At 30.3% G+C, this 216,918-nt stretch overlaps 2 protein-coding genes across 4 annotated transcripts in view; one reads left to right on the forward strand and one right to left on the reverse strand.

The window, feature by feature from the left end:
* LOC142323695 (uncharacterized) overlaps positions 1-26,046 on the reverse strand; it is a 337,049-nt gene extending 311,003 nt beyond the window's left edge. The window contains exon 1 of the mRNA XM_075363798.1: positions 25,215-26,046. Coding sequence (XP_075219913.1) covers positions 25,215-25,471 — 257 coding nt within the window. The 5' untranslated portion in view covers positions 25,472-26,046. The remainder of the gene's footprint in view (positions 1-25,214) is intronic.
* A 61,177-nt stretch (positions 26,047-87,223) lies between these two features.
* On the forward strand, positions 87,224-216,582 carry Ttd14 (TRPL translocation defect 14). Of its 3 annotated transcripts, XM_075363799.1 has the most exons (13): positions 87,224-87,441; positions 87,717-87,737; positions 106,490-106,557; positions 112,424-112,461; positions 135,835-135,872; positions 168,288-168,389; positions 186,438-186,566; positions 188,779-188,915; positions 193,824-193,964; positions 195,216-195,411; positions 205,291-205,498; positions 208,741-208,922; positions 212,721-216,582. In XM_075363799.1, exons 1-13 carry the CDS (start codon positions 87,387-87,389, stop codon positions 212,843-212,845), a joined length of 1,440 nt encoding a protein of 479 aa, XP_075219914.1. In that variant the 5' UTR covers positions 87,224-87,386; the 3' UTR covers positions 212,846-216,582. The 3 variants fall into 3 exon arrangements, with proteins under 3 accessions (XP_075219914.1, XP_075219916.1, XP_075219915.1); XM_075363801.1 differs by lacking the exon at positions 168,288-168,389 and having other exon boundaries at positions 87,225-87,441; XM_075363800.1 differs by lacking the exon at positions 87,717-87,737 and having other exon boundaries at positions 87,225-87,441.
* Positions 216,583-216,918: the final 336 nt, after the last annotated feature.

Here is a 216,918-nt window from a genome sequence, read left to right on the forward strand (position 1 = left end):
GACAATTGTTAGGCCAATATTGCTCTACGACTGTGGAACGTGGTCACTCGGAAAAGGAAATGAGTGAAAACAACTGAGAACGGGGTATTGGGAAATATTTACGGAACGATAAAATATACTGCAACAGGCGAATGAACACAAACTAAAAACAGACCTCTGGATAAAAAAAAGATATTAGTAATTTCAAACAAAATATTACAGACTCACTATGAAAATCTTATCCGCTAATCAATTTGAACAAAGACCCAAAGGCAGAACGAAATCAAGATTGGTAGAAAGGAGTAGTTCCAAACAAGTCCTGCAATTGGCAAATAAAATAAAGATCCTAGACAGAAACAACTGAAGGGAAAAGAAATGTACAATTCGTGTGGTCTATTAGGCTTATCCGCGTGAAGAGGATGAACTTTTATAACACAAAATCTATAGGAAATAATTTAATGCGATTTAATTCAATGAAGGAGGAAGATTTATTAAAAAAAAAAAAAAAAAACTTAAATATTTTTTGATTATTATATACTTTCCAGCTAAACCGGAAATTTTATTTCTATTTATAAAATGTAGCTACGTAAAAACATTATTTAATAAGGAAAAAGTAAAAATAAAACAAATTAATTATATCTTTTTATTTTTTTGAAGTAATTAAGTGATAAATTACTTTTATTTATTCATTTGATGCAAACCATCAGACGCCCTCAGCTTTATAAGATAAAAATAACTTTTTTTTAATCAGTTCTAATATTTAATCTACAAAATTACTAGAAATCACAGGGTATGATAAAATTTTAAGAAACCATTTTTAAAATCATATTGTGGTGTTAGATTACGATTTCTCTAGCCAACCGGAACTCAAAACCAAACGACTACTAGATATCGAGATAAATGTTTTGCTCCTTTATTTGATCTTCTGAAAAAAAAATAGCTAATTTATTTGTTTAAGTATCCTATTTTTAAGGAATATTCGTTTAGAAATAACGGAATTTCAGTCTGAATAAATTTATCGTATAACGTCTTTAAATACTTTTATTTTTATGATGAGGCTAATACTAAATAACTATATCATACTGTATCAGCTTGCTATCAAATAAAAACACCGAATTGTTTTAATTACATAACGGATGTATCTAATTACCAACACATGCACAAAGGATACAAATAAGACACCTATAAATTCTGATAATTCGTTTGCAGTGAATTAATTTACGAGAATTCGTTAGCTCAAGTTTTTGTAACTTCTTGAAAGATCCAAATATTTAATTAATTAAAATTTTATTTGTCTCTAATTCTGAAAACAATGAAAACAGGTACCACTTATGATATACCGCTGAAAATCTCTGAATGAGGGCTTATTACTGTAGTTAAGAAAAAAGTCCAAACTTTTTTTTGGATTTTTTGCTTTTTTGGACACTTTTGGTTTAGTCGAGTGCAATCAAAAGGGGAGGTACACAACTAGATGTTACAACAGTCCTAAACGCAAAACTTCAACATCCTACAGCTAATCGTTTTTGAGTTATGCGAGATACATACGTACACACAGACTTCACGCCGAAACTAGTCAAACTGGATTAAAGGATGGTCAAAATGGATATTTCCGTTGAAATCTGCAAACCGAAATTTTTCGCGATCACAATACTTCCTTTACTTCGTACAAGGAGAAGTAAAAATCATTTAACAACCATAGCTTACAAGTTATGTAAATACAGTTATAAATAGTTGTAAATACAAGTTATATGAAAATATAATATTTTTTTTTTTTTAGTGATATCATTTTTCACAAAACACGCTACCGCTGTAAGATTAATTTTTTTTTGTTTACAAAAAATAGCACAGTATCCGAAGTTCTCAGATTTTATGTGAACGGTAACAATTTGGTTACGGCTAAAACCACAGAATTACACAGAAAAAAGCTTTGGGAAAAAATGAAGAACATTTTTCAACAACTCAAGGTTGATATAAAAATTTTAGTGACAGAACTGCTTGCAACAAATTACCAAAATTTCATCGATATAACAAGAAAATAAATATTATTAAGTTTTATCAGTAGATAACACTTAACGAACTCTTGTATGATTTTAAATACCCATACCACAACAATTGTTTTTTTTTATGAAAGAAAAATCTTGTATTATTCGTAAAACTGGATGAAACGAAAAAAGCCGGCATATCTTCACTCACTTCGCCATTGACAGATTTTAATTTCAAATATGGCATAATAAATGTTAATTACTTTATTAATATTTAAAATCGCATAAGATTCAAAACATGAATATAGGGGCAAAGTTTTCCTGTTGATGAGACCAGGTGGAAAAGGACCCTGCATTTTTTTTCTGTAAAATAATTTTTAACGACCGAATTTTTTTTTTCGACTAGAAAAGCTCATGAAATGTCGAGATCTGAAAATGAAAAAAAAAACGTAATGCTTTGTATGACTGCGAATAGAAAGAAACTAAACCCTTCCTTGATTATAAAGCGCATAAACCTTTCTTTGATCTGAAATAAAACGTTTATTAGAGCGTAAAAAATAGATTCAATGGATTTCACCTTACACTGAGAATTAAATGCCTAAGGTAAGTGAATGTAAACGAAATAAGAAAAGTTTATTTTTATTAGCTTTATTTATTTTTTATTACTTTTCGTACGAAGTAAAGTAGTATTGTGATATCGAAAAATCTCGGTTTTCAGATTTCAAAGGAAATATCCATTTTGACCATCCCTGAATCCATTTTGACTAGTTTCGGCGTGACGTCTGTACATACGTACAGATGTATCTCGCATAGCTAAAAAACGATTAGGCGTAGGATGTTGAAATTCTGGACTTAGGGCTGTTGTAACATCTTGTTGTGCACCTCTCCTTTTGATTTCAATCGACTATACAAAAAGTGTCCAAAATCCATAATAAATTGGATTTTGGACATTATCTTAACTGCAGTAATAAGCCCTCGTTGAAAGGTTTTCAACGATATATCATACGTGATACTTATTTTAATTGGTTCCAGAGTTATAGCCAAATAAAATTTTAATTAATGAAAAATTTTGATTTACAAGGGGAAGGCACGTCGGTTCGAATCCGACTTCATCTTCTTTCTTTTTCAACTTCTTTTTTTTATTGATTTATTAATAATTATTAACCTCTGATTGTAAAATATTTTTTACAATAAATAATAATTCAATAATAAGTTATTAATGAATTAACGAGTATAGACCAAGCGGTTGTGTAAGTTAATATACGCTTTTTAAAATTAAAAGAGAGGTTGACAAATAATTGTGTATGTGTTGTTTTGCCAATTAACGAAGTAAAATTGCATTTTAACTTTCACAGCTATACAGTAGTTATCCTGTACACAGTATATTAAAAAAGGCTAATCGAATATAATTTAGCAAGTTGGGGTTTTTAGAAATCTTTTTCATTTCATAAACACCTCAAACCGAAAAACACAATTTCAGCATTGAAATATTCCGGAATGATGCTTGTACTTATTTATGTACATGATTAGATGGACCTATTTGGATGAAGTTTTTACACAATGATTTCTCTAAATGGGGCTCTTATGCTATTTTATTTTGATCACTCCAGGAGACAGGGAGATAGAGACATATGGGTTCCATATCTCGAAGTAATCAATGGATAAGTAATCTTTTTCATATAATTTATTGTTTCTTAGGTAGTCAAGATACTTTCTGATGACGTTTGATATTATTCAAACCCTCATAAAGGAGTTGGGACAAAGAAAAATCTTTTTTTTATTGTTTGTGGACAGAGTCATATTCTTATATCAATAAATAATATGATTTCATTATATTAGTATGTACTTTGGTTATTTTTTTTTAAGCTTCCGGGACCACCGTTAGGTATTGCTTCAGAGCATGAGATGAAATGACATTTTTTTAGCATGTAAAAATGCCATGTCTGACCGAGATTTGAACTCGGGACCTCCAGATGAAAGGCTGAGACGCTATCACTTGTGTCATGGAGGCTGACTGCTTTGGTAATATGTATTTAGGCGATTTCATAGAGGTGTCGGGGATAATAAGTAAATTCGTCAGTTATTATTTCGCTTAATATTTTCATAACGGATAATTATGATATATTTATTATGATATATTTTCATAACGGATGATTTATGAAATTTTGTACGATAACTTCTAAATACACTCGATGTTATAGGTCAAGGACAATGCAATAAATTTAGTTACAAAAGCAATACTTTCATCATGGTTCTCGTATCTCAAAATTTTACTGAAAGAGTAGCTTTACTCACATAATTACATACTTTAACGTTCCATTTAATTTTTCTCCTGAGTAAATCAGACTTTTACTTAATTTTATTATTTGTTTACCTAAGTCTAGGTAAGGCAATCATTATTTTGGCAATAAAATTTTGGGCAGTCGTGTAATAAGTAAGAAGCAACGCTAACAGCAAAAAAAAAACATGCTTACATGGTCGAACATACTTCCCGTCAAAAAATCATATGATTTTTAATCATACATATGTTTATAACCTATGACACTCCCTGTAACGTAAGAATTCAAACCTGGGGTCATACATCAAAAATCAGTTCAGCCGTTGAGGTGCTACGGTGGAACAAACATACGTACATACTTTATACTACCTTTTGAGCAGTCGTGTAATAAGGCAATAATTATTTTCTATAGCCAGTAATAAAAATGTTACTATTTAGTTAAATTATTACAACGGGTGGCTGAAAAGTAACTTAAATTAAATTTCTTATAATTGAGATAACTGTATGCGGTTTGTGGCATACTTCTATGTACCGAGAGGCTACTTTAATGAACTTATTTCAAAAGAACTGTTTGAAAATTTTAATAATGATTTTTTTTTTCAATTTTGAATTAATGTTATTAATGCATTTGTTGATTTAAATAGTCAGAATTTAGTTTTTTTGATACTGTTTTGCTTTTCTCGCAAAGACCTTTAAAACAGTTATCACATGGCATATGTCCTATTTAAAATTCTTGAACCGCCCCTGTCCCCACACTCATGGCAGCCGAATACTATAAATAAGGGCTTACTGAGTTAGCCTCTCTTATCAAAGAAGATTTCCAGAGAGAGAATCGAGATTCTCAGATAAAAAAAAAAATTAAAGCAGAGCATACAACCGTATGCTCCCCTTTAATAAGGGAGCAACCGTACTTGTTACTATCTGAAAAAAACACATTTTTGGCCTTCATTTTGGACTGGGCGATCAAAATTTAGTTTTAATCTAATATTTCTAGTCTCGTCGAGCTCTTTAAAATAATAATAGTCAAATGATCGTTGGTTCAAACCGCATCAATCTATCTCAATTACAAAAAAAAAATAAGACAGGCTGTAAGTTATTTTTCAGCCACCTGGTATAAATATTGTTGAATTAATACCAAATACAACCCTTTTATAAACGCAATACAAAGGAAACCGTTGTAAATAATTGGTCCTACATTCATCTTCGTGTAACATATAGAAAGCGTGCGGGTGTGTGTGTGTGTTTAAGTGTACGTATTAGGACGTAAACGCTGCAACTTTAAGAGATTGGAAAGGAAAGGGGAAAAAAAGAAAATAAAGTAAAATTATTAGGTCCCATACGGCAGTGAGATATTAATAGAAACAATAACCGCTGTGGATACAATATGGAACAGTGTGATACGTACGACCCAGTAATATCGGTCCGAGCCGTAGACTACTACTTCCAGGTACCGACCCGATGTCCGTTGGTACAAGATGTAATCCTACTGTATGTGGTTTTTCGTACCCACTTGGAATACATATGTAGAGAAATATATAAAATTTAGGGCTACACAGACTAATTTATTATATGCCATTACGATAAACAAGTAGACCAACATTATCTACCCTCCCTCCAGATTTTCCACTACCATAGTTTTTCTTATATGTACGTTTTCATGTTTTAATAGAAAAGTAAATATTACGTCATTAAAAAATTTTACAGACTCAAAATACATAAATTTGCCTAATTTTAAAGAATTATCTAAATTTTGAAAGAAAAAAATACTAAAAAAATTAATTAATTAATTAATTAAAGAAAAAAATATTAAAATAATTATTAATAAAATATTAAAAACAGATTGGCCCAAAAAAATTATTATTTTGCGGAAAAAATTCAGTTATTAATTTATAGAGCGAAATAAATTCTTGTTAAGCATTTCCTCAGTTGATATATGTCACAGTTAATGTTCAGTTTCGGATTTCTATGAAATCTTCCAATTAATTTCCTTTCTACATGTGTGAAAGTAATTTTTCATAAAAATTTCCTTTTCTTTTGTTCAAGAAAAGCGCAAATAAAACAAAAATGTTGTTTATCTTATTCATTTTTTGTTTCATTTTATATTAAGTAAAGAATGAGTAATTTAGTGAAGGATCGATTTTTTGCTAATTTTTACAGATTTCACAAATTGTTTTTATTGGAAAAAATTGGAAAAAAATAAAAAATAGTAATGATTTTTTAAATTTAAATTTGGTTAAGGTGGTGGAAACTTTATCTATAATAAACTCGGGAAAGTTAAAAAATATTGTTATTAAACAAATAAAGAACCGGGTGTACAAAAAATAATAAAGGGGGTTTTAATTTCTATATCTCTTTGATGGAGTGTACAATGTTGATTAAAGGCTAGAATCAAAGAGCAAAAAGAATATTTTTAGTTGCGTGCGTGGCCGTTGACGATTCTTTATCTTTCCGCTTGACAGCAAATCTAGCAAAAATGGCAACTACTGAATATCGCCTTCTATATTTCTTTAGTTACTATTCAATAGTGTTCCGTAGAAAATTTAATATTGATCCTTCGAGTGATAATAACATTCGTCCGATGGTATTTTCGTTTTGAAACTATCGGGCGATTTGTAAAGGAAAGAGTAAAGGACGATCGAGAGTATCTGAAGAAAATATCGAACGTGTCAGGAAATCTTTTCTTCCCTGCGGAAATGATAGTATGGAATGTTTTAAGGAACCTTGAATATGCATCCATACTGTTTGCAGCTGTTACAGGCTTTGAAGCTAACAGGCTATGATGTACGTGCCGAGCTTCGTACGTGTACTGCTCGGATTGAACACTTTTAGAGAAAACCTGTAAGAGTTACTCTTTCAATTTATTTGTGATTCATTACTGAAGTCAAAGTTTAAGGGATATTAAATAGCTTTAAAACTCTTGATATTCTTTTTTGTACACTCGGTATATTAACAGACAAGCTGACAGTATATCATTAATCGATAGAGAGGGAATACACATTGATCAAGATGAAGTACGAGTATATATCATAAATTTCGTTCAAAACGATTAACTGATTAACGAGCTACTGCACGTGCGCACACATACATACAAAAAGCTTTCAAGAGATTTTAAAAATGTTTGAACTGGAAAAAGTAATGATAAGATATGGTTATAAATTTTTCAAAAGTTAAGACATGGAAAATTTTCATGATATAAAATATACTTCCATTACAAGAAAAAGTTATATAAGTAATTGAATAAACAAGGACAAAACGTATATACCAATATTTTACGAGTGAGTAGTAAATAATTTTTTGCCATTTAAAATTCTTCAGAAATAAATTAACTATTAGGTCAAAAGTTATCTATTATTTTTTTAATAAGAACCCACTGCCACTATTATATCAACAAGAGATATTAATAGTAATAATAATAATAATGTAACGAGTATGATTAAATGAAATGTAACGTATTCTGGGATTGGTCAATCAGTGTTGATCGGGAAATCTCAATAAATCGGCTGGTATCATGTATGCTGACAATTATATCACAAAGTGATTACTGCTATATTTGTTCCCGTAGGCGGAAATTTTGCTAAAAAACAAGCAGAAAAACATGGCTGAAGAAGACATTTTGTGTGTGTGTGTGTGTGTGTGTGTGTGTGTGTGTGTGTGTGTGTGTGTGTGTGTGTGTGTGTGTGTGTGTGTGTGTGTGTGTGTGTGTGTGTGTGTGTGTGTGTGTGTGTGTGTGTGTGTGTGTGTGTGTGCGCGCGCGCGATGAATAATAAGTGAATGTTGGGTGTCAAACTTTATGTGTTTTTCTATGAAATGAGACATCAACCGAATCTGTAAGTTCTCAATAAATGTTTATATGCTTTTAAAGTTGTGAAGTAATTTATGAATCACTTTGTATAATAAAACTAACATTTAATATTAAAAAAATACACAAATTATAAACTGTTCTCTTAATTAATTACTCCTCTCTCCAAAAAAAGTGTTTTTCATTCAAAAGAGCTGCTGAAAGTTGAGAAAAAATTAGAAATACTACCTCTGTCATTATAAACACAATATAAGTTTTTTTTCAAAATAATTCAATTGCGAGTGCAGTTTGTGTACATAAATATATTAAAACTACTTTGAAGTTGTTTAAAGAAAAACAAGCTTTGAATTTACGAAACATTTTTTGTTTCATAAAACAAAAAATTAAAATATATTCAAAAAATACGAGTATAATGTAAAATATTTGCTATTATAATCTTTTTCTAATTCTGATGTCAATTTCATTTTTATTACAATCTTTTCATGCTTTTGTATTACTTTCAATTATTTTAAGGTAAGTGAATAATTTTAAAGAATTTTCTTCTTTTTTTTTTAAAGTAATGTGTAAAAAAACATAGACATATATATACTGATCATCCAAGATAACTGGTCTAGCTTTATTTAATCGTGACACTACATCCTTTGTTCAGGAAATAATGATGTACAATCAAGTCCCGTTGTATTCTACAATCGACAATCCGTGATGTAATATTGATTCGGATCAAGAATAGAAAAGATATCAGAAACACAAAACCCAATTCCTTAAAATTTAACTGATACGGTTAAGCCTCGATGGTTAAGGCACGAAAAATCCAGCGTTTTATCATCTACGCTAAAACGTCACAATTTTTTTTAACAGGTTTTTTTATATTAATTTTACTTGTATATTTGTCGAAAATACACTTGTGGAAATGGAGAAGTTGTATATAACTGTTACATTAATTTAATTATAAAATAAAATTACAGAATTACTCATGAACAGATTTATATTCTGCGATACAATCGCATCAATCAGAGTTCTTTTCTTGGAAAGTAATGAATGTTCAGTGTGTAGGCCAGTTCTCTTTAAGAATTAAGTAATCATACAAGGCCATCTATATTAAAAATAATTTTGTAAACTGACCTAAACATAATTGGCGATCCTTTTGTGCAGATTACGGAAATTCAGATACCAACTGTCAAATTGTAATGGTATAATTTATTAAGGTAAACATCCAGCGAGACAATAAAAATTCAATTAGAAACCTGAGAGTCTAATTTTCAGAAAAAAATAAAATAATCGCGTGGATAAAATTTCCATTATTATTAACGATAATATTTTTGCCACCCATAAGCGAAATTTTTATTGTTTTATTGGATGACAAATTCAAGTTTCAGTTACAATTAATAAATTACCGAATCATTTAAAAAGGTTTTCTTACCAATTTATTTATTTAAAATGATTCAGAAGTATGATCCCGCATTGGAATTCTTAAGTTACGGAGAGTGTCAAAAGCTATATACATACAGCATACAATTACTGAATAGTAATTATTCTTATTAATGACTGCATTTAGATATTTTCGTTGAAGGACAAAATTTTCTTACAGATGTAAAACCTGGTAAGAACTTAATCAATAACACAACCATAAAAATACCTGCTTTCTTCAACATGACAAATATATTTAAACAAATTTAAACTGTCTGAAAGTTGATCGGTCAACCATTATTTTATTTAATTAAATACGACACAACGATGTTTGTTCTTTATTTCCGTACCTTGGTTTCTTTTTTTAGTTCTATTTATTTTTTTTTAAGTTTTTGCCAGTCGTGTTTTTTAGTTTTTATAATTGTTTTTATTATTTTACTGAAAGAAAATTAGGCTTTCTACAAATTTATAAATAATACTAATTAAAAATGTTAAAACAACCTGAATTTTCCGCATCCCGTTCAACCTGCACACAAATATCGGCTGAAATAATTTTCATTAACGCCTTCTGAATTGTAAATTATTTGGTTATTTATTTATTTTTTTTAATTTTCTATCTTTATAATTAATTATACATTTTTTTATGCTTCTTTGATCAACATTTACCTCCATTGTTTCCTTTTATCCATGCAGAATGTCGAGGCAGTTCTTTTATTTGACTCAAGGTTACCGTATGTAAACGTTCCTTCCGTGACCCATGTATTATTTTATTATGTACCGATCGCAATAAAAGATTTATTTAAACGCGTCTCTTATTTATCCAAATATGTCTTGCATTTCGATGGGCCTAATATTCTGATAAATCACTCAGCGAAAAAGCATTAAGTAAGAAGCTTTATTCGGAAAAGGCAATTTATGATTTAGAAATTCGGGCGCTGATATAAGTGAAAAAGGTAAAACTATAAGTCTTGTAGATGGGGTATATGTACAGAGGCCTAAGAATATTCTGCTACAGTAGATAATAAAACGAAGCCCTAACGAGAGTAGGAGAGTAGAAGAATAGAAGGGACGGAGCACTGGGTCCGTCATTTATTAATTATTCATCTTGAGATACCTCTTTAAAGAAAGGAAGAGATCAGCCGAAGAAAGGAATAAAACACAGTTTTGAACAATATCAACCAGCGATGTCATTATTATTAAACTAAACAGCTGGAGGAAACTTTTAAACGAAACGTCGTTCTACCCGGCAACCTTAGAAGTGAGGAGAGAACGAACGTTTGATATGTAACAGTATAGTCATTCTCGTATGGAAACGAGAAACCACTTTATTCCTCAATATTTCTTGCAAACTGGGCATGGTGTTGTATTATTCTTGAAAAATAACTACACCGTTTCCGGAAATGTCATATGTAACCACTTTAAGTCACCTAAAATACTTAGATATGCTTTAACAATCGAATTATTTTACGATATTTTAGCAGTTCAAACTAAATTAAAAGAACCAAAAAATTAACTGTTAGAACATTATGTATGAGGATTAGACGGGTTATGGGAACAAAGTCTGTAAAATACGATTCAATTTGAATGCCGTTACTTTTGATCGGATGAAAGTTCATGTTTAAATTATATTTACATTTTTGTTTGTATAAAAATTATAATTCGTGGCTGGAATTTCTTAAGTAATAAAAGAAAGTACTAATATATATATATCTCAAATTAAATAACATTCCATGAATAAAATAAAAGTTATTTATTTATAATTATAATAGAAAAATAAATGAATTAACAAACACAATTTTATATTACATAAAAAAAAATACTCGTATACGTGAATTAGTTTGATTCTAATAATGACACAATCTTTTCAAAATACTATTTCATGATTAGCATAATAAAAAATATTTTCATTACAAAAAAAAAAAAAAGAATATATATATATTATTATGACTGCAACGTCTCTATTCCCTATTCACAATTCTCATTCTCTACAGACCTCCACACCAAATACAACAGCAGTAATTGTATATTACAAAAAAAAATCCTGTCCCATTAATAAAATCAAAATTATCTTTGTTTAGTATTATTTTTAATTAACCTGTTCTTATTAACAGTTTGCTTATTAACAGTTTTTCTGTTTATTAACAGTTTGTATCACTTTTTGCCGATGAGCTGAAACTTAATTAGCAGTTTAAAAATAAATCTAAAAATTCACGCATGGTCTTACTTTATTATCCAATCAATTTTTTTCGAGTAGTAAAGGAGGAAATAAAAAATCGAGTGAAAAAAGCTTTCATAATATACTTTTTCAATTATTTAAAAAAATATGTAGTCGAAACTAAATTTAAAAAAATTAGATACCTTTAATTTAACGAAAATTTCAAACAGTATCTATATCTATCGAAAATCTGAAAAAGTATTATTTTTAAAGTTTTATACAATTTTTTCCGATCTGTTTTATTATTATTTTTTTTTAACTTGTACACAAAACGCTAAAATTGGACAAGAACAGTTAGAAAAATCACATATTTAATGAGTTAAGCATATTTTTACAACATCTCAGAAAGGTTAAAGTCGTGTTAAATTAAAAATTCTTTCTTTAGTTTGATATTAATTAAAATTTTAGTAACGATTTGAAATTGCAAGATAAGTAATAAATTTATCTGAGGAGGGGAGGTTGTATAAAAAAAGAATACCCTCGATTTTTCCGTTTTAAAATGTGGATTGTTAAAGTTCAAATGTATTTGCTAATATATAAAGCGACTAATAGAGAATCTGTTGTTTTATAACAGTTAATTTTATTAAGTTTTATCAATACGTAAATATTATGTTTGAAAAAATCTACATTTTCTCACGATAATATAAACAACAAATGAATTCTAAGCAATTCCTTTAAATAGAGATTAAACTAATTTATATAGATAAAAATATTTTGTCGTGCAGTCAATTTATGAAAAAATAAAATTATAAATATATAATAAATAATTAATAAAATATAATAAATTTATGAATATTATGTAAATTTTACTCTCCCGTCTAGCACTGTAGCTCTCTACAAAGGAAAGTATTGTAATCGGTCCAATTTGGGCATAAGCGGTTTTCACCGGAATTTGACGTTTGAAGAGACCCAAAAAACCGGATGAAAATTTGCCAAATGTTAATGTTCGTATGTACGTGTGTTCAGTGTCGGCCTCTGAATCACCTTATACCTCCAGAACTATTGGACCAATTAACCTTAGATTAGATTAACTAAGGAGATTTAAATTTCTTCTATTACAAGAAAATAAAATTAACTAATTTTACAAAAAAAAAAATAAAACAAAAAATATTTATTAAAAATAAACATCTTTAAAACCAAAATTATAATGTAGAAGATTTCTAAGAACAAAAGACCGGAAGAAGACAATGAAGAACATGCGGAGAGAATGAAGAGGTAATGAGAAGAGAGAAAATAGCAAAGAAGAAAGATGTGAAGGAGGTTTGTATTGTGATCCTAAAAAAGTCAAAATCGAAAACAAAAAACATAAAATTATTTTCCCCCCAAAATAAAGTATAAAACCCTAAAAAAGGAAAATTTTAAAATCTATATCCTCTTTGTTTATTTTAAAATATTAGTTTTCACGGATTCCTTTTACGTTGTTTCACATCATATCTTTCCTTATTTTTATCGAAATGCAGGCTTCTCTACGTAACATTTATTGTGACCGTTTTTTTTTTTTACATGGACAGTGTTTTTATTTTGTTTTCTTTTTATGTAATATCTAAAACTTATTAAAAAAAATAAATAGTAATTTCATTTAAAATTTAGTTGGTTGTTGTCGGTAGTGTTTTATATTTAATACAAAAAGATGAAATATAAGGTACAATTGAAATAAACATGATCTTTTAATTTTTATTATTTTCCTGAAGTCGGTTTCACTTCATTTAAAAGCTTTATTTTATTAACAGAATCAAAGAAAGAGACTTTTCAATTCAACCTGCATTTTTTTTCTCTAAGCTTTACAACCAAACGCGCCGATTTCGAATAATCTTTAACCAAATAAAATATTAAAAAATGACAAAAACCCGTTTTTCTCTAATAGGGAATATCATTATACCAAAATATTAAATTGATAAAAATCACGTCTTTGTGGTAAAATTTTAAAAGAGATTTCAAAGAAAGACTTTTCAAATTTATTATAATGTCAGACTGACTGTTCATTCGAATGTTTTTGACTGAGTTAAATAAAGAATTTGATTTTAAATATAACTATTTTACAAAGTAAAATTAACTTTAAAAGTAACATTTTAAAAGTAAAAAAACTGAAATATAATTACGAGAATTTTATGTAAATAGCAATGGCAATTAATCTAGGTTTCTTTAGTTATCACACCTTATCAATTGCGCGCAAGAGAAAGTAACTCTCGATCTAGACTCGGGTAAATGTTATTCTCGATAATATAAAAGTCTCAAATTAAAAATTAAAAAACGTTTTTAGCCGGTTCAAGTGTTCAACCACGATCAGTTTTTCTAGAGGGAATACGATTACAAATTTTAATATTTAATTTTCAACAGCTGAAATACTAGGTGAAAATATGCTGAGTGGATAAAATTGTGAGAAATAAAGATTACTTCATCAATAAGTCAATAATAAATTTAAATTTTATCATTGTAAGAAGGGTTAATTATTTGATTGTATGAGATTGCACAATTTACAGAAAATTACATTCCAAAATCACCATATCGTAATTTGTTATTAAAACCTAAGAACAAAAATGTGTCAAGAAAATATAAAAATAAAAAATATATAATTTTCAGATTTATCTGTAATGAAGGGTTAAGTTTTAAGCTGTGGATAAAAGTCGAGAAAATTCAGCAACAGCGTAGACGTTTAACATTTAAAAAAATAAATAAATTAACATTCTTTTCTTTCAATTATTATAGGAAGAATTAACTTCATTTCGGAGCTGCCATAGAAAGTATTAAAGATAATTGATTAATATTCCCTGAAAAATTACTACATGTAATGAAAATGTTTTTAAAATTCTTAACTATAACTTAAAATAATAAATTATTACTAAAATGTCTTTATTCTTAACATAATTATTATTTTAAAAAAAATTGTATCTCGTATTTCAAGAGCACACTCATTTCAGAGAAGATTTATAAATTAACACTACGGTTTACTTGTACGTATTATGAGTGAAACGATATTAAATAAATTCTATTAGAATTAAAATTTTATATTATCAGGTGGTCATAAAACGGCGGCAGGTATAAATTAGTTAGTCCATAACAAGATGTTAGGCTTATAACGTGAAAAGTCCTACATCTTAGTCGTCACTCGCTTTCCAAGTTTCCTCTTTACCAACAACTTGCTTAAGTTACACCGATTACAATTTGAGATATAAGTTACACTATTCTACTGCTGTTTCTGCTATTCTGTTGATATCGTGTTCATATCACTGTAATAATGTTGTGTTCTATTATCTACTCGCTTTTCGCTGACTTCAATAAAGTAATACTGACAATTTAACTCGGTTGAGTTCTCCAACCGTGTAAGGAAAAACTGCAAAAAAAAATTGTACCTATTACAAAGTCCAGCTTAATCGATTAAAAACTAATAGTATAACCGGCCGATATCTTTTTTAATTTCCGGTCTAGAAAGCTCTATAAGTCCAGAAAATAAAGTATTGTAATCGGTTCAATTTGGGTATATGCGGTTTTAACCGGAACTTGACGTTTTGACACCTAAGAAACCCAAAAAGCAGGATGGAAATTTTCCGGATGTTAATGTTCATATGTACATGTGAGTGTTCAGTGTTGGCCTCTAAATCACCTCATATCTTCAGAACTACTGGACCGATTTTGACCAATCCTTGTCAGATTACTTCTATATACTAGGGATTGATGCCATTAAATTTTCAACTTAAAAGTTCGGGGTGAGGCTGTAGAGCAAGGTTACCCTCGCGAAATCTCGAGATTTCGCCTAATTAATGTCATACTTTTCTTTGGAACATTTGGTAACGGTTAAAAAATAACAAATCTGCAAAGAAAATTTTGCGAAAATTGCACCACCACCCCAAAAAATGCTGTTGTAGTGGACAGCTAAGTTGTGACGCCACAGGTGAGTAGAATTAAATAATATTTAAGGTGTAAATATATGTAATGTTAAATATAAATAAGTTATGTATGTGTGTGTAAGATGTGTATCAGAAACAAACCATCCAAATTTCCCGTCACGCGGCTAAAACCGCCTTCCGAGAAAGTTCTACAACTGTGTTTTCAGTTTTTATAAATAGCAGTTATATACAGTTGTTTATTTAATCTTATTTACAACTTAAACACCAAATCGATTACTTTACCATCCGAATATTTTATGATTCACAAAAGCCATAGAATTCTGGAAACTGATAAGGATGAAGTGAAGGAAAATAAATTTTTTGCAACTTACATGTGAACTGAACAAAACTACTACTCTACCAGTCAAGATAAAGATATGAAAATGTAGTTTAGGATTGGATATCTGCTGATTCTTTGTAACACCAGTTTAAGTGGGTTTGTCTTGTTTAGCGGTTTCTACACGGATATCCAGTACATTTTATTATTCTCGGTTACTTTTTCCCAGAATATCCTACGCGTTTTAGCAACAAGCTGTTTTACGGATCACTTATAAAAAAAATTCGTAACTTTATCCGCAGTATCTAATAGTATTTTTAACTATTCTGCCAGTGTCAGATTTTCTAATTTGAAGCAAAGGATTCTATTTAAATATAATATTCTACAAATCTTGTTTCAAGACCACTGTAGAGAATTTTTTATTTTTGCGTAATACAAAACAACTGACTGAACTTAGACCAATAAATCGTAGTATTTTTAATTTCCTTCAAGCATTTTGAATTTATATTTGTGTAACAAATTCAACTCCGTTATTCTATTCTGTTTTTTTTTTTTTAATTTGGCTCTAACATTTTATAATCAAATCCATGTTGTTAAAAGGATTCAAATACAAAGAGGAAAAACCAGTCATACAACGAAATGAATTCCTTTAAAAAAAGTATTTTAAAAAACACTGTCAAAAAAGAAAAAAAAATAGAAGTTAAAAAACAATAAATCAAACTAAAAGAAAGAAAACAAAGTATGGAAATAAAGAACTAAATATCGTTATGCAGTATTTAATTTCATAAAATAATGAGTGACCAATTAACTTTCAGACAGTTTTAATTTGTAATTAGAATATATTTATAATATAGAATAATTACTATTCAGAGATCTTTAATATAGAATAATTAATATTTAGAGCCCCCGATTGCATTTCAATATTTTCGTTGAAAGACAAAGTTTTCTTATAGATGTAAGACTAGGTGAGAACTTAATCATTAGAAAGCCTTAAATGCCTGCTATTTCTACAACACGAAAAATATATTTGAACAAATTAAAACTGACTGAAAGTTGATTGGTCACCAATTATTTTATTTAACTAAATACTGCGTAACAATATTTAATCCTTTATTTCCATATATTGTTTTATTTTTTTTAGTTCGATTGATTGTTGTATTTTTAGTTCAATTTATTAATTTCTTTTTGGCAGTCGTGTTTTTTAATTTTTATAATTATTTTTATTTTTTAATACTTTTTACTGATCATCGATAAAAATTCTCGATTAGAAAACTTATGGATACAACGTATTTAACGCACTGAGCCAAATGAGAAAACTAAACATTTCAATTTATTTATTTAATTGCCGTATATCAATCTAAACTTACAGATTTCAAAAACGATTGAGTTCATCGAGAGACTTTTTTATCGTGCGGATCATACAGCAATTTTCTGGGATTCAAACAAAAAACAGGACACGATTCGAAGCACAATTGTAGCTTGCTCGCGCATCAGATAATAATATTCAAGGGATATACTATTCAAGGATGTTCAATCTTTGAATAGAGGAATGTATTCAATTTTTGCTTTCCCACCTGTATAATAATATTATACAGCTGAATACGGTATACAGTGATGACCTGTTTTCTTACTGACATCTCTAAACTAGATGGATCGATTTGGATGATATTTGTCGCGACTATTTCTGTATATGAACCATTGATACAATTTAAATTTTGATCAAAAATCTGTCAAGAAGGCGAGGAAACCAGAATCTTATGGGTTCCATATTTCGAAATTTTACTCAAACGATAGATAATAATATTTTATGTAACTTAATCCCCCCTTGGTTTTATTCAAACCCCCATAAAGGTGTGGAAAAAAAAACCCTTTTTTATAATAGTTTCTGGACTTATTCCCATTCTTCTGCTAATTAGATGATTACATTATATTAATGTTTTCACTTTGGTTACGTACTTGGGCAATTTCATTCGTAGGGGGAGCCTAATTTTTTTCGTTAGTTATCTTTTTATTATTTTCGTACAAGATTAACCAATTTTTATGGAATTTTATACGATGACTTTCGAATAAAGATCTCTTGATGCCAATTCATTTTGGTTACAATTAGTCACAGAGATGGAGAAATGCACGGCCACCACAGGTTGGTTCTGTAACAAACGTTTACTCAGAGCAGACTAATTAATTTGCAAAATTTAAACTGTCAGGCGATAAATATTTCATACTTTTCATATGTATTGTAAATATTTCTCGTCGTAGCCGGAAAAGTCATAAAACTCTTTACAAGGTTTTTTATATTCAATTTTTCAACTAAAAACATTTCTTTTTTTAACATCCAGTAATAAAACTATATTATTATTACGTTAAGATTGGTTAATGCAAATTAATCCGGAAATTACAAACAAATAAAAAACAAACTCATTGTAATTAATACAATAAAAATAATTTTCATGCACTAAGTAATTTTTTTAAAATACACCATTTATCATTAGAAGAAATTAAAAACTTTCAAAGATATCTACTGATTTACAATTTTTTTTAATATAGGCCTAGAATATCAGATAAAAAATCATTTTTCACTGAAACAAAATTAAAAAAAAAATCAAATTTGTGAAAGTAAAAATGAACGCCAATAAAAAAAATCAGTCGAATTAGTTGTATCGTATAAAATACAGGTAGCTTACAAAATCAAGACATTATTATAAGATTTATAATTTATACGTTTAAACACAACGTAAATAAAATTAGTATAATATATGTCATAATAAATGAAGGTATGTATATATTATTAACAAAATCTACTGAAGACGCGCTACACGATGAATAATTATGTTACATTAAACAAATATATTACGGAATCTTAATTTATTAATTAATTCAAACCGCTTTCCTTTTTTTTAATATATTCATACAACTGAATAGACAACTATATGCTATTAGAACGTATAATATAATTTAAACGTTACTTCAAGCAGAGGCTATTATCTAATTTTTTTTTAAATATATTTTTCACTAAAGTCGGTTGTTAAAAAAAATTTAAATAATTATTTTAAACAACTTATAATAATAAAAAAGAAAAACAAGCTCACATTATTTAAAAAAAAGTAAATAAAATATATTAAATTAAGAAACAAAATAATTATAAACAAGGGATCGAACAAAGCACAGAATACTACTAAAAAGGGTGAACAAATTAATTTCTTTATCATTGAAATAAATATCTACGAAACAAATCTCGATTAATATTTAGATAACTGTTTAAGAAAAGAAATTTTAAAAAATAGTCTAGATTTTGATATCCTTAAAAAAAATGTATATATATATAGACGAATAATTAAAATAAAGCTACTTCACTGACTTCCGTAGGGTGTTCATATTTCACCCGTAAGGTTCTGGGTTCAAATCCCGGTGACCTTGGCATATTTCATACGCTACAGACGTTTTATATCATGTTTCCACGCACAAGCCTTGAACTTACAGAGAAGTCCAAGTTTCACTTGACAAATCTACGTTGATCTATTCGTAGTACATATTTTAAAACATCTGTACTTATTTAAATTATTTATCTAGCGGATCTGTTCGGGCAGCACCGTGCTTAACCCACAGCGATATGCGTTTCCACGTTGTCCTTGACATTTGCGAAAGATCTCTGGAGATATGATTCGAAAGACTTTAATTTACGGATGTCGACTTTGAGATACACAGGCCTTGATTATTCTCTACAATGGAGTAGTCGAGTGCGATAAGTTCAGATTGATCCATTGCATTGGGTCCGGTGATCTTTGCGAATCACAAACGATTCAGCGGTATCCTATATCGATATTATTCTGTAGGTTTTGGCTAAATATTCACTCAATCCGATCAAAAAGTAAAACAGAAATTTTAGAAGACATAAATGTAAATGGTATTTTTTTTTTTAAATTCCAATATGCACTTTGCAATCTGTTTAACTAGTGAATAATAAGCAATTCTCCTAATGGCCCGACGAGAAGAGGGGTGATATGTATGACATATAAATGAAGTCTAGTCGAACAGACTCAGGCCGACCATTCCTGAGATGTGTGTTTAACTGAACCCCAACCATCAAAGTACAACGATATCCACTACGTAGTATTTCAATCCGTATAAAAATAACTTTTACTAGAATTTGAGCCTCAGAATCTTCGGCTTTGAAAATCAGCTGTTAAATAAGCGATTTGCGACGGGGAGTTTACCATTTCCAACTCGGTGGGGCAAAACTGTTGTGCAAATGGTACTTGAGTACAAAAAAATTGTTTTCCTGTTGAACATGAAAACTTTGTAAAAAAAATGTAGCGGAATTTTGTTTGGAAAGAACAGCAAATTAAATTTCATCGTGCCATGTCCTTAAAGAAACTTTAAATAACAGTAATTCGCAATATTTTACAAAGCTGAAGTGTGTATATTCATTTCATTTTAATATCGTGGTATCTGATTTTTATAAACTGTAAGTTACTTTTTATATTTTTAGTTAGCAGAGATTTATTTACTTTGTAATAAAAAAATCGTAAACATTTAATAAAATTTTAATTTTTAACAACTATATTATAAATACAGCTATCGCTCCCTCCCGCTCCATAGTGTTTAGTGTTTCTTTCTATCGAGTGTTCATCTTGATTCTTTAGGGCCCAATTTGAAAATCATACAACATAAGCCATAAAATTATTAATCTAAGTTATAATTCTAACGGCTTGAAAATCGAGATCATAACCCGCAACGGAAAAGTAGTGAAAAAAATCATCAAACAATTTTATATTTTAATCTTTAAATTATAACACAAATAATTTTTTTTTTCTTGTTACATATAAATTTTAAAAAAAAATCATTTGTTAAAAATCTAATTAATAAAAGATACTGCCCTGGCCTGGCAGACGTAAGATATTGACACGGCTATTTTTACCCCGTCTGTTCTAAACAAGAATTACAGTTATACAGACAGGTATCGGCTAAATAAATTACATATCGAAGATTACTGGTTCATTCACAGTAAAATGAAAGCTCATTATTATGAAACAGAAATAAGAAAATAAAAATACATCATTCAGAGTAAGAAAAAATCCAAAAATTTTAAAAACTTGTTTAAGCATTTTAATTTATTTTATTGATTAAAATGAATCATTAAAAAAAAATACCGAATCCAATTTGATGCTCTGGATATCAACCGGCACAAATTAACCTAAGTTTGGGCAGCAATAAAAATACCTAGGGATGTTATAACAGCTCTTTTGAACTCGATTTAAAATTCTAGTTATTTTTATTTTTTTATACATTTTTATTTTTTAATATTATGATTTTTCAAAAAGATTATTGAATACACATTCTTGTTCTGTAATATTATAGAATACAATTAAAGTTACATATTTTATAAGCAACAATCCAATCCAGAAGTATATTAAAAAAAACTACTTCTTTGAACATTAAAATTGATAAAATTTAAGATAAAAAATCTTTTTTATGTCTGCTGAGGAAGATTTATCTTTGAAACACGACATTTTAAATAATAATAATAAATTTTACCAATATGTTAATATTATAAAAGTTGTATTTACACTCGTGACTTAGAAATTAAATAAATAAGAATAAACTAATAGAAATTTAACATAAAAGGAATAACGATCAGAGTAAAAAAAAGAGACTGTAATTGACAAATTCCAAATTAGAAAAAACAAATTAATTAAATACAAATACAAAATAATAATAACAGTTTTCAAAAAACAAGTAAATTCGTTTTAAATTTTGAGTTCTAGAAATTTATCCCAAATTAAAAGTTATTATCCGAAGGTTCCGGGTTCGAATCTCGTTCAGGCAGGCATTTTTCATATGCTACAAAATTTCCATTTCATACTTCCATGCACAAACTTCAAGTGCATAAAAAATTTAATTTCACATATTTGTTAAATTTTGAATAGACGTAAAAAAAAGCTGCCCGTTTGAAAAATTGCTGCTCAAAGGTGAAAATCCTGCATCTACAGAAAAAAAATAAGTAAAGAAATATAGTGAAACGTCATAAACTGTTACCAAGGGCAAGTAATGGCTTTCTGAAATGTGGACTTAATACCTCTTTATCAAAAATATACGAAACTTTTTGTGTAGCCCATCGGGCTTGGTCTAGTGCTTAACTCGTCGTCGCAAATCATTCCTTTAACAGCTGATTTTCGAAGTCTAAGGTTCTGAGGTTCAAATCCTAGTAAAATTAGTTACTTTTATACGGATTTCAGCACCAGACAGTGGACACCGGTGTACTTTGGTAGTTGAGGTTGAATTAACTATACGTCTCAGATATGGTCGGCCTGTTTCGGTATAAGACTACACTTCATTTACATGTCATACATATTATCCTCATCTCATTAGGACTTTTGGTAGCGGGGGGGGAGGGTTTATTCACTAGTTTAACATTGTATCATTGTATTAGAATATAATCCTATAAGCAATGATGACTCCAAAAGAAATATCTTTAAATCGATTATGAAAATTGTGAAACTTTTTTTGAAAAAGTTTTATACTAAAATTATGAAAAAAAGGTACAATGGGAATATTAAAAGAATTTCCACACAAAAAATAAAGAGAAGAATAATAAAAAGAAGAAAATCGGTGAAAAGCAAGCCAAAAACATACGATGAGAACCTCTACTTTTTTTGAATATGATTAAAAATTAACTGATACATAACTAAAAGCCCAAACCGGGACTGAACCCACCAGGATTCTTATCGGACAAATTCGGCTTCAAAATTCTCTTAATTAAGCTACTAAGAAAAATTAACAATTCATAATTTTTTCCATTCATGATTTAGCAGAGAACTGTAATCCAATTCTTTATAATAAGAAATAACTTTAAAATCTACCGTAAAAAAATCACAAATTTTATCTTCTACACCTTTACAAATAACCAAATACCGTGTGCTTCCTTACTTTTTTAATTTAATACATCCCAATAATATAAAATTTTGATTGTTCTGCAGAACAAAATTTCTAACGCATAAAGATTACACCTTCAATGCCGAGAAATGGTGCGAAACATTCGTGTTTTCTAGATACGAATATAATACACCTTTTCAATATGCCAATAGATATCTATGTAAAAAATAAGAAATAAGCACTGATAACGAGTTTTATCATTTGGGAATGAAAAATGCCAAATGATTAAAAATGTTTTAAACATTAATTCCGATATTTTAGGTGGCTTAAAATTTATTTATTCAGTTTTCTTATCCGTACATACATGAACTAAACTGAAAATATCAGAAAGTCAATTCAAAGGACATTGAAAAATAAAATTATTTTTTTTTATACCTAGATCAATATTTATAATATTATATATTTACATTATAAATAGAGCAAAACACTGATTTATAATTTTGGGATTGCCAAAACATGAAATCTTTGAAAACGATTAGTTTTCCGGAAAAAAGTTTTAACATTTTCGATGATTTCCTTGGATACTCACAAGATCCATGTACATGCACTAAACGTGTAGTAAAATTCTTTTATACCGAGCATTTATAATGTTCTGGAAACAGCATTTTTTTCGAGTAAAAGCTAGCAAAAATTCCGCCTTAATTTCTACTCGCAGGTAAAATAATACTGTACAAAAAAATTTTGGGACGCAAATTATGGGGTAAAAATAAATGGTTTTATAATATATTTAATCAGAAGTTTCCAAGAAAATTCTTGTTGATATAAAACTGATAGTTGAAAAACATACTTTTTTATATTCTGTATAAATTCACTTCGTCATATCAATAAATAAATAAAGCATTTCAACAAAAGGTTTAAGAAAATTTATTTCCGAGTAAATTAATCAAAATTAAGTCAATCGAAAATAAAATAAAATTTAAATTTTACTTAAAACAAAATATGGCAGAAAATGTTACGATTCAAAAACCAAATAAATAAAAAATTCTAACAGTTAACAAACTAAAATTATAACTGTTTTACTTTCTTAAACGATACTGAGTCAAATTACCTCCTTGAATGTTTATAAAAAGCAACGTACAATATAAACATGGTATATGTACATGGTATATAAACATGGCTTAGTAGCACGTTTGTTTTTAAAAAGTTCCTACAAGTGTCAAATTAATTCTTATCGGACAAATCCGGCTTTCAAAATTCTCTTAATTAAGCTACTAAGAAAAATTAACAATTCATAATTTTTTCCATTCATGATTAGCAGAGAACTGTAATCCAATTCTTTGTAATAAGAAATAACTTTAAAATCTGATCACATATTTTGAAATCGCATTATTTCTGCAAGTGATACAAGTGATAAAATCTACAAATTTATAATATTAAAAAAAAAAATAAAGAAAATACTGAATTAAATATTTAAAAAATTAAAATAGATAAAGGGATCACATTAATGGAAGAGTAAAAATTGATAACGAGTTAAAAAAAATAAATACTAATCTAGTAATTATCGATATATCGTTATTAATTATATAGTAATTATATATCGTTACTAATTTATCGGGTAAAGGGGTAAACACACAAATTAAATAATCAATCCTAATATTATAAGCCAATTAAACTAACTATACGTAAAAAAAATTGTTCTGGTGAATACAGAAACAATTTAGTTTACACTAAACTAAGGTCTTAACAAAAGACATAAAATTAAAAGGTTCCTATCTGTAAATTATAAAAAGAGTAATACTTTTAATTTAACATGAGGTGAATTTAAATTTTCCAAAAACCTTAACAGTATTATCTACATAATTAAGAGAAACTTTATTTTTGTTCCCCTTTCACTATAAAAAAAAAAACAATCCATTACACAATGTATCTAGCTCATCAAGAATTGAAGCAAAGAAATCATGCGATATAAAAATCCGCCGATCTCCGTGGCGGAATGGGTACCGTCACGGCCTTTTATCCGGGGGTCCTGAGTTCGAATTCAGGTCAGGCATAGCATTTTTTATAAGCTACAAAATTCCATTTCCATTTCCCCATTTCCATCCGTACAAGCTTCTGTGATAAATTAATTCAAGCCAAAAAAAAACAAAGGATCCAACAAACTGGGCAATGTTTACCTATTTTCATTGCAAAACTTTCGTCAACATAATGGGTTATAATATAAAGGTTTCTTTTATGTTGAAGAGCTTAGAAATTTGAAATTTTTTAAGTAAAATTAAACTTTTAAAAATTATCTGAAACGAGCCCAACTTAGTTAATAAAAACGGTTAAAAACTTGAAATATAAATTACTTGAAAACAATATGTACAAATGCTAATTAATTAATTAATTAACAAACGAATAAATAATCAGGTTAAATTGACCTAAAAAACACATTCGCATTATGAAATAATTTATGTAATATATTACGAACACATGCGATTTTATTATAATTAAAATAAATAGTAAAATAATACGAACACTTACGATAAAATATCTCCTTGAGGTCTGACAGATGTTTCTTTAGCAGTTAATCCATTAAAACTGATAAGTTTCTCCGTTTCTCCATCGGTTAAAATTTCATAAGATATAAAATTTGAACTATTATTTGGTTTTATGTTATGCTGATGTCCGGCAGTCGTTAAAAATAACAAACCGACAATTATACAACAATATAAAACACTTTTTTGTAATATTAAAAATATATTATTAAAATACATACCGGCCGCCTCTAACGGCAACATAATGTTAATTGTATTATTATTAGAATTATTTAAAAAATCTAAAAATGGTCCAATATAAAAAATTTTATTATAAAAAATAAACAAGAATTAAGTTCCGATCATTTAAAAAAAAAAAACAATTGTTTTCCCATCAATTCATAAAAATAAATTTTAGAAATATTAAAATTATTAGCGGTACCGGGTCACAATTAATTAATTAATATTATCGACGGTTAAAGATTTTTCAGTGTTTGTATATGTAGAAAAAAAATTATAATCGACGTACCGACTGATAATAGATTATAGTGGGCCGGCTAAAATATCAGCGATATCCACAGCTGCACGCCGGTCGCTTCGACGGCTGTTAAAATCAAACTACAAGAGTAGCGAAGAGCGGTAATAGAAACCGAACACGAGACTGGACCGACAACATACGTTTCGTACAGCGCCACGCGAATAAATAGCAAGAGATACGGTTTAAGAACGCGCCGGAGATATACAGGTTCGTCGAAGCCGAAGAAGAGGCTAGCGAGGCCCGAGTAAAACCGACCGACTGCTGACAAACGTTCGGACTGCCCCTCACGGGCTACCCCTCCTCACTCTCCTGATCACTATACTCCTTAATACATGCACACACATGCACACACTCACTACACGACGAATGTTCAGTTCGCCGCCGCTGTTAAAAGGAATCGAGTCGCTCACTCGCTATTGGAAGTGTAGTATCAGAGGGTATGGAGAGGGGGGTGGGTTACACCGTTCTGTTAAACGAGGTGGTGGAAGAGAGCTCTCTAGCGGTGATACGCGAAAAGACAATCGGACGATACGTGGTGTGATGGCGTGATTCATCATGTCCAACACAAGTCACATTATACCGGTATAGTTTACGTATAAACAAAACATAAATAGCTTATCGTATAAAATACCTTTTATAATAACAAATAATTGACTGTCGCTCATCATAAACATTCATGATTTACTCGCTTAACGGTATTTTGTTTCATTAAACACGATATTATTACAACTACTGTCATTAAATCGAGTACCGGCAAAATAATGTCGTTGAATAAGAAGTTTCATATTTACCGCGTATTTGGAATTTAAAAAGGAAGTTTTAAAAGATAAAACTACTGTTGTGGAGAACACATCTACCACATCCTGTCCACATGATACAAGGACATGCACTACAGCTCTTTTTTACTTCTTTTTTTATAATTAATTAAAAAATTTACATAATCCGTATTACCTGAAATAAAACTAGTACTATGAGAAACAAACGAAACAGTTACTTACTGACATATTTTCTAACCCTCAAAAAATCAAATCTTCTTTTTACAGAATATTCCTTAACGAAAAGGCTGAGATTTTTTTTTTAACCCAGCATCTATCACCTTCTACTCTGTGTACTTTTAAGATTTTTTTTTTAATTCCATCCCTTTTGAACATTGTAATTTATATTTTAAACATAAACTTTTCCTAATAATAATCATTTTTCACTTTTTTTCTATTAATACAATCCAGGTGGAAATTGTTAGCTATTTTTTTTTTTATTTCAGCTTTGATACCCACGTTTACAGTGTTTAATTATCGTTTTATTTTATAAACGTAGATTGTTAATTTTTTTAACTATTATTCTTTTAACGTATTTTTACAGTTTATTTTTATCTATGTTACAAGCAGCTTTATTCCTCATACTAAATATGGCCGATACATAAGACAATGTAATTTCATCATTCAATCAGTTTTTTTAGTTGACCATTATTATAAAATCAATCTTTTTTATTGATATAACCTCCACAGTCAAATTCTGGGGAGAAATCAGCAACCCATTCCAGATCAAGAAGGGATTAAAACAGGGAGATGATCGACCACTCATATTTTTCAGTACTGTATTAGATAAAATTATGAAAACATTTTGGGAGAACCTTTACAAAAAAGGTGAGATAACAATTAAACTTTTAGCAATTGCTGATTTAGCTATACTGACGGGAACAAAAGATGCAATTACCCAAATTGAAGACCTTCAGAATTATAGCTGAACAGGGTGATTTACAAATTTATTTTACCAAAACTGAAATCATACCAAACATTTCAGTAAGAAAATAATCTATACCAAATTTGGAAATGTAGAAGCAACTAAAACTTAAAGATTTAGGATATATAATCAAGAATAATGAAACAGACAAAAATTCCTTATGAATTAATTAAATTGGCGAAATTAGAATATATTTACTAAAATTATCACAAAAAAAATTTTGTGACACGGAAACGCTCGGAAACTAATCGGAACGTTTTGTTTTCGAGTTAGGGCTAGCGAAATATTTCGCCCGGATTTCAGCACTTCTAATAAAAAGAAGCCCTACTGTAATTTTTGGGACCCAAATTAAGGAGTAAAGTTGGTGCTTTCTTCTGTAATTTGAGCTGGGAAATAGGTTAAAACAGGTCCCATAACTGTAACGCCAGTAGTTTTTAAGATATCCGATGTAAAACTAAACATTACATAAGACACAAATAAAAACTTACATAAAAAACAACAACCGTTACACCAATCTAATTCTTTTAGCAAAGGTTTTCATTATACTATAAGAGGAAATCATCTAGATAACTTCATTATTGGGTGAAAAAAAACTCAACCGGAAAACAGGTAAACAGAGTGTTAACGTACTCGTACTTTGAGTTGCTGAATTCATTTTTATTTTTAATCTCTTATTTTTCTTACAAAAGTATTAAAAAAAATGCTTTGTTCTAACGGCTTTCTTTATTGAGATTTAAGTAGACATAACCGTTTAACCCTATTAAATTAAAATAAACCTAAATTAAATTTCATCACTCACCGCATCGATAAACTTGAAATATTAATCCGTACTCATATCACTCTCAAAAAATAAATAACACTATTTTGGTATTTACTTGCTGAGGATGAGCTTTACTAATAATAATTTATTTATTATCTCATAATTAATTACAGGCTAACCGTCCGATTACAACCACTAATGTTAATGAATTTGTAGCATGTGAAAAATGCTAAGTTTCATTAAAATCCGAACCCTGGATCTGCAAGGTTGAAAGGCAGAGACGCTACGCTACCAATCGGAGTTTTTGATTTTATGCGTATTGTTTTATATGTGGATAAATGTGCGTATTGTCTATATCTATGGATAAATGTATATCCGGTTTGTCCACGGTTTTTATCACCTCAACTGAGTTACGGTGTTTATCGGTATTACAGATTTAGTTTTTCTATCTGTTCAGTTAATATGTATTTTTCAAGATGATAAATTTTGCTCTATTATGAAAGCACTCTCAGTGCTTCAAATAAATATAATGATTAAACAAATAGTTCCTTTTTATAACGTTATCAGTTAATATTTTTTTTATTATTATGTTCTATTATAGAGATCTGTGCTTCATCAGAACGCGCGCGCGCGTGTGTGTATATGCGCACGTGTACGTATATATATAAAAAACGTATTTAAAAATAAAAACTATAAAGATATATGTTTAGTAGACATTAAAGAAGCATTGAATACTCTGTTGGTATTAGAATCTGGTAATAGATAATAAATTAATACTTTGGTACTATAACTGAATATATATTTAAAAATTAATTTTTCAATAATATAAATTAAACGTGTTAGTCTGATCTTACTTAAATCTCACTTCTCCAACTGATAATATAAATAAAAGTCTTAGTGATTTTATGAATCCGTTACTCTTTTACGCAAAATATACACAACCCGTTGAGCTAAAATCTAATATGAACATAGTTTTTATAGCCGGAGAGAACATAGGACTATTGCCGTTACGAAATTTTACACAGTTTCAAGATGGTGGGCATTTTAATGGTTTGTGGTAACAACCGGATTATGTTCCTTGAGATATTCACTTTACTATAGCCAAACTGTTGGTCACATCAAAATCAGAATTCATTTACGGTATTTGATAAAATATTTTCTACAAAATATGTCTGTCTTTTTCGATATATATTCGATTAAAAGTAGATTCAAAGATTCGACGGTGTACGACGAATATTCTTTCAGACTTATTCTTCACTTTCAAGAGCCTATAGTTTCCGCTTAAAGTTGCCTTTTCGATGACAATAAATAAGCCACAAGGACAGTAGCTTCGAGTGGCTGGTCTCCACTTGGACAGACAATGCTTCTCACAAGGGCAAATGTATGTGGCTTGCTCAGAAAGTCTCCTGTGGGAAAAATCTGTATATATACATACACTCCAGATAGAAAAGCTGTAAATACTCTACACAACTCCATTCTTTAGACTATGTTGTTTACAAATTGGTCCACAAAAAAGTTAAAAACAAGAAAAGAAGAGAAGTGAAAACTACGGTCAACTCCTCCATCTGTTTGTCGGGTAATGCTAAGAACCGTGCAAAATACGATTTTATCTGTACGAAGGACGGGTAGCTGCTGGTAACCAGCTATAACTATGATTTTTAAGAAAAACTATTCTTAACTACTATTTTTAAGATAAGGGGGGCTGACTATTCTGAAACCCCGCATATTTCAAAAAGTTTTGAGTTCTGTAGTGGCCATACTGTTGTTGTGAAGAAATTACAATACAGTGACAGTTTTATAAATGGAACAAGTTTTAATTGTTAGTATTATTATCACAAGCATGACGATAATAAACACAGTGGGGGGTCCAGGCTAAACGGGAACTAGACTGGGCTGCTAGTTAATTATCCTTTTATTATGGTTTTAAAGTGCAAGGAATTTAAATTTATTGCTATTAATTTCTTATATTTTCATGAGTTTTGCACATGAATATGTCTTAATTAGATTTTTGTTTATTGTATTTTTTATTTTTTTAATATTCTATTTTATGGAATTTGGAACGCAAAGACCATGCTAAACTTCCTTTTACATTCGTGTATATATATATATATATATATATATATATATATATATATATATATATATATATATATATATAATTCCAAATTGCGGGAAAATCTCTCGGGAGATGGTTCTATAGCCAAAAATAAGGAAAAACGTTCATATAAACATAGGTCAGAAAACGGTTCGTTAGCGAGTTTCGGCTCGCGAAAAATTTAGCGCCTGCTTCTGCTCCTTCTGTGAAAATAAACCGTGTTAGGGTACAAATAAATTTATTGCTTTCCTATGGTTTTAGATCTAAGAAGTTGAATAAAAGTAGTCCCAGACTTCTATCTAACTTAGGTTTTAAGAAAAACGGGGTAAAACATGAAAAGGGTTTGTCGGAAAATACATTTTTTTTGATAAAATAATTGTATTAATTTACCAATAAACGAATAAAAATATCTAGTTAACTTTTTAGAGAATTTAATTCTTAGAAAATTATTGTAAATAACGTCTATTAAAATTAAACACAACTTAAAGAAGTTCAACATTAATTAGAAACATAACACAAAAACTAGATCAAAAAATGATACGATTTTAAACAGAACAATTTACACAAAAATACTAAAAAATATAAAAATAAATATGAAAGAGACATCCTTCTAAAACATACTAATTTTTTATTTTTTCATAGCTTGGCAATAATAGCTGATCAACAATTTAAGTTTAGTGTCTAGCATATGAATATTCATTTGAGCAGTGTGTGTTGTTATTGTTCGGTCAGTCATTCACAATGGGTGATACAACAAATGTCCTTTTTCATTTGGAAAGTTGGCTGTTGTGCGTGAATACCGAGAAAATTATCCAGATCGAAGAATATCTGATCGTAAAACATTTGTGGCTTTAGAGAGGCGAGTTCGAGAAACAGGTATGCTTCTTAAATCACAATGATTCGATGTTGTCGTGAACGTTTTGTGAGAAATGCCAACGCTGAAGAAGCAATGCTGAATGCAGTACAACTATCTACCACCTCAAGCACCAGAAGGTTGTCACATCGCTTCCGTGTTTCGCAATCAAGTGTGTAGTGAACGTACGGTAGCAACAATTATACCTATTCCATACAAGTGTACAAGAGTTATTACCACCTGATTTTGATAAACGGATGAAATTCTGTCGATGGTTAATTAGAAAATGTAAACATCAACCCGATTTCCTGTGATATTCTAATTACTAATGAATCCAGTTTTACAAGAAATAACATTGTAAATTATCAAAACACTCACGCTTGAGCAGAAGAAAATCTCCATAAGACTGCTACAAGTCATTTCAAACGCACTTCTTCGTTTAATGTGTTGCGTCTCTTCTTGGTGATAATCTTACAGGCCCATTTTTACCGCTAAGGCTCAATGGAGAACGGTACTTGCATTTTTACAAACTAATCTGATGGAACTCTTGGAAGATATTCCACTTGCAGTTAAGAGTGCAGATGTAGTTTTCAATGATGGCGCACCAGCTCACTACTGCCGTGGTGTGATGAATCATTAAACAACACATTTAGTAAGCAATGGATTGGTCGAAACGGATCAGTAAAATGGCCATCTCAATCTCTCGATCCCACTCTAGCGGTCTTTTTCCTTTGGGTTTGGATAAAGTCTTTAGTTTATTCCGCTCGTACTGTCACAAAAGTAGAACTTAGAAATCGTATAAGAGAAGGTGCCAGGCTAGTATTGGATTCGCCGAGCTGAACTATACATTGAATAGAATAGCGGCCACTGAGCAACTGCTTTGAAGAAATATTTGCAGCTTTATCAAGTAACCATTTTGATATTAAATAACTTTTAGAAAAAAAAACAAAATATATGTGAATTTATTTCTTTAAATCTTTTTTTACTCATTTTTTTCTGTTTTTGATAAGTTTTCTATTTATTTTCATTTACATTATGTTGTAAAAACATTGATGAAAATTGTTCTGTTAAAATCATATCACTTTTCCGATACAGTTTTTGTTTTGTTTCTAATTAAAATTGAACTTCTCAAAATTGTGTTTAATTTTAATAGACGTTGTTTACATCAGTTTTCTCAGAATTAAATTCTCTGCATATTTCATTAGAAATTTTTATTTGTTTATTAGCAAATTAACAAAATTATTTTACTCCTAATATAAAAAAGTGTATTTTCTGACAAAACTTTTCCGTGTTTTGCCCCGTTTTTCTTAAAACATAAGTAAGATAGAGGTCAGGGATCACTTTTATTCAATTTATCAGATAAAAATAATAAGGAAAAACCAAATTTACCCCTCGATTTATACCCCAAGAATTTTAGTACGGTCTATTTTCACAGAGGGAGCAGAAAACAAGGCTAAATATTTCGCGAACCGAAACTCCATAACGAACCGTTTTCTGACCTATGTTTACATGAACCTTTTTTTCTTATTTTTGATTATAGAATCATCTCCCTAGAGATTGCCGTAGAATTTGGAATCATCTGCATATTAAAAAAATTACTGAAAATTTCCAGTGATTTTGGCTGGGAGTATGATTAACACCGTCACGTTGTAATACACAGTCGTAGTTGAGAACTAGTAACTTTTACTACCCGTGCGGTGTTAAATAGGTCACTAATCAATATTCAAATTCAAGTTTAGGTTTAGGTCTTAACTTGTGATATTTAAGTAACGGCTTGTCCAGATGGAATTGAATTTAATTGTACCATCTACCATCCTTTTTATTAAAGAATTCTTGAAAATTCATCAAAAATGTTGAGAATATATGTGAAATTGTTCGCCGTAAAATACTCGACGCTCTTGATTGTTTTCGACGAAAGGGAACGACATTATATTGGCACAAGCGCGAGCCTGCAGCATTCGTTTTAGCGATGCAACCTCCATCCGCAGAGAATCGGAGCTCGGAAGTTTGATTTTTTCTTATATTACTGGTTTCAGCACGCATACAGCTATTGGTATATTCAAGTGAATTAAATAAGAATAAAATTTCATATTTATTTTTTCAGTCTAAGTTTAAAAAATCGATAACAAAAAAAATAAAAAAATTAATACAGAGCAACAAAAATGTTTGCTTAAAAAAAATGTTTGCCTTTTATCTAATTAGGAAAGACGCGTTCACCACTAGACCAACCCGGCGGGTTTTGCTTTTATCTAAAAACGATTAAAAAAATTAAAAAAACAGCAAAGAAATTTGAAAAAAAGTCCTTCGTATTACAGTATTGCTAGAATTAAAAATCATTTTTTATAAATATTTTATTTTTATAAATATAAAAATCATATAATTTATATTTTTAAATATTTTTTTTAATTTTTTTAGATGGGAAGAAAGTTGCTTTTGTACTATTGTTTAAAGAAATTTTTTTTGGACCTACCAAAGGAGGAGTTTCGACTCCAGCATAAGGAAGTAATGATACATAATGTTACAAAACACTTGCTTCACCCAAAATTAAACCTAAACCTGCTTACTCCAAACTTTTTAACCTTTTCAGCCTCCGGAAATCACCGTCAGGTATTACTTCAGAGGATGAATGAGGATTATATGTATGAATATACGTGAAGTGTAGTCTTGTACAGTCTCAGGTCGACCATTTCTGAGATCACAACGAAGAACACCGGTATCCACAATCTAGTATTCAAATCCGTATAAAATTAACTGTCTTTACTAGAATTTGAACGTTGGAACTCTCCATCTCGAAATCAGCTGATCTGCAAAGACGCGTTCACTACTGGACCTACCCGGTGGGTCTCTTACTCCACACTTAACCTGTAATAACTGCACAACCGAAAATAAAATAACCTAGTAGTAGTTAAGGTAACCAATCCTACAGAATACTGGGACGGTGAAAAGATTTCTGTTTGAAACTGATGGAAATATTATACTCCTGTTTTTATGCACGTATTGGAACTCCCGTAAATAACCGTTCCACACTCTTAGCTTTGATTTAGTCAACAGCTCATCATTTAAAAATGACAGAAATAAAAGCTGGACAGGAATTCCGATTAAGAACCGAAAACAAGGACAAACATTTTTGAAAATTGCAGCATCATCACCTCCACAAAAATAAAAAATCAGAATCAATTTGAACAAATTCTAAAATATATGATCAAGATTATGATGAAAATCAGTGAATCTACGAAGCAAAAAAGCGGTTTGAGTTTCTAAGGCTTTTAAGGTTCTGCGACACAAACGTTGTACGTAAAAGGAATCTCTGCTGAACGAGGTAACTATTTAGATAACGAAAGGAGCTACATGCCAACGAGGACATCTCGCGATGATCTTACACCGATTTATGTCGACAGTAATAATACAGAAAATGATGTAGAAAAGCTAAATTTTGTCTATACAAATCGATGAAACGACAATTGATGAAAAATATGTGTTTAATATTAAGTAGTCTCACAGTAATAAATGAATTCAATTTTTGTAATCTTTTATGATTTCTCAGAGTTTTAAAGCGTATAAAAAATTAGTTTGCGTTGGTTTTAGTAAAAGTAACGAATGCGTTGGTTTTAAAGATACGAATAACTATCGTTAAATTATTGTATGTTCAACCTGCAGACGGCGTTGAGAGTTTCACAATAGTTGATCATAACTGAAATAATCTTCATTTCAATATCAATGCATCTAAATACCAGTTATATAAAATGTGTTCACGTAAATACTTGGGAGTGTACCCCTAATAATAAGCCTAAATCAGTTTTTTCGTTTTATAATACCTTAACAATGTTATGGAACGTTGAAATTTGATTAACGGGGAATAAAAACGAGGTACTTCTATTATTAATAATAATATGTAATTACTGTAGACTTATTTCAAAATAACTCCACCTCATAAGAATGACTCTGTAAAACAAGTTGACCTATAGAACTAAATTTAGCCAAATGTTCCTTTAATTAAATAGTTCCTAAAATATCTTTTATTTTTAATATTCTTTTATGACGTGAATGCTCATTTTTATTTTTGAATTAGTAAGGAAAAGTATTTAAAAAAAATTACTTGCTGTAATTTTCATCAAAAAAAATATTTGGGTACGATCAAAAAATATTAAACTTAATATTATAAAATATTAATATAAAATATATAAATATATATAGAAATATTAAAAATAATACTAGGAAAAAATAATTTTATATCATTATTTCCTTAAACCACTGAAGAAAACCGGTTTTACATCGTTATATATATGAGCACTCATAACCAAGCCTTCGCAATCGTAATTGTATTACTTAAAAACGATAAAATTCTGGGTTTTTTTCAATTAAGACATGTAATTTATTACTGCAGGTTAAAAATTGTAATACAATTCAACATTTTTAATTGTTACGTTTTTAATTTTATAATCTGACTTCTGTTTAAAACACAAATTAGTTATTTTATTATATGCAGTAATTTTTTCTTTCAGAACTTGCCTATTTGCTGACATACATAAACATTTTATACAATTTGTACGTAATCTATAACTGACAAATTAGATTACTATTAATTTTTTATTTCTTTGAAATGCAACATCAATAAGCTTCAAGGTTAAACGATTTTTTTTATTGCGATTTGAATGTCTAGTTGTCTGATATAAAGAAGTGAAGCGGTCTGTTAAATTTTAAAAGTAAACTGGTTCATTGTTTTGTTTTTTACAATCTTGAAAAATAAGTATCGAAAATTAGGGGCAAAAATCAAATATGACATTATTAAAATATCGAGCGTTCCAAATGTAACTGTGCATCTTAAAAAAAAATATGGTATGGTCACCACCATATGACTTCCTTTTACGCCTATTAAATTACATATACACATTTTTTTAAATGAAAAGTACATACAATTTTATTTCATTAAAAACTTCTGATATTTTTCATATATATTTTTTTCTTTATTTTTATTATCAAATTATTATTTATCGTAAAAATGTTTTTTTTTTTTACAATCAGAGGTTAATAATTATTAATAAATCAATATATCTAAATTAAAAAAAAAAATACAAAAAAAAAGGGGCATGAAGTCTGATTCGAACCGATGTTCGCACGTTTTAAGGTCCAAATATTTCATTATTAAAATTTCATTGGACTTGAACTCTGGAACCAATGAAAATAAGTACCACTTATGATATATCGATGAAAAGCTCTCAAAGAGGGTTTATTACTGCAGTTAAGAAGAAGTCAAAAGTTTAATTTTTTTTTTTTTTTTTGATTTTGGGCATTTTTGGGTACTTTTGGTTCGTTCGATTTCAATCAAAAGAGGAGGAGCACAACTAGGTGTTACAACAGTCCTAAATCCAAAATTTCAACATCCTGCGGCTAATCATTTTTGAGATGCGTACGTACAGACGTCACGCCAAAACTAGCCAAAATGGATATTTCCGTTGAAATCTGAAAACCGAAATTTTTCGCCACCACCATTTCACCGAAATGTTTGCTTTACGTACAAAGAAGTAAAAAAAGCAGGATCACAACTAATAACATACGATTTAACTCGTTTGTTTCACTGAAACTAACACCTAATATTGTTAATTGACTTCCATGTTTTGTTGTTGACAATATTTATTTCCACACTCATTGAAACTTTTGTTTTCAGTGTGACAATCGCATTAAGACTTGAAATGGCTTTAACAAGGAACTTTTTTACTATTTGTATGGCATTTACTAAATGTAAAGCACTGCACTAGTCGTTGATCATTATTATTATTATTATTATTGATTTTTAATTATTATTAATGGTAAAGATAAATGTATACTTCGCGTATGGAAACTGCATATATTTTAGCATTGTTGCTAATCTGCAATGGTCTTAGAATCAGTAGTAACAGAAGAGGTAGATTTACTAATTATCTGCCTACTACTACGTGCCGTACTAGGCACGTTAATTGAACTAGACGAGATAGAAGTCTAGGGAAGGTAATCCCTAGATATGGAGAAGCAACCTGCACATACTTTCTTTTTGAATTGAACTAGCCAATCGAAACAAGTTAATTCCGACCTAGTCGAGTAAACTTTACTAACGGGTCTAGGCGAGGTAATCCTGAACAAGTGGAGAAAACTGTAGCTAACCGTGTACTTATAATAAAAAATTTGGAAAATAAATAATTTAAATAAAAATAAAAAATCTTATTTCCACTTAATTTTAAATTATTTTTATGGAATGGTGTTTACGTTTGTTACAAATTTTTTATTTATAAATTAAGATATACAACATTACAGATAATATCTGTAACAAAATAAAACGACATTATACTTTACTCCTAAAGCTTCCACTCTCTTTTCTTGTAGCACCACTTTTAAAACTGATTCATATGTACGAGGGTTATTTTTTTTCAAGGTCCCATCGGTCACGAAATTAAAACCACAGTAAAAAATAAAATTTTTTTTATTTGTAACAAGTACTTACATAGTTACGCTATTTCTCTACATAGTCACTACTCTGATTTAGACATTTGTCGTAGCGTGGTACCAACTTTCCAATACCCTCTCCATAGAACGGAGTCGCCTGTGTTTTCAGCCATATTTCTACGCTGGTCTGCAGCTCGATGTCTGTGCCAAAATGTTGTCCTCCTAGCCAGCGTTTCATGTGAGCAAAGAGGTGAAAATCGGATGGAGGCAAGTCCGGGCTGTATGGTGGTGATCAAACACTTCCAAACGAAAACGCTGCAGGAGCTTCTTTGTTACAGCTGCAGTGTGCGGCCGAGCATTGTCATGGAGAAAGACAATGCCTGATGACAACATTCCTCTACGCTTATTCTGAATTGCCCTTCGTAGACGTTGAAGAATCACGCAGTATGAAGCTGCAGTGATGGTCGTGCCACGTTCCATGAATTCCAGCAAGAGAACTCCATTTCGGTCCCAGAACACGGTAGCCATACACTTTCTGTTGGAGAAGGTTCGCTTGAACTTCTTTGGTTTACTGGGAGAATGAGAATCCATCCACTGTTTGGATTGTTCTTTTGTTTCTTCAGTTTCGAAATGGATCCATGTCTCGTCCCCTGTGACAATTTTGTTCAAAAAATCTTCTCTTTCATTGTGGTAGCGCTGGAGAAACGTTAGGGAGGTTCTCATTGTTTTGTGATGGTCGGACAGCATCTTGGGAACCCATCTCGCACACAGTTTGCGGTACTGAAGTCTCTCACTCACAATGGTGTAAAGAGCTGACTCTGAAATTTCAGGAAACGAATCACTCAATACAGAAATTGTGAACCGACGATTTTCTCGAATCGCCTCATCCACTCGCTCAACGAGATCATCGGTTGACACTCGCTTCCTTCCCTGACCGCCTGCATCATGAACATCTGCACGTCCTCCTTTAAAGTTCCTGCACCACTGTCGCACTTTCCTGTCACTCAGTGAAGTTTCACCGTACACATTACTTATTCGTCGATGAATTTCAGCTGCATTACACCACTCAGCCTGAAGAAATTGAATTACCGATCGCACTTTACACTTGGCGGAAGATGCTATTGTTGTAGACATGTTTACGTGCTAGCTGCGTGTTCAGAACTGAAAGAAGTGACGCGGCGTGATTGAAGGCCATACTAGAGACGCTGCGCAACACATATGCGCAAAGGTTCATCCGATTTTTGCGCGGGTTTTTATTTCACGACCGAGCAGACCTTGAAAAAATATAACCCTCGTGTACACACACACGCGCGCGCGCGAAGAAACTGAGAAACTTTCAGGATATGTTTTATTGGTGAAAATAATGAAAAAAGGTAAAAAATCATTTTTACCTTGCCATCGTGCTGGCAAATGATTTTCCAGCACGATGTTGCAAGGCCACATTTTTCTTTAGTAGCTAGAAATCACTTGATAAACTGGATTGGACGTGGTGCACTAATCGATTGACTACCACGATCACCTGACTTCACGCAATTAGATTACTTAATTTGGGGACATATGAAAACGATAGTATACCAAGAAAAAGTTACTTATTAAATTACGGAATTCTATTGAATCTATACGAAATGACCGTAAAATGATACGGAAAGCCACCGGAACTATTTTACATCGAGCCGAGTGCTATTGTGAAAGAGGAAAATTCGAACAATTACTATAACTGAGGTTTATTATTCTGTTACCATTTATCATTTTATTTTTTTGTTTTACTATATTAAGAATAATGTTTATTAGGTACAGAAAAATAATACGATTTTCTATTTTTTCGTCTGTTTTGCTTAAAAAAAAACAAATTTTTATAAGGTTTTATTTACATTTTATTGGTTGTGTTTACAGTAATCTTTTCAGAATTAAATTCTCTACAAGTTGTGTTATTAAATTTTCCACAATTATTAGTCATTTAACAAGGCTATTGTACCACAACCTAAAAAAAATAACTTGTTTTTCGACACTGAATTTTATGTTTTAATTCCGATATCTTAAAAACTACTGAAGTTACAGTTCTGGGACATGTTTTATCCTATTTCCCAGCATAAATTACATAAGAAAACACCAACTTCACCCCTTCATTTGGATCCCAAATTGCAGTAGGGCTTCTTTTTACTAGAAGAGCTGCAATCCGGGCGAAATTTTTGCTAGCCATTACTGGAAAACAAAGCGTTTCCAGACCTATGTTTACATGAACGATTTTCATTATTTTCACCAGTAGAAAATGTCCTGATAGTCTTCGTTTCTTCTTGGGATATTTGTGTGTGTTGTGTGTATACACACAGCAGTGTTATATATATATATATATATATATATATATATAAAACCCGTTTATCTTCCGGGAATTTCTGTATCGTTTTTGTAATTTTTGGTCTGAGGGGTCCTAAAATGTCGACATAAAACCCCGACACCCAAAATTTGATCCATTCTTTGCACTGTTCCTTTATATAGCTAGCTACGTTAGCTAGCAGGAATAGAGAGTTATAGTTGGAAAAGTTAAAATATAGCGTTGTAAACGAATTCCACGGGTATAAGAGTAGCATCAGTTATCAAAATAACAGGACAGGTTAAAATAAAAACAAGAAATAATTTACACATTACACATTTCAAATTTCGTAGATAATGTTTATAATCTTTATGTGCTCTCTAGAAACGATGGCTGATGAAGACTTGGAAAAATTGTGTGATAATTTTCGATAGAAGGTTATATTATATCGTATCTGGTAGCATGGAAATCGTCAGTACGGGATGGCCGCCAAGGGAAAACGTTATGTTTGTCACAGTAGGTATACTAGAGCATCACCGGGTGAGATAAATGAAATCATCTCATCTGATAATGCCCTAGTACTGAATTGGATAATTGCCACAAAGTAGCGCTTCTTTTATTTTCATATTATTTATTAAAAAGGATAATTAAATAAAAAATAATAATAAATGTTAAAAAACCTTAAATAAAATAAAAAAAACTACCAAAGGGTTGCATAATTTTCCCGGCTTCTTCGACATTTACAACGAAAAGCTTCAATAATTTAAAAAAAATTGCAACAGCAATGATAAATAACAAAAGGAATCTAACACAAAGATAGATTCAATTCATTAAAGTTTCAAAATAGACATGTGAACACATACAGCAAACAAGCTAACGCACCATGCTTTTTCATCTGGTTGTAATCTATTATAAAATACAAAATTGAAAACAGATCTGAAAGTCGATTTTAGACAACAAATTTAATAAATGATTTCTATAGAGTGTTTATAGCGATCTTTCACTAAGTGATATAGGACACCAAATGTAGAAATTTACCTCATCTACGTATGAGTCCCTTATAAGGAAGCATCTTAATTAATAAATTTAGCAACTAATTAATAGTGTTTGAAATAAATAAAAGAACCTCTAAAACAATAATCCTTATTATATTCCCACAAAGTCGGATCGACTTAAAATTTCAGTACTGCAAACATCTCAGATTTAGCACTACCATTGTACCAGTAAAGAATTTCAACTTCTTAACATGCGCCAACAGAAAACTGGAATTTTAAGCTAACAGTAAATACTGCACCCTCTTAAATTTAATGCAACCAGTGCCCCCATACGGAACCAATGCTCTCAAATAATTGAGTTAAATTCCAATTTTAATGTGTAAATAATCTGGAAATATTTATCAAAATACAGGGCGACGTACCATGCTTATATACATACAACCTTCTGGATTTTTTAAAACGTAGAAGAGGTCATGAAACATCAAGATTTGACAAAAAACAACTCTCGCTCAAAGTTTTTCCCAATTACCAAACCATATTTCCTTTATAGCTGTAGTTTTTAAACAAGGGATCGCACAAGTTGCTGAATACTAATAAAATGGCTGAAAAAACTGATTAATTTCTCTATCATTGAAATAAATAACTGCTAATAAATACCTACAAATCTCGATTAATATGTAACAAAAAAAATTAAGATTTCGACATCCTTAAAAAAAAGTACAAACAAATAATTTAAATAAATCTACTTCGTCGACCTCCGTAGCTTGTTCGTATTTCACCCGTAAGGTTCTGGGTTCAAATCCCGATAACCTTGGCATATTTCATTTCCTACAAATATTTTACACCATATTTCCACGCACAAGCCTTTAACTTACAGTGCACTAACCCCGTAAAAAAAAAATTAAAATAAATTATTCGACTGATTACAATTATATATATGAGAAATTAGTTTTTTTGGCTAATTTTGGGTCGGTGTTGTTAAGTTTTATAACTGTAAATAACAACCGATTTAATATCGTTAATAAACAGAAATTACAACACGTATGAGAAGTCCAATTTTCACTTGACAAATCTATGTTGATCTATTCGTAATACATATTTTAAAACATTTGTACTTATTTGAATTACTTATCTAGTGGATCTGTTCGGGCAGCACCGTGCTTAACCCACAGCGATATGCGTTTCCACGTTGTCCTTGACATGTTACGAAAGATCTGTGGAGATATGATTCGAAAGACTTTAATTTACGGATGTCGACTTTGAGATACACAGGCCTTGATTATTCTCTACAATTGAGTAGTCGAGTGTGATAAGTTCAGATTGATCCATTGCATTGGGACCGGTGATCTTTGCAAATCACAGAAGATTCAGCGGCCTGGAAATAGTTCGTTTACGAAAACGCGCCCTCAAAAAGCCAAATAAGCTGGAGCCTCTTCGTCCTGTATCCAGATACACGTTCTATGATACCCTTTGAGGGTATTAAGTCGAGTTATTAATTTGTTTTTCAATTAATTAAAAATAAACTCTTTCCAACATTTACAAATAACAATCACCATTCACGTACTCTTAAAAAAAAGTATGATCCGAATAGGTATCGTGATGACATCCCGTTGCATATTATAACGTACTCCATATTCGTAAGAAAGTTGTTGTGTGGGACACCGCGCTTAGTGTATAGCTTCAGCAGCAGCAGTTACACGGCTATTGCCAGGGAAGATAAATTAAAATATAACATTTTTTTAAATTGTAACTTGCACTGGCAATCGCGATGTTGAATTTTAAATAAAATGTGCTCACACCTTCACTAAAGGTGTGAGCGCACAAACACCTCTTTTAAGTAGATTTCATAAGAAAGCTACCTATTGCAATGGGTACCATGATTCGACTTTCGGAAAATTTCGACATATCTTCGCGTTTCACATTCCCCACACTCCAAAACCACCGTCAGTTCATATATATATTTCACCTTCTTGTGGACACGATAACTACCGTAATTTTGCGGCAATCACTTTCAAATTTTTCCTTAAAAATAACTCTGTCCCAAGATCTCGGTCGAATTCGTTAACGGCCAAAATCAGACCATGAAGGTAAAAATGGGGGGGGGGGGGCTTTTCGAAAAAAAACAACAAAATATCGCTATAACTTTCTTAATAAGTAAAATATCGACTTCTTTTACAGTTCCGACTATTCTTTGGATAAGTGCCTAAAACTTATGTATGTAAAGTTTTTTGATATCACCAACCAATGGTCCAGGGGGTGGAAAAAAGTAGGTTTTTAAGACAAAAATTCATACCTCCCTTAATAGGCGCAGTATCGAATCGGTTTAAAGTGGTCCTTAGTCCTCTAAACATTACCTAAAACCTTTGTCTGAAACAATTTCTGATATGACCAAAATGTTCCTGGAATTGTAAGAACATGGGACTTGTCGTACGCTAAACATGTGTTTTTTTTCACATGAAACAGTTGTTGTATCAAGTAAATTTAAAGTTTTTCTTTACTTTAAGGTGGAAATATTTTTTATCCCCTTCTTAGCACCAGTGAACTCTACCACCGCCTTCCGGCGTGCCGTAAGGGATTTTTTATTTAGTGAAGGAAAATTATGCCTATTAATGGAAATGATCAATTTCATAAACCCTGGCTGGTTGAGAACTGTATTTATAAAAATTTTATTTTTCTTATTTGCGTATGGAAATGTCGTTTGGTATTTTCACAAATACATAATTTCATGAATGTAGTAGAACCATCTACTTGAACAATGGACCATTCAACCAGAATCCAAAGGGATGAAATTGAAAAAATAAAAAACTTATTAAATTTTTTCGATCGATTAGCATGACATTTCGGAAATTTGAAAGTATCTAATGCATCTTTTTTGATTCGACGTTCGTAGGCGACTGCAACTCTTCTTCGTATAATAAATTTACCTGTTACGTACTGTATTTATGAATCGCTTAGCTAGAATCTGTCGCTAGTGAAGACTCAACAATAGAATACAGCGGGGTACACTATCAAGTATTCGTTACGGTTAAAATAACTAACCGATTCGCCCAGGCCTTAAAACCTGGTAGAAAAATAACCTCGTAGAAGAATTGACCCTTTCGAGAATTGTCCCTTTGAACCAAACCTTTCATTCTTATTCACCTTATTTTCTAGCATGTCACAATAGTTCTCGCTATTGGTTGTATATTGTTCTTCAAAATAATTGCAATAAATTGGGCCTTTAGAGTCCTACAACACTATTAACAACTTTACCGGCTGACTCATAGGTTTTGAATTTTTTCCTGGTGGACGAATTCTGATTTTTCCATTCCATATTCTGACGTTTGGATTCTGGCTCGAAATGATGAATCCCAAATTTTATTACGAGCTATGTGATCTAATAAAGGATTACCTTCAACTAAAAACCGACGTTTAAATTCCATAAAAATGTGCGTGCAAGTGTCTTGGGTAATTGCTTCAGAATCCACCATCAACAACGACTTGCGGTAATTCAGCTTACCATGGACAATGAAATTGATAATGTACTCCAAATTTCAGCAATTTTCTTCAAAGTTTTTATGTGTTTATACTTGCGAATAAGATAATTAATGCGATTTTGCAAAGCGTCAGTCATTTTATCCACTTATAAAAAATTTCACGGTTTTTACCATCCGCGAATGAATTTCGGCCGGTTTTAAATTAAATACAACAATCTATCATAGAATGCTGTTCTTCTACACGTTTAAGCGGAGCCAATATTTTTAACTAAACAAAAGGACTTTATTTCGAATAGGTGGTATTTTCTATATCAGAGGAGCCAACTTGAACGTCAGTCTCAGTTTATTCTATTAAATAATTTTTTCCGTTTTTGCAGTTTTTTACAGGACTACTCAAAAAGGAATGTAATGTATTTAGGGTGTATGTGAGTAAGTTTATTCCACCGTATCAGCTCAACGGCAGAACCGATTTAGATGAATAACCCCGTGTTGGAATCCTTACGTTTCAGGAAGTGTCACAGCCTGTATAAATATGTATATATATATTATACACGAGGTCTGTAAATAAAGTAATGAGACTAGTTTTTTTTTTTGGCAGCCAAAGTGACAACACTGAAAAGTTACTAGTAAACACATGGTTATATGAACAGCTGATTTATATTAGATATTAATATTTTTAGTTTTTTGCCACGTGAGACGTAATCAAACTTTTCGTGAAACGAGTTTTTGTTGTACGTTACAAAAATGTGTGATATTAATTATGAGCAACGTTGTTCGATCAAGTTTTGGTTAAACTCTGTGAGAACGTTACTGAAACGTTTTCAAAATTTAAACGGGCGTATGGAAGTGATGCTGTCACAATCCCAGGTTTTAAGGTGGTTTAAAGCACTTTCAGATGGCCGGGAATAAGTTTCGGACGATCCACGCTCTGGAAGACCGTTAACATCAAAAAGTGACGACAATGTTGAGCGAATCAGAGATTTGATACGGTACGACCGACGATTAACTGTCAGAATAATTGCAACAATTGAATTTGAACCCTACCACAGTCCATCAGATTTTGACAAACGAATTAAACATGAAAAAATTTCGTGCAAAATTGGTCTCAACAACCCTCATTGTTGAACAGAAAAACAACAGGGTGGAACTGTGCTGCGATCTTCTAGGATGAATTGAAACTTCTGATTTTTTAAAAAAATTTTATCACTGGTGATGAATCTTGGATATTTGAGTATGATCCAGAAACAAAACGCCAAGATAAGGAGTGGTACACTTCAAACTCACCACGTCCCAAAAAAGCAAAAAAGAACAAATCAAAAATCAAAACCATGCTTCTTCGATAGTAATGGCATTGTTCGTAACGAGTTTTTGCTTACAGGGTAGACTGTAAATAAATAATTTTACCGAGAAATTCTTGAAAGACTGTGGGAAAGAGTTGCTCACGTGGGACAGACACCAAAAACAGCTGGATGCTGCATCATGACAGTGCACCTTGCCACACTGAACTCTCAATTAATGAGTTTTTAGCAAAGAAAAACATTCCTGTAGTTCCTCAACGATCCTATTAACCTGACTTGAGTCCCTGCATCTTTTTATTTTTCCCGACTTTAAAAAAACACCTCAAAGGACACCATTTTGAAACAGTAAAAAACATTAAAAAATGTAACCGACTATTGAAGGATATTCCGGTTTCTGAGTTTCAACATTGCAATGAAGAGTGGGAAAACCGTTTAAAGTCCATGTATAATTAGATTTTAAATAAAACGTTTCTCTGAACCAGTCTCATACTTTATTTATAGATCTCCTATATGTATGTGCATTAATAAGAGATAACTAACTATTAAAAATTAAAAACATGACTGCCGAAAAAAATATTGCTGACAAAGATTTTGTTCCGGTTAGATTCCATCGTGATTTTTTATTTTACTAGCAAATACTCTGTTTTCAAGTTTGAAAATCGGAAGACCGGTTGCGAAAATATAAAGACGTTTCCGAATAACTATGATCTGTTAGATCGAGAGTGTACCTGATGCGTGCGAAAGTTATGAAGTTTAGCCTTCAACCTACTAACAAATACCCCGTTAGAATTTTGAAATCTGGAAGTTCGTTTGCAGAAATAAGAGCACCCTGTGGCACCTTCCAAAATAGCGCCCCAGAGGAATCCTCTTTGTTACCGGTTGATGGTGATGATCGGTTTTACCCTCGCAGGAGGTGCTCGCATGAACTCTCCGCTCTGACCTCACACGCAGTCCCAATGGGAAACCCATAATTATTAATAGAAATTATTTAAATTTATTTTACATTATTTTATTTAACGTAAATTTAATTCTATTATTTTTGTAATAGTATTCATTCGATTGATTCGAATCGTTTACTTCAAACCCAGCTCACATAACGATAGACACTCACTGTTTACAATTCATTACTTTGCGCTACAAAGCCAAAGCTCCACTACTACATCTATTTTTATAAATATACATACATATACATAATATTTACATATTTATAAAGCCTATGACACTCCCGGAAAAGTAAGAATCCAACGCGGGGTCATTGATCTAAATCGGTTAGGTCGTTGAGCTGCTACAGTGGAACATACATACACACACCCTAAAAACATTGCACTCCTTTTTGGGCAGCCGTGTAAATAATAAATCAATTATAAAAATTAAATAAAAGAAAGTGATTATTAGTTAATATTTAGCTATAAAATTGTGACGCAAAGCGGACCAATAGTGGTGCACCGGGAGGCTAGACACGCTCCCTCCACGACTCTCTCCCGCTAGAAACAGCCGTTGTGAATTACTTTACAGATTATTTATTTATATTTATATTTATTAATAAAAGAAAGGGATTATTAGTTAATATTTAGCAGTAATAAGATGAAGCAACATCAACAAATAAGAGCAAGAATAAAGAGCATGCTTACATAATTGAACATACTGCCCGATAAAAAATCGTATGATTTTTTTAAAAATGTTTATAAACAATAAATAACAACAATAATAATAATATATTATATGGTGAGGTACAAATTGCAACGAGCGATCAATGCTCTAAATGAAGTTGCAAGGAATAACGGATTCCAATTCTCACCAGAAAAAACGTGCTGTGTACACTTTTGTAGGAAGAGAATTCCTCATCAAAGTCCTGCGTTGACAATTGATGATAATCCAATACAATATAATGACAATGTAAGATATTTAGGACTAGTACTGGATAAATCCCTTACATGGGGATTACATATACAGGACTTGAGTGATAGATGCAAAAGACCCCTAACATTATAAAATGTCTATCGAACCTAAATTGGGGCTCAGACAAAGAGACATTATTGAGATTGTATAAAGCATTGGTTCAATCTACTAAACTAGACTACGGATGTATCGTATATTCATCCGCTAGAAAGTCGCATTTAATAAAGTTAGACGTAGTTCATAATAGCGGAATAAGATATGTAACTGGTGCTTTCCGCACAAGTCCGGCCGCTAGTCTGATGTCTGAAGCTGAAATAATGCCACTACATTATAGAAGAGAGATCCTTTTACTAAGATACGCAGCAAATATATGGGCTTATCCTGCCCATATAAATAATAAACTTTTCAATAACCATCCTATGGCTGCATTATACGAACGTCGTGCTACCTATTCCAGACCAGCCGGAATTAGGTACCACGAATTAAGAAGTAAATACGAAATTGCCTTTCCAGATACATTGGCAATTTCTACTAGAGAAATACCGCCATGGCTCTTGCCAGCGGTAAATACAAGTTTGGATCTCTCTCAAGGAGAAATAAAAAAGAAACCAGCAGTGATCATCCAACAGGAATTTTTGGCAACCGTCAGTACTTACGAAGAACATATTAGAATTTATACTGACGGTTCTAAAACCGAACATGGTGTTGGATGCTCAATATATGTAAATGGAGAAGCCCACTTTTGGAAACTGCCAGATGTGGCCAGTGTCTACACGGCAGAACTCACTGCAATTCAGCAAGCTCTTCGCTACACTGAACACTATTGCGAAGAGAGAGTGTTAATATGTTCCGATTCTTTAAGTGCACTTGTCGCAATTCGGAACAAGAACATTAAGGATGTCCTAATTGCAAACATCCTGTCCATTTTATACGTTCTAAAACAACGAGGACAGCGATGCGTATTTGTATGGACTCCGGGGCATGCTGGTATTACAGGTAATGAAATCGCAGACGAAGCTGCCAGAAAGGCAACAGTCTGCGATGATTTGGATGCATTTCCTGTAAGAGTGGCAGATGTTAAAAACCGTCTAACAAACATAGTAAAAAACAAGTGGAATGCTGAATGGAGGAGTTTAAATACAAAATTAAACTCAGTAAAAACTTCTCCTTATAAATGGAAAAGCGACTTTAAGTTGACTCGCCGTGAACAATTAGCGGTGACCAGACTTAGAATCGGTCACACGCGATTAACAAATTTATAAACCGCGATTTAAAATTTATTTAACCGGCGAAGTGAGACCAATGTGCGGTGTTTGTAATAAAACACTGACAATCAAGCATCTGATAGAAGAGTGTACCACATATGAGGACCTCAGAAAGAGGTTCCGTCTTAGAAATAATATTAGTGCTGATCTGGATAATGGAAATGAAGAAAATATAGTTGCATTTTTACACGCCAGTGGACTTCTTAAAAGTCTATAAAATGAAAGTTTAAAGCTGTAATAAAAGAATCTCTAAGCGGTAGTTTTATATATATATATATAAAAAAAGAAATGGTATTGATAAGTTGAAATTTTATGGTCTTTTGAGAACCTTATCTCAAATTTTAATATTGGGGCCCTTTACACCATGTAAGTGTTTGTGATTGTCCTTGTCTTTTATGTCTTAATGTTTATTGTGAAGTTTGTGTTTTTAAAAAAAGGGCCCTTTGCACCCTTACATATGACGATCTTGATGGAGATAATAATTTCTTTTAAAGAATGTGACGAGGGCTAATGACCTTAGCAGTCGATGCCCATAAAAATTCAGAAAAAAAAATAAATAAAAAAAATAATAAATCGATCCTGAAAATACTATCGATCATTTAGAATCGTATGTATGATTTTTTGTGGTCTTGTAGTTACAATTTAACAAACATATATACGTATTTATATAGCCTAAGACACATAGCCGAAACATAAGGATTCGAACGCGAGGTCATACATCTAAATCGGTTCAGCCGTTGAGCTGCTGCGGTAGAATAAACATACATACACCCTGCAAACATTACACTCGTTTTTCGGCAGTCATGTAAAACTATATGAACTAGTGGAGATTTGCCGGTTGAAGAACAAACTTTAATGAACTGAATTAATGAACTGTAAACTGTGAGCCACTGTCACGTGTTAGCTGAGTGAGTTGAAAGATTCAAATCAATCGAATGAATAAAATTACAAAAATAATAGAATTAAATTTACATTAAAAAAAAAAAATTAAAAAAATTTTTTTTTAATAATAACGGGCATCCCGTGGGGACTGCGTGTGAGGCTAGAGTGGTGAGCTGATGCGAGCACCTCGTGCGAGACTAGACCAATCATCACTATCAACTAGTAGTAACAAACGGGGTGCCACTTTTGGGAAGTGCAATGGGGTGCTCTCTGTAAACAATCGTCCGATTTTCAAAATTCAAACGGACTATTTGTTAGTAGGTTAAAGGCTAATTTTCCATCCCTTTTTGATGCATCAGGTACACTCTCGATCTAACAGATCACGGTAATTCGGAAATGCTGTTATATCTTCGCAACCAATCTTCCGATTTTCAAAATCTAAACGTGGTATTTGCTCGTTAATACAAAATCACGATGGAAATAAACTAGAACAAAAGAACAATGTTTGTCAGCAATGTTTTTTTTTACGGTAGTCGTGTTTTTTAATTTTTAATATTTATCTCTTGTGTCTTAATTTTTGAAAGACCCTCGTTATTTCTATTAACGTTATTTTTAAGTATTTATTTAATTCATCTAGCATCTTTTATACTTTAATCATTTCGTTTACCATACTTAATTATATTTTTTCCTTATTTTTTATTTTATAATTGTATATTTTGTGAAGCTGCTCTTATGAAGGATTACCACGGGGTTTCCCTAGATCCGTCCAGGCACATTTTTTTTATACGTAGAGTTGTTTCACCTACCGGTTGCTACTGTGATGTATAAAATATATTATTACGTATCAATCAAAATTTATTTGTTCATAAATCGAATTGAGAACCTCCGTCTGTTTAAAAGATCAGCTTAAAATAGAATAGTTGGTAAATTTTTAAATTTAGAATTTTTCTGGTGAATTTTAATAATAGAGAAATCTCTGGTAAAATTAAGAACAAGTCTGGTAGAACTATTCAGGGTACTGCGCATTTTAAAACAAACAATTTATTTTTTATTCTTGGAATGTTTTATAATATGTTGATGTATTATGACCATTAAATTATATTCGGTGCTTTATCTTGAAATAAATTCTTGAAATCGGACTCATTCTAAGAAAATAATTATTTATAGCGAATTAACGTAACGAAATATCATATCTTAAACCGATAATGGCTGTACGCAAACAAATAATCAAGTGATAGAGTATAAATATGTTAATAGGAAAATTTATACTATTTATAGTAGCGAATGGGACGGCGATAAATATAACTACTGTAATAATAACAAAAATTACTATGATACTAAAGATTCTACGTAAAACATAGTAAACACAAACACAACTATTAAATTAAGAATACTATAAAATTACACAAACCTGTTTTCGTCTACTAGACCGATGTAATTATAATTAAATACACACACACACACACACACGCGCGCGCGTGCGCGCGCGCGCGCACACACACACACACACACTTATATATATAAAATTGTATACTACCGGCAAACAAGTCTGAGTTTATATACATAATTATAGTTATTCCTCACAAATAATTCAAATTATCGAAGTAATAATAACAATTTAAAAAAGGAAAATTGATGGAAGTTAATTTATCGTTTTGCATTAATATTTCTTATCTTTACAATGTTTTTTTTTATTTTCATAATTAAAATAAACAATGATTGTATTCTATTACACCGAAATTTTGCGGGTAACCTTTCCCAGCCTTGCCAGAACCTCATGGGCTCAGTAAGTATTGTTATACAAACTAACAAAACAACACCATATTGGACTGAATGCATTCTAGCAAATCATTTTTTAATAAAAAAAAAAACTACATTAATTAAATGCATTAAACTATACTCAACTAAATGGAATAAACAAAAAAGCAAACATCGTCGGGATCAATAAGATTCTAAAATCCTATGGCCTAACGAAGAATGTGTACAGTAAGAAACGGATCTCAAGGATGGGCAAGATCAGGCGCTATACAACGACAATCCGAGCAGGAGTTTTATACGCGAAAGAATGCGTAGCTCTGAACCAAGAGGAAGTAGATAAACTGCAACTCGCTGAAAGACGGACGCTAAGAAAACGCCTAGGGCCCTGAAAATCTAAGGATTGTTGGAAATTAAGGAAGAACGGGTAAATTTACCGGGAGTTAGGTAAAATCACGGAAGCAATACGTAAGCGAAGTCAGGCATTCTACATCTAAAACCTTTTTTTTTGTTAATCACCGTAAGGTATTACTTTAAAAATGAGGATGATATGTATGAATGTAAATGAAGTGTACTCTTGTACAATCTCAGGCCGAACGTTCCTGAGATGTGTGGTTAATTGAAACCCAACCACCAAAGAACACCGGTATCCACAATCTAGCATTCAAATCCGTATAAAAGTAACTGCTTTACTAGAATTTGAACCTTAGAACTCTCGACTTCGAAATCAACTCATTTGGGATGACGAGTTCACCGCTAGACCAAGCCGGTGGATTATTCTACATTTGACATGAATGAATTCAAACAAGCTTACGAATAGAATTTTGGACAAGTGTAATGATGACAAGACGTAATGACGTTAAATGACAAGACATGACGATGTTAAATGGTTCAAGCACGTTAGAGGTCTTAAGGGTAGTAAACGTAAACGTGACGGATTTGAAAGACAGAAGGGTGCTTAAGAAGAAATTTTAGAATTCAAACGGATCCAGAATGCGCTGACGTAAAGTGGTAGGAAGAAAGAAGGAAGCGGCACAGTGAACGAATGAAGGAAGTATTGGAGAGCTAAAAAACTAGCCAGAAGTTAACTATTCTATGTGATCCTACAGTGACCGGTGTTGAAAAAAAAACATCTTTAGGAACTTTCGTGCAAAATATTTTTATTTATTAACAGGGACTCACCCCAGGTAGTTTCAAAACTACCTGCTAAGGGCCACGCCAGTATCATTTATTTTTTGCTTCTTTTCCATACTTCCTTCATTTTCTCAGAGTGCATCTGTTTTTCTTCTTCAGTCAATTTTTTCTGGCGATCTTTTTCTTCCTTCCTTCATCCACAAGAATCTGATTGTAAATTATTTCTCTTAACTTCATTCTGTCCAAATAGTCATTTCTTTTATACTACGGTTTCGAAGTTCCTCATTCACCTGCTTTATTTGTCCTGTTTTGGGTTTTAGTTTCCAAAATATTTGGTAAACATTTTTTATTTACTATTTTTTTAATGATGTGAATAAATCGATTAAGTTATACTGACTCACCCCATTTACTGATAAGACTTTCCATTTTATATTTTTATACACAAATTCATTTTAGCGAAATATTCAAATAAAAGTTTAATGAACCTTTGATAGAAAAACATTGTCGTTTCTAACTTAAAATCCTTTTTTAAATCTATATTTTTTTTTATTCACTTTCTGAGGATGCCCTTAAGCGAACTTTTTCAAGTGTAAATTAAAGAAGGCTGTTCAAATTTTTATTAAAATTATTAGCTTGTAGGTAGGAGCACGTGAAGTGGGACCAGAACTTGTAGGAGACCTTTTGTTTTTATGATTAACTCGATAGCAAGCTATTTTAGCAAAAGGTTCCAGAGGCAAGAATTACAAGAAAACAAATTTTAACTTTCTTAGAAAATATTATCAAAATTTTTATCGATTTTCCCTTCCAATAAATGAAATATAATCTACATTACTGTAAACAGGTGATGGTATTCAGTTAAATTTTGTGTAATTCAATTATATTAAGACTTAATATAAATTTTTTTAGCATCCTTTATGTCTTCATCTTCTCCTTCCCCTCACCCATTTTCATTCCATTCTACTTCATCATTCCCCTCCCCTTATTTTTTCACCTCTTCTATTTCTTTTAACTTGGAATTCTTCCCTTCCTCTTTTTCACACTAACTTTTTATTATCACTTGTATTTTCAATTACATATTTATTCTATTTGTTCATCTTATGATGACTTATCATAAAGAAGCATGGCCAACCTGATCAACTTGGTTTATCCGTTTCTCTCCATTACTTCAACATCTTGAAGAGAATTTTTTCAGTTTCATAACGCAGCATAACCCCATTCACTTAATCTGTATCTGTCCACTCCCTTACTCAATAATTCAACCAGTTCCTTGGTTACATGTAAGTAAGTATTCAATCAAGTCCACTAACTCTGACAGCACCATGGAGAACAGGTATAAAGGCAGAGCAGAAGATAGTGTATGCATAAATTCACTGTATAACGAAACGGGAAGATATGAGTAATTCAAAGAGAAATTCCTCTCTGCTCTTATGTAACAAGATGATTCTTAATCGCAGTTATTTCTCTTTATGTACAGGTGGTAGATTCAAAGATATAGAAGACTCCAAAACATATTTCAGGTTCTACAAAATTGGTGAAAATATTAGATGTCATCTTTGTGATAACAGTTACAAACGATTATCGTTTCATATAACTGTGAAATTCCAGATTCAATCAAGAGATTTGATAACAAAACAAAAATAACTATAAAAAACAATCGAATTAAAGTTGGGAAAATCCCGTATATTAAGTGTAAGAATGAGAATCGAATGAGCTATAAAATGTAAAACTTTTAAAAACCTAACTTGATTAATCTATTCAGTGTAACCTTCACCAGCAGATAATTTTATTTTATGAATCATTAATAAAAACAACTGGACAGATTTTTACCTCCACATAAAAAGAAATTGTGCAAAACAGATTAAGTAAATCAGTTAATTCATTTATGAAGTGAATTAACAAGCACATCCATACTTGATTACTTTTACTTTAGATGTTGTTATGATAATCTGTGTTTAAACAGAAAACAGTACTGACACACCACCTTGGCTTGTCTAGAAACAAAAACATCCTTAATTATTATATTTCTGCTCCCTTGCCATTTCAAGGGGATGCACATAGCCTATATAGTAAATAGAAGGAGCAAGAAACTAATTACAGTATAATGATTATTTTTTTATTTCTATTTTTGCTACAAGAAGAGCTATACAATAAATGATGCTTCGAAAAAAAAATAAGTTGAAACTTGCTTTACTTCATTTTTTGAAAAATACAGGCTAATAAAGGCAGTAATAAATTAAAACTTATAAATTTTAAAGTTTTCTATATATATATATATATATATATATATATATATATATATATATATATTTTGTTCAAATGTGATTTTTTGTTTAAATATCAGAATGATGTAAGCTTATGAAATTGACGTAATTTTATTACAGCTAATTCTTACAGTGAAAGAATTTTTCAAATGGTTTAGTAATTTTTAGATTTCCCATTTAGTAACTGTTTGATCTGCAATTATCAATAAAGAGAAAAATAATACTTAAACAAAAAAAAGTTATTATGATACAATAGCAATGATATCACTGTACTTTCGGATGAAAATTATTTTTACATATACGACATTTTTACTTAAAGAGGAAAAAGAGTGCAAAAGACTGGTTTGTTATATCAGGAAAAGTAATGTTTTTAATAATTTAAGGTTAAATACTTTCAATTGCTCTTTTAGTCATTTTCAGTAACTGGTGTAATGCCGATAGCTGATGTAGTTGCTAAAAAAAAATACAATGTAAGAAAAATACAGAAGTTAAAAACAGACTCATCCCAATTATGAGACTAATATAAACTACTTGAACCACTTAAAAATTGTTAAACATAGTTTATTCCAAAATTGAGCCAATTGGGATTTAAAGTAAGGAACCCCTCCTACTACTCTGTAAAAGGCATCAATAAGATCTGTTGTACGCTGACCACCTGCACTTGTAAATATTTTAGTATTAGAGTTCTTCAATACGAACTTCAGATGATAATGGGATTTGAGCAATTCACAGATTACACTTATAAAACCAAATAGATTATGTGAGGTTGATTAGTTTATAAGGTGTGAAAGTGCATGTCCAAACTTATGGTTTTGTAATATAAAAATTTGCAAAAAGTGTAAATTATTGGTTAATTCGATGTCATAACAAAATTAGAATGTCAAATAATATTGAAGGAGGACATAATAACTACAGTGTAATCCTGCTATAATGCGATTATCAGGGGACGTATGTGAGAACTGCATTATTTAAAGAAGTAAATTTTAAATCACAAAGGGGATGAATTAAAAAAATATCAAGCAAAAATGGTTTAATAGAAAAAGACAATACAGTTTAATGTGTACTTACATAGAAACAAGTTAATGGCACTCCTTCACTCAGTTTTTGCAAAAACCAGATACATACATTACTCATCTACAACATTAACATCACAGAGTCTAACCTTTTTGCGATCAAGTCCGACTGTTTCATCTACCGAATCAATAAAATAACGCAATTTATCTTCTTCTTTCACCTAACCACATACAGTACCTTCAGGCACACTGAATTCCCAGGATAAACTGGCTTTTGAATGACCTGCCTTGACATTTTCAATAATTTCTCATTTTTCCTTTACAGAATACGTTTTTAGTTTAAGTTTACGTATTTGTATTTGCCTAACAAATACAAATGAAACAAACATTAGGCAAATACAAATGAAAACAAACATTACAAAATCTAATAAATTAACCAACGTAATAAAACTTAACAACACTGATAAACACAGTAAAAGCAGCTCCGAATAAATCACAATATGTAATAACATTCAGGTACCGTATTCTGTGCCTTGTGCAGCACATTGATGGTCTTATCACTGTTACAGGAAATGAGTCATGTGCAATACATCATAAGAATTTTTCCTACTACTGTATTAGAATCATAAGCATACTGTTGACAATTTCAAAGAATTTATGGTGGGTTTTACACAGATATCAAATACAGTGGTAGGATGACCAGCATTTCTTCTTCCTATTTTATTTTTTGAGATATTTTTTGGGGGATAGGTTATATAATCCAACTAAAAATAATTTTAATCCAAGTAATTTTGTTTTTCACTATAAAGAAGTAATCTTTTTTATTACCAGAATATTTTTGTTTTGATTAATTTGCACAAGCGCATAACAATTTGTTCATATTGTCTTTTGTTTGTGTGGTATAGTAAAATGGTATCATTGACAAATTTATGCCGGTAAATATTTTGAGCATGTCTAATGTTGGTGAATATGTGCATTACTTCCATATTCTGCAAAAAGATTTTCACTAACCTAGTAGAAACAGGCCTTCTAATCAGAAGGCTATCAGGTTGTGTGATAATATTTGTTTTGAAATACAAGTCAATTTTTTTTTTTATAATGTTTAGTATAATCATTATTTCTGAGACTGTTCTTTTTGTACTTTTTTTATGTTTATGTTTATTAAGATTGTCTTCCATATTGGTGGATTGTGATTTATGTCAATGAGGTGGTTGATTCTAAGTTTTTATTGTACCTTTGTTTGAAAATGAATCCTGATCAACGTACAATTGTATGTTGTTTAATTTCAGTTAAGTTACAATTTCAGTTTATATATTTAGGAACACTGCATTTGTTTGGTGGCTGTGTTCTGTATGTAACAGTTCATCTAGCTTTTTATTGTGAAAGCATTCCTAAATTCTGATTTTTTGTTCTATTTGTTTGTAATGTGTTTTGTAGTGTAGAGTTCTATGCGATCTTTAATTAAAAATTATTTTGTATTTTTTTTAAAAGACTTAATAAAATCTAAATAAAAACCAGCCCAAAAATTTGAAAACTCTCCCTTAATATTTGGAACAACCATTTTAGTTGATAAACAATATTAAAATGGTGTAATTGAATTTAAACCTCCTAATAATAGATTATTTATTCTAACAATCAAATGTAAAAATAAATATTATTAACTAATCAACTACCATACCCTAATTAATTAAAGTAATATCAACAACAAAAACCTTTGGGGAATCATTTGAAAACAAAAAAAAAAATAAAATAAACCAGAAACACATCATTATGGGTGATTTTAATCTTCAAATTGGTAAAGAAAAAAAAGATTTAGAAATTAAAAGAAAATATTCAGCTCACAAGAAAATAAATCTAAATGGGAATACCTATAAACTTTTGTAAAACACATGATAGGAGAATTTCAAATTGATCACATCACAATCTCCACCAAAAATGTAAAAGAAATTTTTAATACTAAAGTAAAAATAACAGATTTAGGTTCGGATCACATTTAACCCAAATTAAAAAGAATAATTCTAACATGAAGAAATTCCAAATTCAAAAGAGAAGTATTAAAAATGAATAAATAGAAAAATTCAAACAAGAAACCGAACTAGATAAAGATAATAACTGGAACAACTAAACTGCAGAGAACAGCTTTCCTCCCTTTAAAAATAAAAATGAAAAATGCAAAGAAGCTTTAGAATTAAAACATAAATTTTGACTTAAATATAATTCCATCAACAATCCTCAAGAACAGGATTAATTAGAATGATCAAAATGTAAAAATGAAACATGCAAAATAATAAGAACAGAAAAACAAAAATTCAAAAAACAAACTACAGAAAGAATGGATAAGGATTTTTAACAGAAATAATACAAGTGACTTTTTTTATCAAGCTATCAGACACCAAATCAAAGGCTATCAGCCCACCTACATGAATTTTAAAAACAAAAAAGGAGAAATAATCATGAAATAGCCTAAAAGCTTTAGCAAAGTATTTTGAAAATCTATGAAATTGTACTGAACCCAAAGAAACTTTTAATTTTGAGAATATATATATTATAACAATGATATTACAAATTCTGAACCATCAAATAAAGAGCAAATTATAAGCAAAATAAAAAGACTTAAAAACAATAAAACTAGTGGAAAAGACAACATACCCACAGAAATGTTGAAATATACTAACAAGGAATTTGCAGAGTAATTAAAGTGTTATTCAAAAAAATTTGGCAGACTGAAAAAATTCCCAAGGATTGGAAAAATGCTTTTAAATTCACCCATTAATAAGAAAGAAGATTAAAAGGAAATTGAAATAATTATAGAGGCATAACCCTCCTATAATGTTCTGTATTATGTTCTATTATGTTCTGTATAAAATATTATCAGCTCTATCACAGCTCTACTAGATAGAATATAGAAACAGTAGAGAAAAAGCTCGGGGAATTTAAAAGTGGTTTTAGAATACGAAAAGTTGCGAAGAACAAATTTTTAATCTAAAATGTTATTAAACTATTTTAAAAGCAAGTATCCTGAAATGATCACAATTTTTGTAGACTTAAAAGCATATGATTCAATTCATAAAGAATCATATTAAAAGATATTAAAAGAATTTAAAATTGATCCCAAAACTAAAAATATCATAAACTATAAACACATTAATTGAAATATATTCTAAGATTAAATTTATGGGAGTATTATCTGAGGCCTTTGAAATCAAGGTGGGAATCAAGGCAAGGAGATGAAATATCCCATTGTTTATTTAATTGCGCCTCAGAAAAAGTTATAAGAGAATGGAGAACAAAACTAACGTAATTATAAATAGATCAAAATATTAAAATAATAATGAAATAACTTTAACATAAATATTCTTGCATTTGCAGATGATTTGGAAATATTAGCAAAATGCAAAGAAGCCAGAAACAAAATTTTAGAATTATAAAAATGCTCATATAAGATTGGTCTACAAATCTTGTTTGAAAAAATGGAATGGTTCTCTAAATCTTGATCTAAAAATTTAACAAATAAAATTAAAATTTCAGAAAACAAAGTTTTTAAGAGCCCATAAATTTAAGAAATTAGAAGAAATCATAACCACAAATGAAATACATAAAGAAGCAATTAAATATAAACAAAGAAAAATGGAAGAAGGCCTATACAACATTTGTAACATTTATAATAAAAAATGTTTATCTAAAAATTTAAAAATTAGACATTATGAAATGGTAATTCTATGCCAAGCCTTATATGGATATCATTGTTTACAAATATTCTCTAGTAAAGAAATATTTAATTAGAAAAAAAACCTAAGGAAAATACACAGCCCAACAATTACAAAGATCAGAAATACAGACTTAGAAGTACTTTGGACATTTATGAAAATTTTGAAAAAAATAGAACAATGAAGGTTTCCAGAAAAGGAAAAACAAACATCTAAACCTGAAAAAAGATTAACGGAGAAAAAGTAAAGAACAACAAAGAATCATAATGGGAATATTTTGGGGGAAAAAAAATCCTAAATTATGAAAACATGATCTTTAGATGGTTTGAATGTAAAAAAAAAAATGAATAAATAAACACTGAAAAATATTTATGAACAATGATTCCATAAGAAGTAAGTAAATCAGTAGGCTCAAATAATATGTATGATTAAAAAAATAAAAGAAAGATAAGCACCAAAATACTAAGTTATTTCTATTCCTTTTCCTTTTTCTATGAAGAATTAGCAAAAAAAGAAGCAGAAGAAAATATATGGAAACTGCATAATAATTTACATGATATATAATAACAAAAGAAATGATAAAAAAGTTGAGAGACTACAAAATTTCATTTCACATTCCCGTAAGAAGATTTAACGTTTACACGGTATATTAACATTCAACAGAGAAGAAAAATTGGCTAATACAATTTCAATTGAACCTTTTTAATGTGTTACCATCATTCTTACTTTGCTTAATGCATTCACATGTGGATTTTTCCAGAAAATGGGGATAAATTATTTTTGTTCATCAGTTATGTGTACCTACAGTTTAAATAATTTTTAAAAATTGATTAAACAATTTTTACTAACTAAACTTACTATTGCAGATCTAGTATTTTTAAAATGTGCTATTCTTGAACTTTTTTTGAACTTTTTTAATCTATTTACTCAAATAAACAATAACTACCTATAGTTTTAATTTTATTTTTAGTTATTAAATTGTTGTGAATTATTTTCACTAAAAAAATAGTCCAAAGAGCATAAATAATTTATGGAATATAATCACTACCATTAGAAGGAAGAACATCTGAAGATACACTTTATTTCCTCCACAACATTTAATATGAGATCTACAAGAGCATTTTAAATAAACTATATCAATAAATCTAAATGGATGTATCTGTCTGTATGCTTGCTCAAAATGTTTAGGATGAAGCCTTTAGAATAAAAGGAACTATTTTCCTCAAAATTTATGGAGGATTCCATATTACCATGGTGAAGAAATTTTCCTACATTTCTCAATTAGCATAGATTTTAAAAAGAAAACTTGAGAAAAAGAGAAAAATCTATAAAATTTTCAATAATCTTTGCCAAAAATCAATTTTAAGCTGCTGAAAACAAAAAGTAATGCTCTAAAAGGTCTGAAAAAAATTTCTCTAAAACATTTTTGTAAGCTCAAAATAATGTCTAATAAAAATTAAAAAGCAAATTTCTAACTTCTATGAGCTAATTTATCAGTGTACTATTGATTTTTTTTGGAAATGTGTCAGTATTAACCACGTACAAAATTGTTATAATTTATAAAATAAAAAAATAAAAAAAAAAGATTTCACTTTCATTAACAACTTTTTTTCTAAATACTGAAGCGAAGAAACATGTAAACATAAACATGCTGTCAACAAGATGGAAAAACAACTTTAATAGGAATTATACGTAATTGCTTTTAATATGCAGAAATGACTACAGAGAAAAACAATTTATTAAATGCGTAGCAATAACAGACTTAAAAATAGAAATTGGTAACATTATTAAATATAAGTGGAAACAAAAATAGTGTTAAAATGTTTTTAACTGAACATTACTAACACTATTTTTAAGTACTTGGAAATTTTGAAAAAACATAACATTAAACATGTATACAAAAACAAAACCATAACAACTATTAAAAAGTGTTAACAAATGTGCACTTGTGTGATGAAAAAATGACAGATTTTTTAATAAGTAAAAGATCAAATTAGAAAGAAAAATAAAATAAAATCAATGCAAAACAAAAAATGTATTCCTAGTGTATGAAAAACACTGCTTTGTATAAACAAATTATTTATAACATAATGTGAAGAATCTGTTTACATACACAGGGATGCCTCCTCCATACTTTATAAATCATTCAGCAAGTGCGCTGTCATTTAAACAACAACAAAAATTGCTTTCAACAAAGTTAATAATTTTGGCATTAACCAAACAACAATCAGATTTCTTAACTAACATAGATTATAACCAATTAAACTGTGAAATACCGATTTCAAAATGTTAAAAACTTCACTAAACTTACACACTTGAAACAATCAGATAATTATTCCATTTATTAAAAAAATTGGCAAAAGGTTGCTTAACTCTCTTAGCTTTTCTCTCAATAGATCATCATTTCACATATACCATTAGGTTTTTAAATTTTAGTGATTTTATTATTTTTTATCATTATTACTTTTAAATGTCAAATTAAATAAATTATAAAATGCAAATAGTTAACAATTTTCAAACTCAATTTTAGGAATTGATTTCTACAGTGTGCACCTAGATATTTTGGCAATATTTCACTAGCTAGTACCGAATTAAGCATCTAAAAATGAATAACCTGTTGAATATTTCCTTTATAATAAGAAAATCTCACATGTTAAAAATCTGTTTAATGATATTAAAACAAAATTAATAAATGTGAATTCACCTTGCCTACTACTAGTCTGTACCGGTGCTGATACAAATTATGCACCATATTTTCAAACATAATTTGTGTGTTCCACTTACAAATTTGTCACATTGTATAAGTTTATCAATTAATTTAAACAAACGAGGTGTCATTTTGTTCACAATAAAAGGCTTAATAATTTATTAGAGGAAAAGTAAAGCAAGATAGGGCTTTTATCTAAATGAAGATTTTTATTTTGATGCTCTGAATCAGTCTCTTAAGTTTGGCAAACATCTCTCAGGACCCCATATAGTGGTGGGGGGAATGGTGGACAAAGGAAAATTGAAGGGAGGAAGGGGATTCGTCGACATGAATCTTTTTTTTTACTTTGGTGCCCTGAATCAATTCCTTAAGTTTGCCTAAGATCTCTCATGACATCCTGTTGGGGAAAAAATAAAAACATAAGCAACTTGATGCCCTTTTTCTAATGGGGTTGAAAATTATGTCAAAACTGGGAGGGAGATATATGCAGTCAAATTTCAATCAACAGGTTTAGAAATAACTTTAGAAACAGTTTGGAAATAACATTGAGTATCCTCCCACTCAAAGTCCAACTGAATTAATATTTTGGAATTTCAAATAATTTAGGTACTTTCATTTTCTATGACTACTATACCAAAATACTAAATAGCAAAAACTACCTCTTTCACCTTTTTTAATTTCTCTCAAAATATATATATATATATATATATATATATATATATAGAACCATTTTCGAAAATTTAATGATGAGCCAGTCTGAATATATTAATCAAAATACAGGTAATTAATTATGTTTGTACATATGTACTGGCCTGTACATGTGTATGTACATCTACCAGAAATTTCTGTTTTTGGTGTATTGAGTTTTTGTTTCTGGATTCAGCGATTGTGAAAAGTCAACATTCACAAAGAACCCGATATCAAAATTTTTGACAAATTTACATATTTCTGCTTTATAACTAGCTATAATTTTTATACAGGAGCAATAGCCAGTTATGTAAAAATACTTTATACATGATTGTAGTACTTTAGAAATCAAATGGCAGTTGTGAAGGTCACAAGTCCTTTTTCAATTTGTCTACCCTATCAATCTTTATTCCCTCACCAAGCTGATTTTCATTTATTATAAAGAGTTGTGCATTATAATTTGCTATTGCTTTAATTCTATGTCATAAAATATGGTCACTTCATACAGATAAATAATATTTCATTTCAACCAGTAATGTTTTACGAAGAGAGTGGTTGATCCCTGTACTTTTTAGTTCTTACTTCTCAATTCTAACATATGAGATATATAGATGTCTCTAAATGAAATTGTGCATCAATGTTTACAAACATTAATTTATTATATTCAGATAATGTAATCACAACAGAAAAAAAATTACTACAATGAATTTTCTGTCATGCGTGAGTTAAGGCATCAACTCAAATATTATTTCTGTTTATATCATTGTTATTTGAATGTAATATAAATTAAATGTTTATAAATATTGATACATAGTTGCACGCACACCATACTTATGCATAGTTGTGAACACACACACACACACACACACACACACACACACACACACACACAATAATCAGTTTTAAAATTTTTAAGTAAGAAAAGTAAAACTTATATTAATAGAATAATAATATTAAAATATATTTTAAAGTATCATAGATTTCTTTTATACACAATATATTTTACTTGTGTTTCATAAAAAACAACTTCAGTAATTTAATGAAAAAAAAAAACAGCAAACAGCTGTATTAAAAGTGGATAAAGAGTGTAGAAGAAGTATCAGAATATGGCTTTCACCCATTGATTGTTTTCAAATAAATTATATAGACATAGGTTGTACCTTTCAATCTTGAAACCACTCTACCACAGAGATACTTTTTAAAAAAATAAAATCAATCAAATTATAAACATCTATTTGTCAAAAATCGTATAAAACGTTAACAGATTTTTATTAAAAGAAAAAACAAATTGCTTTATAGATTCAAATTAAATAGTTTTTTCCATAGTTTCTCACAATTTTGACATAGAGGCATTTTTTGATCCTAGAGATTTACTTAAAAAATACAGAATCAATGAATTCTCCATAGCCAAAACATTTAACTGTTTGACAATCTGGATGAACCAACTGCATATAATTAACCTTCAGATTTCTACTTAATTTCTCATGGTAAAGTATTTATTTATTTTTTTAATTAAATTTTTGTTATGGCTCAGAAACTTGTACTGTTATTTTCACACTGGTGTCAGCTGATATTAGTGATAGTAGTTTTTTTAATTACGCAGACATACTGTAAGAATGTGGTCAAAAAGAGTATGTAATTTCAACTGCATCTATTTATCTAGTATATCACTGTTGAATGTTTATGTACATTTATTTCACAATGCCTGAGTGTGTTAGGATGTGATGTTTTGTGTAAGAATACCCAAGGCTATTGAACATTTTTGTCCAGTACATAGTACAAAAGTATTTATTTTTTGTATTTATATTTACTTTAACTCCTTTAAATTAGGTTAATGCTTGATATTACACTTCATTGTAGTTTTTTCTTTAGTTATTCTTTTCCTGAAAGTGATTCTAAAGTGTTCTTTTAATTATTTTATTAGTTTAAATATATGCTACAAGAAAGATTGCTTTTTATCAAGAGATTAAGAGTAAACCCAAAAGTAGGCTCACATTTCCTTAATGGTATCTTTGTTGAATGCAAAGTATCTGGATGTAATAAAATGTTTGCTGAATGTAATAAGTATATATGGTGGTATTCAAAAGAATGAACTTTCAGCCATAAAGAAACTTTTATTTTATAGTTTGTTCTAGTAGATTCATTTTTTGCAGAATTAAGAAAATAATATTCAAAGAGTAATATTTATCCAAAAAAATTACAATGAATTGTAAACCGTACAATGAGAGTATCACAGATGTCATTTCTTCACTTAAAAAAAAAAATTCATTTATATGAAATGCATATCACATTTACAGAAATAATAAAATTTTTATGATTATTTACTGTTTAATAAATGAAATTGAGTCGGTAACAGACTTGGGTACTTACATATCAACGCCACCACAGCAGAAGTTGTGCTAATTTAGTTGTTGTTCAACTCTTGATGATTAGGTGGTTAATAATAAACCCACCAGGTTGGTCTAGTGGTTAATACGTCTTCCCAAATCAGCTGATTTGGAAGTCGAGAGTTACAGCGTTCAAGTCCTAGTAAAGCCAGTTATTTTTACACGGATTTTGAATACTAGATCGTGGATACCGGTGTTCTTTGGTGGTTGGGTTTCAATTAACCACACATCTCAGGAATGGTCGAACTGAGAATGTACAAGACTACACTTCATTCACACTCATACATATCATCCTCTGAAGAATTATCTAAACGGTAGTTACCAGAGGCTAAACAGGAAAAAGAAAAGGTGGTTAATAATAATAATAATAATAATATAATCTAACCAAACTTAACCTACGCTCGCTTTCCTTGACTAATCAACAGTAATGTTGATTAGTCAAGGGAACTTAAATAATAAATTAATTATTTATTATTTAAGTAATAAATAATTAATTAGGTTAGGTTCAGCTCTTGATGATTGCGGTTGTGTTTTTCTTGTTCTGAGTATTCGTGGTTATTATTGCAGTTTCATTAATAGTTCTGTTTCTTTTTTATTCTGTTGTTTGTTTTTAGTTGTTAGTGATGTTTTTTGGTAGTTTTAAATGTTAGGTGTTTTAAATATTACCCTGAAATTAAAACCGTGCAGATGGTAGCACAATTTATTCTGACAGTTGGAAAGGTTACCAAACAAATAGAATAGAAATAGAAGGATTCCTACATGCTAAAGTTAATCATAAATACAATTTTATTGATCCTGATACAGGAGTTTCGGCCCATTTTCCACCGAAATCTGATTGACTACTTTGTTTTTAAATAAAGCTGTAGCTGCGGTGGCGTTAATACGTAAGTACAGAGTTTTGTAACAATTTTTTTTTTTGGGCTATTATATGGAACACTTAAACATTGTTTATTAATCTATTATAGTATATCTATTGTCTATTACTTATATTTAACATGTATTTTTTTTTTTTTGAAGACAATTCTTAATTAATAACAGATTTTGATAATAGAAATGTAGTGTCTTATCTTTTTTTATATCAGTATTGTTTTGTTAAAAACCGTTTTATCTGTATTACAGAATTTTGTTTTTTGATTGGAAGAAATGAGGTCTGCGAGACTCTTAGCGTATGGTTTACAATTTCATTGTAATTTTTTTTTGGATATCACTGTGTTTTGTTAAATTATTCATTTTACTTTTTTTATGAATTACTGATTTTTATCTTATGGATTTATAATTAAAATTTATTGCTTTAGAACAAACAAATTGAATTTCAATAAAAAAAATTGAAATTTTTTTTATTGATAGTCATATCATTCACTTCATACCACATTTTTCCTTTTTTAATAAAACTAGTATTATCTCTTGTAAACAAATACTTTTATTTTTTTTAAATAAGTGATAGGAATTAAAAAAATTGTTTCATTTACATAACAGCATTTACTATTAAAACAAGCTGTAGTATATTTTCTGTAAATTTTATTATTTCAAATTCACTATCAAGTTTTTGTAAGCTATCTAGTACTATCAAGTACTGCTATCTAGTGGCGCGATTTGTAAAGTTACATTAAAAAAATGAATAAAATGGCATATTTGAGTCCTGCAGTTCATCAAAGCGAAAAAAAAACATTGTCTAACAAAATTCGAGATATTTTTTGAAAGTATTCTTTTACTAATTTAATTTAATTTAACTGAAATATAATGTTTTAACGCTTATTTTTTTTAATTTCTGAAACATGTTGTTGCTAATTTGTTAAATAAATAAACAATTAATATAATCCACCTTATTAGCACGTTGATGTGTTCTCTAGATCTTTTGGCTTACTTGGAAGCCATCATCAGGAGTTTAAAATAACGCATTTAAAGTCATACATTTAAAAAATCATAGTTAAAATTTTTAAATAGTCATGACTGTCTGGTCCAACTAATATACTATATTTTAACTATGATTTTTTAAACGTATGACTTTAAATGCATTAATTTTAACTCCCGATGATAGTTTCCAAGTAAGCTGAAAGATCTACAGAACACATCAATGTGCTGGTAAGATGTATTATATTAATTTTTTATATACTTATTTTTTCCCATTTTCATTTCACTGTTAGGTTAGGTCATGTTTAGAACTGTAAACGTAGTTCATTGACTTTGTTGCCTCTTAATGACAAAGTTCTAATGAACTCAGTGATTAGCAAGGTGACATGTTAGTTCACATTTTTCAACTACTAGGCTTCTTTGAAATATTTTGAATTTGATCGATAAAATAACTTATTTATATTATATTAACAGTACATAGCAGTAGCAATACTAAACATTCAAGCTTATTTATTTAGATTGTATACCTGCAAAAAAACTATCAATTTACATATGTGTTATGTTCACACAGAAGCACTAATTTCAAATTTAGGGCAATCTATGACTTTATATGATGTTACCTTCTTATACCACTACCATAGTGGTATAAAATAATAGATTAATATAAGCAGTTATCTTCTTTATATATATTTTGAACTGTTTATAAGAAACTATAAGGTTAAGTCTATATAAATTAAAATTGAACTTGAAAGATCTCACATTGCAAATAACCCAAACATGTAGCAGGAACAGTTAGATTTTGCCTTAATAAAAAAACACTTCCAATGAAGGCATCTATTGGATGGTTTATAATTCAATTTAATAATTCTGCATTATCCTACAATTATGGAGGTGGGTGGTATTATACATTTATACCCACCCAACCTGGATACCCTGTATTTGTTCTTGTCTAATACTTATTTTTAAAAAGATTTTTGCTTTCTGACATTTTGAGTATGTGAACACCTATTTACAGACTTGAAACTATTATTCCACGAATTCCATACCTAACAACATTTTGCCATACCTAGGCAAAATTTTAATTTTAACATTAATTTTTATATCTTAAACTTTAGATTTTAAAAACTAAAAAAATAATCATTCATCATCAAAGATTTTAACAAAGAACTTATCAATTTTGTTTTCATGTTTATATTTTTATAAAAAATACTTTATTCAGATCAGTACACAAGTGAATATTATTTATTTTAAGTCAGAAATGGCAAGGTGTACAACTCTACAAACTTGAGAATCTTTTCAAGAATAAAGAAAGAAATTACAATTTTTAAGGCATTAATCAAAACTACAACATGCAATCAAATTTGGGTTGGACCAAACAAACATACACTAATAATTAATAGACAGCTCAAAATCATCTCTTAAGAATAGTTCTTTACAAAAAACTAGATTCAAATCTTCATATCCATTGCATTTAAAAACAAGAATTTTTTAAATGCAATGCAACCATTGCAAAACTTTTTTCTATTTAAAATTTTATTTTAAAATTTTAAATAGAAAAAAGTTTTTAAATAGAAAAAAGTTTTAAATTTTAAAAGTTTTTAGATAATTTCAATTTCCAATATGTTACAAAAGAAGTGGAGATCAGTGATCAGATCAACACCAGGAATACAATACAAACAAATGACAAGGCATGTTTTCAAGTCCAAAATTAAAAAGTTTTCTTTCAGGAAATTTTTCAAATTCTTGGGACCAAAGTAGTTCAATCAGGTTTCTAATACTGTTGCATGTTTGTGGTTTGACAAAGATATTGAGAGATTAATAAACGTAAAAATTTCTTACAAATACAATCAATTACCCTAAAGAAATACAAACAAAGTAAATAATAATAGTAATAAAAAATAATAATGACAGTATGTACATATAACATACAAAATAATAATTCAAATAAAAAAGACAAGATTTCTTTAAAAACAGTTAAATTATAAAAACCAGAATACAGTCCAATTTACTAAAAATGTTATAATGACTGCTAGAATCTGATATTACATTAACAAGATAACACTAGAAATGTCTAAAATACATACATTCAATTCTCTGTAAATATTATTTCCTTTACTGTTTACAATAGAACTACCTTATACTTTTTGAATGAGAATGCTGTCATTTTCACTACTGTTTAACAATAACACACCAAACAATTCCTACATTCATCTACTATCCATGCTGGAAACCTCTTCACTTGACAAAGACATACTCTTCACTTTTTGTTATTACATGCTTACTGATTTTGCCATCACTGAAACCATATCAAACTCAGACTTGCAAAATTATCATTGTTATCGCTTGTTATCATGACTACATCAAATTCAGCCTTGCAGAACTACTCGCTGTTCTCCTATGGTACCTGGCAGTATTTATATTGCTTGACCTGCAGAACCAGTACCCACTTCATCCGTTTAATTGGTGAAACATAATAATTTTCATCGTCAATGCCCTTATGTTTTTCTACAAATTCTTATTCTGGTTTGATAACCTTCTGTTCGAACACCAGCTTTTGGAGATGCCATTGTCTGTATTATAAAGAACAGATTGTTAAATGAATCCATTAGTCTGAGAAATTAGTCTCATTCTTCTTGAAAACGTCAACATTTGCGACCAGATCTGTCTAAGACCCTTAAAATACACCTATAGACCACATTTCAAACGTCTGAAGCTTTTTAAACATTACAGTCTAAGGTTCATGACTCCATAGAGAAGAACAGTGAAGATGTAGCAACTCACCAAATAAATTTTCAATTTCAAGCAGCTATTATATAGTTTATAAATTGTTATACCAAGCAAAACACTATGTTCCTGGAACATATAACTAAACTGTTCCAATTACACTATGTTCTACAAGGTAAATGTGGTGCAGTTTTAGACTAAGATAGAACATAGGTTTAACATACAAAAACCCTTTACAGCAGAGTTATTATTTGCTAACCACCTCATAGTGGTAGCCACAAGACCTTTAAAATTGTCAACAATCTTTATATTCTACACATACAAAAAGAAATATATAAACATTTATAAAAATTTCAAATTAATGCATAGTTGATCATCATGGGCAAGAGCATGTGAAAGGAAAAGTTTATATTTTTATTTAAAATTTGCATTTTTGGTGTTATTAAAAAAATGAATATCATTCATTAAGTACATAGTACTTTCAAATTATTAAAAATTATAAATAACTTCTCAACTAATAAAATTATTTTTCTAAAAAACTTTTAAAGCAAATTATTAGCATTTTCCTCAGTGAATTTCCAGTACTACTTATTAATGGTATCTATTTTTAAAAGGCTAGGAAACCTATTATATATGAAATCCAATAATACTTTTGGACTTCAAATAAAAATTATAACAAGATTATACAGCAAAAAAAAAAAATAATAATAAAATACAAACAAGCATATCAGAAAATAAAAATAAAATTGAGTTCCTCTACTAAATGCTACAAACTACAGGCTGGACACACATTTACTCACACATACATACAATATTTAGCAGCTGAATGTCATGTAAAAAGGACTGGGATCTAGGAATCTTTAAAAAATCACAAATATTTACTTTGGACAGTAGTGCCACATCATATTTCTTAGTTTATATACTCCTAGTTTGCATCCAAGAGAATTACAACTAATCTTGAGACTTGTCTTACACTGGTTTTGAAGTTTAAGGTAGGAAATAGGTTGAATTTAATCTTGACTTTGAGAAGGCTTTTAGCAAGGTTTGTTATGACCTTCATATTTAAATAGTCATTCAAATAATGTTTTTCCTCTTTGTAATAACAATTTCTTTATAATAATTTTTTTTGTGGAGAGAGGTGGAAATGCATTTATGCACTGAGGAGTGTCAGGCTCCCGCTGATGGTATTATCCAATTACTATCAGCAGACTGCAGACTAAACCCCCCCCCCCTTTCTACCAGGACTCGACCCGGAACCGTTTAACACATTACTTCCAGTCGAGTCCCCCTATACTAGCCTGATTAGGTGCTACCTAATTTTCAGGGCTATCCAGGTCAACCTTTTTGGCCCTGAGAATTTTGGCGACGTATCAGACTACAGTTTCCCAGCTGCTCAGGTCACGGAGCATCATCGCAACCAAGTTGTGGGGACTCGGTGTTCCGAGATCCGCCTCTAGTGTCCCTCGATCTGCCGCCCACCGAGCACATTTGAAAAAGGTCGTCCCGTACACCGGGGTAATATAGGCAGTCGGGAGACGGCTCTTCCTGTTACATGGAAGTTAATTGCGGAAGTACCCGTGACCCATTAAAAATTGGGTCATGTAGTACTCCACCTCTCCAAGTCGTCGCTCCGTCAACGGTCTGACCAGAGGGATAGGCCTTGCGGTCCATCGTCCTATGGTCTCATGGTCCCAGGTCTCTTCCCATGGGAGGAAGTGCGAGTGCGTTCCTCGTTGGTAATGGTCACCCGGTCTTCACCTGCCCGTCGCCTCCTAGGTCACCTGGCACTCCCATGCTAAAGTAGCAATGGGTATGAAGCCGGCGACCACAAGTACTGCAGGCTTGGAGACCGTCCGATACGCGGAAGCGACTCGTAAGGCTGCGGTGCGTTGCACCTGCGCCAGCCGCTTCTGGTTTTTCGCAACGCTTAATGCCTGGGCCCACACTACCGACCCGTATAACAGGATGGAATGCACCGTGGACATAAGCAATCGCCGTTTGCTAGCCTTCGGCGCCGACATTCACCATAAGCCGGATGAGAGCAGTTACGGCTCTTGCAGCTTTGTCGGCGGCTCTACGAAACTGCTCAGCAAAGCTGAGTTTCCGATCAATCATCATACCTAGGTACTTTGCGGCCGGCTTGGTCTCGACAACCTCTACCCCGACCCGCAGGGAGAGAAGGGCGTCGATACGCTTCTTCGTGAGAACTACGATCTCCGTTTCTCTGAGGGCTAGAGACAATCCATGGTCATCCAGCCAGGCACCGACTCTGTGCATGGCTCGACTGAGCCTCAGTTGGGCGCGCTCCACGTCACGGTCTGCGAGAAGTAGCGCAACGTCGTCAGCGTACTCAACCAAGACAGATTCTTCAGGCATCTCCAGCCTCAGCAAGCCATCGTAGACGGCGTTCCAAAGGTCGCGGCCGAGAATCGACCCCTGCGCCGCCCCTGACGTGATCGTAGTTCTACGCCAGCCTGCCGCGGTCTCGTAAATGAGACCGAATAATAATAATAACCAAGGGGGGATCCAGTCCCCCTACTGGGCGCGTCCTCAAGGTGGCGGATAGAAGAAGGCCCTGTAGATATTCAGGGTTGATGGTGTTCTTTAAAGGCCCACTCGCGGACCATAATAGATACTTAAAATCCAACGCGTTTGTTCCAGATTGGGCGGCGTTTGGTCGGCGTCTGTTGCCCGCAGGAGCTTATCCTGTTACCCATTTGTTTTGAAAATTAATGGAGTACAATGATGTGAATAAATATCGGGGCGGTAGGGTGTTGCGGGCTGACACCCTTCGGAGCCGTTGTGATGTTCAGTCTGGGTTGGGGAGTGCTGGAGCGAGTGGCGGCGCCTCACCTAATGGTACCACAAGGCCTGGAACGTCTTCTGCGTCATCTGTTGTGGCTGAAGTTCAGTCACCCAGTGCTGTAGAATCCCGAGGTAGGAAGCGGTTTAAATGGACGGATAAACATAATGCCTTCCTTTACCGTACCTACCTAACTATAATAAAAATGGAATCGGACATGAAACCGTATAGTGTTCCGTTGCACCAAACGATGGTTGGGAAGTTCCCTGAGCTACGATGTAAGTCTGCCCAAAACATCCTGGACCAACGCAGATCCTTTTTTACGTATAATAGGGTTACTGCGGATGTGGTGGCGTTAATCCTAGCTGATGTTTCTAGGGAGTTGGGGTTGTTGTCCAGCCATCTTCAGATGAAAGTGCTGTAGAAGAAGCGATAAGAGCCGACAATCCCCTCTCCGATCAACTTGCGGAGAACGAGATGCTGTATGATGGTATGGATCCGTCGGCCAGACAGCGTATACCAAGGCTGAGGGTTAGTCGCGGCACGAAGAACATAGTGGGCCTTATTAAAGAGATTTTTGAAGAAAAAGTAAGATTAGTACCCTCTATAATTGAGCTCCATGAGTTAGTGTAAATCAATGAGATCACGGCAGTCAAAGCGAATGGCCAGCGAATCGTCGCTCCTGCAATGCGTAAGAGTCCCCAGCGTCCACCTTGGGAGGGCAGACTGTGTAGGAAAGTCGATAAGCTGAGGAAAGAGATTGGTCGTCTGTCCAGTTTCTTGACATCTGCAAACCCCAGTAGAAGGCGGCGGAGTCGATAATCCGAATGTAAGTGAACCTGGAAAACACCACCGACCATGAAGTCATGGATTTCTTAAAGCAACGATTGATGGTACTGTCATGTCAGCTATGGCGGTATCGGCAGAGTAACATGCGCCGGGAACAAGCTCACTTGTTCCGTGCCAATCAAAAGGAGCTGTATAAGCGGTTGCAGGTTTCACCTCAGCAACAACCTCAGGCGAACGCGTTCCCTACTAGTGAGGAGGTCTTGGGTTATTGAGGCCCGCTTTGGTCGTGTTTCTCACAGCATAACAGTGGGACAACGTGGATTCGTGAGGAACGAAAGCGAGTTGATAAAGAGTCCAGACAATGGTAGATCATTTAAGCACTCTAAAAGATGTACAGGAGGCGGTTAAGAAAACCCATAATTGGAAGGCATAATTGGATTGATGGAGTGCATAACTTTTGGTACAAGCGCTTTTCTTCTGTTCACAAGCGGCTTGCAGAATTTTACTCTGCCATCTTGCAAGATGCAAGTCTAATGCAGACCTTTTTCACCCAGGAGATGACCCTATCTGATCCCGAAATCTTCTCCTGCGATGGCGGACCTGTCCAAGTACAGACCTATTACTTGTCTCCCAATAATATATAAGCTTTTTAATTATGTCCTCTTTGCCAAAATCAATAAGCATCTTGAGAGGCATCAGATCTTAGCTGAGGAACAGAAAGGGTGTCATCAGGGTGGTAGGGGCTGTAAAGAGCAACTAGTGATTGATAGCGTTATCTCTGTAACAGCAAATAAGAGTCAGGGCAGCCTATATACTGGTTATATAGACTACAGGAAGGCCTTTGACTTGGTTCCGCACTCCTGGATGATAGAGGTCTTACGTCTGTACAAAGTCGATCCCGTTGTCGTTGAGTGTCTAAGTATCGTTATGGGTAAGTGGTGCACAAATCTTTTGTTGACTATTCCAGATAAGAACCCTGTTAAAGTCGGAGTAACACAGATCAACCGAGGCATTTTTCAGGGCGATTCCTTGAGCTCTCTATGGTTTTGCTTAGCATTGAACCCGCTGTCTTCCATCTTACGGAAGTCCAAGAAGGGTTTTCCTCTTGGGCGGTACAGTTTTAGCCACCTCATGTATATGGATGATATTAAGCTTACTTCTGGCACTGATAAAGGGGTCCGGCAACTTGTCAAATTAGTTGAGAAGTTCTGTGCCGACATATGCATGACTTTTGGTCTTGACAAGTGTAGGGTCAATGCCATGAAGAGAGAAAAATGGTCGCAGATTGAGGCATGTGATGTGCCGCAGATGGATGTTCCTGCACTCATGAATGCAATGCAGCGTGGTGAGACATATAAGTACCTTGGTTTTCTGCAGGATATTGGAATTAGCCATAGTCGAGAGAAAGAGGCCCTTACATCTGGCTTCAAGAATAGAGTAAGAGCCGTCATGAGTTCCCAGGTGAGTGGTTCTAATAAGGTAAAGGCCATCAACATATTTGCCATTCCGTTGGTTTCCTATAGCTTTGGCGTGATAAATTGGACGCGGACAGACCTTGAGGGCTTAATAGAATGATGCGTGTATCGTTCACGCGACACCGCTCCCATCACCCGCGTAGCTCCGTCGAGCGGTTTCACCTGTCTAGGAGTAAAGGAGGAAGAGGTGTTGTGGATTTGCGGGAGGTTCATGCAAAACAGCTGCTGTACCTTCGGAAATACTTCCTAGAGAAGAGCCAGTTCAGCTTGCTCTACGGGGTTATAGTAAAAAGTAACAATAGTCTAACCCCACTATGCCTCAGCGATGAGAAATTCCAGCCCCTTGAGGATACCTTCTCCGAGATCTGTGTGATGGATAGGTGGCGTTCGAGGGAGTTGCATGGGAGGTACTATGCGGCACTTATGGATGAAGCAGTTGATCGAGATGCGTCTGTAGCCTGGCTGGAGTATGCAGAGTTGTTTGCTGAGACGGAGAGCCTTGTATTTGTTATACAGGATAAGGTCATCAGCACACTCAGCTACAGAAAGCATGTTGTTAAGGATCCTGCTGTAACCATTGTGCCGTCTTTGTGGATCGACCAACGAGTCCATCAAACATATTGTTAGCGGGCATATTTTAGCTCCACGGGAATATATCCAAGGGAATATCCGACCAATGCAGAAGGCTGTGTTGCTGGATACATGCCACTTGGTCTGTCGGTACATCACAAGCTCGAGTGATAAGATAACGCCTGTTATTGAGGGCGACGATCAGGTAGAGCTGCAGGCGGGAGACAATGGTCATTAACATCTGGCAGTTCCTAAATTTTTCATGTCTGGTATTTTGTCTTTCATTCATATATCTCACCCATAGTATTCAATAGTTCATGTTCCCATATATAACGCATGTCAGAACAATAGTTATAGCTCCTGCGCCTTGCCTTTGGGCCGGCCAGGATGCTTTTTACTGGGCTTGCCCCAGAGAATAATAATAATACACCTTGCAAAATAATAGCATTATTATGGTAGTGAGAAAACTTATTTAAATTAAATATTTAAATAAAAATGTAAAATGTAAAATAATAGTTATTATATTTTGTAACATTTTGGATTCTCAAATATTTATATACTGAATAAAACTTGATTGCCAGGTTTGTTTTCCAAGAACAAAAAGTTATTTTGTTATTAAAATATTTATATTAAACTGCTGAAGAAAAATGTATTTAAAATCTTTAATTAAATTAATTAAAACCATATTGTTTAGGGTTAGACTGTAACTTTTCTCCAAAATAACAACTTTAACAAAAGTCAGATTGAGTTTCCACAAGGTGTACCTGGATATACCTGGAATAAATAGGAGAGATTTGTTCAGTGAACTGAATCTAACAAACTTCACAGCTTCATCAATCGTCAAATCACACCTCACTAGATCACATCTAGAGTTGTAACTTGGGATCTAGTCCCACCACAGGTGACCCCCTTGACAGTCAACTATGAAAGTTCTTTTAAGGAATACTCCACCAGCTGAACCAAGCAACACCAGAGTCCAGAGAAGACATCATTGAGATATGGTGTGCTGCCACTTAGAAGGTAACATGCAATTGGAAGCATTGGAATGCTCCAACACTACACACATGAACAAGAAAAATACAAAGTCCAAAATCAAATCAAAGCAAATCTCCTAAATTTCCACACATAATGTAAACTCACTCATGCAGACTGGTAAACTAAAAATAATAACTAGCCAAATTGACCAATACAAAATTCTCATCATGAGTCTGCAGAAAATAAGAAACACTGACCAGGACACCATCAAATCTCAAGGCTCTACAAAGGTATACCTGAGAGTGATGAAAAATGTCCCACTATTTGGAACAGGCTTTTAGTCAGCCTCAAAATAATGAACATCATACAAGAATTCAAATCACAATCCCCTATCAAAACTCACCCTAAAGACATCTAATAAAATCTAAACTATAAAAAACAGCCATGCTCCCACTAATAATAAAAATAACTCTCCAAAAGACTGTAAAGAAACAGAAAAGTTCTGGGATCTACTCGACCTGACTATAAATAACATCACTATGTTAAACAATTAATTGGAAACTTCAATGCTCAACTAGGCAGAGAAAGAAGATACTTTGACATCATTGGAAAATGGCCCACCCAAAAGAAAATAAAAACGGATAAAGACGCATTGATCTAAGCAATATTTTATTTAACTTTCAATATATGTACCATAAATTTACATAAGCGTGGCTTATTTAAAAGCATGTAACTTAAAATTTATTATTCTTAATTTTTTTTTTGGTTAACTTTCTACGCTTGCAAGTGAGTATTAATGCCATTAGTATTGCCAAAGCCATTGAAGATTTTGTGACAAACTTAAATATAGACCCTGATAAGTATGTGGGGTTTGGCTTCTTCAACAGATGTTCCAGCTGTTGCATCGGAGGAATAAGGTTAAATACCTTGGCACAATAATAGATAGAGCATGCAGATTTGGTGAACATGTCACAAAAGTCTGTAATAAGACAGAAAAGTCAGCGAACACCTTAAATAGAATTATGTCTTTGCGGTTTGCTCCTGGTTCAGCCAAACAAAGAGTAATCATGTCAGCCATACCGTCAGTTCTTCTGTATGTAGTGCTGGCCTGAGACAGGACAATTAACATCCAGAGAAATCTCGACAAGGTTTGGAGGGTCCACTGGAGAGCATTACTAGAAGTTGTTGAGGGTTATAGGACATTTTCATACGATGACACGTGTGTTCTTTCTGGGGTTTCCCGTTGGACTTGCTCATCTTGGAGAGAACGGAGTAGTTTGCAGGAGTGAGTAAGGCAAATGTCAGATTGTCTGTTATTCAACGATAGAATGAAAGCTGAAGGACTATTGTTAAAGCAAGCTGGACCAAAAGACTTATTCCTGACCTGGGGAAATGGCTTGCTAGGGAAAATGGTGAATTAAATTACCATCACAGGTCATGTCTGGACATGGCAATTTCAAAGGGTACCTGTATAAAATAGGCAAAAGGGAATTGCCAATACATACAATATATACATACTGTCATGAGCAAGATTCAGCGGAGCACCCTATTCTATTGCCATTGACAGTTTGGCAAGGACGATTTTGAGGGAAAAAGATGATGAAGGGGATTTTAGTTTAGGGCAGGGCAGACAGCCCCGACTGGGGGGGCCAGCATGCTGAGGTGTGTCAGCTCCAACGATCAGCTGTGGACTCCTAGGTCTGTAGGCTGGGGAATCAAAAAAGTCCTGACTGCTGGGTGGGGCCTGGGAACAACATACTCAGGCTCAGTTCCCCCTCACTAGTAGTTAGAGGCAGGCAAGAAAATGTACAGACCAAGTCCCAGTCCTTGGGGGGGGGGCCCAGAGATGATGTAGTCGGGCCTGGATAACCCCTCCCTGACGATTTGAGGCAGGCATTGATGACAAAAGATCCAATCAGCAAGTTGAACTGGAGTGAGTTTGAAGGACTCCCCTGGGCTGAGCTTCAATTCATTGTATGACCGGCCCAGGGGAATAGCGGAAAAAAAAATTATGTTCCACCATGTCTAGGAAAGAAGAAGATGTGGAGGCAATCTTGACACCAAAAAGCCTTCATTGATCTTCTCACAAGCTTAACCTTATCATAAATGACTTCGTTATCCCAGAAATTCAAAACTGAATTGGAACTATCAAGGAGATAATCACTTTTTTTCACAACTCTGTTTTATGACACAAGCTTATTGTTAGCATTCCTAAATTGTGTGAGACTAAGGTGGTCAGAGAAATAATCATCCGTGTTTTTAAGGATCGCTTCATTGATATTTTTAATGCATTAGAGACCTAAGCTGAAGAGGGAAATGCAGAAACAAGAAAAAATGCTTACCAAATGCATGCGTGCAGAGCTTCATTTATTGTGTCACTAGCATTAACTGCTAACTATTCTGCTGTACTGGAACCTGTAGCAAATGCCCTTCAATTGAAGACACTTGAGATAGTCAAAGCCAACCAGAACATTCAAACTCTTCTTGACATGCTATGAGTTAATCAGGAATATGTGGAGAATATCATAACTGCCATTTTAAAAGAAACAGGAGACATGGCAATGCATCTAAATATTGCTATGACCACCACTCACATTGCTGGTCGACAGAAGCATAGAAACAATAATTCAGCCAAAGATCAATCAGTATTTTGGAGATGGAAATTATTTCTTACTTGGATTCCAACATATCTTTAAAGTCAAATTTTCTGCAGACAAATCACCTGCATTTTCATTTGGTAAATTTCCATCCAAGTAAAATGAGAGGTGTTTCACTGGAGGAATGCAGTGATAGAAAGTACTTCATCTTATGCAACTTTCTATAATTTAGAAGGCATTGAAGGAGGAATTGTGATTCAAAATGTGGAAAGAGGTACAGGAAGCATCAATCATAATTGAAGTTTTAAAGAGTGAATGTTTTTCCCGACTATTAGAAAGGCTCTGCTAACATTGCTTTCATAACCCAAATACTATCAAGAGTTTATTTACCTTCCTTCATCAAATTAAAACATGGTTAAGAAGCACCATTGGTGAAAACAGGTTAAATGGGTTAGGTATGTTAAGCGTTCATAGACAACAAGCGAGTGGTAGTGTTATTCTGCGCTCTGGTATACGGAATACTTGGTATCTGGAATACGCTCAGCTGCCTGTAGCTCACTGCAGGTAGTAGTCACGCCAGTGGGCTTGCCTAACTTTTTAGTTGGTAGTGTGCAGGAACATATACACATTTAATAACATCTTGCGGAATCTGTTAGCAAGCCTGACTCTGCCCAGGCACCCGTAAATGGGGTTCCTCCACCTCTTAGTCAAATAAAATTTTAATTAATGAAATATTTGGATCTTACAAGGGGAAGGCACATCGGTTCGAATCAGACTTCATCTCCTTTTTTTTTTAATTTTTTTAATTTAAATATATTGATTTATTAATAATTATTAATCTCTGATTGTAACAAAAATTTATGATAATTCAATAATATCAATAAAAAAAATATACATGAAAAAGTATCAAAAGTTATTAATGAAATAAAATTTTATGTACTTTTCATTAAAAAAAAAAAAAAAGTGTAAATGTAATTTAATAGGTGTAAAAGGAAGTCATATGAGTCCACATCAATATTTTTAAAGGTACTTTATAATTTATAAAAATCATTACAGCTGAAGGATTTTTCACTGAAAACATTTCTTTTGGACATATTTATGAAAAACCAAATCACAGCGAGCAAACATTATTTGATTTTGTATCGCAAATAAAAAAATTAAATACAGAATTAGATACAACATATACATGCTCACAAAACAAATCCTCTACTTTAAAATAACATTTCTTTTATTTCTTTTAGCCAATTTTTAAAGAAATTATGCTGAATCAAACTGTAAAAGTGCCCATAAAAATCTAAATTTCCTCGTTTCCCACTTCACCAATTATTTAGGAAGGAATTTCATCTGCTAGAAATACTTATATTATCTTTTATCTGTTTAGTAAATCAAGTACAATATATTTTTTACATATGTGTTAAAGAAAAATAACTGAAAAGAATTATAAATAATAATATATTTTAAAAGCACTTCAATTTTTGAAATTATAAACATCAGTTACTTAAGAAAAATTTTGTAATGCAACTGGTAAAAATTAAGGTAAGCAATGTAGTCAATAAATAAAGCACTTTAAAAAGATGTTTATTTTAAACATATGAATTTACTTTAAATAAAATGTGTAATAAAGATAATTATTTAAATATTGTTTTAAAATATCCTTCTACTTATCTGTTATTTAGACAATGTTTACTTTTACAAATACATTTTGAGTAGTAAAAACTCATTATAAACTAGCAAAGAAATACAAATATTATTGTATATTTCAGTAGCGTTGTATAAATACACATTTGCTCACAAACACGCGAAAAAATATAAAAAAATAATTTCAAAGTGAACCTGGTAACACTAATGACTGTTATTCATAATAATATGTTATACATAATTAAGTTTCATATTAAACATTTTTTATTTTTATTTTTTAATATCTAAATAAAAATTATTTATATTAATGTGATAATTTAGGTTAATAAGGGTTAAATGAACTGGCTATTAGCCCATATTATAAGGAGGGAATCTGAAAATTTGGTTTTATCCAACATGCATTTTAGCCAATAGGCTAGCTGCACAGCTACTGAACAGGAAAAATCCTCAAGTTGGTCCATACGCAACACCCCTCCCCATGTACAAGTAGTTGCTAACGAAGCTTCACAGGTTATGTAGGTCCTCTCAAATATGAAAAATTTAGCAAATGCACCAACAAATACAAAAATGGAGGAAAAGGGATCAAGAATAAGGAAAATAGACTGAGATTATTAATAAAACTTGCCCAAGACGTAATAGCTCGTGTGTTTATACATTGTATGGGTACGGGCATAGTGCAGATAGGAAGTTATATTACGACCGCCAGTACTAATTGGAGCAAGAAATTTCCAATGTTTTTAAATGACACTACTCAACAGTGGTAGCAGACATCAGCACTGACATGCTGGTCATCAGTCAGACAATATATCAGAATGATGTTCATTCTGGTTTCAGATATGAGTTTACTTAATCTTAATGATATTTAAAAAGTTTATTTAAAAATTCAAGATAATTTTTTGAGTTTGATTTTTCTATTTCAGTGAGAGACTACTATTTTTACTTTGTACTGTTTTTTTTTTTTATTTCTTAATAATGGATATAGAAATAATAGTATCAAAAGCATTTTTGAAAACTACACCAATTCTTGTGTAAACGATTTTAAATTTTCTCTAAAATATAATAAAATATTTTTATCTCAAATTTAACATAATAAAAAAAACTTCTCTTTAACAGAGGAAAAATATTATTGTATTCATCATAAGCTCTCTAAACTTATCAATAGAATGAACACTGCTTCCTCCTTTTTTTTAACTTTAATGCTGTATTTTCTGTAGCAATCAGTAAAAAAATAGCTTCTTCACCACTCAATTCCGACTATTACTGTACCTACGATCTACCTCCACTCTGATTCTCACCCATGTTGACTACCTGCTCTTGTCAGTATCTGCTGTTGAAATCTAACTTCTTGACTGCACTATGTACATACCCTATTGTTCAGTGTTTGATGATATACCAAGGATTTTGTCAGGATGAGCTCCAATTTACTCAAACACTGTCCTATGTTAAGTGAATTTATGACAAAAAACGTTAGTAGCTAGTACAATATAGCAGTTTCTAAGGCTACAAAACAGGGAACATGGCTGGAAAATGAGGCATTGCTCTTGTTGGTAGGTTTATGCATTATCTCATTCTATTCGATTCTCAAAGATTATCTAAAAGATGCTTTATCCATGATCTATTTCTTGCACAGGTTTTGATAAGCCATGAAAAATTCAATCATTGGCTAGGGAAAATAAGTAGTGTTTATGATATGAGGGATGCCTGAAATTTAATGCACACTGGAACAAAGTGTCAAAAAAGTGACAGGTACTTATAGTTTCATTCTTCTACTACTAACATTCCAAAACTCAATGTACACACCTATTAGCATTACAAAGCTCATTATACACACCCTCTCATTTTTCTGCCAGTCATCATTGAGTCATGTAAACATTATACCTAAACGTAAGTTTTGAAACACCTAAATGTAAGTTTTGAAGCAAAAAAATTTACTTTTATCTTATATTATACTTTTGTACTATATTTGTTTCATTTGACTATCTCTTTTCATCTGAAAGTTATTAATGACTATTCATGACTTTTCAGCCACCTCTTGTACTTCAGATAATTCATGTCATCTTTTTCTTTGTTCACACTTGCACAAAATTTTTAAATAAGATTGTGTTTATACATAACTATGAGAGACATGTTTAATTAGGAAATGTTCAATAGTAGGGAAATATTCAAATTCTGATATGATTTAATAAATTAAATATTGAAGCACAAGCACTTTTTGAAGGTACATAATTGAAACTAATGTTTGTTACAGAATCCTTCAGGTTTATAGTTATTTGAAGTATTTAATAAAATTAGAAACTGAAATCTGAAACTATAAGAATATGCTTCCTGTTGAGTGTGTGACAATCTTTAATGACTGGTGCTGCTGTTCTCCACGTTAATTTTGAATTACGTAACTACTAGAATATTTTTTGGGTTAAAAAGATTTCACCATTAACAAAGATTTCATTTCAGTAAGTATAATTGATTAATGTACTAAATTAAATTGCCAGTAGCGTTGGGTGTTTTAAGCTATTTGAAATTTCATAATGTTTAAATATATTAAAACATGGTTCTTTCATATTTATGTATGGAATATCTAGGTTGTCATTAATATTGATGGATTTGTGAACTGTTTTTATGAGGTGGTTAGCAAATATTGGTTGTTATGAAATTTCTGCTTTAATAGCAATAAACAATTCTTAACATTCGTGAACAAAATAATTATAAATTAAACTTTATAGCTGAATATAAAAATAATAAACAAATTTAATAACCAAATCACAGTTTTAAAATATATATAAAATCAAGCACGGCAATACGCATATTTGTAATTTCTGGAACAACCCTTACAGATCTTAAAAACATGACACCACAGACTGTAATCATTTCACCTAAATATCATGTATAAGAAATGTAAAATGCTTAGCAAAAACAAAGTTATGTTGACTTCACAAACTTACTGGATATACTCATTTTGCTTGGTGATATCACCACATAAGCTTGTACGTGGGATATGGGAATGGATATGCGTATGAAAAATGTCTTGCCTGACTAAAACTTGATTTAAAATATAAAAAGTATATTCCAAAAAAAAAAAGAATAATCAAAATATTTTTGACTAACCAATATTAAAAATATTTAAGAGAGCTTAGTGCCTAGTCATCCAGATACTTATGCATGTTTTAAATTTTTTTTTTGGGAGTCCAACTCCTTGACCTGTTTTACATTAAAATGATATGAATAATGTTTTATTTAATTTTGATAATAAATATTAAGCAAAAAATTTAAATACATTATTTTGTAGTGGTTGCATTATTAAATAATATTTTAGTTTCTAAAAAACAAAGTTTTATGAAATGTTGCAAGGCCATGAAAGAAAACTGTCTACTCCTAACGGAACAAAGGTACAAAACATTCATTTGGATGATACTTAAACATACATTTATTTATTATTACTGCTAAAAATACTAGTTAATATGTTCTAATATATATATATATATATAAATTATCTATGAAAACACAAAAATAGTAAGCTTAATATAAATTTACCAGTTTTTTAAAAAACCTAAAATTCATGGATTCATTAATTATATAATATTAAGTCAGGTAATTTTTTTACAAACATTGCTTGTAAAAATTATAGCTGTCATGATTAACACTCAGTTGAATTGGTAGTATGACAAAGCCAATGAAAAAGCAAACTATCTTTTTTCCAGGATCCAAGACTGAATGATTTGTAACTGGATACATTAACTTTGCCCATATCTTGGACTTTGAAATCAAATTAAATTTTTTTCTTATAGTTTATAATTTGCGTAAAAGGAGTTGACCTCTTTTTGTAGAGAGTGAACATGGCTTTGTCTTGGTGGTTCAAAACATTTGGTAATCAGATAATTATTTACTGGAAAATCACCAAAAAAGAATATTTAAATTTAATTTTTTCAGAAAGTAATTATTTTTAACCTTAATTTGGCTGTATTTTTGTTAAATTGGTTTGAAATGACCTACTGTTTTAGAACATTTTTTTAAACTTTTAGGAATACTACAATCGCTCATTATTTTACAATGAACAAATGTAATTAAACTTGGACAAAAATATAATGTCAACATTTGCCAGCCGTTTCAAAGATACAAATTACTACAAATCCAAGTAATTCTGAGCTGTATTTTTCATACTTTAATATACCATAATAGATGTGCTTAGAATCATGAAAACACACTAAATGTTGGAAAGCAGATTTGGACAGTAGGTGACTCGTTCTAAGTCAAGGTCTGTGCTGATTTATATTTTTTTAGTCAATTAGCAATCATTTTTGTGAGATGGCAGTCTGTTCAGATACTGATCCATTCTGTGGAGAGAGGTTAGGGGTAAAATACCAATGTATAGCAATACTAAACATCATCATCTGATAGGACCCTTGGCCAAATTTATATTTAAACAGAAATAGTTACTACAGAGAGAGACTACACCAAATGTTCTGTGCTGTTAGTCATATGTACGATGGAGTACCACCATATGAAGAATGTGATCAGTCATCTTCAATGGCTGACTCAAGAGCCTGACTCTTCATGACTATGAAGATTAGTTTGTGGTTTAGTTTGCATTTCCACTACTTAACTTATGTTGATCTTCACTTTTTCTGTCATTTTAATCAATGTCGGTATGAAAAAATTTGATGCTTATCAAGTAATTCCTCAGTATTACCCATATCCATCAACATTAGCAACCTTATGTTTTATAAATACAAAAAAGAACAAGATGTAACTTTCACCTATTATGAAACTTACAAACAGACAGTGATATACTGAATAAATAAGTAATTCATTTTCAACACTCTTTTTTGAACATTTCTAAATACATGACTGTTTAACTCACTAACAGCAGTGAGAATGCTAGCTCCAATTAATGAAGGTGGCTGGCCACCAGAGTGACTGAGACACGATATTTTATAAATTTAGGTACATTTTTTATTTGTTGTAGTTTTGAATAAATAGTTACTTACGCTGATTGAAAGTCAGTAGCCGTATTTATCCGTGGTAGTTTGGATAAATAAATTAAACCTAACGTAAAGATCACAAATGAAATGAATTGCTCAACAGTAACTGACAACTGATAAATATGCTTTTAAATAATTAACTCACTGAAATAACAATATATTAAACATATTTTCTTCTATTTGCTGTCAGATTGCTGCAACAAATTTGATTGCCTCAAAAACAGTTTTGAGGCAACTGTTTACGCAGTTTTGTATCATAGCTTGGCAGTAATTACTAATGAAACTGAATCAATTTAATCTTAGACAGCTTTCAATTGGATTCCTTATTAATTTCATAAATGTTTTGATTTTTAGAACTTGTTTGTTCTGTTGAATGGCTATTAATGTCACAAATAAATTTATAAATTCTATTTGAATGTGGATTAGGAATTGATTTCAAAAGAAATATGTGATGGACAGCAATGATACTCTGAATATTTACATAACTCTAATAACACTTGCTAAATTAATAATTATCACTTAGAACTGATTAAAAAAATAAGTAATTCCATTATTTTAATGGAACAGCTTAACAAATTTAAATTACAAATTCTTATTTTTTCTGTTAAGTTTGTCAATATTTTCAAGAAAGTTGAGAAAATTTTTGTAAATCTGAATCTAATTTCAAATCCGTATAGTCTCACAATGTTTTTATTTGTATTTGAATACCTATTGCAGTATTAGTATTTGATCAGATTCAATTAACATTGCTTGGTAAAAGACAAGACAAACTGTTATTCAGCTATAATACTGTTGAGAGGCAGTATAATGCCAAATAAATAATATATTACTTATGTAAATAATTTATCCTACAGGTTTCCTACTGTGAAACTAATAAAAACGACTTCTTACTTACTTCTTTCACGTTGATGTAGCTACCTCCTAAACCTGGCAAATTTCTTTATTAGAAATGAGAAAAGTTATGGGTTATCTAATATGAATTTAAGCATTTAAATAGACAATGAAAAAAGTAGTACTCTCACATGCTGTATTCGTATTTCTTGCCATGTTCAGTGAGCCCGTTCAGAAAATGGCGCAAACATCTAATCAACGCTGTCATCTGTTGTAACTTAACTTAAAATCTATAACTTACATGCAGGGATAACAGTTTAACTTAAGTAATACAAGTAGAAATATTATCAATCTCTTGGAAAAACATAAGGTGATTTAAAGTATGACCGCGTATGATTACAATTCTTTCAAATATATTTATAAAGTTTAATATTTACATAAGTTTCTGAAATTATTTTTAATTTGCGTGAATTTAATAATAATTTGTTTACCTTTCATTACAAATCGTAAATATCTCCTTTTGCATTGATTTTTTCCCAATTTATGGAAGAGTGAATCATTATAGTCGAGTTAAACGCAATATAAATAGCCGTGGTAGTTCAATTTTTCTTCTGCTCACTGCTATGTTAACATGGCCGGTATACGTATGGTAGTTTGTCGAGTCTGCTCAATGATGATCAGTTTTAAATGGCTATTACTAATTTGATCGGTACAGTGACATCAAGCATCTTAGTTTACTACTTTTATTTTTATAATACTTACAGCTAAAGATGACCGAAATGGAACCAAAACAAAGAAGACTCTATAAAATCGTCCTCACTGGAGGTAAGTTTTTTTTGGAGGCATGTGACTTTTTTTGAAATGTCGATCTTTATTTATGTTCAAAACTATGATTTTTTCAGTTGCGTTTTATATCGTAAAGGTTATAGCTTTTTTATTATTATGTTCAACGCCATGTCAATTGTTTATTTACATCATTGTATTACGTAACGTAATGGATTTTTTTTTAACGTATAAATGACTGAATTGCGTATTTTATAGAATTGTTTGCTAATTAATTCTTAAGCAGTTGGAATATTAAATTTTTTGTTTGTTTTTAGGATGGTGGATATCCGAGAAACGTAATATTTTTTATGGAGTTTCAAAATAGCACGTTTTCGTAAAGTACATTATACACTATTAATTTTATTCTCTTATCGGTTTATCGTATTATTAGTCTAGACCTTGTTAATTGACCATTACCAATTTGTGATTTCGTTCATTAATGTAGGATAAATTCTTCTTAAATTATTTTGTTTGTTTTAGTAGTTCAATTTTATATTCTCACAGCTGTTAGTTTTTCGTTTTTTAAAATTCACATTTAATAATTTTTTTTTAAGGATATTTATTAATTGTCCCCCTTATGTATTAGTTTGGTTTACAGATCTCTTAATTCCATGTGATATAATGTGTATGCTGTCAGTTTTGTATTTTTTTTTGTGTAATTTTTATTTGAATAATTTATTTTACAGTTCCAAATGATTTCTGTGATCTGTTTTTCCTTCTATGGTGTCATTGCCTTGTAATTGTGTAATTTGGTTTAATCTAGTTTAGATTTGGAGTTCAGTTAAACAGAGGACAAATCTTAATAATTTAATGTTTAGAATAATTTTTAAAAAAAAGTTATTTGATAAAAAGAATTTTTGTTGGAATTTTTGAAAATTTATTTAGAGCGCTTATAATTTATGAATTTCAATTTCTATACCTTAAGCTTCTGCAGTTTAACTCATAGCACTTTTTTTAAACAAATGTCAACATATTAAAAACTCTAATAATAGCCTAATTCATTTAAACACTGTTTTCTTAATTTTTTTTATGAATAGCCATTGTGTAAATTTTTAAAGGAAGAATTGCTCTCACAAAGTCTATTTATATTCTTATAGTAATTGGGTACATTTAAATTGGAAAGAATTGTGTAGTATAATTTTTTTCATTATACATTTTAGATTCCTAGATTCTTTAGAGAATTTGAATTCCAACATTCATTCATCAAAATGATTAATCTTGCTCTAAATTTGCTGCTTCAATTTCCCATTGGTAGAGAAGTGGCCCAAAATCTCAAATTAATTAACAGTACACCGCAGTTAAAAAAACGTTTAGTTCATTCAATTTTTAGATACAGATTAGTTTTTATTTGATAAGCTTTCCTAGAGACTGTTGAAACACCCCATTTTCTATGTGTTTATATAGTGTATGGTCTGGGTTTTACTCGGATACTTGTTATACTCAATTTTGATATCTGGTATTTTCATCAGTTGAGAGACTAATATCAATTAATTAAATTTTTCCCAGGAGTAGGTTGCCTGAAACTAATCTAAATTGGGTTCACCAGCTGGCCTAAATCAGTTATGTGAAAGGCAGCCAAATCTTAAAATAATTGAGTGTCTTAGAGATTTATGTACTAAGAAATTTCATGGACTTATACATAGTTGAATTAAACACATTAAACTTCTTATAAAAATGTATGCCCTGTTGACATTATATTAGGAAATCTTTAATAGTATTAAATGAAGTTTGTTAAACAATTGGAATGTTTTGCCTTTTATTATGTAGCCCAATTTTTTTGTTGAATGTCTTAATTTAATGTTTCAGTCAATTTAATCACTATTTTACCTTTTTTGGTCTATTTTTTATTAACATATGTAGTTAAGAGTTAGCTTAACCATTTACTTTTTTCTATATGCATCTTCTTTTGAAATGCCCTTGCTTTTCCTTGCCTTTTTGTGTGTGTGTATTATGAGTTCATAAAAATATTAACTAAAATCCTCGTGCTATTTTTTTTTTGTTCAGCAATTGCTTTCTCACGATTATTATTTTGTAGTTTATTTAGTTGTATATACACAAAAATAATAGTTTATTTATATTAAACAGAATGAAATGCTGATGTTTTAAATGAAAAAAAAGGTGCGTTTCATTGAAATATCATAACTTTAATACTTTCATCTGATATTTTGCAAGCTTCTACATATGGTGTGCATCTTTTTGTGTTAGGGATCTGTAGGCAGCGCATCCTTTCTTATTAAAGTAAGTGTACTGGTAGCTAATTACATTCTTGATTCAAGAGCCAGTGTAGGATATTTGATAGAAAAATCAACGTTGTTGATTTTTGGAGTCATAATATTAAAAAAAAATAATTAGTTTTGTTAACTTTGAATTTTCAACCTTATTTACAAGGCAAGTGCTTACTTGTTGTTTTACCCTGAGAAATGATTTTTTTCTGTTGCGTTCAGAGCCACAGTTTACCATCTCCATTCAGTTCTATTTCTATACATCCTTCCTGTATCATACCAACTCTTTTCTCTTCATATGCCATCTTCTCCATGTATTCTTAATATATCAGCCTAGTTTCTCATTAGACCTTCTGGCTTCTTCCAGAACTCTCAGATTTTGTTACTCTCATTTGTCCTTGGCATATTAAAGTTTCCTTCATAAAAAAAGTGCTTCACAAGTCCTATTTCTAAAATATGTCTTACAGACTCCTTTCTTACATGATCCATTTTTCTGTAAACTTTTCTAAGAAATTTCAGATGAACCAGTTTGATTCTACTTAAATCTACATGTAAGTTGTTTTAATTGTGAAACATACATTAATAGGTTGTTGTTGAGCTTTCCTGCCATTTTTTTATTTCCAGTGATCGTATTGTTTGTCAAATATATTCTGCATTTGGCTGTCTCATATGATTTGGCAATTCATGTTTCAATCCCATTGATCACACTAAAATATGTATTCTCTGACTTAACCATTTTCTTTTGATCACAGGTAATATTCTTATGCAGTTTTCTCCAGTATACATTTGCACATTTTGATATTATTTAGTGCCCTCCCCCAGCATATGTGACAATATTAAAACCTCATGATAAAATATGAGAAAGCAATTTTTATGGTATTTATATTGCTGACTGTTTTTTAACATAAAATATTTATTTTTTATAATTGAAATTATTTTTCAATAAACAATAAAATGTATTATTCTTTTTTTTTACTGAATATTTATCTCTTGATTTAAAAATGGATATTCACTTTTAAACAAGTATAAAATTCAGATAAAAGTCCCAAGTTTTGTTATGAGATTTTTTTAATGGTGTATTTTATGTTCTTTCTACTTCCTTGTACAAAGTAAAGAAAGTATTGTGATCGCAAAAAATTTAGGTTTTCAGATTTCAACAGAAATATCCATTTTGACTAGTTTCGGCGTGACGTCTGTATATATGTATGTACCTATGTACATATCTAGCATAACTCAAAAATGATTAGCTTTAGGATGTTGAAATTTTGGATTTAGGACTGTTGTAACATCTGGTTGTGCACCTCTCCTTTTGATTGAAATCGACAACCAAAAAGCCCAAAATCAAAAAAATTGGATTTTGGACTTTTTCTTAACTGCAGTAATAAGCCCTCATTGAGAGCTTTTCAATGATGTATCATAAGTGGTATTTATTTTCATTGGTTCCTGAATTATAGCTGAATGAAATTTTAATTAATGAAATATTTGGATCTTACAAGGGAAGGCATACTGGTTTGAATCTGACTTCATCTCTTTTTTTTTTTAATTTAAATACGTTGATTTATTAATAATTATTAAGCTGTGATTGTAAAAAAAAATTACAATAACTAATAATTCAATAATAACAATAATAAAAAAATTATGAAAAAAAATCAAAAGTTATTAGTGAAGTAAAATTTTATGTACTTTTAAAAATGTGTTTGTGTAATTTATTGGCATTATTACACATGTGTATATGTAATAGATTTGGTGAAACATCTATTAATTGAAAATTATCATTTAGAATCGTACTATTTTTGGATTTTCTAGTTTAATTTCTGTTTAATTTTATTTAATTATTCTGAAATTCTGTTTAATTTTATCGACCCTCACAAGAACATCATATACACTGAGGCATTCATGCCCAATCTTTAATAAATTGCAAAAATTTATTTTCTTTTAGTTCATTACTCTGATATTGTCGGACAATATTCTCCCTAGGTCGGAGTTGATCATCACTTCGTTAGTTTGTTTTTTTGTTGCCAATCATTTAATTGCTCTTTGGTTTGATATAATTCTTCTGGTCTTAATTTGTGTACACGTTCTCTAGTTTCAGCAATTGTGTAACTTTCCACTTTATTGAAGAATTGCATCCCGCTTTCAAATGATGTGCAGCAAAAAATTTGTGTATGTAATTTAATAGGCATACAAGGAAGTCATGTGATATCCACGACAGATATTTTAAAACTGAATTTGAGTTAGTATTGTAAACTATATACAACGTATTAAAAAAATATCTTCTCTTTTTATATATTTTTTCCTTTTCCACTATGTTTTCGTTTCTCATCATATAGAAAAAAAAACCTGGGTGATTGTGGTGTTTGGGCATAAGTTATTGGGCTTGCTGTAACTAAAATAATTGTGTTTGGAGATGCTGTAGCATTAGGGTTTAGTGTATAACATATATGTGTTAAAACTGAAATTTTTATAATGTTGGAAAATAAATAAATAAATGTATGTAAATAAATATATATTAATGTTAATGTGGGGGAAAAAATATATATATATATATTTTTTTTTTTTTTAATAAAAAATGTGCAATGACAATTACTCAAGCACTCTAGAAAATAAAGCAAAGGAACTGATAAAATTAAACTTTTAAGATATCAGTTAAGCATTGCATCTAAGGTACTTAATAAAAACAACAGAGTAACACAGGGTAATAACAGTTACATTATACACAGTAATACATTCTGTACATTTGCTGTCTGTGTACTCATGTGTGTTGTCACAAAGTAATGGAAATACTTAAATATTCTATTGATGAAATTAAAGAAAAGAATACCTAAATATAGGTCTTTATATGTTTTTAAGTTACAGCTAATGTAAGATTTATTCAGAACTTGAGTGTAAAAAGTGTTACTAGTGATTTATATTTGAAATGTGTGTCTTCTTTAAGGGATTATAAATTGTTTTAGGTGCAACCTCTGGTAAAATTCTGATAAGATTATTCAAAGCTTACAATTTAAAAAAAAGATTAACAAGTTTTTAAAATAAAAAAAGATTTAAAAAAATTATTTTAATATTGAGTAACTGGAAAGTTTTACTCTAAAAATTACTTGTAATATTATTGAAAAAAAATTTCTTTACCAATTTTATATAAATAAAATGAATGAAACGCATTGTGTAAAATGCAGAAATATTTTATTTTTTTTTAGCCCTTTTTTTAATTATCTTTATTTAGTTTAATGATCTAAGAACGCTATTTTATGCACATAAATATATCTTAAAACATAATTAATATGTCAAAACAGAATTACGCGTTTACAAATTATGGCTATTAGTAGTCATAACACATTTATATAGGCATGTTATTTTTACCCAGAAAGATTTATACTCTATTGTCTCCTATGTTTTCTTAGGTTTGCTTGTTAAATATACTTTCCTGTATGAGCACATAGACGCATATGTTTATACGTACATTATAATATAATACTTTGCTGTGCGTGTGTGAGCACATGTGTGTATGTGTGTATATATATATATTAATCTATGTAAATTAAACTTTTTGTAGTCCATATCTACTTCATATGTAAATTTTAGCTAATCATCTAATATTTTTTCATCCACGCTACAAAGTACAGAATTAAAGAACATTCTTACCTTTACTTTTTTTTGTTCATTATAGCACTTTCAGGCATAAGCCCATATTCAGTAATTTTTCAGAAAAATTATAATATATAAGTACAAAATTAAAGAACATTCTTACCTTTATAATTCTACTAAAATTATCTAAGATTCATGTTATTCCTTTGTACTGTTAAAATATATTTTAAATTCTGTTAAAGTAAACCACCTAGTAGAGAATTTTTGAGGTAAGATATAAATATATATTGCCTTAATTTTACCATGAAAGTACTTCCACTGGATCCCAGTCATTGAATCAGTGGATCTCGGTCATGATTGAAAGTGTTGCTATTTATATTGCAGTTTCTATAAGACAGTCTCCCTCAGACACTTCTTTTTTCACATTGGAATTTTTTTTATGTTTATATATGTAATATTTTTCTAATGTAATTCATTTTGCAGCATATTTACTTATACATATATATTAAAATATGCATTACAATTTAAATTATTAATTTAATCACCAGCACCAATTTATTGCATTAATTTATTGTGATTCACTTCAATTGGAAGAGCATTCTACTGTTTTTAAAAATTATGTGGTTGGTGTATTTCTCATTATCCACATCACGTGTATAGAAGAAAATTAAGAGAGAGAGAGAGAGTGTTCATTTGTATAAATTTCAGTAAAAAAGAAGATTCTCAATTCAAGCATTGTGGTTTGGTACTTACGTATTAACGTCACCGCAGCTACAGCTTTATTTAAAAACAAAGTAGTCAATCGGATTTCAGTGGAAAATGGACCGATATAGAGTTTAACATAGATTCAAAACAGTCTCTTTATCAATTTTAATAAATGGTTATTTATATTTATTTTATAAATATAATTTAACCAGACTTAACCTACGCTTGCTTCGCTCGCTAACCTTGACTAATTAACAGGAGTGTTTTGATTATTTAAATAAGAAATAATTGCAATAATTACTGAAAATAAATACTCAAAAAATTTATGGTGTTAATTAGTCAAGGTTAGCGAGCGTAGGTTAAGTTTGGTTAAATTGTATTTATAAAATAAATAAATATAAGTAACCATTTATTAAAATTAATAAAGAGACTGTTCATTTTCCACCGATTGACTACTTTGTTTTTAAATAAAGCTGTAGCTGCGGTGGCGTTAATACATAAGTACTGGGGTTTTTTTATGTTCAAGCATTACTCTTAACCAGATGGAGTAATTTTGTTAATCCATTTTAATTTTGTACAGAAAGTATCTCTGGTGTTTGTATTGCAATTCCCCCCCCCCAAAATAACTTATGTGGAAGTTTTTAAATTAAAATAATAGGATGCCTAAGAAAATTTAAAATTATTTTTGTCGATATATTATCAAAGAATTTTCATAAACAAATCAAGAGAATTTTGAAAAACTTTGGATAAAACAATTATTACACATATTTCTACATTGCAGAAAACATTACCTCATATTACTCATAAGTAAATCTCTTATTTCTATTGTCTATCCTTAACCTTATCAAGATATCACTTCTTTTTTTGCCAGTGATTTTTTTTTTTTTCATATTGGATTTTTTGGTTCTTTCAATTTTGATTTTTGGAGGCAGCATGAAGTTAAGCCGTTTGTGAATTGTTGATAGTTGTTTGCTTTATCTTATTTTAGACTCCTAAAAATAAAATAAAAAATTAAAACAAATGATTTATTGTTAGTTTCTTGTGCAGAATTTTTTAAGTTTAATTAAAAATGTATATATTTTATGATTAATACATGTGTTGTACACATTAAAAGAAAGATATTTAAATAAATATTTAGAAAATATGGAATGTCTGGAAAATATAAGGATATTTTTTTTTTTTTATTGTAAACTAATTTTAACTGAAAAACAATTGTGATTGGCTCCAATATCAGTAGCTAATTAATGACTGCTGTGAATAGAGATTAATTGCCCACCATGAGGGAGTAGTATGTTCATATGCTTCTTTTCCATAGTAAACTAACTTGTATTTGGATCTGATTGTCCTTGAAATTTTTACAGCTGATATTTATAGTGCTTTGCAGCACAAAATATAAGTACATCATTTAATATAAGTATTTGAATGAATGTTTTCTACTGAATTTTATTTATCTTTTGTATAAATATTGCATGCACATTTACCTCATTATGTATGCAAATATTATGCGCTTCTGTATTATACAGTTTTTAAACTAATCTGAAGTGTAGTCATTAAATTATATTTTTTCACAAATAGAAAATCTCATATGGTATTATCTGAAGAGTTGTAACATACTTCCTTACAAATGTTAATTTTAATAAGAAAAGATTATCAGTTTAGACATAATTATTGTAAATGTATTTATTTCAGGATTTCTCTTAAATTAAATTTAACATTAAATGATCTTTTCTTACTCATGTGACGTGTGCAATCCTGTAACCCATTAATCATAATTAACGGGTTAACATTCAAAAATGTAAATGTTAATGTTTTTAAGTTGACACGTGGCTCAATACTATAAAGTGTTTTGTACTTGTGTACAAGTACATAGCACATTGTATTCGTGTTTGTGATAATGATTTTAAAATGTTTTCCTCTTTGTGTATTTGCTTATATGATGTAACTTCTGGAAGTTTCATTGATTTTTATGTAATAGTTATTAAGATTAGGTTGGTCATTAACTTGGTCATGTGGATGACTTTGGGTTTATGATGGTCTGAGGAGAATAAAATTGTGTACGGCAGTGGCCTTTAATCCAGTCTAAAAAACTAGAAAAGAGTACCCGAAAATATATTTTAAAAATACATATTTCTTATACTTCCATATTAATATTACCCATGAAAAATTTATAATGGTTTAAGTAAATTTATCATTTTTTATAAGTTGTCACAAAAATATTAAATATCGTAAATCAACATACTCTACTCAATATAAATCAATGTACTGTATTTGAAAATCAATATGCTTACTAGAAATTCTTTAGGGAATTAATGGAAATTGTAAATTAAGATAATACTGAAAATTTGTAAGAGAAAAGAACTCGTTATAGATTAAATTATTGTGTATGGTTTTAATATTTATCTTATAAATTAACATCAAATATATTCTTAATTTTCGTAAGTTTGATGAAATTTCATATTTTATCCTGCAAGCAACTCTAGATACATGCCATTTAGAAACAAGAACTAAGTAAAAGATATTTTAAATGAATTTTAAAAATATTTTTAGTATTTGTAAAGCCCGTACAGACCAGCAATTAACTCAAATTGTTTAAATGTAATATTGTTCAGTCATATTTTTAATAGACATTAAACTAATTAAAAAAATATATGTAAATTATAAAAAAAAAAAATAAAATTAATCCACACATACAAAATGATACAGCCTGTGATGCATCATTTATGAAGACAACATAATGCACTAATGAGAATACCTGGTATTACATTGTTACAGTAATCATGTTAAAAATATTTGCTGATATAATTTTGTATTGAACTTGTAACGAAGTAAAATAAAAATTCATTTTCATATTTTTATTCGAGGTTTGTTTCAAAAGTAAACGCACTAATTTTCCTTTTTATGAGTTGACAAGAAAGTGCTTTATATATCCATATCTTTACATCAAGGTCAAGATTGTGACCTTGCCTGCATATTAGTACTAGAATGGTTATCATCTTGTGCTACATCTGCTTGAATACGGTCATGTATTACAACCTCGTGCTGTGTGAAATCCAAGAGAATATTGAACATCACGCTGTAAAATTGTGTGGGAAACTTTAAAAATCTGCCACTGAAACATTTGATTCTTTAATTGAACCTTAAGGGAGATTGTACTCTATCAAAAAATGTAATTTTTAAGTGGTGTAAAACTTTCAAGGAAGACCAAGAAAGTGTTAAAGATAAATTCAGTTGGAAGGTTAATATTGTCAACAAATGTGGAAGTGGTAAGAGCCATGATGGTAAAATATAATTGAATAAGTTTATGATTACAGGGAAAACCAAACCTAGAATGTAACTCACAGAATTCTAACAGTTCATTTGTAATTGTGAAAAATTTGTGCAAAACTAGTGTGTAGTTTTAAATAACACTGTGTGTAGTATTAAATAAACTGGATGGCAATTGGTGAGAATTTTCCAAAAAGATTCAAGTTAAGTCAAATATTTGTATAAAGTAATTAATTAGAAGAGGTGATTCATTTATTCTAATATACTCTTAGGCAAAATGAAAAAGTGATTCCACCCCCAACTAATTTTTTGGGGTAAATTTTTATAATTTCAACTTTTTGGGCGTCAGATCTTTATCCTTTTTTAGCATGAAACCCATTTCTTTGTGAAGTATACTTTAAGAAAGATTTAAATGAAATCATACAAAGATTAAAAAAGAAAGAAAGAGAAAACAAAATGCACATGAAAATTAATTTGTTATTTAAATAGAATAACATGATTAAAAGTTACTTTAATGATTTCTTAAGTATATTTTTTTTAACAGTATTTAAAAGTTTTTCTTTTAATTTTGTTAATAGCAAATTTTAAACATAATAGCAAATTTTACTTTAAGTGATTTAAAAAAAGTAATTATCTGTATAATATTATGCAAGACAGTTTTTTCTTTTATGTTTTTATAAATATCTCTCCTGTAGATGCTTTTTTGTGTGTTAACGCAATAATTATACTTCTGCATTGGTGGTGAGATACAGTTAAAACAAAATACAAATAATGAGATAAAAATACTTACATTTAATCACAAAAGTTAGACAAAAAATTATTAAAACTCATCACTGTTTAGCTTGTAGACTGCTGGTCAAATGTTTATGTAGATTCTGTTTCTGTCTAGTTCAGATTATAAATAATGGTACTGTATAAACTAACCGCTGAGTAATCTTCCAGTTTTAATAGCTTTTACATCATCATTATTCATAATTTTATCACAAAAAATAGAACCGATACAAACAGTTAACCAGAAGTCTACAACTGACCATTAAACAGTGTTTTTCTGCCATGTTGTGTAAAGTATATACTATATGTAATTGTATTATCCCATTTTTTATTTAATTTCAAGATTGATTTATTTTTATTTGCAAGGGGCGGCTGAAATGTAGTGCCCACTGGAATGTTATGGAACAAAATATTTCACAAAGGAACAAGTGCTGCAGTCTTGTCCCCTACTACTTACATTCTAACTTTCATTGATGTACTTGTCTCATTTTCTGTTGGTTACCATTGTTATGGAATCGAGTAAACCTGCTATGTCAGTACATCTGTAGTGGTAAAAATAAAAGCTGTTTATAGTGAAGAAAATGGCGGAGCATGGAATACTGACACTGTGGTTTACCACAATTTAAAAAAACTTAAAATTCAACCCTCAGCAAAAAAAAATATTTCTTCTGACAGTGTTCTGGGTTTCCAAATATGTATATGTGGCATTACCTGGAAGCTGGATCGACTAAATTTTTTGCAATAGATATTGAAAGAGATTGAATAATTACAGCAACCTCAAGAGATATGTATATGTGTCTTGTTCAACAAATTGTGGAGCCAGTAATTGTGCAACAGTAATGCTGGGCCACATGAACTGTGTGCAACCGTCGGTACTATCGTGAAGTTGAAATTTGAACCTTCATATTCACTGTATTTGGCTAACTGATTTTCAATTCTTTCTTTTATTAATGGTATTGATTCAACACAGATGATGGATTGAAGGACGCAGTGAAGCCATTGATCTAGGGAAGATCTTCTTTTACAGAATGAGAAAACTGGTTCACCATTGGAAGAAATTTGTAGCTAGCTGTATGTAGTGATTACATGGAAAAATTAATGAAAGTAAAATGCACTTTTATGTTGTATTTGTTCCATTTTACTCTTTTCATTTGCAACTTTAGAGCAACTGTTTATTATATTTCAGCCTTGTATAATATATATAGTTAATCACATCTAATAATGGGGACTAGTTTCCAAAACATTTTATTAGTTATTAGGAAAGTGTGATACATAATTTTCAGATTGATTTAAATTTCTCCAAGTCATTAAAAATTAAAAGTGAATCTTTAAAAACTATTTATTTACTTAGATATATGTATATATTGAATTTATTAAGAACTATTTTTTTAGCACATAGTGTAAGGTTTTGCTCAGATTTCAGCCAACCTGGTGAAATGAGATCATACTGAAATTAATTAAAGGGCAGAATTGGTGATGTCATATGCTTTTTACCTGAAAAATCGAATAAAATCAGTCACAGAATTGTATGTGCAGTTTTTGAAAAATCTGGGGTGAAGACCAATAAATTAAAAAAAACCTGTTTTTATTTTTGACATATAACTTTGTTAAATGGTTAATAAACACATAAAAATCTTAAACAAAAAATGTAGAAAATTTAATTTGGATGGTGTAAGATGAGTTGAATAAAACAAAGAAAAGTTAAAAAAATTAAAGCTTTTATTTAGAAACTGTAAATTACTACTACATTTGTCAGAAAAGTACTTATTTAATGTATACAAAATCCAAATATATTTTTGGTGTTGTGCAAAATTTATAAAAATAAAATTTAGTGTTAAAAATTCTTGTTAAAAGATTTAAAAAAAACTAGAAATTACGCAACATTTGTAAAGTAAAAATAAATAAAAACTACTTAGATAATAATTTTTTTATTAATGTCAGAAATGCAATAAATTATTTGAAAGATTATTATTTTGAAGTTAGTAATAAAATAACAGCTGATCAACAGTGCACAATACTGTATTAGTGTTTAAATCATTCTGTAAGGTACATTAAGTATATCGGATACTGTGAACTGTGCTGTCATTACAAAGATTTTTTTGTGAATTTTGGTTTGCATGTGATCAAATTGCCATTGAAGTAATGCCGTACTTATGTACTACAGACGAATAAGGTGATATATTCATTTTAGGTGTGTTATGGTAATTCTATAACTGTTGCAGTAGAATATGAAATACATTTTCTGAATTGCAGGATTCCAGATCCCTAAACATTAACGTGACTTTTCACAATCTTCGGGAAACATGTTCATGACCAGTATTCTTACCAGCTATGAGCGATCTGCCCAGCACGACGCTGTATTGATGCAGTTCAGCATAGTCCAGGCATCAGTACACGACATCTTTCTAAGTAGATCAGAGTTTTGCATTCGATGGTTTATAGGACACTTGAACAAAACAAGTTTTATCCTTATAAACAGAATGTTCTACATCTACACCCGGGAGATTGTCTGCTTCGCTTGAAATTCTGCAACTGGTGGAATACAAATCGACAGCTCTACTGGTATGTTTAGTTTACCGATGAGTTAAATTTCACTTGAGATGCCATCACCAACTACACAATGGACATACATAAACAGAAGTAAATCCTCATGAAACGGTAGAAGGCAATTTAACGTCAATGTAGGTGTGGCCTTTTTCACAATCAGCTGTTTGGACCGTTCATATTACCTGGCCGCTTAAATGCTTAGGTTTGCTTGGACTTTCTTCAAGAAGAATTGCTGCAGTTGCCTGAAGATGTTCCTGTAATGCTGAGATGCAGTGTTATTTTCAGTTCGACGGCATACCTCCCCGCTTCTCTTATGCCAGTTTCACTCACTTAAACATTATTTTCCTGAGAAATGGGTCAGTCGTGGAGGTCCACATTCTTGGCCACCAAGATTGCCTGATCTAACTTGATAAAAATATTGTATACAAAACAAAAATTCATTTTCATGAGGAATTAATTGTCTGTCTGCATTATGGATGCAACTGAAGGATAACCTTGAAGAACTAAAAACATAACAAAAGCAGTACAGAAGCATGCCAAGAAATGTGTTGAAAATGGAGAGCTCGTTGTAACTGGTACATATAATGCACTTTGGTCTAGTGTGCTGTTTCTAAATAAAATTTGAATTTTTCTAACCTCTGTTTTAATCAACTTCTATTAAAATGTTGTGTTCAGAATTAAATTCTCTACATGTTTTGCTTAAAATTTTTATTTGTTTATTACCTTTTTAACAAAGTTATACATGTCAAACATAAACAAAAGTTTTTACTTTAATTTATTGGTTTTCACTCCAGATTTAAAAAACTTCTGAATATACAGTTCTGGGACCTGTTTTATTCAGTTTTGTCAAAAACCATAAATAATCACTAATTTTGCCCCTTAATGCTCTAAAAGTAGAATGTGACCTAATTTTACTGGGTTAGCTAAAATCCGAGTAAAATCTTTCACTAGTTGTATCTCACAAATGAAGCATTTTAAAATGTATGTTTATAAGAACTTTTTCTATTATTTTCACGGATAGAATAGGTTTTGAAAGTCCTGGAAGAACTTCGTGGTACATCCTGTCTAATGATACTTAAATTCTTGATCATATATAACATTGTGCGCGCGTGTGTTGTTTTATTGAACAAGCTACTTAATATTAAGCTATATAAGTAACTAAATATTACATTATCAAATTATTTTTAGTTTTTTTAAAGTTTTTAGTAATTCTTAAAACCATATAATTGTACTAAATTTAAAAAAAATTATTTAAAATGATGAGAATGGTTGTTCAAATTTTAGAGAAGTGTATAAGTTTAAACTATTTAACTTTTTAGGAGGAACCTTCATGAAATTAAAATTCTGTTGTGTAATAGCTCACATCACTAAGTTCTGTGTGACAGTGTTCTTGGTCTTGGTCTTAAGATTTCAAGGTCAGAATAATAAATGTTAATTGAAATTTTTTTGGCAGAATTCTCCAGAATGGTTCCCAAGAGCAGAAACTCATGCGGACATACCTCTCATGGTCAGTCCATTGTGTAGACATATAAATAAGCAATCAGTCAAGGCAAACAAAAGAAAAGTGAAGCATCTGTGTATTATATTGACTGAATGTTGAATAAAATTTTTTTTCTTATATAGTTGTAGAGAACTAATGAATGGAATTCCAGTAGAGGTGTTAGTCATGTTCGCGCGCACAGATACATGCGCGCGCGCGCGTGTGTGTATGTATATATATATATATATATACACACACACTTTCACTCACTCAGTCATTATGTGTACATATGAACACACAAATAGTGTGAGGATTTATGTAATGTTTGTTAGATGACCTTTGGAAGGTTGCCATTTCTGGTGTCATTTGACTATAGTTTATGTATTTTAAATGTAGATATTTTAATTTATATTTACATGTGCTTTATCCCTATCTTCTGACTAGTTAAATTATTCAGAATTCTTGTTTGTTCTTTAACCAGTTTAAAAGAAAAAGAGAGAAAAAGGTGATGTAAAATCATATTTCTTTCAGAGTTGAATTGTTGAGGCAGTGCTATTGTCTTTATTGATCATGCTTAAAAAAATTTTCCCTTTTTTATTTACCATTATTTCTAATTATTTTTTTCTTTATATGAAATCCATTTTACATTAACTTTTTCCTACTAAATTTTTATGTTCTGTTTACAATCGCAGTTTAAATAAAATTTTATTAACTATTTCTATATTTCATCTCATTAAATTCTAAATAAGGTCATATGGCCTTTTTATGCTTTAAATTTATAACTTTTTTACTTTTTGTCATGCAGATCTTTTAGATTCAAGGAATACAGTTATACAGACGTGAATTACTTAGGTACAAAGACATTCCATTGTTTGTATGATGTGACACAAAATGTATTTATTCTTGAGAATGATTGGTCATTTTCTGAGGCAATTTTTTACATATCAGTTCCTCTGAAACTGTTGTTTTTGAGACCCCTCACTGGCCGAAGACTATCTTTGCTAAATTTTATAATTGTGATGAAAGGACTTTTGGTTGTACCTACAAATTTTTAAACATTTTTTCTACATACTTATTTTAATGTAAATATTATGTTTATATTTAGGGTAGGATAAAAACTACTAATTACAAATTATTTCACTTTATTATAATTAGTTTTAACAAACTTGAACATTGTAAATTGTAATTACACCAATAAACTTGCATGTTATTGTGGTGGCCAGTAAGTAATAATCTGTTCCAGTACTGGCTTAAATCGATTGGTGTTTATTGATAGGCTTTATCTCTTAAATTCACACAGAAACTGTCATATTATATATTAGTGATTCCCATAATGTCTCCCAAAAGATTTTTAAATGCCCCACATTCTTCTTTAACAGTATTTGCATGTGTACCTGATACAGATCTATGAACTGTTTAATGTAGTTGACAGTATTATGTTTGTAATGTCTATTCGTGTTCCATATACCATATGATGACCATTGATCTGAAATTATGTGAGTTCCAACTGCAGTGTGATTAACAGTAACAGGCAGCAAACAATCTGCTGTTCTATTTTCTACAGCAAACTAGAAACAGTCATCTGTTTCATGGAAAATGCTTCCAAAAACTCATTTCTATTGTTTGGGAACTGTCATTATATTTGTTTTGCAAATGTGGATTCATCAGTTTGGACAGTTAACTTGGGTTCTCCTTTTACTGTGGTTGTTTCTTCTAAAAGTTTAGCAGCACAAAGTCTCACAAATAGTTACCCCACAAATACATTGTGGTTTATTCGTATTTCACGCTCGCAAAAATTAATATTCGCCATCTTGTAGCTCCCAACTGTAACAATATTTTCCCATAAGGCAATCTTGAGAGATCTAATGAGAAATTAAACCTCTTGTCTACACTCAGTTTTATTGCAATGCCACCTTTTTTGACTTTCAGTTATACTTATAGCATATTATATCCATTATTACTCATTTACTGCTTTAACAAAATATTACATTTTTTGAAGAAAGGAATGTATCAATCATTCTTTAAATCTACACAAATCTTTCTTTCAAGTTGAAAATATTATTAGGAATTTCCATAGCTTTTCACAAATTCACAAAGTGAATACTATAACATGATGCAGGCATGAACTGACCTAACATTAGACTGCGCATGAATTGACCATTATGCTTATACAACAATGTGATTAAATAACATCAGCTAGCTCCCAGAATACCAGGAAACACCTTACATTAATGAGTACTAGTTTCTTTAATATTAAACACTATTTGCATCAGCATAAATGCGTTGAAAACGTTTAAAGATTTGCCAGATTTTTACCAACCCCTGGGCCAATGGTGTTGATATCAAAAAAATTAGATAAGTTTTAGGCCCTTATCCAAAAAATAGTAGGAACTTTAAATGAATTTGATATTTTAATAAAGTTATAGTGATATTTTATTTTTTAGAAAAAGCCCCCCATGGTCCGATTTTGCCCATTAATGAACTCGACCGAGATTTTGGGTTGTTATATTTTATGTATCAGTTTGAAAGTGATTGGCGTAAAATTACAGCAGTTATTGTGTCCACAAGAAAGTGAAATGTATATACATATTTACACACTTTTGAACTGACAGTGGTTTTGGTGTCTGGGGGATGTGAAACACGAAGATGATATCAAAATTTTCCAGAAGTCGAATCATGGTACCCATTACAATAGGTAGCTTTCTTATGAAATCTACCTAAAAATGTATTTGAAAAAAATACAGAAAGTGAACGTTTTTCTAATATTTGTAATAAAAACTTATATTTTAATTTTTTTTGTGAACGTTCACAGCTAGTTTATTTTGATTTCAGCTAGTTTATTTTGAAATATTATAAATATATTGGATAATTTGTTACTTCAAGGCAATTTTGATTTTTTGTAATAAGTTGTGCAAGTCACAAAATTATAGAATTGTTTTTTCCTCTATTTTAACTACAGTTCAAAACGTTAAGCTAATTTGTTGAATTATTTTAAAGGTTTGGTTATAATTATCTAATATGTATGGAAAAAATAGACAGGATATTATAACGAGGAAAAAATTCATAAATATTCTGATGTGTCATTGATATTAAATACTTAATCATTGTGAAAACTACGCAGTTTTCATTTTGTGTTTCCAATAACATATCTCATATTTCTGTTTGGCTTTGAATTTCATATTATTCAACATTTAAATATGTTTTGCTTGCTTATGCAAATGTTATTTTAATATCCTGTTCTATATTTATTTTTATTTAAAAAATTTTTTTAACACTATGCTTTAAAATCTATTAAAAAATCTATTAAAGAGTAATTAATTAAAATTAAAATTGCTTAGTATATTTGCTTTCCATTACACAATAGTTGATGAAATTCACAGAGGTTTAACAGCTGCTTTTCCACTTTATAATGTCAGAACAAGTCTAGCTGTAGCATTTATCAAAATGCTATTTTTTTTAAATCTAGCGATCCCTTAGTTCTTTCTCTCTTCTATTTGTGGTTTGATTTTATTAAGCATAAATCTTCCCTTGGTAGATGTAAGGTACTTTTATTATTGAGCTTATAGAGTATAAAGACACAGACTTTTTATTTTTAAATAATTGTTCTTGAGTAAAATAACTTAGGCTGTTAACTGAATACAGTCGGTTTATTGCTACCCATATACTTTCATTTCATAAACAAAGGATATTGCTTCTTGCAGATCAGAACTTGCTACATAATAGTGTAGTAATTTTAGATCTATAGGGTTGTTATATAATTAGCTTATTACATCTTGACTTTAATGAATGTTCTTGTATTTATTTGATATGATTTAAATAAAATTAATAACATTTTTTTGTTAATTATTATTAGCTAGAGATGTAAAATGCAATTTTTTAATAGTGAAGACATTGTTCTTTATATCATTTATCTTGTCCTGTGTTTAATAACATTATACACTACAGAGGCTGTATTATAAGGTAAGTAGCCAGTAACCTTGACATTAACCTTAACCTAACCGTACCTTAACCTTATTTTATTTATTCTGAAAGCATCAACAGTTTATGCCTAATTAGAATTACCTAATGATACATTTGTACCATATAAATGTGATTTGATGAACCCTGAACATTCCAAACGAAAGGCAGAGATGCTACCTCTCCACTGTGGAGATTGATTGATTGAATTGTCTTTTATTCTTACGTTGTTTTATTACATTTTACTTTCCACAAAGCCTTTTTTAAAGGTAGCCTTTTGACCTCAAGGCATTATTGAACTAAAATGAATTGCAAATTATTTCCTTTCTCTGGAGTTATTGATTTTATATAAATTATGCGGTGGAGGGGGGAAGTACAATATTGTTGTTAAGTGTTTATATATATTTTTGGTTTTAATATGATTTTTGTTAAAACAATCAAAGGGTTGCAGACTATAGTATCTTGTTATTTTGTTTCCTGTACTTTGGTATTTTAAAACTTTACAATTTTTTTTATTTAGGTCCTTGTGGAGGTAAAACTACTGGACAATCTCGGCTATGTACTTTCTTTGAAAATCTTGGATGGAAGGTAAGAGTCTTTGTTGGATTTAAAATTATTTTCTTTTAAAATCGGTTGTGGAAAATTTAATTAGTATTTTAGTAAAAGCATTATTTAGTAACAGTTATACTCGCTATTCATTTAAATTAATTAATTGTATTTTGGTATAACCTTTTGTCTGTGGAAAAATGATAAATTTTCTTCTAAAGGGAATTAATATTGTTTTATAATGCAGTTGTGAATTATTTGGTTCTATAACCCAGTTAATAATGTTTAACATCTTAATTAAGGCATGTAGTATGTGTTTTGTGAACACAAAATGAGCCAATAGTTGTTTAAAAATACACTTAGATTGCTTGCCTTGCTGTCATTTAGGGAATGCATAAAATTTGGATCAGTTTAGTTTTAAGATTATGTAGAATTATTAACTTCTTTTAAGGAGTAAATGAGTTATGCTTGCTAGATGTGTGATAAATGAAAAGATATGCCTTCTCCAGTTAGAGAAAATTCTTCATCTGTTTGGGAGATTATATGTTATCTTTCATGAACCAATTGATGAGGAAAAAGTTGAGTTTTACATTATATTAAATTTTTTTATTTTCTGAATTATTCTTAAATGTTTCAATTTATGTGAAGAAAACCTGTTGAATTATAATAAAGTATGCATAAAAAGTTGCCCTTTCTTAATCTGTGTTCTTGTCAGTGTAAATTCTTAATTCCAAAGTGCATAAAAAAATTAGTGTTTTGAGTATATGTAAGAATATAGATTTAATGGATTTTTAAAAAAAATCCTGATGCCTTCAGTCTGGTAGCCATTTAAAAAGTAGTCGCTACTTTATCTTTCATTAAAGGTAAAATATTTTATCTGCTCTGAACTATGTACTTTAACAACACTATTATGTTACATATACAGTTTCATAATTTTAATTAACAATAACATGGAAAAATGATTATGAAGGAAAGAACTACCATTAAAACTGTTAAGATCATCTGGCATCTTTTAAGTGAAGAATTTTGTAAAATCACAGTGCTGTGCTGTACAATGAATTGTATAGTGGAACAGACAAGTAGAAATTTATGCTTTGTTTTATGCCTATGTTTATTTTTGGTATAATGCTCAATTTTTTCTCATCATGTGGTTTGTAAGATGTGTCTTTATAAGATAGCAAATGTAATGGGTGATGGATAAAATTAAAGTGTTAACATTCATTCTCAAATATTGTAGAATTTTCCTTGATATCACAGTTATTGGGATGTATTATCCTTATCCATTAGCTTATAAGAAGTTGCATTATCATAATTTTTTATCATTTTTTTCATTTTGGCACAATAAACAATTAATTCATGTGTGTTTTATTAGTATAAAAAAATATTTTTTCTGAACAAAGTTTGAATAGTTTTAACTTTGTTTCAAGAAAGTTAATAAACATTAAAATTTTAATACTTTTTTTTTTTCAAATAGTGCAGAATGTCTTCTGTTAAGATGGTTTTAACAATTCCCATAAATGCCATCTACTGTTTCTAATTTTATTGCAGTGTAGTGATCTTGTTGGAGTCATTTTTTAATTATCTGTTGCAAAAACAATGAAAATTTTTGGCTAAAATTTTAATTGAATTGAAGAACTCCACATAAATTAGTATATGGATGCACAAAGAGAGTACTTTAAGGTGTCAGAAAAAAAAAGTATAATTCTGAATATATGTTTTTACAAATTCATTCCAGGAATTAAATTCTCACATTTTATATTTATGATAACTTAATATTGTGTGTCTTAACATGGCTTTGAAGTTTACAATTTGTTAACAAAGTAAGTTTGGATAGAATATTATTATTTTTCTTTAGTAAGGGTAAATTCATAAGAGTAAAGATAATTTTAAATTTTGAGTTCTGGAAGTTCTAGAAGTATTCAGCAACATTCATCAGGTTTTTCTTTTAATATTTTCAAGGTTTTAACAGGTTTTTTTTATAATACCGATGCCCCTGAATTTTAGTTGAAGTCAAAACTTGAGCTACATAGTTGAGTGTTGGCCCAATAAATGGGTAGAGAATATGGATAATGGGAACCAATCCGTTTTTTATCATTAATTCTGCAATAGAGTATACTTATGTATAGATCATTTTGTTGTGATAAATGTTGCAGCCTCAATTAACTTTCAAATTTCTGTCAGGCAGGTAATCATTATTTCTTTACTAAAAAGTTAACAAAATATTAGTTACACTTTAACGCATGCTGTGGTTAATTGGCAGCTTTGGTTCAGTCAGTCAGACACAATCATAATTTAACATGAAAGAATGTTATTTTAATCTTTATTTAGCCTTCAGTTTGTAATTTTATAGCTTTAATACATGTACTGAATCTGACTTAATAACTGCTGACCCGTATCTGGCTGAATTATAAGTATTATTTTTGCCAGTTGTAATGTTACTTTAACTTGCCATAATTTTTGTTTTTTGGTTCACTGTATAAATATAAATTTTGATTTCATTAGTCTGTGATTGTACAGTAATTCTTTCTTAAATTACTTAAATTACTGTTAAATTTGTTTTCTTCTTTATTATGATCAGTATTCTTTCTACAAAAATTGTATACATTGATGAATGTGACATTTGCAAAAAATAAAGTATAAAAAAAGTAAATCTGATGTTGTTCTGAAAAAGAAGTAATTACAAAAATTAAATATTTTTTAGTAACATAAATCATACTGGCCATTTATACAGATTTTTTTTTTTTTATGAAGATATCTCATAAAATAGGAACTGTATATTTTAGATAAAAGATAAAAAAATTTATTCAATTTATGGCCATTAATTGTAATTATCTCTCTTTTTCTATGAATGAAGTAGTGCAATACAATGACTATGCATCATTTTAACTTATATAGGCAAGGTATGTAAAAAATATGGTTTGATGGTGGACCTGTTTTATCTGCCCTTGGACTGATCAACAAGCTTTTAGTTTGAAAATTTTGTTACATGATAGTTTAACCAGGTTGGATATAATACTACTTTTTTTCTATAACTATGCACTTGTTGAGTTTTTTCCAACAAAATAATAAATTTCAGAAAATGTTTATCAGGAGACTGACAACTAAGGTTGTTTTACTCTTAGTTCTTCACTGGGGTTTCTATTAAATATTCTATTGCTTTGTTAGTTTAACATATTGATTAATGTACGTTTTGTGTAATAGTCTAGCAGTAGTTTTATTTGTCCATTTTTTTTTTTTGTAATGGATAAAGAATGGTAAATGCTCATGAGGAAAAGAGAGAGAGAGATTGTGTGTGTGTGTGTGTGTGTGCATGTATACCTACATTTGTATGCTAATTATTAAACTAATATTTTTGTTCTTGCACTTCGTAATGTGTGCTATTACTGTTTTTAGTAAAGTAAAACGTACAGACTCATCATGAAATTTTTAAGACTATTCTCTTCCCAAACAAAATTGAAACTGTTGGAAGTGGCACTATTATGTATAGATTAAGAAAGAAAATTTATTCCAAAAATTTTGCTTAATTTGTTATTAAATATCGTTTGTTTATGACATTATACATAATGGTTAGCATAATATACCTTATTAAAGTAGTGGTTCTTGATTTCCAAAATTCATCATCTCTTAAAATATTAAATACTTATGACTGATAAAGTTACAAGCAAAGAATAACAAACCATGAGTAAAACGTTTATGAGTGACAAAATGAATTACTAATATAAAATTTATTCATTCAGAAAGCTATTGTCAGTTTGTTTTAAATTCTAATTAATATCTCATAATTAATATTCTTTACAAAAAAATTGAATTTTTTTTACATAAAACATTGAATATGTGTTTATTGTCATGTCATATTCATTAGAGTCTTAAGTTGGGTTCCTCAAACTGAATTTTTTCATTTCCATAACATACAGTTGCCTGAGATGTTGAAGTTTATATAAAAGATCGTCACACAATATAAAAGTTTGAATACGAGTTGAACTTTCTAAAATTTTAAAATTCTAAATTGCATTGTATGAAGTTGTGTATTATTACCATTCTGAAGTTTTCATCAGTTTTAATAAATCGATTGGGAGTTTTTTTCATGGGAATAACCAACATAAATATTTCATGATTAATGATTTAGGCCCAAATAATTGAAATCTTTGGTAAATATAACTTTAAGCGTTTAATGAAATCATTTGAAATACGGACTTCAAAATAAGGTAAAATTTGAGGGTGGCCCAAAAAGTAAAAGAGACAAAAGCCGTAGCTTGAAAAAACTATTCTGAGTCTACATCTACATGTTCCTTTTCAAAATAGTCTCCCTTCAGTGCAACATACTGCCTCCAGTGCTTTATCCACTTTTTAAAACACGAAATTCAAGCAATCTTTTGAAAACGCTCTTCATTTTGACTCCATGGCTTTTACAACCTCTAGATTCAAATCTGTCCTTTCAGGAAAGATTTGAAGAAGTCGCCCAGTGATCTGTAGTGTATGGTAGCTGATAAATGTTTTTTCAATTCAAAAATTCAAGACTGAGCATCATGGGGGCGTGCATGATCGTGATGTAACAGAAGTTCTTTAATTTCTTCCAGGATGTTTTTTACGAAATGAGTCAGCATTATCTTCCATACATTGATGTACCAAAGAGAATTTACTGTAGTAAATGGTCTCTGTACCTATAGGTATTTGATGTTGGTAAATGAATCAATCATGATAAAAAGATTATCATGACATCCATGCTGCATACAGCTTTTGCTTTTTTCAGAGGTGGTGAAGAATCAGGAGCCTTGTTTTACCTCAGAATCATAATGGATCATTCACAAGACAACGGTTACCACGTTAGAAAAAGCATGTTTCAATCTTGTTGTAGCGAGCCAACAATTCTTTGCAGACGAATATATGGTACTCCATTTAGTCAGGCATTAAGAGCCTTAGAACTCAGTGGTACACTGTGTTTCATATGTATCTGCTTGCTCAGAAAATTGTGTGCATTGCTTTTTGAGATGTGTAGCAGTTCCCCTGAATATACATTCCCCAGTACATGATCTTGCCAAATGATGGTGGTCGTTGTGTTCACCATAAAGACATTAATCGACGTGCTCGGTTGATCTGTCCTCGCCATTTCTTCCACGCTGTCTTTTACAGTTAAAGATTCAGCATGAATAAAAGCATGTTGCACATTCTTCATTGAATGCATCTTTCATAGTTTTCCTATGTTTCAGAAGGTGTTTTTTTTTTAACTGACAAAATGGATCTCTAAGATTGATATTTTTTCTATGATAGGCGATTACCTAACGCACTTTATACGAATGATTACTGACACTCAATGACTGCAACAATCAACTTAAAATTGACACTAGACATATGCAACACATCTGTCTACATACTTGTATATATGTAGGACTGCCACTTTGCATGCTTTAAATTTCCCAGTCTCATTACTTTTTGGATTGCCCTTGTGTTTAATTAAAGATGTATAACTATGCATGACAATCACATCAGTGCCTTTTTATATGATCTTATATTATTAATCTGTTAAAAGTCTTTAATCTATAATGTGAAGACAAACTTCCTGAATATACTGTACTTTAAAAGTGTTCAGGTTCTCCTATTTCATCTGTTTTGCTTAGCTATTGAATTCCTAGCATAATTTTAATTTGCTTATGGAAAAAGATGAAACAATTAATTATAACCCTGAAAGTTTCTTATTAATTAGTGGAATATTGCCTTATAGCTTAGATTTACTTTACATTTTCTATTTTTATATTGGTATGCTGTTATAGTATGTGCATGTGAGAGTGTTAGTGTAATTTATTTCTTAGTACATCATTCTGTATCATATATTTTCATATATCTTTTATATAAATTTTGTTTATTTGATAATTTTAGTTTCCTTTTGGTATCTTTGATAATCTTTTTGCAGGTTTTTCGAGTTCCTGAAACAGCTACTGTGCTTCTCAGGTATAATATGTTACATTACTATTATTTTTATTATTACTATTATATTATTCTAGTAATAGTATGTTTGTTGTTTGTCATAGTTTGTTATTTGTAATTAGTTCCTTTAATGTTTATTGAATGAACTGAATGAAGATTTGATTAAGGATGATAGTATATTTTGTGAACATTGTGAATAATGCAGTCATTTTAGAAAAATTGTAAGAAACTGAAGAAAATGCCGCAGTTTTTGAGGAAAGAATATTTTTTCTCAATTTTTGAATAGATTTTTTATAATCTGAAAAATATATTTTTTTTATGGGTAGACAATAAAACAGTTGTAGTAGAATGTTGTTATTCCTGTCTGCCTTAAAAGTATTAGAGATTTTTAATCTGCAATTCTAATAGTGGAATATAGAGCAGTTCAAATTTTTTAGTATAAAAATAAATTAAAAATATAAATAATAGTAATAGTATAATAAAAATAGAAATTAATATAAATAAAAAAATAAATAAAATAAAATTAATATAAATAGTATAAAAATAAATTTCTTTAGTATTAAAATTATAGAATATTATAAGATAAAAATTAATTTCATAAAACAATAAATACACTGTAAGTGTATATATATATATATATCTATCTTTACTGTTAGAAAATATTTGCCAATTGAACTCTTTAATTTGTAAAGTCTACCTAGTAGATTAATACCAAACCCATGGGTTGGTCTAGTAGTGAATTCGTCTTCTCAAATCAGCTGATTTCAAAGTCGAGAGTTCCAACGTTCAAATCCTAGTAAAGGCAGTTACTTTTATACAGATTTGATTACTAGATCTTGGATACTGGTGTTCTTTGGTGGTTGGGTTTCAATTAACCACACATTTCAGAAATGGTTGACCTGAGATTGTACAAGACAAGACTACACTCATACGTATCATCCTCATTCATCCTCTGAAGTAATACCTGATGGTGATTCCCAGAGGCTAAAAAGGAAAAAAAGAGTAGATTAATACAAAGTATAATTTGGCTATCACTTCTAATACTAAGTACTAGTACTAAGACTATTAATAGTCTACCTAGTAGACTAGTAAAAATGATTCTTTTTGACAAAGTAAAGCTGTTTGAAATAATATAATACTTATATTAAACTATAAGAGTCTCTAATGCTGTGAACAGTTTAGTAGAAGTAATCCAATATCCATATTATTTGCCTTATTATCTATAACAGAAGTTTCAGTAGTTTTTTAGATTTTATAATTTTATTTTCTTTTGTAGTAGGAAACCCTTACCATGTCCTTAGTTTTTAACCATTCTTTTGAATCTTGCACAATTTATTCTTCAAATCCAGAAATTGGATGAAAAAGATTAGTCATCCCATTTAATATTTTATTTTATCTCCATCATTTTGTGATTGGTAATTTGTAGTGCGTCTTTATGAAGCACAGTTTTCTCTGTGGATTTTGTAAATTATGTAAAGTAAATAATTGAGGGCATAATTAGTTAAAAGTAAGGGATATGTGTAAGTGATACAAGTTTTTTTTATGAAATCCAGAAATATGTTCATAATTATTCATTGATTGTAAATACATGGTAATTAGGTTAAACTGGTTGGATTTTTGAGTTTTTATTTTTTGTATGTTGACACTTATGTCAAGAGTTGTAGCAATTCTTATATATTAAATATATATATATATATATATATAGAATTATTGTCTAATTAATTCTTGACCCCTTCAATTTTTTATTAGAATAAAATAAAGAAAATCTGTAAATCTTATTTAATTTTTTATTTATTTTTAAGTTGACATACTCAAATGTTGTAATGATAAAAATATAATTAATTTTATATTCTTTTGACTTACAAATCCTTACGTGTGCTAGTTTTTGTCCTTGTAATTTTTCTTTAATAAATGTACTTACATTTGTCATTAAGTTGAGTTGAAATTTCAATGAACTTGAAATAATTTGAGATGGAAATTGTTTATTTCTTATATTTTTAAATTGTTTTATAATATAGTAAGTTTTGTTAAATTGAAAATATACTTGTTTTTAAATTTTATTCTAGCAAAAATATACATATGTGGTCATCATTCTTTGGCTAGTCAAGTACATCTGTTATTGATAATCAATTTATCTTGGTTTGAGAATGATAAGTTTGATGAATTTTAGATAATTGTTTGATTCTTTTGGAATCAAATTTCCATAATGTTTTTAAATTTGGGTTGGTTTTAAAGTAAGCTGTTTTTACTTAAAAATCATTTGAGAAAAAGTTGTTGCATCACCATACAAGATGACAGTTCTGTAACATCTAAAACTCTTGAAAAAAATAATGTTTCTTCTAACTACATGGTATGAAATAACGACAAAATTAGAGTGGTTGAAATAATGTTTAATAAACCAATTTCCACTGATCATTGCATTAAATAATTCTGAGTTACATTTGGATATGAAATTATACACCATACCAGTATACAGTTGATTTTTTTTATGATAATGAATTTAACTTTAATGTGGTAATATATAATTTGCAAAAGCTATTTTGTTAAATTTAAAATATGTGTATTCTGCCATTTTGTGCTAAACAAAGAGTCTCAAATATAATTAATTTGTTCCATTAAAACAATATGGCAAATTAAACTATTAAATTAAAGGAGACCATAATCTGCATTTAAATATCATCATTATCATGATGAACTTTATGGATAGGCCATATAGCTTATTCCGTTGCCATATAACTACTCAGTCTCACAAGTGCTTCCTCTATCCCTTCATCGGCTGTCCTATTTTTCTCATACCAACTGCTCTATAATCTCGCATAATCCTTTGAATCCTTTTTCCATTCATCTTCTCTGTATGACTCATCCACTGCTGCCTATTTTTTGCAATCATCCTTTCTTACTGTCTGACTTCTAATTGCTGACATTTCACACTGTTACTGAAGCACCGAACACTATGCAAAAATCTCATTTCTGTTAATTCGGTTCTTAGATGTGAATTAGAAGTCAAGTTTCAGAACCATACAGCATTACCAGTACTACCATAATTTTGTTAAATTTAACAACCATTTCCTTCTTTAATTTGCTGACAAGAGTCCTTTGCATGGTATGTAGCAGCTTCTGAAATCTATGCAGCTTATTATCAAATCTTCAGATTCAAAAAAGACAGATGACAACCCAGATAATCAGATGCAATTACTTGTTATTAATATTTCATTATTTATCACTATCATTGTACCTACAATGCCTCATACCTTTGTTTTCTTAGTAGATATCTTCTGATTGTATTGGCTTAGTATGAAATGGTAACCTAAACACTGCCAATTACAAATTTGCCTCAGAATTGGCCAGATTCACCTGGTCATCTGCAAACATGTCCAGAGTTAAACCATTAATCATAAAATGATTTTTTAAAAACTTTTTGCCAATTTTCACCAGCATTGTCACTGTATAAATTAAATTAATGTAGCTGATAACGGACACCCTTGTCTGACTCATTGATTTATTTCATGCATTCTTCCACTAACCTGATCACCCAACTAAACACCAATAAGGTGTTAGTTAGAGACTGTATTGTCCTAATCAAATATTCTAGGACACCTTTCCTTTTTAAAACTTCCCACAGCTTCAAATGAGACACCTTATCAAAAGCTTTCATGTGGTCAATGAAAAAATTTTGGAATGTTAAATTCATGGTGTTTCTCTCAGCTGTCCCAGTGCAAATAAACAATCTGTACTAGATCGTCCTCTGTGAAATCCATATGGCTCCTCTGCTAACTTCACTTCCACAATACCCTTTAATATGTTCATTATTATTTCAGCATAAATTTTCTATCTGGTATTCAGCTAGCATTTATTCCTATAATTATCACAATATTGCTTGTTGCCTCACTTAAAAACAGGGTTTCCCAGAGATTCTGTCCAAGAGTCTGGTATACTTTTCAACTTTCAGTAACCATTGTAGAAGAAAAGTAATCTCATCTTGAATCACAATGATGTAAATATAATCAGCTCTATATTCATTTGTCAGGCCTTGGTGCTTTCCTATTTCTGCAGCTCTTTAGAACATTACTAAGCTCCTCCATTGTCAGATCATCAACATTTGTTATCATTTTGCATGTTTATGAAATGAAGTCCATAAAGATTTTAAGTAATATAACCATGTTTTTCTTCCGAAATTTTATTAACTTGTAAAGTATATATATTTCCTAAGTTCAACCAATTTAAAATTTTATATGCCTTCCCCTGCCATCACATGCAATATGTTCAATATCATGCACATCGTGTTCAATATCGCTCACAAATCATCCCCATCCCTGCCTTTTATACTTCCGTATTTCCTTCTTTACTATAGCCGATTTCCTACTGTAATCACTATGATGTTCAGGTGATCAGTGATGTAAATATCTTAAGTAGACAGTTTTTTTTCTTGTACAAGAATAGCTTTATCTTCATTCCAGAACGGAACTCTTTTCCTGGTGCGTTGCTTTCTTTTACCAAGATGTTTTGAAGTTGTCTTTAACAATACAGCTAACATCGCTTCCCACTTTCTAATAATATTACAATTACACTGAATAAACTGAAGATATTCATCCTCTCTCTGCTTGTAATGGTCCTTAATACTTAAATCATCAAGTAGATTAATTCTGATTGTTTCTTCAGAAATCGGTTGTCTTAACCATGGTCCTTTATACATCGACATACCCAACATCGACAGAGTCCAACGAAATAACTTACGCCGAGGCCTGCAGTCTTTTTACAGCAATAGCGTGTTGTGTTTTTCAACTACAACATGTTGCAATTTCTGATTGTAAAAAAAAGGGATCAGTATTCACATCATAACCACAATAAACTCTAGTATCTTAAATGGAAGGGAACAATTATAATTCATTATTAATTAATCAATAATTGAGCAACTACCTCGTGGATTTAATTAAACCTGTATTCAATGTATTTAATATGTGTATTTAACTATAATCCTGTGTATTTAATATGTATTAAATTATATCCTTATGTAGAAAAAAAGTATTCGTGATCTTTAAAGAATTCATTGATGCAAAATGCACAAGAGCCTGCCTATTAACATTTATAGTAGCCTCTCTATGCCTTCCCATGATTCCTGGCACCATTTTGTTACCTTCTCTGGCATTAAAGTAGCCTGAAATTACAAGGTAATCATTGGAGTTTAGCCCAACCGTTGCCGACTGCAGAACATATAAAACTCCTCCGAGTCATTCCTCTTCTCCTCCACAGGTGTATAAGTCCCAAAAATCAATATTTTTTTAAACTTATTTGTTTGTCATAATGGCAATCCCTGCTACAGCCCGTTTATCCACATCCACTCCATTGTATATCAATATAAAATCTCCAATTTTTTTAGAGTCTTACTATTTCTTTTTTGGCTCATATTACTGCAATATCCACTATAGCACTCTTAAGCTCCCTTATTACTTAAACCTCCTTATTATTTAAGCCACATGCATTCCAAACAAATAAATCAAACAAACAAATACTCCGGTTCAATTTATTCATTTCCCAAAAATCTTTCTTCTTTTTTATATTTCCAGGTTTTGAATCCCCTAATTTCATCTGGATTTTTTTTTCTGTAGCTTTAAAAGTAAAGAAACTTCTCCTAAAGATGTTACTGGCGTTTTGTAAGGTGAGACCAACGGTGAGGCTACCACCTTAGAGCCTCTGGACTTGTCTTGGGTTTCTTTCAGAGACCCGTCTCCTAGGTTCCTCTGCCTTTAAGGCCGTTTTGACTTCATTTGCTGGATTTTATCAATCCTGGGTATTTTATTTCCCGAGTTCCCTCCAACTATTTGGTTGGTGAACATACCCCATTGTCAGAGGCGACACTCGATAGCAGATCCAGCAACAGCCACAAGGATATTTAAATACTCATAAATATTATTGATTAAATATTACAGTTATAATAAATATTAAATATTTTAATTGTAATACAAAATATTATTCAATTAAATATTTATGAATATTTAAATTTTCAGAATTTACTGTAATTGGAGCATCAAGCATATGTACAGGTTTTTGGGTAAGACTGTAAATTGCATTCCAACTACTTTTTGGTTTTGTAGAACCTGAAATACATATAAAATTAAAGGGTGTGAAGAAAAGATTGAATGTTAATGGCCAAAATCATGTTTAATAAATCAGGTCCCAAGTAGTAATTTTTGGTTTATTAATATTTTATTGTAATACATTGAATATCTTGAATTATTCACTACAAAGTAAGGTGTCTGTTGTCTTATTATTACACAGTTTATTTCAATTTTTTTAATGTTATATAAAAAAGGTAATTTTTACCTTTTTCCTTTCATTAGTGTTGATTTGATATTTTACAAAAAATTTGATTCATTTTTGTTTTTGAGTAGTAATGTGATCCAGTTACTGCCCTTGTGGTTTCTTTGATTCAACTACTGTGTATCGTATTATTTTAAATTAAAATTTAATTACAGTTTTTGTGAAGATCACTTGCTTAAAAGTAGTTGCAAATGTTATTCAAATGTTCATGTACTTCTTTCATTGTTGATATAATTTTAAAATGTTACAGTGCAAGAACAGGCAATTATGAATTTTTCATAACAATGTCACAGTTTGAGTTGGCTTGGCAGCACTGTTATGGAGTAATTTTTTTCATAACTAATGCTATTTAGTTACACTGTAATATATGGGTCAGGAGTATGATCACATTTTTGCAGATAAAGCATTTTATTACAACTATGATTCTTGCGAAGGTGTATTATTGTACGATGACAATTTTGTTCATTTTTAACTCTGGAGTTATATTGCCATCTCATACTATGAGATTTTATTCTTCACTTTTAAATCACTCCACTCAACAGTTCATTCTGTAAAAAGATGTAGATTGAACTTTTTTTTTAAAAGTTCAGTTTTTAGTAAGAAACATCCAGGCCCAATAAATTATCCAAAGTCCAGATACTGAAACCGGTTAGAGCGTAGTTCCTACTGTGTCCACAGAATACTATATGGCAACATACTATTAAATTAATCTTTATATTTTTGGCAGATTAGTGCCTATAAATTTAAACTTCCCATTTGTACAAAATTTAGGGGGCCCTAACACTAAAAATGTTTGATTTTAATGGGAGTTATTGTTAAAATATGAAAAAATGGAAATCGTATAAAAAAATCATTGGAATGTCTCATGGAGCCCAGTTTTATCCAAAGGGTATGTTAACAAAGAAAACTTTCATTAATGTGCTATATAAAATCCTTGCCTTTTGCACCAGCAACTATTGTACTATGAATAACTAATTGTAGTTTGCAGTGTTTTCAAAATTAATATCATATTTTTGAAAATGGCAGCAGCTGCACAAATACTACGACTTCACAAATGGTGCAGCAACATTATTTTAAAGTTTTTCAATGATTAACTGATTAAGCATTCAGTGGAGAGTATCATCATCATGTGGTTTATGAGACTAGATCTACAGCTTTTATTGCGAGAATATTGATTACATTTCACAAGGTCGTTTCAGAAACTGTGATATTTTGCAGTGATGATCTATTAAGTTATCAGATGAGAGGACAGATATTTTAAAAAGCCAAGCTCTAATGAGCTCAAGACAAAAATTTCTAGACAATTCTTAACTTCCAAGTGTTTCTTTATTTCTGTTCACCAATATTCAAGTGCTCTCATTAAAAAGGCGTAGAATAAGCTTTCTCTTATTTTTATTCACTCCACCCAAAGTCACTTCCAAAAATGTTAGAGTTATCCCTAAGAATAAAAATTTTCTGCACCAGGTTTATTAAGGAAAATAAAGAATGAAGTAGTTTTCCAGCGCCTTCTTCAAGCCAAATATACTTCTGCATATCAGTACATTGAGTTCACTGAAATGCAGGGATATTCAGCCTTAGAAATGGCACCTCCACTATGTTCAAAAAAAATTTTATTTTTATTTATTAAAAAATTTATTTAGTAAAAAATCTATTTATTCCTTTTTGAGGGGGTAAAATTCATTATACACTCAGTAGAAGAGAAATTTAATATATCTTACTTATTAATTGGACCTATTTTTTAAATTAATTTTTGTTTTGGTGCAATCTTAAAGATTTTATAGAATTTGATTATTAAAACTGTAGCTCTGCATTTCAGTAGCCAGTCATATATACATATATATTACTATATTGTAATTCTACCAGTAGAGTTTGATTGTTTAAAATATTTGAGTAAACTTTTTTATATTAAAAATAAGGAAAAAAAGATTATGGGAAAAACAGTTTTGTTATCTATATAAAAATATTTGACGAAAATTAAGTTAACAAAATTACAGCTATTGGTTATGAGACGAGGAAGTCCTCGTTTTTTATAAGTTGTGAGTAGTAGGAGTTTGGCATTGAAGTATGTCAGACCTATTATTGATGGTGATAAACTGTAATCCATTTTACTGCTGTTGTGTGAAATATGTAACAACAGTCAAGGACAAACGCTTACAATTATCATTATTTTTCAGTTTACTTAATAATTTTATTTAACTGAAAGTTTAGTCGTACTATATTATCTTTTTATCTGAAAAACAAAATAATTGTGATAACAAATAACAAATTTTTAACTGTTAAGAAATCATAGTCATACTGTATAGTACCGACTTTCATTCTTTTTACTAGGTTTTTTAATTATATGTACGAGGTGTGATAAAAAATAACGAAAATTTTTAATTTCTATCAAAAAGAATTTACTCGTTCTTATTGATATTGTCCTTTCAAAGTAGAGATGCGACACATTTATGCCAGCGCTTCTTCCAAACCTCAAAACGTTTGTGGAAAACATTTTTTGCTTAGCTGAAAGTTTACATAGCGATTTTTCTTTGTCTCATCAAGGGTCGTAAATTGTTGTCCTTTTAATGTTCTCTTAATCGATGGGATCAATAAATGTCCCAGGGTGCTATGTTTGTAGAATACCGAGGTTGCGGCAAGTATTTTTGTCTAAATAATCACGAATTAATAGTGAAGTCTGAGCGTTACCCTGGTGCAAAATCCGAGAATTGTTTCCTCACATTTACGGTCGCTTTTTTCGGATTGCCCCACGTAAATGGCATAAGACTGCAAAGTAATACCGTTTGTTGACTGTGTAAAGTTATGATTATTCATAATGAACGATGCCATTGTGATCGAAAAAGACAGTAAAAGAACCTTAACGTATTTCCGAAGTCGTGGCATGCTTTTTTTTTTGTTTTTCAGCAAGCTTCCGTCGAGACGGGTGGGACCTTCGTTTCAATACCGTAACCGTAAAATCACGTTTCGTCACCTTTTATTATGACACGTTTGAGTCATTTTGAATCTGCTAACGATTGTCCTGTGATGCCGCTTTTGTTGGAAATTCAACAGTTTTAGAAAAAGTTTGCTGCCATTCGTTTCTTCTCCAAAATGTCATTCAAAATTGTCTTACAAGAGCCGGAAGAGGTTCCTTTATATTCAACAACTTTTTTAATAATTATTGATCAAAATATCCTTTGTTTTACTGATATTTTCATCTGTAGTTGATGTGTTAGGACGTCCAACCCTTTTGTCATCTTCAACGTCTTCACGGCTGTCTTGAAACAGTTTGTACCACTCGTAAACCCTTGGTGTCGATATAACATCCTCGCCGTAAACCTTCTTTAACATCCTTACTATTTCGCTGCACTTTATACAATTTTTAACGCAAAATTTAATGCAGATCGTTTCTTGTGTCAATTTAAAGCAAAATAAATTACCGCTTTTAATAATACAGATCCTAAATACTCGACTGCCGAATTTAAAAACTACGCGTCTAATATGGCTAGAAATGTCTGTATACATTATAACATGCTGCTAGAGCGCGGGAAAAAGACGAACTCAGTCGATTAGACATAGCGCTAGAAAAATTTGACTTAATTATTCTAATTATAATATTATTATTAATGTTAACATTATTATAATTATTGTAAACATAGAAAAATTCTCGTCGTTTTTATCGCAACTCGTTCACCCGCATACATAACCCACGGTATGTCCATTTTTTGAATTTTAAGTGGTTATCTTAAAATTAGTTTTGAAGCTTATTTATAACTCATTTTCAAAAAGTTTAATGATTTCATATTCATTTTGGAGGCCTTTTTTTGTGGATATTTGTTTTTTATTAGAACGCTAAAATTTCGTTATGTACTCATATAATTTTTTCATAACAGAAAAAGTTGCCTTCATTTGTTATTCTATATCACTCCAATACTTTTTTCGACTGTGATACATGAAAAAGCACTTGAAATATACGATGTGCTAGTCTTAAAATAATGAAATGTTCGCGAAATAGCCGAGCTTGAGTAGTTTCCGTAGAGTGAATTGTGCAGTTGAATCACCTGGATTTCGGTGACGTGATATAAAGCAGTATATTCATCCCGATAAAGAAGACATTAGGAAACCGATTCTTCCTTTTAATTACCTAGTAAGCCCGCTTTAGGATATTTTACTTGAGAATGGCCATGGCCGTTTTCTAAAATGACATTTGTGAGGCTGCAGTATTAACAAACTTGTGAAAAACAGATTGAATAAAAAAAAATTTTACAGTTTTCAGACGGCAGTATAATTCACTCAACCTCTCGAGATTACCCACCGGGTTGGTCTAGTGGTGAACGCGTCCCAAATCAGCTGATTTTGGAAGTCCAAAAAGCGTTCAAGTCCTACTAAAGGCAGTTAACTTTTATACGGATTTGAATACTAGATCGTGGATACCGATGATTGTTGGTGGTTGGGCTTCAATTAACCACACGTCTCAGGAACGGTCGAACTGAGACTGTACAAGATTACACTTCATTTACACTCATACATATCAAACTCATTCATCCTCTGAAGTTATACCTGAACGGTAATTCCCGGAGGCTAAACAGGAAAAAGAAAATAATCTCTCGAGATAATTAAAACCAGATAGTTTTAAATTTTTAAACATTATCTTCATAATGTTTTAGATAGTATTTTTTAAACTCGTACAGATATGGGAATCGAGGTTGTCGAAGATAACGTATATTAAATAGTTGAATTATTTTCGTTTGTTATTACGTTAGGGACGTATACTCAACGTTCCGAGCAACTGATGTTTTTATTTGCTAGGAAACCTAGCAACGAAAGGAAACCTTTTGTACGATTTCAAGATGAAGAAAATTCCTCCTCATGTTTTATTAACACATGAAATCAAAAATCAAAAGATGCGTTTGAGATCAAGTAAATCATTCACACCTTCGGAATCTTAAGCAATAAAAACCACGCTCTTTTTTTTACCTAAAAGAAAGAAACATTTTAAAAGGCATAAACAAACGTAAAAGTGAATAAGTTAAAATTTTATATATTTTTTATACATCTCTGACCCTTCTTACCTAAATATTTTGCTTTTACTCGACTAAAGAGAAATGTAATCGGATGAATGTATACATTTTCTCTCGAAAGAAGACTTCAAAAAATTTGTTGGAATAACAATCACTAGAATTAAGGGTTCCAGGCGTCCCGATTAATGGGGATTGTAACCGGTTTTTAGTCTCGTGTTCCAGTGTCCCGAACGAACCTTTCGAGATGCACAACGTCCCAGTTTCACAATTTTTGCTATTAAGCATACTTTTTAAGCGTTTTCGTCCATAGTACATACAGTTTTTGCATGGTGTCGATGTGAACAAATTCAAATAAGCTTGGGTGTATGCCTGAGATTGACAGTAGCCGGAAGCGGTAGCGCAGTACGACAACACTGGCGTGCATTTTTTTTTGGCCTCCATTTTCAGCCTTCACACATTTTTCGTGGTTGTCGGATGTTATTTTTTTGTGCACATGGAATTTTTGATTCGGAAGAAAACTATAACAATAATTGAGAGCCAAAGAGTCATCTGGGAGCTTTCTTCGACGCAACGTATACGACTGCTACTACTTACTGCCCGTGACAATGTAAGCAGTTTTATTTAATAATACGTTAGTGAGTTTTACTAATACTGTATTGGCAGTTTTAATATTCTAATGGTTGTTAATGTTTAAAATACTTATTTTTTAGTTTTGTCGTAAAAATGCCAAAGAGAATTTGCGAATTTATTGAAAACGTAGTGACACATCCGTTCATTAAAAAAGCCACAACCGAGTACGAAGCCTTTTGCAAACACTGTAATACGTATTTAAGTATTAGCCACGGAGGAATTGCCGATATAAAAGATCAAGATCTCTGGGAGAGGAAAAAACTAAGTGATCTAATATTGTTGATTGTTTCGGGGTGGTGGTGTCCCGGTTTGACTTGGAAGAAACCTGGCAACCCTATGGAAAGTACATAAAATTCTATTTCATTAAAAATTTCTGTTATTTTTTCATTTATATTTTTTATTATTGAATTATTATTCATCGTTAAATTTTTTTACAATAAAAAGTTAATAATTATTAATAAATCAAATATTTAAATTAAAAAAAAGAGGAAAGAAGTCTGATTCGAATCGATGTGCCTTCCCCTACGATCCAAGTATTTCATTAATTAAAATTTTATTTGACTATAACTGAAACCGATGAAAATAAGTACCACTTAAGATATATCGTTGAAAAGCTCTCAATGAGCGCTTATTACTGCAGTTAAGAAAAAGTCCAAAATCCAGTTTTTTTGGATTTTGGACTTTTTTTGACACTTGGTCCGGTCGATTGCAATCAAAAAGGGAGGTGCACAACTAGTTGTTACAACAGTTCTAAATCCAAAATGTCAACATCCTACGGCTAATCGTTTTTGAGTTATGCGAGATACATACAGACGTCACGCCGATACTAGGCAAAATGGATACTTCCGTCGAAATCTGAAAACCGAAATTTTTCGCGATCACAATACTTATTTACTACGTAAAAGGAAATAAAACGTCGGAAGAATCAAAATCTATCAGGTGCAATCCTTTTTAACTTGTTTCTATTGCTTTGTGTATCGTCGTTGACCTCGATAAGCGCTGCACCCTGTTTCGTAGGTAATAGTGGGCGGGTATTTTTCATTCTTTAGTGAGAAATTTAAATGTTACCTTTGTGTGATGGATAATGGAAAGTACGTTGGTTTGTATAGGAATTGTGAAGGGACCTGTTAATTGATTTTTTCTATTGAAAGGTTTTCATTTCAGATAGAACTCTGTGTTATAAAGAGATATTCATCTGGCTATTAAATTTAATTTTCCTGGGACATCTGAAAGTTTTATTTTGCAATACATGACATTTATTGTTTCATTGTAATTAATTATTTTACATAATTTATTTTTGCGATGGCAAATGATAATTTTAACGCTTTATTTTTGTAGTAAACATTGCATATGAATAATGAGCATATTATCCACGTTCATTTCCGTCGGCAGCGGACGAAATGAGTTCATGAAGACATGTACTATTCATTAACGTTTACTGATAATAATCTGTGCAGACAGTAGTATGGCCATAGATTAGTTTCATAATTGAATTCCTTAATATAATAATTGTATTCCCTACATTTTTCTTTTTCTTTATTAATCAGCAGTACCATCTGCTGATAGAACCTTGAATCGTTCAGATATATTTGTTAGTGAAGAAATTGGTTAACAAAAAAATTCCCGAAATAGGTGAAAATATTTTGTAAACGTGTAAAAAAATTGAAGTCAAATTTCGTATAAAAATTTGTTCATTTTTGTGCTAAAATGTGTTGCCTTTTTTTTTTGTTCTCTAGAAAATATTTTTTTCGAATAAAGTATGTCTCCCACCCTTTGAAACTTTTTAAATTATTTGGTTATAGTTACAGGACAACAAAAGTTTTAATTAAATTATTAATTTTAAATTATTGGTCAAATAATAATTATTATTTTGAATTGAATTAAGTTTTTTAAAAAAATGCTTTTTTCTTTCAACTTATTTTAAATTCCAAAATAAACTTTCAATTATATCTGCTTTATTTAAAACAACCGTAGTGTTAAAATTAAGCATTTAAATTTATGAGCTGTTTATTATAAAAAGAAATTATGTACTTTTTAGGAGGAAAAAGATTATTTTAATATTCTTTTATCGATTATTGACAAAAGGTACTTTCAGTTAATAGTTTTACTTGTCCTCAATTTTGGATTTCTTAAAATCTAAAATGTTTTATAATGAAAACCTATTTCTTCAATGTAATTAAATGCTTTAATTATTTTTAAGTAAGAACATTAAACTAGTTACATTTTTTAATAACTTAACTGATCGTTTTTACGCAAAAACGTCATTGCGGTTTTAAATTAAAATTTATAAAATTTCTTAAGTTTCTGTAGTTTCTTTTATTTCTTCGATAGCTCTGATTGAAGTAAGATTCTTAAATCGTAGAGAAATAAAAAAAAAAAAACATGTTGCATATGGTATAGAGACTAGTTTCATTTAAAAAGTGACGTCTTACGATTATTTTTTTAACTATGGACTGTATTATACTGGGTGTTTCAAAATGATTATCGGAGTTTTAAAGCTGTGTAATATTCCTAAAGTTCCATGTACGTTGATTAATTAGAAATGAAATGAAAAAGCAATTCAGACAGTTGTAATTGTTTGCAAGCTTGTAAACGGTTTCCAGTACCTTCCGCTTGAAAACGTGTGTAGCAAAGATGGCGACCCCGCTCCCAAAAGAAAGCATTATATGTTTTGCAGTTTGCAAGCTGTGAATCTGTGATTACCGTTCAACGTGTGTTCCGTTGCGATTCTCCGAGCGACAATAATATTCGTAGATGGTGTAACCAATTAGTTGAAACTACTGGCTAAATTTATAAAGGGAATAGTATAGGACGACTGAATGTATTGTCTGAACAAGAATCGTCGTCTCCATGATAAACTATTTTGATATGCTACAGCTATGGTTCGTTCACCAACTGCAGTGCGAGCCACAGAACTTTATTTGGCAATAAGGTGATGCGCCTCCTCACTGGCATAACTCTGTAGTGATTGGTTGAATAAAATTCTCCCTGACCACTGGATCGGTCGCTGGGGACCAGATGACAGGACTTGTTTGCCATGGTTTCCATGTCACCTGTTCTGACCCTGTCCAATTTTTTTCTGTGGAGGTTTATAAAGGATCAAGTGTATGTGTTACTGTTACCGGCTGACCTACCCGACTTGAGACACAGGATTGAAGCAGCTGTCGCATCAATTACTCCAGATGTGTTGATTAAAGTATTGGATGAACTCTCTTATCGGCTGGATGTGTGCCTTGTGACAATGGTGCTCACATTGAACACTTGCAGGAAAAACTGTTTGAATTGCTCTTTTGTTTCATGTATAATTTATCAAAGTAATTAAAACTTAATAATTATTGCATAACTTTAAAATCCTGATATTAGTTTTGAAACATGATATAATAAAGTCCATAATTAATATAATGTAAATTTGTTTTGATATAAATGACTAATATCATTTTTACTTATTACGTATGATTGTTAATTATGGAATTCAATTATTAATTGTTTTTAAATTTAACTTAACACTCGCATTACTCATGTGATTTGGTTTATTTGCTGTCAGCTATTTAATTAATCTATTTTTGTCCTATTATGTAGAACATTTTTCCTTTTGATTCTAAACAAAATAATTTGCATGAGTAATGTATGCATTAAATTACTATTATAGAAGAATGAATAATAGAAGTTAAATAATTAAGTAATTAATCATTTTCTTTATGTAATAGTAGTTAGTTAAAATTACTTTTGTGATTATATATAATGTAATTCAATATAATTTGAATGTATTATATATAATGTAATTCAATATAATTTGAATGTATATATATTTAAATAGTAAAAAAAAAAAAACTTAAAAAATGTAAAAAAATATTGGAATTGAAAGATTAAATTAAACAATTTGATCTAGATGTCAGATTTAAATTTATGGTCTAACAAAATGTAGCATGTTGACAAAAGTTATATGTATATATATAGTTTTAAAAGTTAAACATTTCACAGATGTCGGCTGTCAAACTTCTTATTCTGACATCACATTCATCATCAACAGATGAAAAATATGGAATTATATGAAGTTCTGTTAAAGTCTGTCAGGCAGAAAAGTGAAACAAAAAAAACCTGTAGCTTTGACTTGACTTTTTTACAAAATGTTAAAATATCTATTTTAAAAAAATAATCAAGCTATAACTTTTTTCAGTTTTGTACATAACGAAAATAACATTAAATAAGTATATCCCAATTGAAGTATGGGATAAACTTAAATTTATTTTTTTTATCATAATTATATTTTGCCTTATAATGATAAAAAAATTTCATTTTTAAATAAATTTTACCCTCCATATACCAGTTACCAGTTAGGTGCAATTTTAAAAGTTTAGAAGCTGTGGTAAAGAACAGTTGATTATCTGTAGTTTGGGTGGCCTACTCACTGCTGATAATAGTAATGAAAATTTTCAGAATCGATAATGTTTTAGTTTAAAATCAGAAATATCTATTAGCGCCTAAATGTAATGAAATAAAAATTCAAATATTACTATAAAATTTGAAAATTAGTTCAATTTAAATTAAAAATTTGTTTCAATTTCAAAATAATTCAAGCCCGTATTGAAATAAGTCTGGTTTTTTTTTTTGCTGGTAATGTATTGTAACTGTATAATTGATTTTAATAATAAGTATTTTTTGTAATATTGAATTGGTTCTTGTTTCACTTAAAAATTATAATGCAGTATCTAATACATTTCATTCTGTTTTTGTTTTAAATAAATTTACATTTTTTAAGAAAATGTTTGTCCAGTCAATTCTAGTTGCACAGATTTTCTCAGAATTTAACTCTACAAATTTGTTTACAAAATACTATTTATTTACTGGCAGTTTTATGAACTTACTATAAATCAAATCTAAAAAAATGTGTGTTTTGCATCACCAATTTTTTGTATTTCACAATTTTCTAAAAGTTACTAGATACAGTTTTAGGTTTTATTTTATTCAAATTTTCAGGTCAAAAACCATATGAAACCTTCAAATTTTCCCTTAATTGAAGTTTAAGAATTTTAGTATGTCTTCATTTCATCCTTTGAATAGAAATCAGAGTGAAATTTATTGCTAGCTGTAATTTGGAAGTGAAGTGTTTTCAGACATGTGAATTTTTTTTCTTCATTTTCATTTATAGAGCATGTTCTGAAATTCTTTCTGCTTCATCGTGAGCTTCCTATATAGTCTGGCAGTAAATGTGTTGAGTCATCTTATGAGTGATCAGCTGCTATCCAGTTCACTCTCTTTTTTATGTTCTCTTCTTATCTGCATTCTTTTTCTTTATCTCCAGCTCTTGCTCAGTTAATGATTTGCTTATCAAATCTGTGCTCAAATCCCGAATCCTCTTGGTAATACAACTATTCAGTAACATAATTTTTATTTGCGTTCTCCAGAAACTGATATCACTGATCGGTCAAAGCAGATTTAGCAGATCAGTCAATGGAAAATTCCATTTCATTTGCTTATTTATTCTGTAAATTAAGATTTTCCACATGTGACATAAGTCTTCTGTAGATTTAAGCAGTTCAGATTTGAGCCATAAATACAGTCCAGAGTTGTGTAACCTTCCCAAAATGTTTTACAGTAATAACTTTTCTCTGATGAGAGCTGTGTAACAAATTTGTTTTATGGTTCACCATTATCAGGACTGTTATAACTCCCTTACCAGTGGTCTATAGGAAAGCTGTGTAACATTGGGTGGCAAAAAATTGAAAGGAAGTTTTTCATCTCGAGTTGGCAAGTACATATTTTCGTGAATGAGAAGTAGCATTATTATTGGATGACCAATACAGCTTTTATGAAGAATATTCAGAGTTGAGATATTCTTGAATCTGTGGCTTTTTTCTTGTAATAATTTTAGGAAAGGTTTGTAGCTCTATTACTGTTGAACAATTATGGGTTGTTTTTTTCCCAATAACAGGTTAATTTCAGCTTGTTCTCCCAAACATTATTACAGGAGTATGACATACTCCTGTAATAATGTTCTTGTAGATACAAAAAAGTCAATGTACAGGATTGTAAATGTTTCATAATAAATGTTCCGACTTATTTTACATTGAAGATTTGTTTAGGAAGAAGATCCTCAGATGAAATAAAATTTTTATTTTCTCCAGGATAATTAGAAGTTTTCTCCCACAGATGTTAACTTTCCTTGGATTATAAGGAGATTGTTTGAATTTAGTTAATCATCCTGAAGTGAATTAGTTTATATAGCATCAAGTAATTTGAAATTCAGATGAAGTTTACTGTTCTACTAAATGTAGAAATTCTAGTTAATTTCAAGCACAATTGGTTAAAAGTCATTCTCGTCACAAATAATAATTTCAGTTTTTAATTTTTTTTATATTTCTATGTATTTTTGTAAATAATTAATTTCTGTTTATTTTATTATTAAAAATGTTTATGTTTTGAATGCTTAGTTTTAACTGTACTTAATGATTCTTTTTTTTATAATTGTGGTTGATTGTAATAACTTCATTTTTCTATTTTAATTTGCCTTAAAATTCATTAAATTATTATTAGTAACATTCATAAATTTTAATCTGTTGAAATACAAAAGAAAACTAAAATAACAGCTGTAATATTTGACAAACTGAAAGTGTTCCTTTTGAAGTTATAATTAGCCTATATTTTACTATTGCCAAAAAAAAATTGTCAACTTTTTTACTACTCCACTGACAAAGGATGGGTAATCCACAGTGTAAAATTAAATAGAACATTATATACTGTAGAATTTTTAATCTTAAAGTATTTAATAATTCATTAATTGAATTTTATAAAATTTTCAGTATGAATTGAAAAAAATGTATGTTTGCCAGATCTCACTCTTTATATGGTACACACAATGATTTTTGTGTACAAATTATTTTTAGAAAAAATAATTTTCATTTAATATAATTGTTTGGTTAAATATTTATGTAGTGATATACATTTGTGCATCATATTATGTGTCTAGGGCTTCATGTTCTGGTTATATATTTCAGAGCTTATATTGGAGTAGTGGCTAGGAAATCTGCATAAATGCAATGTTTAATTTATCAGTATTGTAAACACTAAAGTACTGATTAAATATCATAAAAGTCTAGAAGTTAAAAAAAATTACATTTCATAAATATTTTAATGCGTAGTAGATTGTTAGTTTAAATATACAACAAATAAAATATTTAGGTTGCTTTAATTTCATAAAAAATGAAAATCCCTGAAAAATAGGTCTAAAAAATTTCATTTGACACACACACACAAACACACAAATGAGTATACATAATGAGCTTTATGTCCTTTGTTTAAAAAATGTATAGCTGATTTTCCACAACCTGCAAACCTTCCTATCTGGTATTATTCCAATAAATATTGATGAGTTGGTTTAAAGATTCACTCAAAATTACAATTTTCTTCACTGAGGAACAAACTAATTAAACTTCTAAGTCCAATTTTTTTTTAAAGGAATACACAAAAAATTATCCAGTTTAAAAAAAAAATAATTAAAAAAAAATTATACAATTTAAAAAAAATTCTCCAATGGAGTTGAATATGTTGATCTATTATTTAACCTTTGTTTTTCAATGAAGGAATTTTATTATTTGGTAATCAAGGAGAGAGCTGTAGAACTATTTCTTTATGAAACTGTTTTATAGGATGTTTGAATGTACATTTTTAGAAAAAAGTAAATAGATATCATTAATGTGGCATATGAACACAATGTAATTTATTTATACTTATTGAATATCTGATTGTTGAGCACAAATAAATAGTTTTATTTACCTCATTATTACTTTAATTGTTGTATGAAAGTGTGTGCTATCTTCATATCTAGCTACTAGCTGGGATTTTAAGGTAAACCATGATTTTTCCTGTCATTGTTGACTAGTTGTAAGTCATGGTTAAAAACTCTTTATTATTGTTTTTTAATGTTTATAAACAGTTTTTTTTAAAATCTGTTTGTAAACAGATCAATCTGTTTGTAATGGAAACTTTTACATTTTTTCTATAAAATATTTGATAAAATTTATGTATTTGGGTGCTGTAAACAAAAACATTCATCTGTACAACAGCCCTATCTTATTTCATTTTTTTTTTCTATCAACCATTTGTTTTTTTCAATAAAAATTGATGAAGTAAGAATGGATTGAGATATTTTAATGTGTTGATAAAAATATGACTGAAATAGTAAAGTGTATCACAAAAATTATACAGTCATTAACAATTTCATATTTGAAATTGTTATTAATTAAATCCCATAAGTGTTGTCAACACCTCCTAGTACACTCTGATATATAAAATAAATAGTATCAGTGTTAATATTAATTGTTAAACAGATTTCTCTGTTCAGTTTCTCAAAATAAGATTACATTCTAAATATAAAATTTTCAAAATAAAAAATATATTAAACAAATATTATATCACTATAATAGGAAGTAGTCACTGGTTAGTGTACTGGCATTCTCATTTGAGAAACAGATAGTCGTACTATAAGTACTGTCATAATGAATGGGTACTTTGGAGAGAAGATGGTAAGGAATGGTTTTTGAAAAGAATAGCGATCATTTTAATAGTTTTGAAGGCAGAAATTATTGATTTTGATGCAGCCTGAACTGCAGAAACTTAGAGCAAACTTATTTTAGCTGAATGGTTAAAATCAGCAGGAAACCAATGCTGTGTTTTCCAAGAAAATGTTTTTCTTATTTTTTGTTCCAAGTCCTTCTTCTTCTTTTTCCTGTTTAGCCTCCGGTAACTACCATTTAGATAATACTTCAGAGGATGAATGAGGATAAAATGTATGAGTGTAAATGAAGTGTAGTCTTGTACATTCTCAGTTCGACCAATCCTGAGATGTGTGGTTAATTGAAACCCAACCACCAAAGAACACCGGTATCCACGATCTAGCATTCAAATCCATGTAAAAATAACTGGCTTTACTAGGACTTGAACGCTGGAACTCTCGGCTTCCAAATCAGCTGATTTGGGAAGACGCGTTCACCACTAAACCAACCCGGTGGGTTTGTTCCAAGTCCCTAGTAAAATATTCAAGAGATAAATTTGTTCCAAATCACTGGTTTGATAGTAATCAAGAGGTCATCAGAAGTATATATAAAGATCATGAAATTCTTTTATTTAGAGTATGGAATGTTTAAGGTTTAAATGAAAGTGGTAAATCAGATAATTTAAAATGAGAAATAGATTGGTTAGGGCAGATGTAGTAGGAATTTCTAAGGAAATATTGAAAGATGAACTACATTTGTGGTTAGTGAATTATAGGGTAATTAACATATTATTGAATAGTGGAAGTGCAGTTGGAATAATAATAATAATAATAATAAATAAGATTGTAATACAAAGTACGAGTATGTAGGCCGCATAATGAAAAATTAATCAAAATAGATTCAAAGATTAAGCTAACTTCAATAATACACATATACCTTTGACAGAAAAAGAAGAGATAGAATTGATAAAATTAATAAAAAGTTTTAGTCAAATTTGAAAATTTGAAATTAATGGAAGGTTAATAAAATACCATAGTAGAGGACAATAAAATGGGAACATAGGTGAAGAATTTGAGCTTGGTCAATGAAATTAAGAGTTGGGATTTAGAATTTTGCACTGAGAATAAATAGTGTTATTAGGTTTCCTGCGTCATCGAAAAATAATGTTTAGTGTAGTATAAGTCAAATGAATTTGCACTTGCTTGATAAGAATAAAAATATTTTTATAATACTTAGAATACTAGTTAACTCTATTATGATGTTATTAAACACAAACATGCAAATTGCTAATTTGTGTAAATTTGTTTTTTTGTTCTTCTAGTGCAATAAGCAAATAATTGTAGGTGTCGACACAAGTCATCACATGCTCGTAAAAATAGCATAGTCTCAAGAATTACAAGCATTCTGTGCTGGTGTACTAAGTTTGTAATGAAACAATTTTTTGTTGTCTTCTTCACTTAGGTAATACACCAGTCTGCCAGACCCATTGAGATGAAGACTATTCATTTCTATAAAACACCCTCATTTTATTCACTGCTGGTACTGGCCTTATGATGATCATAATCTCAGAAAAAGTAGCACAAACTGGTGATTCTTTGACCTTGGATGTTTATCATGTGTCAAAATTATAAGAAAGAACTGGATAGATTGTATAAAATAACGAATTAATACTTTTTTTTTTCTTTGAGAAACAATCTGTTATATACACTTCCTTGTATTTTATAAACTGTTAACACGTTATAGAGTTGGATAATTTATTTGGTGGATTGGGTTGAGAGATCTGGCTCTTGGTTATTTTTAGAAAGCCATGAGTTCAGCTTCTTAAGGGTGTTTTAGAAAGCATAGGAGGAGGTCCTTTCTTTATGGAATTGATTGGTATCATCAATAATGAAGTGAAGTGGCTTGATTTGCTGCAGCTTTATACTGCTAAGTGGATGAGAGCATTTGGTTCATGAGGTATATTTATCTTTACAGTAGTGTGCAAATTAATCCAAACACAGGGAATTTTTTGTATATTTCTATGTAGCAGCTACACTGCTTGATATTGCAATGCTTGCATTGTTTCTCTTTCTGAACAAACCAGTACGACATAGCAACAAATAGCTTCTGAGTGTGATGTTGGACTAGAGACAGTAAATGCTATTTTTGAATAATTTAAAGAAACTAACCAATTTCTTTTTAATTTATTTCTTTATAAGGAACCCCTTTTCACCTCAAAAGAAAGGCAATTGCAGCTGTAAAAGAAAACTACTTCAACGCAGGGTTGGTGATTTATCAGAAAAAATACCAGGGTCAAAATTATTGCTGTGGACTTAAATCAAGAATTACTGGCCAGCAGAATAGATTTACACGTGACAGTTATTTGATGCCGACTTCATGCAGCTGGATAGAAAGTTCATCGGCCAGCTAAAAAGCAGCTTTAACAACCAGCAATCCACAAAAAAAAGCTCTTGTGGGCCAAAGCACATGCTAACTGGACCAAAGAAGACTGGGAAAATGTTGCTTTCCGACCAGTCACATTTTTATGTTCAAGGACAGAGGGTTCGAAGTATTAGAAAATGTTTCAAAGAATGAAACAAAGTGTTCCCATAGCCAGGCAACTCCCTAAACCCATTTGAAAATCTTTGGACTGTAGTCAAAAAAATCACTCATAAAAAGAATTGTACCACAAAAATTGACCCCATTAAAGCAGCTTGTTTCATGATTAAGAAATCAAAAAATGTGTAGTATACATGTTGGATTGGTGTTAAATCATACGTAGTGATTGAAATTCATGGATTGTTTTGATATTGTCAATTGTTAAACAGTATCTATCAGTAAGTCTATTACAATCATTCAGTAATTTCTAATTATTAAAAAAGTTATTTTTTATATTTTGATGTTACTTGTTAATAAAAAAGTAGGTATTGTAATAATTATATTTAACATTTTTCATTTATTTTGTTTTTTTTTTCTTACAGTGGTGGTATAAAGTTTTCAGATCTCACAACAGAAGAAGGTAAGTGCAAAAAACTTTTAATTGCTGTGTACCTGTTCATATGTTATTAACCAAACTAAAATAGGATTGTAAAATTATAAATTAGAAGATTACGGATGATATTGGCACTGTTAAGTTAAAAATGTAATTATGAAATAAGTTGAGTTGGATGGTATGAAGAACATTGATGTAATTTATTGTACCTAATATGTAATTTATGAATGTGAAATATTCCTTTTTGGAGGTTAATGTTTTATGTTACCCATGAAAATAATGGAAAACGTTCATATAAAACCTGTGTCCTAAAATGCTTTGCTTGCGAGTTACAGCTAGTGAACGATTTTGCTCAGATATCAGCTACTCCAGTCAAATGAGGTCATACTGAAATTTTTAGGACATTAATTAAGGGGCAAAATTAGTGATTTCTTATGGTTTTTACTTGAAAAATTGAAAAAAATAGGTCCCAGAACTGTATTTGAAGTAATTTTAGAGAAATCTGTGGTGAAAAAACCCCTGTTTTTTATGTTTGACATGCAATAACGTTGTTAAATGGGTAACAAACACACAAAACTTTTAAACAAAACTTGTAGAAAATTTAATTTTGAACAAAATGGTGTAAGATAAGTTGAATAAAAATTCAAATCCGTGTAAAAATAACTGACTTTACTAGGACTTGAATGCTGGAACTCTTGATTTCCAAATCAGTTGATTTGGGAAGACGCGTTCACCACTAGACTAAGCCGGTGAGTTCAGTAAAACATCTAAATCGAAAGCACTTAACGCAGCAACATTATCAACATTAGCGATTTCACTGTGATATATTGTTTCTTTAATCATAGATCGATTACATAACATTGATATTACACTAATTCATGCTCGTAATCTGATTGTAACTTCTGGCAAATGGAGGTTCTGCGATGCAGTGACAGACATTGCCTTTTATGAATTTCTCACACCAATCACAGCTAGCTTTCCAATGAAATGCTAGATCCTCAATGGCAATTTCCCTGGCCTTTAAGATCAGCCCATTTCTTATCACTGGAAGACCTTTTGTGCTGAGTTCCTTGAAATAAGTCAAAACAGCTGATCAATTTCCAGATATTTTCCATGTTTTGCTCCTGAAAAAAGATTTTTTCATTCGTTTATACACAAATAATTTCCATTTCATATTGCATCATTTACGCACATTCAGTTCGTTTACCGAGAACTGTTTACTGGTGGCACGATTTCCGATCTGTTCAGCGTGTAAAATAATCTTACTTTTAAAGTCTTCGTCATGTGTGAAACGCTTTTCCATGATGATGAAGTGGTTAGAAAAACACAATAAATAGGTGAATGGAACGGTTATGAAAAAACGAATTGATCTACAACTACAGTAGTATGCCGTACGCTTGTTCAACATTGAATGAGGGTTTGACAGGAAATGTGAAAGAACGTTTCATTGTTCATAGAGCACACATACAAATTCCAGAATGATGACCCATCACCAAATTTGGTCAACAGTAACAAAGCTGTTGAGATGTAAAGCTCTTTGAGATGAGTCATTTTTCTAGAAATTTGTGTACGCTCTATACTTGATGACAAATGTTCTTTCATGTTGCCTGTCTGGTCTCCATTTGATTACAGATTCAGGTGTTTGGATTCAAAAATTTCAGCTTTTTACCTATTAACTATGCGTTTATGTGAAACGGTATTAGACCTCCAATTGAAGACGCACCTTAAATTTAAGACACACCTGACATTTTGACCCTTTAATCTGTAAAAAAAGGTGTGTCTTAAATTCAAAGCAATATGCTACTATTGAAAATTAAATTTCTTGAGAACATAATTGGTGTAGTTACATAGGTATCTGATATCAGCTTTTGTGTTAATTTATCCCCAGTTAGGTAAAAATTTGCTGTTGATAAATAAAATGATTGTTTTCATAACTATTATAATTTTAAAGTATTATTCTGTTTGATGTTTGCCTTTGAAATGAGATATTGGAGGAGGATGTTAAAAATTAGGTGGGTTGGTTAAGTAAAGAAGAAGTCTTAAGATTAGGCAGGATTAGAAATTTTATAGCAGCTGAACTAGCAAGTTGGCATTCAGATACAGATCGGAGGGATCTGTAAAAGCTAAAAATTTTAGCAAAAGACAAACATTAAAATATATAGATAGTTGAAGATGCAGGATTTAGTAAATATGTTTTAATTTAAAAGATTGGTTAACACTGGAGAACACCATTAAACCAGATAATTGAGTAATGGAAAATAATTCTTATGCTAAATTGTTTGTAAATAATATATCTCATATTCCAATTACTTTTTGTGAACCGTATTAGTAATTAACTTTAAACATGCATTAATCTTTTATTGTTTAAAATAATCATAATCTATTGTCTATTTTATTTTTTTTTTAATTGTTAGCTGGCATTGACTGCTATATTTATGTATTGTTAAATACAGATAGTGTGCAATTACTTATAAAAAGAGAAACCATACATTTTTGTATAATGCAAATAATTTATTGAAATTATTTTATAAAATTACTTTTGCAGCCAGCAATTTTTTCCTTAACTTTATTCATTAATTTTTTTAATTAATTATACTTGAGTCATTGCAGGTTTTATAGAACTATCTGTAGGGTTATGGGAATATGATTATATTGTTTGCAACCCAGGACCAATTTTCATGTACATTATATAATTTGTAAGTAATTGATTAAGGAAATATTAAATTAGGGTAGATATTCTTCTGGTTGTTTGATCAATACAGTATAGGCTGTATCTCATGTGAATTCAGTATTATTATTATTAAAGGTAATTTATGTCATGCAATGTCAATTTTGATCATTCCATTTTAGGGGAAATACAAAAAAATGCCAAGATAATTTGTTGAATATAATTTTATTGTGTTTTAAATTTTATTATTTTATCATTATTATTTGCAATTTATTCATTTTATCTAGTTTTTGCCCAATATCTTTTTTTCATTATATATTATTTATTCAAATGAAAAATGATAATTTTTTTATCCTTGAAATATTAATACTGTTGGAACTGAGCTGATTATGTATTATTTGCACATATTATGTGCTCTAAATTCAATTGTTAGAGAAGAATTTAAATTAAATTGTGCACAGATAAGAGAGTTATTTTAAGAGTATCTGGAAAATCTAGACCACCTGTTATTAAGAATTTTATAAAAAAAGTTGTTATTTTGGGCTTGTGGGCTTTTTTTATATTAACCGGATAGGCATTTTTAAAATTAATTATTTGTCCAGCCATTGAATAGAAAGTAGAACCTCTGCATAGGTACATCTGTATCCTTACCAAAAAACAGTCTTAATTATATGCATTTGGTATTCTGATCATAAGAACCCACTCCATGGCTAAGTCATAAAAAAGTGCATACTTGGACCGGCTCCTCCTTGTCTTGTCAGAGCCGGATGTATTGTTACAAATCAGCAAGCCAAACCTATGGGCCAAGTAAAATGTTAATACACTTGTATGAACATCATACAACTCTTAAAGAAAACAATCGTCACTTAGGCGTATGTACCTTTATTGTTCAAGTATTGCATTAATAAGAGAGGCTGGGAGAAGTAGGGAAAGCATTATTAATGTATATCTCTCATTAATGGTATCCCAACCCTGTAGGGGGAAGACACCCACCTTGTGACTTTACCGGTCGCCACACCACCCCCTCTGTTCCGAGCCCTTACAGGCTTTACCGGAGGTCGTCTTTAGACCCTCTAACTGATTACATCTCACCATCATCAGCCAGGCCTTGGTCAGGATGCCACCAATGTAAATGCCTCAGCAGACATTTGCATCAGTAAAATACAAATAAAATTTTGCCTTCACATAGGCCTCAAATGGGCATTTATTGTCCGTTTGAGGCAAAGAATGTACATTCATTCTTTTTTTTTTATATAAAGTAATTTTATTAAAAAGAAGATTAATGACTAACATTCAAATTTTATAATAGGCAAAATGCAAAAGATTTTTGTTTTTAATATAGTATCCCCAAAATTGTAGGGTGAATGCGAATGCATTGTTCAAAGTTACACCACAGTTCTTTAGTGGCGAAAAGTGATTAAAGTAATTGCACATCGTAAGTCTAAGTAATGTTTTTTTTAATTTTTTTAACAGGGTGACTCCCTCAACTACTGCAGTTTAATCTATAATCATCTTTTGATTTCATATTAGAATACATATAAATTTGTTTTAAAAATCATCCTTAATCTTCTAATGGAGTTTTGTTATTAAAATATTTCTTCTGATTTATGTATTGTATTTTTGTTTGGAAATAAATAGACTTATTAATTTTTTAATTTATTAGTTTTATAATTATTGTATATTTTATCTATTGTCATTGCTTTTAATTATTTCTTGTGATTGTTTACTCTTGTAATTGGTATGAAGTATGATTGGTTTGAGGAAAATGTATTATTTTGTTCATTATTAAGTGTGGATAATTACTAAGGTCTAACTATTTGTTACTGCCTGCTGTTATGTGTGGGTGGGTGAAATATGTTTTCAACTAGAGGATTTTAATATAAATCATTAAGTATTAGCTTAAGTATATTTTACAATTTAAAAAAATAAAAAACAGTTGTGTGTGTGAATGTGTGCGTGTGTGGGGTTTAATCTTTATTTTTTATACTAATTGTTTGTGTTGCTGATTGTCCCTGTTTTTACATGCGCTCACTGGTCTGACTTCTGCTGGGAATTTTAATGCTTATTTACACACACACTTTGCACTTGTTCTGATACCCAGTTACACACTTTAAATACCGTGATGGAAATTTCAGTGGATCTCATACTTAAGCCTACAACTTATTTACGATGCAGTAATTTATCCCTAATTAGTAAAGTATTTTGGTTTTTCTCCTGTCTTTTGTTATTGTGGATTGTTATAAATTTTTAATAAGACGGGGCAAATCTCAGAATTCTCTTTTAAATTTTACAAAAATTGGTTATCATAACATATCCTATCCCAAGCTTACTGAAGAAAAATGTGGTGTGAAGTGATCACCATTACCTTTTTTGCTGAACCAAATATACTGTTGCATCTCAGTATCATAACCCGTTTGAAACACTGGTTACATTCAGTCCTACAAGCTACACCTGTACTTCGGTCATTACAGAAACCGGTTCCCTGATTAACATCATTAGTCTCTGAGAAAGGATTTCTGACTAGTGTCAATGTAGATTTCAGATGAATCATAATACATTACAGCTATCTTTAAGCTAATGTTGATTAAACAAAGATTTTTTTTTCAAGTAATCAGAGTTTTATTGTGGAGCATGTTTTTCTATTTTTTTTTATTATTGAAAATGAATTATGAAGGAATATCGTAGTTCTTAAAAATGTAAGCTTTTACAAGGACATTTTATGTAAGATTGTAAATTCTCCTGATCATATGTGGGCACACAGTTCTCTTCGGGTTGATCATCTCTTGTTTTATTTATCCTTTATTTGTTTTCTAAATAGAATCACAGGAATTTGGTTGTTACACTGATACTAGCTAGCACCAAATCAAGGGAACTTTAACCTATGGATTCATTTTAACCAACTGCTATATGCAGGATTGACCATTTTTGAAATTTCATTAAACGCAGAATTTTCCAGCAGTAGTAACTCACTGATGAAGACCTAAATGTAGTTACATAACATTCATCTTTTAGGACCAGCAAATTTATTTATAAATTTTTATTTTATTAATTGAAAATTATATATACAATTTTATTCAACATCCTTGACGCAGCTAGCAAAAGAAACCTTGAGCGCTAGCCGCGAATTCATATCATAGTAACAGGATGATTATTGAAAAGAACTAATTAAAAATTAAAAATTTAACTAAATCAAAATACATGATTTTTGTAACATGATACATAAAAATAAAAACGTAAAAACTTTAAATTAAAAAATTAAGTTAAATAAAATAGACTTAAAAAATATATAGAATCAGAATGTAGAATTTTTTAAATTGACATTGTATTCAATAAAATAAAATACAAGTTGCTCTGATATATATTTTTTCTAGTTTTACTGATACATTTTGGTCACTTTTTGATTGGATGCCTTTTTTTTACTACTACTACTACTAAGTTACTACTAGCATTTTTGATAAAATTGGTGTATTATTTGTGGTGGTTTAAAAAGTTGGAGGACAAAGAACATAATTAACTAATAACAGTTTGCTGCGTCTGGCAAAGAACGTTTTTCTTTTCATAACATGATTAGCATTCTAAAAACAAAAATAATACATTGTCTGTTGGTTTTGAAGTTTTGATTTGAGGTGTTGTAACATGAAATACTGTACTGATGAATTGTGTTTGGGCTGTGACCTTTCTCAAGTGATTTATATTTATAACAGCATGCTGTGGTTTATTATCTGAATGTATGGTACGATTCTTCATTGTTAAATGAAGTTTCAGTACTGTAGGTATAAACACATTTTTCTAATTTAAAAAAAATATTTTTATCACTACCCTGTAAAAAATACAAATTGAAGATGTTTATTCTGTCCACCAGATTAGAATTTCCATTGCAATGGCAAGTGCTATTTTTTTCAAAATTATTATAAGTATTAATAATATCTTTGAAGTAATGTAAATAAATTTTTTATTATGATCTATGCTTAATTACACAATTTATAGATCACATCATTATAAATATAAAAACATAAAATTATAAGATAAAAATAGATGTGAATAAAGTCCATACGTGTTACATTTTTAATATAAACATATGAAATTATCTTAAACGCATAAACTTATTTCAGAAGACTTTATTGACAATTATTTTGAGTATATGTACTAGTATTATGTACATGTTGATTGGGATGTGAACATTCAGGCTTTTTGAAAATATTTTATTAGTATTATTTAAAAATTCATTGAAAAGTAATATTGTTTGTATGAAAGAAAATCTTGTAAAAAAGAAAATTGAATTTTAAATAAATTGGTAGGAAGATTTTGTAAATGGTACAGTATTTTATCGAAAATTACAATGGAAATGTATAAGGCTCTTTCGTAAGACAACACAGTGAAAAGAGAGTTGCATTACAGAACATTTTTGTATTGTGTTGAGTTACATGAAAATAGTTTTGTTGTCCGTTTGATAAGAGGTAGGTATTGTTATTTTTATGAATAAATTACTGTTTTTTTTTTGTTTTTTTTTAGCAAAGATTGCGCATTAATAATTTAAACACAAGCCTAAGTTATATTTAATTTTGGTATACAGAGTTCATACATGTGGCACCAAACAGCGATCCGATAAGCTCATCTGACTTTTTAGGGAGCTTAGTGCTAGAATGAAAAATAAAATGTTTTTTAAATATTTGATTTTAACAAGTTATAATCTTTTTTGAAAAGATAATACTTTTTATTATTACACTTTTGTTTCCATAATATTATAATTTATATTTAAGTATATAAGTATATTTAAGTATTGGTTTGAGTGAAATCTTTAAGAGATTCTTGTGAACTGCAAGATTTTAAGCACGATCGGACTACAGTTGATGAAATTAAGTATCACGTTAATAGTAAACGTATGTTTGTATTGATGAAAAAATTGTGTTACGTAATACATAATATACTTAAATGTTAGGTCATGATGAAAACCTTATGTAGCAGCTTTATAATATAATTTGATGTAACATTATTTTTTATCCCTCAGTGCAAGTGGTAGATCTATTTAATGGAACTGGAGGTAGTTCGCTCTTTGAAAATATTTTGGAGGTTTTAAAGCATATTAAACAGAGTTTAAATCATTATAGCGATTGTATTTATGGTTATTTCAAGGCTTTGATGCAGGAGTAACTTCAAACAAACATATGCTGATCGAGTCCAAGCGTTATCTAATGGAAGGAATGTGGTATGTCAATACTGTAATGGATGTTAATGTTTTACCATAGCTGCCTTTATAGCGGGAGCTACTGCAAACCGGCTGAAACGCACTTTTGTATATGATGTTTATCGGAATTTGGCAATGTAACTTACTTACATTGTCCTTCATACCTCAGCTATCCAGAACTTGGACTCTGGTTGTAGTATAAATTTTTGAGAGTGTATATAGTCATTATTTCTGTATATCTTTGTAAACCTAATTACAAAATTTCAAAGTTGACTTATTTCTTTGTTACTGTATTTTGTTTTTTATTCAACATTTCTAATAATAATGAGAGTTGTAGGAGATATAAAAATTTTGCAAAAAAATTGCAAAGGAAAACGGACTGTTAACTATTATATTTATTTTAATACGTTTTTAATCATTTAAAATTATTTTTATTTATTGAACAAGTTTTTTTTTATGACCATATTGCTTAGAAATTAAATCAAAAGCCAAATGTAAAATTGTTTTCTACTTAAATAAAATATTTATGATGTATAAATGGTTTAGCCATATAAACTACGGAAGTTGTAAATCAGAAGTAAAAAACTTGATAAAGTAAAAAAATGTCTGTTAAATATTCTTTTCTTCAAAGTCACATTTTAAGGGTAAAAATAATTTTCAGCGTAATTGTGTGATCATGTTCTAAATGAACCTTTGTATAGTTCAGCAGTATTTTCTGAAGTTAAATACTGCAGAAATAAAAACAGTGTTTTCTGTTGGTTTTCTTCTTTTTTCAGAAACAGTTAAATGTTTTTATTATGATGGGATAATATTATTTCTACAATAGCAAACCAAAGTGTTTACAAGAAGTATTTTAATTATTGCAGACATTCTTTCTATTTTTAAAGATAAAATTCTACAGTATATTGCGTAGTTAAGATTCAGTTATTTCTATAGAAGGTTAATTTTAACACAATTGTTATATATATGGTATTCTAATGCGACGTAATTTCATTAAAAGAAGCCATGCAGGAAGCTGCTGAAGTATTTTATGTAACATATAACACGTTTGTTTTTCAAGAACTAATGACTGTCACCTTGAATCGATGGTATTTCTCTGTCGGTTTATTTCATTAAATTTTATTTCTTATTGTTCATTGATTGTACAGTAAACTTAATTTATCTGGATTAAACTGGACCAAAAGCAATTGTGATGAATTTGAATGTAGTTGACAAGTAACAAATGTTCAGTAAATTAATATATTCACTACTTGTTCATTTATAATAAAAATATATTCACCGTACAACAAAGTACTTCTTAAATTTATTGTTATTAAAATACGTAATTTAATTATTCGTTATCTAAAAATGAGATGCATCTTTTTTTATTGCAATAATAATGAAATAAAAATTAACATATAAAAAATGGTTTACGCATTTCGTAAAGGTAATATGTTTGAACTTGGTTTAATTCTAATCTTAAGCAAAGTTTATCATTTTATTATCTCATCTACATGTAATTTAGTAATAAATGAAAATAAAACCAAATTTCTGCTTGTTTTAAGAGTAAATAACACATTTATTAATATTATGACATGTCATTGTAGATAACATTTTTGAAGAACAGACTCGTCGCTAGAGAGGTTTTTTAGGCGTAAGGATCAATTATAATTTTTTTATCTAACGCTCGTCTAGATTATATTCGGAAATAAATCTTATTTTATTTCTGCTTTATGATTGCAATATTTAAATGTAGTGATAAATTAATAAAAGCAAATGAATCCAGTTTATTGTGGATCAATAATCTGTCACGAGCTATCATCATCATCTGATGTTATCTCCGAATGGTAAGTCTCTTACACCACTGCTGCCTCCATGCATCTTTGTCCCAAGCCTTCTTCTGCGCTTCATCTATCGACTTATCCTTCTTCCTTGCTTCCTTTCTCCTTCTAATGACCCTTCCGATGCAGTCGTCAAGATTCAATTTCTTATAATTATTGGTCCTTACCGGTTTGCTTTTCCTGTAAGTACCTCCCGCATAATTAATCTTTTTACTTTATTCTCTATATTATTTCTTCATTTCACACTTTATCCGCCCATCACATTTTCTTCGTCTTTCTCCAAAAGTCTTAATTCAGGCCCTTTTCCTGTTGCTTGTCGTTCATATTTCACTTCCAGTTAGTCATCGCTATACCTTTATTTCCACAGCACTCTTGCAGTTTTCTGTTACCATAGCCCCCAAATATCTAATATTTTACTTTTTCTATTCTTTCTCCACTTGTCCTTACCGCTAAATCTTCTGTGTTGTTTGCTTATTACTTCAGTTTTTCCTATCTTTATTTTTTCATTCATAATCTTTCATGTAGTGAACTCTGATAAAGGTCATCGAACAAAATTTGGAAGGAGGTTGTAGGCGATACAAGAAGCCGTTATAATATTAAAATAAGAATCGTATTGTTAGGTGAAATTAATTGGGAACAGTGTAGTAACAGGTGTAACATACCTTTCGCTAGGCAGCTCATGTATTTAAATAAAGCATAAATTCATGTTTTCACATCACTGTCTGTTAGTATGTATTTTAAAACCGTTCATTTTAATTTTAAAGCCTGGTAAATAGTTTGGTAATCTGTTAATACTGTATCCCTAACTCAATAAAAAAATAAAAAATTGAAGAAATCTAAACGGGGAAGCGGTTATGTTTTCTTCCTCCGTCAGTACTTTTTTGGGAGAAAAATAATTTAAATAAAATTTACCATTACAATAATTAACTAAATAGATTATTTTTTTTGTATCGCTTTATTTGCAATCAGTTTCATGGTAAAATAGAAAATATATTATATTTAGTACTTTCAGGTTTCCAAATAGGGAATCTTAATTACTACTATATATAAATCTCATCGGCAACAAAACAACATCCGAATTCAAATATTGTCAGCTGAATTGTATCAGCTAAATAGTAATGTAAAAAACTGCACAATTCTGTGAAGACTTGCCCCGTGCTGATAAATTATTACTTTTTGTTATAGTGTAATCATCTTTGTAATATTATCTATTACTGTGCAAACTGTTTTACGATTTAACAGATTGTTATTCCGTTTCAAGGTTTTTTAATTGTATTATGTGAAATTTAATATAGATACACGGTTCAAATAAGGAGATATGAAATCTGTATGCAATTTTTAAAAATCCGTAATTTCTGAAGCGATCGGTTGGAAGTAGTTACATTTTTAAATGATTTAGCCACCTTGTAATTGTGATAGAAAGACCGAAACGATTGGTTCGTGATGATTATAAAATAATATTATTTGAATTTAAGTCGTCTTTTGTAGGTCCAAAGTTCGTGGAAAAATTGCCATACGTATTATAAATATTATAAATACGGTATTATAAATTGCGATGGCAATAAAAATAAAATAAAAACGAAACTAAAATATATATTTTTTTTTAATCTATTAATGAATTCCTTTACTTTGTCAGTGATAAATAGTTAGGTTCTTTAGATTGTTATTTACATTTAATTGTACTTTTATCTCGGTGTTGAATCACCAGGGAATGGAATTTAAAAAAATAAGTGTAGTAGCTTGAATAGAGTTTTTTTAGTTGTTCAATTAATGTAATCTATGCGATAAAAAATGAAAATTTGTTTGTATTTTTATACAGTAAAAATTTAATTTGTACTTTGTGACATGATTAAATTGGAATTTTGAAGTTATCAAAAGGAAAATTAAATGGGAAAGTACTTACAGTAAAAAAAGTACAAAAGTTAAACGATTAATTTTCGTTGTTATTTAATATATGACCAATCCAGAATCATACGTATATTTAAGTCTGTGTATCTTACTTAATATCTGTATCGTATTTTTATTTGGTCCTTGTGAAGCAAGGAGTAGTTTTATAAATCCGTATAGTTTTAGTTCATTTATATATGTAAATTATGTTACCGTACCTGTATTAGTACTGGAAAATTATAAATATTGTGCGTCAGATATAAATGTGGATACGAATTCTACTGCATAGATGCAAGTGAAATTTTTTTTTATTTCTGTAGGATCGATTTAACTGCTAAATTGTTATTTCGTTGTTGAACTTGAGAGTTTATTTCGTTGTTCTTGTGTTACGTTCATTTTAATCTGTACAACGCCCTGAATATATTCTAAGAGGATTTTAAAGAGCGACACGCCGATTCAATTTTTAAATCTTCGTCAAGGTTAACCGACGCATAATTTTAAAGCGAACTGCAGGGAGAATAATTCATCTTTAAACTGTACTCGTTGTTAAAAATGTTCGTTTCGGTTTTTTTTAAATGGGGGCGGATATTTATATTGGCTTCTGTACAAGTGTTTAAAAAAGAGAAAATTGACATCGACAGTAGTGGAGGGAGAGACATTTACGTTGACAGGAAGAGTTCGTGTTTGAACCGTTGTATGCAATATTGAGGTTTTTCCACCTATTTTTGTATTACATTTTACGAAAACTTAATTTAAATTTTCCCGCTATCCAGTCATGTAGCCAGAATTCTTGTTGGGGAGCATTCGTTAACCGTAATAATTGTTAATAAACAAACTGAAAAGTAGATGTATGCTTCTATCGTCGTAGACAACAGTATAAAAAGACAGCGCGGTTATTGAAGTAATGTGGCAAAGAAGAAAATACTCAAATCTTTTTACAAAAAAAATAAAGTTTCTCTTAAAATCTGGTGCTAGATGGCCATTTCAATCGTTAAAAGCATTGTCGTCCGATACAGGTTAATAATTATAAAAAAGTAAGTAAATAAATAGCGTAAGAAATAATAATGAATATTAATTAACAGATAATTCTGTAGGAATAATCCGATATTAGATCTCAAATCTCAGAATCGCGATATTTTCATTCAAGCACTTCCAGTCTGTTATATATTCCCCTGCTTAGTACAAGCAGTGTACATGAAGTATTTTTTTCAACATTTATTGCGTATATAGATTGTCCCAGTCTTTCTTACGGATATTGATGCGTTAAAAGCATCTGAAATACGAAAGGAACCAGTTACGTGCTTTCTCTGAAAATAATGGTGTTCATTATATGGCCTTTGGTAAATAGAGTATAGGTAGGTGTTACATGTGTAACCTGTCGGGTTGGTCTAGTGGTAAACTCGTCATCTCAAATCATCTGATTTCGAAGTCGAGAGTTCTAAGGTTCAAATCTTAGTAAAGGCAGTTACTTTTATACGGATTTGAATACTAGATTGTGAATACCGGTGTTCTTTGGGGATTGGGTTTCAATTAACCACACACCTCAGGAATGGTCGACCCGAGACTGTACAAGACTACACTTCATTTACATTCATCCTTATCATCCTCTGAAGTAATACCTTACACGGTGGTTCCGGAGGTTAAACAGAAACAAGTAGAGAAAGAAGTGTTACGTGGGTAGAGCTGGATATCGCATCCGTTTCGGTGGACCTGACGTGCTAGTGCGGAACAGTATTTTCGACTAAGGCAAACCGATACCGGTTCATTCCTTTTTTTTTTATCAGCTTGTTATAAGAACTTTTTTCTTGAGAATGACTACGTTGTTTTTGCGTACGAGTTATGGTTTGTTTCAAGTAATTTACAACCGCTATGAATATTGACTTATATCGTATAAATAAATAAGTCGATAAATCTTGTGATCTGAACAGTATATAATTCATTATACAGATAACGTCAGTATATGATAAATTATAAATATAAAAATACAAATTGAAAAAATAAAAAAAAGATGCGATTAAGTCCATTAATTGTTTAAATATAACCGCATGAAACGATGTTAAGGTAAATAATAGCAAATACATTAATTATAAAAAATTGGTACAAAATAATTAACAGTTAAAAAGGCGTTATGGGAATTTATTTGGAGCCAATATTTATGTACACGGAAGGGGATGCAGAAAAATCTGGTAAAATTATGTTTAAAAATTCACCGGCAAAGTAATATTATTTTTATAAAAGATAATTTTTTAATTGTATTTTAAATAAATCGGTGGGAAGATTTTTTATTTTTAAATGATTCGGTAACTTATTAAAAATTGCAGTTGAATGATATTGAGGTCCTTTCTCGTAAATGTTGTGTTGAATTACACCAAAACAGTTCAGTTGTCTGGTTCGGTAAATGTGTATATTGCTATAAGAATAAGTAAGTGTTGTTTTTAGCAACGATTGTACATTCATAAATATAACAGCGAGGGTAAGTTCAAATACATTTAATTTTCTAAGTGTCTGTATTGACGCTTCATAAGTATGAGCATAAAAAAATGATCTGACAGCCCATTATCTTAAAAAAATTGTTTTGATGTTTTGAGGGAGCTTAGAGAGATGACGTTACACTTTAGACCGGTGTATAAGTAAGCGTAATAAATATTTAATAATGACGACAAATAATTTAGCCTTTTATTAAGGTGCTTAAAATCAGAGTGCGGATTGATTCTGTTGCAAACGAAGTCTATTTGATTATCTCACTACAACTTGTCATCTGATAAAACAACCAGAGATTTCGCGCTTTACGGGTAACAAATATTATCGTTATCATTAATGGAAATTCTATTCACACAGTTTGCGTTTCTATTCACACACTTTCCTGAGAAGAACAGTGCAACTGTTTTATCCATATTTAAAGATAAGATAGATGGTTACAATCCATCCGATGAATAATTTTTTGGACTTCTATCGTAATATTGTCAATTTATTATTTATTTTATCTTATCTTATTTTAAATAATTATCTTCAAGTAAGATTCAGTTGTGTCGTCTCCAGAGATGATTGTAAAAAATGGTGCAAGATATTGAGGTAGGTCATTAATAAATATAAGAAAGAAAGGGACTGATAATAATATAATAGATCTGGGGTCGGTAACATGCATTTTTAGTGCGTCCGCCTGAAAAAAAAACCGGTCAACTCCGTTCCTCATAGGAAACTGTACATTGCTATTTCAAAAAAATTATTATAAGTATAGATATTAGTGTATTTAATTCTAATCATGTATGGTTTTAAATACCCCAGTGAAAAGCAAAATCATATTTCACACTATTGCTAATCATCAGCTGTAAATGTCCTTTGAAAGGAACTACAGCATATGTTTTGTCTAGCACCTAAAATAGTATTGTCATGTATGAAACTTTTATTTTTTTATTTATTTCTATGTTTTTTAAATTTTTGCTATTGTTTATCTAGCTATTAATAATAATTTTGTCAGTCTTCTGTATTACTTTATTTTATTGGTGAAAATTTCCTGCAGACAAGCCTCTACTTATTGTATTCGAGAACAGGTATTTTTTTTTGTGAATTTACTTATTTGTTCCCGAAGATACATTTCCTTTTCTTAGTTCATTATTTTATTACATTATTTCGTTACATTTTTTTTTTTTTTAATTTAACTAATGTATCAGCCTATAAAATTTTCAAAACAACATTGTAATTGTTTAGGATGAGAAGTGTAGAACTGCGCATTTAACGATTCGCAGTTTCGTAGTACGATTCGTTGAAACCGGCCCATATTCTCTGACGAGTCGTAGCACCAGGAGAAATGTAAATGTCGAATACGTAATCCGTGAATATTCTTTAGTTTTCTTTTCCGTCTGGTTGTAATGACTAGGTCGTCGACGTCGTTGGTACTCAGGAAGGGTAAGCCAAAAAAAAATAATTTCAAAAAACCGCTGGTTTCCGTGTTCGATTTACATTCAGAAGACAACCTAAGAGCTTGATTTTTTCTACCGGTTTTGCCTTGACGTAAACGACAACCCTTGATCTTAATTGAAGGCCTAACAATTTTTGAACCTTCACGTACTGCAGATTCGAAGTCCATAGTCGTTTCCTCAGGATAAAGGGGCAAATAATGCGCTTCGCGACAGTCGATTTGATTATTTCATATAAGTGCTAGAGTTTTTGTCCGTTAATAGAAATAAAAACCAGTGGCACATACATACCCGTTACATATCCATGCATTGTGAATATCATTTTGAAAACTTTCAGGTGTTTTAAATGTTCCATCAACATACAGTTCTGGCGTTTCACATAGAATCTTCAAGTTTGTCACGGTAGAGAAACAAACAGTTTTTTTTTCTGGGTCGGTCATCAAAAGGAAGTTTTCCCCAGTATCGGTGATAATTTCCATTTCTTGCAGAGCGCGATGAGTTCAACGACTCCAGTTGATAATGTTTTACGTCACCATTATGTCATTTCTCTCTGTAAGAGTTTTGACGGCCTACATAAAATAACTTCAACTGCTTTTCTTATCATAGAATTTGCTACTTTTTTGTCTTTAATTATATTTCCTTCCAAAAGTGCACGAGTGTATTTTTGAAAGTTTTCTGTAATTTTATTTTCCAAATCAGTTTTTAAGTAACAGAAGTCTTTGTGGTGCACGCCCATCGCCGAATCCCGTCTATCTGATGTTTGTGGAATCTAAATTTATAACCACCAACGAAGATTGATTTACCCTTTTCACTTTTCATAGATTCCGTATTCGATGCTCTACACTTGTTACACACAACACAGAATTTGACATGTCTTACTAACGACAACTAAATGAGGAATAAATCCCAAAAAAGGTATAAATACTAGGAGCAGGTGGGGTGGGGGGAGTTGAACCATTCTTATTGTTAGCAATAAATCGGATGCAATTGATCTGTCTCAAAAAGGGAGTTTGTTAGCGGCGAACGGGATTAACCGAGCCAGTTTAATCCAGTCGATGGTGTGTAGCCATTGTGCAGTGATCTTAAGGTAGAATTCTTTTGTCAACCAGAGTTTTGATGTATTTAAATGATTGAATTTATGGCAAAAGCATTAAATGAAAACAACACAACAAATAGTCAAAATAACAAAAGCCACTAAACAGCTATTGACTTCATTATTCACCGCAATAAATGTTTCTATTAACATTTAACAATAACAAAATTATTAGCAATGTGAAATATGATTCTTCACGGCGCAATGATTAGATTAGATTAAAAATAAGTAAATGAAATTCTTAGAATTGTGTGTTGTGTCTACAATAATTCATAACTAGAACATTAGTCATTTTATGATTCATAAATGATTTTACTATTCCATTATTAGTTGCTATACAACAGGAAGTAGGCCTAGATCAGAACATCAATATATAATGTAGAATAAAACTCAACAATTACATACACTACAGCAAGTTTATATATTACCATACCACAAAAGACATAGAAAATGATAATGTTTTTAGTTTGCTTGTAACAGTGACCAATGCATGCAAAATGCTAATAGGCTTTCAGTCCCTGCTCCCAGCATATGTGGCGATACTTATAATTAGTTGTTTTATATATAAACTTAATTTTAACGTGCGTACATACAAACTTTTATTTTTGTTTGGTTTACGTACGATTCGCAAAATGTAACAGGTTTGGAGATTTAACATATTTCAGTGTAGGATTCTAAATTTCCTAATGAGAAGACATTCGAAAGATTTCATGGTACTTTTTCGTTTTATGTCACCCAAAAATTCTTGCCCAAATCAACTCAAAATCACTAAAAAATAATTATGTCGAAAAAAAGTTAAAAAAATTGTTTTTTTCAATTTTCGAGTTTTCTACTTTTTTGGTACTAGATCAAGGGAATATAATTAGTTTTTTTTGTATATTCCTTTTCCTGAAGTAAATAAACATAATAATAGTATCAAATAATAATTGCGTATCTTGTAACCATGTAGGCCTATTATTGCGTAAACCAATTTCTGATCGACAAGTTCGTTTTTTTTTTTGCAGTCACCTATCACGTCCATTTAAATTCAATGTCATTAGGTGTTCTCATTCAGTATAACCATTTATTTATTTTATAAATACAATTTAACCAAGCTTAACCTACGTTCACTTCGCTCGATAACCTTGACTAATTAGAACCGTAGCGTTTTGAGTATTTAAATAATAAATTCATTAATTATTGCAATTATTTATTGTTTAAATAATCAAAATACTACTGATAATTATAGTCGAGGTTAGCGAGCGTAGGTTAACTTCTTTTTTTTATATCTATAATTATAAGCAATAATGCTTATAAAATTTTGATTTGATTTGGGCAAGAATTTTTGGGATGCATAAAACGAAAAAGTACGGATTTCAGATATTGCTGATTTAAAAATTTATCAGATTAACATTGTAAATTTTACCCTTTTTTTCTTGTTCAGTGTCTTTATGGGTACAGTGCAAAGAGGTAAAAAAATACAATTTTTTTTTTTTTTACGTTAGTTGAGAAATTTCCAGTAGCTTCTAAACGTATTGTCAAATCCGTATTTTCAACGGTGGATTTCTTTACATCGGATGCGGTTCGCAGTCACTATTTCATATTTTTAAATTCGCTACAATTAATTCATCTTTGGGATACGGAATGATAGGGAATTACAAGTCTATTGATAAAGTAAGCAGAAAAGAATGTGGCTGTTTGAACAGTGTCGAACTGCACGCGATTTATTGCATATGAATTGTACCTGTAATTAATATCTCCTCCTAGTTATTATAGATTAGGTCATGTAATTAGATGATAATGTATTCACTATCAAACTTTTACCGTATTTCAATGTTAAGACGTACATCTTTATGTGGAGTTCCATATACCCTGAAGACCCAAGCCATTTAAATCTATCGTATGTAAATCTTTTACGTATCATTTTACAACAGCATAAATTTATTTGTTATCGTTATGCAGTTGGATACACTACTCATAATCTAACGCGGAAGATATTAGGTGAAAACCCGCTGGACCTTCTGTTAGGAATATAACCAGCGATAGATATTCTAGGAGCCAGTAATTTGTTTCACTGATCGGTCGACCAGTAGATAAAATGCTGGATGAATTTTCCTAAACAAATTTAATTAATTAAAAATATTTCTTATGAGGGACATTGCCTCTTTCTTTATGTAGATGATATGTATTTTTATAAATCCAAACCTCAGTCTGTGTCGGAGACGTAGCACGTTTGTCTTTTAAAAATGCAGGTTTATTTAATAAACCTGCATTTTTTTCCATACTTCGTCAAACTTCTGCGTAAATATTTAACAATTACGCCTTTAAAATTGTTATTTTTTTGTGTTCGGATTTTCTATTAATATGGACTATGACTACTATTTTTTTTAAATTATTTATAATTTGTATTTCGTAATGCTGCTCTGAATAAGTTTGTCCACAGTTTCCCTGGACCCTTCCAGGCAAATACTGGAGAGCAGTATCTTCTTGTTATCTACAATATATGATACCTACCGCTACTTACATGACGTATAATTAAGTTTGATTAATATTTATTACTGTTTTCTGAAGGCCAAAAATAATTTTAAATTAAGTCTTGTGAAGTTTCCATGACGTGTAACCAAAACTAATCGAGTAAATATAAATTGCGTTCAGGCTTTCTCTGTTAGTGTTGGGATAATTATAATTTGTTTTCAAAATAAAGATCCAACACTATAACGTAAGAAAAAATCTAAATAAAGTATTTATCTGTATATTTTATCGGAAAGGCTCGGGAGTACCTGTAAGATAGGTAATTTTTCAACCTACATCCCTAGTCGACGAGCTGATTCATCTTCTGTGTCGAATTAATTATCTAACTAAATTAAATAAATATGCAGACAAAAATTGAAGTCGTAAAATTTACAGTTACTCTCGTTTTTAATCATTTTTTAACTTAAACTGGCGTTCCTATTTTCCTCGTGAGATTTTTTTTCTTGCTTAGAAATCTATTCACGAAGAGCTAATACATTTGAAATAATAAATAATGTTCGTGGGAAAATCCTCATTTAGATTCATGCCTTGTTTATAGAAGAAAAAGACTGATTAACATGTGAATGTCGGGGGGGAATTTAGCCGGGAATAAAATAAAATTGTTCTTTTCTTTATTAACTCTTGTTTATTATGTTATGTGTGAATAGAAACTTTTTGATTTGTGGCGTTAAACTTAGAGTATGTTGGGTTTTTTTTTTTACGTTTTCCCATACAGAACGTGCAGTTTACAGTAGCGATATAATTGTGTACGTATTTGTACTTGTGTGCGCGCGCCCCGCGTTTGTGAGTTAAGTTAGATAATTTAAAACGTTCGGCCTCGTTTCATTAAACCGCATTCTATATGTTATTTTTTTATTTCCTACTTTTTTTTAATTATAAAGTTACTGCGTCGTTTAATGGATTAAATTAAAATTGTAACTATCACAGTGTGATAGTTATTTCGGTTGACATAGCATCTTCACAACTTGTGTGTGTGTGTGTGTGTGTGTGTGCGCGCGCGCGCTCTTGACACCCGAAATTCATAACTTCTGTTCTTTTGATAGTAAATCCCCAATAATTTTAGTTTATGTGTATGAGGTTAATAAAGGTCAGACTCTGTGATTACGTTTATCTTTTTTATAGTAAATTTTGTACTACACAAATTTACGGTTGATCACACTCACTCACTTTGTGGCTGGCCGGTTTAGAATTACCGACGCAATAGTGGATGATTATCGTTAAAGTAATAATAAGCATTCATTGTTCATAATCGCATGTCCAGTAGGCTACTCTTTTGCGCGTGCTCGCACGCGCTCACACACATACACACACTTTTATTATCAGTCTGCGGAGTTTTATTATCAATAATTGACTGTGTTTTATTAAAAATAATTGTTATTTTATGTCTGTCTGATATTTTATAAGAGTAATATTCTATTAGCATACATTGTTTTAAATATTATTTATATTCGAATAATATTCAATTCGCTGGAATTCATATTAAAGATAATTGTTTAGAGTGCACTTTTTTTTAGGTAGGAATTTAATGGTCTAGATCACTTGGTACTATTTTATCGTGTTCAAAAGATTGTACTCTTTTAAAAATCGATTTATACAAATGTACTATTGGGTTTCACCTGATCTTCTGTCAGTATATTTTTACAAAGTAATGTGATGAAGCAAGAGTTGGGGGAAAATTAGCGTAAAGGCGAAGTTTGTTTTTTTAATTTCCCGTTCTGAACAGCCTCAATCTTGTAGCGTACCCGTTAGCCCCCTCGGTAGTCGTATTGTTTTTGTAATATCTCGATTAATTTAATTTGTATGAGTATAAACAAAAGAAAATCAATCGTGTTTGTCGATTACTACTTTCATGGACTATTAGATCTTCTATATATTGTTATAAGTTTCTCCTTTGTTAAGATTTTTTATCCGCGCGAGAGGTTATATTATTACTGCTGATAAAAGATACAAATTAAAGTAATTAAATCTTTTTTATTTTTTAACAACCCGCATAAAAAATGACCACGTCTTCACGTCACTTCCGTCGATGTTCTAAACCCATTATTTCATCTTTGTATTTTTTATCAACCTCTATACAAAATAGTAATTTGGAGCAGCTATTTCAAAAAGAAGCTTCCTCCAAGACTTTTTTCTAGGCTTTAGAATATACGGAAGTCAATAGAAGCCAAAGTTCCAATTCATAATTCATTTTGTGAATTTTAGACACGGCTACCGTTCAAGTGTGGATTGTTACAAAACGTTTCTGGCGTATCTTTTCTTGCAACGATGGCATATTTTGCGTTTTTGGTTGTCTGTTCTATTTTCCTTTCTACGTTTTGATTCCTTTATCTCAGGAATCGATTAAGATCTCTTTAATCTGAATTCACAGAAATTGATTTCGGGTGTAATTTTATCATTTCTTCCTTTTTCGTCACCTAATTTGGATATGCATTATGGTTCAACCACCCTTTAATTCAACAACCATTAGTAAACTAATTTTGAAGAAGTCGGACTTGCAGAGTAGAGAGTTTAATTTATTTTTAAATTTGATTGTCAATTTTCCATTTTAAAGAATAGAGAGAGAGAGAGAGCTTAATTTTTTAATTCGATGCTTGTGGCCGCTTTTATATTGATTGTTAAAACCAAAGCCACACAACATTGAGCCGTAAAATGTCATCTGAAGAACGTAGCCGGTAGGCAGAAATGTGTTTTTGATGATAATCCTATAATTTATCGTACGGATTATCAAACAAACAGCCCTCTTAAATATAAGGGAACCAGAAATGATGCAGACATTTAGATTACTGTACAATTTAATCGTGGTGCAGGATTTCTTGAGCTCATGGATTGGATCCATGAAGATGGAGAAGATGATGGAAAATGTTTTAAGGGAATTCTATGATAAATCAAACGTCCGTCGGTTCTTTGATAGAATAATTATTGTAAGAGAACATAGTTTTCTTATCGGTGCGTTACTGAATGCTGATAATGAAATACGTATGTGTTTCAAAATACATGAACTTTTTCCAGTCTTCCTTAGTGGAGTAGCGGGTACTTAATTTTATAATATATTAAAGGGCATCTATAAATTTCGCTATTAATTTTTTTTTATTAAAATTAAATCGTATCTTTAGAATTGACATTTCTTAAAATTATGTAGTCGTTAAAAATGTTTTATGATCTTATAATTATGTTCACGGATTGGCCCTTATAATAATAACACTTTCTAATTGTCAAGAGAAAAATTAAATTTTCTCCATTGATCGTTTTTATTTATGTAGCTCTGCGACAGATTGTATTCATATATGATGGTTTCAGACGTTTTAAAAGCAATTCAAGGTTGTTACTTACTTTTAAGGTTGTTTTCTTTTTCTACGCTTCATTCATTAATATTTTACTGCATTATGTAAGTGTGAAAGATGTACATTTATCTGTATTTGGTTATGTATTAAAAATTGTTTTATGTTCACGTAGTTGCTTTTTTCTTCTTTCCTTCAGTATTGAATGAATGGAAATGTTCAGGTGAAGAGGGTTTTTAATTAACAAGACCGAAATTCCATATGTTGCGTGATTGTGTTTTACTCTTTTTATTTCTCTTAGATGTAGAACCTATATTTGTGGTTTTTTTTGTTTTTTTAGGAACTATTGCCTTTTATTTAATTTATTTCTTGCAACAATTAAATTTTGGGATTTCATAGAGTAATACAAATAGGCCAGAATTTTTTCCCCATTATGCAAAGATGTCGCGCTAAAAGTAAAAATTATAACCGTAGTAATTTTGTTTTTAATAATAGTTATCATAGGTGAATGTGAAAAATTAAAGAAATTCATGAAACGAAATATTAAGACAAAAAAATGCCACACAATAACAAACGTATATTTTAGTGTGAATTAAAAAAAATAACGTTGAGCCTACTATAAATAATTTATTTTAATCTCATTGTATGATTTTTTACATTTAGTAAATAGTTAAACGAGGATGTTTAATTTAACTAAATGGAAGGTCCTATTCTGATAAGACCGCTGCTGAAAATAAAAATATCCGTTATTCTTGGTTTAACTGATTTTTCTTCAATTAATTGTGTAGTTCATGGGAGCAATTTGTTATCATTTAAGAACTATAAAGTAAGATAGTATTGGAATTTCTGATAAGTGTGTTTCATTTATTTTATAAAAATATACTTTATTTTAGATATATTTTTTTAAATTTGATTTTTAAGTTAAAAAGCTTACTATTTCAATTCTGTACTAGTATCCGTCGATTATACATTGTCTTGTAATTTTCATTTCTGTTGCTGTGTATGTATGGTTCTGTTTTCTGTAACTTTAATTTATTTAAAAGTAAAGTTAGCGAACTAGAATTACGTTATAGGCCGATTTAAACTAATTCTATGTAGATAGTAGATCCGTATTGTTAATTAAATTATTAATATTAAATAAAGTACCGGTCTGTGTCTGGTGATGGATTCATTGTTTATTGACCTGTCATCAGTTGTATATATTTTTAACCTTCTACTTTTGAATATTTTGTTGTAATTTTGACATTCTTATATATCACGAAAAAATTTTTTCTAAATTGAATTTGGTTTCACAGGGAAAAATCAGCAGATTCAGTAACTTTTGATCGAGTAGGTATTTTGCATTAATATAGATATAGTAAAATAACTGGAGTTAAATTTTATTAACATTTTTAATCACGCGCCAACGCAGATATTTCGAGACCTCCTCTGTAACTACATGTATTGAATTGCTGATTTGTCGTTTAGTTTTCGTGTTATTGTTATTTGAGTGCAACATGTTTAAGTGCTATTAGCTATTTTTGTAATGTGCGATTTTCGGGAGCAACGATACAACGTATATAATTTTGTGAAACTGGGGAAAACTCACAGAAACGTCAAATTTTGAAACAAGTTTAAGGTGATGATGCTCTGGATCGTACTCAATGTTACAAATGGTTTTCACGATTTAAAAGTGGTCGTCAGTCGATTGAAGATGGCCCTAGAGCAGGAAGGCCTTCGACTTCAATTTATGACACCCGCGTTCAGAAAATCGACGATCGATTATCAGATAACTTACAGAAGAGGTTAGCATCTCGATCGCATCATGCCGTGACATTCTGACTGAAAAAAATTGAACACGCATCGAATTGCAGCAATTTTTTCCTCGTTTGATGACCGAACAGCAGAAAGAACAACGAGTGGACATTTGTCAGCAACTTCTTGAACAAGCCGATGACGATGAAACATTCTCGCCAAGGATCATAACAGGAGACGAAAGCCGAGTTTACGGCTAAGACATCGACACAAAAGTTCAATCAGCACAAAGGATCTTCACGCCCCAAGAAAGCATGTCAGGTTCGAAACGATGTCAAAGTGATGCTCTCTGTTTTTTTCGGTTTTAATGAAATTATGCAATTTGAATTCTTGCCTTGAGATGAAACGATGATCCTGCGTACTATCAAGGCATTTTCAACGGTTACATGAAAAAAATCTGCTGAAAGAGACCAGAACTGCAGCGAGACAGCCAGTGGTTTCCTCATTACGACAATGCGCCCGCACACTCAGCTTTGTTAATTTGTGAGTTTTGTGCCAAAAATCAGATGACTGCTCTTCCTCAGCTTCCCTATTCACCAGACCTGGATTCTTGCGATTTTTTCTTATATTCAAAATTAAAATTAGTGATGAAAGGACGCTGTTTTGAGACTATTGATGACATTAAAGAAAATACATTACAGACCTCTTAGGCCATTTCAGATGAAGCTATCTAGGACTGCTTCGTGAAGTCAAAACACCGCTGGGAAAAGTGTATGAATGAATAGGGGAGAGAAGTACTTTGGAGGGAGCAAGGACCAATAATCTGTAAAATGAATGATAAAGATTAATAAAGTTCAGTTATTTTCTGAACAGACCTCATCTGTAAGAAAATTTTATAGTAAGACTAAAGAAATATTTTCATTTTACAGATTTTGATTCTGTGATATATATTAGTCTTTGTGTTACTAAAAGATTTATCTAAAATTAAAATAATTTTCAAAAACTAATCAAAAACATTTTAAAAAAATTTATAATTATAATAATAATAATCGTAATTTGAATAATCACTCTCTAAATACAGGCCTATTGTATTTCTAAGGATCTAATTTCTTTTGCTTATTATACACTGTAATTTTGAGTGTATATATTATACTCAGTAAATTATATTGTTTATTCATTTATTATTTTTATTATGTAGTAATTGTGCTTATATAAAATTGTATATTATAGAGTTCAGTAAATAAATGGAACACCAGAATGAAATTATTTGACACTATAATGTTTGACCGGATTCTAGTTGCTATGTTTGCTTTAATTTTATCTTTATGTCTCGGTCTATATAGATTCCTTTACTTAAAACAGGTTTTCGTTCGGTTCAGGTTTTGTTCCACAGTATTCGCTCGAATGCTTTTTCATATTATTACTAACTACTGACATTTTTATTGTCTCCAGTTATTTGAAAAAAAGTTGTGGTTTTGTTGAATATTTTACAATCTTCCAGCAAGAGTTTAAAAAAATTACATATTTGGGTAACTTGTATAGCTTATTTATTTATATATTTGAACATGAATGTCGTATAATTACTTGCATGTTACTTTGGCATCATCAAATTACATTGGGCGACTATAATAGTAAACAGAATGAGATGGAGTAAAAAGGTTGTGGGGGGGTCATCAGCCCAGTTGTTCAAATGTTGGCTGTCACAATATTTCTAATGGTCAGTTAAGTTTTAATGGCATTTTGCCAGTTTGGCTGTTATATGTTACGTTGTATTACACTACTTAGTTAGCCGCATTTGCTTATAACTATTTCAGTATTTGAATTTCTTTTTCTTTTTTAATTTGCATTTATATCTACTCGTATATTTGTCTTCTTTTAGCTTATAGTATCTGTTGCTTCTTGTTGTATCCTTAACTCTTGTTGAGTTTCATTCTGGTGCTCCTGCTGTTCATAATATCTCTGCCAGTAGTGTTCTGGTCAAGTTTACATGTTTTTAATACGTATTGTACTTTATACTATTCTTTTATAATCCTTTTGCTAGCTTGAACAGATTCAATTGAACTTTTTTTTTGTTTTGGGATTTAAATGTCATATATGTTAAAAACTGCAATTTAAAAAAAAAATCTGAACTATTTATAATAAAAAAACAGTTGTAAAATTTTTTATTTTGAAAATACCATTATTTAAGATCCTAATAAGGAATTTTATTTCTTCTTTTCCCTTCTCTTCCCTATATTTACAGAGTCGTATGAGAATTGGATTTTGTCTAGATAATCCAGCCGAATTATTTGCTGTTTCTCAGGCATCAGTTAGCCATCATTCATTCAAAGAGAACCTTAAGTTAAAATTAAGAAAAGTTATATAAAAATTGTTTAAAACTATTTGGGGTAGTTCTTGTCTCTCCAAAATCTTTGACTAAAATACACCCCTGACTAGTAAATTGTTAATTATTCTTGTAAGATAGTGAAAGGAAAATCTCTGTTTAAAATTTTAATAACAGTTTGTGATAGTTGTTTGAAATTTAATTTTTTTTATTTTCATTGCTTGAAATTTTTGTGATAAAATGCATCCTTTGATAGTAAATAAACTAAAACATAGTTTTTTGCAAAAATTATGTTTGTTAACACCATTCTTCAGAATTAAAAAAGGGGTATTACAAATAAAGTTCTTTCAACTTGCATTCTCTTCCATTGAAATTTTACGCTAAAATGATGTATGAAACTTAAGCTTATTTCACCAAAAAAGAAGCAGGTTTAATTTTTATATATTTTTTTAATTATTTGGCCACCAAATGCCAAAGATCTAATTTTCATTAAGGAGAAGCAGCCTAGCCTCTCCTCTTAAATGTAAAATTGTAAATGTTTCAAGTAGGTAGATAAGATATCAGTTATGCAAACTGCTCTATGTGTGGTTAATATAAGTTCGTTTTGCAAGTTTCTGTAAAATAAGTCTTATCATGTGTGCAGATATAACAGACAGATCGATATATTCAGGACAAATTCAAATTGATTGAAACTAAAATTATTTACCAAATTAATGTTTGTCTATATTTACAGGAACGAAATATGTGTGTAGAGGAAATTATGAATAAATGTAGATTGTAAGAATAGTCAAATTTATACTAAAATACGTTAAACTGATAATTAGTTAAAAATTTAGGATGCAGCAAATATGTTGAGAGAAAGAAGAGAGAGAAATAGTTTTGAAAGTGTTCTTAACTAATCTTCATTATCATGAAGATTAATTCATGAAATTTAATTGCTTAATAATAAAAAAACTAAGCGCAAAAACTTAAAGAAAGATACTAATATAAAATATATGAACAGTGTGTAATAACTGAGCTGTAGATTTAACTTGTAAAGAGAAAATATGTTTATTACTTTTTTCTTTCCATTTTAGTAAAAAAAGGAAAGAAAAAGTGACTCGTATAGTTAGAATTTGTTGGTATTTCTTCTTCATAGGTGATATTTTTCTTTTTATAAATTATTTTTATTGGGTATTTTTATTTTTTTTTAACTTACTTTTAATCATACTCTCTGTTAAATTTTATTTTTGAAGATCTTTTGTATTAAATGGGCCATTATAATCAACTGTATGATGTTTATTTTGTTTGTGTAATGTTACCATTTATTTGTTTGTTATTAGACATATTAGTAATACACATTTACTAATCTGTATGTTATACTATCATTGTAGTTTGGATGCTCTTGTTATTCAGATGTTACATCTGCAAATGTAAAAGTTAATTATTGTTTATATTTACAATATTAATCTTAAAAGTCAGTTTTATCTTATCTGATGTTTATTTATTATATTTGTATTTTTACATGTACTTTTATCTAGGGTAATATCTTATTAACTGGTTTTATCTTTGCATTCATTGTGCTGTTTGTGTTTGTGTCGCATGTGTAAGTATTTGTGTGCCATAATGATTGTTTAAAATGTGTAAAATTTTCTTTAAGAGAAAACATTTGAATACAAAATTTGCTATAATTAAATATACGTATGGATATTTTGGGTTGTCATTCCTATTTCTTAATTTCATCACATTAATATCGCACTGGACTTGAGTGACACAGGACTGTGATCAGCACCGATCTCCAGCTCAACCAAATTAACTGCACATGTGGGGAAAATGTGAATTAAGTGTGTGATTGAAATATGTGAAAAATCTACTCTGTTTTTTCTCTTCATTTAAGTATTTAATAACATTGCTAATAAATATTTGTATCTCGCTATGAATGTACTACTGTCTCATATTTATGGATTTGTCCTAGTTTACAGACTTAACCATTACAAGATAAATACTAAAAAAGACAGTAAGATCCATGATAAAATAATAAAAGAAGCTGTGGACTGAATTTAATGAAATTGAAGATCCTGTAAATAAACAGTGTAAAATTAATATCTGTACTGAACACTAATAATAATGATAAAAATTTGTTTAGTTTATTAATAAAAGAAAATAACAGTGCTTAATATACAATAAATGAACAGCTGTAATAAGATACTTGCAACTCATCTGTGTTTGTAACCATATGACTGTTGTGCCAACTTGTGGTTTGGAAATCTACTAGTTCACATTTCCCCCTTGCATATAATCGAAACTTGGTTGCACGTAAAATGATACTGTCAAATAATTTTACGTACAATTCAAATATAGAATCGTATAGTTTCATGTTGAAATTCACTATTTGGAAATTATATCGCAGCAGGCAAGTAATTTTGCTTACTGTAATCTACAATTATTGCTTACAGAGCACTTCCACTGCCCGCATAAAGTATGGTTCATGTTCCTTGTTGCAGGCTGTGCGTTGGTTTAACATATTTAAATAATAAATATAACTTGAAAATTATTACAAAAATATAATGTAAATGAAAATGTCTGTACTTATGAAAATATAGCTTTACTATGATGTAATGCTTAAAAAATTTATTCTTTAAAAAAGCATGCAGAATTCAAAATTTGTTCATTCAGTTGGAGTTTTTGATACGGAATTGTTGAATTTGATTACTGGTGCTGTCATCTGTCCTGAGAAAAGATTTGTAATCATTTTATCACAGTAAAGCTTATTATACTTTCTTGAGTGTACATGTATTTTATACAATATTAGTGTAATAATTTTACAGTTTCATTAATCCAATCGTAGGTTTTAAGCTTTGAAAGGTAACATATTGAAACTGTAACGTATATTCAAATATATGACTTTATGTGCTGAAAAATAAAAGTATATAAGTTTGTATAGTGTAAATTTAACATTGTCATACTGTTGGCAAATTGTCTTAACCACCTGTTATAGTACCAGTATAATTAAAGTGCTTTAATAAATATGAATAACATATTTATACTAACAATAACAAAGAATTGTCTGTGTATTAGAATTTAGTGGTAAAAAAATTATTACACCCTTATTCTGTAATTTGCCTTTATCAGTCTTTGTATTAGCTTAGAAAAAATTAGTTTTGTATTATATGTTATTTTTATTGTAATACTTGGAATTAGTCAAGGTGATTATAATTTATTTTTTGAATTGAAATTGATTTTAAAAAAACATAATTTTTTATGGAAGTAAATCACGTAATATAAATCATTTTACATTATTCTATATTAACAATCAAAACTTTTAATTTGTAATAATGATAGTGACAATTAGTTTCAAAAATATTTTTTAATCCATTGAAATCTCCAAGAAAACTGACCAAAATTTGTAATTACAGTTAATGGTGTCTGTATTGTATTCTAATTTTTAAAAAGTCCTCATTTTACATTATGGTGATTGTTATTTTTCAGAAATATTGTTTATTCATTTTATTGAACAAATCATTTTTGTTTCTTATGCATAATACTTAATAGTGTTTTTAAAGTTTCTATGTTCTCAGACATACTTGATAAAGACGTATTTTATTATAAAAAAATCTCATCTATATTCCCCAACTTTTCTTTGATGTATTATCCATACAATAAGTGTAGAATAGATTCTAGTTTGTGGATAAAGCCTGGAAAAATGAAATAATTCTGTGTTTTGATCTATATAAATTCAGAGGATTACAGCTATTGATTAAATTTCCACGTCTGTATGTTTATGCAACCTAATTAGTCAGCATAAACGATTTAGATCAAAGCACATACTTGTTTGTTCTTGTGGTTGCACTTTATCCATTTTGACTTTTACTTATTAGATATATATGGTGCTTTTGCCTACAATGACACTCTATTATAGTTAAGTTGGACTGTATGGATAGGGCCTTTTTGAATTGCATTACTATTATGTGTGGTACTAAATTGTAAGGGAAACCTACTGCAGTAACCCAAGACTTAAATTTAAATGTTAAGCGGTTACATCCCTTACAGCCAATTCATACCAATTAATATAGTTTTAAATGTTGCTTTAACATGAATGTAAGAATTCCTTTAATAAAAACTGAATGTTGAATGTTACAAATATAATGAAAAATGAGGGTTTTTGTACATATAATATTGCATGAATCATCATTTATCGGTCGATTCCAAGCTCTGAGAAGTCTGAAGGATTGCTGAATCATTACATTAATGTGCTGAGTATGTTTGTGTATTAGTTGTATTTCACTAGTGCTATCTTTATAGCAATAACTGCTACTAACCAAATTAACCGATTGAAATGTATTGCGCATGCTTTTAATTTCAAATTGACTCATTTTTGTAGCATGGAATCATATCAGTTGTGCGGGTACACTGCTCACCTCATCTATCATAACCACACAGAGCTTGGATTCTGGCAATACATATAATTTTCACTAATTATTAACAAAATGGAATATTCTTTTTTATTATATTGAGTAAGCTTTTTCTTTAATACAATTTAAACAGTTCCTGGTTATTTACTGAGACATTTAAATTTATTATTTATTTAAGATTTAAAAAAAGAAAGTATGTAGAAGATTTGTCATGAGTAAAAATCATATTTAGATAAATTAATCATTGTTTTATTTAAATAATTATGAATTCTTGTTCTGATTGTATACATAACTGTATATTTTTTAAATAAGTCAAGCTGATCTTTAATTATTTGATTGAAGTAATAAATTCGAGTTTAAATATTAGTATCTTTATGATATGCACTGGTTTACAAATAATAGAATTTTTTCCTATTAATATTATGTAGTACTGTAATTGGGTCAAGTTTTTCTTTTGTACAAATTAAAGTCGTGTTAATTATGAGGTTGTAAGAAAGCCACTGCTTTTCCTTAAGAGCTCAGTATATGCTGACAGAAGTTAATAAAGCTAAATACTGTTCTAAGAAAATTAATAAAAAGAAACTGCAACCTTGCAACATTTTTATTTTGTTTTTCTTTCTGTTTTCTAATATTTAGTTAAAAATTATTTAATTGCTGGAATTCATTGTAATTATTATTATTATTAAATAAGTGGGGTTAAATGAATCAGAAATATCCAAAATGGTTTTGCGATAATTTTTTAATGAATTTAACCTTCACTAGTGGAAAATAATATATACTAATTATATCATAGAACATTGGTAATTTATACTAATTGAAACTCATTTCTTTACTTTTAACTAAATTATTATTTTTATTATAATAGAAACTAATTGTGATAAAGCAATTGATTACTTATTTTTATTGTTTCATGGAAAAAAACTTTCGACTTAAGTGTCATCTGATAATAAGATAAAATAATCTTTAAAAAAGAGTAGTATTCTGTATAGTAGGCTACTGAAAAACTATTTTTTTTTTTTTTTTTTTTTTTTTTACTTTTGAAAAATTGTTAGAAGTAATAGATGATTTTGAAGTATTTTTTATACAACAAAATCTCTTTTTTATTTGTATAATTTTAAAAGGATAAATATCCTTATATTGAAATTGGAATCCTGTTATTTTCATGATATTTTTAACCATTGTTTTACATTTACCTAATTTTTTCAAACCAAAAATTGAAAGATTAGTCATCCCATCTTTATAAATTTACAAATTTTTACAGTAAAACCTTTAGATTCAATTAAATAATTTGCTACTATTGCAGAAGACCACAATTTTTTCTTGTATTTAATAAAAATCTTACTCGTTTTAATAAAAACCACAAAAGTGTGGTTTTTTTTTGTCAAAAAAGCTTTTATTTTGACAAAAAGGTACTACACAGTACATAGGCTGAGCTGTTGTACAGATTTTTTAGTGGTATAAATTATTTATATTCTACTGTAGTTTAAAATAGCCTTTTTTTTTTTATTAAGAATGCTTTATGAATTATAATATTGCTATAATTGTTTATAATGCATTATTAATTGTTGGTTTAGTTGTAGCTAGTAGTAGATTCTTGTTTAGTATTGTTTTAGTTTAGATAGTTGTATTTTGTAGAATGGAGAGATCCTTTTTGTAAAAAATGTGGTGGTCAAAATTCAAAGAATTCAACTGTTGATGGTCAAACAACAAAATTTCAATCTTTCTGCTGTGATCATGGTGAGTTAGAATTACAAATATGGGTGTTGAACTAACATTAGCGCTATACATATTACATGTATTAACAATTTCTAGATCCATAATTATCTCTTATCACTTAATCTTTTATCACTAGCTTATCTACATATTTAAATAAAGAATTTGATTGCAATGTTTCTCATCACTTATTACTAAGTACTGATATATGCAGACAGCTCAAGCGTAGATTTTATTTGTTGAGAGATTTATGGATCAAGTTTAATGTATTATGTTAAGTCCTGAAATTATGTTTTGCTTCATCAATAATATTGTCTTATGTTATCACCATTAATACGTACACAATCATTAATTAGTATAAATATTAGATATTAGAAATAAATAAATACTTTAAATAAGATGCTGGTATAAATAAATATTAGAAAATTTCTGTATTGAAATTTTAGTGATACTCACCTTTGGTCCCAGCTCTGTAATGGGAATATGCAATTCTTCATGTAAAATGGTTCATGAGATCTTGAAAACGTATCTGACTGTAGACCAGGGGAAAATAAACTTACCTGTTGTTGGCTTCCAATATTGATCTTCAGTGTAAGCTCTTTGTGATTTCATACATTTAACCCAGCAGTTGTACTCCTCAAAATATTTCCAAAAGTTGTTTTTTGATATGATTATTAGCTGTGCTCTCATGTTCTATACATCCTCAGTTCTGTATCACTTTCACCTTGAAGGACAAATAAATATTACCGGAAGTGAGGAAGCTGGCAAACTTTAAAGATTTCCATGCTCAGATAAAAAAATCCTGCATTAGACTGAAGAGGTGGGTATGGGGCCATTTTCAATGCAGCTGCCATTTTCCACTTATCCCATGTCTATTTTGAATCACAAAAATTAAGAAAAACTCATAATAATACTGTTTGTTAACAATTCAGTGGTTTTCCTTGATTAAACTGCAAACTTTGTTAATTATGTGGATTTTGGATCATTGATTGGTTAAAACACACCAGCACTTACTAATAGACCATACACACTAGTCACTGCTAATTGAAGTTCAGCCATTTTAAACTGGTTATGTAATTTTTTAATATATTTATTGCTAAACATTTCAAAAACTTTATGCAGCAGTATTGTTCAGATGCATTCCATTATTGTACACCATTCATTCTCAAAGTGGGCGATAATGCTCCCTTGTGGGCACTGGAGGCCTTCAAGGGGGGCGGTGAATCGCCACAGAAAATTGGGGGTGTATCGGCAGTCTAGGAAGGTGATGGCTGATTAAAAAAAAAGGCAAAAATTATATTTTCCTGATATTTCAAACTAAAATTAAATACCTACTACACTAGTATAAAAAATTAAAGGGTCTCCTATATTTTATGATAAAAAATTATTGTATTCAAAGTACTTTAACTTTGCAATCAGAAGGCTTAGAGAGACGAATAAAAAAAAAAGATTAAAGTTTGAATACTTTTTGACAGTATACTTCAGATCTCAAAAATCATCAAATTAAGAGAAAAGGCCACTTTTGTCTTTAATGCTGCATATCTCTCCCGATCTAAGCACCGTGTTGATACAAATAAATATGGACCATTATCCTTCAACAGCAACGACTTGCTTGTTTACTGCCAACACTTTGAGAACCTCCACAGTGATTTCAAAGAATGATTCCGTGACGTTTTAAATATGGACATACCAGACTGGATGTCGGATCTTTTTCAAATGTCAACACGCAGGATCATCCCAGTTAGAAGAACAACTTATAGAACTGACAACAAACGAAGAAATAAAAATAAAATTCAAGAATGGCCACCAAGAATGTTGGCTGCAAAAGTCAATCCTGAATTATGATCGGTTGTTCAATGATTTTTGATAGCATTACCATCTTCGTATTTGTCTGAACGTGGATTTAGTGCTGTTGTAACAATGCTAACAAAAAGAAAAATCAGCTGCATGTTACCAAACGTGGTGACTTATGGTTGTTTTTTTTCAAATTTGAGTCTGATATTAACAAACTCGTTAAAGCACATCGGATTCATCCTTCACATTAATGTAAGTGAATTTTTTAATTGAAAACTTTGTTTTAATTATATTGTATTGTTATATTGCTATCACTATTGTTATTATATAACTATATAGGTACAATTTTAATTTTTTTGAAAGCAATTTTAATAAAAATACTTCCAAATATGACTAAATATGCATTTTAATTATTGCTCTCATTTAAAATGTAACTTTCAACTCAGAAATAGGATATGCCACGTTTAAAAAAAAAAATAATTGCAATTGCTGTTTTTAAGAGCATCTTTTAAAAACAGCAATTGCAATTATTATTTTTAACAGATTGTAAGTTTAAAAATGTTGGGGGCGCTTGAAAATTTTTGGTTCTCAATGTGGGCGGTGGGCAAAAGGTTTAAGAATCAGAGTTGTACACAAAGTAAAAATTTGATGAGTTGATGTTACAAAAGCAAACAAACTGCAGCAACAGGCCCATTTACTAACACTACAAAAAATCACTCATAAACTCAAGTATATTGCCTCTCGCACTTAGTTTTTCAACTTGAATCTAAATACTTTGAGGCGGATAATTTTTTAACCTTGTGTGATACTTTTTAAGATCTTGTTTGTAATATGCATAAGGATGGGAAGTGGCAGAACAAAATATCTGCAGCCAGTTTGCAGAATGTACAGCAGGTATGTTTAAAATAAATCGCCAACAAATTCCTTATATTTAAGTTTAGAAGCGCTCAGAAAAACAGATTGTAAAAAAAAGGAACCACTTTAGATTGAATTTTTAAAGAAAGAAAAAATAAATCAAACCATTGAAAAAATTTTTGTTGTGTTTAATCCCATTATTTTCAGTGCCAGATGTTTAATCTTCATTTGAATCCTTCAGGCAAGTGAGTTAATATGTCACTATTTTTTTGTTTTTAAATAGATATTCTATTTATTATTTTAGTAGTATGTATTATTAACATTAGTTAATTGTAATAACAGGAATTTTATTGCTTGCTTTTATGTAGTATATATTCTGTTTTTATTGATTGTTGCAACATATTGATTTCTTTGTTGTTCTTGGGTAATATTGTAAATCAGTAGTAGGCGAAGCAGCTTCCTTACTTGAAATTTGTGGGATGGCAACACTGTTTACATGCTAGTTGTGAAATTTTATTATTTATTTAGAAATTGCTCAAAGTTACTGTATTTATTAATGGCTGAAGCACTTACCAAATAGATCAAGTATTTCTATAATCAAATTTGACTTACTGTACAATTTGTTTTAATGTACAATAATGCTCAATTATAAAAAGTTGTAAATTGAAAAAAACAAATTTTTCTGTACTTCCAACTGCTTTCAGTAATATTTAATGTTTGTTTTTTGTATTGTTTCATGAATAGTGTTAATTGTATGGTATGATATGACTATAACTTCTTATATAATGCAGATAAGTTATATCTCTTGATGTTGTAGTCTTATTTACTTGAAGTACATGCCTATGGAATGACTTGTGTTGCATTTCTATTTGTTCATATGTGTTTTTGTTTGTATATGTGTATTTATCTGTACATTTGTATTTCTGTTTACGTGTTTGTAAGTGTATTTTGAATAATAGAATTCGCTAAGCATGTTATGTTTCATTGAAAATACTGAAAATTATATACAATCTGTAGGTGTCATCATTTAATTTGCATTAAAAGAAATATACTGTAGCAGTTAATGCTTTGTTATGTATTTTAGTGTTAATTATTATCTTAGTATATAATAAATGTACCGTTATTGTAATTTGTAAATAAATCTTTCCAATATTAGGTAACTTTTTTGTTACCTAATAAGTGCCTGGTACAAGGGTAACTTCCATTGTAGTATTTAAAAAAAAGATTTAATTTTATTAAAATTTACAAACTTCAAACAATTTTCAGCGTAGTTCCACTATTGTTAATAAATCTGTCATTCACATCTTGAGTAGTTATTTTGTAATTTAGTTTTGCTGTTCGTTATAGTTATCAAAACATAGAACTTCTTATGGAGAAGGTAGAGATGGAAAATACTGAGAACAAAGTTAAGCTACATGAAGAGAATGATATCCAGCCATCATGATAAAACCCAACCATTTTCAAAGAGAAAAACATGTCAGAAGTTGGTCTGTGACATTCTCGACAAATCTTCTGTCTTTTACAATCTTGTGTTTGTTGAGTTTTAGGGCTTGAATATCGTCAAAAGAATACCATATCAATCTCATAATATAATCATGAACTTTCTTGTTCAGATCATTGCTTGAATGTTTTTCTTTTTGTTAGTGAGGTGATGTACTCCACTATGGAAAGTGAGACTGTTGTCTCACTTTCCATATTCGGTCAGGAATATCAAATTTATAAGAAATTTGTACTTCCTACGAGTATCCTGTAGGCACTACAATATGTTCACATTTGTCAATAATACAAGTTACAATGATAATTTTGCCCATTACAAATTTTGAAATTTGAAGAAAAAGTAAACTGCAGAATTTTTTAAATAATTGTTTGTTTATACATACATTTTCATTGACCTACCTAATTTATTAATCACCAAGGATGGTTGTCCACTTAGCTTTGTAATATTCATTCTCTTGTCCTTCATTAAACATCTAGATCCATCTCTGTCATGCTGTCATCACATTTTCATTGTATTGCTCTCGCACTTAATTGTGGATTTTGCTACACTACATACATATTCCTGTCATACATATTACATCAATTGCACCCCTGATTTCACAGTTATTTGACTATTTAAGAGGCTTAAACATGCTTAACACAATAACTGCTGTAAATGTAAAATATTAAGTAATTGCATCCATGACCTATCAATTAAAGAAGGTGTAAAAGTAGATATGCTGAGTGATGATGAAATTTTCATTTTAGACAGTCTTTACACTGAAATCTCCTGAATTTTGTGTAAATTGTTCTGTTTTAATAAACAGTAATATTTTAATTCATTAATGTTTTGATTGATTCATTTATTACAGCTTAATTTTTATTAAAAATTTTATTAAACAAGATCTGATAAACATGGATAATATATTGATGTTAATAAATGAAATACTGTAAAAGTATAATACTGCTTTTATGAATAATCAAACAACTTAGGTAGTATAAAATCTTTGTTATAGTGTTACGCAATAGTTATTATTTTTTATTAGTACGAATGGTATGGTGTGATATGATAGCGTTATATAATAATATATGATAGTGTTATATAATATGTTATATGATAGTGTATATTATAATATAGAAACTTATAAATGGTAATACTAAATTAAACGTGTAATCTTTTTTTTAATGTAATTATATCTGAAGTTTATGTAATATTTAATCACTTGCGGATAATTGTTTAAATATAACAGTAATAAATGATTAATGTTTAATCAATTTTGAATATCCAGAGGTTATTAACTTATGGATAACTTTGTTGCATCCTTTTATGTAATTTTGTAAATTATATTAATTAACTGATAAGAGTACTTTTTGTTGATGTCGTGGTTTATATGTCTATATTTTTAGTTTACAGTCTGTTGAATTATTGTATTTTTTTCAATAGTGTTGTTAAAAAAAAGAAAAAACATTTATTAACTGTAGTTAAAATCCACAGGAAGCAGATGGAGCACCTGTTATCTTTCCAAAAGTATTGTATATAGATTTTAGAGTATTTAATTTTTATTGATATGAATTTTATTTTGTTGCGGAATTTATATGAACTGTATTTAACTGTCTGTTTTTTTTATTTTAAATTATATTTATCAAGTATTTTTTTATTACTCTAATACACAAGTCAATTGAATGTCAAGATCATTTTCATTCTTATGTTGATCATTATTAATTTCGTTGTCAATGAGTTGAAATATTACATCTGATTATTGTTTTTTCATTAGTAAAAATCAAGAATTTCTTAATTTTTAAACTCAAATAATTTTTTTTGTGGTAATCTTTATTCTGAATAGTACTTATGTTAAAAAAAATCTTTAATATTATGATTGTCTTCTGCTGTTATTATGATATCAGTTATTTTGAATGATTTTTACAGACCTGATAGATGTATTTTTTACGACTACTATGATTATCAGCCATTAAAACTGAACTAAAGCTGGTATTCTTAGTGCTGGTGATGTACTAGAAAGGGTTCATTGAACACAGTTTGACCTTTGACATTTTATTTTGCTTTACATCCTTCCAGTTTTCACTTTACTACTTGGTGAGATATTTGAGAACTATCGGGTTGAAAGGTTTACTATGTTTTCCAGAGATATTTTTTCTTAAATGGAGGTGACCATGTGACTTTGAAGAGAAAGTGCTACTTTCATGAGAAGGTACACATTATAAAAATCATTGATGTCAGATAATTATCCCTAGTACTTGCAAGCAACTGTTGTGGCTGTTAGGCGCTCGATAATAGATTTTTTGTATTTACTTACCGAAGAAACTGTGTAAAATATTGTTCAATTTATCTATGAAAATCTACCTGCATATTGTATTTTATCCTCTCATCTTACCATTTTACTTTTTGGAATATTACTATCTGAGATGTTTTAGGCGTACTATGATCATGGAGTTATAAATGTTAGTTTTGGAGGCGAGTGAACAGTTTTTTGATATTTGCATTTAGGAAGTGGTACACTGACTAAATATATTGTTATTCTTGTGATTTAATAATTATGTATACTCATTACAGACATATATAAGTCTTTCATTTTTGTAAGTTGGTGGGTCATTGTACCTCTGATACATAGTACATATTCAATGAAATTAACAGAAAACCTGGCATGGGTAAAATTGTTCATAGGGAAGAAAATGCCATTTAGAAGTGCCATCAGGTGTTGATAGTGTAAACTTTGTTTTTGTAAATACATTTTTGAAAAATGTAAAGGTTATTTTGTTATTGTAAATGTGTGCTGTTGATACTGCTTAAGTAAATGTTGCCAAATTATCAGAAAATCACTGGAAACCAGTTTTAGTTTTCTGAATAAATCATCTATGATTAGATACAATCAAAAGTAAAATGAACAGCACGTGTTCTTGGTAATCGCCTAAAATATGATGAATAGAATCAAGAAATAATTATCTAGATTTAATTATTGAATTAATTGATTCCTCAATATAAGAATAGTAACAGAAGGAAATGTCAGCTTAAGTCAGCAAGTTCATTTAAGAGGCTTTCTTCTTCTTTCTTTCTTTCTTGTTTAGCCTCCGGTAACTACCGTTTAGATAATTCTTCAGAGGATGAATGAGGATGATATGTATGAGTGTAAATGAAGTGTAGTCTTGTACATTCTCAGTTCGACCATTCCTGAGATGTGTGGGTAATTGAAACCCAACCAGCAAAGAACACAGGTATCCACGATCCAGTATTCAAATCCGTGTAAAAATAATTGGCTTTACTAGGACTTGAACGCTGGAACTCTCGTCTTCCAAATCAGCTGATTTGGGAAGACGCGCTCACCACTAGACCAACCCGGTGGGTTTCATTTAAGAGGCTTAATTTAAAATATGCTTACTTTTATTCAATCTTGACAAAAAGGCTAAGTTTTCGAGTTAGTTTATGTTAATTATCAAATGTTAGAATTAATAAAAAAAATAAAAATCAATTTGTTTTTTTTAAAACAATACATTGTTTAATTAATTCTACTTTATTGTTAAACATTACTAATAATTCAAGTTCAAGTAGTTATTTCTCTCAACACAAACAGTAAATAATATTAAGATGTATTGTATGAAAAACCAGATGCATCAGGTGTACATATTACTCTTACTTAGGCAAAACATTTGGCAAACTTTTTTATTTCTTAACAACTCATTTTTATAATAATTCACTCATTATTGAGATCTGAAGGCCCCCAAGCAAGACCCCAGCCGAGTGGTTTCACTTCAGCCAGACAAACATCTTGCATCAGAGCGAATTATGAATAAAAAATTCTAAATTATCTCCGAAAATGATGTACCAGTTTTACTTTTTAAATTCTTCTCTTCCCATATACTCAATAATTCTTGAAGAATATCAGTTTTTCACTGTCACATTGCCTGATAACATGATAAAAGTACGTATGTACGTACATTGTTGTAAAAATACTTTGTATACTAACAAAGTCAATTCATTATAAAATTGTTTAATTTGTTGATTTGATTAACTACAGGTTTATACTCGGTTTTCTACTGAAAAATGCAAGCCTAACCGTGATTTGAGCCCAAAACCTTTGGATAAAATATCCGAATGGTATTTTTACTAACTAAATCAAATAAAGTACCTATTTGGAAGACTAAGTTTATAATTTTTCACTTTTTTCATTGTTTTTGACATGTTTCAACTGGTGTCCTGTATCCTTGACACTGAGGTTCCCCTCCTAATATTTTTAAGCATCCTATTTTTTCAGCGTAATAAAAAAATCATGTAATAAATATCTTCTTTAGTTCATTCAAAATGTTTCTTCATTAAAGTTGACAATTAATTTTACAAGATAATAGTACATTTTTAATGATTTCTTTGAAATTTTCAGTATGATGTCAGATGAATTAAATATCTGGTGGGGAAAGTGTTAAATCTTGATGTGGAAAAAACCAAATAAATATAAACAACGGTTTTGTTAAATCATTTTTATCAGATTATTAGTTTAATGAATGTTTATAAATATTTATTTATAGATTATATTAACCTTTTTTCCTGTTTAAATGATTATTGTATAAAATTATTTTTATATTTCTTAAATTGAATATTAATATTATTATACGATGCAACTATTATGTATGGTTTATTACATAATTAATTGTTTTGTTAAATTATTTATAGAATTCATTTATAACAGTTAATAAAGCTGTTTGAAATTTATTTTTATTATAAATAATATTTTTATATTTTTTATTATTACATAATTTATGTTGTTTATTTTACTAAATTATGAATGTATATGCTATATATAGTCATAATTTAGTGAAAAAAAGCTGTATTTTATTTCAATATAATGTTTAACAAATTAAGATAATTAATAAAAAAGAGAAATATTATTTATGGGTCTTATCTTTTTTTTTTAATGGACATATTTTAACTACTAGTTGGCTACCAGTCACTTTTTCCTTATACATGATGTTATGGTTACTGAAATGATGTAGTTTTAATATCTTGAACAGTAATAAAAGAAAAAGAGTTTTTTTGTTGTTTAATATGTTGTTTTTACCAGCTTTAGTGTTGATTTATGAATTTTTGCAAAATTATAATTGTGTGACAATTGTCATTACACTTTAAATATTGGTCTTGAATGATTCATTCCTGAAAAGTGTCTTCAGTTAAACCACAACACAGTATTGTTTGTTCGTATTAGTGTTAAAAGTGGTTCGTTAAAATGAATATTGTTTGTGCTTGTAAACCAAGTATTATAAACAGCAGGAACTTGTGAAAATCCTAAATAAAAAGATAAAATGTTGTATGTAAAAAAGACTGCAATAAGTAATGAAATCTGCATAGTCTTAAAATTGTAAAATAAACTTTGTCTGGTTTCTTGGATTTGATAGGTTTGTTAAAAAAATATAGGTTTGTTTGGGTTTTTTCCTTGTTAAAAGAATGTACAAATAAAAGAATTTCAGAAGCATGACAACAGTTTATTCATTTGGTATTTTAAAATCTCCAGTTATCTCATAATGCTGCTTTCTTGATTTGGAACCCTTACGCAGCTGTACCCAGATGGGTAAAATATTTAACAATTTAATTGTGTATGGTATTCTTAACTTAAAATTGGAACCCGCTGTACCATTACCAACTATGAGCTAGAAGTAGCTCCTGCATTGCGATGTATAAGAGTAATTATATGACTGTAAGTCAATTATTATCTGCAGTGTCGTTATAAATTTTATTGCAATACAAATAGGAAACTAACATGTACATCATTTTTCAACGTAGTTCCCTTTAATTTCAACACACTTGGTCCATGATTGCACAAGCTTCCTGATTCCCTCATAAAAGAAGGTTTTCGGTTGAGCTGCGAGCCAGGAATGCACCGCTTCTTTAACTGTTTTGTCCGAGGTAAATCAACGGCCCCTTAATGCCTCTTTGAGTGCACCAAACAAGTGGTAGTCAGAAGGGGCAAGATCAGGACTATATGGAGGATGAGCCAGTACTTCAAAGTTGAGTTTCTGGAGCGTTTCAGCAGTGTGGGCCGCAGTATGTGGACGAGTATTGTCGTTTAACAACATAACACCTTTCAACAGCAGTTCTCTGCATTTGCTTCGAATTGCAGGCTTCAGCTTGGCAGTAAGCATCTCACTGTTTATTGTCGTGCCCCTTTCTTCATAATGTTCCAGTATTGGGTCTTGCGAGTCCTAAAAAACCATAAGCATCAGTTTTCCTGCGGACGGTTGGGTCTTGAACTTTTTTTGTAGGGCGAATTTGGATGTTTACATTCCATACTCTGCTGTTTACTCTCCGGCTTGTAATGATGGATTCATGTTTCGTCACCAGTGATTATTCTGTCTAAGATGTCCTGTTCGTTACCATAGTGATCCAAATGTTTTTGGCAGATGTCCAAGCGCGTTTGTTTATGCAACTGTGTGAGGTGTTTTGGGACCCATCTTGCACAGACTTTATGAAACCCAAGTCTGTTGTGGATGATTTCGTAGGCAGAACAGTGACTAATTTGCAGACTGTGCCACTTCATCAATAGTTACTCGTCTGTCTAAGAAAACCATGTCACGTGCACGCTCAATGTTTTCCTCATTTGTGGCGGTAAACGGTCGTCCAGCTCCTTCGTCGTGCGTAACACTTGTGCGACCATTTTTGAATTTTTAAATCTATTCATAGACACTTTGTTGCGGCAAAACACTGTTCCCGTACTGTACCGAAAGTCTTCAATGAATTTTGGTCCCTGATACACCTTCCGACCACAAAAAACAGATCACTGAATGTTGCTCTTCTTTGATGCAAACAGAAAGCGCAGCAGCCATGGTTAATGGCAGGGCAGCGATAATGGAACTAACCTAGCAGTATCAAAGCTGCAGAGACATAACAATTAAACCATGCATGCATCATCTACGCAACATGACAGTACTAACAACATAAACAAAAATAGAACTCAATTGCAGATAATAATTGACTTACCCACGTACATTAGAGTTCAGGACCTTTTGGTATATAAGGAAACAATTGAGTTTTAAAATATTATGAATTGTTTTGTTAGATTTTTTTTTGTAAATAGAAATTTTATCGTATTAATAAGTATTAAAGAAAAAGCCCAAAAAAACATATTTATTTGCTTAAATTTTGTTATGGAAACTTAATTTCAAATTATTTTTTACATCAAAAAATCAGCAATAAATAAATATTTTAATAAGATAAATGCATTATGTAGATCTTGCCAGGTGTGACAGTTTTTCTATTCTACAGCTAACAAAACTGAACACTGCTTTAAAAAAAACAAACTGGTAAATTTTAAAGTTGTTTATTTTAGTAATTATTTAAATTCAGGTAAAATAAAGTATGAAAAAATAGTTTTTTGCATTATTACAAATAGTAATTTTTTTGTTTCAAGTGAATATTTATTTTTTGAAATAAGTTTTTTATAGCAAATGTCATTAATAAATTTATAAATGTACAAAATTGACAGAATTTTTGTTTTTTGTAAAAGTTGATTGATATGATTCTTATTTCCAGTCACCAAACAGAGATCTGATAGCCAGTTTTTGTGCCCTGTAAACTCATTTTGATTTTTTGAAGTACCCCCCTAACTACTCAGTGCCCCCATTACCTCCTTAGTGCAATGGAACCATGTCTGTCTTTCATTGAGAAGATTCTCTGAGTTCAAATACCGCTCAGGTTTGGCATTGATACAAAATAAATTTCTCATCATAGAAAAGGTTGTTGAAGTAAACAAATAAAGTTGTAATTGAAAAATAAAAAAACAGTTTTATTTATTTAAAAAAATTGCTTTATTATGTACTTGAGCACATGAAGTTTTTTTTTTACTTGTACGATGTAAAGGAAATATTGTGATCGCGAAAAATTTTGGTTTCCAAATTTCAATGGAAATAAACATTTTGCCATCCCCGAATCCGTTTTTACTAGTTTCACCATGATGTCTGTACCTATGCACACATCTCGCATAACTCAAAAACGATTAGCTATAGGATGTTGAAATTTTGGATTTAAGATTGTTGCAACATCTAGTTGTGCACTTCTTCTTTTGATTACAATCAACTGAACCAAAAGTGTCCAAAAAAGCCAAAAATAAAAAAAAATTGTATTTTGGACTTTTTCTTAACTGCAGTAATAAACCCTCATTGAGAGCTTTTCAATGGTATATCATAAGTGGTACTTGTTTTCATTGGTTCCAGAGTTATAGCCAAATAAAATATTAATTAATGAAATATTTGGTCTTACAAGGGGAAGGCACATTGGTTCGAATCAGACTCCATCTCCTTTTTTTTTTTTTAATTTAAATGTATTGATTTATTAATTATTAACCTCTCATTGTAATAAAATTTTTACGATGAAAAATAATTCAATAACAAAAAAAAAAATAAAAAATATCAAAAGTTTTTAATGAAATAAAATTTTATGTACTTTTTGTTTTAAAAATATATAATTTAATAGGCATACAAGGAAGTCGTGTGTTTTCCACATCAGATTTTTATTATATGTATAACAGTCTTATATTCTTTTTTTTTTGTATAAAATCTTGCATTTGATGCAACTTATTTATGATGAAATAAAACAATGTAAAATAATTTGTGTTATTTCAAGTCATTTTATATAGTATTTCTTCAATTAAATTATTCCATTCGAATGTCTTACTTTTATTATTTGTGTTGTCTACTTCCTTTTACTACATTTATTTCTTGCAGTCTAATTTATATGTATTATTTATTTTAAAAGGAATTCAACCATTTAGACAACTTATTTACCTACTTTATTTGTAAAATTTTTGCAAATAATTATAAAATATTAAATAAAGAGTTTAAAATGTTATTCTAAAATTACATTGAATTTATATATTAAGAGTTGGTACAGCCATTTTGGGGTTGAGTTAATAAATTAATTTTAAGTATAACTTTGGTTGTAATATAGCATAAAGTGAATCTATGGTCATTACCACTCAATGGTGAAGTGTCTCTTCCATTTATCTAGAGATTCTGGATTAGAATCCAGTCAAGCATGACATATTTTCACAGGCTACAAAAATTTATTGTCATCGATTGGCATAGAGCATCCATCTGTTGTAGTAAAGTAGATAAATAAATAATTAGGTAATTGTTAGTTCAGTATAATATGTTCCTTAATTTAATTTATATGTTCCTTTAAGGAAAATATTTGTTATTACTCCAATTTGCAAGTAATAAAATAAACTGCCTGTGTCATCCCTATAAAATTTCTACTATTCATTTGATGAACATATTTCTGGTCTCGGATGAAGTTTTATAAATGTTATGTAATTTTTGTTGTATTTTATATGCAGAACTGTAACAAAATAAATAATGTCTTTGAAATAGTTTAATATTTAAAATTGAGTATATTAATTTATGTTCCTATAATATTGAATTTATTATAGTTGTATGTAATAAATGTTTAAGGTAATATTGTCAGTGTAAAATGCTCATCTGCTGATTTCATTCATTTTGTTTATTATTAAATCATTGGTTATTTTATCTTTCCCATTAAAACACATATCTGAGATTGTATATAAAAAACATAAATTAGTCCGTGATAGGTATTGAATTTTATATTTTATTCTATGATCGATTCTCCCTCTATGAATCATGAGACCTTGTTATTGGTGAAGGGGCTTGAGCGCTCAGTGATACAGAGTAGCTGGACCGAAGGTGCAACCATATTGGAGAGGTATCTGTTGAGAGCCAACCTAAGGAATGATTCCTGGAAGAGGACAGCAGCTCTTTCAGTAGTTGTTAAGGGTGTAGGTCAAAAGGATTTAATGGCCATATGAACATCACTCAGTCTTCTGAGTACTGTGCAGCAGAACGCAATGGAAAACTACAGCTGCTTTTTTTCCAAGAAAATATAACTCTGCATTTTCATGTAGTAAAGATGGAGACGCCTTCCTTGGTAAAATATTCTGGAGGTAAACTAGTCCCTCGTTCGGATCTCCAGGTGGGTACTACTAAGGAAGGGATCACCAGAAAATAAAAAATAAGATTCTATGAGTCGGAGCGTGGAATGTTAGAAGTCTAAAAAAGGTTGGTAGATTAGAAAATTTAAAGAGGGAAATGGATAGATTAAATGTAGATGTACTAGGAATTAGCGAGGTTCGGTGGGAAGAGGAAAAGGACTTTTGGTCAGGTGATTTTAAAATAATTAACTCGGCTTCAAATAAAGGGCAGGCAGGAGTATGTTTCATAATGAACAAGAAGATAGGGAAGAGAGTAGAGTATTTCAAAATGCATAATGATAGAATCTGTTATGAGGATAAAGTCAAAACCTAAGCCGACAACAATTGTTAGCATCTATGTGCCTACAAGTGCTGATGATGATGATGATGAGGTAGAGTGTGTATATGAAGAAATTGATGAAGCAATTAAACGCATAAAAGGGGATGAAAATTTAATAATAGTTGGAAATTGGAATGCAAGCATTGGAAAAGGCAAGGAAGGAAATATTGTGGATGAATATGGACTGGGCAAAAGGAATGAAAGAGGGGACCAACTTCCAGAGTTTTGCACGAATTATAATTTAGTAATTGCCAACACCCAGTTTAAATATCATAATAGAAGAATATAACATGGAAAAAACCAGGTGATTCTGTAAGGTATCAGATAGATTGGATCATTGTTAAGCAAATATTTACAGAAAAACTTGTTGACGGCAAAGCTTACCCTGGAGCAGACATTGATGGTGACCACAATTTATTGATAATGAAATGTAGATTGAGGTTTAAAAACCTAAAGAAAAGGTGTCAGATGAATCTGTGAAATTAAGAGAAGCTTGAGGAAGAGGGGGAGGTAAAGAAGATTTAAGAATGCTAGTGATGAAGAAAGTAAAAGGAACTATCGACAATTAAGAAATACTATAAACAAGAAGTGCAAACTAGCAAAAGAAGAATGGATTAAAGAAAAGTGTTCAGAAGTGGAAATAGAAATGATCACTGGTAAAATAGACGGAGCATACAGGAAAGTTACGGAAAATTTTGTGGTATATAAATTAAAATCTAATAATGTGTTAAACAAAGATGGTACACCGATTTATAATATGAAAGGAAAGGTCAATAGGTGGGTGGAGTATATTGAAGTTATACAGAGGAAATGAATTAGAAGATGGTGTTACAGAGGAAGAAGAGGATGAAAGTAGAAGGCTGAAGTAAAATCGTGTATCAATGTCTATTCCTATGGTGAATATATGACTGGCTCATACGAACACTGAGATCTGAATTTAAGAGAGCATTAAAAGATTTGAATGGCAGAATACCTGCAGAATTACTACACAGTGTAGGTCTAGATAGATTATACAAACTGTTGTGTAATATTTACGAAAAAGGGGAAGTTCCATCAGACTTCAAAAAAGTGTTATAGTCATGATACTAAAGAAAGCAGGAGCAGATAAATGTGAAGAATACAGAACAATTAGCTTAACTACTCATGCATAAAAAATCTTAACTAGAATTCTGTACAGAAGAGGAGAGTGGAAGAAGTGTTATGAGAAGACCAATTTGGTTTCAGGAAAAGTATAAGGACAAGGGAAGCAATTTTAGCACTCAGATTAATAGTAGAAGGAAGATTAAAGAAAAACAAACCAACATACTTGGCATTTATAGACCTAAAAAAGGCATTCGATAACATAGACTGGAATAAAATGTTCAGGATTTAAAAAAAATTAGGGTTCAAGTAGAGAGATATCTGAACAATTGCTAACATTTACAGGAACCAAACAGCAACAGTAATAATTGAAGAACATAAGAAAGAAGCCGAAATAAAAAAGGGAGTCAGACAAGGATGTTCCCTATCCCTGTTACTTTTTAATTTTTATATAGAACTAGCAGTTAATGATGTTAAAGAACAATTTAGATTCGGAGTAACAGTACAAGGTGAAAAGATAAAGATGCTACGATTTGCTGATCATCAGCAAATCGTTGATATATGATTGTGATGTACAATGTTTTAATCGTGGATATATTTCGAGTAGAGAGTAAAAAAGATTTAGAAGAAACAATGAACAGCATGGATGAAGTCCTACGCAAGAACTACTGCGTGAAAATAAACAAGAACAAAACAAAAGTAATGAAATGTAGTAGAAATAATGTTGATGAACTACTGGATATAAGAATAGGAAGAGAAAAGATTACGGAGGTAGAAGAATTTTGTTATTTGGGAACTAGAATTACTAAAGATGGACAAAGCAGGAGTGATATGTCGAATAGCACAGGCGAAATGAGCCTTCATTCAGAAATATAATTTGTTTACATCAAAAATTAATTTAAACATCAGGAAAACATTTTTGAAAGTATATGTTTAGAGCGTAGTTTTATATGAAGTGAAACTTGGACGATCGGAGTACCTGAGAAGAAAAGATTAGAAGCTTTTGAAATATGGTGCTATAGGAGATTATTAAAAATCAGATGGGTGGATAAAGTGACAAATGAAGAGGTGTTGCAGCAGATTGCTGAAGAAAGAAGCATTTGGAAAAATATAGTTAAAAGAAGAGACAGACTTATAGGCCACCTATTAAGGCATCATGGAATAGTTGCTTTAATATTGGAGGGACAGGTAGAAGGGTAAAGTTCTACAGGCAGGCAATGTCTGGAATATGTAAAACAAATTGTTAGAGATGCAGGATGTAGGAGGTGTATCGAAATGAAACGACTGGCACTAGATAAGAAATCTTGGAGAGCTGCATCAAACCAGTCAAATCACTGAAGACGAAAAAAATGATAGATTAACATGGGTGTTGTGAATCTATATGTGAATTTAAAAAGTAAAATTTTTTGTGAGGAATGAATAGTGTGAAATGTTTTTTTCTAATTATTCAACACTTTAATTTTATTTTTGCTAGACTATTTGTTGGCATCATTTATATCTGTATTTATATATAGTGTTGCTGTGCTTATTGTAGAATATTTTAGTTACTGCGTGTGGTGGTTTCCTCTCTCAGATACATCTGTCATCTGATTCTTTTGACAATGAGTGAATATATTTCTGTAAAATGATCTACTAAAAAGCTTTTAATGTTATTGCATTGTTAAAATAATGCCTTGCAGATGAGGGTACAGTATTATGTAATAAGGCAGTGGTTTTGCATTATCTTATGTTTTTGTTAACCAAATCTTTTTATAAAAGAAAAAAAGAATATTGTTATACAAGTATTAGCCTTATCATGTTGTGTTGTGTGAGTTTCATTAAGCATTGTAATTTTTTTTCCCTTCTTTTCTGTTTTTTCTTTTAATTCTTTTCTGTTTCGCCTAAAACTTTTACTACAGTATAAATTATTCATATATATTGTATTTATTTGTTAAACAGGTTATGTAATTATTAACAGGTTATGTATTAGTTTAATACATAAGGTTAGTTAGGTTTAAATCAAGATTAAGGTTAGGTTAGGTAATGTAACTATTCAATTTACTGAACTTTGTATGATATCGACATAACATAACGCTCGTTTCACTTGCTAACCTCATCTGAGTAACATTAAATATACAAATTATATGCAATTTATTAATAACAAAAGTGTTATTTAAACTAAATACAAAATGATATTGAATTAAATTGTGATATTTAATGGTATTTAAATGCAGAAAAGATCCATTTTATTACTTAACATGTCTTAATTTTGTCTCAGATTTATGTATGAATAAGGTTTTCCTTATACCTTTTACCATCACCATTTACATACACTTTCAGTTTGACTGACGCTCATCAACAGTGACTTTCTTCTTTCTTTCCTGTTTAGCCTCCGGTAACTACCGTTTAGATAATTCTTCAGAGGATGAATGAGGATGATATGTATGAAATCAGTGACTTAAATTTAGTTTGTGTAACTGTTTCTATTTGTAAGTTATGCTGATTGTGATATTTTTTTAAATTTATATATGTTGAATTTTAATTGTTGTTTTTATTTTTTTTATTTAGCATACAAATTTCAAGAGAATCTATTAAAGACCATGATACAGATAGAAAACACATTTTTCGAGTTGGGTGAAACATGTCAAAGAGACTGCCTTATAATTTGTGATCGTGGTGCTATGGATGCATCTGCATGTAAGTAAAGTTCGCTCATTACATTTATTTCTTTTAACATTGAATATTTATTTAAGGCATATATTGATATTATGGTTAATTTGATGTTATCTAGGGGCCTGAAGCCTAAGTTAGCAGTTTTCAAAGCTTATCTTTTTATAATGAATACTTACTTACCTTCTCCAATGGGAAACATTAAATGGTGTTAGCTTTATCAACCAGTTTAGCTCAAATTAGTTTGCTGCTGTACTGACATCTGATCAGCCTGTGATTGTGGGGATAATAGTAATTTTTAATTATGTTATGATGTGTTGTTTTGTTTTTTTTATTTAAAGTTAAATTACCTACCGTGTAATTTTGTTAAGTTAAATAATCTTGTTTTATTTCATTCCAGTGCTGGCACTTTTTTGTTTAATTTTATTACCCAGTGAAAAACTGAAGAACATACATGGATCCTACATAAGTAGAATTGGGTTTGGCATTTTTTTTGATCCTTAGTAAATGATTTGGCTTCTCTCCAAATTAGCTGTTCTGTTTTCTCCGCATTTCAACATAGTTAAGCAAAAGCCTTCTTTTTTTCAGAACACATTTATTCATTTATGGGTCCGTGCTTGTATAATTTTGGCATCATTTTTTGTACACTTATTTAACTTTAATTCTAGTTTTCCGTTCGGTTGAATTTATTAATGTGTAATGAGCAGGTTTGCCAAATATTAAGACTGCAATTTTTGTAAAGAATTTTGTGTTGTTGCTTTTGTCAATAGTACTAGATATTGTTGAACGCCTGTCATTGACATATGTGGTGGCTCAGTCAGTAGGATTACTGAATACTTGGATTTTTATGATTATGTAGAATCATACAAATGGGTTGCTAGCGTTTATTCACTAGATATTAGCTCTGGTGACTGTCACAGTGTGTCCCCTATTTTCTGAAATGAGAATGGCAAAATCACACACTGCACTGGTATGTCTTGATTATTTATTATTTAACTCTTTATAATCAGTCAACTATAAATTGCAGTTTATAATGTTATATTCAAAAACACTTTACCTTACAAGACTCTGTTATGACTTTAGATTTATGGTCATAAGTGGAGATAGGTTATGTTTATTTCATACTAGCACTTTTTGTTGATTTGGATGTTTGCAGTATATATTTTTGCTGTAAATTCTTTTTTTTTCAATTATGTTATGTTTATCCTATAAGTTATTACATATTTTCCCCAAAATAGATAAAAGTAAATGCATCTTACAGACTGGTATATTATAAAAACTTAGAATCTGATGTTTTGATAACTTATGCTAGTGAAGTAACAAAGATTCCAGCTACTTAACCATGTTTAGTTTTCCCTCGTCAGATTTATCTTTTTAATTATTAGTAACTGCAGTGTCTATCAAATTGAATTTTAGTCAGTAGACAAATAAGTGCAATGTAGATCAACCAAAAGGCAGGGGAAAAATGTATGCACAATGCAATAATCAACTGATGATTAGTAGTGTAGATTGGAAGAATTTAAATTTGTATAAGTATCAAACTTAAGATAAGGAAGAGTTTTTCATGTTATTGTGTGTATCTAGGTCAGCAATTTTTGTTAAATGAAAAATTAATTTTAACGGAAAAAAAAATTTATGTTTGCTCAAACTTATTTCTTCCAATTCTAAAGGTTGCATTCATCAGGATTCAATTAAGAGTAGATTTATTTCTGTAAAATTTATATTCTTCACTTTATTCTCAATTATTTGATGTTCACTATTTTGTGTTTATTTTGAATAATCATTTTTTTAACAATTCTTAAAAAATATAACATTTTTTTCAAAATGTTTGACAGTTATAACTTTTCTATTGATATTTAAATTGCTAGAGCTAGAGTTAACTAAAGAAAGGCTTGTTAATAACTGAGAATTCATGGTATTTAAATCTTAATTTTATTTATTTGAAACCCTGTCTAGTGGAGGATGTACTTACTGTAACCCCCTTGAATAATGAAGGATTAATGTACATGTACATCATACTTGTTCAATTGTACAAATTTATTCTTTTACTTACATCACATTTTACTCCAAACAGTCTTTAGATTTTATATCAGAACTTATCAGAACTTTAATCGATTAGAATTTTTTTGAAAACATACTGATTCAAAAGAAGTTTTGACTACTGATACTAAACTAATGTATTATTTATGTAGTTCAAAATTATCTTTAACTTATCATTGTTGATCTTTTTGTGTAACAGTTATATCTCGTGAAAAATGGGAGCGTATGATGCTGTCAAATGGTTGGAATCCAGTTGAATTACGTGATAATCGTTATAACCAGATAATTCATATGGTCACTGCAGCTAACGGTGCTGAAGATTTTTATTCCACCGAGGTATTTATAACCTTACTTATATAAATGTAATATTATTATACAAAATATGAGAAAATTTACACTAGGTATAAAATTTACATTACAGAATATATAGTAGTATGCAAATTAATCCCTACAAGGGAATGTTTTATCTATTTCAATTTTGTGGCCATACTGCTTGATCACACCCATTCTTTAAGTTATCTGTGTAATGTGAGGTTATGGTTCTTTGGTTATTTAGCACTTTTCATGATATAAATAGTGTTATGTGAAATTTTATTGCAAAATTATATTTTCATATTTTTTGTTCAGTTTGTCGTTAATATATAATAATGGACATAACTAAAAAAAGCATTTGAAAATTGTTTCTCTCTGAGCATACCAGTATGACATGACAGCAAATAGTTTCTGAATGTGGTGTTGGACTAGGGACAGCGAATATTATTTTAAAACATTTTTAAGAAACTGGTTCCTTTTTACACAAGGAAAGGCAAATATGGCTGTAAAGAAAAACCATTCTAACTCAAGATGATTTATTAGTGAGAAAAAGTAAACTTAATCCAAAATTATCTGCAGTGGACTTCAATTGAAAATTAATAGCCAGTGAAACAGATTTACACATGAGAACTGGTAGACGCTGATCTCTTCCATCTGGTCTGAAAGTTCATCAGCCAGCTAAAAAGCAGCTTTTAACATCAGTAATGCACAAAAAAAGGCTTATGGGCTAAAGCACAAGCTAACTGGATCAAAGAAGACAGGAAAAATGTTGTTTTCCAACAAGTTGTATGTTCCAACATTTGTATGTTCAAGGCCTAAGGATTCCATACATTAGAAAAGCATCAGATGGAAATACCAGCTAATATCCAACAATCAGTTAAACATCCCCAGCAAAAAATACTTCAGGTTGGTTTCATATTTAAAGACCCATGTTTGTTACTTCCAGTAGACAGTATGTTGAAAAGTGATGGATATATCAAGATTCTGAAGGAAGGGTTGTGACACAACTTCAAAACAGATTCCTACAAGGCAACAGAGTGTTCCAGCAAGATTTGGCACCACATGATACTATTAAAAAAGTGGACAGATTTTTTGAAAAATGAAACTAAAGTGCTCCTGAGACCAGACAACTCCCCAGACTTAAACCCAATTGAAAATCTGTGGGCGGTAGAAAAAAAAACTACTGTTAAAAATGAATTTTATTACAAAAATTGGCCTCATTAAAGCAATAATATTTGTATGTTTTCATGAAGAAGAAATCAAAAAAATGTGTAGTACACTTGTTGAATTGATGTCCAATTGTGTACTTCAAGTGTTTAAGAATAGAAGAACATATTAATTACTAGATGTTCACAGATTGTACAGGTATGATTTTTTTTCTAAATAAAGTTACTTTTTTATTAAATAATAACGTGTGTGTTCAGATTAATTTGCATGCTGCTGTACATTTAAATTTAAATTATATAGTTTTATTCAGATATGAAAATGGTTCTTTAATATACAATATTAAGTATGAAGATTAATTATGTCCAATTTTGCCAATTGGACCATAAATTTATTTCAAACCAACGTTTGAGTTGACAATCTCTCATTCACAAATTCCATTCTATGTATGTTTAAAAGTGATGTATACTACTTGGTTTTGGTAGACTGTGCGGCTGTACTAAGCTCACTGAAGCTGCTTTTCTGAGAACATAACCTTATTGCATTGTTTGCAAATAATAAAAAATAAAGGAATATCATTTTAAGTAAATTACAAATAGTTTTGTGATATCAAGAAGTTTAATTACAATTAAAATTAACCTTAGCAGATGATATGAGCTTATCTGTCATAGGTATATGAATAGAAATTTAGGTTGCCGTAGAAAATCTATTAAGTATTTAAGGTGTTCTGCAATGTGTTGGCTAAACTTAAGGGAATGGTTCAGGACATCAAAATGGAAAAAAAAATTACATGTGGACATATACCCATGCTTCATTTTCCCTCTCTGTCATTTTATGTTTCTTTATTAAATGTATATCAAAAGAACTGACTGTGATAATTTAGTGAAATTAGGTATTCATCTACCCATTCAGGTCTATGCCCGGATTGTGGGTTTGATGGTGGACTATGTCCTTCATGTCTGTCCCTGGTACAAGGCTGAACATACCAGAGTAGTTAGAGAAATTGAGATAGTGAAACATTTGATTGGCCGAGGGATAGGCATTTTGGCAACGAGCTTCAGTTAATTCAAAAGCAGTGATTGTTGAAGTCAAATGACAGAGCCACTGTCGGCTTGGGGGGGGCATGACTGCGCTACTGAGGGAAGACATGGTCTGTCTTGCGAAGGGCAGTCTTCAGGTATGATGTTTATAGTGGGTGATGGGATGATGTAGGTCTGGATTTCGTTGTTACTTACACATTTTGAACGGTATGAGTTTAGCATTCATTGTATTGAGTCGTTACTTAGTCGATGGTTGAGGCACTTACAGTCACAAGCATTGGTATTAAAATTGGACTAGGCATGGGGTTCGCGCTTCCGTGGACTTGGTTAGCGAGTTCAGAGGATGATATTGCAGGAAAATAAGAGTGAAGATGCCCGAAAGAAGCCTAAAGCGTAGCCGTTGGCTGAGATAATAATGTTTACTGATGTAAATGTCTGCTGAGGCATTTGCATTGGAGCATCCTGACTGAGGCCTGGTTGATGAGTGTGAGATGTAATCAGTTAGAGGGTCTAAAGATGACCTGTAAAGTCCCTCAGGGCTCAGAATGGAGGGGGTGAAATGGCGACCGAAATTGCCACAAGGTGAGTGTCTTCCCCTATGGGGTCGGGATGTACATCTACCCAACAACATTTTGTTAGTAGTAGCTTTATTGAATTACATTTTATTAAATGAATTGTAAAGCCTTTTATTTTAACAAAGTGACAACTAATTTCTTCAAAATGGTTGATAAATGGGTTAGATATGGCAGAAATTACTGAAGTGGACCATAAACATTATTCAGTCTGACCGTGCTTTTTTCGCTTCCTTCTCAAATTGAATTAAAGTGATTAATAATTTCTATTGTTTGTAGTAATACACCAAATTTCTTTAAAATATTCAATCCAATCTTAAGATATGAATTTCATTGGAAAGAAACAAAATGCCGAACAGAGGGAAAATAAAGCGAGATGGGGCTTTTATCCATGTTAATTTTTTTTTTTTTTTAAGTCTGGCCAACATCTGTGGGATACTGTGTGTATATATATATATATATATATAAAAGAAGCACTGTATATATATACAGTGAAATTCCCTTAACGGACACTTCCCAATAACAGACCATTTAGATTCCCAGTTAGTTTTATTAGTGGTATTAATGTATAAAACACTTCTCAATTACAGATCTTCTAAATAATGGATGCGGAAAATGAATTTACCTATGAAAACTGTTCAATCAGTTCTGAAAAGTGGACAGCAGGAAAAAAAATTGTAATTTTCCTTGTTTTAGTTTACACTCAGTGCATCTAATCTATTGTGAATTGTGTCACTTCCCACCTAGATGTTGATGTTATGATTTCAATCAATAATTCATCATTCAGCGTGATTCGTCATCAGTTGCTGTGCAAGTGTATACTGCACATTGAACACGTGTATTATATTTGTTACGGTATTGTACTGTATTTTTACTACAAGAAAATGTATAATTTCTATATGTATGTTACTATACATTTGTAAAAATGTTTGTGGTGATGTAGATGAGAATTTGGTGTCCGAGTAGAAGGAAATTCTCTACTAGTAGTTAATTTTACTCTCTTATTTTATGGGTCAATTATAGCAGTACAGTATCTTCTTTTTTTTATTCAAATATGAACTTAAGAGGAGAGTGTTTTATTTTTAAAAAAATAATAAATAAAAAAAGCTTGGTTGTATTAATTAGCAACTATTTTTTTTTAATTTAAATGAAATAAATACACAATAGTTCTATTCAAAGTAGTATTTTTTCTGTACAATAACTGAATATAATACTATATTCACATTTTTCTGAATAGTGGAGACCTCTAAGTAATGAACCAATTGTTGTTCCTGAGCCGTGTCTGATATGGGGAAGTTTTACTGTATAATTTTTTACAACTTTAAAACATCAAGTATAAAAAGAGAACACATTCAACAAATCATTCCATATAATGATTAATTCTACTGGTAAATTTGTAAGGAAAAACCAGATAAGACATAGAATAGATAGAAAAACCAGCAACTTTTATATACACAAAATAAAATGGTCTTATCATAGACTGATTGTTATAAATAAAGTAATGGATTTGCAATTCGTTCAGAATTAATCAACCATGAACTGAGATGATTAATATTTGTTGATTTATAAGTGTTTTAAATACAATTAATACAAATTATACACATTTTCTTGTTTAAAGGTCTACCAGGAGATTTCCTTAATCAACTTATGTTTTAACAGTCAACTTATGTGTTGAAATGAGTTTGCTGTTTATTTTACACTAATAAATTATCATATTTCTGCTGAAACTGATTTCTGCCAAAACTGAGGCAGTGAAGTAGCCTCTATATTTTTTCCAGAAGGTTCAAAGTTAAAATCCCTACCAATCTTGAAATTTTTTACCCTGTATAAAATTCCTAGCTAATCAAAGTTGTTATTGGGCCCACTATTGGCCCAATACCTGTTTGCAGCAGCAAAATTAGTAAATAAATAATAAAATTGGTAATTAATATTACTTAAACAGTCTATATTGGTTTTAATTACATGCTACATCACTATAAGTAATCTATATTAATTTAACTTCATAATAGTTTTTCTTCCCTTTGGTATTGTTTTTATTTATATTTTTATTGTTAAAGTGAAATAAATTTCTTCATTTCATTTGCATTTGTTAATTAATGTTATTAGTCATCAGTTCTTTTATTTTTATTATAGTAATCATTATTTTTTCCTACCAGGATCATGCTTGTCGAAGTGAAGGTGTTGTACTTGCTAGAGAACTGGATTATAATGCTGCTGCTGCATGGGTTGGACATCCTTACTTTGATGTGGTTGATAATTCAACTGATTTTGAAATCAAAATATGCCGGATGATTGCTGTAAGTAATTTTTTCTTCTTGTTCTTGTTTTTTTATTATGTTATTAATGATTTAGTTATGAAACATTTCATAACTTTATTTTTTTAGTATTTTTTTTAATGTTTGGAAACTGAATCATACAATAATTTTATTTTTCGAGATCTTTAAAGGGAATGGTCTAAAACCATCTGAAATATTTAATTTCTGCATTTGTTCAAGTGTATAATTTTTTGTCATACAATAACATTATTATTCAATGAAATATCAGCTTATTTCTTTTAAAGTGTAAAATAACTTATTTAATTAATGTATTTATGTTGAAGTTGAATATTACTTGAGGTTGTTTTATTTGTAATTTTCTCTAGTGCCAAAGCTGTTTTGTTTTAGCTTATTCTTCTGTAACATTGTACTGTAAATTGAACTGCAGTAACCATTTAACACAGTTAGTTAAAACCAGTTAAAAGTAGATTTTAATACTAAGGAGGTTGAAATGCCTTTTTTGTACTTTACATTCCAATGTGGTGATCTACCTTAAAGAATTTAATATATTCTTCAAGATTCAAATTATCTCTTTAATCTCTTAAATTAGCTCTTTAACATACATTTTCATAAATTTTATAAAATTATTTCTCATCTTAAAAAAAAATGTCAAAATTGAAGATATTTGTTCTTCACATTTATTTTATTTTATTGTTTTATTTTTATTGTAGATAAGCCAAGATTTTTGAATCATGAAAATGTTCAAAAGTCAACAAAAAAAAAAAAGTAGACTACAGAATTAATTTATTCAAATGCTTCCATACACAAATGAACATAATTAAAACTAGAATTGTATTTATAAAGAAATAAAATAAAATTTCTAGGATTTATTAAACTTTCATCCTTCTATATAATAGAAACTAAATCAATTTCATGATAACAATTCCAAACAGATTATGAATATAAGCGGTAAAAAAAAGTTATGTAAATTTGTTGAAAATATGAAGCACATGTAACATTGCTAGGATAAGAGGGTATTCAAATAATGATATTTGAGATGTTTTTGTAGGTTTAAACAGTTAATCACTGTTTAACAACTATAGTCAGTGATTATAACCGATTAGAGCAGCTAATCAGTTAATGCTGACCAGTCCTGGTATGGAATGATGATATTTTGAAATTTATTTTTTTTAATATTTAATCTGTAGCATGAATTATTAAATTAATTAATTTTTTATAGAATCGTTATATATAATTACTGCATTGGTCAATATATTGTGTGTTTGCTTTCAGAGTGTGTGTCAGAAACTTGGTATTGATACTGGTGATCGTTTATTGACCAATTCGCGTAAGAGGAAATTTCTTGTTAAAGGACCTCTTCCAGAAGATTCTGTGTTCCCTCCATTTCAAGATTTTGATGTAGTACACAATTATTTACAAGCCAGTAATCCAGACATGCAGGCGCGATTGCGGAAGAGGGGACAAAAAGGTGAGCTTATTCATGAGGTTTTTTGATTTTTATTAAATAAACATATGCGAGTGATGTCTTTCAAATGGAGGTGTGAAACATGGTTTTCCTTGATTTTTTCATTCTCTAGAAAATTCATTTGTTGGAGAACTTGAATATTAGCAAACAGTTGCTGTTGCAAAAAAAATAAATCCATAATAAAAATTTGTATTGCGATTTTGTAAACATGTGCACTGATCATTCATAAATAAATATGTTTAGAGAACTGTTGTGACGTAAAACATAACATTATACAGTATTTGGGCCAGTATTTTTTCTAAGTGTTATCTAGATAAAATTAATTATTCCACTTACTGCTTTGGCTTGTTTTCTGTCGCATTTGGAACTTTCACAGAGATCTATGCTTCATCAGAACAGTTTGTCTGGAATTAAATTAAAAACATTAATTAGAATATTAAAATAAAGTAGAGAGATTTGTTTTATAATCTAATTATAAAATGAACTATTCTGGTTTTATTACATTCTGTGATAGATAATTAAAGTATTTATATACTTTTTGGTACATTTTTAATTTAAGCTGAATTATTTCAATTAAGTGTATTATTTCCCTAATCCAATCATCATGTCCAAACTACTCATTCATTAGTAATATTTTCACTACTGATCTTTTATCATATACTTGTATATATCATCTGAAGGGTACAGGATTTAGATTTTTTTTTTTTATTACAATAATTATAAAATTACAAATTTACAGCTTGTTTGTTCAGTGGTGGCTGATAGAAATTGGATGTGCTGTAGCATCGCAGCATGTGTTTACGTACTTTTTGAAAAAATTGTTTATGTGTTTTATAACCAATAACTGGGTTACATAATCAACCTTTGTACACAGCTGTTATTTGCTAATAAGTTTATTAATAGTGTTAGTGTCATTAAAGAAAAAATATTTTTTAGTTAACTTTTTTTGAATTGTTAATAAATTTAATTTATTTTAGTGTAAATATATAAACCCATTATGTCGGCAAAAACTGGTAAAATTGGTGGAAAGAGGCTTTTGAAAAGTCAGACCCATGCAGTTATTCTCAATATTTATAATTTTATTAAGAAAGAAACCGAAGAACAGCAAGCAAAAAATTTAAAACAAATTTAGACTCATGCTTCTAAAGGTACTGCTGTATCTGTTAGATCCTGTAGCACATTTTAAAGCAACAAGAAACTAGTGGAAGTGAATTCAGTACTCCTTATAAAAAATTGCCAAGGAAGAAGTTGAAAACCACCTGGTTGACTTCAACAAAGGTGTAAATCGGAGGATAGTAATGAGTTTTAACTTACGGCATAGAGAATGCCTCTTCTAAAGAAACTTTTGCCATTAGCAAAAACACAAATAACGTTTTAAGGGAGCACTTGGGCTCTTCGTGTCGTCATGAAAAATTTAGGCTCCCAGTTGAAAAAAGCTGAAACAACAGAAGAATTTTGTTTGAGAATGTTGATATGCAAGATGAAAGGTTTCATTATCTGTGCTTCATTATGTGGTACAGAAAATAAAATTGTCCAGTTATATATGTAGATGAAACCTATGTACATTCCTCCTGCCTGAAGGGTCAAGCATGGACAGAAGGTTCTTCAGAGGGGCTGAAAACTCCTGTTTTTAAAGGGAGTTGAGTAATAATAGTTAATGTGGGAAGAGAAGACCATTTTATTGAAAATGCTTTCCTAATATTTAAGTCTGGTCAAAAAAGAGGTGATTACCATGATGATATGAATTTTAATAATTTTCAAAAATGGGTTGTTTCTTAATTGCAACCAAATTTGTCATTGAGATCTGTAATAGTCTTGGACACCACAATGTTCAGATAAATCCAGCCCCTAATTCAAATTCAAAAAATCAAAACATGATCAACTGGCTTATTAAAAAGGAGATAACATTTTCACATGAAATGTTCAAACCTGAATTGTATGAGCTGATAAAACTGCTCATTAAACTGCGATTTAAAATGTAAAAATAGATTCTTTGTTTGCTAAAAAGGACATACCATTTTCAGATTATCACCTTATCATTCCGACTTAAATGCTATTGAGAATGTCTGTATATGTGTTAAAAATTACATAGTCCAAGAAAAATGTAACATTCAATTTAAAAAGCTAATAGAACTAGCAAAAGAAAAATTTTAGGAAATAAATGTAAACTTCTGGAAGGCAATTTGCAAAACTGTGGAAAATTGTGAGACAAATTATTTAAAACTTGACCTGATGTTATACAAAGTTTTTGAGCATTTTATTGTAAAATTACATGAAACTGATTTCAGTCCTGACAGTTCCATGGACGACAGTGATGATGACAAAGAGAAGGACATAACTGACTAGTGTTAAGGAAATAGTGTAACATGGAAAGAAATTAAATATGTTGTGTTTCATAATGTGTTAATTTAGTGAGTCTAGTACAATTTATTTATGGAATAAATGAAAAAATTATGTAATGTTATAATGTAGTTAATTTTAGAATTACAGTGAGTCATTGATTTATTAATAAGATAATTTTTTACATTACCATTAGCATCATGATCATAAAATTTTGCAATGATTTTTTTCTTTTTTTGTATTATTTTGCTGACAAATTAAATTTTATTGACATCAAATGAGTTAAAGGTATATGAGATGATTTATAGCATGTATTTAGTTTAATATGTTTGAGTTGTGTATAGTGTTGTTAATTGTGTAGATCTGACATATGGTAATGATTGTTAGAAATAAAAATAATCATGAATTAATGTCACCATCCATGATTCATGTAGTTAAATATAAAACTAAAACTATGCATAGTTGAGACAAGATGAAAGACAAGTTTTGTTTTACTGAAGTAGATTTATGATTAGCTACTGAACTGTAATTATTAGGGACGCAAGGAACTTTGGCAAAGGTGAAATTATGGAGCTGAGTGTTGTTAACTGTGATTGTAGATGAAGGTTTTCTCTTTGTATTCCTGTCTGCAAATCGAAACTCTGCTACTGGATTGAGACAATTAGGAGTTCATGTAGCACATATGCCATCGCTCACCAAAAAAACTGTAATTGTTATATTTATTACCAAGGAGTTGTGTATAAAACTGAAAAAACTTGTAAAAAATCTCCTACAGGGCATGATTTTGAAGTAAGGTTCATTTTGAAATAAAATCAAAACTGAAAAATATGAACAAACTTCATTCTTATGCATAAAAACTACATTTCTACATAGCTGCCTTCAACTTCATTTCCTTAAACCACACAGTAAATCCATGTTTTAATTCATTGTCATCGTCAAACCTTTGTGATGCAAGCCAGTTTAAGATAAACAAAAAGAAAATAATTGCATGGAGTTAAGTCAGGGCTATAGGCTGAATGATAGAAGATTTTCCAGTGAATTTTTTCAAATTGCCTCACTATCTGATTTGCTGTGTGTGGCCAGGCATTATCCTAAAATTCCTTGGGATAGCATCTCACAGCATTTGTTTTTTATAGCTCTTCTTAAGATTTTGTAATATTTCACAATATGTATCGACATTCACAGTAGTTCCATAATCATACATACCCTTTTTGTCCAAAAAACAGTAGCCATATGGTTCTTTACCAAACTTTCTTGTTTGAACTATTTCCAGGAGATGAATACAATCATTGAATTGACTGTTACTTTGTCTCTACGTTCTAATAGGAAATCCAGATTTAATTTTCTGTGACAGTATAATCAAATAATTCATATTTATTTTCATAACACCGCAAAAATTCATGCGCTTTAGAAAGAAGTCTTTCCTTGTGTTTGTGTCTGTTAACAGCTTCAGCACTCATCTGCCACGCAGTTTTTTATAGCACAACTTTTCAGTCAAAACTTCATAAATTAAAAATCAAGAAACATCAAAGAAAATTGTGACACTCTGAAACACTGATTTTCTCAAATTTGTTTGTTGACGTTTTCAGTCAAATCATTCGTTATTACAAACCGCCTGCCACCATGTTCTTCATCATGAACATTGGTTCTCCATTCTCAAAATGAATGGCACCTCTGCCTTTAGCATCAGTCATAATATTTGACCCATAAACAAATCAATTTTGCCTGTAAATTTTAGTCGCAAATTGTTTTTGCCATCAGTAATTGAATTAGTCCTCGTACTTCACACTAGATGGATTATGAATTGTAACACTCACTGTAAATGGATGAATATAAATGAACAACTATACAAGATAACATTAACTATTGCAGCTAACAGCTGACTGTTGATTGAAATAACCAAGCTATGCAAGCCCTGTATATAGGGCAGTTAATGAAAAACTGAACACACCTGTATATAGGAATGACGTACAGAAATTAAAAAAAATCCTTTCAGGAACATTTACAAGCATATAAATATAGTAAACAGATATCATATTAGAGATAATAAACATTTTCAAATGTAAATAATATAAAAATATTAGAAATAAGGGGCATCAAACATAAACCCCTTACTCTCAACAAAAATTTAATTAATGAACAAATAAAATTAAAATCTGTTGATTGGATTTGGAAAATAATACATTTAATTTTAAAAAATGTTTCAACTTATGTATGCACCAAAATGCATAGTTTCATCTGTCACAGAGAGTTGTTAATTTTATTTCAATGAGTGATTAAAATTCTATAATTTTAATATTTAAATTTTTTTTTTTTAGTTTAATTTCAAATAAAACAGTCTGATGAAGTGTAGATATCTGTGAAAATACCAAAATTGGAAGGAAAAGTCAAAGCAGTTAATGAAAGAATTAATTTTATAAAAGTATTTTAGTACAGAGATGGAATTTGGTAAACTATTTATTGTCGTAATAGTTACTGCTATCTGTCTCTTAAAATTGGAATAAATCTAAAAAAATAATTAGTGTTTAGGATGGTAGTATTTTTTACAACTTAAGGGGAAAAACGCATCAGAGTGATGTCCTCAAAAGAAGAGGAGTCCCTCCCTCAGGGACTTGAAGAGTTAACAAGCAGACTTGGGTGTGTGCTGTTGCTTCTCAAGTAAAAATTAGGCTCTGGATTGCAGAAACACATCGTGCAACATGAAAAGGTACTGACGGCAATTTTCAGTAGATTGCAGACCTTGACTGAGTACTCACCGCTGCTGACGGTCATCATGCAGGCTGTTTAGACTGTGCCTATTCAAGAGCACGGATTAGAAGAAATTCTGGTGGATGATTTGAATGATATCGAGTTGTTGGATCAATTGCCACGAAGAGGTGGCCATCGGCAATAATGAATAGTGTCCTAGCTGGACTTTAGGCTAGGTAAAAGATCCTAGCTGAAGAAAGCAACAACAATTGTACTTTTGTGGTTATAGCTTGTGCCAGAAGAAGTGATGAAAACAGGACTCAGGAATTGAGATTTAAGCCTGAGGACATCATGTAAAGTATCATCTCTCATATGTGAGGAAGCGAAGATGTCTCAGGGGAGTAAATATACTATTTACTATAATTTGTCTGGTGGTGATAGAGAATCTATCTAAATAATTTTGAGATCGATAAGATGAGTCTGGAATATGTAAAACAAATTGTTAGGGATGTAGGATGTAGAGGGTATACTGAAATGAAACGACTAGCACTAGATAGGAAATCTTGGAGAGCTGCATCAAACCAGTCAAATGACTGAAGACAAAAAAAAAAAAGAAAAAAAAAGATGAGTCTTGACTAAAATGGCATTTCCGGTGTTCATACTACCTGGCGGTATTATTGGCATAGCCATCAGGAAGATCTTAATATACCTTTTCAGGAAGAGTGAGGTACTGTTAGTGATCGTTGCACTGGCCCCTACTGAAAGAGTAGGTTGGTCGCGATCGAGATCAGCATCTGTTAGACAATCAACCTCGCCTGTAGAAGACAGCCTAGTTGTAGTTGCCGGATCATGTGGGAAGTCCTATGCAGATCTAGTGAAGACTATGAAATCTTCTGTTACCACTGATGAAGCCGGGGAGGTGCTCTCGTTACAAAAGGGGCCTAATGACAAACTACAGGTCAGGATAAAAGGCTGAGCGTTTCACCACTGTGCTCTGCGATAAGGCAGCTGACCTGCAGGTGGACTTATGTACCCGAGGAGATAGGCAGGTGGTGGTGCACATAAAGGTATATAGATGGACACCACTGAGCAGGAAGTCATAGAAGTGTTAGAGAAGATAACTAGCAAGTCAAGAGGATTTCTGTATCATGTCATTCGGGCATGCTTCTGGGGATACACACCCTGCAACAGTAGTCGCAACTTTCATTAATCAGTGAAGAATAAAGATTGGATGGGTCCACTGCAGGGTGTATATTAGAGAGGAGAGCGACCGTTGATTCTGGTGTTGGGGTTCTGAACACCAGAGCGTGGAATGCCGAGGGCCCAATCTAGTGGACCTTTGTTATAATTGCGGGGGCAAAGGCCACAAAATAGGGAAATGCAAGGAGCCAAAAAAAGTCTAGATTATAATTCAACTGACCATCACTTCGCAGGCTTGATGTGCGATTCTCAAAAGCATGATTAAGGTCATATCAAATGTGAATAGAAGCATTTTCTCCCACGATCTTGTGTAAGAACTGGCTAATAGCTTGGGCACAGATTTTTTGATCACTACAGAGCGCAGTCGATTTACAGTTGCAAAGAGCAATAGGTGCTCCGATACAGTTAGAGATGTAGCTATATGCTGTGTCAGCGATAGATGGAGCTACCAGCTGTTCTATAGAGCCCAGGGAATTATTGCTTCGAGTTGTCTGATGTGCTATTAATACAGGCCTATGTTAGCCCTAATTGCACCTTTCACGAGTTCGAGAACTACATGTGGAGTTTCTATAACAAGATCACCGAAGAAAGTTATTCTAATGGGAGACTTAAATATTAAGGTTCATAGGAGAGGGGAAATATTAGCAGAATTGATGACATTAACGGGTTTATACTGTATGAATGATCAGACACCAACATTTGAAGCATAGTTGAGGAGTTGGATGCGAGCACTGGCATCCATACCAGTCAGTATAGCTTCTGGTGCTTTAAAGTACTATTTGCACAAGTTTGGAAGGTGAGATTCCCCCTTCCGCATATATTTTAGCAGGGTGAACACGGAGAACATACCATGCAATGAATGGAATCTTCAGCGTAGGCAGGTAAGTATTGACAGGTTCATTTGGATAGTCTGATTTCATATGTTTTGGCCTCAAATGAAAACTGGAGGGCATTTGGTTTATTTGCTACAACAGTGATACGTTCTAAAGATGCGGAGGGTCAAACATGTGGGTTTTAACGATGGGGAAGGGCAGATAGCACCGGTTGTGATGGCCATTATGCTGAGGTGTGCCAGTTTCTGATGTTCAACTGGGGACTCCAGGGGTATTTAGGTTGGGGAAAGGTAAAATAAAAGATCCAGACCCTGTCACTGGGTTCGGGGTTTGGGGGCGACTTAGTCAAGGCTGGTGGTTAGAGGTGTGTAGCACCGAAGTGTACAGACCGAGACCCAGTCTCTGGGGAGGGGCCTGGGAACAATGTAGTCAGGCTCAGTTCACCCGTTTTCAAAGATTAGAGGCAGGCGAATAAAAAAGATCCAATGGGGGGGCTGAACTGCAATGCCAGATGTACTGTCAATAGGTGGTAATTACCAGTCAGATATTACTTCAGAGGATGATATGTATGAGTGTAAATGAAGTGTAGTTTTGTAAAGTTTCAGTTCGACCATTCCTGAGATGTGTGGTTAATTGAAACCCAACCACCAAAGAACACCAGTATCCACAGTCTATTATTCAAATTCGTGTAAAAATAACTGACTTTAGTAGGACTTGAATGCTGGAACTCATGACTTCCAAATCAGCTGATTTGGGAAAATGTGTTCACCACTAGACCAACCCGGTCTAGTGAAGTGGCCACTTCTACCAACCAGGAGAGTGTCCTTCAACCTACCGGGTTGAAGGACACTCTCCTGGGATGAGCTTTACTTGATTGTATGTCCGGCCCAGGAGAATAAGGGGAAAAAAAGAAAAGTGCCTAATAAATCTATGTTATGACCAATTTACGACGGTTTTTTTTTTAAGGTCCGATCGGTCACGAAATAAAAATCAGATGAACCTTTGCACATATGTGTTTTGCAGCGTCTCTAGTATGGCATTCAATCACGACGCATCGTTTCATTTAGTTCTGAACACGTAGCTAGCACATAAACATGTCTACAACAATAGCATCTCTCGCCAAGTGTGAAGTGCATGCGGTAATTCAATTTCTTCAGGCTGAGGGGTGTAATGCAGCTGAAATTATCGACGAATAAGTAATGTGTACGGTGAAACTTCAATGAGTGACAGCAAAGTGTGGCAATGGTGCAGGAACTTCTTTAAACCAGGACGTACAGATGTACATGATGCAGGCGGTCAGGGAAGGAAGCGAGTATCAACCGATGATCTCGTTGAGTGAGTGGATGAGGCAATTCGAGAAAATTGTCGGTTCATAATTTCTGTATTGAGTAATTCACTTCCTAAAATGTCAAGGTCAGCTGTCTACACCATTGTGAGTGAGAGACTTCAGTACCGCAAACTGTGTGCAAGATGGGTTCCCAAGATGTTGACCGACCATCACAAAAAAATGAGAATGGACGCCTCCCTAATGCTTCTCCAGCACTATCACAATGAAGGAGAAGATTTTTTTAACAAAATTGTCAGGAGACGAGGCATGAGTCCATCTCGAAACTGAAGGAACAAAAGGACAATCCAAACAGTAATTCTCATTCTCATTCTCCCAGTAAACCAAAGAAGTTCAAGCGAACCTTCTCCAACAGAAAGTGTATGGCTGTTGTGTTCTGGGACCGGAATGGAATTCTCTTGGTGGAATTCATGGAACGTGGCACGACCATCACTGCAGCCTCATACTGCATGACTCTTCAACATCTATGAAGGGCAGTTCAGAATAAACGGAGAAGAATGTTGTCATCAGGCATTGTCTTTCTCCATGACAATGCTCGGCCGCACACTGCAGCTGTAACAAAGAAGCTCCTGCAGGGTTTTCGTTGGAAAGTGTTTGATCACCCACCGTACAGCCCGGACTTGGCTCCATCCGATTTTCACCTCTTTCCTCACATGAAACGCTGGCTAGGAGACAACATTTTGGCACAGACATTGAGCTGCAGACCAGCGTAGAAACATGGCTGAAAACACGGTGGCTCTGTTCTATGACAAGGGTATTAGAGAGTTGGTACCACGCCACGACAAATGTCTAAATCGGAGTGTCGAGTATGTAGAGAAATAGCGTAACTATGCAAGTACTTGTTATAAATAAAAAATTTTTATTTTCACTGTGGTTTTAATTTCGTGTCCGATCGGACCTTGAAAAAAAATAATCCTAGTACTAAAAAAATTGGACCAGTTGATTTTTGTTAATTTCTCAATACTTAAATAAACTAAAATAACTGTATTGCAGTTACAAATTTTCTTTAGTGTTTGATATGCTGTATTCTAAATTATAATTTTGTTATAAATATTCTTGAGATAAGTCTTTATATTATCCTATTTTATATATAAGGTAACTGAAGAACATAATAGCTGAGTAGAATTAAGTGCATTATAAACTCTGTTCTAATCTTTTGCTTTTAACTTGGGCTTTTCACAGTAAAATAGCATTATTTTTTTTTTATTCATAAATTTAGGTAAAAATTGCTAATACTAATTCTTCTATAGATCCAAATATTATAATCAGGTGATGATAAAATCAGGTAATTGGCCGATTGTTTAACAATTAAAACATGCATCTGATTATATTTTTACTGTTTGCAAACATTTTTTAGTAATTTTTTTTGGTGTTTTACATTAATAATATAGTAATCATGAGATGGTATGGATAAACAGTGTATTCAGATTAATATGATCGTACTTTATTTATTTTTATTTTTTATTTGTTTTTCAGGTCATTGGAGTTATATACATACAATTAGGAAACCAAAGATTAGAGGCCAAGTAATAGAAGTTAAAACACAGCTGACTCACAGGGATTATATTAACATGTTGGCGCAACGTGATGATTCGCATTTCACTATTTTCAAGAAACGCCGTTGCTTTCTAGATAACAACCAATATTTTCAACTAGATGTATACAAGGAACCATGTCATCCCAGGTATATTTACTGATAATATGTGTAGTATACATGTGCAATTTGGACATAAGTGCATCAGTTAGTAAATAAAGAGATGAAATGTGTGAGATAAATGTGTATGTATATATATATATATATATATATATCATTGTAAAATTGGCCTGTTGTTTATCAAGATATACTGAAAAAAGCATTTACTTCTCCTAAAATTTTTTTTGTAACAGATAAGAAGTCATTTATTTGATTTTTTTATACATAAGAAGAAAGAGGTAAGAAAGAGATGGAAGGAATATATGGAGGACCTGTACATAAAAAAGAGAAACCTGAGGAACTAAACATAGAAAAGGAATGGGAGGTAGCAGAAGAGAATAAAGGATCAATATGTGAAGACAGAAAGCAATTAAAGGAGTAAAGAATAAAAAATTGATTGCATTATATGAACTTTGCATATAATTTTTATTACATGAAGGAATGGAAAAAAAATAGTTGAGTTACGTAGGATGTACCATACAGGAGAGTAGCCTGTAGACTTTCAAAGATGGTAATGATATCAATTCCAAAGAGAACTGGTACCAGAAAATGTCCAAATTATAGAACAATAAAAATCCTAAACCAGAGGTCGGTAAAAATCATTGAAGGGAATACAGGAGAGGAACAGTTTGGCTTCAGGAAGTGGAACGGAACCATAGATGCCAATGGACAATTAAGTATGGTTGGAGAGAGGAAGAAAAATTAAATCTGTTTCATAGATTTAAAGAAGGCATTTGATAGTCATATGGGAGAAGATTATGCAGATTCTTAAAGATAAAAAAGTATAATGGAAAGACTGAAGATTAATTAAAGAATTATACAAGAGAAAAACAAACAGCAGCAATGAAAGTAAGTAAGAATATGACTGACTAGATGAGTTTTAAGTTGGGGTTTTAGGTAAGGATGCTCCCTCTTACAGACACTGTTCAACATTTACATTGAAGATGTATGAAATATATTAAAGAAAAAGAAAGAATAAGTGGAGGAGGCAAAAGTAAAGTTTGCTGATGATATGGTAGTTTTGATGGTACACATGATTGAAAGATTTTTAACAACCCTGGTGGAAGGAGTGAAAGAGTATGGAATGAAAATAAATATAGGAAAAACTATAGTAATGGACATAAACAACGAAGAGGATTTAGTGTAAACACAAGTGAAGGAAGAATAGAAGTAAACAATTGAAGATATTTCGGTCTATTTTGGCACATGACTGGAAGAGCGTAATGGAAATTAAAGGAAATTTAGCAATAGCAAAAGAAGCCTTTGGTAAGAAGAGTTAATTAGTATATAGTAAAAGTCTGGTGTTAGAGTTTAGGAAGAGGTTAGCTATATGCTAACTGTATGAAAGTGAAGCATACATGGACAATGAGGAAGAAGAAAACGAGGGACTGGATTGAGACTTTTGAGAAGGTTGGAGAGAGTAAGATTAAGTAAGGTTGGATTAAGTGAGGAATGAGGAAATAATAAACAGGATTAAAGAAGAAAGATCACACAGGAAGTACACAAAAGAAAAGGAAACTTTTTGAACCTGTGCTTAGAGGAAGTGGGATCTTGATGACTGCCTTGGAAGGGTGTATAGAAAGATAAAGGAAGCTAGATAGAAGAAGGATGAAGTTAATAGATGAGGTGAAAGTTGGAAACTACAAGGGGATGTAGGAGAAGGCTTGGGATAGGAGTGGTGTAAGGGACCTGCTGCCTGGCAGTACACCTGATTATAATGATGATCAGATACCAATAGCGTTCTGAAACTTCAACCAGCACTTCTTTTTTTTGGCAGTTAGCCTTACTTCACATCGTTATAACTGCATCAGGTTGATAACAGTGTACTGTCTTACTCAGGACCCAAAAGAAAAAAAATTGTCATTAGGTCTTGCTTGACAAGGAACAATATCAACTATAAGACTGCTATTACTGAACTCTACTTTGATTTACAGTCAATTTCAAGTAGTGAATGTTGTTGTGGAAAAGAATCACTACTTATCTCTTTAAGGCAACTTGTGCCTGTGCATTTTTAATGGTATTGTAAACTTTAAACTCATCATTGTAACATTTACTACTGACTGAACTGACCTTGGAATAAAGTTACACAACATAATGCCTTTAATGGCCCAAGATTGTAATGGCATTTTTTTATGTTTCTTGCATCGGGTTTTGTTATATATTAGACTTGTGACAACTCAGGTGTTTTTCCAAAATCTTATTTGTAATCAAACAAGGTAATCATTTTCTTGTATATACTGCTTCTAGGTTATTTTTTGTATTTGTTTATAATTGCGGTCTAGGAACACCTGAACCAAATTAAGTTATGTAGAAGTAACAGAATGAACTGTGCACCAACATTTAAATTACAGTTATAAATAATCTATTTGCTTGAACTTGCTTATCTCTTAAATAGATTTTTGTTCACTGATGATGTAAGATTCCAAAGATGAAAACATCTGGATGTCTTGTATGTTGATCATCAGTTGCACAAACATTTATTTGGCCAATCTTAAACCATCATCTCATTTATTAATATGTAAAACTGCACCTATTATCTCATTCCATTGCCTCTTGAGTTGTAATTTTCATAAAATAGTTGACACCTGAAATCTGAAATCATATCAATGAAGAGGTCTTTAGACATTTATTAACTGAATAATAGAGATTATATTTTCAATGATGATGGTTGAACTCTTTCTTGGCAATGGTTGAACGCACAAATGTGTTAGCAGGATAAGAGTATAGACAGAGCTTAAAATTTCTATACACCAGTCGATTGGAAATTTTATTACACAGGATAAGTAAACGCCTATTAATTTTATTTGCCAAAGACATATTTTTGAATAATTATTAATTTATTATTTATTTATTTTTGGAAATTAATAATTTTTCATTTCCACTTCTTTGTCAGTAAGTTCTTTTAATCACAATTAAACTTACATTTTACCCGCTAATAATTAGCAGCAATTTAAATAATGTAATTTTTGTGTACTGTATTTATTATTTACTTTTTCATTTACTTCTGTTTTTATTTTTATTCATACTTATGGGTGCATTAGCTAAAATATAAATAATTTAATGAATAGTATTATTATCACTTTGTGTTGTGTAGGTTTGATAGTTGAAATTTGAAAATCTTGTAAAATGAATCTGTTTTTGAATGCCCTTGGTAAATTAATATGTTCATAAGTATGAAATATTTTTTTATATGATTATTTTCTGTAGTAATCTTAACATATTTATTTGTACAGATGTAAAGGACTTATATTGTTGGAAACATATTCTGCATTAGAGAACGGCCATCTTGAGAAATGCCTACCTAAGTTTCTTACATTAGTTGAAGAAGTCACTGGTAATCCAGCATATTCTATGTTCAATTTATCTTTGCGTGAAGAATGGGATACTACAAAAAAGTTTTGTCGCAAATTTCAAGGTGATCTGTTATTTCATTATCACAAATTAATATTATTATTTGCATGCGCTTAGTGCAGCAACAATACCAAATGTATACCATTTACAGAAAAATTAAATTTTCAGTTATACATCTGTATATATCATATTTTAAACTGTATACATGGAAGTGAGGTCAGATAGAGTGTGTCCATCCTCTTCCAATATATCAAACTTAAATAAAATCCCATATTTATAAGTTGCAGAATTTTATGCTATATAGTCATTATTCATAAAAGATAATTTAAAAATGTTTAATTTTCAGTTTGTAATTTGAAACGACTGGCACTGGATAGGAATCTTGGAAAGCTGCTGCAACAAACCAGTCAAATGACTGAAGACAAAAAAAAAGTGAAATATAGTTTGATATAAAGTTAATATTCATAAAATGCATATTGTGGAAATCTGTTTAACATCTTCAATTTTTTCCTCTTAGTTTCTTTTTCCATTTTAATTTTGAGTAAATAACTGAAATTTGAAAACTTTTATTAGTAAAAATAAAATTTTGAACTAATAGTTATTTTTATTATTTAAGTATGGTATTTATTTATATTATTAAAAATTTAGCACTTAAATGTAAAATGTAAAAATAAGTGCATAAAGATTTGTCCGATTATACTGAATAAATTGGTTATGGATAAGATTGAGAATATCCTGATCAAAAGCACTACCTTATGGGTTAATTGTTTTCTCTCTTCATGTCATTCATTTTTTCTTCCTTGAATATTTACCAAGGAACTGCCCTAACTCCATCTGTGATGCTTCTGTATATCTTCTTAGAGCAAATAAGGTAATTCTAAATTAGTATTAATTAATTCAGTTTCATTTTTTAGTATACAGTATATTTTTCTTTGCTGGAGTTAACTAAACTCCTCTTTTTATTGCTAGCTTCCAATATTGTAATAGCAAGTTAGAAAATAAATATTAGTACTATAGAAATATCTTAAAAGATCACCCAGATTTAGCAAAATGGTCAATGTTAGATAGTTTCCCACCTTTTGTACCAGAACACATCAGTTTTTGATACAAAAGGAGAGACAACAGTCATGCTGTCTGATCTTATTTTGCAGCAGTATGAAAAGGATAACAAGTTTTATAAAAAAAGGTGTTATATTCAGGAAAATAATGGCAATTATTTTTTGGGGGGTATTTACAGGAAATATTCTTCCTCGATTTTCTCCTAGATTGATGAACTGTTGTTATTTGATACAATGCAAAATTTAAAAAGATAAAGGGAAGTAGGAGGACATTTCATTCCAGAAGGAGAGCTGCCCATTCTTTTGTTTGTTTCATTGTCAGTTTGATTATAAGCTCAAGCGGGAAATTTTATCATTTCCTTCATATAAGTCATATTTAATGCCATAAGAATATTTCTTCAACCCACTTAATCTTTCAGCACATGACTATGCAGTCAAACCTATCCACATACCTTCCAGCATGATTTTTTTTTTAGTTACACATTTAGCATTCATTACATTCATATAATCTTATTAAAATTTCTTGTCCATTACTCATCTTAGTCAGAACAATTTTTCTTTGAGCATAAACTGTTACTTTTCTTTATTGTAATGCAATATTACAGGTTAGTTTAAATTTCATACTTATACTTTCAGTACTTTTTCAAACCTTCATTCTCAACATTTCTGGTATGCTGACTTGGTTTTTTTATTCTGACAACTTAGAATCCAAAACTAAAATGGGAAAAATAAAAACAGAACAATTCTAAAAGTAATAACTTGCAGAGCACAAACATTATGTAGGGCATGCATTCTACTACTTTTGCTGAAAATAAAGCAAAACTTTTAGGAAATATTACAGCTATTCAAAAAATTCCATTTTAATTTTATAACTATGCAAAGAAAATTAAAAGAACAGATCATAAAAGTTCTTTTATAGATCATTAGATGATTCAATTATGCATAATTGGATGATATCTGGACTAATACTGTGACAAGTTTTCCATTTCTGTACACATGTACAATCATTGAAGAGTTTGAATTGAAATTGTAAAAGGTTTAAATCAAATGAAACCAAAAGACTTCTGTTCAGGAAAGGTGCAGCATGCAGTCATGTTGTTTTGTTGTCTCTCTGTTGACTGACTTAATTTTGTTGATAAAATGGCCGTGCACAGATCGGCATCTACTGTCTCAGTGAACAACCTTTTATGTGGTACTTTTTTTCTGTAATTCAGCTACCTAAATTGTTTAATATTGAAAAAAATGCATTGTTTTTTTTTCTGCATTATAATAAAAAATTGATAGTTAAATATAATTTAAAAATAAAGCTATTTTGAAAAAATGATTAAGTATCATTTAGAAAGAAATTTCTCAAAAATAATTAAAAATAATATTTTATTTCTACAGCAAAATAAATGTTAATTCACAATACATTCTGATACCTAGCCACTTAAAGTTTTCTGAAAGTTATTAAAACTGTACTAAATACAAAATTGGCTGATCTGAACTCTGTAGACACTAAACTGTATCTTTTTTTTTTTTTTTTGGTACAAATCCAACTGCAGTTTTTGCTTATTTCCTTTCGTGGTAACAAAATTTTCATGTTTAAGTCGCATCAAAGTGGGCTTTCTACTAATTTTTTGATGAACTGATGGGAGAATCAAGAATTTTATTAAGATTAGACAGAAATCTTGTAATGAAACTTGAATTTGAATTTACAAGTGAAAAAGGGAAAGTATGGATTGTCGACTGTTTATACCACTTTATTATTTTCCTCTCTGTGGGATGCTAAGCCATCATCTGGATTAAAATGTTCTATTCCATTAATAGCTTCATTATATTTAACAACTACCTCCATTTTAATATAATGTTGTAATGTTAAAAGAGAAATATGAAGATGAACACAGATCAGTATAAATTTGTGGTGATCAGAAAGAACATTCCAATTGCCATGAACTCTTGCCAAAGAAGGAAAGAGATTTTACAATTTGAAAAGATTCCATACATTTTGCATGGAAAAAAACTCCATACATTTTTTTTATTTAGTATGTACTCTAAAGAAATTGTTGGATGGTAATTGAACAGCTTTGAAATCAATATCTACTACATAGAAAAAAAATAGCACTAACGTAATATATTTATATACAGAATAGATTTTTTCGGGGTCTGATGAATTTGTAGTGATATAATAATATTAATTATTTAAACATGTTAAATAAATGTTTTTACTAAATCCCTAAATTTAGCGAGTAACTTTTTTTTTAACATAAACAAAATGTTTTATTTACTTTTTCTTGTGCGTCATGAAAAACAGAAATTCACATTTTGAGTAATAACAAATAACAATAACATATCCTCTGAACAATAGAAAAAACTATGGCATGAAAAGTTAATTTCAAATAATTATAAACAACTTCTATGACTAAGCTGAGAACTACCTTCACCACTTTGTAGGAAAAACATTTATGAGTGATTGAGTGGCTCATAACACATCCTCACTGCCAACTATGAATGAAACTGATTGGAATAAGTTAATCAGCATTTATAGTCCTCCAAGGAGAATGCAAAAGACACTGACTGATGACCACAGCATTCAGTGGATTAAGTATATTTCTAAGCACTGAAGTAATTATTCTGAATTGGTAGGACATTTCATTGAGAAATGAAACCGAGTAACTGTATTTGATATTATAACTATGTGATTTATTTTAATACAACATTTGAGCCTTGACTGGAGTTAAAGGTGTAAATAAGTAATTATTTTCATTTAAAAAATTTATTTCAAATTTTTTGTGTTGAATTGCATTTTGATATACTGTTTGTAGGTACAAATGAGGAGCCAATAAAAATAAAACAGTTCAGCTCCAGCACCAGCAGCAGCCAGTTATGCAATGGCGGAAGTTCAGGTGATCATCAACAGCCACAGCAGCAGCAACAGCAAGTGTTATAAAATTACTTAAGAGCAAAAATATATATATATATATATATATATTATATATTATGACTACTCTGCTATGAATTAATTGTTTATGATGATGTATAATAAAGATCTGTTGTAATTAACCTTTCTGTATACCCTTTACACACATGCGCGTGTGCGCGCACATACATACATACACACACACACACACACACACACACATCTTCGGCCTACAGTATAAAATTTATTGTTGTTATTATAATAATTATTATTATATTGAAGATTATTCAGTGTTAAACATATTTAAATATTATCAACTGAGCACTGATCGTTCATCAAATTGCTGTTTGTAGATTGTCTTGATTTATCTCTGAAATTCTTAGTTGTTCCCAAACGCCATGAATAATTAATTATACCATTACTAGTAAGTATTCTGAAACCTTAGCAAGTATGATATAATATTACAGTTGTTTTCCTTATTATGTATTATTAATATTGTTGATAAACATAGTTGCCAACTTTTATGAAAATTTATCAATATTTTTTTTAAGGCATCATCTGTTTCAATTACCAAAAAAGAAAGGATATGTGGCCAGTATGCAGTTTCCATGTGGTGGCTTAAGAAATCTCATTTATTATTTTACGTTTTTGAGAAAATAAATATTTAACCCTAAGCTGTAACAATGTTGCTAAACCATTTTGTTGTAAAAGATATAGGTTTTCTTATTCCATGACCCATTTTACTTATTAATTTTTCTAAACAATTCCTGCGTTGTTAATTTTGTAACTTTTTTTTTTTATTAATTTTTTTGGACATTTTTTATCATTATAATAAAATTCATGAGTCATAAATGAGACATTATAAAGTTACATTGATTACTGCTTGCAGATGTTGCCGGTTGGTAGCTAACTATCTCCCTGATAGAACCTTTCTGATAGAAAAAACTAACAAATAACTCATGAGGACCTTTAGCCTTTGTTTACAAGATTATTTTTGTAAAAATGCAGTTAATCAACATAACTGAATTCTTGAGACATATTTACATTTATTATTATATATTAACCTATTTTGTTTTTTGCTTGCATTAAAAGCAGTGATAGTTTACTTCAAGTAATTTTTGCTTTTTAAAAGTTGGCACTTATGTTAATAAAATCATTATCGTTATATGAATCGTTAATAGAATCATAAAGTATATGTATCTCTGTAACTGCTTGGCAGTAGACCAGGTGTTGAGATTATTATGCTGTTTTTATGATCGTTATAAAACATCTTTCATTTAATGAATTAGTTTATATATTATTTTTAAAAAAAATAGTTATATAAGGTAGTATAGCTAAGACAGCTTTTAGTCGTGTTGTAAGTACCTGTGATAGTATATGATAGTGTAGTTCATTTGCAGTCGCTGTTAACGTAGTCTCCTGCCATGAGCCAAAAAAAAAAAACCTTAAATGTCTCAACCTGTCACCAGTGATGCCTCTCCCTGACTTTAACATTTTTTTTTAGCAGCACAGTGCCCTCTTAAATGTTTTTTACCTGCTAAAATCTGATTTTAAATAATTACAGTCTACAAGTACAGAATTTTTTATTGTGGAGCATCGTTTACAGTTTATGTGCATTCAGATATTGTCTTTGTAATATTGTGTAAACAGATCAAGAAAGGCAATTATAAGCTGACTATGGTAGCAGTATTTTTATACTGCTGGAAAAATAAGGTCTCTGTACTTTTCTTAAACATTTCTTGTAAAATCTGCCTTCTATGTGTATCCATTACTAACAGTGCATAAAGCTTATCCCATGAATATAGGATGGTCACAAATCATTAATTAATTTCTGTGATAATTTTTTTTAAAATAAACCTTTGTCGCTACCGATTTCATCCTATTTATTGTAAGCTTTATGTTAGGTCACTTCACCTTAATCATTTATGAATATTAATAAAAATAATTAATATTATTTTTATTAATAATGATCAGTTTGCATTTAATTTCCGGACCAAATTTGCACATACCTAGAATTCACAGTGCCTGATCAAGATATTGAGGTCATCAAGAGATTACAGTATATTTTCTTGTTCCTATGCTTTTAGTAGTGGATTTTTTGGACTTGTAAGATAAGATTTTAAGTTATAAAATAACTCTGCGAACGGTTGATAATCAACCATTCATTTACTGGGGATTTGCTGGAAGCACCCTGTAATAGGTGACATAAGGAAATGTGTGTGGTCATTAGAATTCACTCTTTTTGTGATTAAAAAGACAAGGGGGGAAAAGCAGAAACAAGTGAATATCTTAGATACTGTGTAAAATCTGTTTGGATTCAATTCTGTGGTGTCTGGCAGATGATTGAACGTTAAGGAAAAGTGTGACTAGTAAAGTCAGTAATTTTAAATCTATGGTATTCCGTATGATTCAAAATTTGTTCAGTACTTTAGCCAAAAATTTTTTTAGCAAGTGGTGTTACCAGCTTGCTGTGGGAAAAGTGTTAATTATGTTTGTTTTTTAACTGTCATATACAATCATTTATTAATTGTATTAAATATTTGCTCATATTTACTTGATGACTTATGGTAGTTAAAATTATCCCTAAGAAAAGTATAATTTTATTTTTTAGTACACAAAGTTATAGCATCATTCAATAGAAGTTCTGAAAAGCATATCAACATGAAAATAGTATGAGAATGAAATAGACATGCTCTATTTACTGCATATACAGTGGGGAGCATGTTCTGTTGTATAATTGTATTGTAAAATTTAATTTTTTTATGAGCAATGAAAGTAAATCTTTGCCTAGTTTTACTTATAACTAAGTTAAAAATTATAGTAACTACGTAATGGGACATAGATTAAAATAAGTGTACCTATGACATGCATGAATACCTAAATGAATATGAAACATTACTGCTGTTTATAACTGTAGAACTTTGACAGAATAATATTTTTGTAAGAAAATAATTATTAAAATGAATAATATATCCAATTTTTTCTATGTTCTTTACTAATTAAAAATTGGTAAAATTGACCCTGTGATTTGCAGTTTTTGATTGACTATGGAAGTAATTTCTAATTATTTATGTGACATAATTCTGCATTATTTTTTTTTCTTTTTAATATAAAGATAAATATTTTTTTAAAGATTTAAAATTGTAGAGTTCGTATAATCAGTAAACTGAATGTTTGTCGTGTTTATATTGTATTTTTATTTCCCTTATTAGGGAGGTGTTGTATTTTAAAAAGAGGAAAATGAAAGAAATATTTACATAAATTTTTTTTATATAAGTTAATTTGATTTTCATATATTAATAATGTTAAATTGATTAATTACTGTATTAAAACTTGTATTTGATGTACTTTTACAGGTAATAATTTTGTTTATTCTTCAATAAAAAAGAAGTATTTTGTTTATGTACTGCTTGTTATCAACCATGCTAAAAGGTATTTTTGATAAACCCCAGATACTAACATGTGTTACACAAACCCTTTTCAGCACTGATAAGTGTTTTAGGGATAGATTAATTCCTTTTTGCCTATTTCTTCATATTATTACAGTACTTAATTATTTTTTATGTTTGCATAAAGGTACTTAATTTCTACTTATTTGATTGTATCTTATTTAGTTTATGAAATAAAAGACAACATAAAAGAAATATGTGAAAAACTTTTGACTAAATTTTATTTATTTATTTTTTTGCACATCTTATTTTAAAATTGTTTGTTATTGGTTCTGCTTGTATTATTTTGTGTAATTAAATTCAGTTTTTATTTATTAATTTTGTTGTTGGAATTATTTATTTTTTCTACCATGATTTTGTATAGTTATATCTCATATATATACAAAATAGTATCTGATGCCTAGACTACTTCATGTACTATTAGTCTTCTCAGTAGTTATGTACAGTGTTGAGTACTAGACCATCAACGTAGAAGACTGGAGGATTGCACATTGCATGGATGGAAACAAGGATGAACAGCTTTACAAATGAGCTGAGTATACAGAGGACGTTGTCCACAGTATACTTCAAGCACATCCTCTGCTTTTTTGGCCATATAATCCACGGGCTTGACAAAATCTTGAGAAGCTTGTCTAGTCGTACATGGAAAAATTG

This window comes from Lycorma delicatula, chromosome 4 (genome assembly GCF_047948215.1).
Source record: "Lycorma delicatula isolate Av1 chromosome 4, ASM4794821v1, whole genome shotgun sequence".
In the NCBI taxonomy this organism is placed as follows: Eukaryota; Metazoa; Arthropoda; class Insecta; order Hemiptera; family Fulgoridae; genus Lycorma; species Lycorma delicatula.

Coding starts and splice junctions, on each gene's coding strand:
- Ttd14 (XM_075363799.1), top strand. CDS start 87,387: ATGACCGAAATGGAACCAAAACAAAGAAGACTCTATAAAATCGTCCTC. Junction 168,390..186,437: donor ATCTTTCTGCTGTGATCATG/GTGAGTTAGAAT, acceptor TTTTTTATTTAG/CATACAAATTTCAAGAGAAT. Junction 195,412..205,290: donor GCGGAAGAGGGGACAAAAAG/GTGAGCTTATTC, acceptor TTTGTTTTTCAG/GTCATTGGAGTTATATACAT.